General features: G+C 43.3%; 6 protein-coding genes and 1 pseudogene across 6 annotated transcripts in view; 5 read left to right on the forward strand and 2 right to left on the reverse strand.

The window, feature by feature from the left end:
* The first annotated feature begins 23,178 nt into the window (after nucleotides 1-23,178).
* ftr14l (finTRIM family, member 14-like) lies at nucleotides 23,179-27,726 on the forward strand. The gene is made up of 8 exons (XM_029698782.1): nucleotides 23,179-23,700; nucleotides 24,008-24,265; nucleotides 24,458-24,553; nucleotides 24,781-25,014; nucleotides 25,309-25,468; nucleotides 25,668-25,775; nucleotides 26,406-26,542; nucleotides 26,738-27,726. Exons 1-8 carry the CDS (start codon nucleotides 23,536-23,538, stop codon nucleotides 27,122-27,124), a joined length of 1,545 nt encoding a protein of 514 aa, XP_029554642.1. The 5' UTR covers nucleotides 23,179-23,535; the 3' UTR covers nucleotides 27,125-27,726.
* Nucleotides 27,727-43,047: 15,321 nt separating this feature from the next.
* On the forward strand, nucleotides 43,048-135,535 carry LOC115153384 (transmembrane protein 150A). The gene is made up of 8 exons (XM_029698784.1): nucleotides 43,048-43,390; nucleotides 43,706-43,971; nucleotides 74,864-74,911; nucleotides 77,226-77,312; nucleotides 92,288-92,355; nucleotides 113,930-114,057; nucleotides 133,925-134,102; nucleotides 134,787-135,535. The coding sequence occupies exons 2-8, from the start codon at nucleotides 43,811-43,813 to the stop codon at nucleotides 135,029-135,031; spliced, it is 915 nt and encodes a 304-aa protein (XP_029554644.1). The 5' UTR covers nucleotides 43,048-43,390; nucleotides 43,706-43,810; the 3' UTR covers nucleotides 135,032-135,535.
* Nucleotides 135,536-141,538: 6,003 nt separating this feature from the next.
* On the reverse strand, nucleotides 141,539-168,137 carry LOC115153383 (S-adenosylmethionine synthase-like). The gene is made up of 9 exons (XM_029698783.1): nucleotides 167,893-168,137; nucleotides 159,516-159,593; nucleotides 158,931-159,053; nucleotides 156,957-157,213; nucleotides 146,184-146,309; nucleotides 142,858-142,950; nucleotides 142,499-142,681; nucleotides 142,161-142,294; nucleotides 141,539-141,831 (listed from the first exon to the last, which is right to left on the reverse strand). The coding sequence occupies exons 1-9, from the start codon at nucleotides 167,960-167,962 to the stop codon at nucleotides 141,729-141,731; spliced, it is 1,167 nt and encodes a 388-aa protein (XP_029554643.1). The 5' UTR covers nucleotides 167,963-168,137; the 3' UTR covers nucleotides 141,539-141,728.
* A 45,559-nt stretch (nucleotides 168,138-213,696) lies between these two features.
* On the forward strand, nucleotides 213,697-220,984 carry LOC115153385 (peroxiredoxin-like 2A). The gene is made up of 6 exons (XM_029698785.1): nucleotides 213,697-213,753; nucleotides 214,687-214,857; nucleotides 215,036-215,127; nucleotides 215,304-215,444; nucleotides 215,704-215,871; nucleotides 219,861-220,984. Exons 2-6 carry the CDS (start codon nucleotides 214,713-214,715, stop codon nucleotides 219,966-219,968), a joined length of 654 nt encoding a protein of 217 aa, XP_029554645.1. The 5' UTR covers nucleotides 213,697-213,753; nucleotides 214,687-214,712; the 3' UTR covers nucleotides 219,969-220,984.
* A 180-nt stretch (nucleotides 220,985-221,164) lies between these two features.
* LOC115153386 (peroxiredoxin-like 2A) lies at nucleotides 221,165-235,140 on the forward strand (annotated as a pseudogene).
* Nucleotides 235,141-240,061: 4,921 nt separating this feature from the next.
* LOC115153387 (sideroflexin-1-like) lies at nucleotides 240,062-254,278 on the reverse strand. Its single transcript, XM_029698787.1, has 11 exons — nucleotides 254,198-254,278; nucleotides 250,576-250,749; nucleotides 249,730-249,900; nucleotides 247,102-247,200; nucleotides 245,825-245,900; nucleotides 245,633-245,718; nucleotides 242,886-243,013; nucleotides 241,381-241,430; nucleotides 240,850-240,899; nucleotides 240,625-240,672; nucleotides 240,062-240,473 (listed from the first exon to the last, which is right to left on the reverse strand). The coding sequence occupies exons 2-11, from the start codon at nucleotides 250,737-250,739 to the stop codon at nucleotides 240,377-240,379; spliced, it is 969 nt and encodes a 322-aa protein (XP_029554647.1). The 5' UTR covers nucleotides 250,740-250,749; nucleotides 254,198-254,278; the 3' UTR covers nucleotides 240,062-240,376.
* Nucleotides 254,279-259,473: 5,195 nt separating this feature from the next.
* LOC115152687 (PDZ domain-containing protein 7-like) overlaps nucleotides 259,474-288,358 on the forward strand; it is a 53,681-nt gene continuing 24,796 nt past the window's right edge. The window contains exons 1-7 of the mRNA XM_029697424.1: nucleotides 259,474-259,768; nucleotides 259,991-260,128; nucleotides 265,364-265,538; nucleotides 268,362-268,538; nucleotides 268,870-269,017; nucleotides 270,626-270,686; nucleotides 275,988-276,503. Of these exons, the coding sequence (XP_029553284.1) occupies nucleotides 259,474-259,768; nucleotides 259,991-260,128; nucleotides 265,364-265,538; nucleotides 268,362-268,538; nucleotides 268,870-269,017; nucleotides 270,626-270,686; nucleotides 275,988-276,503 (1,510 nt within the window). The remainder of the gene's footprint in view (nucleotides 259,769-259,990; nucleotides 260,129-265,363; nucleotides 265,539-268,361; nucleotides 268,539-268,869; nucleotides 269,018-270,625; nucleotides 270,687-275,987; nucleotides 276,504-288,358) is intronic.

Here is a 288,358-nt window from a genome sequence, read left to right on the forward strand (position 1 = left end):
AGAACACTATACAAAACGAGCAAACTGACAGCCAAACAGTCCTGTCAGGTGCAAACACTAACAGAAACAATTACCCACAAAACCCAAAGGAAAAGCATGCTCCTTATGTGTGACTCCCAATCAGCAACAACGAGCTTCAGCTGTGCCTGATTGGGAGCCACACGGCCCAAAACAAAGAAATACAAAAACATAGAGAAAGGAACATAGAACGCCCACCCAATGTAACACCCTGGCCTAACCAAAATAAAGAACAAAAAACCCCTCTCTATGGCCAGGGCGTTACAGAGAGAGATGCACGATCATGAGATGGTGCAAAGTATTGGCAAAATAAACTCAACAAAAAAAAGAAACGTCCCTTTTTCTGGACCCTGTCTTTCAAAGATAATTCGTAAAAATTCAAATAACTTCACAGATCTTCATTGTAAAGGGTTTAAACACTGTTTCCCATGCTTGTCCAATGAACCATAAACAATTAATGAACATGCACCTGTGGAACAGTTGTTAAGACACTAACAGCTTACAAACAGTAGGCAATTGAGGTCACAGTTCTGAAAACTTAGGACACTAAAGAAGCCTTTCTACTGACTCTGAAAAACACCAAAAGAAAGATGCCCAGGGTCCATGCTCATCTGCGTAAATGTGCCTTAGGCATGCTGCAAGGAGGCATGAGGACTGCAGATGTGACCAGGGCAATAAATTGCAATGTCCGTACTGTGAGACACCTAAGACAGCACTACAGGGAGACAGGACGGACAGGTGATCGTCCTCGCAGTGGCAGACCACGTGTAACAACACCTGCATAGGATCGGTACATCCGAACATCACACCTGCGGGACAGGTACAGGATGTCAACAACAACTGCCCGAGTTACACCAGGAACGCACAATCCCTCCATCAGTGCTCAGACTGTCCGCAATAGGTGGCAATCTCAACGCTGTGTGTTACAGGGAAGACATCCTCCTCCCTCATGTGTTACCCTTCCTGCAGGCTCATCCTGACATGACCCTCCAGCATGACAATGCCACCATCCATCCTGCTCGTTCTGTGCGTGATTTCCTGCAAGACAGGAATGTCAGTGTTCTGCCATGGCCAGCGAAGAGCCCGGATCTCAATCCCATTGAGCATGTCTGGGACCTGTTGGATCGGAGGGTGAGGGCTAGGGCCATTCCCCCCAGAAATGTCCAGGAACTTGCAGGTGCCTTGGTGGAAGAGTGGGGTAACAACTCACAGCAAGAACTGGCAAATCTGGTGCAGTCCATGAGGAGGAGATGTACTGCAGTACTTAATGCAGCTGGTGGCCACACCAGATACTGACTGTTACTTTTGATCCCCCCTTTGTTCAGGGACACATTATTCCATTTATGTTAGTCACATGTCTGTGGAACTTGTTTAGTTTTTGTCTCAGTTGTTGAATCTTATGTTCATACAAATATTTACACATGTTAAGTTTGCTGAAAATAAACACAGTTGACAGTGAGAGGACGTTTCTTTTTTTGCTGAGTTTAGTATGGGTTGCACCTCTGTCACTTGGTCACGTCATTGTCATTATTATTGTTATCAGAATTACACAGCCACATTGATGTCCAAAAGTAGAACGGGAGCTAATGACTGTTTCACCCAGTGATGTAGTATAGTCATTTAACCTTGAGTCCGAATCGATTCCTAAGTCCCCTGTGTTCGAGTCCGAGTCACCAATGGTTGAGTCACAAGTCGAGTAAATGGTTTGCTATCCATTTTCCTTTCTTTCTATGCCACCAAATGTTTAAATATAGGCTACTGGTAATGTTACCAGGTCCACGTTCAGTTGCAAAACGTTGTTGAACATTGCAGATAGAAATGACATGAATAGAGCCAACGTTACTCCTTATCCATAATAAGAGATGCATGTTTGTTCTACACAGCATATTTCTATCTGAACATTCCAAAAAGTTGGGTCCTGCTGAACGCACCCCAGGTTGTTTGCTATAAATAGCTAATGAGGTAACATGACTGAACAAGGTGAAGCCTAAGCAAGTAGTTAACTGTCCGGTCCGCAAATAGCTTAGTTTTAGAATGGCCTGCAATAATCTTTATGAATGTAAAAGGCGGCCCGTCAATGCATGATAGAAAAAAATGTAGCACCAGTATTATGGGTCATATCTCTTAAACGGTAATGGCTAGAATCAAGCCATTTTCTCTGAGGAAAAGAGGCTCATAGGTTTATGTTGGCTACAGAACCTGGCTATGAAATTCAGTGGGGAAAGTGGGAGGGTTGAGCGAGACTACAAATCCAAAAACGTTCTGTACTCAAGGGATAGTAAAACATAGCTAGACTGCTGTTTAACCATTAAACTTAATGCTGCTATTGTTTTTCATTTCTTAAAGCAGCTTGTGTTTCTTAACCAGGCAAAGGGTAGCTAACTACAAGGCTGGGGATACCCATCTTTGTTGTGGTTTTTATTCTGGCATTGTCAGCATTGGCCTACAAATTCCAGTTCTACCAGCATTGCTTCTGTGTTTTGTTGAGAGGCTACAAGGTCTCACGCCAGCAGGAATGCCCTTACGATGCTTTTGTGATCTACTCCAGCAAGGATCAAATCAAATCAAATCAAATTTATTTATATAGCCCTTCGTACATCAGCTGAAATCTCAAAGTGCTGTACAGAAACCCAGCCTAAAACCCCAAACAGCAAGCAATGCATGTGAAAGAAGCACGGTGGCTGGGAAAAACTCCCTAGGAAAAACTCCTGAGAAAGGCCAAAAACCTAGGAAGAAACCTAGAGAGGAACCAGGCTATGAGGGGTGGCCAGTCCTCTTCTGGCTGTGCCGGGTGGATATTATAACAGAACATGGTCAAGATGTTAAAATGTTCGTAAATGACCAGCATGGTCAAATAATAATAATCATAGTAATTGTCGAGGGTGCAACAAGCACGTCCGGTGAACAGGTCAGGGTTCCGTAGCCGCAGGCAGAACAGTTGAAACTGGAGCAGCAGCATGGCCAGGTGGACTGGGGACAGCAAGGAGTCATCATGCCAGGTAGTCCTAGGGCTCAGGTCCTCCGAGAGAAAGAAAGAAAGAAAGAAAGAAAGAGAGAATTAGAGAGAGCATATTTACATTCACACAGGACACTGGATAAGACAAGAGAATACTCCAGATGTAACAGACTGACCCTAGCCCCCCGACACATAAACTACTGCAGCATAAATACTGGAGGCTGAGACAGGAGGGATCAGAAGACACTGTGGCCCCATCCGATGATACCCCCGGACAGGGCCAAACAGGCAGGATATAACCCCACCCACTTTGCCAAAGCACAGCCCCCACACCACTAGAGGGATATCTACAACCACCAACTTACCGTCCGAAGACAAGGCCGAGTATAGCCCACAAAGATGTCTGCCACGGCACAACCCAAGGGGGGGGCGCCAACCCAGACAGGAAGACCACGTCAGTGGCTCAACCTACTCAAGTGACGCACCCCTCCCATGGACGGCATGGAAGAACACCAGTAAGTCAGTGACTCAGCCCCTGTAAAAGGGTTAGAGGCAGAGAATCCCAGGCCTGTGTGATGAGGCCTGTGTGATGGAGTAACTGGTGAAGAACCTTTAGAAAGGAGTCCCTCCTATTCGGTGGTGTAGTGGAAGTTATTTTTCAGTGGGCATCGCATATAATAACTTCTTAATCCCCAGAATGCATATCAAAGCAGTGTAGTTGAGGTATACGAGGTATCAATTAATAAGGCGATGTAACAGAGCAGAATGTTTTGCTTAAAATGTTAATAAACTATTATTTCTTCACATTTTCAGTGCAGCAATGTGCACACGGTGGTAGGCCTAGAACGGTGTTAATGTTCCAAAATGCAATTTTGATGAAAATCCTGTTCCAAAATGTGCACCCCACATGCAAGCAGTTTCATGGACAGAGATGGAAATACACACAATGTAACTCCAAGTCAATCACACTTCTGTGAAATCAAACTGTCCACTTAGGAAGCAACACTGATTGACAATACATTTCACATGCTGTTGTGCAAATGGAATAAACAACAAGTGGAAATTATAGGCAATTAGCAAGACACCCCCAATAAAGGAGTGGTTCTGCAGGTGGTGACCACAGGCCACTTCTCAGTTCCTATGCTTCCTGGCTGATGTTTTGGTCACTTTTGAATGCTGGCGGTGCTTTCACTCTAGTGGTAGCATGAGACGGAGTCTACAACCCACACAAGTGGCTCAGGTAGTGCAGCTCATCCAGGATGGCACATCAATGTGAGCTGTGGCAAGAAGGTTTGCTGTATCTGTCAGCGTAGTGTCCAGAGCATGGAGGCACTACCAGGAGACAGGCCAGTACATCAGGAGACGTGGAGGAGGCCGTAGGAGGGCAACAACCCAGCAGTAGGACCGCTACCTCCGCCTTTGTGCAAGGAGGAGCAGGAGGAGCACTGCCAGAGCCCTGCAAAATGACCTCCAGCAGGCCACAAATGTGCATGTGTCTGCTCAAACGGTCAGAAACAGACTCCATGAGGGTGGTATGAGGGCCCGACGTCCACAGGTGGGGGTTGTGCTTAGAGCCCAACACCGTGCAGGACGTTTGGCATTTGCCAGAGAACACCAAGATTGGCAAATTCGCCACTGGCGCCCTGTGCTCTTCACAGATGAAAGCAGGTTCACACTGAGCACATGTGACAGACGTGACAGAGTCTGGAGACGCCGTGGAGAACGTTCTGCTGCCTGCAACATCCTCCAGCATGACCGGTTTGGCGGTGGGTCAGTCATGGTGTGGGGTGGCATTTCTTTGGGGGGGCCGCACATCCCTCCATGTGCTCGCCAGAGGTAGCCTGACTGCCATTAGGTACCGAGATGAAATCCTCAGACCCCTTGTGAGACCATATGCTGGTGCGGTTGGCCCTGGGTTCCTCCTAATGCAAGACAATGCTAGACCTCATGTGGCTGGAGTGTGTCAGCAGTTCCTGCAAGAGGAAGGCATTGATGCTATGGACTGGCCCGCCCGTTCCCCAGACCTGAATCCAATTGAGCACATCTGGGACATCATGTCTCGCTCCATCCACCAACGCCACGTTGCACCACAGACTGTCCAGGAGTTGGTGGATGCTTTAGTCCAGGTCTGGGAGGAGATCCCTCAGGAGACCATCCGCCACCTCATCAGGAGCATGCCCAGGCATTGTAGGGAGGTCATACAGGCACGTGGAGGCCACACACACTACTGAGCCTCATTTTGACTTTTTTAAGGACATTACATCAAAGTTGGATCAGCCTGTAGTGTGGTTTTCCACTTTAATTTTGAGTGTGACTCCAAATCCAGACCTCCATGGGTTGATAAATTGGATTTCCATTGATTATTTTTCTGTGGTTTTGTTGTCAGCACATTCAACTATTTAAAGAAAAAAGTATTTAATAAGATTATTTCATTCATTCAGATCTAGGATGTGTTATTTTAGTGTTCCCTTTATTTTTTTGGCCAGTGTATGTTTGTCATATTTCTGTGGTTGGAAAGAGAATAGGATGTTATGCAGACAAATATGTTGGTAGGACAAGGCTATGTTTGTGCAGATGGAAGTCAGTGATTTATGTTTACTATAGGTTAATGAGGCAATGCAAATGTGATGTGACTAAAATGAAAGGGTTTTTAGTTGACTAAAATGGCCCACTATTTTCATTATTTTGGCAATAACTACTGTACAGTCGTGGCCAAAAGTTTTGAGAATTGTCACGCCCTAACCATAGAGAGCCCTCTGGGTTCTCTATGGTGTATAGGTCAGAGCGTGACTAGGGGGGTTTCTAGCGTTTGTATTTCTGTTGGTGGTTTGTATGGTTCCCAATTAGAGGCAGCTGGTAATCGTTACCTCTAATTGCGGATCATATTTAGCTAGCTCTTTTTCCCACCTGCGTTTGTGGGATATTGTTTGTGTTAGTGTTTTGTTGCACTACAGCTTTTATGGTCGGGTTATGTTTATTGTTTAATTGTAGTTTCACTGTGAAATAAAGTATGTGGAACTCAACTCACGCTGCGCCTTGGTCCGCTCCTTTCGACGATCGTGACAGAATATCCCACCAGCGCAGGACCAAGCAGCATGGTATGGAGGTAAAGGAGTTTTGGACATGGGAGGAAATCTTAGGAGGATGCGAGCCCCTTCCTTGGTGGGTATCGCCAAGGAAGATGGAAGGACAGCGACAACGCTGGGGTCCACGGCCACAGAAACCCCAAGATTTTTTTTTTTGGTGGGGGGGACAAGGGGCGGTCGGCTGAGCAGAGAAGAGAGCCAGAGACCGCCTGGCAATCGATAGAGGAGTTTAATGAGGGATACCGGAGAGAGGTGTTGGCAAGGAGTATGCTGCAGCGCAGGCGTTCTGAAGAGTGTGTCTTCAGTCCGGTGCCACCTGTGTCGGCTCCACGCACCAGGCCTCCAGTATGCCTCCCCAGTCCGGTACGTTCTGTGCTGGCTCCCCGCACTCGCCCTGAAGAGCGTGTCTTTAGTCCGCTGCCACAGAAACCCCAATATTTTTTTGGGGGGGGGCACAAGGGGCTGTCGGTCAAGCCGAGGAGAGAGCCAGAGATTGTTGGGGAGGCGATGGAGCTGTTGGAGGAGAGAGAAAGGAGAGAAATGTTAGTTAGGTGTGTTCTGCACCGCATTTGCCCTGAAGAGCGTGTCATCTGTCCGGTGCCATCTGTGCCGGCTCCACGCACCAGGTCTCCAGTGCACCTCCCCAGTCCAGTGCCACCTGTGCCGGTTCCTCGCACTCGCCCTGAAGAGCGTGTCATCAGTCCGCTGCCACCTGTGCCGGCTCCACGCACCAGGCCTCCAGTGCGCCTCCCCAGCCCGGTACGTCCTGTGCCAGCTCCCCGCACTCGTCCTGAAGAGCGTGTTATCAGTCCGGTGCCACCTGTGCCGGCTCCATGCACCAGGCCTCCAGTGCGCCTCCCCAGCCCGGTACGTCTTGTGCCGGCTCCCCGCACTCGTCCACCAGTGCGTGTGTACGGTCCGGAGCTTCAAAGCGACGGTTCACAGTCCGGAGCTTCAAGCGACGGTTCACGGTCCAGGGCTTCCAGCGACGGTTCACGGTCCGGAGCTTCCAGCGTCGGTCAACGGCCCGGAGCTTCCAGTCCCGCTCCATGGCCGGAGCTTTCCTCTGCTCCGGTGCTCAGTCCAAGCACGGCGTCCAGTCTCGCTCCATGGTCGGAGCCTTCCTCTGCGCCGGTGCCCAGTCCAGGCACGGCGTCCAGTCCTGCTCCATGGCCGGAGCCTTCCTCTGCGCCGGTGCCCAGTCCAGGCACGGCGTTCAGTCCTGCTCCATGGCCGGAGCCTTCCTCTGTTCTGGTGCTCAGTCCAGGCATGGCGTTCAGCCCGGCTTCAGGGCCAGATCCACGGTCTGAATGGGGGCTACGTCCCGCACCGGAGCCACCACCGACTCTAGTTGCCCACCCTAACCCTCCCCATCTAGGTTCAGGTTTTTGCGGTCGGAGTCCGCACCTTTGGGGGGTTACTGTCACGCCCTAACCATAGAGAGCCCTCTGGGTTCTCTATGGTGTATAGGTCAGAGCATGACTAGGGGGGTTTCTAGTGTTTGTATGGTAATCATTACCTCTAATTGGGGATCCTATTTAGGTAGCCCTTTTTCCCACCTACGTTTGTGGGATATTGTTTGTGTTAGTGTTTTGTTGCACTACGGCTTTCACGTTCGGGATATGTTTTTTTTTTTGTAGTTTCACTGTGAAATAAAGTATGTGGAACTCAACTCACGCTGCGCCTTGGTCTGTTCCTTTCAACGATCGTGACAAGAATGACACAAATATTAATTTCCACAAAGTTTGCTGCTTCAGTGTCTTTAGATATTTTTGTCAGATGTTACTATGGAATACTGAAGTATAATTACAAGCATTTCATAAGTGTCAAAGGCTTTTATTGACAATTACATGAAGTTGATGCGAAGAGTCAATATTTGCAGTGTTGACACTTCTTTTTCAAGATCTCTGCAATCCGCCCCGGCATGCTTTCAATTAACTTCTGGGCCCCATCCTGACAGATGGCAGCCCATTCTTGCATAATTCTTGCATAATCAATGCTTGGAGTTTGTCAGAATTTGTGGGTTTTTGTTTGTCCACCTGCCTCTTGAGGACTGACCACAAATTCTCAATGGGATTAAGGTCTGGGGAGTTTCCTGGCCATGGACCCAAAATATCAATGTTTTGTTCCCCGAGCCACTTAGTTATCACTTTTGCCTTATGGCAAGGTGCTCCATCATGCTGGAAAAGGCATTGTTCCTCACCAAACTGTTCCTGGATGGTTGGGAGAAGTTGCTGTCAGAGGATGTGTTGGTACCATTCTTTATTCATGGCTGTGTTCTTAGGCAAAATTGTGAGTGAGCCCACTCCCTTGGCTGAGAAGCAACCCCACACATGAATGGTCTCAGGATGCTTTACTGTTGGCATGACACAGGGCAGATGGTAGCGCTCACCTTGTCTTCTCCGGACAAGCTTTTTTCCGGATGCCCCAAACAATCGGAAAGGAGATTCATCAGAGAAAATGACTTTACCCCTTTACCCCAGCAGTCCAATCCCTGTACCTTTTGCAGAATATCAGTCTGTCCCTGATGTTTTTCCTGGAGAGAAGTGGCTTCTTTGCTGCCCTTCTTGACACCAGGCCATCCTCCAAAAGTCTTCACCTCACTGTGCGTGCAGATGCACTCACACCTGCCTGCTGCCATTCCTGAGAAAGCTCTGTACTGGTGGTGCCCCGATCCCGCAGCTAAATCAACTTTAGGAGACGGTCCTGGCGCTTGCTGGACTTTCTGAAGCCTTCTTCTCAACAATTGAACCTCTCTCCTTGAAGTTCTTGATGATCCGATAAATGGTTGATTTAGGTGCAATCTTACTGGCAGCAATATCCTTGCCTGTGAAGCTCTTTTTGTGCAAAGCAATGATGACGGCACGTGTTTCCTTGCAGGTAACCATATTTGACAGAGGAAGAACAATGATTCCAAGCACCACCCTCCTTTTGAAGCTTCCAGTCTGTTATTTGAACTCAATCAGCATGACAGAGTGATCTCCAGCCTCACACCTGTGTTAACGAGAGAATCACTGACATGATGTCAGCTGGTCCTTTTGTGGCAGGGCTGAAATGCAGTGGAAATGTTTTTGGGGGATTCAGTTAATTTGCATGGCAAAGAGGGACTTTGCAATTAATTGCAATTCATCTGATCACTCTTCATAACATTCTGGAGTATATGCAAATTGCCATCATACAAACTGAGGCAGCAGACTTTGTAAAAATTTATATTTGTGTCATTCTCAAAACTTTTGGCCACGACTACAGACTAAATCATGATTCAAACAACAAAATTGTGACTAAGATTTTATACTTTAATCAAAATGACAAAGACTAAATCTAAAAAGAGTGCGAAAATGAACACAGTTACTGTAGATTATATTCAATGTTGATAGGCCAAAATCGCATTGCTACAATTCCTATGTCCATCCATGTAAGTGCATCAATGCTAGAATTTTCCAAGAAATCCACAGCTGTCAATTTATTTCCATTGAGAGTCTTAACCTATCCAGATTAGCTAAAGAATTGCAAGGCAGTTTCTCAACAACAGAAGATTAAATGTCCAATGTTACCAGAAGAGTAAGGTTAAAAAACATAGGAGTAGTGAAATCGCCTTGGTAACGAATGCCTGACATCTTGAGCACTCTCAGATTCTCAAGTCCGTGGAAGAGAAACTAATTTGTGAAAGTCTGTAACATAGAGTCAGGAAGCAAGTGCAGTTAGTGAGTTTAATGCCGCCGCATATTGACCGCTACAAACCAAGAACCGCGTCTAAACATGGAAACATAAACAATATTGCCTGGTGGGTGATAACAACTGTCACGACTTCAGCCGAAGTCGGTTCCTCTCCTTGTTCAGGCGGCGCTCGGCGGTCAGCGTCGCCGGTCTACTAGCCATCGCCGATCCACTTTTCATTTTCCATTTGTTTTGTCTTTGTTTCTACACACCTGTTTTTCATTCCCCTAATTATTGTTCATGTATTTAACCCTCTGTTTCCCCCATGTTGTGTTGTGGGGGATTGTTTTATGTCATGTTCGGAAAAGTTGGTGACTGGTTATTTCGACGGGTGCTGTTTTTTGCCCGTGCGTAAAAGTTGATGTTTGTGTGTTTGTGTTTGGGCAAGTGTAGTGTTATACCTTGCACCATTCATTATTCTGAGTAAAGTTACGTTGCTCCCAATTCTCTGCTCTCCTGCGCCTGACTGCATACACCAGCTACACCCACCATTATGACAACAACGGAGCGCTATATGAAGGGGAAGTAATCAGGACGGCGATGAAGTCCAGGTGTGCCGAATGAGGTGCAGGTGTGCGTAATGAAGGTTGCCAGGTGTGTGTAAGGATGGGTTGCCAGGACCAATGGTTAGTAGACCGGTGACGCTCGCCAGTCTACTAACCACTGGTCCTGGCAACCCATCCTTACGCACACCAGCCTCTTAAGAATATTTTGTTATTACTTAAATCAGGAGAGGCATGTCCACGATGGCATCGAAAAAATGCAACAGAATGTACATTATCTGTGATGGTTAGTTTCTCTATTGTGTGCTGAAGTGAAAGTTGCTGACTTGGAATGCTGGCTAGTCTACTCTGTCTTAAACTCTTTGATTTGTCTGAATCGAACCCATTCCATGTCTTCCGATTTACTATTTTCAAGATAAATTGTTGCAGCATTTTTCAAACAACGAAACAAATGCTTTGGTTTATGGGGTGGGGTTGTTTGTTGTACATGTAAACATATTTCCTGAAAGTTGATGTGGCACAGTCCATCCAAAAAGTTAAAACAGTCTTTAGTAACATCAGTTGATACAAACGTATCAGAGGTTGAGTTCCCATAGGTAAAAGTTCTGAAATGGATTTCTGTTGAGTGTAATTATGATGTTGTTCATAATTTGCCTTAAGACAGCTTTGTGATCCACTCTTACAACAGATACAGTGCCTTCAGAAAGTATTCACATCCCTTGACTTTTTCCACACACAAAAACAGTGAGTTTTTTTTGTCACTGGCCTACACACAATACCCCGTAATGTCAAAGTGGAAATATGTATATATTTTTTTATGTTTACAAATTAATTTAAAATGAAAAGCTGAAATGTCTTGAGTCAATAAGTATTCAACCCCTTTGTTATGGCAAGCCTAAATACATTCATGAGTAAAAATGTGCTTAACAAGTGTCATAATAAGTTGCATGGACTCACTCTGTGTGCAATAATAGTGTTTAACATGATTTTTTGAATGACTACCTCATCTCTGTATCCCACACATACAATTATCTGTAAGGTTCCTTTAGTCGAGCAGTGAATTTCAAAAACAGATTCAACCACAAAGACCATTGAGGTTTTCCAATGTTTCGCAAAGAAGAGCATCTATTGGTAAATGGGTAAAAATAAAAAAAGCCGACATTAAATATCCATTTGCATGGTGAAGTTATTAATTACCCTTGGATGGTGTAACTAACTCAATTGCCGGAGAGGAAGGAAACCATTCAGGGATTTCACCATGAGGCCAATGGTGACTTTAAAACAGTTACACAGTTAAATGGCTGTGATAGGAGAAAACAGAGAATGGATCAACAACATTGTAATTACTCCACAATACTAACCTAATTGACAGAGTGAAAAGAAGAAAGCCTGTATAGAATAAAAAATATTCCAAAACATACATCCTGTTTGCAACAAGGCACTAAAGTAATACTGCAAAAAATGTGTCAAAGCAATTAACTTTTTGTCCCGACTACAAAGTGTTATGTTAGGGGCAAATCCAATACAACATATTACTGAATACCACACTCTATATTTTCAAGCATAGTCGTGGCAGCATCATATTATAGGTATGCTTGTAATTGTTAAGAACTGGGAAGTTTTTCAGGATCAAAAAGAAACTGAATGGTGCTAAGCACTGGCAAAATCATAGAAGAAAACCTAGTTATGTCTGCTTTCCACCAGACACCGGAAGACGAATTCGCCTTTCAGCAGGACAATAACCTCAAACACAAAACAAAATTTACACTGGAGTTGCTTACCAAGAAGTCAGTGAATGTTCCTGAGTGGCCTAGTTACAGTTGACTTAAATCTGCTTGAAAATCTATGGCAAGACTTCAAAATGGTTACACAGAAAGACTCATAGCTGTAATTGCTGCCAAAGATGATTCTAACATGTATTGACTCAGGGGTGTGAATACTTATGTAAATTATATATTTCTGTATTTCATTCTCAATAAATTTGCAAAAATGGGGTATTGCATGTAGATGGTTGAGATTATGGGGTATTGCATGTAGATGGTTGAGATTTATTATTTTTTGTAATCAATTTTGAATTCAGGCGGTAACACAACAAAATGTGGAATAAGTCAAGGGATATGAATACTTTCTGAAGGCACTGTATGTTATTAGCATGCAGATCCATCATCCTGAAGTCTGTGAAGTTGATGGCATAAGATGGGAGGTGCATTGAGAGGAAATTGTTTATCCTGACATTTAACTCCTGCGGGTTGGTTAAATGGTTTATATGCATATTCTCAATGTAGAGAAGACCAGTGTCGGCCTCCCGAGTGGCGCAGTGATCTAAGGCACTGCATCGCAGTGCTTGAGGTGTCACTACAGACCCGGGTTCGATCCCAGGCTGTGTCAAATCAAAGTTTATTTGTCACGTACGCCGAAAACAACCGGTGTAGACCTTACAGTGAAGTGCTTACGTACAGGCTGTAACCAATAGTGCAAAAAAGGTATTAGGTGAACAATAGGTAAGTAAAGAAATAAAACAACAGTAAAAAGACAGGCTATATACAGTAATGAGGCTATAGAAGTAGCGAGGCTACATACAGACACCGGTTAGTCAGGTTGATTGAGGTAGTATGTACATGTAGATATGGTTAAAGTGACTATGCATATATGATGAACAGAGAGTAGCAGTAGCATGTGGTGGGTGGTGGGACACAATGCAGATAGCCCGGTTAGCCAATGTGCGGGAGTACTGGTTGGTCGGTCCAATTGAGGTAGTATGTACATGAATGTATAGTTAAAGTGACTATGCATATGATTAACAGAGAGTAGCAGCAGCGTAAAAAAGAGGGGTTGGGGGGGCACACAATGCAAATAGTCCGGGTAGCCATTTGATTACCTGTTCAGCAGTCTTATGGCTTGGGGGTAAAAACTGTTGAGAAGCCTTTTTGTCCTAGACTTGGCACTCCGGTACCGCTTGCCATGCGGTAGTAGAGAGAACAGTCTATGACTGGGGTGGCTGGGGTCTTTGACAATTTTTAGGCCCTTCCTCTGACACCATCTGGTGTAGAGGTCCTGAATGGCAGGTAGCTTAGCCCCAGTGATGTACTGGGCCGTACGCACTACCCTCTGTAGTGCCTTGCGGTCAGAGGCCGAGCAATTGCCGTACCAGGCAGTGATGCAACCAGTCAGGATGCCCTCGATGTTGCAGCTGTAGAACCTTTTGAGGATCTCAGTACCCATGCCAAATCTTTTTAGTTTCCTGAGGGGGAATAGGCCTTGTCGTGCCCTCTTCACGACTGTCTTGGTGTGTTTGGACCATTCTAGTTTGTTGTTGATGTGGACATTAAGGAACTTCAAGCTATCAACCTGCTTGACCGAGTCCGTAGGGGATTGGCAACGATGGGACATGACCATAACTACCCATTGCGGAGAAAAATGGGTAAAAGTAAAAACAAATTAAGTGAAGACCAGTATCAGCAAGTGTAACAGTGTAGGTTCCGTCCCTCTCACCGCTAACTAACTAGCCATTTCACATCGGTTACACAAGGACACGTTTTGTAGGAGATGCAGTGAGTTTTTAAAGGTCCAGTGCAGTCAAAAAAACGGATTTCCCTGTGTTTTATATACAGTACCAGTCAAAAGTTTGGGCACACCTACTCATTCCAGGGTTTTTCCTTATTTTTCCTATTTTCTACATTGTAATAGTGAAGAAATCAATACGATGAATAACACATATGGAATCATGTAGTAACCAAAAAGTGTTAAACAAATCAAAGTAGCCACCCTTTGCATCAAGGCAAATATTTCCACATTATGAGGTTGGAATAATACTTTGAAATTGTAAAAATGATGCCAATTTCATGTAAGAGTTTGAAAAGACCACCTGAAATTTCAGCCTGTTGGAAGGCATAATCTCCCTCCCATTAGTTAATAGACCAATAAAGCTTGTTTCCATTGGCACTTTGAAGTCAACCTGGGTTAGGCTGGCCTTGGTGGGCTAGCTTGAATTGTGTTTCCACTTCCTCCATAAATTAGAAATGATGCTATGTTGCTAGGTAGCCAACATGTGACTGTGCAGCTGGCTTCACTAATGTTGCTAGCAAGCTAGCAAGATGTTGAAGAATTGTATTCACACTCACCATGCTGTAACTAACGTATCCCATACTCCTGCCAGTGTCAGCTAGACTCAGGCTAGTTAGCTAGCTTAATTCCTACCTTGCTTGCCATGGCATTGGCTATTAGCTAGTTTGCTAACAAAGGAAACCGGATGACAGGTTTGATATGATGTAGCTTTCGATATGACCTGGCCAGCTAAAATTCCTGCTAGCTCACTTTAGCTAGCTAGCTTGCTAGCTTGTTTCAACTATGATTTTAGCTTGTTTCAACTCTGAACGTTAGGTCGCTAGCATTCAAGGGCTGACTGTTCACATAAAAGTTTATTTTGTAGTGCAGAAAAATTCATGAAGGATCCAGCTATGGTGGTAATTTGTGTCATGTCTGACTACTGCCGTACTGCTTGTCCATGTGCTAGCTAACAGCAACAAGCCCAGACGATCTAGCTAAAGTAACAGCATCACCAGCCCAAATTCTAATCGAGCTGGCACAAGTTGTGAAACTGGGCTGTGCTAGCACAGGTTTCCCTCGACCCAGCTCGAATTTGAGAATACATTTTCAGTTTCCTCCTCCCCACATTGATAATCTTGATTTGATAATTTCTCTTTGCTAAGAAGCTATTTCTTGTTTTCTTCTTGACCATTTTAATTGTTACCCAAACATTATTTGATACTGATGAAAACGTCTGCATTGGCACCTTTAAGACATTATTTCCAATGTGTTCAATGGGCTTCCCAGTAAGAGTCAACGTTGTTACATCCTTGTCAGCAATAACTGTAATATGACATCCGTTGAACCAAGGCATATGACAAAATAATATGTACAACATCCACTACAAGTAGCAAATACTGACATAAGATACAAGGTAATTTGATTAAAGGTGAGATCCAGGACCTTTAAATGACGTAGCATAGGGAATATTGTCAGGTTCAAGTTGTTTAAGTAGTTGAAATCCAGACGTTCTGTGTGTATGAAGTGGGAAGTTTACATACACCTTAGCCAAATACATTTAAAGTCAGTTTTTCACAATTCCTGACATTTAATCAGAGTAAAAATTCCCTGTCTTAGGTCAGTTAGGATCACCACTTTATTTTAAGAATGTGAAATGTCAGAATAATAGTAGAGAGAATGATTTATTTCAGCTTTTATTTCTTTAATCACATTCCAGTGGGTCAGAAGTTCACATACACTCAATTAGCATTTGGTAGCATTGCCTTTAAATTGTTTAACTTGGGTCAAATGTTTTGGGTAGCCTTCCACAAGCTTCCCACAATAAATTGGGTGAATTATGGCCCATTCCTCCTGACAGAGCTGGTGTAACTGAGTCAGGTTTGTAGGTCGCCTTGCTCGCACACACTTTTTAAGTTCTGCCCACACATTTTCTATAGGATTGAGGTCAGGGCTTTGTGATGGCCACTCCAATACCTTGACTTTGTTGTCCTTAAGCCATTTTGCCACAACTTTGGAAGTATGCTTGGGATCATTGTCCATTTAGAAGACCCATTTGCGACCAAGCTTTAACTTCCTGACTGATGTCTTGAGATGTTGCTTCAATATATCCACATAATTTTCCACCCTCATGATGCCATCTATTTTGTGAAGTGCACCAGTCCCTCCTGCAGCAAAGCACCCCCACAACATGATGCTGCCACCCACGTGCTTCACGGTTGGGATGGTGTCTTCGGCTTGCAAGCATCCCTCTTTTTCCTCTAAACATAATGATGGTCATTATGGCCAAACAGTTATATTTTTGTTTCATCAGACCAGAGGACATTTCTCCAAAAAGTACGATCTTTGTCCGCATGTGCAGTTGCAAACCGTAGTCTGGCTTTTTTTATGGCGGTTTTGGAGCAGTGGCTTCTTCCTTGCTGAGCGGCCTTTCAGGTTATGTCGATATAGGATTCGTTTTACTGTGGATATAGATACATTTGTATCTGTTTCCTCCAGCATCTTCACAAGGTCCTTTGCTGTTGTTCTGGGATTGATTTGCACTTTTGGTGGTCCCATGGTGTTTATACTTGCGTACTATTGTTTGTACAGATGAATGTGGTACCTTCAGGCATTTGGAAATTGCTCCCAAGGATGAACCAGACTTGTGGAGGTCTACCATTTTTTTTCCTGAGGTCTAGGCTGATTTCTTTTGATTTTCTCATGATGTCAAGCAAAGAGGCACTGAGTTTGAAGGTAGGCCTTGAAAAACATCCACAGGTACACCTCCAATTGACTCAAATTATGTCAATTAGCCTATCAGAAGCTTCTAAAGCCATGACATCATTTTCTGGAATTGTCCAAGCTGTTTAAAGGCACAGTCAACTTAGTGTATGTAAACTTCTGACCCACTGGAATTGTGATACAGTGAATTTATAAGTGAAATAATCTGTCTGTAAACAATTGTTGGAAAAATGACTTGTGTCATGCACAAAGTAGATGTCCTAACTGACTTGCCAAAACTGTAGTTTGTTAACAAGAAATTTGTGGAGTGTTTGAAAAATGAGTTTTAATGACTCCAACCTAAGTGAATGTTAACTTCCGACTTCAACTGTATATAGCTGAGGTTTCTTCCTGTTCATGATTAGTGCATGTTTTGAATTACCTCGAAGCACGTGATACATTATTTATTCACATGAATACAACTACTTACACAATTAGATAGTATTATTCAACATTGTATTCAACTTAACTGAACTTTTTGTCAAGCAAGTGACAATATAAATCAACCACTAACTTGTTCTGTAAAAAACATAATTTGTGGCCAAATTGAAATTGGTCACCCAGTTGACCCTTTGCTAAGCCCCGCGCCCTTGGTTACTGTTGCAACCTCTGACAATATTTTCCCTGGAAGCCCAAATCTCCATCCAATTACTGGCGAAATCCAGTGATCTCAAACTGTGTTTATAATAAACAATGTAATTAAACACAGACTACCCCTTGCTAATCAGGAAACTATTGGGTATGTTGTAGTGGACTGCCATTACAATGGTTTCACAGGAACCTGCTCAAATTATGTTTGCAGTGTAGCTAGCCACTGAATGGCTCTGAACTCACGGTCAGGATGCAGTAAAAGCTATAACCACTTTGCACTAACTGGCCATCTCAAATCGTATCCTGATGTGGACAGCAGATGGGAGTTGTATTCATAACATTGCTAACTTAGCTAGCTAACATACATTATGAAAAAACAAGTTATATTAAGTGGCTAGCTAGCGTTAGCAACGTTTGGTGGTCAATGAGACTGAGAGATGACTAACCAGCTGAGCTAGAAAACAACGTAACAAAAGTATAATTTCAGAATTAAAATACTCCAACAGGCTCTGCATTTCAGGAATCACAGTAGCAAGTACTCCTAATGCTGTCACAAGTGTAGAGAGGAGTAGGCAGGAGGCAGTCGCAGGTTTAGAACTACTGAATTTATTAAAGCACCGGGACGAAACTCAAAGTTCAAAATAATAAAGTACTCAGGAAATAGTAGGAAAGATTCCTCTCAGGAAAACAAGCAACATTTACAATGACTGACAAAGACAAATTATAGAGGGAGTATATATACAGTGATAGAGTGGGGATTAGAACTAGGTGTGTGTAATGATGACGAGACAATGAGTGAAGGGTGTTTGCCAGCAGCAGGTTCGGCAGCAGCTAGAAGGCCGGCGATGCCGAACGCCTGAGCTGGACAGGAGGGGAAGCCAAAGCGAAGGCTGGTGTGAGAGTACCCCCCCAGTCGGGATGACACCTGTGGAAGTCCCGAATGAGAGAACAGTCCAGGACGTCCCGTGCCGGAACCCAGCACTGCTCTTCGGGACCGTACCCCTCCCAGTCGACCAGGTACTGGAGAGACCCCCCACGACGCCATGAGTCCAACAGGCTACGGAAGGAGGAGGCCGGGGCCCCCTCGACGTCCAAGGGAGGGAGGTGCGTTGTGGGGTCCAGCACTAGCAAATGGACCAGCTGGCCCCAGCCTGAGGAGAGATACATGAAATTAGGGTAAGATACGGTAATTGACGGGGAGCTGTAATCTGTACATCACCTCATTGACTCTCCTCAGGACTTTAAAAGACCGGGGCCAAACTGTGGTGACAATTGGCCTGTGCCTTCTGCCAGAGGACGACGCGCTGAAGATGGGTGTGCGCTGTGTTCCATACCTCCTCTGCGCGCCGGAACCAATCACTCACCGCAGGAGCCTCGATCAGACTCCGGTGCCAGGGTGTCAGGGCCGGCTGATAGCCTAGAACACACTGAAAGGGTGTGAGGTTAGTGGAGGAAGGACGGAGGGAGTTTTGTGCGTATTCTGTCCAAGGCAGAAACGCAGCCCACACCCCCGGCCAGTCCTGACAGTAACTACGAAGGTACCTACCCAGTTCCTGATTTACCCTTTCCGCCTGCCCATTTGATTGGGGACGGTACCTGAAGGTGAGACTGACCATGACCCCCAGTCGTTCCATGAAGGCCTTCCAGACACGGTAGATGAACTGAGGACCACGGTCAGACACGATGTCCTCTGTGATCCTGTAGTGACGGAAGATGTGAGAGAAGAGAGCCTCCGCGGTCTGCATGGCCGTAGGGAGACCAGGCAGAGGAATCAAACGACAGGCTTTGGAAAACCGGTTCACAACGACCAGGATGGTGGCATGCCCCTCCGAGGGGGGAAGGTCTGTGACAAAGTCCACAGAGAGATGGGACCAGGGTCGTTGTGGAACCGGCAGCGGGTGGAGTTTGCCATAGGGGAGGTGTCTCGGTGTCTTGCTCTGTGCGCAGGTGGAGCAGGAAGAGACGTAAACCCGGACGTCCTGTGCCAAGGTGGGCCACCAGTACTTGCCGGAGAGACAGCCGATAGTACGGGCTATACCTTGGTGCCCCGGCACAGGTGCTGTGTGTGCCCAGGTGAGGAGACGGTCCCGCACAGCAGAGGGCACGTAGGTACGCCCCTCGGGACAGTGGGCAGGTGAGGGCTCCTGTCGCAGGGCTCGATGGATGTCCGCGTCCACATTCTAAACGACAGGGAGACACAATGCGGTACAGGGGAATAATGGGTGTCACTTTCTCCCTCCGATCCTCTGTGTCATGCACCCGGGACAACGCATCGGCCTTTACGTTCTTAGATCCCGGCTGGTTGGAGAGGGTAAAGTCAAACCTGGCGAAGAATATGGCCCACCTGGCCTGACGCCAGTTCAGCCTCTTCGCTGCTTGAATATACTCTAGGTTTTGGTGGTTCGTCCAAACCAGGAATGGGTGTTGAGCACCCTCCAGTCAGTGCCGCCATGTTTTCAGCTCCTTCTTGATGGCCAGAAACTCACGACCCCCCACGTCGTAATTCTGCTCCGCGGTAGACAGCTTCCGTGAGTAGAAGGTGCATGGATGGAGTTTAGGCGGCGATCTAGTGTGTTGGGAGAGAACAGCCCCTACTCCAACCTCGGAGGCATCCACCTCCACGATGAAGGGCAGAGATGGGTCAGGATGAGCCAGAACAGGTGCGTTTGTAAAATGTTCCTTGAGCGTTTGGCCTCAGTTGGCCTCAGTCCAGCGCAGCTGTCGAAGACCTCCCTTCAGGAGGGAGGTGAGAGGGGCCACGACTGTGCTGAAACCCCTAATGTTGGCAAAACCTAGGAAGCGCTGCACCGCCTTTATGTTGGATGGAACAGGCCACGACCGTACTGCACTGATCCTCTGCTCTTCCATCGCCACTCCTGCGGCGGATATCCGATAGCCCAGGAAGGAGACCGCCTGCTGGAAGAAAAGGCACTTCTCCGCCTTGGCATACAGGTGATGCACTATCAGCCTCTCCAAAACAGATCTGACATTAGAGACATGTTGCTTGCGTGTAGTGGAGTACACCAAGATGTCTTCTATGTACACCACTACACAGTGACCCAACATGTCTCTAAACACCTTGTTAATGAAGGATTGAAACACTGAGGGTGCACTTGTCAGGTCGTATACGTATGTATTCGTAATGCCCGGTGCTGGTGCTGAAGGCGCCCTCTCTGATGCGCATCAGGTTGTAGGCACTACTTAAATCCAATTTGGTAAAGTACTCAGCACCGTGCATCTGTTCGATCAGTGGGTATGAAAGGCAGGGGATAACTGAATTTATCCGTTGCCTTATTCAGTGTCTGGTCATCAATGCAGGGGCGGAGACCTCTGTCCTTCTTCACGAAAAAGAAGCTGGAGGAGGCCAGAGAGGTGGACCGATGGAGGAATCCATGGGCCAGTGCCTCCTGGACGTAGACCTCCATGGCTTCGGTCTCTGCATGCAAGAGAGGGTAGATGTGCCCCCGCGGGAGGGTAGAACCAGGCAGTAGGTCAATAGTGCAGTCCCATGGGCGATGGGGCAGGAACGTGGCACTAGTCTTCGAAAAAGCCACCTGCAGGTCCAGGTATTCCTCCGGGATAGCTACTCGTTTCCTTGATGACAGCTTTGCACATTCTTGGCAGTCTCTCAACCAGCTTCACCTGGAATGCTTTTCCAACAGTCTTGAAGGAGTTCCCACATATGCTGAGCACTTGTTGGCTGTTTTTCCTTCACTTTGCAGTCCAACTCATCCCAAACATCTACATTTTTGAAGTACATTTTTGAGGTTGAGGTTGGGTGATTGTGGAGGCCAGGTCATCTGATGCAGCACTCCATCACTCTCCTTTTTGGTCAAATAGCCCTTACACAGCATGGAGGTGTGTTGGGTCATTGTGCTGTTGAAAAACAAATGATAGTCCCACTAAGCGCAAACCAGATGGGATGGCGTATCACTGTAGAATGCAGTGGTAGCCATGATGGTTAAGTGTGCCTTGAATTCTAAATAAATCACCAACAGTGTCACCAGCAATGCACCATCACACCTCTTCCTCCATGCTTCACGGTGGGAACCACACATGCAGAGATCATCCGTTCACCTACTCTGCGTCTCACAAAGACATAGCGGTTGGAACCAAAAATCTCAAATTTGGACTCATCAGACCAAAGGACAGATTTCCACCGGTCTAATGTCCATTGCTCGATTTTCTTGGCCCAAGCAAGTCTCTGCTTCTTATTGGTGTCCTTTAGTAGTGGTTTCTTTGCAGCAATTTGACCATGAAGGCCTGATTTACAGTCTCTTCTCAACAGTTGATGATGAGATGTGTCTGTTACTTGAACTCTGTGAAGCATTTATTTGGCCTGCAATTTCTGAGGCTGGTAACTCTCATGAATTCCTGTGGTGGTCCTCATGAGAGCCAGTTTCATCATAGCTCTTGATGGTTTATGCGACTGCACTTGAAGAAACTTTCAAAGTTCTTGACATTTTCCAGATTGGGTAAACCCCACAGTCAAAGAGGATGTTCTTGTATAAGTGTCTTTGGTTTACCTCGTTACACAGTCATGTGTAATTATGCAATACAGACATACAGCTATAAACACTAGAGCTGTGTTTAGACAGGCAGCCCAATTATTTTATTTTTGTTCACTAATTGGTGTTTTGACCAATTTAGATTGGCTCTGAAAAAGATCTAATGTCAAAAGATCTGATGTGATTGGTCAAAAGACCAATTAGTGTCAAAATATCAGAATTGGGCTGCCTGTGTAAACGCTGCCTAGGAGACAGCAGTGGACAAATCAAATCAAATGTTATTTGTCACGTGCCGAATACAACAGGTGTAGACCTTACAGTGAAATGCTTACTTACAAGCCCTTAACCAACAGTGCATTTCAAGAAATAGATGTAAGAAAATATTTACTATATAAACTAAAGTAAAAAATGAAATAACAATACAGGGCGTACCGGTACCAAGTCAATGTGCAGGGTACAGGTTAGTTAAGGTAATTTGTACATGTAGGTAGGGGTAAAGTGACTATGCATAGATAAACAGCGAGTAGCAGCAGCGTAACAGTGTAACATCATCTGGGGACCCATGTCAAATCTTTTCAGTCTCCTGAGGGGGAAAAGGTTTTGTCTTGCCCTCTTCACAACTGTCTTGGTGTGTTTGGACCATGATAGTTTGTTGGTGATGTGGACACCAAGGAACTTGAAACTCTCGACCCGCTCCACTACAGCCCTGTCGATGTGAATGTGAGTTTGGTCCTCCTTTTCCTGTAGATGAACACTTTCAGAATGAAAGGATGTTTTGATCTCAAAGTGTGTGTCACGTGTGCTCCCTCTCCGGCCTCTAGGTCACCAGACTGCTTGCTATGGCGCACACCTGTCACCATCGTTACGCACATCTTCAGACTCACCTGGATTCCATCACCTCCTTGATTACCTGCCCTATATATGTCCCTCCCTTTGGTTCCTTCCCCAGGCATCATTGTTTCTGTTCCAGTGTCATGTCTGTGTGTTGTTTGTGGTTCTCGTTTTGTATTTAGTTGCATTTATGTAATAAATCACTCACTCCCTGAACTTTCTTCCTGACTCTCAACACACTTGTTACAGTGTGGTTGCATGAATGAAGCATTCATCTGAATATAAGTTTTCACACGAAACTGGATCAGTTTCCTGTAATTTATACATTTTAGTTGGTCATGGTATAATTGACAGATTCTCTCAGTATATTGAACTTTGCCTTCTTCCTTTACAAACCATAAAAGGAAGTTATTTATAGGTGTTTATAAAAGTTAGCTAGCCAACTTACTGATCATTCTTTGTGAAATAACACCTTGTTTTTAGTGTCTTCCTTGTTGTTGAAACTCCCCTCTGCTTTAAATTCCTTTGTGGTCACCTGTCTTTTTGTGAAATGCAGCACCTGTGTGCAGTGAAGAGCCACACCTCTCCAGCCTTTAAACATCCAACCAGGAGGACTGGTTTAGCCCAGTGACCAGGCTTCATTACTGACAATCTCTCTCTCTCAAGCACATACATTCCAGTCAGTTTCACTGAAACCAACCCCTTGTCAACATCTATCTCTGTGGATTTCACTTTTACCTACGGATCCCATCTCCTACACATGTGAACATTCTTCACCTGCTGATCTCACCTAATTTACCAGTAGATAATTTACCAATTTAATGTGGAAACTCAACTTTAACTTTTTACTTGTGGGTCACACTTTTACCTGTGGATTTAATCTTTAGACCTCACTTTAACCTTCTGACACCCCCTTTTAAATCTGTACTGCTCATTTACCTGTGGATCTCACCTGAGGACCTCACCTTTGGGGATCTCACTTCTACCTGAGGATCTGACTACTACTTGTCCCAGGAGAGATGTCTCGTCGTGCCAGTACCTTGGACCTGGACATTACCAGCAAGTACAGCACTTTGGGAAGGCAGGCCCAACGGCGCTCCACTACTCTGAGTTCCCAGTCTCAGCCCAAAACCTCCAAGCCAGACGATGTCCTTTGTGACTTCTGCATCACTCGGAAACAGAAGGTTTGGTTTTATTTTATTTTGGTGAAAAAACGTATATAAAATCTTTTTACATTTGAGTAATTTAGCAAATGCTCTTACACAGAGCGACTTACAGGAGCAATTAGGGTCAAGTGCCTTGCTAAAGGGCATTCAAACAAGTGACCTTTTGGTTACTTGCCCAACACTCTTAAATGCTATACTGTAGACAACCTGCTACCCCCAAAACATTGTTTGACATTGTTTTGTTTATTTTTTTTGTTCTATATTGTAAAGTGTCTTTAAGTCCTGTAAAAGTGTCATAAAACCTGTGTTGTGTCATCTTCTTAAGGCTGTGAAGTCCTGCCTACTGTGCCTGGCCTCCTACTGTGAGACCCACCTCCAGTCCCACTATGAGTACCCAACCTTGATGAAACACAAGCTGGTGAAGGCCACAGGCCAGATGAGGGAGAAGATCTGTGCCCAGCACGACAAGCTGCTGGAGGTGTTCTGCCGCACCGACCAGACCTCAGTCTGTGTCCTCTGCATGATGGATGAACACAAGCGCCACGACACTGTGCCGGCTGGCACCGAGAGGATTGAGAAACAAGTACGTTAGTTTTAGTAATGCTATACTCTAGTTCCCTTTAAAAAAGCCTCAGACAGCTGGCCTTTTTTTACACACCCTATGCATTCATAAAGCCTTTATAACAGATACTATATAAGACATTATGACATCCATCATAGGCCTGGTTCATATGTTGATGCTCCTATAACATTGTGTAAACGTTGTCCCCTACAGAAACAGCTGGGGTCCACTCTAATGAAGTCTCAGCAGAGGATTGATCAGAGAGTGAAGAAGTGGACAGACCTTCGCCAGGCTGTGGAATCTGTCAAGGTGGGTTAAAACATTATGAACCTTTGCTTGCAAGCAGTGGGTGGGAGAGCTTATTATTTTAAATCACATCAATAAACCCCCCAAAACTCGTAAGAGAATCTTCCTAACAAACTGGGGATGTCCCTCTCTCTTTAACCTCCCCTTTTTCCCTCCCTCTTTCTTGCTTACATGTCCCCTCTTTCATTTACTCCCGCTCTATTATCTCTCCCTCTATTTCCCCCATACAGCACTCTGCACAGGCGGTGTTGGATGAGAACGAACGTATCTTCACAGAGCTGCTGCGCTCCATAGAGAGAAGGTACATAGAGGTGAGGGAACTGGTGCGAGCCCAGGAGAAGACCACAGTGATCCAGGCTGAGGGACTGTTGGACCGCCTGGAAGAAGAGATAACTCTGCTGAGGAAGAAACACACTGACCTGGAGAAACTCTCCCACACTGACGACCACATACACTTCCTACAGGTTAGTATAATGTACAGTTACAGTCTCACACTGCCAGACTTCGTAGTCTTGTATTCACTTGGCTACTGGAACTGGCACAGGAACGTGATGAAGCTGGAGTATCAGACTTCCCTCCAGGCACTAAATGTATACTGGGCAAAAGTGGATTGAAACCACATTGTTTCACCTGTCAAACTCAATTTCAGCTTAATTAATCAGCGTAATTATGTTGCATCATCAATGTGGCTATTTAACTGAATTGCTCAGTCATCATCATGCTCCTCTTTTCCAACCTTTTCTCCATCGTTCCTCTAGAGCTGGCAGTCTCTGTCTGGTCCCTCTGGGTATGAGGATCTAAACAATGTCACTGTCGCACCATACTACTCCTTCGATGGAGCCAAGAGAGCCATCGCTGCGTTGAAGGTGCAAGTGGAGGAAATCAACAAGACAGAAATCAGCAAAATCGCCTCAGCAGGTTAGTTATCCCAACACACAGTGATTTCTTATTTATGGGTGACTTTGCTCTGGTTATTCTTTACAATGTATGTCATGCTATGTTTGAAAATTAGTGTTTTTATTCATTCCATTTTCACAGTAGCGTATTTATTCGCTATTTAATTGTTTTTGTTTGTATCAAATATTTATTACTGCGGTCTGTCTGTCTGTCTCCACAGTCAAAGAGGTCCACATTATCCAACCACTAGAACCTATGGCACGAGAAGAACTTGAAACCAAGACAAGAGAATATTCAGAACCTAAGACAAGAGAGGATTTCAAGAAATGTGAGTCATTTTAACACGTTTTTTAAAATTAAATAACAGTGTGTCTATTTCAATTTGTGCCATCTCCTGTAACAGCAGACACTCATGTACATTTGAAGGAAGGAAGTAAATGTAACACGACTTTCCTGTGGTCACATTATCACGATGAAACTGGCATTGAAACCAGTGTGCCACAGTGACAGAGATAGTCTGTCTACCTGCAGAACAGGTTAGGTGAAAACCATCCATAACTGTGTCGCTCCCAGCAGTGGAAAAACATGGAACTTTTATGATTAAACAAACAGTTAGGCAATATTGACACCTAATCATGTGTCACAGGACAGAGTTTCTTCTCTTCTAATAAGAGAGAACTGCAACTGGAGCGTCAACTTTATAAGTTGTTACTCCTCGGCAACTATAAGGAAACAACAGCATAATTAAACAGCATATCACACTGGTAGTTCCTCTGATGTAGGCCTTGTTTGTTCATTGTTTGGTCTATCTTGTTCAAACCCCCTGCTGTAAATGTTAAGTTTGACAGTTTCAGGGTCCTGCGTTCAAGTCCTGGTTGGGGACACCCCCTTGAAATCGCCACAGTATTTATTGGTTTGGTCTATCTTTCTATTCTAAAGCTTTTATCCCTCTATCCAGACCTGGTCCAGCCGACCCTGGATGTCAACAGTGCCCACCCCAACCTGTACCTATCTGAGGGCAACACTGTAGCCAAGATGATGAGCGAACCCAAGAACTACCCAGACCATCCAGACAGGTTCGACCACTGGCAGCAGGTAAGAAACTTTTTTTGCTCAGGTGTGACATCACATGACTTAGACTAGGAAAGGATAGGGCTTTCTCATAGTTTCATATAATATTTTTCAAAGCACTCATAGTGCTTTACATTGTATGGTGGGTGGGCGGATGGTCAGATTCATAATCCAATTAACTAATCTCATTCAATTCAATTCAACTCTCTTCCATCCCAGCTGCTGTGTAAGGAGGGTCTGTCAGGGAGTCGCTGCTACTGGGAGGTGGACTGGAGAGGAACGGAGATAGACATCGCTGTCACCTTTCAGAGCATCAAACGCAAGGGCAACAGCAATGAATGCAGCCTGGGGTGGAATGACAAGTCCTGGAGCCTATACTGCTCTGAGGACAAATATTCCTTTGTGCACAAGAACCAGAGCACAGATATAGCCAAGCCCAGGTCCTCAAGGGTAGGAGTGTATGTGGACCAGATAAAGGGGACTCTGGCGTTTTACAGTGTGTCTGATAGCATGAACCTCCTTCACAAAGTACAGACCACCTTCATAGAGCCTCTCTACCCTGCCTTCAGTGTGTGGGGCTTTGGTTCCAGTGTAAAACTAGTGTAATGATTGAGTGGGAAACACTAAACGGGGGTCTTGAACCAGCGACCCTATGGTTACAGAGACATATCACTAAATCTGTGCCATAAAGGTCCAGACCTCTTAAAGTTGTTGTATGCTTACATACAGGGAGGCTATACTGTATGAGGATATTGTATGAATTGTACCGGTAAATAGATTGATGCTCATTATAAAGTGTGTATAATTCTGTCACTACAATAGATGAATTACATTTTAATACGTATGTAATTACAGAGAGATACAATGTTTTATATTTTATGACAAGAAATTACTGGAAAAGAGTAAGCAAATGTTTAGAAAGCTTTAAGATGAGTGATGGGATGGAATCTGCTCTGACAGTTCGGTGAGACCATTACTGTTGGATGTTATTGGACCTTTCTTTCCTGTATTACTTACCATGTCCCTTTCATTCCCTTTTATAATAATCAAATATTGTATAATCATAATGAATGAAAGAAAATTGGACCCTACCCTATGGTATTCCCACTGGACACACAATGCACACAATGCACTTTCAACATGGAGAATTGGGTAATATTTGATTGTGATGTTGATAAATTAATTAACAACCTATAATCACTCAAAAAGACAGTCAAAAGTTAATTTAATTTCCAATGTGTTATCACTATGTGTTCAACCATCTAAAAGCACAACCAAATTCCAATAGAAAAACAATTCGATTTTTGGTTTAGTTTGTCACCCAAATGTCTATCACTGCGCTTTCAACCGTTTAAAAGCACAGCAAAGTTCAAATGGGAATATAATGTCAGATATTTTCTTTATTTGTACAACAGATTCATGTGTTATCAATGTTCTTCATCTAATATAAGAACCAAATGATCTGGGCCCAGTTTCCTGATAGCAATGGAATTTAGGTTTACGAACGTTTGAATGATGCTTTGTGGCAAAAAAGGCCGAAGCTGTAACATTTCCCAAAAGACCATGCAGAGAGAACGTTCCCTGACTTTAAGTACATCATTGAGGCATAGGCCTACAGTTAATACTGATAGTATGGAAAGAAAGTCAAATTTTACCTTAACCTTATAATTATTCCACAACACTGACAACGGCTCAGCTCCTTGAAAGATATTATCACCTACGGTTGCAAATATTGTGGCGGCTTATTCTAATGCTTAGCCTACCCTATAATGACTAAAATGTCAATGTAAATCAAGACTTGGCATATCATTAAGCACATGTTGTTAAACATCATTAACTATATTCAGTCAAAAATGACAGACTGTAGGCAGCCCACAATTAGAAAAATAGGAAATGACATTGATTTCAATATTGTTGAATTACAAAAAAAGAGACCATGTTTGTATGCGGCTTTATTAACTCAGTTATATATATATATTTACATTGTTTGCAAACATATGTGACACATATTAATGCCAAAATAACATGCAAAACAGGCAAGCCTGTGTGTTGTTTTTGTTGCTAAAAATGTGGGGCTCAAAACAGATGGGGCTCTGATCAGAGATTGCGGCTGGTCACGTCCACCTAGTTATCCAGCAGATGAGGGCTGAGTAATTACAATGTTCTACTTGAGGTGTGTATGCCTAATATTTATTTGTTGAATGTTTATGTATTACTATGCTGTGATATGTTGAAATGTATTATATATTCGCCATTGATATGATAACTATGAGAAGTAGGCTATTGATTGTGAAGGAATTTATGAAATAGCCTACCTGTTTAGGTGCATATTGGATTGGCCCAGTGTTAGGGGTTTGGTTTTTAACCCATTCAGGTTTGTAATTTCAGGGGAATTGAGAAGTCACAGTGCTCTCTAACTCAGCTGTGTGAGGAATTATTGATGCTTTGACAAAGTTATAGGCACTCTGTCTAAGGTGCTCTGCCTTAGAAGCCAGTCTTAGTGTCTGCATATGGGCCATTTGGTTTATTTGTTTGTTATTTTGGAATTCTTAATCAATATGTCAGTGTTTGTTAACATCTTGCAAATATCCATGGACCCAGCATTTTACATTGGATTAGAAAAAAATTCAGCATCATAAACTGTTGTCTTTGAGAGTGAAATTTCAACCACAGGATTATGTCATCATGGCAACTAAATTTCAACATAGACAAATATGTTGAATTTGTACCTTTAATACAAGTCAGATTTTCAACTTTACAGCCACTATCAGAAAAAAAACTATAGGCTGGGCAGCACCTCTGACTAGAGAATGTATCTATCTAAAGCTACCCTATGGTCTCCCATCCACTGGCGACCCGTCATTCAGGGCAGAGACCCATCTGTTTTGAGCCCCACATTTTTTGCAAAACCCCCCACCTGTTTAGCATGCTATTTTGGCATTAATACGTGTCACATATCAGTTGGCAAACAATGTAAAAAAATATATATATGATTGAGTTAATAAAGCCACATACAAACATGGTCTCTTTTTGTTTTCTTGAGTAAGGCAGCTCCAAAATGCAGGTGTTTCAGCCTAGCTCAGTGCTTTCTGTGGTGGTGGAGCATTGTGCCATGATTGGCTCAGTGATCATGACAACATCATACTTTCAAAATCTTAGCTAGCAGTCATCATCATGAATCAAGTCGACAATCTACTGGCAAATACTTTTTAATCCCTGTCATATGAAGATAAATAATTAAGAGAAATTATAGACAAAACGTATCGGTGCTCATCGGCCATTGGACACAACAAGTTGGAAATTGCAAATTGCAACAATGGTTTGGAAGGAATCAATAGCTAACTGCAAGCATTGCAGAGCAATCATTAGTCTGCTATTCAGTGGAATGGCTATGTGGTCACAAGTCTAAGATTAAGGGTCTCTTTTCCTAGTTTAAAAGGATCAACATTCAACATTGGCCATGCTGTCAATGAAGCATGATTTGTGCCGCGCTCAAAACAACTTAACTTGGAACTGCAAAATCTGACTTTAGTGAGTTCAAGACAACTGGGAACTCGGGAAAAACGAGCTATGACTGGGAAAATAGGTTTTGAACTTTCATCCAACTCGGAATTGTAAATCGGGAACTCAGGCCTCTTTCTAGAGCTACGACCTGAAGATCAATGATGTCATCATGATTCAACCTCTTTTTTTCTTGAGCTCCCAGTTGTCTTGAAAGCACCATAAATCCACAGAATGTCAGACTTTAATGACAAAGTTTGATGACAAAATTTGCCCACGAAGGACCCCCACGCCACCTTCCTGTTCAAGTGAGCACAGCACAACAAGGTGAGTCCAACAATGTCTTGTATGCTGCTGCATAAATCATGTAATTTTCCTGGGAGATATGTTTACTGTAGCTAAGAAAGTAATGCTAAGACTATGTTGTGTACTAAGCTGTTAGTAGCCCATGTGCCTCACCCTAATAATTTGGTCTATTTTCACCTCTTAATTTCACCTACTGTTCTGACTTGGTGGTGCACATGTAGCCTATAACCTGTTTTTGAGAAATGTAATCATCAAACATTGTAAGAGCTTTCATTGTCTGCTTATATGCCCCCTACGGTTCTGACTTGATGTACAGGGAGTACACTGTAAGAACGGCCCATGTTCTGAATTCTGTCGCTGTACATTTCAAAAGTGGTGAACAAATAGTTATATTGGCTACGTCCGTCCTAGCTCACTCATTGACTTAATCAAATTTACGGATTGCCTCATATTGTCACGGATGTCGTCGGTGAAGGAGGACCAAAACGCAGCAGGTATGTGCAGGCTCATCTTGATTTTTAATAAATACAAAATGAACACCAAAATAACAAAGAACGATCAACAAAAACAGTCTGGTAAGGCACAAGGCGAAACACAGAACAATCACCCACAAATACCAAACACAAACACACCCTACTATATGGGACTCTCAATCAAAGGCAGATAGACAACACCTGCCTTCAACTGAGAGTCCCAACCCCAATTAACCAAACATAGACATACACTCACTAGACTCCACATAGAAATACTTAAACATAAACCAAAACGCGGAATTACTAAATCAACCACCCTTTTAACAAAACACACCACCCTGAACCACATAAAACAAATACCCTCTGCCACGCCCTGACCAAACTACAAAAACAATTAACCTTATACTGGCCAGGACGTGACAGTACCCCCCCCCCTTAAAGGTGCTACCCCGGAAGCACCTTAACAAAAAATAACCCCAAGCAACACCAAAAGAAAAATCCCCCTTTACTAAAGGGAGGGAAGGGAGGGTGGCTGCCGTCAACGACGGCACTGTGCTACACCCCCCCTCCCCAACCCACCTATTTCTGGAGGTGGCTCCGGCTCAGGCCGTTCCAGGCTGTCAGGGCAGTCTGGCAGCTCGGGACAGTCTGGGCAGTCTGGCAGCTCAGGACAGTCTGGGCAGTCTGGCAGCTCGGGACAGTCTGGGCAGTCTGGCAACTCGGGACAGTCTGGGCAATCTGGCAACTCGGGACAGTCTGGGCAATCTGGCAACTCGGGACAGTCTGGGCAGTCTGGCCACTCCGGCAGTTCAGGGCAGTCTGGCCACTCCGGCAGTTCAGGGCAGTCTGGCCACTCCGGCAGTTCAGGGCAGTCTGGCCACTCCGGCAGTTCAGGGCAGTCTGGCCACTCCGGCAGTTCAGCGCAGTCTGGCCACTCCGGCAGTTCAGCGCAGTCTGGCCACTCCGGCAGTTCAGCGCAGTCTGGCCACTCCGGCAGTTCAGCGCAGTCTGGCCACTCCGGCGACTGTTGACTGGCGGGCAGCTCCGAAGACTGTTGACTGGCGGGCAGCTCCGACGACTGTTGACTGGCGGGCAGCTCCGACGACTGTTGACTGGCGGGCAGCTCCGACGACTGTTGACTGGCGGGCAGCTCCGACGACTGTTGACTGGCGGTGCTGGGTTTACGCACTTGAAGGCTAGTGCGGGGAGCGGGAACAGGACGAGTCGGACTGGGTTGACGCACTTCCGGGTCCGCACGAGAGACAGGAGCTGGAAACCCAGGGCTATGGAGGCGCACAGCCGGTCTAGATCTTACCTCCTGCACAACCCGCCTTGGCTGGATGGAACTAGTAGCCCTGTACGAGCGGGGTGCTCGTACAGGGCAGACTGGGCTGTGCAGGGGCCTGATGGTAGCCGTGCGTAGAGCGGGAGTTGGGTAGCCTGGTCCTCGGAGGCGTACCGGCGACCAGATGCGCTGCGCAGGCATCCTCCTACCAGGCTGGATGCCCGCTCTAGCACGGCACCTGCGAGGGGCTGGAATAACTCGCACCGGACTGTGCGTGCGTATGGGTGTGATAGTGCGCTTCTCAGCGAAACGTAGCGCTCTCCACCCCATACGCTCCTCCATATACCACGGGTAGCTGGCTTCCGGCTCTTCCTTCGCCTAGCCAAACTACCCGTGTGCCCCCCCAACATTTTTTATTGGGGGTGCCTCTCGTGCTTCTCCCTCAGCGCGTCTATGGCCTCGTACCACCGCCTCTCTGCCTTGGCTGCCTCAATTTCCCACTGCGGGCGGCGATACTCCCCAGCCTGGTGCCAAGGTCCGGCCCCGTCCAGGACTTCCTCCCAAGTCCACTTCTCCCGCCAGTCCAACTCGAACTCCTTCTGCTCCTTCCTCTGCTGCTTGGTCCTTGAGTGGTGGGTGATTCTGTCACGGATGTCGTCGGTGAAGGAGGACCAAAACGCAGCAGGTATGTGCAGGCTCATCTTGATTTTTAATAAATACAAAATGAACACCAAAATAACAAAGAACGATCAACAAAAACAGTCTGGTAAGGCACAAGGCGAAACACAGAACAATCACCTACAAATACCAAACACAAACACACCCTACTATATGGGACTCTCAATCAAAGGCAGATAGACAACACCTGCCTTCAACTGAGAGTCCCAACCCCAATTAACCAAACATAGACATACACTCACTAGACTCCACATAGAAATACTTAAACATAAACCAAAACGCGGAATTACTAAATCAACCACCCTTAAAACAAAACACACCACCCTGAACCACATAAAACAAATACCCTCTGCCACGCCCTGACCAAACTACAAAAACAATTAACCTTATACTGGCCAGGACGTGACACATATCTGTTTGTCGTCCCCTTATGCCATAGTTTGTACATCTCAATTGTCAGTAGAAACCACCATTGTTTAAGCAAGTCAGCCATGTTTTTTTTAAGGCAGTAAATTAGGCTGAATTAACTGTTTCGTTGCCAGACAAGGCTCTGCTGATTTTTTTTGCCCCACCAAGATTTACATGCTAAAATCGCCACTGCTCCCATCCAAGGTTTTAACCAAGCCCTGCTTAGCTATGATACAGTATTTGTCACTTACTATTACCAATGTGCTATCGTGAGAATGATTATAAAGAGATCTCCACTTAAAAACTGAACAGATTCACTGTTTCTATCTGTCATTCCAAAGAGTAGGTTTAACAGGGCAAATGAAATGTGACCATACTTTATCAATCATACAATGCATTTGGAAAGTATTCTGATCCCTTGACTTGTTCCACATTTTGTTACGTTACAGCCTTATTCTAAAATGTATTACGCAGTTTTTTCCCCTAATCAATCTATACACAATAACCCATAATGACAAAGCAAAAACAGGTTTTTAGAAATTTTTGAAAAATATAAATATTAAATATACACCATACAGTCCATTCCGAAAGTATTCAGACCCCCTTGACTTTTTCCACATTTTGTTTCGTTACAGCCTTATTCTAAAATTGCTTGAATAGTTTTTTTCCCCTCATCAATCTACACACAATACTCTATAATGACAAAGCAAAAACAGGTTTGTAGAAATGTTTGCAAATCTATTAACAATAAAAACTGAAAAATCACATTTACATAAGTATTCAGACCCTTTACTCAGTACTTTATTGAAGCACCTTTGGCAGCGATTACAGCCTTGAGTCTTGGGTATGACGCTACAAGCTTGGCACACCTGTATTTGGGGAGTTTCTCCCATTCTTCTCTGCAGATCCTCTCAAGCTCTCAGGTTGGATGGGGAGCGTCCCTGCACTGCTATTTTCAGGTCTCTCCAAAGATGTTAGATCGGGTTCAAGTCTGGGTCCTGGCTGGGCCACTCAAGGACATTGTCCCGAAGCCACTCCTGCATTGTCTTGGCTGTGTGCTTAGGGTCGTTGTCCTGTTGGAAGGTGAACATTCACCCCAGTCTGATGTCCTGAGCGCTCTGGAGCAGGTTATCATCAAGGATCTCTCTGTACTTTGCTCCGTTCATCTTTCCCTCGATCCTGACTAGTCTCCCAGTTCCTGCCACTGAAAAACATCCCCACAGCATGATGCTGCCACCACCACGCTTCACCATTGGGATGGTGTCAGGTTTCCTCAAGACGTGACGCTTGGCATTCAGGCCAAAGAGCTCAATCTTGGTTTTATTAGACCAGAGAATCTTGTTTGTCATGGTCTATAAGTCCTTTAGGTGCCTTTTGGCAAACTCCAAGCGAGCTGTCATGTGCCTTTTGCTGAGATGTAGCTTCCATCTGGTCACTACCATAAAGGCCTGATTGGTGGTCCTGCAGAGATGTTTGTCCTTCTGGAAGGTTCTCCCATCTCCACATAGGAACTCTGGAGCTCTGTCAGAGTGACCATCGGGTTCTTGGTCACCTCCCTGACCTAGGCCCTTCTCCCCTGATTGCTCAGTTTGGCCGAGCAGCCAGCTCTAGGAAGAGTCTTGGTGGTTCTAAACTTCTTCCATTTAAGAATGATGGAGGCCACTGTGTTCTTGGGGACCTTCAATGCTGCAGACATTTTTTGGTACCCTTCCCCAGATCTGTGCCTCGACACCATCCTGTCTCGGAGCTCTATGGACAATTCCTTTGACCTCATGGCTTGGTTTTTGCTCTGACATGCACTGTCAACTGTGGGACCTTATATAGACTGGTGTGTGCCTTTCCAAATGATGTCCAATCAATTGAATTTACCACAGGTGGACTCCAATCAAGTTGTAGAAACATCTCAAGGGTGATCAACGGAAACAGGATGCACCTGAACTCAATTTCAAGTCTCATAGCAAAGGGTCTGAATACTTATGTAATTAAGGTATCAGTTTTTTATTTCTAATAAATTTTTAAAAACCTGTTTTTGCTTCGTCATTATGTGGTATTGTGTATAGATTTATGAGTTTTATTTTTTTAATCCATTTAAGAATAAGGCTATAACATAACAAAATGTAGGAAAAGTTAAGGGGTCTGAATTATTTCCAAATGCACTGTATATCATCAATTATGCTATTTTGGCCTATAGCATTTGCAAAGTCATCAGCATTCAACTAAAAATAGGGTTTCAAGCTCTGGCTGATTTCAAATGTATTGATACTTAGTGATATTGAATTGTGTATGGTTGTCAATTTAATCAAATACAACATTTGAAGGAGATGTATCTTCTGCTTGGATAGTTCCATCCATGCCACTAATTAGTCTGGCTTTAATTCCAGTTTGCCTACCAATTAGTTATTGATTTGTGATTCATGTCTCCATCTAAACCAAAAATCTAAGTTAAAGAATAGGAATAAATCGAATCAAACTTTATTTAAAGTGCATTTAAAGTTTTATTTTATTTAGTCATATTTCTTTAACTTTTATTTTGGTTGAGATGGAGATGTGAATTCAACATATCAATTATTTGTTTGTAGACCAACTGGAATTAAAGCCAGACTAATTACTGGCCCGGATGGAACTATCCAAGCAGAAGATACATCTCCTTCAAATGTTGATATTTGAAGGAGATTCTAGCGTCCTCCCTCAAGCAGCCTCTGTGCTCCGCCACCCAGGTAGTACTTGAAGTGTTTGATGGAAGCCACAACAACCAGGAGCTCCCGTCGAGGGACACAGTAGCGGCACTCATGTTTGTCAAATGTTTTGCTGAAGTACGCCACCACTTTCTCCCCCTCTGGCCCCACCTGGGCCAGCACCCAACCCATGCCCACATTACTCACGTCTGTGTCCAGGATAAAGGGCAAGGTGAGGTAAGCGGGGGCGAGCACGGGGGCCCCGATCAGTGCACGTTTGAGGGTGTTGAAGGCCTCCTCACACTCCACTGTCCAAGTGAAGGCCTTGTCCTTCGGCAGCAGGTGGTTCAGGGGAGCAGCGACGCTTGAGAAGCCCCGTACAAACCTCCTGTAGTACGAGGCCAGGCACAGGAAGCTCTTCAGCTGATGTTGGTCGGTGGGTGTGGGCCAGTCTCGGACAGCCCCCACCTTGTTCTCCATGGTGCTGATACCCTCCTTCCCCACTTCGGGGGCCCAAGAAGGACACCTCTCTCCTCATGAAGTGGTACTTCTCGGGGTGGAGCTTCAGACCTGCGGCAGCCAGCCGCTCCAGCACACGCCGTAGCGCCCCCAGGGCTGACTGGAAGGAGCTGCCATGGGCCGGTATGTCATCAAGGTATACCAGACACTGCTGTCGGGGAATGCCATCCAGCACCCTGTCCATCAAACGCTCAAAAGTAGCTGGAGCGTTGTACAGGCCGAAGCACAGGACCTTGAACTGCCAGTGTCCTCTGTTAGTAGAGAACCACTGCGGAGGTCTAGTGAGGAGAACCAGGAGGACCCCCTAACCAGGTCCAGCGACTCATCGATATGTAGTATGGGGTATGAGTCCTTCCTGGTTACCTCATTCAGCCACCTGTAGTCTGCACAGAACCTCAGCTTGTCCCCCTTCTTAGGAACCATGACGACTGGCACCTCCCAGGGGCTGTCTGAGGGCTCGATGAAGTCTGCCCTCTGCATCTCCAACACAGCCTTGTCTGCCTCCTCCTGGCGTGCCAGCGGGATACGTCGGGGACGCATCTTGATGGGTCGAGCATCACCTGTGTCGATCTCATGCTGCACCAGATGAGTCTGACCCACCTCTTCCTTACTCAGCACAAAGCTGTCTCTGAATTCAAACAGCAACTGCAACAACTGTTCCTGCTTGTTCGGGGTCAAGACCAACACAGTTCCTCCCCCATATCTCCCTCACTGCAGACAGTGTCCTCTCCTCTCCCATCTGGGGCAGCTGGGCTGGGGGGGCGCGGCCCAAGCTCACGGAAGGATATGTCGTGGAGGTAGCTGGGGGAATGTAACACACAGCCGTAGGCGACAGGGGGGCTGGGGAAAAGTCACACACAGATGTGGGGAGGGGGGGCAGCCATGAGTCTCTGCTGCTTTAACTGTTGGAGTAAAGGGTTTATTGGGTTGAGTGAATTCGACATTAGTGGTGGCCATGGTGACTGCCGGCCCTCCCTGGAAGCTCAGTGTGCCCCTATTTAGGTCTAACTGGCAGCCTGTGCTCCTAAGAAAGTCCAACCCCAGGATACAAGGGTCCTGCACAGCCGCCACCCACACGGGATGACGCACAGTCCTGCCCCCTACTATCAGAGTCATTATTCCCTTCCCTTTCATGGGTGCCAGCTCACCTGTGACTGTGCAGAGCTGCACAGTTGTGGAGTCCAACCTGGCACAATATCCGGCCTTACCAGGGTTACTGTGGACCCAGTGTCCAACAGGGCAGAGCAGGGCACCCCCTCCACAGTGACAGGGACATGAAAAAAGTCCATAACACATGTCCGGCCCACCATAACAACAGGCTCCATCAGCTTGCCCTCGTCTGCTTCTGGGGGAAGTGGAGCCTTGCTTCCCAGTCTGTGCCGGTGGGCTCCTCCTGAAGAGGATGGTGGTTGGGAAAGAGAGCCAGGGGTCCACACTCCCCGGTCTATGTGGACCCTGAGCCGTTTCCCTGAGCTCTGGAGGACATGGGGCAATCCCGGCACAGATGGCCTGGCTGGCCACACCCCCAGCAGACCCTGGGACCATGGCGTGTGTTTCATGCCGCCTGTAGCGACACAGCACGAATGTGAGCATATGCCCGCCGAGAGAGGCTCTCAATGTCATTAGCTAGCACCCGTAGTGGCTCTCCTGGATGCCTGCGTCTATTACTCAGTTCGGAGCGCAGCAGCCCGGGCTGTACACACTGTCCAAAGCGCCTCCTCAGTGCTCCCACTACAGCCCCATAATCACATCTGTCCTCGGGGCTAATCAATATCAAACAGGCCAGAGCATCATCCGTGAGGCACAAAGCCAACTGCAGTGCCCTATCTTCATTCGACCACCCCCCAAAATGAGCTAACAGTTCAAACTGAGCATGAAAAGCTTCCCAATCTGCCTTACCGGAATACTTCGGGTCTTGTTTGTTTACATCCTGAGCCCCAGATTCCTCGTCCCGCCCATCAGAATCTGCACGAAGCACAGTCGACGAAGCACTCATGCCCGCTTCAGCCGCCATCATTCTAGCATCCTCCCTCAAGCGGCCTCTGTGCTCCTCAAGCGGCCTCTGTGCTCCTCAAGCGGCCTCTGCTCCTCAAGCGGCCTCTGTGCTCCTCAAGCGGCCTCTGTGCTCCTCAAGCGGCCTCTGTGCTCCTCAAGCGGCCCCTGTGCTCCTCAAGCGGCCTCTGTGCTCCAGACTAATTAGTGGGACAGATGGAAATATCCAAGTTGAAGATGCATCTAATTCAAATGTTAATATTTGGTTGTGTTGATAACATAACACAATTCAATATCACTTTTAAAACACAATAAATAGCCTATTAACTTGTCCACAAGTTAACAAATGATACTGCATGTCTCCAACTCAACCAAAAAATTCAATTATAAATCTCTTTTAAATGTTCTGAAGTTACTGTGACTATATATATGTCTAATTGTGCACTAATATGGAGCATGCATGTTCAAGATACTGTGTATACTGTAGCTAAGAAAGTAATACTAAGTGTATGTTGTGTAGTAAACTGTTAGTAGCCCATGTGTCTCACCCTAATAATTTGCTCCCTTTTCACCTCATAATTTAGCCTACTGTTCATACGTGGTGGTGCATATGTAGCCTATAGGCTGTTTTAGAGAAATGTCATCATCGAATATTGTAAGAGCTTTTGTTGTCTGCTTATATGCCCCCTGTATTTATCATACGGTTCTGTCTTGGTGGGATGGACCAGGGGGATGGAGCTTTGGAAGTTAAGACCAGGTTTAGCCATTGTTCTCTCTCTTACGTCTGGCCTTCACAAGAGAAGGTCACGGTTGTTTTATTCGGTATCCTTCATTTATTTGGGGTGTGCTACGGCCAAACAGTAGCCTGTGTGAAGTCGGGTTAATAAACCGTAAATTCGTAAACTCGATCTTCTGTCTGGACAATTGTTCCTTTATGATCTAGCCAGGTCCTTATAGTATGATATGTTACACACATGACACTTGCTATAAGGTTTAGTATCAAGCCAAACACCAGTTTTTCCTTCATAATTTTGGAAACAATGAGGTTTCAAAGCACTAGGTGGCAGTATGAAGACGTTTTCAACCTTTTCCTTTGACTCCCAAATGCATTATGACATTGCATTTGGAATCATTGTCTCTTGATTTTGATTATTTTGATTAGCTGAGGGGTATTAATCCAAACTTGTATATAACATGTTTTTTTATCCTTGATTGTGATACGGTTTTTGAAACTTTTACTAATACAAAATACACACTTAAGGCGTATTTTGGGGAAGTGTACTTATTGCTATTCCCTCTAAATAGGTACAGTAATATTGCCGTTTTCTTCTCGTTTTTCAGGCGAACGTCTTTTTTAAGGGAGTATGCAAGCACACTCGTTCGATTGGCTTGGCCCAGTTCTGCTATGTTTCAGTCAAACCTATGTATGCAGACGGCTTTACTGTTAGTTGTTTTACCACTGATTTCCTTTTTTTGTTGTTGGTGTAACACAGCTTCGAGTCAACGTTTTTTTATGTTCACTCCTGAGTTTCTATTACCTCAAAAAGTGCTAGTTCAGGTAAACTTGCAAAGCAAAATACTGTTCCTCTTTAGGAATCTGTGTTCGAATTGTGTACAGTAAGTGTATCTTTTGTAATTGTAAAATTATTTCAGGGTGATAATAAAGTTGAGTTTCTTAGGTTTCCAAACCCGTTTAACACGCAAGGTTTATTAATAGTTAATAATGTTCCCTCGAATTGTTTGGGGCACTGAGCAAGTATGCCGACATACTTGATTATAGCTGCTTACACAAGTCCGAATTTCTTATTTTCTAGACATCAATGTAGAGCAAAAATTTTTGATGACACTGCAGAACACCCGCCATATGCATACCAGTGGCGGTCAGTGTCGTTTAAGATGAGGGAAGATGTTTTTTTCTTCATGAGCATGGCCTTATTTCTATTACAGCTTATTTCACTCATTAAAATGCAAATCATTTTATAACATTTTTGACATGCGTTTTTGTGGATTTTTTTGTTGTTATTCTGTCTCTCACTGTTCAAATAAACCTACCATTAAAATTATAGACTGATCATTTCTTTGTCAGTGGGGAAACGTACAAAATCAGCAGAGGATCAAATACTTTTTTTCCCTCACTGTATAACAAAATCATAGACGCAATCTTGCAAAGCTAGATTTGTTTTGTTTTGTTGAATTGAAAAGGGACTGATATAATGTTGATTCGATCACAGAAAAAGTTGATTATATAGTGCAAACGAATGTGGCGAACTCAGTGACATTCAATCACTTGTGTTTCTGTATACCATGCATTTATTCTGCGCAGCAGACCTGGATGAGGTGTGTGGCGCACGTGTGCAGAGTAGAAGAAACATTGGTCAGGACTGTTGTACACATTGGCCTTGCTTGGGGAGTGGGGATCAGACAGGTGAATTCCTAAATTTGATTCTTGAAATGGTCCTCTCAGGTCCTCTACAAGCCAGAATGTTGAATAAAATGACATTTGAACTTACTCTACCGGTTGTCTGCATGGTTGGTCCTTATATGGACAGGAATTTGAGACAATATATCCACAGGAAAGTATTATTAATTAAACCAACTATCACATGAAGCAAAAATGTGTTAAAAATGTGTATAATATATTTTTTTATTTAAATCTTTAAGGGGGTGCTGCAGCACCCTCAGCACCCCTACTTCCCGCAGCTATGTTTCCTGTGGATATATTGTCTCAAATGCCTGCTTACATAGAGAGCAATAGTAGGCACTAACTCCGCTCTTTTTGTAGGCACTAACAAACTAGGGTTTTTGGATGAACGCCGAAAATAAGGTCTATGGTAAACACAGGTTTAGGAGATCTTATGTGTTTCGTTCTATGATATAATCTTCACCAGCTAATGTTACTTTTTGTTAATTTTGAAGCATTTATGTAACAAAAAAAGCACATATAGCACATACAGTAAAGGCTTCATAATTCATAAAGGTCATGTTAACCGATTGATATTATCTCAGAACAAAACATATAAGATCTCCTAAGCCTGTGTTAACCTATTCTTTCCCTATTCATTTTCCCAATAGGAATGGCTGAACGAACCAGAGATAACTCATTTCCGGGTTTTTGGACTACAAGCTGGCAAGCTCTAATAGGACAATCCATGCAGACAACCAGTTATGAATACAGAATTTTCACCTCCGCCCCGTCCCGCCCCTCTGGAAACTTATTTCTCAAATCTAAGTATACCCCCCAGAACAACCTCAATTCATTGGACTCTACAAGGTGTCGAAAGCATTCCACAGGGATGCTGGCCAATGTTGACTCCAATGCTTCCCAAAGCTGTGTCAAGTTGGCTGGATATCCTTTGGGTGGTGGTGGACCATTCTTAATACAGATAGGAAACTGTTGAGCATGAAAAACCCAGCAGCGTTGAGCATGAAAAACTTAAATATTTTGTCTTGCCCATTGACCCTCTGAATGGCACACATACACAATCCATGTCTCAATTGTCTCAAGGCTTAAAAATCCTTCTTTATCATGTCTCCTCTCCTTCATTGACACTGATTGAAGTGTATTTAACAAGTGAAATCAAAAAGGGATCATAGCTTTCACCTGGATTCACCTGGTCAGTCTATGTCATGGAAAGAGCAGGTGTTCATAATGTTTTGTACACTCAGTGTTTATGAAGGCTACAACCTTCTAAGTCTGTTGTAATGGATATTGCCGTAGCACAAGCAAGACGCAGTCTACAAATTGCACTGCAGCAAAAACAATGAGCGTTTTTTCTATGTGTGTCTTGCTTGTTTGATATACAGTAGCTTGCCTAAATAACTGCATGTAACTCCCCTCCTGAAAAAATAACATGAAATTGCTAGACAACCTGTTTGTGTCATGGTTATGTTTGCAATAGCCTACTGTTTCAACAGACAAATAACTATGTTTGTTCAAATTGTTTTGCGTACAAGTGGAGCAGCTGAAAGGAGGTAGGCTAGTGGATCTCACATGCACAGAAATCTCCATATGTTTAGCAACAGCGAGTTGGGTTCCAGAAAATCTTCACCCATATGGTCCCCAAGCAAACATTGGCCGTGCTGTGGTCAATGGTTTGAATGGGTATGGCCCCTTGGATTCCTGAGAGCTAGTTTTCAACCTAGTCATATTGATGATGGATGAATGTGCTAAAATGGATTCCCTACGGATTTAGATGTAATGTACATGATACAGTTGTGCAACTTCTAGTATGCTATGCTTATTTCCTGCTACCTATTTGGTTTGACCTGAAGGTCTTCTTTCCTTCAAAATATTGGACTGAAAGGAGATGATGACAGGAGGTCAGACTATTGAGACACACCATGGTATCAAGAATATTTATCCCAAGGCATGCATGCCCAACAGGGTAATTGGGATTTAGGCATAGTTAATACACTGAGTAACAACAATGTCATTCCAAGAGTAATGAGAATAATATGATTGAGTAAAATATTAGGAACAACAAACAAACAAAAAATTAGGAACAAACAAACAAACAAAGCAAATAGGCCTAATTACTTTTCCCAAGAGATCAAATGCAGGCTGGAACATCAACGCATTGGAGGCGCGAGAAAAAACATAGTTGCACATGATTTAGTTCACGCGACCAGAGTTCGTCCTTTATGGCCGTTGGATTGCCAGTCATTTCTGCACATCTACTCCAACCGGCGCACATTGGTGAGTGAAATTGAATCCACTCAATCTCGCGTCTGTGGGAGGAGTCCAGATCAACAGCTGGCTGGCTCGCTTTGATGCTTTTTGACACCGCGATACACTGTGCCCTTAGAAAAAACCCACAAATTGTCCCATTCAAAGAAGAAAAACGGACAAGGAGGACTTAAAACTACCCAAAGATTTGATGGACTATTGCAACTGCATCGTTGAATTTACTGATCTTAGTTTTTCGTGAGCAACACCGGAGATTTGCCTCGTTAAAAGGTGACCATCATTGGATTGTCTTTTGACAGAGGTGTTGCAGCTAGCTGAAGGCGCTCAGACGAGCAAGAAGAAACAAAGGTGAGAGCGGAAAACTTGATTCTAATCCAAAAGGGAAAAAGTGATATACTGACAATGTGTCTTATCTTTATTTCCTATAACAATTTGCTGGAGTTGATATCTAGGGAATTCAGCATCAAACCTCTAACTGAAGTTATGCAAATGTTGGACATAAAATTCTGCCATTTTGCTGCGAAAGTGTCAAAAAGCTGATCATCTGGTGTGTTTACATTATAAACCAGGCGGCTAAAATAGCTAACTGATCTGACCTGATCATGATAGCCAATAGTGACAACACGATGATGTTGAGTATTTATAAATGTTTCCTCTTTCTAGATTGGACACGTCGCCGCTTTACTCTCTCCCTTTCCTCGCACCCAACTTGGGGCCCAAGTCACGAACAAATCGGCTGAGATGCAGCTGCCAGTCACCTTGAGTTAAATGGTAGTTCATGAGAGGGGAGTGCAAGTTTGGCCAAGGACGAGGAGAAAGAAGAAGACGGATTCCCGAAGCGGAGGGACAGGACGGGGAGTGGACATGTCATTTTGGGCGATACTACCTGTCAGTCTGCCTGCTTTGACCATCACTGGAATTTGGGTTGTGTGAGTGTCTCTTTGTTTTTGTTTTAATCTGGGTTTGAACCCAAAGGCAGGCAGGTGGTGATATTGAGCAGTTTCATTGTACTGCCCAAAGGGAACGTATGCAGCCAGCTATACACTCCTATCCCCCGTGGACAGGTACTACATAAAACATTCTCGTTTTAGGCTGCAAAGGCGTCGATTTCCTCCTTACCTTGATTTAATGTCGAGATGGTGGATAAAAAAAATATATGCATACTTTCTTTATGAAACACCATTTTACATCACCATTTAAGAGTGGCTAAATGCTAGTCCCGGATGTTGCGTATTGCGTTCAGACAATCAGGTAGCAGCAGTGTGTTGTTTATCCTTGGTCTGAACGCTGTACACAATGTCAGGAATTAGCATTAGCCACCCTAGCATGGTGGTGTAAAATGGTGTTTCATAAAGAAAGTACGCATATTTTCAAATCTTTTCCCTTTTTTCCAGAAAATCAACGCTTTTGCCACCTGAATGAAGAATGTTTTATGTACGAACCGGTCCACGGGATACGAGTGTATCACAGGAGGCTGCTGAGAGGACGATGGCTCATAATAATAGATGAATGGAGTCAATGGAATGGTATCAAACACATGAAACACGTGTGTTTGATGAGTTAAATTAACATTCCATTTATTCTGTTCCAGCCATTACTGTGAGCCTGTCCTCCCCAAATAAGGAGAGACTGAGAGAAGGAAAGATGGACAGGGAGGAAGGGGTGTTGGCTGCTGTGTTGCTGCCAGTTTCCTCTCACCTATTTCTAGGCTTGGGCGGTATACTGTATGCTGGGATATTTGGACATAGCCACTGGATGGTTTTTCAATACTGTCAATACCGTTGAAACTATTTTTGAAACAAATGTTTTTCAATTCATTTTAGTATTTGTAGCTACTTTTTAAGTAAATAACTGCAGTCAACTTGTGCAATACCATATGTCATACCATACCATATAATATAATAATACCATAGGTCGCAGTTGTAAATGAGAACATGTTCTCAACTTGCCTACCTGGTTAAATAAAGGTGAAATAAAATAAAAAATAAAGCATGTTCTTCATTTCACCTGTCACATATCCGCTTTGTGCTAGGGGGCACTATTTTCACGTCCGGATGAAAAGTGTGCCCAAAGTAAACTGCCTGCTACTCAGGCCCGGAAGCTAGGATATGCATAAAATTGGTAGGTTTGGATAGAAAACACTCTAAAGTTTCTAAAACTGTTAGAATTATGTCTGTGAGTATAACATAACTTATTTGGCAGGTGAAACCCAGAGGACAAACCATCCAGGAATTATTTTGTTGTTGAGGTCACTGTCTTTGATTTCTATGGGGAACTAGATTTATGAGGGACCTGGTTGCAGTTCCTAGGGCTTCCACTAGATGTCAACAGTCTTTAGAAATTGGTTGATGTTTTTCCTTTGAGAAATTAAGAAGTAGCCCTTTCCTTTCTGAGTGTAGAGCCAAGTATACTGTTTTGTTTGGGGCGCGTGACCTGGAGCTCGCTCCACTTTCATTTTATCCGCTATTTAACACAGTTTATTCCGTCATACATTTTATCGATTATTTACGTTTTAAAATACCTAAAGTTGGATTAGGAAAGTTGTTTGAAATGTTTGGATCAAGTTTACAGGTAACTTGACTACTTTGTAGTCATGTTGGGCGAGTTGGAACCGGTGTATTTTCTGAATCAAACGCACCAAATAAAATGACATTTTGGGGATATAATGACAGAATTTATCGAACAAAAGGACCATTTCTGATGTTTAATGGACATATTGGAGTGCCAACAGAAGAAGATCTTCAAAGGTAAGGCATGAATTATATCGTTATTTCTGACTTTTGTGTAGCACCTGCCTGGTTGAAATCTGATTTTCATGTGTTGGTATGCTGGGCACTGTCCTCAGATAATCGCATGGTTTGCTTTCGCCGTAAAGCCTTTTTGAAATCTGACACTGCGGCTGGATTAACAAGAAGTTAATCTTTAAACCGATGTATAACACTTGTATGATTTATGAATTATTATTATGAGTATTTCTGCTTTTGAATTAGGCGCGCTGCAATTTCACTGGGTGTTGTCAACGGGATTGGCGCGCGAAGGGATCCTAAGAAGTTAATTTAACATTATGAAGCTTACCTGCTGACCACACCGCTCGTGTCTCCTGAGCGAGTGTTGCAAAATACATTTTAACATGCATGTTATTCAATCATTTCACCCACACTGCTCGCGAGCGTCTGCGTAGCTAGGCTAGAACTTGGTTCTATTTGTGACGCTCGACGCCCTGCAAGTCCTGCCTCTCCCATCTCCTCATTGGTTTTTAGAAGCATATACCCACGTGGGTGATTGAAAGATGAACTGAGTGTAACAGTCTAGCTGCCGTCCCTCTCCTCGCCCCAACCTGGGCTCAAACCAGGGACCCTCTGCACACATCAACAACTGACACCCACAATGCATCGTTACCCATCGCTCCACAAAAGCCGCGGCTCTTGCAGAGCAAGAGGAACAACTACTTCAAGGTCTCAGAGCGAGTGACGTCACCGACTGAAACGCTATTAGCGCGCACCACCGCTAACTAGCTAGCCATTTCACATCGGTTACACTAGGTCCACACTCCAGTCCAGTCGGTTGTGGTAATGCACCTTAAAGTTGGTTGCCAACCGCCATATAAAGTCCAAAGAAGAAGAAGCCTGAAGGAGGAGAGATTCCTAGAAATGAACTCGGTTGACCGTTTAATCTGTGGATGAATTGTTGGAGTAGAGGACCTTGTGCATTTCAGGTAAAATAATAACCCAATGTTTATATCCCAGGACAAATTAGCTAGCAACAGCAAGTTAGCGAGATAAATTGCCATAAATGTTTAATGCTTTTTGACATGTCCCCAAATTAATATAATTTGTTCAGAGTTTGTTTTGATATTTCAACCTGTGTCCTGATCGCGTCTGGTGTGGGGGGACAAAATCAACTTGCGCGAACGCACGCTAGCCTGCAGTCGGGTCAGCATGTTACCATAGTTCACCAGAACAATTGAGCCAGTCACCTATTTGTTTGTAAATAGCACAACGGGAGAAAGGGGGAGCAGGTGAGTCCAGCTGTGTATTGAGAGGGGTCATGTTTTATATTGAAAGTCAAGTGTTTTTTTTATTTCAGTAGAGTGATCAGGGACGTGCAACTATAGTTTTCCTTCACAGAAAATAAATAGGTGCAACACATTCGGCAGAAAATAGCTTAATTTTCATCAGATGACAACAGAAGTGCAACGCTATTTGGCTGGCAGAGTAAATGAGCTTACAATGAAGAAGCAAGGTATTTTTTGCACGACCATCATATTTATAATGTTTATCATAGAAATGTAGCTGGCAATATTTTTTCTAATGTTTTGCTTAAAGTTAATCTTGCATTTTAGCAAGAAAAGTAGGCTGGCTACAAAGAGAAAAGAAAAGTACCGGAGAAAAGTATCTTCACATCAGTCAGAGCGCTGTCTGCTGATAGAATGCCAGTTTGTGAATTCTCATCATAGTGGAGAAGCCCAACTGAACCACAAAATTAGTCTGATGCTGAGCAGAAATACAATAAGAAGCATTTTAGATCTGCGTTTACGAAACGCAGCAAGATATTTCTTTCTGTTTTATCTTTTTTATGTGTGAAAAACGCAGAATTCTGCATGAAAACGACCTGTAAATTTAACTTGCTAGTTATTTAAGTAAGTGGCTGAATTAATACGTTGACGGGCATCATATTGTGTTAGCTTTCTGCCATGTTTGAGAAGGCAAGCCCTTTGGATTAGTTATATGTACAGCTGCCACTGCTATCTTGATTTCCTTGCATTTCTTTCTTTTCCTCTGTTCTCGGTTCATTTTCTCCTTCCCCCTCTTCTCCAAGCTGGCCTGTTGCCCTAGCGACTCCTGACTCCACACAGCTACAGCGTGTACACATGCTGCTCCAGAGCCAGTACTGTTGTTCCTATAGACAAACATGCATCCAAAACTTTGTTCATTTGCACAATGGCTCTCCTTCACATTTGCTTGTAAATGTCCAAACTCACCAGAAATGACATTCGGTAGTTCCTACCTACAGTGCCTTCGGGAAGTATTCAGACCCCTTGACTTTTTCCACATTTTGTTACGTTACAGGCTTATTCTAAAATGGATGAAGTTCTTTTTTTCCTTCATCAATCTACACACAATACCACATAATAACAAAACAAAAACGTTGTTTATTTCTTTTATTGCAAATGTGTAAAAATGTAACAAAATAAATACTTTATTAAATTATTTTTTCCCCTCATCTATCTACACACAATACCCCATAATGACAAAGCAAAAACAGGTTTTTAGAAATGTTAGCAAATTTATTAAAAAGAAATAAACAGAAATACCTTGACTCGAAATTGAGCTCAAATGCATCCTGTTTCCATTGCTCATCCTTGAGATGTTTCTACAACTTGTCTGGAGTCCACCTGTGGTAAATTCAATTGATTGAACAAGATTTGGAAAGGCACACACCTGTCTATACAGTATAAGGTCCCACAGTTGACAGTGCATGGCCGCCCCCTTGTATACTAAGCTGGTACCGTAAATTCCGGACTATAAGCCGCAACTTTTTTCCAACGCTTTGAACCTCGCGGCTTAATCAATGACGCGACTAATATATGGATTTTTCCCGCTTTCAATAAAATTAAAAAAAAAAAACACATTCTGTGACGTGCTCAGTTTTTTGGCGGCATGAAGCTTTCATTAGACCAATGGGTTAAGGTCAAACAACTTTTTTGTTTACTGTTTAGATTAAATCGAGCGCGGTAGTCCATTTTATCACCCTCATCATGGCAAAGACATGGAGAAATGCATATGATGCAGCTTTCAAGTTGAAGGCGATTGATCTGGCTGTTGGAAAAGGAAATAGAGCTGCTGCATGGGAGCTTGGTCTTAATGAGTCGATGAGACGTTGGAAACAGCAGCGTGAGGAATTGACTCAGTGCAAAAAGACAACTAAAGCTTACTGCTCATTATTTTTTTTGTTACAAGCCGTGTTTCGTTAAAACCTGTGTAAAGTTCATTTGTTTCAATGTACCGGTAGGCACCTGCGGCTTATAGACATGTGCGGCTTATTTATGTTCAAAATAATATATTTTTTTAAATTCAGTGGGTGCGGCTTATATTCAGGTGCGATTAATAGTCCGGAAATTACGGTAATACCGTAAATCCCGGGATGAGAGAAGGACCATATGAACATCTGGATACTGCCCAACCCTACCTATTCCCTTCTTGTCCAGTGGGCCTCACAAGGCTGCCCTGTCTTCCAGAGCAGTCAATGGTCCCTTTCCCTGGGCAGCGGAATTGAAAAGGCACGCTTTGTTACGTAAAAGCCCTCCTCCCACTGCCATGGCTGGGTGGAAGTAGGGTAAATACTGGGCTGCCGGGGTAGTCAGAGTTCTTATTCAGGGCTTTCACACGGGAACACACACACACACACACACACGGTAAGCCCTTCTCAGCCCTGCACCATGAAAGAGCTACTCAGAGCTAGACGATGACTTGACTTTATGGTCCACCCATAGCTAGCCAGCTTCTTACGCTGATTCTTCCATTGACCTTTCAGTTCACTAATGTTTAAATAAAAATTATGTTTTATTGAAGAGCTGTGTCTCAATTCAGTACAGTGGCCTTTTTCCCATGCTCTTCAAAATGCCGAAAACAAGTGTCCGAAAATGCTAATATTATATTGACCATTTTAGATGTAGCCTGAGGTAAGTTAATGTGTACTGATAATCAGACATTCAACTCTTCTCTGTTTTGTTTCAGTGAATGAAATCTTAGATGTTGATTTGATTACAGAACAACAAATGATAGCAGCACTCTCTCTGACATTTCATCTCCATTTGATTTATCATGAGACATTTCTGCAGTAAGACCTTTTTAGATTCAACAGTCTCTCTACATTTCTGTTCAGTTTATAGTTGTCCATACATGGATATTATTGACCAAAAACTGTTACCAAAATCCACACGTGACTTGGACTACAGTACTAGCTTATGCATGTGCCCAAAACCTAAGCTGCAGTCTCGGCTGACATTGTGTTCTTTTGTAGTGTTCCAGAATGTACAGATTCTAGAAGTTTCCATAGAAAAACATGGCTTTCCCTTCTGCTGCCTCCCAGTCATGCAATTATAGCCAAACCACACACACACACCACCACAACTCAGTCCATGGATGTAAGCATGTCTATTATTATCGTGCCACCATATACAGCCCATATAGCTAGTATCAAGGCAAAGAAAGAGCACTTTATTTAGAGATTGTCTTTAACCAAACCACACTTGGTGTTATTTTAACTTCAAGAACTCCATGAGTTCACAAATACGGGTTTGAGGAAAAGGGAAAAACTGGTTAAAAACAGTTAGCCAGCCCAGCGAGGCGTGACTGTTCAGGTTGAGTGAATGTGGTGATTGTGTTCCTGCAGGAGAAGTCTTTTTTTTCGAACTCTGTCCTCTCCATGTTTTAGAAACCCTGAGAGGCCCATGCAGGGTGAGGACACTTTCAGTAATCTATTACTACCTGTGTCGGTCATTCACACCTACCTGTCCTATTTTCACTTTGTGTGGGTGTGGGTGTGGCAGCGTACACAATTTGTATTTTGGGAGAAGTTACTTGGTGTTTTGAGGCTCATAGACTAGCAAGTGTCTATCTCTTTTTCTCTCTCCCTCTCTTTTTATCCCCCTCTCTCTTTCACTTTTATCCCCCTGTTTAAAGTTAGTGAGGAAAATGTAAGTCTCCAGCTTCAGCGATTTTTGCAATTCGTTCCAGTCACTGGCAGCAGAGAACTGGAAGGAAAGGCGGCCAAAGGAGGTGTTGGCTTTGGGGATGACCAGTGAGATATACCTGCTGGAGCGCGTGCTATGGGTGGGTGTTGTTATCGTGACCAGTGAGCTGAGATAAGGTAGAGCTTTACCTAGCATAGACTTATAGATGACCTGGAGCCAGTGGGTCTGGCGACGAATATGTAGCGACGGCCAGCCGACTAGAGCATACAGGTCGCAGTGGTGGGTGGTATAAGGCGCTTTGGTAACAAAACAGATGGCACTGTGATAGACTACATCCAGTTTGCTGAGTAGAGTATTGGAAGCTATTTTGTAGATGACATCGCCGAAGTCGAGGATCGGTAGGATAGTCAGTTTTACTAGGGTAAGTTTGGCGGCGTGAGTGAAGGAGGCTTTGTTGCGAAGTAGGAAGCCGATTCTAGATTTGATTTTGGATTGGAGATGTTTGGAAGGAGAGTTTACAGTCTAGCCAGACACCTTGGTATTTGTAGTTGTCCACGTATTCTAGGTCAGAACCGTCCAGAGTAGTGATGCTAGTCGGGCGGGCGGGTGCGGGCAGTGAACGGTTGAAAAGCATGCATTTGGTTTTGCTAGCGTTTTAAGAGCAGTTGGAGGCCACGGAAGGAGTGTTGTCTGGCATCGAAGCTCGTTTGGAGGTTAGTTAACACAGTGTCCAAAGAAGGGCCAGATGTATACAGAATGGTGTCGTCTGCATAGAGGTGGATCAGGGAATCACCCGCAGCAAGAGCAACATCGTTGATATATACAGAGAAAAGAGTCGGTCCAAGAATTGAACCCTGTGGTACCCCCATAGAGACTGCCAGAAACCCGGACAACAGGCCCTCTGATTTTACACACTGAACTCTGTCTGCGAAATGGTTGGTGAACCAGGTGAGGCAGTCATTTGAGAAAACAAGGCTATTGAGTCTGCCGATAAGAATACGGTGATTGACAGAGTCGAAAGCCTTGGCCAGGTCGATGAAGACGTCTGCACAGTACTGTCTTTTATCGATGGCGGTTATGATATTGTTTAGTACCTTGAGCGTGGCTGAGGTGCACCCGTGACCAGCTCAGAAACCGGATTGCACAGCGGAGAAGGTACGGTGGGATTCGAAATGGTCAGTGAACTGTTTATTAACTTGGCTTTCAAAGACTTTAGAAATATAGGTCTGTAACAGTTTGGGTCTAGAGTGTCACCCCCTTTGAAGAGGGGGATGACCGCGGCAGCTTTCCAATCTTTAGGGATCTCGGACAAAACGGAAGAGAGGTTGAACAGACTGGTAATAGGGGTTGTAACAATGGTGGCGGATCATTTTAGAAAGAGAGGTTCCAGGTTGTCTAGCCCAGTTTATTTGTACGGGTCCAGGTTTTGCAGCTCTTTCAGAACATCTACGATCTGGATTTGGGTGAAAGAGAAGCTGGGGAGGCTCGGGCAAGTAGCTGCGAGGGGTGCAGAGCTGTTGGCTGGGGTTGGGGTAGCCAGGAGGAAAGCATGGCCAGCCGTAGAGAAATGCTTATTGAAATGTTCGATTATCATGGATTTATCGGTGGTGACAGTGTTACCTAGCCTCAGTGCAGTGAGCAGCTGGGAGGAGGTGCTCTTGTTCTCCATGGACTTTACGGTGTCCCAAAACTTTTTGGAGTTAGAGCTACAGGATGCAAATTTCTGTTTGAAAAAGCTAGCCTTTGCTTTCCTGACTGACTGTGTGTATTGGTTCCTAACTTCCCTGAACAGTTGCATATCGCGGGGACTATTCAATGCTATTGCAGTCCGCCACAGGATGTTTTTGTGCTGGTCAAGGGCAGTCAGGTCTTGAGTGAACCAAGGGCTATACTGTTCTTAGTTCTACATTTTTTGAAAGGGGCATGCTTATTTAAGATGGTGAGGAAATTACTTTTAAAGAACGACCAGGCATCCTCGACTGACGGAATGAGGTCAATATCCTTCCAGGATACCTGGGCCAGGTCGATTAGAAAGGCCTGCTCGCAGAAGTGTTATAGGGAGCGTTTGACAGTGATGAGGGGTGGTTGTTTGACCGCGGACCCATAGCGGATGCAGGCAATGAGGCAGTGATCACCGAGATCCTGATTGAAAACAGCAGAGGTGTATTTGGAGGGCAAGTTGGTCAGGATAATATCTATGAGGGTGCCCATGTTTATGGATTTAGGGTTGTACCTGGTGGTTTCCTTGATAATTTGTGTGAGATTGAGGGCATCTAGCTTAGATTGTAGGACTGCTGGGGTGTTAAGCAAATCCCAGTTTAGGACACCTAACAGAACAAGCTCTGAAGATAGATGGGGGGCAATCATTTCACATATGGTGTCCAGGGCACAGCTGGGAGCTGAGGGGGGTCTATAACAGGCGGCAACAGCGAGAGGCTTATTTCTGGAGAGATTAATTTTTTAAATTAGAAGCTCGAACTGTTTGGGCATAGACCTGGAAAGTATGACAGAACTTTGCAAGCTATCTCTGCAGTAGATTGCAACTCTTCCCCCTTTGGCAGTTCTATCTTGACGGAAAATCTCAGAATGTTTGGTGGCCTTCCTAAGCCAGGATTCAGACACGGCGAGGACATCAGGGTTGGTGGAGTGAGCTAAAATAGTGAGTAAAACTAACTTAGGGAAGAGGCTTCTGATGTTAACATGCATGAAACCAAGGCTTTTTCGATTACAGAAGTCAACAAATGAGAGTGCCTGGGGACACGCAGGGCCTGGGTTAGTCTCCACATCATCCGAGGAACAGAGTAGGATTAGGGTACGGCTAAAGGGTAGCAAAACTGGTCATCTAGTGCGTTGGGGACAGAGAATAAAAGGAGCAGATTTCTGGGCGTGGTAGAATTGATTCAGGGCATAATGTGCAGACAGGGGTATGGCGGGGTGCGGGTACAGTGGAGGTAAGCCCAGGCACTGAGTGATGATAAGAGAGGTTGTATCTCTGGACATGTTGGTTATACTGGGTGAGGTCACCGCATGTGTGGGAGGTGGGACAAAGGAGGTATCTAAGGCATGTACATTGGGACTAGGGGCTCCGCAGTAAACTAAAACAATGATAATTATCCTAAACAACAGTATATAAGGCATATTGACATTTGAGTGAGACATAAGGCGAGGCATAAGGTGTTGATTGGGAGAGCTAGCTAAGTCAAAAACGGGTAAGACAACAACAACAGGTAAAATGGCGATGAATGGGCAGAGAGGGTCGGTTAACTACACACAGGGCCTGAGTTCTGGGCTAGGGCCGACAGATAAACAAAGGTAAACAAAGTGGAGTACCGTGATAAATGAATAGTCCAGCAGGCATCAGCTATGTAGCCAAGTGATCATAGGTTTCAGTGTACAGCAATAGATGGATCAGGGAAGCCACGGGGTAGTCATTGCTACACTAGCACGCGGGAGACACAGCGTTTAAAGTTAGCAGTCCGGGGTAAGTAGAAACATCTGCTCCGTCGTCCGGAAAATGCCGGTTGAAGGCACAACTGATGGAATTACGTCTGCGGACCAGTCATGGTGGTACGGCGGGGCGCTGTGTCGACGAAGGGACCGGGCCAGATGGCGAAGGAGGTATTGTAGTCATGGTAATTTCGTTTTTTAGCCAGCAGATGCGCCTGGCTCAGGACTAGCTTTGTGGCTGGGTCACTCAGTGGCAGCTAGCTAGCTGTGATGATCAATGGTCCAGGGTTTACGACAGGAATCTGGCGTTGTAGTGAAGAAAAACAGTCCAAGGCTGGCATATTATCCAGGCTAAAAAAAACGTCTGGTGCCTGAGCAGAGGGTATAGGCCGCTAGCAGTGGCTAACAATGACTGACTAAATAGCTAGTAACTTAGCTAATTAGCTGGCTAACTTCTGATGAAAGTTTTGGCTATAGGGTCTAAAAAAATAGCGGATCCGTGTCACATTGAGTGAGGCGGGTTACCGGAAGGTATATTTAATTTAAAAATGGAAAAAGAGATTGTAAAATAAATTGGAATATATACAAAAAAGACAAAATACAAAAAGTAAACGAGAGGACAACAAACCACTTCTGCACTGCTACGCCATCTTGGTTACAAATAAAGTTCTTAATATGTTTTCTGAGTAGTGCATGGATGGCAACAAATGAATGATGTGTTGTTAATGGGCTTTCTCTATTCTGATTTGTTTGATACTAAACCAAACTACAGTAGGACAAAAGCTGAGGGTGAATAGGGCTCCAGACTGCGACCATTTCGTCACATTTTGCGACCCTTTGACTTGGCTGTGCAGTTACATTTTGAATTGGTCACATCGGTGCGAGCTGCACATTCTGCATCAGGGATGGGCAACACCAAAAATCTGAAATCATGAGGGGCCACAGTGGCGGAGAGAAAAACGTTCTACAGCAAATTTCCTGCAATTCTACACATTTTGCCAAATCAATGGGGGACCCCGGTAGGGTTGGGCAGTATCCAGATTTTCATACCGTCCTTCTCTCATACTGGGATATACGGTATTACCGGCTTAGTACACAAGGCGGCGCCCAAAAAAACGCAAAAAAGCCCATTGGGCGTCTATTACCAGAAGGCTAACACAATAAGCTAACACGTCACCTTATTAATTCAGCCACTTACTTCGATAACTAGCAAGTCAAAATTAGGGGTCTCTTTAATGCAGAATGCTACGTTTTTCACACCGGAAAAAAATATGAACGCATAAGAAATATCTTGCTGTGTTTTGTGAACTCAGATGTAAAATGCTTCTTATTGTAATTTCTGCTCGGCATCAGACTCATTTTGTGCTTCAGTTGCACTTCTCCACTCGGATGACAATTCAGAAATGGGCATTCTCTCAGCAGACAGTGCTCTAATATGTAGCTACTTTTCTCTTGTGAAATGCCAGATGAACTTTAAGCAAAACATTAGGAAATGTAGCTGGCTACATTTTTTCTATGATTAACATTAGAAATATGATGGCCATGCATCGTTTTAGCAAAAAATATCTTGCTTTTTCATTGTAAGCTCATTTACTTGTGTGGCTGTCAGCCAAATAACATTGGAATTCTGTTTTCTGCTGTATATGTTGCACCAATGTATTTTCTGTGAAGGAAAACTATAGTTGCACTTCCCTGATCACTTTATTTAAGCAAAAAAAAAACTTTTGACTTTCAATATAAAACGCAACCCCTGTCAATACACAGCTGGACTCACCTGCTCCTGTTTTATCCCGTTGTGCTATTTACAAACAAACATGTGACTGGCTCATCTGTACTGGGGACAGGTGAAATGAAGAAAGCGATCTGCTTTATCTCTTAATGTATTGCACAAGTTGACTGCAGGTATTTACTGAAAAAGTAACTACAAATATTAAAATGTATAAAAAAATTCAAATAAATAGTTTAAACAGTATTAACGGTATTGAAAAATCATCCTGTGCCTATTTCTGCCCAAGTAATTCGACCATGATTACTACAATTCAGTGGAGACTCCTCAGAGGAGGAAGGGGAGGACTACCATACTCTGTGAATTTCATTTTAAAAAATGACAGTGAAACATTAAAAAAGTTATCCTTTTTAGAAAACTATACTAAATATATTCACATGGCACCAAATAACTGATTAAAGCACACGGTTTTGCAATGATGGTGCACAGTAGCCTCAACAGCAGTGTTGGATCGCTAAGTCAAGGTACCACTGGATATCATAAGGTGAATGCACCAATTTGTAAGTCGCTCTGGATAAGAGCGTCTGCTAAATGACGTAAATGTAATGTAAATGTACGCTTTTTTTCCCCACCAGGGCCCGCTGGTGTAACTGTTAAACTGCTTGCTGAACTGTATGATTCGACACATTGGATTGTGGGTTTACTAACGTGTTTGTAGTTCTAGTTTGTTGACTATAATGTTAATATGGTGACAATGATGTTGGCTTTGTAGCAGTTATGGTTAGGGCTGTGATGGTAATTGAATATAGTGGCTTGTGAAAGAATTCACCCCCTTGGCATTTTTCCTGTTTTGTTGCCTTACAACCAGGAATTACAATTTTTGGGGGGTTTGTGTAATGTTATTTACACATGCCTACCACTTTGAAGATGCAAAATATATTTTTTTTGTGAAACAAACAAGAAATAAGAGAAAAACTGAAAACGTTAGCGTGCATAACTATTAACCCCCGCAAAGTCAATACTTTGTAGAGCAACCTTTTGCAGAAATTACAGCTGCAAGTCTCTAGCCACTGGGATTTTTGCCTTTCTTCAAGGCAAAACTGCTCCAGTTCCTTCAAGTTGGATGGGTTCCACTGGTGTAGAGCAATCTCAATTGGATTGAGGTCTGGGCTTTGACTAGGCCATTCCAATACATTTAAATGTTTCCCCTTAAACCACTCGAGTTTTGTTTTAGCAGTATGCTTAGAGTTATTGCCCTGCTGGAAGGTGAACCTCCGTCCCAGTCTCAAATCTCTGGAAGACTGAAACTTCCCTGAAATATCCCTGTATTTAGCGCCATCCATCATTCCTTCAATTCTGACCAGTTTCCCAGTCCCTGCCGATGAAAAACATCCCCACAGCATGATGCTGCCACCACCATGCTTCACTGTGGGATAGGGTTCTCGGGGTGATGAGAGGTGTTGTGTTTGCGCCAGACATAGCATTTTCCTTGATGTCCAAAAAGCTCAATTTTAGTTTCATCTGACCAGAGTACCTTCTTCCATATATGTGGGGAGTCTCCCACATGCCTTTTGGCAAACACCAAACATATTTGCTTATTTTTTTCTTTAAGCAATGGATTTTTTCTGCCACTTTTCCATAAAGCCCAGCTCTGTGGAGTGTACAGCTTAAAGTGGTCCTATGGACAGATACTCCAATCTCCGCTGTGGAGCTTAGCAGCTCCTTCAGGGTTATCTTTGGTCTCTTTGTTGCCTCTCTGATTAATGCCCTCCTTGCCTGGTCCATGAGTTTTGGTGGGCGGCCCTCTCTTGGCAGGTTTGTTGTGGTGCCATATTCTTTCCATTTTTTGATAATGGATTTAATGGTGCTCTGTGGGATGTTCAAAGTTTCAGATATTTTTTTATAACCCAACCCTGATCTGTACTTCTCCACAACTTTGTCCCTGACCTGTTTGGAGAGCTCCTTGGTCTTCATGGTGCCTGCTTGCTTGGTGGTGTCCCTTGCTTAGTGGTGCTGCAGACTCTGGGGCCTTTCAGAACAGGTGTGTGTGTGTGTGTGTGTGTGTATATATATATATATATATATATTTGCTTCTCGCAAATGTGAAATGTAGGAAAGTGCCCATTTGGGGATGTCTGATTTCTGATTGTCTTAACTCACCACCACTAATAAGCTGGGCTTCTCAATAATGTTTTCTTCACCTCACACAGAAAGTCAACAAAGTCCGTTTTTTTTTTTTACATCCACTCAAATGTTAATCGTTCCGCACAATATTTAAAAAAATCTTTCCAATACTCCCCCTCGCTAATCAGCATCACTGATAAATAGGCTATGAACATGTTATGTGGCCCAATTGTGCGCCGCCCTATGGGACTCCCAATCACAGCCAGTTGTGATACAGCCTGGAATCGAACCAGAGTCTGTAGTGACGCCTCTAGCACTGAGATGCAGTGCTTCAGACCGCTGCGCCACTCGAGAGCCCCAATGCCACTGCCATCGAATGACCACAGCAGCAGGGTTTGTGATGTTATGCGGATGTCTTTGGAAAAGTGGGAGAAAACCCAACAGACTTAGTTTGAATGGTTTTGTGTGTCGAAATAGGATCTTTATTAAAAAAAATGATAAAAGCGCAACAGATCATAGAAGGCCAGCATCCCGGAGTCGCCTCTTCACTGTTGACGTAGAGACTGGTGTTTTGTGGGCACTATTTAATGAAGCTGCCAGTTGAGGACTTGTGAGGCGCCTGTTTCTCAAACTAGACACTAATGTACTTGTCTTTTTGCTCAGTTGTGCACTGGGGCCTCCTACTCCTCTTTCTCTTCTGGCTATAGCCAGTTTCCGCTGTTCTGTGAAGGGAGTAGTACACAGCAGTGTACCAGATTTTCAGTTTCTTGGCAATTTCTCGCATAGAATAGCCTTCATTTCTCAGAACAAGAATAGACTGATGAGTTTCAGAAGAAAGTACTTTGTTCTGGCCATTTTGAGCCTGTAATCGAACCTACAAGTGCTGATACTCCAGATACTCAACTAGTCTAAAGGTCAGTTTTATTGCTTCTTTAATTAGCACAACAGTTTTCACCTATGCTAACAAAATTGCAAAAGGGTTTTCTAATGATCAATTAGACTTTTAAAATGATAAACTTGGATTAGCTAACACAACGTGCCATTGGAACACAGGAGTGATTGTTGCTGATAATGGGCCTCTGTACGCCTATGTAGATATTCCATAAAAAATCTGCCGTTTCCAGCTACTGTAGTCATTTAGATCATTAACAATGTCTACACTATTTCTGATCAATTTGATGTTATTTTAATTGACAAAAAATTTGCTTTTCTTTTAAAAACAAGGACATTTCTAAGTGACCCCAAACTTTTGAACGGTAGTGTATATACTGTATTTTATACCATCTATTGCCACTATGCTTATGCCGCTCGGTCATCGCTCATCCATATATTTATATGTATATATTCTTATTCCATCCCTTTACTTAGATTTGTGTGTATTAGGTAGCGTCACGTTGGTATGAAGAGATTCGGGAGACAGGTGCAGGAATGCGTAATATATATTTTTTTATTAAGCCCCAAATTACGGCGTGCCGCGTAAAGGCACGGGGACGAATACCAAACAGACACGTAACAAAAACACAGGGTTGAAACCCAGACAAGAGCGAAGAGTACCTCGAATAAATAACACACGCGCACAATGATTGTCACACGGGACGAGACCCGTAATCATCTGCGCAATCCACAAGGGCACGAAAGCCCAAAACACACAGCACAGGTACTCACATGCACCAACGGACATTAGTCGACAACCCAATGGAAACCAAAGGGCACACTTATACAAGTACTAATCAGTGGGAATAGGGGACAGGTGTGCGTAATGAAAGTTCCGGAGGGATCTGTGACAGGTAGGTGTTGTGGAATTGTTTGATTACAGTTAGATATTACTGCACTGTCAGAACTAGAAGCACAAGCATTTCGCTACACTCGCAATAACATCCGCTAACCATGTGTATGTGATCAATAAAATTTGATTTTATTTATGAAGAGAAATTATAGATAAAATGTATCGGTGCTCATCGGCCATTGGACATAATCATTACATAACAAATCGCAAATTCAAAAATGAGGGCTTTGGAAGGAATGAGTGGCTAACTGCAAGCATTGCAAAGCAACCAATCATTTTCCTTCCCCTGCCTGCTATTCGGTGGAGGGGGTGTGTGGTCCAAGTCTGGGTTTAAGAATTAAAAACATCTGTCTGAGAGGGTATCTTTTCCAAACTTAAAAGATGAACATTCACACGCAACACCAAGGGACAGAAGAGGTTGAATACATTGGCCATGCTGTCAATCCAGCATGACTTCTTCTGCATTCAAGACAACTGGGAACTCGGGGAAAAAAACAAGCTCGGACTGTGAAAATATGTTTTGAACGGTCATCCAACTCGGAATTCCAAGTCGGGAACTCGGGCCAATTTCTAGAGCTATGACATTCCGACCTGAAGGTCAATGATGTCATGATTCGACCTTGTTTTTTTTCAAGTTGTAGGATATGTTTACTGTAGCTAAGAAAGTATTACTAAGTGTACCGTATGTTGTGTAGTAAGCTGTTAGTAGCCCATGGGCCTCACTCTAAGAATTTGGTCCCTCATCCCCCTCAGAACTAAGCCTACTGTTCTGACTCGGTGGTGCACATGTAGCCTATAGCCTGTTTTGGGGAAATGTCATTATCGAATATTGTAAGAGCTTTCATTTTCTGCTTATATGCCCCTTTTAAACTACATGACCAAAAGTATATGGGCACCTGCTCGTCGAACATCTCATTCCAAAATCATGGGAATTAATTTTAAGTTGGTCCCCCCTTTGCTGCTATAACAGCCTCCACTCTTTTGGGAAGGCATTCCACTAGATCAGTAGTTCCCAAACGTTTTATAGTCCCGTACGCCTTCAAACATTCAACCTCCAACTGCGTACCCCCTCTAGCACCAGGGTCAGCACACTCTCAAATGTTGTTTTTTTGCCATCATTGTAAGCCTGCCACACACACACACTATACAATACATTTATTAAACATAAGAATGAGTGTGAGTTTTTGTCACAACCCGGCTTGTGGGAAGTGACAAAGAGTTCTTATAGGACCAGGGCACAAATAATAATATAATAATAATAATCAATAATTTTGCTCTTTAATTAACCATCTTACATATAAAACCTTATTTGTTCATCGAAAATTGTGAATAACTCACCACAGGTTAATGAGAAGGGTGTGCTTGAAAGGATGCACGTAACTCTGCAATATTGGAGAGAGTCTGTCTTTTTCCACACACAGTCTGTGCCTGTATTTAGTTTCAAGCTAGTGAAACTATCTTTTGTAAAACTATCTTTTGTAAAAAAAAAAAAAAATTGCTTTTGTAAAAATCCTCACCGGTATGTGGATCCTTAAACTCTGTTTATTCAGTTTTACACACATAATAAGACAACACAATATAAACAATATAAATATGATATGCCCAACTATAAAAAAAATGTATAAAGAGTAACTATAAAGATACCGTACTTTAGACAAGTTAAACACACTGGGCAGAAGGGTACTGAGGTTAAAGGGCAATCTGTAGTCAATACAGGAACAGAGCAGTCACCTCACCATTGTTCCCGTTAACAGCCGAGGGTTAGGAGTGGAGAAATGCAACCACTCACACATTCACAGACAGTCATGGCCGCAGACTGATCATCCACCACATCAATTACAGTGTTTGGTGATGTGCCCATCATTTGTAATCTCAATGACCTCCGTAATAAACACTACAGATAGATGCTCCTCCAACCAGTAAATCACAGCGGTGTCAAATACAGATGAATGTTGTTTTAATAGCAATGCCATCAGAGGATGGCCTGTTCAAAGTAAGACCAGAATGGAGCCCAAGCCTTATAAAACAGTTTGGGGTTCCCACGTGTATAGAATAAATGTTTTTCTCATTTCAGAGACCACAATACATCTCCCACCCAATATTTATAATATGGGGGAACTGCCATCTTCCAATTCTGGAATATTAGCCGTCTAGCTAAAAGAGTTGTATAAGCAACAATGTCTGATTGAATTCTTGACAGGGTGTTGCTTATGGGCAGCACTCTGAAAATGGCTGTAAGGGGAGATAGACCTATAACAGTGTCATATACAGTGCATTCGGAAAGTATTCAGACCCCTTTTTCTACATTTTGTTACGTTTCAGCCATATTCTAAAATTGATTTAAAAATGTGTCCTCCTCAATCTACACAATACCCCGTAATGACAAAGAAAAACTGTTTTTTTAATGTTTGCAAATTTATTAAAAAAAATAATGGACAGAAATACCTTATTTACAAAAGTATTCAGACCCTTTGCTATGAGACTTACAATTGAGCTCAGGTGCATCCTGTTTCCATTGATCAACCCTGAGATGTTTCTACAACTTGGTTGGAGTCCCACTGTGGTAAATTCAATTGATTGGACATGATTTGGAAAGGAACACACCTTTCCCACAGTTGACAGTGCATGTCAGACCAAAAACCAAGCCATAAGGTCATAGGAATTGTCCGTAGAGCTCCAAGACAGGATTGTGTCGAGGCACAGATCTGGGGAAGGGTACCAAAAAAATGTCTGCAGCATTGAATGTCCCCAAGAACACAGTGGCCTCCATCACCACCAAGACTCTTCCTAGTGCTGGCCGCCCGGCCAAACTGAGCAATCGTGATAGAAGGGCCTTGGTCGAGGAGGTGACCAAGAACCCGATGGTCACTCTGACAGAGCTCCAGAGTTCCTCTGTGGAGATGGGAGATTCTTCCAGAAGGACAACCGTCTCTGCATCTCTCCACCAATCAGGCCTTTATGGTAGAGTGGCCAGACGGAAGCCACTCTTCAGTTAATGGCACATGACAGCCCGCTTGGAGTTTGCCAAAAGGCACCTAAAGAACTCTCAGATCATGAGAAACAAGAATCTCTGGTCCGATGAAACCAAGATTGAAATCTTTGGCCTGAATGCCAAGCATCACGTCTGGAGGAAATCTGGCACCATCCCTACTGTGAAGCATGGTGGTGGCAGCATCATGCTGTAGGGATGTTTTTCAGTGGAAGGGACTGGGAGACTAGTCAGGATCGAGGGAAAGATGAATGGAGCAAAAACATTCTTTCTGAGTGTCTTCTCAATTCACCATCACATACTTTTATTGAGGGGCTATGACAGTCAATTACAAATGAGTCTGACATAATGCATCTTATGTATCTTATGTCACCACCACTAATGAGATGGGTGTGATTAATGCATGTCTTGTCGGAACTTCTCAAAGTCGTCAGTGCTCACCTCATCCCTGCCGTCACATCCAACCTGGATCGATATTTGTTTTAATCCCAGTCGGAGCTCGTTTTTTTCTGATTTCCCAGTTGTCTTGAACGCACTAAGCCAAATGTCAGAGATTTCCCAGTTCTGCGTTTGTAGTTGTTTTGAACGCGGCATTAATGCTCAGAGGGAGACAGCAGGATATTCCCTTTAAGTCAGGAATCAAAACTCCACCATAGTGAACTGTGAATACATTCGGTCACATGACAGCTCGAACAGCTGTTCAGTTTCACTTACCAGCATGTCAACTGATCCAGGATCACAGTCAAATGGATTGGGAAGTAGGTCCCAAAGTGCTCTTCCAAGTGTTTGAGGTAAGCAGTCATCACTCGTGTGGGACTCTTACTGATGCTGTTTTCTGTTTGTAACATTCACAACCGAGGGAAGGAGGCATGGTTTGCTTTTGAAAGACTCTCCAATAAGAATGACTTCCTCTGAATCCACTGTTTTGGTCACTCATCTGTAGAATGTTTTTGTATTTCCCCTGCATGCTTGCGTTCAGTTTTTTCAGTTTCCCAAATATGTCTGTTATATAGGCAAGGAGACGCATTTACTTTTCATTACAAAAAAAGTAAACCAAGTCTTTTAAAAAAATGTTTTTACATCCGTTGTAAATGACAAGCTTTCCAACACTCCCAACTCGAAACCACCAAGCCTCGGTATGAAATAGAACATTGTCTTGCGCTGATCCCGTGTCTCCACATAGTTTTGCGAACAGGCTTGCGCGCAGTGGATGTGTTTCGATGTAGTTTACGCTTCGAACACACCTACAGCGTCATTGCATTTTGGTATACCAGAATTACATTCATTTCCAATGAAACACTGTGTTTGCCTTGCAGCATTGCATTTCAGAGGCAGTTGCAGTGCGTTCGGTGTGGTGCATACGTTGGATTTATCGAACGGATGCATCAAACTGTATGCGTAGATGGCTTGACAGAAATAGTGAATGTGGAACTTTTGTTGCATACTATTTTGCGCGATGACACTGTCAGTGTGTTCGAAGTGTTACAATGGAAGTTACCTGCTGCAGTATATCTCAGAGTTCTGCGCTCAGCTCTTTTGCTGCTCGTTGCTTTCATTGTATGATACAATGCATCTGTATGGCAGAGGGAGACACATTCATAACTAGAGTGCAGAGGCCTGCCTGCCGTCCTGCTATAGATGGAATCTGTTTTTCGTCAATATAGCCACACAGCACACTGAACATCCCCTGTGCCATTTCATGCTTGGGAATCGTGAGACAGAACAATACGTCATCGTGAATAGCATCCTCCGACATATATAGCGAACAAAAGTCAATGCATGGGCATCTCGGCCCTCACAGCTAACGTCAATTTTGCGAGCATAATCTGCGAGCATAATTTTTTTGTTGTTTAGTCAATTTCCTTTTGATTGCTATCAATAGTATGAATTATTTGTTTAACAATGTTATCTGACAAAGGTATTGATGTGAGTTTCTGTACCTCTGCCTCCCCACACATAGTTTTCACCATATCAATTGAGGCCGGTAAGTCTCTGCAATAGTGTGTTGTTTCATAGCATAGCGGGCATAGCCATTCACCTTGGGAATGATTGAAGTGTAATGGGTGCTACCTGTTTGCTGAATGGGTGCAAGACGGAAGTTCCTCATGGTGCTGAAACCCCCTATTCTCAACCACTGAGAATGGGCGCATATCCGTCTATAAACCAAAGACTAGAGGTCGACCGATTATGATTTTTCAACGCCGATACCGATTATTGGAGGACCAAAAAAAGCCGATACCAATTAATCGGCCGATTTAAAAAAAAAATAAAATAATAATTATATATATATATATATATATAAAAGAAAACCCAAATATTATTTATTTGTAATAATGACAATTACAAAAATACTGAATGAACATTTCTACATTTAAGTTCCTTGCTCAGAACATGAGAACATATGAAAGCTGGTGGTTCCTTTTAACATGAGTCTTCAATATTCCCAGGTAAGGAGTTTTAGGTTGTAGTTATTATAGGAATTATAGGACTATTTCTCTCTATACGATTTGTATTTCGTATACCTTTGACTATTGGATGTTCTTATAGGCACTTTAGTATTGCCAGTGTAACAGGATTTTACATTTACATTTACGTCATTTAGCAGACTTACAAATTGGTGCATTCACCTTATGATATCTAGTGGAACAACCACTTTACAATAGTACATCTATATCTTTTTGGGGGGGGAGGGTGGGGGGGGGGGGGGGGGTTAGAAGGATTACTATATCCTATCCCAGGTATTCCTTAAAGAGGTGGGGTTTCAGGTGTCTACGGAAGGTGGTGATTGCCTCCGCTGTCCTGGCGTCGTGAGGGAGCTTGTTCCACCATTGGGGTGCCAGAGCAGCGAACAGTTTTGACTGGGCTGAGCGGGAACTGTGCTTCCGCAGCGGTAGGGGGGCCAGCAGGCCAGAGGTGGATGAATGCAGTGCCCTTGTTTGGGTGTAGGGCCTGATCAGAGCCTGAAGGTATGGAAGTGCCGTTCCCCTCACAGCTTCGTAGGCAAGCACCATGGTCTTGTAGCAGATGCGAGCTTCAACTGGAAGCCAGTGGAGTGTGCAGAGGAGCGGGGTGACGTGAGAGAACTTGGGAAGGTTGAACACCAGACGGGCTGCGGCGTTCTGGATGAGTTGTGGGGGTTTAATGGCACAGGCAGGGAGCCCCGCCAACAGGGAGTTGCAGTAATCCAGACGGGAGATGACAAGTGCCTGGATTAGGACCTGCGCCGCTTCCTGTGTAAGGCAGGGTCGTACTCTGCGAATGTTGTATAGCATGAACCTACAGGATCGGGTCACCGCCTTGATGTCAGCGGAGAACGACAGGGTGTTGTCCAGGGTCACGCCGAGGCTCTTAGCACTCTGGGAGGAGGACACAATGGAGTTGTCCACCGTGATGGCGAGATCATGCAAAGGGCAGCAGCTCCGTCTTGCCGAGGTTCAGCTTGAGGTGGTGATCCGTCATCCACACTGATATGTCTGCCAGACATGCAGAGATGCGATTCGCCGCCTGGTTATCAGAAGGGGGAATAGCTTCCGTCCCTCTCCTCGCTCCTACCTGGGCTTGAACCAGGAACACATCGACAACAGCCACCCTCGAAGCAGCGTTACCCATGTAGAGGAAGGGGAAGCAACTACTCCAAGTCTCAGAGCGAGTGACGTTTGAAACGCTATTAGCGCGCACCCGGCTAACTAGCTAGCCATTTCACATCGGTTACACCAGCCTAATCTCGGGAGTTGATAGGCTTGAAGTCATAAACAGCGCAATGCATTGCGAAGAGCTGCTGGCAAAACGCACGAAAGTGCTATTTTGAATGAACGCTTACGAGCCTGCTGCTGCCTACCATCGCTCAGTCAGACTGCTCTATCAAATCAGACTTAATTATAATATAAGAACACACATAAATACGAGCCTTAGGTCATTAATATGGTCGAATCCGGACACTATCATCTCGAAAACAAAACGTTATTCCTGTTACATTGCACAACCTTCAATGTTATGTCATAATTACGTAAAATTCTGGCAAATTAGTTAGCAACGAGCCAGGCAGCCCATGTCACGTCCTGGCCAGTATATAAGGTTAATTGTTTTGTAGTTTGGTCAGGGCGTGACAGAGGGTATTTGTTTTATGTGGTTCGGGGTGGTGTGTTTGTGTAAAGGGTGTTTGATTTAGTATGTCCGGGTTTTGGTTTATGTCTAGGTAGTTCTATGTGGAGTCTAGTATGTCTGTTTCTATGTCTGGTGAATTGGTGTTGGGACTCTCAGTTGAAGGCAGGTGTTTTCTATCTGCCTTTGATTGAGAGTCTCATAAATGAGGGTGTGTTTGTGTTTGTGTTTTGTGGGTGATTGTTCTGTGTTCAGCCCTAGGCTTTGCCAGACTGTTTTGTTGTTCGTTGGTTAGTTCTAGTAGCTTTGTTATTTTGTATTCAGTTGTTTTTTGTAAGTTAATAAATCTAAATATGAGCATACACGTACCTGCTGCATTTTGGTCCTCATTCCCCGACGACAACCGTGACAGAATCACCCACCACCAAAGGACCAAGCAGCAGAGGAAGGAGCGGAGGATTTTCGAAGAGGACAAACGAGAGAGATGGACTTGGGAGGAGATCTTGGAGGGAGAAGGCTCCTACACTTGGGAGGAGATCCAAGCAGGGAAAGATCGCCTTCCTTGGAAACAGGTGGTACGCGAGAGAGAGGAAAGGAGTAAGGCGGGTATGGACCGGGAACGTTTCCGAGGGACAAGACTGGCGTTGAAGCACGAGAGGCACCCCCAAGAAAATTTTGGGGGGGGGCACACGGGTAGTTTGGCTAGGCCTAGGAAGAGCCGGAGGCCAGCTACCCGTGGTTATATGGAGGAGCGTATGAGGTGGGGAGCGCCATGTTTTACTGAGAAGCGCAATATCTCACCCATACGCACGCACAGTCCGGTGCGAGTTATTCCAGCCCCTCGCAGGTGCCGTGCTAGAGCGGGCATCCAGCCTGGTAGGAGGATGCCTGCGCAGCGCATCTGGTCGCCGGTACGCCTCCGAGGACCAGGCTACCCAACTCCCGCTCTACGCACGGCTACCATCAAGCCCCTGCACAGCCCAGTCTGCCCTGTACGAGCACTCCGCTCGTGCAGGGCTACTAGTTCCATCGAGCCAAGGCGGGTTGTGCAGGAGGTAAGATCTAGACCGGCTGTGCGCCTCCATAGCCCTGGGTTTCCAGCTCCTGTCTCTCGTGCGGACCCGGAAGTGCGTCCACCCAGTCCGACTCGTCCTGTTCCCGCTCCCCGCACTAAACGGCAAGTGCGTAAACCCAGCCTCGCCAGTCAACAGTCGTCGGAGCTGCCCGCCAGTCAACAGTCGTCGGAGCTGCCCGCCAGTCAACAGTCGTCGGAGCTGCCCGCCAGTCAACAGTCGTCGGAGCTGCCCGCCAGTCAACAGTCGTCGGAGCTGCCCGCCAGTCAACAGTCGTCGGAGCTGCCCGTCAGTCAACAGTCGTCGGAGCTGCCCGTCAGTCAACAGTCGTCGGAGCTGCCCGTCAGTCAACAGTCGTCGGAGCTGCCCGTCAGTCAACAGTCGTCGGAGCTGCCCGTCAGTCAACAGTCGTCGGAGCTGCCCGTCAGTCAACAGTCGTCGGAGCTGCCCGTCAGTCAACAGTCGTCGGAGCTGCCCGTCAGTCAACAGTCGTCGGAGCTGCCCGTCAGTCAACAGTCGCCGGAGTGGTCAGACTGCGCTGAACTGCCGGAGTGGCCAGACTGCGCTGAACTGCCGGAGTGGCCAGACTGCGCTGAACTGCCGGAGTGGCCAGACTGCGCTGAACTGCCGGAGTGGCCAGACTGCCCTGAACTGCCGGAGTGGCCAGACTGCCCTGAACTGCCGGAGTGGCCAGACTGCCCTGAACTGCCGGAGTGGCCAGACTGCCCTGAACTGCCGGAGTGGCCAGACTGCCCTGAACTGCCGGAGTGGCCAGACTGCCCTGAACTGCCGGAGTGGCCAGACTGCCCTGAACTGCCGGAGTGGCCAGACTGCCCTGAACTGCCGGAGTGGCCAGACTGCCCTGAACTGCCGGAGTGGCCAGACTGCCCAGACTGCCCCGAGTTGCCAGACTGCCCAGACTGCCCCGAGTTGCCAGACTGCCCTGACCTGCCCGAGTTGCCAGACTGCCCTGACCTGCCCGAGTTGCCAGACTGCCCTGACCTGCCCGAGTTGCCAGACTGCCCTGACCGTCCCGAGTTGCCAGACTGCCCTGACCGTCCCGAGTTGCCAGACTGCCCTGACCGTCCCGAGTTGCCAGACTGCCCTGACCGTCCCGAGTTGCCAGACTGCCCTGACCGTCCCGAGCTGCCAGACTGCCCAGACAGCCTGGAACGGCCTGAGCCGGAGCCGCCTCCAATATAGGTGGGTTGGGGAGGGGGGGTGTAGCACAGTGCCGTCGTTGACGGCAGCCACCCTCCCTTCCCTCCCTTTAGTAAGGGGGAATTTTCTTTTGGGTATTGTTTGGGGGTAATTTTTTTTGTGTTAAGGTGCTTCTGGGGTAGCACCTTTAAGGGGGGGGTACTGTCACGTCCTGGCCAGTATATAAGGTTAATTGTTTTGTAGTTTGGTCAGGGCGTGACAGAGGGTATTTGTTTTATGTGGTTCGGGGTGGTGTGTTTGTGTAAAGGGTGTTTGATTTAGTATGTCCGGGTTTTGGTTTATGTCTAGGTAGTTCTATGTGGAGTCTAGTATGTCTGTTTCTATGTCTGGTGAATTGGTGTTGGGACTCTCAGTTGAAGGCAGGTGTTTTCTATCTGCCTTTGATTGAGAGTCTCATAAATGAGGGTGTGTTTGTGTTTGTGTTTTGTGGGTGATTGTTCTGTGTTCAGCCCTAGGCTTTGCCAGACTGTTTTGTTGTTCGTTGGTTAGTTCTAGTAGCTTTGTTATTTTGTATTCAGTTGTTTTTTGTAAGTTAATAAATCTAAATATGAGCATACACGTACCTGCTGCATTTTGGTCCTCATTCCCCGACGACAACCGTGACAGCCCAAGCTGTTGCATATACCCTGACTGCATGCAATGAACGCAAAATGACACAATTTCACCTGGTTTATGTTGCCTGCTAACCAGGATTTCTTTTAGCTAAATATGCAGGTTTAAAAATATATACTTCTGTGTATTGATTTTAAGAAAGGCATTGATGTTTATGGTTAGGTACAGTCGTGCAACGATTGTGCTTTTTTCGCAAATGCGCTTTTGTTAAATCATCCCCCGTTTGGCGAAGTCGGCTGTCTTTGTTAGGAAGAAATAGTCTTCACAGTTCGCAACGAGCCAGGCGGCCCAAACTGCTGCATATACCCTGACTCTGTTTGCAAGAGAAGTGACACATTTTCACTAGTTAAAAGAAATTCATGTTAGCAGGCAATATTAACTAAATATGCAGGTTTAAAAATATATACTTGTGTATTGATTTTAAGAAAGGCATTGATGTTTATGGTTGGAGCAACGTGTACCTAAGCGATTCTATGCAACGCAGGACAGGCTAGATAAACTAGTAATATCATCAACCATGTGTAGTTAACTAATGATTATGATTGATTGTTTTTTATAAGATAAGTTTAATGCTAGCTAGCAACTTACCTTGGCTTCTTACTGCATTCGCGTAACAGGCAGGCTCCTCGTGGAGTGCAATGTAAAGCAGGTGGTTAGTGCGTTGGACTAGTTAACCGTAAGGTTGCAAGATTGAAACCCTGAGCTGACAAGGTAAAAATCTGTCGTTCTGCCCCTGAACAAGGCAGTTAACCCACCGTTCCTCGGCCGTCATTGAAAATAAGAATGTGTTCTTAACTGACTTGCCTAGTTAAATAAAGGTAAAAAATAAATAAATAATGTATCGGCCAAATCGGCATCCAAAAATACCGATTTTCCGATTGTTATGAAAACTTGAAATCGGCCCCCAATTAATCGGCCATTCCGATTAATCGGTCGACCTCTACCAAAGACTGCAAAAAAAATATGAACACAGCCTACCTATCGCTCTTGTAGAATCAGCTGCCAAGCTGATTGAATGCAGAAGGGCGATGATGTTGTTTCTTTGCGTTTCGTTCTTGCTCCGGTATACTGAGGTGATGTCCGCATAAATGGTTAGTGTTTATTGGCTTATTTCACTGTAGAGCCTCTAGCCCTGCTCATTATACCTTATCCAACCTCTCAGTTCCTCCACCCACACATGCTATGACATCTTCTGGTTTCAATGATGTTTCTAGAGACAATATCTCTCTCATAATCACTAAATGCCTAGGTTTACCTCCTCTGTACTCACATCCCACCATACCTTTGTCTGTACATTATACCTTGAAGCTATTTAATCGCCCCCAGAAACCTGCTCCTTTTTCTCTCTATTCTGGACGTCACAGACGACCAATTCTTATAGCTTTTAGCCGTACCCTCATACTTATTCTTCTCTGCTCCTCTGGGGATGTAGAGGTGAATCCAGGCCCTGCAGTGCCTGGCTCCACTCCTACTCCCCAGGCGCTCTCTTTTAATGACTTCTGTAACCGTAATAGCCTTGGTTTCATGCATGTTAACATTAGAAGCCTCCTCCCTAAGTTTGTTTTATTCACTGCTTTAGCACACTCTGCCAACCCGGATGTCCTAGCTGTGTCTGAATCTTGGCTTAGGAAGTCCACCAAAAACTGTGAAATCATCATCCCTAACTACAACGTTTTCAGACAAGATAGAACGACCAAAGGGGGCGGTGTTGCAATCTACTGCAGAGATAGCCTGCAGAGTTCTGTCCTGCTATCCAGGTCTGTACCCAAACAATTTGAACTTCTACTTCTAAAAATCCATCTCTCCAAAAACAAGTCTCTCACCGTTGCCGCCTGCTATAGACCCCCCTCGGCCCCTAGCTGTGCTCTGGACACCATATGTGAACTGATTGCCCCCCATCTATCTTCAGAGCTCGTGCTACTAGGCGACCTAAACTGGGACATGCTTAACACCCCAGCCATTCTACAATCCAAGCTTGATGCCCTCAATCTCACACAAATTATTAATGAACCCACCCAAAGCCGCAAACTCTGGCACCCTCATAGATATCATCCTAACCAATGTGCCCTCTAATTACACCTCTGCTGTTTTCAACCAAGATCTCAGCGATCACTGCCTCATTGCCTGCACCCGTAATGGGTCAGCGGTCAAACGACCTCCACTCATCACTGTCAAACGCTCCCTGAAACATTTCAACGAGCAAGCCTTTCTAATCGACCTGGCCCTGGTATCCTGGAAGGAAATTGACCTCATCCCGTCAGTAGAGGATGCCTGGTTATATTTTAAAAATGCCTTCCTCTCCATCTTAAATAAGCATGCCCCTTTCAAGAAATTTAGAACCAGGAACAGATATAGCCCTTGGTTCTCCCCAGACCTGACTGCCCTTAACCAACACAAAAATATCCTGTGGCGTTCTGCATTAGCATCGAACTGCCCCCGCGATATGCAACTTTTTAGGGAAGTTAGAAACCAATACACACAGGCAGTTAGAAACGCCAAGGCTAGCTTTTTCAAACAGAAATTTGCTTTGTGCAACTCCAACTCTAAAAAGTTCTGGGACATTGTAAAGTCCATGGAGAATAAGAACACCTCCTCCCAAATGCCCACTGCACTGAGGATAGGAAACTCTGTCACCACCGATAAGCATTTTTCTACGGCTGGCCATGCTTTCCACCTAACTACCCCTACTGCATTCAACAGCACTGCACCCCCCACAGCTACTCGCCCAAACCTCCCCCATTTCTCCTTCTCCCAAATCCATTCAGCTGATGTTCTGAAAGAGCTGCAAAATCTGGACCCCTACAAATCAGCTGGGCTTGACAATCTGGACCCTTTCTTTCAAAAATTATCTGCCGAAATTATTGCAACCCCTATTACTAGCCTGTTCAACCTCTCTTTCGTGTCGTCTGAGATTCCCATAGATTGGAAAGCAGCTGCTGTCATCCCCCTCTTCAAAGGAGGTGACACTCTTGACCCAAATTGCTACAGACCTATATCCATCCTACCCTGCCTTTCTAAGGTCTTCGAAAGCCAAGTCAACAAACAGATTACCGACTATTTCGAATCCCACCGCACCCTCTCCGCTATGCAATCTGGTTTCAGAGCTGGTCATGGGTGCACCTCAGCCACGCTCAAGGTCCTAAACGACATCGTAACCGCCATCGATAAGAAACAATACTGTGCTGCCGTATTCATTGACCTGGCCAAAGCTTTTGACTCTGTTAATCACCACATCCTCATCGGCAGACTTAGTAGCCTTGGTTTCTCAAACGATTGCGTCGCCTGGTTCACCAACTACTTCTCTGACAGAGTTCAGTGTGTCAAATCGGAGGGCCTACTGTCTGGACCTCTGGCAGTCTCTATGGGGGTAACACAGGGTTCAATTATTGGGCCAACTCTTTTCTCTGTATACATAAATGATGTCGCTCTTGCTGCTGGTGAATCTCTGATCCACCTCTACGCAGACGACACCATTCTGTATACTTCTGGCCCTTCTTTGGACACTGTGTTAACAACCCTCCAGACGAGCTTCAATGCCATTCAACTCTCCTTCCGTGGCCTCCAACTGCTCCTAAACACAAGTAAAACTAAATGTATGCTCTTCAACCGATCGCTGCCTGCACCTGCCCGCCCATCCAGCATAACTTCTCTGGACGGTTCTAACTTAGAATTTGTGGACAACTACAAATACCTAGGTGTCTGGTTAGACTGTAAACTCTCCTTCCAGACTCACATCAATCATCTCCAATCCAAAGTGAAATCTAGAATTGGCTTCCTATTTCGCAACAAAGCATCCTTCACTCATGCTGCCAAACATACCCTCGTAAAACTGACCATCCTACCAATCTTCGACTTCGGCGATGTCATTTACAAAATAGCCTCCAATACCCTACTCAACAAGCTGGATGCAGTCTATCACAGTGCCATCCGTTTTGTCACCAAAGCCCCATATACAACCCACCACTGCGATCTGTATGCTCTCGTTGGCTGGCCTTCACTTCATAATCGTCGCCAAACACATTGGCTCCAGGTCATCTACAAGACCCTGCTAGGTAAAGTCCCCCCTTATCTCCGCTCACTGGTCACCATAGCAGCACCCACCTGTAGCACGCGCTCCAGCAGGTATATCTCTCTGGTCACCCCTAAAGCCAACTCCTCCTTTGGTCATCTCTCCTTCCAGTTCTCTGCTGCCAACGACTGGAACGAACTACAAAAATCTCTGAAATTGGAAACACTTATCTCCCTCACTAGCTTTAAGCACCAGCTGTCAGAGCAGCTCACAGATCACTGCACCTGTACATAGCCCATCTATAATTTAGCCCAAACTACTACCTCTTCCCCTACTGTATTTATTTATTTTATTTATTTTGCTCCTTTGCACCATATTATTTATATTTGTACTGTTAACGTTTTATCCACTACTCTCTGTCCTTCGTTGTTGTAATCTACTGGGAAGCCAAAACATTCCCAAACTGGAGATTTAAACAATGATGGAAGATCCTCCAATTCTGGTTGATCGACCCCACCACTCGCAGAACTAGTTCCCGGCTGCGCCTCACAAATGGACAGTTTGAAATGCGCCAATTAAGATTTTAATTTTGATTGCAACGTCCACATTTGGCTCTAGTTGTTTTGACGGAATAGCCTGAAAAGTTGGTTTCAGCTCAGATTTACTCAAGAGGTATAGGCCTACAAGGCAGCATAGGCATAGTCTAAAGGCCTAGTGTTTTTATTTTGTATTTTTTATGTATTCATTCAGGTTCACAGTGTGGACCGAACCGAAGTACCCGTACCTACATGTTGGGTTACTCCCCTACAAAATTACATTGCATATTTGAATACGAATGACTGGATATTAATAAGCGTAGTGCTTCAAGTAATCAAATGTTCAAGTTCCAGTTGTGTGGTCCAGATTTAAGACCATGGTTAGTTGATGAGATGAGTCAGGTGTGTTGCACTGCCTGATGTGTTTAACCCTAACCATTGCCCTTTACCTGATCCTTGTTGTCTATCTGATGTATAGGCTAACTCTTTTCTTCGTCACAGGTACGCTATGGCCTTGTACAACCAGCATGTCTGCCCTGTGGATAACTGGTACGTAGCTAAATCATACCTCATTCATGTTAAAGTGGAACTGACAGCCTTTGAACTACTTTGCAGATATGAAACAAACAGACAGTCATAATATCAGTCAAAAATATAATTATGTCATAAAACCAACTTTATAAGAGGTTTTAAAAATGGGTTATATTTGACTCAACATTCCATGACATACAGTAAGGCATTGTTGGCAGAATTGATGGATGCAGTTCAATGCATGATTAATATAATTCACCAATACATTTCTTGGTAGTCCAAAAAAGATTGCTATCAGGTTGTAAATCAGTTTCAATGACTCAATATTTTGGACAAAAACTGACGAATGTAACTAAGGCTGGGAATGTCAATACAATCAAACTACCAGGGGCAATGATCACAAGTCAGTCATAACGTGGCTAATAGGCTAGCGTATCTATTTATGTAGCAAGCTAAAAACACAAAGCCTAACGTTAGCTATATAGCTAGCTAGGAGGATGTCATGTTATCGGAGGAGTGGGTGAGTGACTGACTTTTTCCCTCATCGTTTTACGGGGCTGCACAGCCAAAGATGCACGTGTCATTTGGTTAGTTAGCAAGAAATGTGAATTGCTTTGCTAGCTAACTAGCTAGTAATGCTGAACTTGAACGACTGTTATCCAGTTATGTCTTGCTTTTGCAAATTCACTCTGGCTATCGTCTGATTGTGCCAGAGCTCAGAAAAACTGGTGAATTTACGAACGCGTAACACCCGCTGAATATGACTGGTGTCAGTAAAGGTAGGCAAAAAAAGTAATAGTAAAAGTTCCCAAATGTAAGAGGACTCCCGTGGTATTTACATATTTGCAGAAATCAATTTCTAATGATCTAAGTTTGTGCTGTTGCAACTGCCTGTAAACACACAGTAAAGTTCAAAGTGACTGATGGCAGGCCCTTGTGGCAAATGGCTTGTTTGCATAAAGGCCTACTGTAACTCTGATTGGCTATGTTAAGGGGGAAACCTAGTCAGTTGTACAACTGAATGCATTCAACTGAAATGTGTGTTCTGCATTTAACCCAACCCTCTGAATCAGAGAGGTGCGGAGGGCTGCCTTAATCGGCATCCACGTCTCCGGCACCCAGGGAACAGTGGGTTAACTGTTGCTAAAATGCTGTCAGTTCCAGTTTAATAACTGGTTATAACTGGTTATAACTTTAACTGGTTATAATTGAAATCCTTGAATGGGCCGCCTAAGTGTTTTGTTTTCGGGCTGCCTTAAGTCCAAACACTGTAAAAAACAGATATAGATCTTTTTATGTAATTTTAGAAACACATTTTCTGGATGTAAAAACACTTTCAGTGTAAACTTAAATGATTAAAACCAGATATAAAGTATGCAGAAAAGATAATGGAGCTACAGTATATGTTTTTTATAATACGCCCCCTGCCACGCCACCACCTAAGCCCCTTTTTGATCCAGGGCAAACCCTGTTTAGGCTAGTTAATTTTTAGGCTACAAATAGAAACTCTATAGCACTCACGGCCCTATAATGTCCCTATAATGTGACACCACACCTGTTTCTGGGGCTAGTAGGTGCAGACACTGACCTACAGCATACAGTATGTCTAAAGGGAATGCTAGAAAAACATGAATGACAACTTTATTGAGAGCAGGTGGAATAACACTCAAAGTACCATTGTACTCTGTGGTGGGAGAACCAATAATATACAACATTGATGCTAATATTTACCTCAGGTCAAACACACCAGTATAATGTTGCTGGTCTTGTGAGAATTCAAGCTCTACCACACAGAAGGAGGTGCATTCCTGTGTGTGTGTGTGTGTTTATATGGTGTGGGAGTAGCAGTGGTTCACAAGAGTATTTCTGGGTGACTTAAAAACCACACGTGTGTAACGTGTGATTTGTGTGTGACAATGTGTGTGCACTACGACATACTGTCCTTAGTGATGATGTTTAACTGTCTTTGACTCACTCCTAAAGTCTTACACCATACTGGCTGTGTGTGGGGCTGTCAAAACAATCTTCCATGTAACGTCACTTCCAGACTAGTGTTTCCATAACAGGACTATTGCAATAGAGAAACAGTCTGCTGTTACGCACTAGACTGTTCCACAATGTTGTTTCAAATTACAAGGCCTGACATGATTTTTAAAACCATGTACTCATCAAAACATTCCCCCTCCTGTGTGTGTGTGTGTGTGTGTGTGTGTGTGTGTGTGTGTGTGTGTGTGTGTGTGTGTGTGTGTGTGTGTGTGTGTGTGTGTGTGTGTGTGTGTGTGTGTGTGTGTGTGTGTGTGTGTGTGTGTGTGTGTGCATTTTATTTGTCTAGGCTGTATAACCAGTCATGTGAGGAGGAGCTTTATCTACAGAGTGGACCAACTTTGTGCTGTACTCTGGACAATGTTCCTCTCATCAGGTTAGTCTAATCACTCACTCACTCACCATGTTGTGCTGCTGCCATGTTGTGTTGATACGATTTTGTTGTCATGTTGTGTTGCTGCCATGCTATGTTGTTGTCTTGGTCTCTCTTTATGTAGTGTTGTGGTGTCTCTCTTGTCATGATGTGGGTTTTGTCCTATATTTTAATTTTTTTTTAAAAACGTTTGTCCCTGCCTCCGTCCCTGCAGGAGGCTTTTTTGCCTTTTGGTAGGCCGTCATTGTAAATAAGAATTTGTTCTTAACTGACTTGCCTAGTTAAATAAAGGTAAAAAAAACAAAACAAGATAAATCGCTCAGTGAATTTAGAAAAAAATAAAACAAGTGCTCATACCAAATGGCACCATATTTGATATATATATATATATAAGAGAGAGAGAGAGAGAGAGAGAGAGAGAGAGAGAGAGAGAGAGAGAGAGAGAGAGAGAGAGAGAGAGAGAGAGAGAGAGAGAGAGAGAGAGAGAGAGAGAGAGAGAGAGAGAGAGAGAGAGAGAGAGAGAAAACTTGCCTAGTTAAATAAAGATTAAATATATATAAGTCCCTCCTCTAACCCGGACAATTGTGCACCGCCCTATGGGACTCCCAATCACGGCCGGTTGTGAAACAGCCCCTGATCGAACCAGGGTCTGTAGTGACGCCTCTAGAACTGAGATGCATTGCCTTAGACCGCTGCGCCACTCGGGGGGCCCCCAAATAATGCACCATCTTGCTGTTGCGCCTTCTTCACCACGCTGTCTGTGTGGATGGACTATTTCAGTTTGTCCGTGATGTGTACGCCGAGGAACTTAAAACTTTCTACCTTCTCCACTACTGTCCCGTCGATGTGGATAGGGGGTGCTCCCTTTGCTGTTTCCTGAAGTCCACGATGATCTCCTTTGTTTTGTTGACGCTGAGTGTGAGGTTATTTTCCTGACACCACACTCCGAGGGCCCTCACTTCCTCCCTGTAGGCCGTCGTCGTTGTTGGTATTCAAGCCTACCACTGTAGTGTCGTCTGCAAACTTGATGATTGAGTTGGAGGAGTGCATGGCCACGTAGTCATGGGTGAACAGGGAGTACAGGAGAGGGCTGAGAACGCACCCTTGTGGGGCCCCAGTGTTGAGGATCAGCGGGGTGGAGATGTCGCTTCATACTCGTCGCCAAACCCACTGGCTACAGGTCATCTACAAGTCATTGCTAGGTAAAGCCCCGCCTTATCTCAGCTCACTGATCACCATAGCAGCACCCACCCGTAGCACGCGCTCCAGCAAGTATATCTCACTGGTCACCCCCAAAGCCAATTCCTCCTTTGGTCATCTTTCCTTCCAGTTCTCTGCTGCCAATGACTGGAACGAACTGCAAATATCTCTGAAGCTGGAGACTCATATCTCCCTCACTAGCTTTAAGCACCAGCTGTCAGAGCAGCTCACAGATCACTGCACCTGTACATAGCCCATCTGTAAACAGCCCATCTATCTACCTACCCCATCCCCTTACTGTATTTATTTATTTATCTTGCTCCTTTGCACCCCAGTATCTCTACTTGCACATTCATCTTCTGCACATCTACCATTCCAGTGTTTAATTGCTATATTGTAATTACTTCGCCACCATGGCCTATTTATTGCCTTAACTTACCTCATTTGCACTCACTGTATATAGAAATTTTATTTTCTTTTGTTCTACTGTATTATTGACTGTATGTTTTGTTTATTCCATGTGTAACTCTGTGTTGTTGTATGTGTCGAATTGCTATGCTTTATCTTGGCCAGGTCGCAGTTGCAAATGAGAACTTGTTCTCAACTAGCCTACCTGGTTAAATAAAGGTGAAATAAAAATAAATAAATAAAATAGCTTTCTTGGGAACTGGAACAATGGTGGTCCTCTTGAAGCATGTGGGAACAGCAGACTGGGATAAGGATTGATTGAATATGTCCGTAAACACACCAGCCAGCTGGTCTGCGCATGCTCTGAGGACGCTGCTAGGGATGCCGTCTGGGCCGGCAGCCTTGTGAGGGTTAACACGTTTAAATGCTTTACTCACGTTGGCTACGGTGAAGGAGAGCCCGCAGGTTTTGGTAGCGGGCCGTGTCGTTGGCACTGTATTGACCTCAAAGCGAGCAAATAAGTTGTTTAGTTTGTCTGGGAGCAGGACATCGTGGTCCACAACGGGGCTGGTTTTCTTTTTGTAGTCCGTGATTGACTGTAGACCCTGCCACATACCTCTCGTGTCTGAGCCGTTGAATTGCGACTCTACTTTGTCTCTATACTGACTTGTTTGATTGCCTTGCAGAGGGAATAGCTACACTGTTTGTATTCGGTCATGTTACCGGTCGCCTTGCCCTGATTAAAAGCAGTGGTTCGCGCTTTCAGTTTTGCACGAATGCTGCCATCAATCCACGGTTTCTGGTTGGGGAAGGTTTTAATACTTGCTGTGGGTACAACATCACCGATGCACTTGCTATTAAACTCGCTCACCAAATCAGCGTATTCATCAATGTTGTTGTCCGACGCTATGCGGAACATATCGCAGTCCACGTGATCGAAGAAATCTTGAAGCGTGGAATCAGATTGGTCGGACCAGCGTTGAACAGACCTGAGCATTTTTAGTTTCTGTCTATAGGCAGGGAGCAACAAAATGGAGTCGTGGTCTGATTTTCCGAAAGGAGGGCGGGGCAGGGCTTTGTATGCGTCGCGGAAGTTAGAGTAACAATGGTCCAGGATTTTTTCCGCCCGGGTAGCGCATTCGATAGGCTGATAAAATTTAGGGAGTCTTGTTTTCAGATTAGCCTTGTTAAAATCCCCAGCTACAATGAATGCAGCCTCAGGATATGTGGTTTCCAGTTTACATAGAGTCCAATGAAGTTCATTCAGGGCCATCGATGTGTCTGCTTGGGGGGGATATATACGGCTGTGATTATAATCGAAGAGAATTCTCTTGGTAGATAATGCGGTCGACATTTGATTGTAAGGAATTCTAGGTCAGGTGAACAAAAGGACTTGAGTTCCTGTATGTTGTTATGATCACACCACGTCTTGTTAACCTGTCTGGGGTATGTGGGACGATTTCGTCCCACCTACGTAACAGCTACTGAAATTCCAGTGGCGCGATTTTTGAATCGTTAGAAATACTATTACTTCAATTTCTCAAACATATGACTATTTTACAGCTATTTAAAGACAAGAATCTCGTTAATCTAACCCCACTGTCCGATTTCAAAAAGGCTTTACAACGAAAGCAAAACATTAGATTATGTCAGCAGAGTGCCCAGCCAGAAAAAAATCAGACAGCCATTTTTCAAGCTAGCATATCATGTCACATAAACCCAAACCACAGCTAAATGCAGCACTAACCTTTGATGATCTTCATCAGATGACACACCTAGGACATTGTGTTATACAATACATGCATGTCTGTTCAATCAAGTTCATATTTATATCAAAAAACAGCTTTTTGCATTAGCATGTGACGTTCAGAAAACGCATAACCCCCGGCAAACTTCCGTTGAATTTACTAACAGTTTGCTAAATTACTCACGATAAACGTTCACAAAAAGCATAACAATTATTTTAAGAATTATAGATACATTACTCCTCTATGCACTCGATATGTCCGATTTTAAAATAGCTTTTCGGATGAAGCACATTTTGCAATAATCTAAGTACATAGCCCGGCATTACAGGGCTAGCTATTTAGATACCCACCCAGGTCAGCCTCCACCAAAATCACATTTCCTATAAGAAAAATGTTCTTACCTTGCTTGTTCTTCATCAGAATACACTGCCAGGACTTCTACTTCAATAACAAATGTAGGTTTGGTCCCAAATAATCCATCGTTATATCCAAACAGCGACGTTTTGTTCGTGAGTTCTAGAATGCTTCTTCCCGGTCTCGCGCATGGCGCATTGGCGTGTCAAAAATGTCTAAATATTCCATTACCGTACTTCGAAGCATGTCAACCGCTGTTTAAAACCAATTTTTATGCCATTTATGTCGTAGAGAAGTGATAATATTCCGACCGGGAGTATGCATTGAGCCTAAACAGCCGAATAAAATTTCTCCTCAGAAGCGACTCATGCACGCGCATCATTCAAAGGTCCTCGGAGCATCCACTTACAAAAGGCGATAATCTGTTTCAACCTGAGGCTCCCTCGTAAACCTTCAGTTATTTCGCGGGCTCTGAGAGCCTATTGGAGCCCTGGGAATTGTCACGTTACAGCTAAGATCCTTACTTTTCAATAAAAAGATGCAAGACGCACGACTCCTTGTCAGACAGGGTACTTCCTGCTTGAAACCTTGTCAGGTTTTTGCCTGCCATAGGAGTTCTGTTATACTCACAGACACCATTCAAACAGTTTTAGAAAATTCAGAGTGTTTTCTATCCAAACCTGAACAATAATATGCATATTCTAGCTTCTGAGTTGGTGTAGGAGGCAGTTAAAAATGGGAACATATTTTTTCCAAAATTCTCAATACTGCCCCCTACCCCAAACAGGTTAATCATAAGGCATACCCCCTCGCCCTTCTTCTTACCAGAGATAAGTTTGTTTCTGTCGGCGTGATGCGTGAAGAAACCAGGTGGCTGTACCGACTCAGATAGCGTGTCTCGAGTGAGCCACGTTTCCGTGAAACAAAAAATCTTACAATCTCTGATGGCTCTTTGAGCAGCACGTATTGCACTTAGATGTACACAGAGGGCGAATGTCAGTATGCATGTCAATCTCTCCTGGCCCAAAGTTGAGGAGAGATTGACTGCGTCACTATTGGTCTTTGTGCGAGGTGTTGCAGAGTTGCCAACTCTCACGCATTGGCCTTGAGACACAGGCATTTGACCCTCTTCTCACGGCACACCTCTTATATCTCACTCATTGAAAAGTAATACTTTTATTTTTAATTAGTCCATTGCATAGTCAGCGTATTAACTTTTCAACTCCAAATCGTTTTGAAATTGGATCATCTGCGCCGGCAATTTAACATCAGGAGCTGAACCTCGATCATTGTCCTGTCTTGCCACAGCACTGTGAACAGTGGCACATTGAAGCATGTGATTGGTCTAGTTATGTAAGGGATCAAGGGGATTGGATGAATGTTTTAAAGAAACGCCCCTCAAGATTAGAGTGGAGCTGAATGGAGAGAGAGAACGTTCTCTGCTGAGTTTATACAACACTGAAAAGAGTAGCATGGTAGCGCTGTTTTATGTACAATGTTGTCAACAAAATTAGGTTGCGGTTACTTCAGTCCTTATTGCAGAATGCAGCCTTTTGACAGCATGTGCTAAAGTCGATTTAATCGACACTTAGTGTTTAGGCTGTGACAACGAAAAGGCAGCAGACAGACCTACAGTATTTGGTAGGGTGACCTGATTTATAACTGAAAATAATTTTTTCAAACCGATTGTGATCCCAAAAATATACGTTTTATTCTAGAGGGGCAACAATAAATATAACAATTATTTGGTTAGTGTTTCGGGGCACATTTATGTAATCTTTTATTTATTTACTTAATTTAGTCGGATCAGTGGAACAATTCTCCTTCTTAACAATGGCCTAAAATATAGGCTGATTACTGATTATTCCCCACACTTATTTTATTATTACACTTCTTCCCAATTTTGCCACTGTAATCACATATTTAAAATCTGATATGGCTACCTGTGTCTTTGAAAAGGAGTTATATGAGGCTATGTATTTTTGCAGCCATTTATTGACAGTTTTGAATAAGTCATACAAATGAGCATTGGATATTAAATGCTCCATGAATCAAATGTAATTTTTTACATTTTAGTATTGTGCACATGCTAGGCAGAGATGGTAGGAGTACTCACAACTCATAAACGCATCATATTTTGTCTATGTAGAGTAAGGTGATGGCAAGGATCTTCAACTAGTAGGGACAAGCCACCTGAATATTCCTATTCATTAGATTTTTCATGAAGTTTGGGTGATTTTGAGAAATTGTTTTAACAAGAACATTTTCAAACACCCAGAACTTCAGGAAGGCCAACCCTCCTGGAGAGCAAGCAGGATTTTCTTCTTTCCTTATTTTGAAGAGAGAGTTCACCCAAATTACAAAATGTTTGTGTCCTTAACTTCAAAGTTGTCTATGGACAAGGAGACTGCAATCTATCATTTGGTTACCCACTGCCATCAACCATTAATATACATTTTTTACTTTGAATTTCATCCCCGAAAAATCGCAGAGTAACAAAGTTCTCACCTTTTTTTATGTTCATTTAAGGTTCAAAGCATCCTGAACAGACCTGACCTCTGGTTTTTATTTTTTTATTTTCCATGGATAAGCCATCTCAAAATATTTAGAATTGCAGGAAATTCACTTTAAAACAGTACAATTTTCCATCTAGGGGTGATGTCAGGGGGCAATGAGCTTTCTTCAGAAGTTGGCAGCCCTGATGTTGTTCGGGTAAAGGTACCAAACTGTCTGTTCAAGTAGTTGGCACACAGTTCGGACACTCAGCAGTACCACACAAGACATGCAGCCAGAGGTCTCTTCACAGTCCCCAGGTCCAGAACAGAGGCTGGGAAATGCACAGTATTAAATAGAGCCATGACTACATAGAACTCTGCCATCCCAGGTAACTCAAGCTAGCAATAGAAACCAGATTAAAAAAACGGATAAAAGAATACCTTACGGCACGATGTGCACTGTTAAGAGACATTTTTATGTATTTTGCAATGTATTTTGCATTGTATTTTGTATTGTATTATGTATTGTATTATGTATATTATGTATTATATTTGTTGTGTTTTGTTTCCTGTTTGGACCCCAGGAAGAGTAGCTGTTGCCTTTCTGTTTTTATTTTTTCTCCCTCTCTCTCGCACTTCACCACCCCTTTTCTCTTTCCTTCATTCTCATTCTTTCTCCCTTTGTTTCCTCCTTTTCTCTCTCTCTCTCCAATAGGAACAAGGTGCTGTTGTTTCTCATGACCTGAGTCGCCAGCCAGTTGGCACTCACTGACTGAAGCTCAAAGGGACTGTGCACACTTGTGATTGTGTGTGCGTGCTTGTGTGTGTGTGTGTAGTCACACACAACTGTTTGCGTGTGCACAATTACGTGTCTAAAGTACATGCGTGCACATGTCTGCATACTAGTGATGGGGAAAAATGTATACAGTTACATATTGGGATTTTATTTTTGACGATATATCGTATTGTTATGACAATATAATTTTTGCGCTAGTTGGCTGTACCTGCACCAAAACTCCAGTATTTTCCCTTCATAGCTTGTTCTCCATCTTCTTTTTAAATAGGGAGCCAATTTATTTGCAACAGTTTTATTTCCATGACTGATCAGAACTTGATTTCTCATGTCTCTCTCTTGTCCCTCTGCAGCAGACATATGGTGAGCACTAGGTTTGGAACATTGAATCGTAATAAAATCACAGTATCAAATCGCAATACATATAGAATCGTGAGAATCGCAATACATATCGTATCGACACCAGTCTTGGGATAATATCGTATTGTGATGTCCCTGGCAATTCCTAGCTCTACTGCATATGTGTGTGTGTGCCTATCTGTGTGTGATTCCTGTTTCTGAAAATAACTGATGGCTGAGATTTCCTGCCTTCCTCCATGAAGCAGGAAAGGGTGGAAAGGAACGGGTCTGCACATGCCTGATATGCGCACACACACACACACACACACACACATTTATACTGACTCTACACACACGTACACACACTTACATACAATCATCATATATGTTGCTGCTACTCTGTTTATCATACATCCTGATGCCTAGTCACCTTACCCATATACAAATCTACCTCTATCACTCCAGTATCCCTGCATATTTTAAATATGGTATTGGAACTGACACTGTATATAGCGTCTTACTACGTTGTTTTTCTTATTTTTATTTATTGTGTGTTTTTGTTCTAACGTATGTTTTTTGTTTTTGTGCTACATTGATATTGATTACTGCATTGTTGGGTTTGGAGCATGCAAGAAAGGCTTGGGTATGTTTGGGTATGTTTGGCACTGTATTTGTGCACGTGGCATTAAAACTTGAAACACACACAGTCAAATCCCCAGAAAAGAGGAGTTTGTTTTCAGATGGGGGGAGTGAGAGAATAAAGAGACTTGTGCTTTCTTTAGCCTCTCCCATTCCCAGAGCTTTGAACATCAAAGGACCATTAGGGAATGTAAATATATGGTTTCTATGAAAGACTTGGGGAATGTAAATTTATGGTATTGAAAAAGCTTTCAGGATATCCTGCCTCTAGAAGTTGCAATTACTCTTGAATGGTTCTCCAATCTGGCTATGAATGAGAGAAAGTGTTGAGTGTGTGCTTGCTTTTTAGTGTCTGTCTGTGTATGTGTTTGTTTGTGTGTGTGTGCTTTTTAGTGTCTGTCTTCGAGTGTTTGTGTGCGTGCTTTTTTGTGTGTGTGTGTGTGTGTGTGTGTGTGTGTGTGTGTGTGTGTGTGTGTGTGTGTGTGTGTGTGTGTGTGTGTGTGTGTGACAGAGTGGCGAGGTCTAGTCAGCTGAGAGGGATTGGTGTTAACAGGAGACAGGACCAGGCAGACAGGCCACACTCACGCACGTACACAGGAACACACACACACACACGCACACAAAAACACTCGAAAGCAGGCAGGCAGGAGGGCGGTATTATGACTGATTGCCTCCCCCCTATAATGGGTGGTTCCTTCACTTAATTTTCCTAGAACACAGGCTAGAAGAGTAGGTGAAAGGTCAAATGCTATTGCATAGCAGAGGAGATCACTCAGGCCTTTTCTCAATTGGATTTCCTCGATACTTGTGTCCTTTTCTTCGTCCTCACCTCCTTTTGAAAAAGTTTAAACGTAATCAAGGAGAGGAGGAGAGGAAACGTGGAAACAAATGCACTTGTATAAAATAATCTCCTTCTCTACTAGCGTGTCATCAGGCAAATTATGTTTTCATAGATGGAATTCCAAAATACATGTTTATTTTTTTTATTTATTTGTTTCGTCTTTATTTATCCAGGCTGGCTAGTTCTCATTTGCAACTGCAACCTGGCCAAGATAAAGCAAAGCAGTTTGACACATACAACAACACAGAGTTACACATGTAATAAACAAACATACAATCAAAAATACAGTAGGAAAATCTATATACAGCATGTGCAAATGAGGTAGGATAAGAGAGGTAAGGCAATAAATAGGCCATGGTGGCAAAGTAATTACAATATAGCAATTAAACACTGGAATGGTAGGATGTGCAGAGGATGAATGTGCAAGTTGAGATACTGGGGTGCAAAGGAGCAAGATAAATAAATAAATACAGTATGGGGATGAGGTAGATTGGATGGGCTTTTTACAGATGGGCTATGTACAGGTGCAGTGATCTGTGAGCTGCTCTGACAGGGAGGTAAGAATCTCCAGCTTCAGTGATTTTTGCAGTTTGTTCCAGTCATTGGCAGCAGAGAACTAGAAGGAGAGGGGGCCAAAGGAAGAATTGGCTTTGGGGTGACCAGTGAGATATACCTGCTGGAGCACGTGCTACGGGTGGGTGCTGCTATGGTGACCAGTGAGCTGAGATAAGGCGGGGCTTTACCTTGTAGAGACTTGTAGATGACCTGGAGCCAGTGGGTTTGGCGACGAGTATGAAGCGAGGGCCAGCCAACGAGAGCATACAGGTCACAGTGGTGGGTAGTATTTGGGGCTTTGGTGACAAAACGGATGGCACTGTGATAGACTGCATCCAATTTGTTGAGTAGAGTGTTGGAGGCTATTTTGTAAATGACATCGCCGAAGTCGAGGATCAGTAGGATGGTCAGTTTTACGAGGGTATGTTTGGCAGCATGAGTGAAGGATACTTTGTTGCGAAATAGGAAGCCTATTCTAAATTTAATTTTGGATTGGAGATGTTTAATGTGAGTGGAAGGAGAGTTTAGTCTAACCAGACACCTAGGTATTTGTAGTTGTCCACATATTCTAAGTCAGAACCATCCAGAGTAGTGCTACTGGACGGCGGGCAGGTGCGAGCAGCGATCGGTTGAAGAGCATGCATTTAGGAAGGATATTGACCTCATCCCGTCAGTAGAGGATACCTGGTTATGTTTTTTAAATGCCTTCCTCATCATCTTAAATAAGCATGCCCCATTCAAGAAATTTAGAACCAGGAACAGATATAGCCCTTGGTTCTCTCCAGACCTGACTGCCCTTAACCAACACAAAAACATCCTGTGGCGTTCTGCATTAGCATCGAACAACCCCCGTGATATGCAACTTTTCAGGGAAGTTAGAAACCAATATATACAGGCAGTTAGAAAAGACAAGGCTAGCTTTTTCAAGCAGAAATTTGCTTCCTGCAACACAAACTCAAAAAAGTTCTGGGACACTGTAAAGTCCATGGAGAATAAGAACACCTCCTCCCAGCTACCCACTGCACTGAGGATAGGAAACTCTGTCACCTCCGATAAATCCACTATAATTGAGAATTTCAATAAGCATTTTTCTACGGCTGGCCATGCTTTCCACCTGGCTACCCCTACCGTGGTCAACAGCACTGCACCCCCCACAGCTACTCGTCCAAGCCTTCCCCATTCCTCCTTCTCCCAAATCCAGTCAGCTGATGTTCTGAAAGAGCTGCAAAATCTGGACCCCTACAAATCAGCTGGGCTAGACAATCTGGACCCTTTCTTTCTAAAATTATCTGCCGAAATTGTTGCAACCCCTATTACTAGCCTGTTCAACCTCTCTTTCGTGTCGTCAGAGATTCCAAAAGATTGGAAAGCAGCTGCTGTCATCCCTCTTCAAAGGAGGGGACACTCTTGACCCAAACTGCTGCCGACCTATATCTATCCTACCCTGCCTTTCTAAGGTCTTCGAAAGCCAAGTCAACAAACAGATTACCGACCATTTCGAATCCCACCGCACCTTCTCCGCTATGCAATCTGGTTTCAGAGCTGGTCATGGGTGCACCTCAGCCACGCTCAAGGTCCTAAACGATATCGTAACCGCCATCGATAAGAAACAATACTGTGCTGTCGTATTCATTGACCTGGCCAAGGCTTTCGACTCTGTCAATCACCACATCCTCATCGGCAGACTCAATAGCCTTGGCTTCTCAAATGATTGCCTCGCCTGGTTCACCAACTACTTCTCTGACAGAGTTCAATGTGTCAAATCAGATGGCCTGTTGTCCGGGCCTCTGGTAGTCTCTATGGGGGTGCCACAGGGTTCAATTCTTGGGCCACCTCTTTTCTCTGTATAGATCAATGATGTCGCTCTTGCTGCTGGTGAGTCTCTGATCCACCTCTACGCAGACGACACCATTCTGTATACTTCTGGCCCTTCTTTGGACACTGTATTAACAACCCTCCAGACAAGCTTCAATGCCTTACAACTCTCCTTCCGTGGCCTCCAACTGCTCTTAAATACTAGTAAAACTAAATGCATGCTCTTCAACCGATCGCTGCCTGCACCTGCCCGCCCATCCAGCATCACTACTCTGGACGGTTCTTACTTAGAATATGTGGACAACTACAAATACCTAGGTGTCTGGTTAGACTGTAAGCTCTCCTTCCAGACTCACATCAAACATCTCCAATCCAAAGTTAAATCTAGAATTGGCTTCCTATTTCGCAACAAAGCATCCTTCACTCATGCTGCCAGACATACCCTCGTAAAACTGACCATTCTACTGATCCTCGACTTCGGCGATGTCATTTACAAAATAGCCTCCAATACCCTTCTCAATAAACTGGATGCAGTCTATCACAGTGCCATCCGTTTTGTTACCAAAGCCCCATATACTACCCACCACTGCGACCTGTACGCTCTCGTTGGCTGGCCCTCGCTTCATACTCGTCGCCAAACCCACTGGCTCCAGGTCATCTACAAGACCCTGCTAGGTAAAGTCCCCCCATATCTCAGCTCACTGGTCACCATAGCAGCCCCCACCTGTAGCACGCGCTCCAGTAGGTATATCTGTCTGGTCACCCCCAAAGCCAATTCCTCCTTTGGCCGTCTCTCCTTCCAGTTCTCTGCTGCCAATGACTGGAACGAACTACAAAAATCTCTGAAACTGGAAACACTTATCTCCCTCACTAGCTTTAAGTACCAGCTGTCAGAGCAGCTCACAGATCACTGCACCTGTACATAGCCCATCTATAATTTAGCCCATACAACTACCCTCTTCCCCTACTGTATTTATTTATTTTGCTCCTTTGCACCCCATTATTTCTACTTTGCACTTTCTTCCACTACAAATCTACCATTCCAGTGTTTTACTTGCTATATTGTATTTACTTTGCCACCATGGCCTTTTTTGCCTTTACCTCCCTTATCTCACCTCATTTGCTCACATTGTATATAGACTTATTTTTCTACTGTATTATTGACTGTATGTTTGTTTTACTCCATGTGTAACTCTGTGTTGTTGTATGTGTCAAACTGCTTTGCTTTGTCTTGGCCAGGTCGCAATTGTAAATGAGAACTTGTTCTCAACTTGTCTACCTGGTTAAATAAAGGTTGAATGAATGAATAAATAAATAAATAAAATAAAAAGTCGATTAGAAAGGCCTGTTTGCTGAAGTGTTTTAGGGAGTGTTTGACAGTGATGAGGGGTGGTCGTTTGACCGCAGACCCATAGTGGATGCAGGCAATGAGGCAGTGATCGCTGAGATCTTGGTTGAAAACAGCAGAGGTCTATTTGGAGGGTGAGTTAGTTAGGATGATATCTATGAGGGTGCCCGTGTTTTTCAGATTTGGGGTTGTACCTGGTAGGTTCATAGATAATTTGTGTGAGATTGAGGGCATCAAGCTTAGATTGTAGGATGGCCGGGGTGTTAAGCATGTCCCAGTTTACGTCACCTAGCAGCATGAGCTCAGAAGATAGATGGGGGGGCAATCAATTCACATATGGTGTCCAGGGCACAACCAGGGGCAGAAGGTGGTCTATAGCAAGCGGCAACGGTGAGAGACTTGTTTCTGGAAAGGTGAATTTTTAGAAGTAGAAGCTCAAATTGTTTTGGTACAGACCTGGATAGTGAGATAGAACTCTGCAGTAGCTTGCAACACCACCCCCTTTGGCAGTTCTATCTTGTCTGAAAATGTTATAGTTAGGGATGGAAATTTCAGGGTTTTTGGTGGTTTTCCTAAGCCAGGATTCAGACACGGCTAAGACATCTGGGTTGGCAGAATGTGCTAAAGCAGTGAATAAAGCAAACCTAGGGAGTAGGCTTCTAATGTTAACATGCATGAAACCAAGGCTTTTACGGTTAAAGAAGTCAACAAATGAGAGCACCTGGGGAGTAGGAGTGGAGCTAGGCGAAGTAGGATAAGGGTACGGCTAAAGGCTATAAGAACTGTCCGTCTAGCACGTTCGGAACAGAGAGTAAAAGAAGCAGGTTTCTGGGCACGATAGCATAGATTCAAGGCATAGTGTACAGACAAAGGTATGGTAGGAAGAGAGTACATTGGAGGTAAACCTAGGCATTGAGTAATGATGAGAGAGATATAGTCTCTAGAGACGTTTAAACCAGGTGATGTCATCGCATATGTGGGAGGTGGAACAACATGGTTTGTTAAGGCATATTGAGCAGGGCTAGAGGCTCTACAGTGAGATAAGACAGTAATCACTAACCAGGACAGTAATGTACAAGGCATATTTATATTAGGGAGTGGCATGCATTGGCTAGTGATCGTATGGGTCCAGTGAGGGGTTGGACTGGCTGGGGACACGGCGATTCAGACAGTTAGCAGGCCGGGGCTAGCAAGCTAGCAGTTAGCAGGCCGGGGCTAGCAAGCTAGCATAAGGGCCTTAGAGGGACATCGCGATGGGGGAAAGTCTGTTTTTGCCTTCTCGTGCGGTGACGTTGATAGACCAGTTGTGGAATTAGTAGGGTTACAAGTAGCAGAGGGGTCCAAGTCCAATTGGCAAAATGGGTATAGTGGTCCAAGAAACTGGCCGATGGGTCAGCTAACAGTCCAATATGCTCTAGATAGCTAGCAGGCCGCGGTTAGCAGAATGGGCCTTCAGGGGACATCGCGCCTGAGGGGCCTGTTGGGATCCTCGGGCAGATTATGTCGGTATTCCAGTCGTGAAGGTATTCCAGTGGCCCAGGATGGGTCTAACATGGGCTAGCTCCAGGCTAGTTGGTGCTAGCTCCGGGAAATGTTAGCCAGGAGTAGTCAACCCGGGTTGCGGTTAGCTAGCTGTGATGATCCAGATGAAAAGGTTCAGAGTTTGCGGTAGGAATCCGGGGATATGGAGAGAAAAATAGGTCCGGTATGCTCTGGCTTGAAACGCGTTGTACGAACTTGCGAGAGCTTTCCAAGCTAAAGGTTAGCTGATGACCGCTAGCAGTGGTTAGCTGACTGATAGCTGGTAGCTAGTTAGCTAGCTAGCTTCAGTTGAGGTATTCCAGTTCGGAGGTAAGTAGAAATACTTTAGAAAAAAAACAGATCCACACCACATTGGGTGAAGCGGGTTGCAGGAGAGTATTTTGAAGTTGAGGTTTAGGAAAAATATTAAAAGAATGCGAAGAAAAATATATAAAAGTTATATATATGGGACGAGACTAGACAAAGACGTCTGACTGCTACGCCATCTTGTGTAAAGTGGTCAAAAGAAATGTAACAAGTTATGCTAGACATTTTATAGACAAATTGATAAGTGTCGTATAATTTTTCAATGTCTGTGCATGCTTTTCTCCTCCGAGGAAACCACAGTTGTTTCAAAGGATTTCAAAACTCTTCTGTGGTAGGATACACCTTAGAATCCCGAGGAGGCAATCAAGGAGAGGAGCAAACTCCTTCGTTCACCTATTAACAAATTTACACCCTTCTACATGTGGCGACCACTTATCGGAGGAAAGGAGAATGGAGGAGTCGAGGAGAGGACAGACTTTTATCCAACTGAGAAAGGGCAGCTTAGACACACACACAGAGAGAGAGACACTCTTTGTCTGTTGATGGTTGGCCGTGATCTGATTTTGTCTTTTGGTTGTTCTACTGTCTTCTACAGTAAATGTGGGACTCTTCCTCCAGAAAGCTGCTTCTTCAGCCTCATCTGCAGCACTGGATCCTTCATGGGTGAGTCTATACTCTTCACTCACATACACTCATACATCATATGCACGTGTCGTGCCCTGTGTGTGTTGGAGTTTGAGTAACAGCTCCAGTCAATGATTCCCAGCTGTGGCTGAGCCCACCCCATAGATACACAGCGCTGGGCATGCCTGTGTGTGTGCGGGTGTGTATGTTATCCACTGTGTCTGGGTGGGCCGGGCGGGCAGCAGGACACATGCCAAGCATAAGAGAGCCATCCCAGCTCTGCATGGGGTGTGTGGGTGTGTGTGTGTGTGTGTGCCTGCGAATGTCTATGGCTGTGTGTGTTTGTGTGTGTGTGTTCATAGTTATACAACGGGTGGGTCTAATCCTGAATGCTGATTGGTTAAAAGCGCATTCCAGCCGGTGTCTTTTCCACAAGTTACCACCGGCTAAATCTATGATATTAAAATGCCTATTTACTCTGTTCCATCTGACTGTGCAATCCACTGTCTCATCAGCCCAGGCAGGGAAGTTATGAACTTGATCTCCACTATAAAAAGCATTTAGACATTATCTCATATTTCTTTTAGACTAACATTTTGTTTTCAACAGCGGAGATTTGTATAAACCTCGCTGTCTGTCTCTCTGACATTTGCAACATTGTTTCAATATTCAAATTCGATCTCCAACTATTCCATATTAATGAACGTGTTGGTCGAAATCATGAATCAGCTGGCATCATTTTATTGGTATATACAAAGAAATGTAAATTGGAAAAAAAGTCAATTCAGTTTGAAGTGATTGTGTTAGCTGTGTTGTTGGCTAGCTCCTCTGAACAACAGTGTCCTAATGAGAGAGCACCTTTTCTTTGCCAGGCGAAATTGTGCTTCATTAGCTCATTGTTATTAAGTATCCAAATAAATGTCACTACAAAACAACTTAAACAAATACAGCTACTGTTGTTATTCTGTCTGCACTGTTTGACGTGACTGTAAGTTAGCCGTAGTTGGCTAGCTGGCAAGCAAGGGATAAGAACACTGACAGCCAGTATGGCAATGGAACATTTAGAACGAACAACTGGGTCGCGTCCATAGATACAGAACAAATAGACTGAATGACTGGGTTGCGTCTCTGGCAACCGAACCAATAGAATGAACGACCAGATGGCTTGGGTAGCAACCCTGGATTTGTTTCGGGACTATATCTTGTGGAAGGATGAAATAGTATGAATAAATTCATATAATTCATATACGAAAATCGGTCAACCATTATTTAAATATGTTGGTAACCCGTTGTATAAAAGTGATAATGTCTTCGAAGCCGGTGTTTGGAGGATATATTGCCACGGTTTGGTGGGCATCGACTTCGTCTCGGGCCTAACAACACCTGTGCCAATCTCCTCCAAACACCGGCTTCATGGGCATTATCATTTAATTGTGTGTGTGTGTGTGTGTGTGTGTTTCCGTGTCCCTACCCTAATATCACGGGAGAGGAGAACTGATGAGCACTGCTATTTAAGGTCTGCTGGCTGCCTGTAGCAGCTTTAACATTACATCTTTTCGTACAAGTCTATGACCCAAATGACAACCTATTCCCTACATAGTGCACTACATTTGACCAGGGCCCATAGGGCTCTGGTCAAAAGTAGTACACTAATACTATATAGGGAATAGCCATTTGGGATGTAGCCCAGGACATTTCTCATTCCCGCAGTCTCGATAAGAGCTCTCCTTGACTTAACTTCGCTCTGACTTGACCTCACAGAGAACACAGATAGCCAATCACACCATATTGGATAGAAAACAGGGAGAGGGAGCTTTAGATGGTCGGTATAAATTTAAGAAACATTGCTTTTGTTCAGATAAAAGCATCTGGGAAATTCTTCTTTAGAGTATATAGAAGCAGATGCCTTAGCTCATTAGTTTATGGTCCTGGTGAAATTTGAGAAACACTTTTAGCATGTCATCTTCAGGGTTACTACAATCTGACCAGCACTGTAATGGTCATCATGTTACGGTCATGTTGTGGTTATGACCACTCTGAGTCTCTGTATGGCCTTGAGTTCTGCTAGGGAGACACACATTTGCAGACAGACTGTGTGGGTGTATATGTGGTGGTGGGGTGGGGGTGGGGGTGGGGGGGTTGGGGGGGACAGCTGCCAGCTCTCTGTCAGTAGCAGTCCAGTGTGAACCACCTGACACCCAGCAGTGAAAGTCTCTGTGTTGGTCTGGAGCTCTTACTCAACCATGACCCCTGAGCTAGGGTCATGCGCTGTCTGAGCTCTACACTGTCTCTGTGTGTGTCTGTGTGCACATGTGTACATGGGCATTTGCCTGGACATTTTGAAACAACGTTGAGTATAGATGACTTAAGTATAGATGACTTAGCTTAGCGTAGCCTTTTAAGCCTTATAACAGGTAACAGTTAACATATTCTTCTTAACATTCCTAAAGTCATCAGTTACATAATCCAGCCATCAAACGGTCCTACACACACACACACACAAACACACACAAATACACTCCACTGGGTCCCTGAGGTCTGGCTGAAACAATAGGATGTTATTATAGTTGGCTAGTGGTGAGCTGAAGACGTGTAGGACTGTGCCTAGAACAAGGGCTCAGGGATGGATCACACCCTCTGGTTCAGTCAGTAAACTGACTCCGCAGCAGTCACTATCAGAGTCATACCATACTCTGGTCCGTAGGAGTCTGTCTCAACCCTCCGGGCCTTGAGTTAGGCTACACACAGTCCTGCCCTTTTTCTGTTCTCCCTGGACCTTAGATCTTATTTATACACCAATGTTACTGATTGGAGATTTTTTGGACGAAATCAGTCGCTGGTTAAAAGTTCAGGATGAAAACCAGAATGCACTATGGCCCTTGAGGATTGGAGTTGTCTGGCGTAGGACCTAGGGATAAAGGGCAAGAGGTTGACATTGAGAAATGGAGCTTAAATGTGTAATATGTTAACTTTTGTGGCTACCCAACCAAATTCGCATAGAAATTTGTAATTCTCATTGAATGCAAGTGTCACGACTTCCGCCAAAGTCGGTCCATCTCCTTGTTCGGGCGGCGTTCGCGGTCGACGTCGCCGGCCTTCTAGCCATCGCCGATCCACTTTTCATTTTCCATTTGTTTTGTCTTTGTTTTACACACCTGGTTTCAATTCCCCAATTACATGTTCATTATTTAACCCTCTGTTTTCCCCATAGTTTTTGTGAGTGTTTGTTTTATGTATTTCGGTCCTTTTGTGTGGGCTTGGTATTTCTACATGTACTTGGTCATTTTGAGTAAAGTTTCTTTTATTACTGATCGCTGCTGTCCTGCGCCTGACTCCTCTGCACCAGCTACACCCAGACCCTTACAGCAAGTCTAAGAAGCGGTAGATCTGTCCTATGTGCGCTATGCTTCCCGTTCTTAAGTTTCGTTTTTTGCGTCTTTTACTTTCGGTTTTGTACACCAGCTTCAAACAGCTGAAAATATAAGAATTTTGGTTATTGAAAAGATATTTGTGACCCACCACCTATGCAGCATAATAGAAAATTGTATATCGTACACTGAATGTTTTGGTGCACCTACTGGAGAGCTCTTCATTGTCTATGCCCATTCAGCATCGTTCACACCCTCTTAAGCCTTACACGGAACCCAAAATGGATGTGCGCGTGCGCCATCGTGCGCTATTGTGCATAAATGTATTTTGTCCCCCTACACCAAAGCGATCACGACACGCAGGTTAAAATATCAAAACAAACTCTGAACCAATGACATTAATTTGGGGACAGGTCGAAAAGCATTAAACATGTATGGCAATTTTGCTAGTTAGCTTGCACTTGCTAGCTAATTTGTCCCATTTAGCTAGCTTGCTGTTGCTAGCTAATTTGTCCTGGGATATAAACGTTGAGTTGTTATTTTACCTGAAATGCAGAAGGTCCTCTACTCAGACAATTAATCCACACATAAAACGGCCAACCGAATCGTTTCTAGTCATCTCTCCTCCTTCCAGGCCTTTTCATCTTTGAACTTATATGGTGATTGGCATCTACACTTTCATAGTATTTCCACGACAACCGGCAAAACAGTTCGTCTTTCAATCACCCACGTGGATATAACCAATGAGGAGATGGCATGTGAGCACCTGCTTCTATAAACCAATGAGGAGATGGGAGAGGCAGGACTTGCAGCGCGATCTGCGTCAGAAATAGGAATGCCTTCTATTTTAGCCCTTGGCAACGCAGACGCTTGTTTGCACGTGCGAGCAATGTGGGTGCAATAATTAAATAACATGGATTTCTAACGTGTCCGGTCTGGTTAGCATGTTAGCCCCACTCATCTCTTTAAGGATTCACATGTGAGGGTATGTGCTAAACAGAGTGAATACATTAATGTAGTAAACAACCAACGATTTCAAGACTTAAAGTGGGGAAAGTAATAGCAAAATGTAGTAGTAAAAATACACTGTGTCTAGTCCTTGGCCTATATCCTTAATCTGACTTTGGTGCAGGTCATGTTGTTCTTCACATTACCGTCTTTGGTAAACATACACCATATCAAATTGAATCTAAGTTTATTTGTCACATGCACAACATGCAAAAGGTGTAAACGGTACAGTGAAATGGTTACTTGCATAGTGGAATCTTTTGTTTAGACATGTTTAGCTTCATTGTTTAGCTAGTAAGCTAGGTTAGCTTTAGCTACCTGCAGATTCATGCATAGTGCATGATATCATACATTGGGATTAAGATTCATTGTTTACATTTACATTACATTTACATTACATTTAAGTCATTTAGCAGACGCTCTTATCCAGAGCGACTTACAAATTGGTGCATTCACCTTATGATATCCAGTGAAGTGGATGTACCTGTATACATGGATGAATGCTTCTCCCTCTGTCTTGGATGCCATGGTTATCTTTAGTTTGAAGATGTAATCCAGAGATAGGTGTTTTCTCCATCTCCTTGGCTATCATACCTAAATTCCACTGATTTCAAAACTCGGTCCTCCAAAAAGTGGAGAGTAACACTTATGCAGATCAACAACGCGATATTTTTTTTAAAAGCCTCGTTAGACAGGATTAATGACCAGCTCAAGTAGACAGAAGCGTGCTATGGCATACCAATCCGAATGAATCTCTCGGCATGTCCAGCCCACTCATTATCTCAGCCAATTATGGCTAGCGGGAATGGCTAGCGTCTTTTTCTGTGGCTAAACCAACTAGACTTGTAATTTAACAATGTTATTCATATTAACAGATGGCATACAAGTTTGTTATTAAGGCACATGAAAGTTCACATGTTCCAGAAGGCATTTCTGCCAAAAAACGTATTTTCTTTTTTTTTTAAAGGTTCAGTTCATGGCTCTCCTGCGAAGTAGTGACCCGCGACATACAGTACACCTGTTTTTCCTGAAACTAGTCACATGTTGATAAAAAAAGGAAAAAAACATTCAAATGCCACTCCTGTGAAGTAGTGATGTGCGACATACACCTAGTTTCTTGAAACGTGTCACATTTCACAGTGGTTTAGATGGTACACTCTGAGTGCTTGTTTTGTCACAACCTGAAATTAGGCGAACTATTCGAATTTTAATAACCAGGAATTGGCGGAGTGATTCTTGCATACTGCACCATTAATCTTTAATGCATCTAAGCCAGGGGGTGGGGGTCATACCAAGGATCATTTAGCTATATGAGTTCGAATTTTAGGACCCCTTTAGGTATAAAAAAGTGTTTATATAAAACAATTATTTGATGAAACATTGAATTTGGCTATTTGCCCATAGAAACGCATTGAATAACAGATAGTCAAAAAAATGTATCAAAAGGAAGTTTGTTTTAAAGTGTGTCTGTCCTATATCTGAGAGATATATAAGAAAGATCAGGATTAATATACACTAACGTTCAAAAGTTTGGGGTCACTTAGAAATGTCCTTGTTTTTGAAAGAGAAGCAATTTTTTTGTCTATTTAAATAACATCAAATTGATCAGAAATACAGTGTAGACATTGTTAATGTTGTAAATGACTATTGTAGCTGGAAACGGCTGATATTTTTTATGGAATATCTACATAGGCGTACAGATGCCCATTATCAGCAACCATCACTCCTGTGTTCCAATGGCACGTTGTGTTAGCTAATCCAAGTTTATCATTTTAAAAGGCTAATTGATCGTTAGAAAACCATTTTGTAATTATGTTAGCACAGCTGAAAACTGTTGTCCTGATTAAAGAATTAATACAACTGGTCTTCTTTAGACTAGTTGAGTATCTGGAGCATCAGCATTTGTGGGTTCGATTACAGGCTCAAAATGGCCAGAAACTTAGAACTTTCTTCTGAAACTTTATTCTTGTTCTGAGAAATGAAGGCTATTCCATGCGAGAAATTTCCAAGAAACTGAAGATCTCGTACAACGTTGTGAACTACTCCCTTCACAGAACAATGCAAACTGTCTCTAACAAGAATAGAAAGAGGAGTGGGATGCCTCGGTGCACAACTGAGCAAGAGGACAAGTACATTAGAGCGTCTAGTTTGAGAAACAGACACCTCACAAGTCCTCAACTGGTAGCTTCATTTAATAGTACCCGCATAACATCAGTCTCAACGTCAACAGTGAAGAGGCGACTCTGGGATGCTGGCCTTCAGGCAGAGTTCCTCTGTCCAGTGTCTGTTATTTTGCCCATCTTAATCTTTTATTTTGATTGGCCAGTCTGAGATATGGCTTTTTCTTTGCAACTCTGCCTAGAAGGCCAGCATCCTGGAGTCGCCTCTTCACTGTTGACGTTGAGACTCCCTCTGCAACTGGATCCTAGACTTCCTGACAGGCCATCCCCAGGTGGTAAGGGTAAGTAACAACACATCCGCCAAGCTGATCCTCAACACGTGGGCCCCTCAGGGGTGCGTGCTCAGTCCCATTCTGTACTCCCTGTTCACTCATGACTGCACGGCCTGGCCCGGCACAACTCCAACACCATCATTAAGTTTGCTGATGACACAACTGTGATAGACCTGATCACCGACGATGAGACAGCCTATAGGGAGGAGGTCAGAGACCTGACCGTGTGGTACAAGGACAACAACCTCTCCCTAAACGTGATCAAGACAAAGGAGATGATTGTGGACTACAGGAAAAGGAGGACGGAGCACGCCCCCATTCTCATCGACGGGGCTGTAGTGGAGCAGGTTGAGAGCTTCGAGTTCCTTGGCATCCACATCACCAACAAACTAACATGGTCCAAAGCACACCAAGACAGCTGTGAAGAGGGCACGACAAAACCTATTCCCACTCAGGAGACTGAAAAGATTTGGCAACCTCAAAAGGTTTTACAGCTGCACCATCGAGAGCATCCTGACGGTTGCATCACTACCTGGTATGGCAACTGCTCGGCCTCTGACCGCAAGGCACGACAGAGGGTAGTGCGTACGGCCCAGTACATCACCGGGGCCAAGCTTCCTGCCATCCAGGACCTCTATAACAGGCGGTGTCGGAGGAAGGCCCCAAAAATTGTCAAAGACTCCAGCCACCCTAGTCATAGACGGTTCTATCTGCTACAGCACGGCAAGCGGTACTGGAGCGCCAAGTCTAGGTCCAAGAGGCTTCTAAACAGCTTCTACCCCTAAGCCATAAGACACCTGAACATCTAATCAAATGGCTATCCAGACTATTTGCACCCCCCCCCTTAACGCTGCTGCTACTCTCTTATCATCTATGCATAGCCACTTCAATAACCCTACCTGCATGTACATAATTACCTCAACTACCTCGACACCGGTGCCCCCGCTCATTGACACATTGACTCTGAACCGGTACCCTTGTATATTGCACCGCTCTTGTTATTTACTGCTGCTCTTTATTTTTTTATTTCTTTTATCTCTTACTTTTAAAAAAAGTATTTTCTTAACTGCATTGTTGGTTAAGGGCTTGTAAGTAAGCATTTTACTGTTGTATTCGGCGCATGTGACAAATACGATTTGATTTGTGAATAGGTTGAGGGACAAAAATCATTTAATCATTTTTTACTGATACCGGGCTACCTTCAAACGAGTCTTGTGAGGCTAGTGGGCATCCTAGAGCAAAACAATCGGCATTTACATGTTCGTGGGAGACTCACCTTTTCATAGAGGGTCAAATTAGTGTTTTGCCCAAACTAACTAAAACTAGGTCTGGTCGATATGGCCTAAAAATCATATCTCAATGTTTTTCAAATTTTTGGGCTATTCACGATATATATCTAGATTTCTCTAAATAAGCTTTGTTGCACAATTTAAGGTCAATCCACTGCATGTGAAATTATACCTAGGCTAAATATAAGCCTTTCACAACCATAAGACCCACTAATATTTTAATTATTTTGTCAAAATAGTTTAACCTGCTATTTTGCAAAAATCACTGATCTGGCTTTCAAGTCTGCCTATGTATATTCTATTTTTTTTACAAATTGTACCAGAACCATGCACAATGCACATTCACTAATAATTTACAACTTCTTAAAGCAGGCGTTGTTGAAAATTAACACTAGTCTCATAAACAATCTCTCAAGCACAAGCCCATGTGCTAGTGAGTAGCCAGCTAATCATTATATTTAAAGTCTAGCCAACTTGGATCTATTTTCTTGTGATCAAGGCAGAAAAGTTGAACATTTAGGAATACACCCTCATGTCCGGCTCCAACTGTTTGAACAACATAGCCTGTTCACTTTAAGAAATTGAAATCAAGTTGCCTACCTGGTTAAGAACATACATATTTCTCAGAATGAGAACAAGTTGCCCATTCCTGATATAAATGCAAATTTTTATACTCTTTGCACGTTTATAAAACACAGACTAGACAAATAGTAATCCATTTGGGATATTACAACTAGAGGTCGACCGATTATGATTTTTCAACGCCGATACCGATTATTGGAGGCCCAAAAAAGCCGATACCGATTTAATCGGCCGATTTTAAAACAAAAAAATGTATTTGTAATAATGACAATTACAACAATACTGAATGAACACTTATTTTAACTTAATATAATACATCAATAAAATCAATTTAGCCTCAAATAAATAATGAAACATGTTCAATTTGGTTTAAATAATGCAAAAACAAAGTGTTGGAGAAGAAAGTAAAAGTGCAATATGTGCCATGTAAAAAAGCTAACATTTAAGTTCCTTGCTCAGAACATGAGAACATATGAAAGCTGGTGGTTCCTTTTAATCCACCGTTCCTAGGCCATCATTGAAAATAAGAATGTGTTCTTAACTGACTTGCCTAGTTAAATAAAAGTGTATAAAAAAATTAAAATTAAAAAAATTAAAATTAAAATAATAATAATAAATTGTCAAATCGGTGTCCAAAAATACCGATTACCGATTGTTATGAAAACGTGAAATCCGCCCTAATTAATCGGCCATTCCGATTAATCGGTCGACCTCTAATTACAAACAACAAAGAAAAGAGTGTCTTTTGTGTCCCTTTGATATTTTAAGTTGAAATTGTTCACCAATATTGCATTTCAAAAGCCTGTTATATTAAATGCAGTGCCCTTTAATATAGACCACATGGAGAATGCAATAAATCAGATTTTTTAATATGAATAAAGACTTGCTATAGTGCCAAAATTCTGCATTTTGACATGTCCCTCTGCGCAACCTCTGGCATCTATGAAGATTTTAACCTACTTAACCCCAACATTTCTCCTAGTTTCACCATCATTGTAAAGTCCTAGTTATGTTGTTGCTTTGACAGTTATTTCTGAAGATTATTATTTATTTCATGAGATTAGCAGTTCACTTACGTCTGTCCCTCATGTTAAAGTCAAGCCTGTTACGTGAACTGAACTCTTGTTTTAATGTGGTGAAACTATTCCTTTTAAAAAAATTACAAAAAAAACATTGAACATCTAATAGTCAAAACAGTGTAAAAGCAGGTGAGCTGGTTCTACTCTTTTGGCCATTTTCTGGTGTTTTGTGGTGGAAAACTGAAAGGGCCGAGCATAACACGTCAACACTGTTACCCATAGATAGACAGGCTAGAAATGTTTTAACAATGACAATTTTTTTGTGCCGCTTGCTTTCAACTGCCATTCACTGTTGCAAACAACAAGCTTTCATGTATGGCGGTTTTAAGATGAAGTCGTCAACCCTGTTACCTTATTTGGCAGTAATATAGGCTAGTCGTTTTTTATGATGAGAACTTGTTTTTTATGAAGTTGAAAATGTGCTCTTTATGACAGAATGTTCAAATGTTATGAAACTGTAACGTAGACGCAGGGAGTCAGGAAGCAGGTGCAGTTAGTGAGTTTATAATAATGAACATGGAACGGTACAAACCAAGAGAAATGTCTGACATGGAAACACAAACAATACTACCTGATGACTGATAACAAAAGAGTTCTATATAAAGGGTACGTAATCAAGGGAGTAATGAAGTCCAGGTGTGACTGATGATGAGACGCAGGTGTGCATAATGATGGTTGTGCAGGTGTGCATAATGATGGGTTGCCAGGACCGGTGGTTAGTAGACCGCTGGAGCGGGAAGTAGGAGTAGACGTGACATGAACGTTTTTTTGGGGCCAAGTTACACCTCTCGAAAGGCACCGAATTGGTGGAATGACCCTACAGCAAACAACAAACACGGGTTCTTTCCCTCTTTGAAATCATTGTACATGCGATAGAACAGCAGGATATGAGCTGTTTTGATTTTTTTTTTTTACCACACTGCCCAATGCACCTCAGCTCAGTTTCGACCACAAAACAAAGGTGCTGGGGCAGACAGTGGCGCTGATTCCATCTTGAAGTCAGTCTCAAGTTAGGATATGGTACTGCAGGGCAGGTTTCTTCTTGCCTTCTTAATACTTTTGAGCTACAACTACTTAGATACCCCTGGTATGACATTCTCTACCCTATCCCAAAATGTCAACCTCCTGTCTGCAGGCTACTACACTCCAGTAATATCACCAGTTTTAACAGAGCAGTAAACACACTGGCTGTGTTTGGGTGTAAATGCATTGTTTCTTGCCAGTTACTACTCATAAATACACAGCATGCGGTCAAGCCAAATAACACGTGTTTGTATGTGCATTTGACAACCCAGAGAATTTCCTGACCTATTTAACTTAGGTGTGTTGTGACTGATTTAGATATATTTGTGTGTGTGTGTGTGTGTGTGTGTGTGTGTGTTAGGGCTGCACGATTAATAGAAAATATCTAATAGCATTTCTTTTGTCAATTCTACAATGAGATCATAGGAATTAATTCATACTGTGCTAACTGAATACAAAACCAAATGAAACAAATATTTTCCAACAATGTTTTATTGAACTTTTTAACATAAAAATAATGTCTACCAGCTTCTGGCTATTCAACCATGTTTTATTTTTTTATTGATTGCCCCTAAAGACATTGTGTCAAATAATATAACTGAAATGATGTCACTAAGTAATAACCAAACTTACATTTGCTTAATTTAGGGTTAACTCTTCTTGAACTGCACTGTTGGTTAAGGGCTTGTAAGTAAGCATTTCACGGTAAAGTCTACACTTGTTGTATTCAATGCATGTGACAAATAAAGTTTGCTTTGATATGTTTAAACTGGAGCTGGAAAATACAGCTGTAACAAAGTTGTGAAAAGTTGTGCAAATTCTGTAAAATAAATAACATTTAAATGATAAATCACAGCCGCTGACATCGTAGTGCTGCGGAAGAGAGTGGTTTCATCATGGGAGCACATTCAAAGATCGATTTCTAGCCATTAATCTAATATAATTCATAGATTTTAAACAAAATACTTTCTGTTTGTCATAGACGGACTAAATTAATATAAGATGAAAGACAAGTTCCTAACGAGTTCAGGAAGCCCTGTGCACATTTTCTCTAACACTAAAAATACAAATATGTATTTTACAGTTATAAGGAGGGTGAAATCTTATAGTTAGTCGTTTTATAAGTTGATTATCCTCTATGGGACCGGCGGGACGAATTCGTCCCACCTACGTAACAGCCAGTTGAATCCTGTGGCGCGATTTTTAAAACGTTTGAAATACTATTACTTCAATTTCTCAAACATATGACTATTTTACAGCTATTTAAAGACAAGACTCTCGTTAATCTAACCACACTGTCCGATTTCAAAAAGGCTTTACAACGAAAGCAAAACATTAGATTATGTCAGGAGAGTGCCCAGCCAGAAATAATCAGACACCCATTTTTCAAGCTAGCATATAATGTCACAAAAACCCAAACCACAGCTAAATGCAGCACTAACCTTTTATGATCTTCATCAGATGACACACCTAGGACATTATGTTATACAATACATGCATGTCTGTTCAATCAAGTTCATATTTATATCAAAAACCAGCTTTTTACATTAGCATGTGACGTTCAGAAAAAGCATACCCCCGCAAACTTCCGGGGAATTTACTAACAATTTACTAAATTACTCACGATAAACGTTCACAAAAAGCATAACAATTATTTTAAGAATTATAGATACATTACTCCTCTATGCACTCGATATGTCCGATTTTAAAATAGCTTTTCGGATGAAGCACATTTTGCAATATTCTAAGTACATAGCCCAGCCATCACGGGCTAGCTATTTAGACACCCGGCAAGTTTAGCCTTCACCAAAATCATATTTCCCTATAAGAAAAATGGTCTTACTTTTCCTGTTCTTCGTCAGAATGCACTCCCAGGACTTCTACTTCAATAACAAATGTAGGTTTGGTCCCAAATAATCCATCGTTATATCCAAACAGCGGTGTTTTGTCGTGCATTCTAGACACTATCAGAATGGTAAATCACGGTCGCGCGCATGGCGCGGAACGTGACAAAAAATTTCTAAATATTCCATTACCGTACTTCGAAGCATGTCAACCGCTGTTTAAAATCAATTTTTATGCCATTATTCTCGTAAAAAAGCGATAATATTCCGACCGGGAATCTGCAATTAGCTAAACAGCCGAAGGAAAATACTGCACGGGGTCGAATCGCGCACGCGCCTAATTCCATTGTCCTCTAATGGGACACTTGGAAAAGGGGATTCTGTGTTTCAGCCTGAGGCTGCCTCGTCATCGTTCAGGTTTTTCCCGGGTTCTGAGAGCCTATTGGAGCCCTAGGAATTGTCACGTTACAGCTAAGATCCTGACTCTTCAATAAACAGAAGCAAGAACAACAACACCTTGTCAGACAGGGTACTTCCTGCATGAAACCTTCTCAGGTTTTTGCCTGCCATAGGAGTTCTGTTATACTCACAGACACCATTCAAACAGTTTTAGAAACTTTAGGGTGTTTTCTATCCAAACCTGTAATATGCATATTCTAGCTTCTGAGTTGGTGTAGGAGGCAGTTAAAAATGGGCACATATTTTTTCCAAAATTCTCAATACTGCCCCCTAGCCCGTAGAGGATATTATGCTATATTTAGAAAGTATATAAGTCATTTCAAGCCTTATTCATATAGTTTTGTTGAATAGGTAATACAGCATATACATTTTTTTAATACTTGTATCATATTTGTACTGTGTACTTCGAAAGTGACTATACCTTTGCAATTTACCAGAAAGGTGAGATTTTAACCTTTTCTTTGAGTATGCAGCATTACTAAACTCAGCAAAAAAATTAACGTCCCTTTTTCAGGACCCTGTCTTTCAAAGATAATTCATAAAAATCCAAATAACTTCGCAGATTTTCATTGTAAAGGGTTTAAACACTGTTTCCCATTTTTGTTCAATGAACCATAAACAATTGATGAACATGCACCTGTGGAACAGTCGTTAAGACACTAACAGCTTACAGACGGTAGGCAATTAAGGTCACAGTTATGAAACTTATGACACTAAAGAGGCCTTTCTACTGACTCTGAAAAACACCAAAAGAAAGATGTCCAGAGTCCCTGCTCATCTGCGTGAACTTAAGCATGCTGCAAGGAGGCATGAGGACTGCAGATGTGGCCAGGGCAATAAATTGCAATGTCCGTACTGTGAGACACCTAAGACAGCGCTACAGGGAGACAGAACGGACAGCTGATTGTCCTCACAGTCGCAGACCACGTGTAACAATACCTGCACAGGATCGGTACATCTGAACATCACACCTGCGGGACAAGTACAGGATGGCAACAACAACTGTCCGAGTTACACCAGGAATGCACAATCCCTCCGTCAGTGCTCAGACTGTCCGCAATAGGCGGAGAGAGGCTGGACTGAGGGCTTGTAGGCCTGTTGTAAGGCAGGTCCTCACCAGACATCACCGGCAACAACGTCGACTATGGGCACAAACCCACCGTCGCTGGACCAGACAGGACTGGCAAAAAGTGCTCTTCACTGACGAGTTGCGGTTTTGTCTCACCGGGGGTGATGGTCGGATTCGCGTTTATCGTTGAAGGAATGAGCGTTACACCGAGTACTGTACTCTGGAGCGGGATCGATTTGGAGGTGGAGGGTCCGTCATGGTCTGGGGGGGTGTGTCACAGCATCATCGGACTTAGCTTGTTATCATTGCAGGCAATCTCAACACTGTACGTTACAGGGAAGACATCCTCCTCCCTCATGTGTTACTCTTCCTGCAGGCTCATCCTGACATGACCCTGCAGCACGACAATGCCACCATCCATATTGCTCGTTCTGTGCAGCTGGTGGCCACACCAGATACTGACTGTTACTTTTGATTTTGACCCCCCCTTTGTTCAGGGACACATTATTCCATTTCTGTTAGTCACATGTCTGGAACTTGTTCAGTTTATGTCTCAGTTGTTGAATCTTGTTATGTTCATACAAATATTTACACATGTCAAGTTTGCTGAAAATTAACGCAGTTGACAGTGAGAGGACATTTATTTTATTGCTGAGTTTAGTTATGGTTTATGGCCCTGTCATGATAAGAAATTACTTTTAGGGATTATGTAGAAGATATGTTCGATTACATTTAGATGGTTAAAGCTTTACTTTAAAGCAATTATAGGTTCTTTGCAGGAAATCCAGCATTTCAACCATACAGCTGTAAAAAAGAAAAGCAAAGGACTTAAAATAAATAACATCCAAGTTATATTCAAGCTTTATCTTAAAGCATTTTCAGTTTTTTTGCGGGGTAAACCTGCATGTCGACCATTGCTGGCTACGTTGCCCTGTGTGCTGAATACCCTCTCTAACAGTGAGCTGGTAGCAGGAATGCATAGATACAGTACTCTCGTGCCAGCTTTGAGAGTGAACTTTCCACCAAGCCAGTTGATCTTCCTCGCTTTCAGTGGATGGGGACAGCATGTAGCTTTTCACTTTGGCCTCTATGGCTTGCTGTAGGTGTAGAGATGGGTTAGTTAGACGGTGTGGTGTTGTCCTTGGTCTTGGAAGAAGCTGCCCAATGACTTCTTTGCCTTTGCTGGGGGTGAACCTGTATCTGCTCCCTCGCTTGGACCTTCATCTGCTGGCTCTGTCCTCAGTCACAGAAGGCCTTATTTCATAAAATAGAGTACAGATTATAAAACATATGTGGGATCTTAATTTGAGCCAGTTTGCTACAGCAGGAAAATAATCCTGCAATGACAGGAAATGTGAATTATTATGTGGAGGATAATTAATGGACATTTTTGTAGGGGTGTCAAAGTAGAAATTACTAACTTCAGAAGCCTTTCTAAACCTCAAAAACACTACAAGTTAAACATGTCCAGCATTGCAGGAAAGTTCTCATGCAACAGGGTGATCAAATTAGAATCCTAGATCTGTAAATGTCTCAAGGCAATTGGCTACACAATGCATAATTCTAAAATCACAGTGATCATTCATATATAATTGCATGAACATTTTAACACTTTACCTATTTAATCTAGGTCATAAAAATAAATAAGTTAACATAGTACAGTGTGTGAAATATCTTATATCCCACCCGCTCTGGTCATCATATTCACCTTGCGTGCTGTTTTCTACATCTCTGAAGTCACTGTTTCCTTTATGCTTGGGACGTTGACCACACTACCATATTCCATTATAAACCGTGGATCGAGGAAAGATTCCCTGTCCATAAGCTCTTGTGTGCCAGGGTCTTCATACTTGTTGTTCAAGTAGTCCAAGATCTTAGTCTTTATGGACTTTGAGTTATTTTTCCTGTTCGTCTTCCTCTGGTGCCAGCAGGGTTGTGTTGAACAATTGGAGAACTGGCTTCAGGTAAGACACACTGACATACTCTTCACCTGACAGAGTGTCAGGGAACTCCAGAAGTGGGCTTAAGTACTTTCTGACTGATTCCAGAGCCCCAATGTCTTGGCATTATGGGATCAGGTGCCTTTACTTTTTGTCTCCAGAGCCCTGAGCCAAGCCCAAGTTCTGCTCCATCACCCTCTCCATCATCATCTGTCTGGATCCCCATCTTGATTGGCTTTATGTGATGAGTAGATGCTCTGGCAGGTTGAGCTCCTGTGCTTCATCCAGTGTCCTCTTTTTCCCCCAGCTGTAAGAGAAGGCTCCCACCAACTTCTTGCATTGATTTAGTTAATCACTCTCACTCAGATATCATATTAAAAACTGCAAACATTTCTCTCCACCCTATGGCAAAATGTCACTGTGGCCACTCGTGATGAGTTCAGAACTTTTGTGGCCCCTAAACTGTTGCCACACAGTTGGAAGCACAGAATCGTTTAGAATGTCATTGTATGTTGTAGAGTTAAAATGTCCCTTCCCTGGAACTAAGAGGCCTAGCCCAAACCATGAAAAACCGCCCCAGACCATTATTCCTCCTCCACCAAACTTTACAGTTGGCACTATGCATTAGGGCAAGTAGCGTTCTCCTGGCATCCGTCAAACCATGATTTGTCCGTCGGACTGCTAGATGGAGAAGCGTAATTCATCACTCCAGAGAATGCGTTTCCACTGCTCCAGAGTCCAATGGCAGCGAGCTTTACACCACTCCAGCCGACGCTTGGTATTGCGCATGTTGATCTTATGCTTGTGTGCGGCTGCTCGGCCATGGAAACCCATTTCATTAAGCTCCCGACGAACAGTTATTGTGCTGATGTTGCTTACAGAGGCAGCTTGGAACTCGTAGTGAGTTTTGCAACCGAGGACAGATGATTTTTACGAGGACAGAGCTTGTGTGGCCTTCCACTTCACGGCTGAGCCGTTGTTGCTCCTAGGGCAGAAATTTGACTAACTGACTTGTTGGAAACGTGGCATCCTATGACGGTGCCACGTTGAAAGTCACTGAGCTCTTCAGTATGGGCCATTCTACTGCCAATGTTTCTCTATGGAGATTGCAATTGCTGTGTGCTCAATTGTATACACCTGTCAGCAATGGGTTTGGCTGAAATGGTCAAATACACAAATTTGAAGGGGTGTCCACATACTTTTGGACATGAAATGTACTACTGTGAGGTGAAGCCCTTTCTTTCCTCACCATCATCTAACTGTGCGCTTTAAGTGGGGACGCTTGTGATTGGTCAGCATGTGCAATGCGTGGAGCGAGTGAGTGAGCCTGCTTGTGATTGGTCGGCATCCTCTGTGCATGTAGCGAGTGAATGAACGGAGTCTAGCACATTTCATTGGAGGAGGTAACGTGGTCTAGTTTGTGTTGTATTAACGGAGTGTCAAAGAAGGGAGAGGCTACATGTACATGCCTGGTGCCCAAATTGATGATGAATGGATTCGGTTCAGTGAGTTTAGTCAGTTGTCCTGATGAGCCCTTCCCAGCTAACTAGGTTATGCTGACAACAGCAGCATGGCACTAGTTAAAACTTGTAATATAAAGTAATGTTTATTTCAATGGGCGAGGGAGAAATTACTTGTAGTATTGGCCATCATCTGGAAGTAACCGTGACATGCCAAATAGCTAACGTTATGACAATGACTGACCATTGCAACTGTGGGTTGCCAGGCAAAGCTAGTGTAGCCAATATCAGGCAAGGGTGACAGCTAAAGCAAATTTATTGTAACTAGTGATTTTCACTGAAAATGTACAACTAGGCCTACAGCATTAACGTCTACATTTTTGTAAAAAAATACAAAAATTACTCTGACAAAAACAGAATGATTTTGAACCATCTCCCAAGTCCCAACTTCGGCAGACAAGATTCAAATTCTCGCTAAAGTTTCCAGTCACAAGCATAAACTAGCTAGCCTGAACTGAATCCGTTCGTCTCCACTCAACTCGCAGCTGCGCGACATACTTCAACAATTTGGGAACCAGGCTTGTTTGTAAGGACACAACGCGAGACCCAAATGCAGACACAGGAAGCAGATGGTTGAGTTCCGATATTTATTAATCCAAGGGGTAGGCAAAAGGTAGGTTGGGGACAGGCGAGAGTTCATAAACAGTACCAGACGAAGGGCAGTATCGAGGTCAGGGCAGGCAGGGCTTCAGTAACCAGATCCATTTCCAAACAGTACAAGTCAATAGGCAGGCTTGAAGACAGAACAGGCAGAGTGGTCAGGCAGGCGGGTTCGGAGTCAGGACAGGCAAGGGTCGAATCCAGGAGGACTAGAACCAAAAGAGACTGGGAAAAAATAGAAGCAAAAATGCTGGTTGACTTGGCAAACAAGGCGAACTGGCATTGAGAGACAGGAAACACAGGGATATTTACACTGGGGATAACAAGTGACACCTGGAGGGGGTGGAGACAATCACAAGGACAGGTGAAACAGATCAAGGTGTGACATTGTTTGTATAGCCTCTCCCGCCAAAGAAAGGAGAAAATCACATTCTCTTGCGATATGGGTATTGCACATGTCAATATTGCAATTTAGATCGGGATTTGATTAATTGTGCAGCCCTGGTGAGTGTGTGTTTATGTGTCAAATCTATATGTGTTTATTTGAAGTGTGAGGTGTGGTGTGACTTACGGTGGAAAATAAGGCTTTGTCAGAGCCAAAATATCTGGGTCTGGCTCTGAGCCATGGCTGTTTCCCCCTCCCTTTCCTGAGTTCAGAGAGAACCAGTGTGAGGAACAGTCACATGCTGTTCTGTGGTGGGGGCACATTTACTTTAATTTGGCATTAGCGGTTGGAAATGTCCACAGCCATGTCCCATTGCAAGGCCAGTGTCGTGTTCATTAGGACACACCATTGCAAATATAACACCCTTCCCGTTTCAGGCTAATTTTTCTTCCAGCTAGTGAACCTTGTTCAGAGATTCTATGTCCTTCCATGGTAACATGGAGGTCACTGCAGGTGCTTACTCATCAATTGCTTTAGTTAGTACACATCCTGAATCAGCATTGTAATCTATTATGAGATGACAGGTATTCTCAGAAGGATATTGTTGCTATTGGAAAACAACACTAAATGTACTATCAGAGAGGTTCAGCCATTTTAGAGGGAAATGTATTTTGTTATCAAACATCAATATGTTTCATCGTTAAAAGCCTACAGTAGGGTCAAGCACTAACATTTTAGCTAGCTAGCTAACTGTTTTTATTTGAAACAACAAGAGATGGCAGTGGCTTGCAGACTGTAGAAGATGGCAGATGCTCAGTAAATTCTTTCCCCAATGGTTTATTTCAAGGTGGACTATCCCTGTTGATTGCAGCTTCATGTGGCCTAAGCTTTGTGGCTATTGTCATAGAAAAGACTGCTGGCCTCACGGTAATTGACCGTTAATTAACAGAAACACGTTTAGTATCTCCAGGCCTCTACTCATACAAGCTGCATACGAGCCGCTACATTTAAAAAAAAGTATAATAAATCAATACACCATCACAATAAATCCATGATTTATTTTAGTCGGGTCTAAAGAAACATGATATGAAGAAAATCTATTTCAGAAGAACAGAATAGGAGTTGGCCTACTGTACAGTGCATTCGGAAAGTATTCAGACCCCTTGACTTTTTCCACATTTTGTTACGTTACGGCCTTATTCTAAAATGGATTAATGGATTTTCCTCATCGGTCTACACACAATAACCCATAATGGCAAAGCAAAAACAGGGTTTTAGTATATTTTTGCAAAAAAAATTAAACAATGTAACATTACGTTTACATAAGTATTCAGACCCTTTACTCAGTACTTTGTTGAAGCACCTTTGGCAGCGATTACAGCCATGAGTCTTCTTGGGTATGATGCTACAAGCTTGGCACACCTGTATTTGTGAAGTTTCTTCCCTGCAGACCCTTAAGCTCTGTCAGGATGGATGGGGAGCGTCACTGCACAGCTATTTTCAGGTCTCTCCAGAGATTTTAGATCAGGTTCAAGATGCTCTGTTCATCTTTCCCTCGATCCTGACTAGTCTCCCAGTCCCTCCCGCTGAAAAACACCCCCACAGCATGATGCTGCCACCACCATGCTTCCCCGTAGGGATGGTGCCAGGTTTCCTCCAGACATGATGCTTGGCATTAAGGCCAAAGAGTTCAATCTTGGTTTCATCAGACCAGAGAATCGTATTGTATAACGGCACAATCATAATTTTAATTACGTTTATTGCATAATTTCTAATGTATATATGGGTGTTTTGAGTTAATAATCACCTTAGAAAGCTGTCCATTCGTTGTGTTAGTCTTTGAAACAACATCCACAACGACCATGTTTTACACTTAGTTTCAACCGGCTGTTGAACTTTCTTCAAATTGATCATCACAGTGACGTGCGTTTTAAAAGCACATACTGTTTTGATGATAAATAAGAGTTTGATGTGATTTTTGAGGCATTTGCATGATGTCAGAGTGATTAAAGGGACAGTAGAGCCCTGAGTACCAGGCCATTAGGACCTTATGGTCGTTAGCAATTTGGCAACTACCAAAGCATGTCCAGAGTGCATAAGAGGAGATTACCGTGACTCAGCGGTTACATGGAATTTTACTGCGGTCATGGCGGTAATACGGTCACCGCAACAGCCATAGGAAGGTGCGCATGAGAGTGGATCGGACACGGGATCGGACACAGAATGTGACCTATTAGACTTCCACCTGCCTCTGTGGATGACCGTAGAAGATCTTTCACCCAGAGTTGTCAATAGGCTAACTGAAATGTTTCATTGTTTTAAGAGCGTCTTTGAGATTCTTGTTGTAATGAAAAGCGCTATCTATACACATTACATATATTGTTACTATTGAAGGCTTCAATACTGAAACTGTTCTTATTCAGAATCAGCCGAACCCTATTGACCAGGACAGTTGGCTAGACAGCCAGCCATTCTGACATGCAACATAAAGACAGACACTATAATCCAATGCAGTAAACGCCAATTAGCTCTCTTCCTCCTTCTCTCAAAGTAATTCCCTATGTTAAAGCAAAACCAGAACACCAAGACAGAGGGATCATTTCCTATTCCTACTAGCCCTGGAGACAAGGGAGTGAGTTTTCCATGCTTGGGTACGCTAAACACACACACACGCATATACACACACACGCATACATACACACACACACACACACACACACACACACACACACACACACACACACACAATGAAACCATTTATTTTCTTCTCACCACTGTCTGTGTCTCTTCAGCTTAATGCCCCGCTGCAGGGGAACTCTAGCTAGCTGCTTTTGTTGTTGCTTTTGCTGTTCATTCACAACGTCACTGCCCCTAGGCTCATGTTTACTGTCAGAGTTAAACTTTTTCTCCCCCTCCTTCTGTCCCATAGTGTGTGTTTATTTTATTGTCTGCACAATTAATACAATTATATTTCTCTCTCTGTCTCTCTCCATAGTGATGGTCATAGTCCTCCTGCGTTATGCCCATGTGATAGAGAAGCATCAGAACTGTGTGTTGAACACAGCGGGCCTTTCCACTGGCTGGATCTGTGCTGCAGGACTCATCATGGTCGGCAACTTCCAGGTACGTACAGTTCCTTCAGAAAGTATTCACACCCCTTGCCTTTTTCCACATTTACCACATAATGTCAAAGTGGAATTATATTTTTCGATTAAAAAAATAAATACAATTTAAATGAAAAGCTGAAATGTCTTGAGTCAATAAGTAGTCAACCCCTATGCTATGACAAGCCTAAATAAGTTCAGGAGTGAAAATGTGCTTAACAAGTCCCATAATAAGTTGCGTTGACTCACTCTGTGTGCAATAATAGTGTTTAACATGAATGACTATCTCATGCCTGTACCCCACACATACAATTACCTGTAAGGTCCCTCAGTTGAGCAGTGAATTTCAAACACAGATTCAACCACAAAGACCAGTGAGGTTTTCCAATGCCTCACAAAGAAGGGCAGCTATTGGTAAGTAGGTCAAAATAAAAAAAGCAGACATTGAATATCCTTTCAGCATGTCGAAGTTATTAATTACACTTTGGATGGTGTATCAATACACCCAGTCAATACAGGCATCCTTTCTAACGCAGTTGCCGGAGAGGAAGGAAACTGCTCAGGGATTTCAACATGAGGCCAATGGTGACTTTAAAACAGTTACAGAGTTTAATGGATGTGATAGGAGAAATGTGACGGTTTTCGTAAGGTGAAGGAGACCAAGGTGCTGCGTGGTAAGTGCTCATGTTCAGTATTTATTATAACTCAGAACACTAAATCAAAAATAACAAACAACGGATAAAGAATGTCACGTTCTGCAGGCTATACTGAGCTGTACAAAAACAAGATCCCACACTGAAGGAGGGTAAAAGGGCTGCCTAAGTATGATTCCCAATCAGAGACAACGATAGACAGCTGCCACTGATTGGAAACCATACTCAGCCAAAACAAAGAAATACAACACATAGAATGCCCACCCCACACCCTGACCTAACAAAATAGAGAAATAAAACGTCTATCTCAGCCGCCGCTGGAGGCTCTGTGCTGCAGGCCGCCGCTGGAGACCCTGTGCTGCGGGCCGCCGCTGGAGACCCTGGGCTGCGGGCCGCCGCTGGAGACCCTGGGCTGCGGGCCGCCGCAGGAGACCCTGGGCTGCGGGCCGCCGCTGGAGACCCTGGGCTGCGGGCCGCCGCTGGAGACCCTGGGCTGCGGGCCGCCGCTGGAGACCCTGGGCTGCGGGCCGCCGCTGGAGACCCTGGGCTGCGGGCCGCCGCTGGAGACCCTGGGCTGCGGGCCGCCGCTGGAGGCCCTGGGCTGCGGGCCGCCGCTGAAGGTTCCGGACTGGGGACCGTCTCGGGAGGTTCCGGACTGGGGACCGTCTCGGGAGGTTCCGGACTGTAGGCCGTCGCTGCGGGCTCCATGCCATGGATCATCACTGCGGGCTCCATGCCATGGATCATCACTGCAGGCTCCGCGCCATGGATCACCACTGGAGGCTTTGTGCCATGGATCACCACTGGAGGCTCCGGGCCAAGGATCATCCCTACAGGCTTCTTGCCATGGATTATCACTGGAGGCTTCGTGCCATGGATCATCACTACAGGCTCCGGGCCATGGATCATCACTGGAGGCTCCGGGCCATGGATCATCACTGGAGGCTCCGTGCCATGGATCATCACTGGAGGCTTCTTACGTGGAGCCGGAACAGGTCTCACCGGACTGGGGAACTTCCAGGAGGCTCCGGACTGGGGGACGTCGCCGGAAGCTCTGGACTGGGAACTGTCGCCGGAAGCTCTGGACTGGGAAGGCGCACTGGAGGCCTGATGCATGGGGCTGGCACAGGTGGCGCCAGACTGGTAACACGCACCTCAGGGCGAGTGCGAGAAGCAGGAACAGGACACACCGGACTGGGCAGGCGCACTAGAGACCTGATGCGTAGGGCTGGCACAGGTGGCGCCAGACTGGTCACACGCACCTCAGGGCAAGTGCGAGGAGCAGGCACAGGGCATACCAGACTGGAGAGACTCACTGGAGGCCGGGTGCGTGGAGCAGGCACAGGATATACTGGGCCGTGGAGGCACACTGGAGGTCTCGAGCGTAGAGCTGGCACAACCCGTCCTGGCTGGATGCTTACTTTCGCCCGGCAAATGCGGGGTGCTGGCACAGGACGCACTGGGCTGTGAATGCGCACTGGCGACACAGTGCGTGGAGCCGGCGCAGGATATCCTGGACCGAGGAGGCGAACTGGAGACCAGGAGCGCTGAGCTGGCACCACCCTTCCTGGCTGAATGCTAACTCTAGCCCTGCAAATGCGGGTTGCTGACACAGAGCACACCGAGCTGTGAATGCGCACTGGCGACACCGTGCGCATCACCGCATAACACGGTGCTTGCTCAGTCACTCGCTCCCCACGGTAAGCACGGGGAGTTGGCTCAGGTCTCCACCCTGACCTTGCCAATCTCCCCGTGTGCCCCCCCTAAAATGTTTTTGGGGCTGCCTCTCGTGCTTCCATCGTTGCCATGCTAGTTCCTCGTCTCGTCGCCGCTCTGCTCTCGCTGCCTCCACCTGTTCCCATGGGAGGCGATGCCATCCAACCTGGATCTCCTCCCACGTCCAGGATCCCTTTCCGTCCAGGATGTCTTCCTAGGTCCATTGCTCCGGACCACGCTGCTTGGTCTTTTTGTGGTGGGATCTTCTGTGACGGTTTTCGTAAGGTGAAGGAGACCAAGGTGCAGCGTGGTAAGTGCTCATGTTCAGTATTTATTATAACTCGGAACACTAAATCACAATAACAAACAACGGAAAACGAACGTCACGTTCTGCAGGCTATACTGAGCTGTACAAAAACAAGATCCCACACTGAAGGAGGGAAAAAGGGCTGCCTAAGTATGATTCCCAATCAGAGACAACAATAGACAGCTGCCTCTGATTGGAAACCATACTCAGCCAAAACAAAGAAATACAACACATAGAATGCCCATCCCACACCCTGACCTAACAAAATAGAGAAATAAAACCTCTCTCTCAGGTCAGGGCGTGACAAGAAAACTGAGGATGGATCGGCAACATTGTATTTAGTTCACAATACTAACCTAACTAGAAGGAAGCCTTGTACAGAATACAAATATTCAAAAACATGCATCCTGTTTCCAATAATGTTCTAAAGTAAAACTGCAAAAAATGTGGCAAAGAAATTACCTTTGTACTGGATACATCATGTTATCAGTATGCTTGTCATTGGCAAGGACTAGGGAGTTTTTTAGGATAAAAAGAAACGGAATAGAGCTAAGCACAGGCAAATTCCTAGAGGAAAACCTGGTTCAGTCTGCTTTCCAACAGACACTGGGAGATGAATCCACCTTTCAGCAGGACAATAACCTAAAACACAAGGCCAAATATACACTTGAGTTGCTTACCAAGATGACATGGAATGTTCCTGAGTGGCCTAGTTACAGCTTTGACTTACATCAGATTGAAAATGTATGGCAAGATTTGAAAGAGCTTGAAGAATCCAGGTGTGCAAAGCTCTTAGAGACTTACCCAGAAAGACTCACAGCTGTAATCACTGCCAAAAGTGATTCTAACTTATTGACTCAGGGGTGTGAATACTTATGTAAATCAGTTATTTCTGTATCTCATTTACAATAAATGTGCAAAAATGTCTAAAGACATGTTTTCACTTTGTCATTATGGGGTATTGTGTGTAGATGATAAAGAAATTAATTTATTCCATTTTGAATTCAGGCTGTAACACAACAAAATGTAGAGTAAGTTAAGGGGTATGAATACTTTCTGAAGGCAACAGAACACGGTTCCACAACCGTGATTCACACACGTTTTCCAACAGTTTTACATAGCACCAGGTACATACGTTCAAACTGTACATGGTTGTTTGACATAGCACAAGGTAGTTCAGCAATGCAACACTGTTCCACAACTACAGTGCCTTCAGAAAGTATTCAGACCCCTTGACCTTTTACACATTTTGTTATGTTACAGCCTTATTCTAAAATGTATTAAGTTGTTTTTACCCCTCGTCAATCTACACACAATACCCCATAATGACAAAGCAAAAACATTTTTTTTATATCAGATTTACTTAAGTATTCAGACCATTTACTCAGTACTTTTTTGAAGCAGCTTTGGCAGTGATTACAGCCTCGAGTCTTCTTGGGTATGACACTACAAGCTTGGCACACCTGTATTTGGGGAGTTTCTCCCATTCTTCTCTGCAGACCCTCTCAAGCTCTGTCAGGATGGAGGGGGAGCGTCGCTGCACAGCTATTTTCAGGTCTCTCCAGAGACGTTAGATCGGGTTCAAGTCCGGGCTCTGGCTGGGCCACTCAAGGACATTCAGAGACTTGTCCCGAAGCCACTCCTGCATTGTCTTGGCTGTGTACTTGTGATCGTTGTCCTGTTGGAAGGTGAACCTTCACTGCAATCTGAGGTCCTGAGCGCTCTGGAGCAGGTTTTTAGCAAGGATCTCTCTGTACTATGCTCCGTTCATCTTTCCCTCGAACCTGACTAGTCTCCCAGTCCCTGCCACTGAAAAACATCTCGACAGCATTATGTTGCCATCACAGTAGGGATGATGCCAGGTTTCCTCCAGACGTGACGCTTGGCATTCAGGCCAAAGAGTTCATTCTTAGTTTCATCTGACCAGAGAATGTTGTTCCTCATGGTCTGAGAGTCTTTAGGTGCCTTTTCGCAAACTCCAAGTGGGGAGTGGCTTCCGTCTGGCCACTCTACCATAAAGGCCTGACTGGAGGAGTGCTGCAAAGAAGGTTGTCCTTCTGGAAACTTCTCCCATCTCCACAGAGGAACTCTGGAGCTCTGTCAGAGTGACCATCAGGTTCTTGATCACCTCCCTGACTAAGGCCCTTCTCCCCCGATTGCTCAGTTTGGCCAGGCGGCCAGCTCTAGGAAGAGTCTTGGTGGTTCCAAACTTCTTCCATTTAAGAATGATGGAGGCCACTGTGTTCTTGGGGACCTTCAATGGTACCCTTCCCCGTATCTGTAACTTGACACAATCATGTCTCGGAGCTCTACGGACAATTCCTTTGACCTCATGCCTTGGTTTTTGCTTTGACATGTACTGTCAACTGTGCGATGTTATATAGACAGGTGTTTGCCTTTCCAAATCGTGTCCAATCAATTGAATTTACCACAGGTAGACTCCAATCAAGTTGTAGAAACATCTCAAGGACGATCAATGGAAACAGGATGCGCCTGAGCTCCATTTTGAGTCTCATAGCAAAGGGTCTAATAAGTCACGTATTTCTGTTTTTGTTTTTTGCAAACATTTCTAAAAACCTGTTTTCACTTTATCATTATGAGGTATTGTGTGTAGATTGAGGATTTTTTTTACTTAATCCATTTTAAAATGAGGCTGTAACGTAACACAGTAACACAATGTGGAAAAGTCAAGGGGTTTGAATACTTTCCGAATGCACTGTATTTCACAAACGTTTTACAACGGTTTCACATAACACAATGGTTGCATTGCACCACATCATGAGAGGATCTAGGCTAGGTCATCCATAATATAAATAGTTTGACAGTCGATTCACGCCTCCAAAGGTGGTCTCAAGTTGAGTTTAGTCCAGTTTTTCACATCTGTTGTGTAGGTCTCAATATGCATCAGGAGAAATCTGTGGTGGAAACAACCTGGCTTGGCACCAATGTTCCCTCTAAGCTGCGCACTTGCGCATCCACACACCTCCTCCAGGACTGCCTCGCTGATGCCAGGCCGCGCAGAGACGCAAGAGATTGAACTTCACTGTGTTCGCCCCATTTCTTTGCACTATATACACTACATAAGTATGTAAAAGTATGTAGATATCTGCTCGTCGACCATCTCATTCCAAAATCATGGGCATTAATATGGAGTTAGTCCCCCCTTTGCTGCTATCCCTTCTGGGAAGGCTTTCTACTAGATGTTGGAACATTGCTGCGGAGATTTGGTTCCATTCAGCCACGAGCATTAGTGAGGTTGGGCGATTAGGCCTGATGCCTGGCTCAGTCGGCTTTTCAATTCATTACAAATGTGTTTGATGGAGTTGAGGTCAGGGCTCTGTGCAAGCCTGTCAAGTTCTTCCACACCAATCTCGATAAACCATTTCTGTATGTACCTCGCTTTGTGCATGGGGGCCTTGTCATGCTGAATCAGGAAAGGGCCTTCCCCAAACTGTTGTCACAAAGTTGGAAGCACAGAATCGTCTAGAATGTCATTGTATGCTGTAGAGTTAAGATTTCCTTTCACTGGAACTAAGGGGCCTAGCCCGAACCATGAAAAACAGCCCCAGACCATTATTCCTCCTCCAACCAACTTTACAGTTGGCACTATGCATTGGGGCAGGAAACGTTGTCCTGGCATCCACGAAACCCAGATTCGTCCGTCGGACTGCCAGATGGTGAAGCGTGATTCATCACTCCAGAGAACATGTTTCCACTGCTCCAGAGTCCAATTGTGGCGAGCTTTACACCACTCCAGCCAACACTTGGCATTGCGCATGTTGATATTAGGCTTGTATGCGGCTGCTCAGCCATGGAAACCCATTTCATGAAGCTCCCGACAAACAGTTATTGTGCTGATGTTTCTTCCCGAGGCAGTTTGGAACTCGTAGTGAGTGTTGCAACCGAGGACAGACGATTTTCCATTTTACTTTGTAAAGTTGTTTCTTGCATCATACAACACAATACAATGTACTTTACAGTCACATATTTCACCCATAGTGTTACAGGTCAAGTAAAACATTTTCATGCAATGTAGGCCTGCATTGAACACCACATATAGGCTACTGTAGGCTATATCATAGAAATCAAAAACTATTTCCACGTGAAAACTGTATGGGTTTTGCTCTATTGGTTTTGTTGGTAGGGCTACATTATGCTGAAATAGCCACAATAGCCTATTGGCTACTGTCTAAAACTATATCGCACAGCCTCATTGTTTAATGTAAACGTGCGCCGGAAGTTGCACAAAATTCTCACAACGTTCAAGTTTCCACTCGCAAGACCTAAAATTTGCTCAGTGCCCCCAAAAATTAGAGGGAGCATTGCATGGCACCATCTTCAGTGCCCCCCCGTCCGTCCGTCCGTCCGTCCGCTGCTCCCAATCTTTCACTCTCTTCTCCTGTCCTCCCCTTCTCTACCTCACCTCCCTCTGACTGGTACATTCCAGATCTGCTTCATGTTGTAGTTATGGACCTCTCACATACCGGAACACACACACACACACACACACACACACACACACACACACACACACACTGTGGTATTTGGTTGTTCAGGACTGAGTTTCTGCAAGTTTAAATATTTAGAACCTTGGCTCAGTGCCTGGACTTTAATCTGTGTGTGTGTGTGTGTGTGTGTGCGTGCATATCTCTGTGTATTTTTTTAATTTCATTGAACCTTTATTTAACTAGGCAAGTCAGTAAAGAACAAATTCTTATTTACAATGCATGGTACTGGGGCATTAATTTTTGGTACTATAGGAGTGTTGCCATAGAGATTAGGGTGGGGGTCTTAAAAACATTGTTGTTCAGTACATTAGGCCTTGGCGGCTGTCATAGCAACAGTTTTGCTATGTTGAGGGATTATCGGCAAAGGCCAATATCGGCCTGATACTCTATATCTGTATTCCCAGTCATGTGAAATCGATAGGTTAAGGCCCAATAAACTGTGTAACTGTTTTAAAGTCACCATTGGCCTCATGGTGAAATCCCTGTTCAGTTTTCTTCCTCTCCTGCAACTGAGTTAGGAAGGACACCTGTATCTTTGTCGTGACCGGGTGCATCCGAAGTGTAATTAATAATTTCACCATGCTCAAAGGGATATTTAATGTCTGCAATTTTGTATTATTATATATATATATTTACCCATCTACAATAGGTGCCCTTCTTTGTGAGGCATTGGAAAACCTCCCTGGTCTTTGTGTGGTACAGAGATGAGTAGTCATAAACAAATTATGTTAAACACTATTATTGCACACAGAGTCCATGCAACTTATTATGTGACTTGTTCAGCACATTTTTACTCTTGAACTTAATTAGGCTTGCCATAACAAATGGGTTGAATACTTATACTTACTTATTTCAGATTTACATTTTTGATTCATTTGTAAACATTTCTAAAAACACAATTCCACTTTGACATTATGGGGTATTGTGTGTAGGCCGGTGACACAAAATCAAAATTTCATCAATAAAAAAAAAATAAAACAATTGTTTTCCTGATCACAGGAAATGACTAATAATACTACTTTCGTAATCATCCATGATCACAAATCATGACATTACATTGCTTCCATTTGCATTGAGTAGATTGAGTGATGCTTACTATATATGCAAATGTTGTTGATCAGTAGGCTAATTTATTTTACCTTATTTAACTAGGCAAGTCAGTTAAGAACAAATTCTTATTTTCAATGATGGCCTAGGAACGAACAGTGGGTTAACTGCCTTGTTCAGGCAGAACAACAGATTTTTACCTTGTCGGCTCGGGGATTTTGGTTACTAGTCCAACACTCTAACCACTAGGCTACCTGCCGCACCAAATGGAAGGCATCTGTCATCTGTAGCACCATAGACTCTACTGATCAGTCAAAACAAGCTCAATAATCAATGCGTGCACACACCCCTATTGATTATGCATTCACCTGTATTGTGAGTAGGCCTATGCCATCTTAATTTACCCAGTAATTTACCAAGACATTTACCATTAAAATAAAATTATTACCATTATGTTATTATGTAGTTACATTGTTAAAAACAGTTATATTTATTGTTTGATTTTCGTATGTATTATAATGCATACATGGCTGTTTCTGGGAAATTTTGTCATAAAACTGTTCTCATTTAATGATATTGAATATCTGCAAAAATATTGGTCATAAAACTGTTCTCATTTAATGATATTGAATATCTGCAAAAATATTGAGTCTCTTTGACCCCTAAAAATCAGTATTGGCATCGGCCTTAAAACATACATATTGGTCGTTCTCTAGCTCCTGGTGTTCTGAGCTCCTGGTGTTCTGAGCTCCTGGTGTTCTGAGCTCCTGGTGTTCTGGGCTGCTGGTGTTCTGGGCTCCTGGTGTTCTGGGCTCCCTGTGCTGTGGTGTTTGTAGAAGGAAGTGGTGTGTGTGTGTGTGTACAGGATGTTTCTACCCTGAATGCCAGACAGGGACTCTTTTTATAAAAAAAACTGGTGTGGAGAAGAGAGGAGCAAAGCTCCCCTAATTCTCGTTAGCCTCTTTGTGGTGTGTGTGTGTGTGTGTGTGTGTGTGTGACAAAACAAAAGTAAGAACAAAGAGTTGCATTTGTGACTCCCTCCTTTTCTTTCTCCCTCTGTCTTTCCATTTCTCCTTCCCTCTGTGGCCTCTCTGCCCATTCACTGGAAAACCGAGGGGGGAATTTTTTGCGGGAAGCGAGGGGAAGTGAGTCATCACGGCTCATACCCTGGATGTGTGTGTGTGTGTGTGTCTAACAGCCAGGAGCAGACTGTGTGCACATGTGTCACAGACCCCATCTGTACCCAATCAGAGCCCGTCTAACTTTCTGTACTCAGTTCAATTCTATAAAACTTTCTTCACCCATCAAATGTGCTGGACATAAATACAAATTTAGATGCATTGCATACATATAGACATACAATATTTAACATTCATATAGGCGACACACTAGTAGACAATTTTGAAGCAGTGAAAATATAATGGGCAGTTCTGTCAGATGGCACAGTAGCACAAACAGTACTAAGATGAAAGCCTCACAGGCAGTGGTTGAAAAAGTACCCAATTGTCAACAAAAAAAAAAGAGTTAAGATACTTTAATAGAAAATGACTCCGGTACAAATTAAAGTCACCCAGTAAAATACTACTTGAGTAAAAGTCTAAATCTACTCCATTTTAAATATACTTCCGTTTTAAAAGTACATGTAATTGCTAAAATATACTTAAATATCAAAAGTAACAGTATATAATTTCTAATTAATTTAAGCAAACCAGACGGCACAATTTTACAAACGAATGTAACGGCTATCGTAGAGAGGGGACCAAAGCGCAGCGTGTTGAGGGCTCATGATGATAATTTTATTATAACTCAAAATACCGAAGCAAAATAAGAGAAAAAACGACAGCGCGCAGTTCTGTCAGATACAGAGACTGAACAGAAAACAACTGCCCACAAACAGGTGAAAAAAACCCTACTTAAGTATGATCTCAAATTAGAGACAACGAGAACCAGCTGGCTCCAATTGGAGATCATCCCAAAAAACAACAGAAATAGAAACGTAGAACTTAAACAGAAATACAAAACATAGAAATACAAAACATAGAAAAACACAACTGTAACCCTAACCCTAACCCTGTCATGCCCTGACCTACTCTACCATAGAAAATCACATCTTACTATGGTCAGGACGTGCAGTACCCCCTCCGAATGCCACTAAAACAAACACAAACAAAAACAAAAGGGAGGGTTGGGTGGGTAACTCCTATCTATGGCGGCTCTAGTGCAGTCCACATAACCTCATCCTCCAGCAGAGGAGGCGGCTCCGGTTCGGGGCATAACCCCCGCTCAACCCGCTGATCCCTCTGCTTTGGTACTACTGGACCGTGGATCATCGCTGGAGGTTCTGGGCTGCAGGCCGTCTCAGGAGGTTCATTACTGAGGAGCATCGCTGGAGGCTCCGGACTGGGGAGCGTCACTGGAGGCTCCGGACTGGGGAGCGTCGCTGGAGGCTCCGGGCTGGGCAGCGTCGCTGGAGGCTCCGGGCTGGGCAGGCGCACTGAAGGCCTAGTGCGTGGAGCCGGGACAGGTGGCACCAGACTGGTGACACGCATTTCAGGGCGAATGCGAGGAGCAGGCACAGGATGTACCGGGCTGTTGGGACGTACTGGAGACCTGGTGTGTATAGCAGGTATCACTTGTTCCGGAACTTCCACACACTTCTCAGGACGAGTACGGGGAGCTGACTCAGGTGGCACCAAACTGACGACACGTTCCTTTGGGAAAAACTTGTGCGTCCTCCACCAACTCAATAACGCTCCCATTTCTCCCTTCTCCCTCTTCTCCCAGATTGGCTCTGGTTTGCTCCTCGGCTCCGCCAACTGCTCCGTGTGCCCCCCCCCTGCCCCCCAAAAAATGTCTTTGGGTTTCTGTAGCCTCTCGTGCCTCCCCGGCAGGCTTCTATATCTGTCCAGTACTTGGCCCCAAGTCCAGTTTACCCTCTCTAGCCTCTCCTCCATAGACCAGGTATCCATCTCCTCCCGAGCACGCTGCTTGATCCAGTTGTGGTGGGCAGTTCTGTAACAGCTATCGTAGAGAGGGGACCAAAGCGCAGCGTGTTGAGTGCTCATGATGATAATATTATTATAACTCAAAATACTGAAGCAAAATAACAAAGAGGAAAAAAACGAAAGCGCACAGTTCTGTCAGGTACAGAGACTAAACAGAAAATAACTGGTGTTTTTTTTTCTCTCACAAACACAGGTGTGAAAAACCCTACTTAAGTATGATCGCCAATTAGAGACAACGAGGACCAGCTGGCTCCAATTGGAGATCATCCCAAAAAACAACAACATAGATAGAAATAGAATAGAAACCTAGAACGTAAACATAGAAATACAAAACATTAGAAAAATACAAAAAAAACCCTGTCATGCCCTGACCTACTCTACCATAGAAAATCACATCTTACTATGGTCAGGACGTGACAACGAAGCATTTGTGTATAGTGAGTCCGCCAGATCAGAGGCAGTAGGGATGACTAGGGATGTTCTCTTGTTAAGTGTGTGAATTTGACAATTTCTGTCCTGCTAAGCTTTCAAAATGTAACGAGTACTTTTGGGTGTCAGGAAAAATGTATGGAGTAAAAAGTACATTATTTTCTTTAGGAATGTAGTGGAATAAATGTTGTCAAAAATATACATAGTTAACTAAAGTACAGAGACCCCATAAAGCAACTTAACTAGTACTTTAAAGTATTTTTACTTAAGTACTTTACACCACTGCTCACAGAGAGAGATAGCATCAGAAATAACACAATTACCACGAAAACAACACATTAACTATCAGTACTAGGCTATAATGACACCATTAGGATATTATGTTGTGTTATGTAAGACAGGACAGGACAGGGTAGGGGTCTATCACTCAGACCTTTTTAGACCGACAGGAGAGGACCTGAATAGATGGCCTCAGACACACACACACAATGTTTGTTTGACTATCCTTGTGGGGACCAAACAATGCATTCCCATTCATAATCCTAATTTCCTTTAACCCCTAACCCTCAACCTCAACCTAACCTTAACTCCATACCTCTAACCATAAACCAACCCTAACTCCTAACCCTAAAACGAACCCCTAACCCTCATTCTGACCCCATACCTAACCCCTAAGCCTAAAATAGCCTTTTTCCTTGTGGGAACTGGCGAAATGTACCCACTTGATCCGAATTTTCCTTGTTTCACTTCTGGTCCCCACAAGGATAGTAAAACCAAAACACACACAGGAGGGGAGGATGTGAATAGTACACAACTGTGAGTGTTCCCTTTGTGGACTCTGGCCACAGGAAAGCAGGAGAGGGAAAGAGAGAAGAGACCTACACATTTCTTCTCTGAGAGCAGAGGAAAGGAAAGGGAAAGAGAGGAAGATGAGGGGATGTGCACAGACAGGCAGGCAGAGGTGTGAAAGGCATGACTGGTAGTCAATTTGATTGTCTCTCTCCTTCTCTCCCCTAGAGACAACTGAAGGTTCTCTGGACCTGTCTACACACGTTCCCACAAAACAACACCAGACACACACACTCGTCGCTCACACACAGCCACACCAGACACAGACACTCGTCGCTCACACACAGCCACACCAGACACACACACTCGTCGCTCCCACACAGCCACATAGACACACAGGACTCTAGTATAGGCCTCCCGTTTTCTAACCCCATCCCTAGTTCCTCTACACCTCCCTCTCTTTACACGTATTCTACCATTCCAATTCTCCCAATTCTGAATGACTTTCCTACCTCTTTCGTAACTTATTATTCACTCTTTCACAATTAACCCTCTCTTTTCTCTACGCTCTGCATCCTCCACTTTGTCCACTGTTCCCTCTTCTATATTGCCATTCCCTCTGAACTGCCTGCCCCTCTCACCCAATCTCTCCTCCATCTATCTACAGTCTGCAGCTGTTTCATTCTGTAAGGCCACATTAGCAACATAATAAATACAGGATATCACCAGTAAACACTTCCAAGAGTTGTTGTTATGCTTGTGTATGTTTGTGTGTATCAGTGTGCTAAACAGACTCTTCACCCTGCCTCCGACAGGTAGATTGATGACATCCTGGCTTTAGCTGCCTGCCAAGGTCAACTCCAGAGTCCTCTAGTGGGAGAGAGCAAGAGAGGAGAGAAGGGAATGAGGGAGGGAGATGATTGGGAGAGGGGGGCAAGGGGATAGGAGAGGGGGTGAGAGGGGAGGAAAAGGGGGGTGAGAGGGAAGGGAGGGGAAGAGAGGAGAGGGGAAGAGAGGGGGGCGAGAGGGGGAGGAGAGGCGAGCGGGGAGGAGGGGGAGGAGAGGTGGAGGAGAGGAGAGGGAGGCGAGAGGGGAAGAGAGGGGGGCTAGAGGGGAGGAGAGGGGGTAGAGGAGAGGGGGGTAAGAGGAAAGGAGAAGGGGGGAGGAGAGGAGGGGGGCAAGGGGATAGGAGAGGGGGTGAGAGGAAAGGAGAAGGGGAGGAGAGGAGAGGGGGGCAAGGGGATAGGAGAGGGGACGAGAGGAGATGGGGCGAGAGGGGGAGGAGTGGGGGGCAAGAGGAGATGTGGGGGGCGAGAGGGGGACGAGAGGAGATGGGGGGCGAGAGGGGGAGGAGTGGGGGTGAGAGGGGGAGGAGAGGAGATGGGGGGGCGAGAGGGGGAGGAGTGGGGGTGAGAGGGGGAGGAGAGGAGATGGGGGGGCGAGAGGGGGAGGAGTGGGGGCGAGAGGGGGACGAGAGGAGAGAGGGAGGAGTGTGAGGCGAGAGGGGGATGAGAGGAGAGGGAGCGAGAGGGGGAGGAGTGGGGGGCGAGAGGGGGATGAGAGGAGAGGGAGCGAGAGGGGGAGGAGTGGGGTCGAGAGAGGGACGAGAGGAGATGTGGGGACGAGAGGGGGATGAGAGGAGAGGGGGAGGAGAGAGGGGCCTTTGTCTCCTGTCCCCCCCAGCTCTCTCTCTCTGGGGCGGGTCCTAGATAGGTGGATCCTACTCCTTAAGGCGTCGCCTAGGCGAACAAGTGTGCTAGCGTACTCCCTTTAAAGACCTTCTTTTGAAAACTAGAAAAATAGTACTGTTTGTTTATTATGAGACGCCTTAGCCAGTATACACTTCCTCAAATTAGTCATAATTAATCTAAGATAACTCTCATTGAATAACAAAGACTTTATTGAAGAAGCCCTACTGTTGACCAATCACCGACGAAGGGGCGTAGACTTCGGCTATCAACTTCGGCTTTTTTGGGGTGTGCCTGAAACAAAAACGTCTCAAAATGTCGTCATAATATATGCACAAACTCTTCCGAACTGTTTCGGCTGGGAAGCATGCAGACAACTTTAGCTTCTCCGTAAACACTCCAGACCCCTCTTCTCCCTTCTTCCCCTACTCCTTTCTTCCTCACTTTTCTCCATACCTATCCCTCTGAATATACTAGACCCCTGTCCTCCTGTCTCCATCTATTCTCTCCATTCCTCTTCCATCCCTCTGTCAACACCCGCTTCTCTCCCTTACTCTCTCCTTACTCCCTTAGCCTTCTCCTCCACATCCCCCCTCCTCGTCTTTTCCCCCCATCTCTTAACTTTCTGAGGGAACACTCAGCGACTCATTGCTGAGAGTAGATGTGCCTTCTCTTCTTTGTTGATTTAGAGCGTCTCTACAGTATATCAACAAACTTCCTTGCTCTGTTACACACACACACACACACACACACACACACACACACACACACACACACACAGGCATACACACAGGCATACACACAGGCATACACACAGGCATACACACAGGCATACACACAGGCATACACACAGGCATACATAGGATGCTCCTCAGAGGAGGAAGGGAAGGACCATCCTCCTCAGTGAATAACATTAAAAGTGATCCTTTTTAGATAAAACTGTACTAAATATATTCACGTGTCACCAAATAATTTATTAAGACACTGTTTTGCAATGAAGATCTACAGTAGCCTCAACAGCACTCTGGTGTAGCCTGAGGACAGCTAACTTCCGTCCTCCTCTGGGTACATTGACTTCAATACAAAACCTAGGAGGCTCATGGTTCTCACCCCCTTTCATAGACTTACACAGTAATTATGACAACTTCCAGAACACATACTCCAACCTATCAGAGCTCTTGCAGCATGAACTGACATGTTGTCCACCCAATCAAACAATCAGAGAATTAATCTAGTACTGAAAGCATAAGCTACAGCTAGCTAGCACTGCAGTACATAAAATGTGGTGAGTAGTTGACTCAAACAGAGAGAAAGGCAATAGTTTAACAGTTTTGAACAAATTCATTTCTTTAAAAATTAAGGAGAAGCAAGAGAAGGAGAAAGAGAGAGCTCTATTTAGTTGTATACATTTTTTCACTTTCACTTAGCTAGCGAATACAGCTAGCTAGTTTAGCCTACTCAAACAGAGAGGGATGCTATGTTAGCTAGCTGACTATGGCTATCCAACACTGGAATTCTTCGAAGTCAAGGTAAGCTTTTGATTTGAATAATTTATTGCCACCAGGCCCGCTGGTGTAACTGCTAAACTGCTTGCTGCTGACTGTACACCATACTACATGATAGTAGCGGGTTTACTAACGTGTTAGTTCTAGTAGCTATGTTGACTATAACGTTAGCTAATATGGTGACAGCGAGGTAGGCTGTGTGTAGCAGTTAGCGGTTTTGATATAAAGGTTTGGTTTGGAAAGTTTTTTTTTGCCTCGTCACAAACAGCTGATGTGTGTTGTGCACTGAAGTCCACAAATGAAGGGAAAAGGTGAGAGGTGGAGAGCGCGTAGATGCGAGAAGTAATTATACAACAAAGGGATCATGCTGTTTGTATGTGGCTGCTATGAAAGTGAAGGAAACGTAACGAAATGGTGATAAACATACCTGAATTTGTCCAATAGAAACGCATTTGCAACTGTTTGGACTAATGATTACACCCTAGATCAGCTAGATGCAGGCAAGAATGTGCAAGGTGGTATTGAATGTGTCATTGTCTTTCACCTTGATTACTCAAATGTCTCTTGACCTGTGCACCTATGTTGTAAACTACATTCATAGGCTAGGTTGTAGCAACCTCATGATGGGTACAGGGAAAATGTGAGTATCATGTAGTAGCCTAAACCTATCAATGTTACATTGAGCTGAGTGAATGGAATATGAATGACAGTCATCCAATATGCTGTAATAGAAATAAGGCCATGCTCATAAAAACAATTATTGCCCTCCCTCATCTTAAATGTCACAACTGTCACTGATAAACATACGTACACACATTTCACTAATTATAGTTCCCAGGCAGGGAACGAGAGGGAGACATGAGAGAACAGTGAGTACGGGGGGCAGCATTAGAACATATGGCTAGCTAATGGTGTTTACATTAGAAAGACTGGCAGAAAGGCTGTACTTTCCTCTCCTCAGCTCTACTGGTGTGTGTGTGCTCTCATGTACTTTCCTTTCTTCAGCTCTAGTGGAGTGTGACAGCTAAATGGGAAGGTGTCGGACCAGAAGCAATAGGATTTAACTAATGGACACTGCTGTTGGGGGAGAGGAGAGTGCACTGCATGCTGTCTTTATCTGTAACACTGATATCTATGTGTTAAAGTAACACACTAATTATTTAGTTGTCATCTCTGGCCATTTGTCTTTGAGTTATACAGGGTTCATATGATCACAGACTTTTAAAATTGGGTTTTCCAGGCCTGGAAAAGTTTTTGAAAATTATAAAATCCCCAAAGTTTTGGAAAAGTCATGGAAATGTATTTAATCATTTCAGTTAATGTAATTTATTTCGGCAAAGTTTAAAAATATTTTATGAGTCAAATAAAAATCAACATATCAGACATGATCGGAATGACGCTTTAGCGCGTCGGTGCACATCACCTGCAAGTGTGTGAGACGAGTGGACAATTGCTCAAGGATAGATGAGATACAGTCGACATTACAGCAGCAGGTAGGCCTAGCCTATAAATATGATTGAGAACAGACTAATAACTAGGTAGCCAATTCAAAACATATCTTGTACCCTCTAAACGGTTTAGCTATTGTTTTCATCATGTCCCCAAAAACTTCCTCCCGAAACTCACAAATAAGGACATACAAAGTGGATTTACTTTTTTTCAACGATTCATATGATTTATATAAACTATTATTTTTGACGAAACAAACGATTCACTTCACAATTGAATTAGTTGGGATTCGGTTCAATCGTGATTAATCGACTCATATGAATCAAAATAATTTGTGAATCGCAAACACAAATTTTAGGAAAAAAGATTAGATGTAGTCTTTCTTTTGCATTATGTGGCTTCAAAACTTGTTTTGTAGATACTTTAAGTTGAGTTGGGCATCCAATGTAATGGACATTGCAACTCAATAGATACTAGTCAGCCTGCAAAGTATACACTTATAATGTAATGATATCGTTAGAAGTATCGGAGTCAGGCGCAGGGATGAGTACAAACAAAACGTGTTTACTCAAAACCACAATAAAACTTATCCTAAGGCAATAATACATGGTTGGGAGAAACACCTCCAACAACTACAAAACAGGAAACAATCACGGACAAGACAAACAGGGAAGCTAGAGGGTTAAATAATGAACATAATCAGGGAATCATAAACAGGTGTGTACAATTAAGACAAAACCAAACGAACAGGGAAACATAGATCGGTGGTGACTAGTAAGCCGGTGACGTCGACCGCCGAACGCAGCCCGAACAAGGAGAGGGGCCGACTTCGGCGGAAGTCGTGACATCTAAGGTAGTTAAGATTTTAAAAATGATTTAACTATAACGGGTACATTTCCTGAGTAATATTTGTGGACTTGCTTCAGCAGAATAAAAATATTTGTAGACTACCATAGCCATTTGATCTTTGAAATTATTTCAAAAGGCATAAAATGTATTAGGTCGCAATGTTTTACATCAATGGGTCAACCATCTTCAAGGAGAGCTAATGGGTGTGCAGGGTTTTGTTCCAGTCCCCCTCTAACTAACCACATTTTAGAAATGAGCTGCTCAATCGGACCTTGATAAACTGGCTCTGATGTGTTTCATCAGGGCTTGATCAAAAGCCGGCATACCCCTGTACTGTAGCTCTCCGGGTTGAGGGTTGACCATGCGTGTTTTATACAGATGTCTGACATCTTTGTTCATTGTGGGGGTTAAGTGCCTTGCAGAACGACAGGAGATGGTACATGGGATCAGAGAGCAGCCTCCCAGTGTCGATACAACACTACGCTTACTTTTTTATACACACATGTAGAGACGCCGCCAATTGTTGTTCATGGAAATTTGGTGAAACGTCATGAAATTCCATCTGTGAAAATGTGTATGAACCCTGGTTATAGGAAGAGCCTAGAAAACCTACAGTCATTTCATACTAAGTTAGTGAGGGTGAAGAAAAGGTGTTGTAGCTCAATCCCTTGGTCTGATCAACTGGTTGGTCCCCTGTGTTGGTTCATAATAGCTAGGCTAACTTAGAAATAGATATTATAGTAATTTTCATATAACTTGGCAAGTCAGTTAAGAACAAATTCTTATTTACAACGACGGCCTACCCCGTCGACACTGGGCCATTGTGCGCCGCCCTATGGGACTCCCAATCACGGATGGATGTGATACAGCCTGGATTTGAACCAGGGACTGTAGTGACACCTCTTGTACTGAGATGCAGTGCATTAGACCGATGCGCCACTCAGGAGCCCAAATGGAATGTAGTAGTTCTGGGAGATACATAAATGATTTGATACATAAATACATGCCATTCAGTTTTGGTCCCCTTGGTCTGGTCAGTACCCTGCATTACTGCTTTGAGAGAATGTGCATTTCTGTAATCAGGTCCCATGAGACCGTCTGGTGCCACTGAGACCTGTGAGTGAGTATGTGTGTGTGGTCACATGCTCACATGCTACCTTGTGTATTGTGTGTTTGCGGCTGGCCGCATGTGTTCAGGAGGGAGAAGGTGTTATACTGTACTGCGGGCCTCTTTCTTCACATCTCTATCGCTTTCTCACCTCTGTCTCTCTCTACTCTCTCTACTCTTGCTCTCAATTCAATTCAAAGGAGCTTTATTGGCATGTGAAACATTATGTTTGCAAGCAAAATAAACAATAGCCACAAGTCAGAAGAAACAAAAAACAATAAAACATGAACAGTAAACATTGCATTCATGAAGGTTTCAACAGGATAAAGACATTTCAGATATGTGTAGTGTTTTTAACAAGGTGCAGATAGTTGTAGTATGAATAGTAGGGGAAGATAAGTAAACAGATAAATTATATTTGTTGTATTTACAATGTTGTTTGTGCTCCACTGGTTGCACTGGTTTTTTTCTCTCTCTCTCTCTGGTTCTCCTCTTACTTTCCTTCATTCTTTCTCTCAGCCTTTCTCTACAGTATCTCTTTCACTTTAAAGAAAGGATCGAAGGAAAAGGAGGATCCATTGACAATGCAGGGCGGCAATGAGTTACCTGACTCAGTACTATTTCAATAATTGGCTACTGCTGCCCCCTTCTGGCCAAACTGAGACACAGCAAAACTAGAGGCCAGAACAGAGAGAGGGCTTTTCAACTGATGTCTAGCATCATACGTGATTGTGTTTCTATGTGACTTGTTCAATGCTCATTGAGACAATGAAAATTCATACTATACTAATAAATGCATCTTTCTTTCTTTCTTTCTTTCTTTACCTCCCCAGGTGGATAATGCTAAGATCCTCCACTATGTGGGGGCAGGGGTAGCGTTCCCCACCAGTATGCTGTTTGTGTGTCTGCAGTCAGCTCTAACCTACAGGCTGGCCAAGACTCAGGGAGAAAACAGTCTGGCTCACCTACGACTGGGCATGACACTACTGGCCTTCATCACGTTGGTGCTTAGTATCCTGCAAAAAGATATTGAACCGTACTCAGTAAGATCTGTGTTATCTTCACAACCAAGGCCCTGCATAGACTAGCATCCTGTCCAGGGGGTGTACTTGTAGGTCAAGCTGTCTCACACTACAGGAACAGGAGATAGACTCCCACTCTTATGAGCCGCTCCGGCTCGCACAAGCAAAGGCTACTACAGATGTAGGATCTTAATTTGATCACCCTGTTGCAGGAGACCTTTCCTGCAATGCAGAAAATGTCTAACTTTTAGTGTATTTGAGGCTTAAAAATTATTCTGAAGTTTGTCATTTCCACTTGATTCAGACAGAATGTATCGACCCCTACAAAAATTTCCATTAATTATATAATAATTCACATTTCCTGTTGCGACTGGCTCAAATTAAGATCCTACATCTGTACCTATCTTCACAATCAGAGAGGAGAGAGGGAGGAGTAAGGGAAGATGGAGAAAGAGAAGTGTTGTTGAAATTGAGGGGGAATGGGGGAGAGAAGGGAAGGAACGGAGGGATGGAGAGCAGGGAAATGGGGAGGATATCTCCAGTAGTGCATAGGGGCTAGGGGTTGATTTGGGACTTGGCCATCCTCTTCTCATGGCAGTCAGTCTTTATGTCAATCAGTCAGTCTGTTAGTTGGTCAGTCTGTAGTTGTGCTCCTTGACCTTCCTGCCTTTAGGTGGCGTGTTCTTTGTCCAGGAGAGCTTCGTCCTGCAGCACGCGTCGGCCATCTTTGAGTGGGTGTTCTGCGTCACCATCATGCTCTTCTACGGAACCTTTGCCTTCGAGTTTGCTGGTGTCACAGGAGATACTGTGATGGTGCTCGCCAGAGGGGGAGCCCTGGGGCCGAATGGGAGAGACCACAAAGTAGAGTCCCTAGGAGGTCCCATTACGCACCCCCCTGAGAGCATGTCAATGCTGTAGTCCCTGGGAGAGAGGCCAGAAAGCTGGCCTGTGCCATTATCAATCTGGGGTAGGTGGAGGGACTTTTGTGTATCCATCGCTAATACACCAAAACTCCCCCATTCCAGGGTGTGAAGTGGACTATGCCAATGCCACATATAAATCAGCGTTGGTGGAATGGATTCTACCATTTCCACCAGGCCCGGCGGTGTGGACACCATGAGGGAGAGATGTGGGTTCGTACTGTTCCCATGTCCCCAGCCCTGTCCCAGCCTCCAAAGACCCTGCTTGTGTTTGCACATCACTAATGAACCATAATCTTATTTTCCTTCATTCCCTGTTTTCCGGCCAAAGGAGCCTCATCACTCATTACTGGAAGTGATCCTGGGGCCGCTGTCATCTCGACTCAGATTAAGAGAGGAGGGCAGGCCACCAGATGGCTATATCGAGAGTGAAAGAAAGAGAGATGGAGTGAGACGTCATGGGAGTCAGGCTGAGAGAAAAATAGAGGACCGCATTAGAGAAGAGAGCTGCTTGGGAGAGCTAGGCCTGTGCAATGTAGAGCCTAATCCAATAAACAAAAGCTCTTGAATTGGCCAAATACACATTTATTTTCAGAGACTGTTAGCGAGCAGACTTTGATGTTTCCCTCTGTGCTAGAGTCCAAACGAGACAATGAACCTGCCATCATTCGTCCTTTAAAACACAACAATACCGTGAGAGCCGGGCCTCATCACACAGCTCCCAATACGTCACATGGAATATTTGGAATATTCAAATGGTTAAAATGACCCCCTTCACATGTAGCGAAAGACTGAGGACTCACTACCATGAATGTGTTGATGACATGGATGCTTCACTGATGAACAGTATACTGGTCAATGAACCGTGGTTTTAAACCAGGGAATATCTGGATACCAGTCTTACCTTATTTTTCTACTGATGCTACTTAAACATTGCCTTATAAAGCTGTACATTGGAATGCAGACTGTAAAAATATACATTTTCCTTATGATTATTCGAGACAATTGAGTATATGAAAAGCCAAACCTCCAATAGTATTTTATACATAATATCCCAAACACTTTTATTTTCTACATGTTGACTGTACGGTTCAGCCAAAACGTATGGATGTTGGGTTCTTCCAGTCCTCTTCTCCACTCCCAACTGTAAACCAGCTAATACCAGCCAGAGCTCTGTCTGGGCTGATCAAGATAAATCACAGGAATCAGAAAAGTTTCAGTCTGAAAAACAGAGGACCAGAATCGAGAATCTATTTCTAATCGCAGAAACAACTTCTCTGCTCCTTATTTCACTACTTTTCTTTTTGTCAGGCTGGGGTTCAATCGGTTTCTGTTTCAGTCAACAACAGTTTTTGTTTTGCAAGGCGACAATGTAGTGTTGAATGCTGAAACTAGGTTACATAACAGTACGCTTCCCAGGTTCTCTTCTTGGTCTTTAGCCTATCATGGCATAGGGGCCTAAAGGGAACAGGATGGAACTGCTGCTTGCTGCTGGTCTTCTTCCAAAGAATGTAGACATAAACCATCCGTATCCATTCTCCCGACTAACTGCACTGTGTCAAACCATCCAGCTGCCTTTCAGATCTGTGCTAAGAGATCTTAAAATGCAATTATACGTCTCCACTGTTTCAATGCTGCCTTATTAGCTTCAGTGTCTGTGGATTGCAGAAAGACATGTAGAGCATATAGTTCCATTCACAAGTGTTTCACATTCACTTCAGTCATTACAAAAAGTGAATCTGAGCAAATTTGAGCAAATTGGACTGAATGGAGTCACTGACCAATGAAGTTAATCTAATAGAAACCCAGTAGTAGACAATGGTGTTTGTAGAGGGAAAAAGTGGTCCATTAGCCCCTCCTAGTGGAGACACAGATTACTGCACAGAGCTCTATGTTGTTCCATAGACCCCTTTCTGTGTTTGCAAACATTACCTCACGAAGGAGATGCACACAAGTTGGTGGCAGAACACAGGGGAGTTCTTATAGAACAGCAGCAAAAAAAGCCTCTATTGACATATTGCTTTTGAGTGCATTTCACACTACTTTTGGATTATAATTGGATTTAAGGCTTGTATGAATGTCCTGCTTAATATAATGTTTGTCATTATCGCAAATCAACTGGATTATACTTAAAAAACCCTTCAACATCAACCAGTAAAATGGCTCGTTGGCTTGCTTTTGCTACTGCCTATGTCAATGAGCGTTAGCATTCTAGCTAACAACTGCTGCATCCAAAATAGTTATTTTGCGAAGATCACAACCAAATATAATCTTAGCGACTGTTCAAGCTAGACTCAAGCATATGAGAAACCCAAAAAGTAATTTTGTTTAGAAGTAATAACTTACATCTAGGCTATGTTGAATTGTTTTCAACTACGAAACATGAAATGTTTCCCGTTGCATGCCTTAATGAATATGACCCTTGTCAATGTTCTGTCTCTATTGACTGATCTACCTTCAAACATTTACCTCTCAGGAATCTGTTGCATCACCAGCTGTCCACAATCAGTGACTTAACGAAACTGTTGTCTTTTCTTCACATTTTAAAATAAATTGTGTTTATGTTGGGATGTTTTTATATATTCAATTGTGTTTTAGAACTTGTTTTGACCAGTGGGTTGATTTTACATTTCAATGTTAAAGTGCCATTCGCTCTGTCCATATTTGACCTGATTGGTCACTTGCCATGGTTCCATTGGTTCTATGTTCTATGCAGAACCATATCTTTACATATGCTTTTTCCTAGGTCAACATTATACCATATAAATAGTTGCAGTATTGTAAGTGCTTCATCCAGACACTATCAATACAGTTTGGTTACCTTTATTTGTACACCCAAAGGTGTACACACACACACACACACACACACACACACACACACACACAGTAGAGAACATTCCTCTATCTAGCTGTTGTCCTCATTTGTATTTAATTGTGGTCTTACCTAGCTACAGACAGATAACTAAATGAGTGCCATACTCTACTGAAACGCAAAAAGATTACCTGGATGTGCCTTTATTTTGATGAAACCAAAGAAAGATATGTTTTAAGGTGGAAAGTGTCTGTCATAATGAGAGAAGGAAGATTGTTTGTTTGTATATTTGCCTTAAATTGTTCTACAATAAATCTGTAAAAGTGTTCTTGTCCCCCAACTCTTACAAATGTCCTTCTTGGGAATGAATGTTCAACATTAATATATTCACTTTAATAGCGATACTGTACATATATACTTTGCATACCAAGTCCCTGAGGACTCTGTGGATATGATAAAACCAAAACACCATGCATAACAACCCAAACAAATGCTCTATACACAGTTTTCTATGTTTTAAATATTTTTATTGTCAACAATTATTTACATTTTCAGGTTTCTTTGCCAACTGTTACGACTTTGTGTAGAGTTGGGTGCAGGGGGGAAGAAAGAACAGCATACAGTATCGACTAGGTATAGAGGGTAGAACAGCATTCCACCAATTAGGTGCATTTTGAGTAGTGTAATTTGGTGAGAAACATTATTCCATGAAGAGCACTTGTTCAACTTAACATGTTTTACCATCTCAAGAGGTTAAATAAAAAAGATACTATAGTAGATGCCAATCAAGTGCCAAATAAAGTAACAGGGCTGACGATTTCATCTTAAATCAGCCATAAATCCCGTTGTGACATGGGGAATGGAAGCTTGTTGTGTGCAACAGGGAGGGGCAATTAAATGCAAGCTTCACAAAAAAAAGTAAATTGTGATAAAATGTCTTGCCTGTCTAGCTATGCTATGGGTAGAGTAACATGGTTGATGTGTTATGCTCGACCCGCTCAGTTTTCCACCACAAAACACTAGAAAATGGCCAAAAAGAGTAGAACTAGCTTTTACACTGATTTGACTATTATATTCAATGTTTCTTTTGAAATAATTATTTAAAAAGGAATAGTTTCACCATATTAAAACGAGAGTTCAGTTCACGTAACTTTTTTTTTCTTACCTTAACATTAATCACTATTCACATAAAATAATAATAATCATCTTCAGAAAACATTTTATCATAGCAACCAAATAACTAGGTGAAAACCCTTTCGCCAATTATGGTGAAGACTTGGAGACATTAAGTTGGTTAATTAAAATCTTCCTCACAGAGGACGCACAGAGGGACATGTCACAATGCTCAATTCTGGCACTTTAGCAAGTTTTTATCCATATAAAAAAATCGGATTTATTGAATTTTCCATGTGGTATATATAACAGGCTTTTAAAATTATATATTTGTGCACAATTCCTACTTAAACGCAAAAGGCTCTCATTTCGTGGAATTATCCAGCTACTATGTACAGAGGGTAGAACAGCAAGTATCTACTAGGTACAGAGGGTGAGGGAACAAACCTCCTTAGGACAACAAGGTTTGGGACACAGTTAGGAAGAGATAATACCTAAATCAGTACAGTGTTTGCTGAACACATCACAAGGCTAAAGCCCTGGGTCATCAGGATCAATGACTCAGCAGGTGAAGAGAAACAGAAACACCCACACACTGCTACTAGAACCCCCAAAGTGTTTCATTTAATTTATGTTTCTAAAAATTAAACACCTCAGGATGGTTTTTAACTATGTGGAGGTATTTCTCAGGTTCTTTAATTATTGTTTGACAAAACCAGCATCCTGAAACGTTTTGGAAGACTTTGTTTTATACACTATTCCCCTAATATGTCCTTAAATAATATACAGGGCCCAGCAACTCAGAGTAAAACATATCATGTAAACAGACAAGAGTCTATGCAAAATACATTTATACTTAGAGACAGACAAACAGCTTATCACTGATTTCAAATAAGTGAATGTCCCAGAGATGGTTTGAAAGAATTGGGAAAATGGATGAAAGAAAAAATACACAAGTGGTTTGAAACTCTGAGGAAAGAGGTACATTCTGTCATCAACTTAAAATACTTCTGTCATGTTTGTCTGGTAAGCTCAACGTTATTATTTTCAGACAGCATCATCTCAGGCATGTAAAATTGTACAAATGTAGAAACATTGGTCCACAAAATAATATGCCTACTGTTGTCAACATGCAGTTTGGCAATCTATTCAGAATCTATTCATTGACAAATAATCACAACAATTAACTCACAATCAAGTCAAAAAACAAAATACATCAAACCTTATCTACTATCGGTCATCAGAGTTGAGATGAGAACAGTTCATTCATTCAAGGCGGCTAATATTGTTTACAGTGAGATAGATCCCAGCACCAGCTTTACAGATGAAGATACAAATAGCATAATCAAACAGGACTGAGCAGGGGTTAATAGATGCATCATAAAGCATTATAAGGCCTTAGAAACAGTTATAAAGCATCATTATGATGCCTTATAAATGCTTATGAAGCCTTATTTTGCAAGTCTATTTCTACTGCCACATCTGGTCAACTGTAATACACTGGTAAGAGGTACAATCTAGAAAAAAGAAAAGCACACCTATAAAGGCGAGGTGCTGGCTAGCGGGGTAGAAAACTAGAAAATAAAGGAAAGCCGCACACTCTAAGTGTGCGGCTTTCTTCATCAGGGTATCATACCCTGATGAAGACAGCTTCGCTGTCGAAACGTTGGTTATCAAATTTTTGCATCTGAGCTCTTAGAGTGCGCGGCTTTCCTTTATTTTACAGTATACCGCCCGACACATCCCTGGTATATGAAACCTGTGTCATCTGACTATACACCTGTCATTGTTGCTGCTGTTGTGTCGTTGTAGTAGTAGTAATGCACTGTGAAAAAAAAATGGCTTGCAGCATCGATGATAATTACAAAATTAAGACTTACATGTGGATTTGATCTTTACAGAGCTACATATAATATAAACCAGTTTGATACAGTGCAAAGAAAATAGTTGTAACCTTGGCCGAAACCCAAGTTAGAGGGTGATCTCCCTCCCAATATTAGATGGGATTGAAAGACCCTACTGATAAAAGATAAATATCCTTTGGTTGATTGAAAGTTGTTGATTGAACCTGCAGATACATATTCCCCTTAGATTATGGATGAATACAAATACAGGATTTGTAGCACCATCTTAAAGTGATATGGACAGAGTGGAGGGGATATATTGCTATACAGTATATTCACAGTTTAGATGTTTTTCTATATTTAACTTTATTGATTATTATATGGTTGGTTTTGTTTGTTTGAGAGAGAGAGGGAGGGAGTGAGAAGAGAGATGACAAGAAGAACAAACAAACAAATCCCACTCTATGGGCTGCAACAACATTAATGATTGATCAGCACTAGCCCAAACCTTACCTTTTACCCTAATCATAACTCCAAACTGTAAAACGAACTTGATTATGCTAGCAGATCCCCATAGACTTTCAGTCATTGCGCTAACGCTAGTTAGCATTCGCTCGTGAAACTACCTCTACCATTTTTACATAACTGTGTCCAGTATGAAGGAAGTTAGAGGTAGTTTCACAAGCGAATGCTAACTAGTGTTAGCGCAATGACTGGAAGTCTATGGGGATCTGCTAACATAATCAAGTTCATCTGACTCTGCGGAAGTAGATAAAGGGCCTCGTTGCCAAAATCCCAAAGTATCCCTTTAACCTCAACACTAGCCAATGAAAAAGCAGAACCATTTGTGGTTGTAGCCTGTAGAGGGGGCCTGTTTTCTATCTCCACATCGGCTCGTTATATATTTGACCACCAGGAGGGGATGTTTAGTAGGTGAGCTCTTTAGGGACTTCCCAGGTGAATTCACTCCGGCCAAAGTGGCCATAGCACGCAGTGTTCTGGTAGATTGGCCTCTTCAGGTTCAGCTCCCTGTGGAGCGAGCGATAAAACTCATATCAGAGGTGGGAAAGACACACCTGTAACAGCATTTGATACACAAATGTACACTACCCCTGCTTGTGTAACGTAAATGTCCACACAAATCTCTCAATGACATGATAAGCATGACGTACAACTTTAGAGGGGTTTGCAGCTCTCGAGATGGGTTCTTTAATTGAGCTAATAATATGCACAAAAATGTACCTTAAGCCTGATATAGGCCTCTATGGTTAATTTATTGTTGTGTGAGATTGTGTTACCAACAACAGTTTTCCTTTGATGACGACAATATGGTGTGACTTTAGAGGTGAGGTGTTTACCTGACGATGACACCAGGTCGTAGGTCAAAGTTCTTGTTGACGATATGCAGCAGCTCTCTCTCAGACTTCTGTGACGAGCCGTAGGTGAACACGGAGATGGACAGAGGGTGGGCCACTCCGATGGCGTAGGATACCTACAGTCACGCAGACATAATGCCCTCAATGCTCATGTCAACATTTTGAGACATCCACTGATAAAACATACAGCGGTAGTGACAATCATGACAATATAAAGTCATTAGCTGATGTCAGCTCTGTCAGGAGAACTGATGTATTTGGTTGCTATTTTATTGTGGAGGAGAACTACGAAAACCAGGAGAACCATGATAAGACCTCACCTGAACCAGCACCCTCCTGCACAGTTTGGCCATGACCAGGGACTTGGCCACCCAGCGGGCAGCATAGGCAGCCGAGCGGTCCACCTTGGAGAAGTCTTTACCAGAGAAAGCTCCACCACCGTGGGCCCCCCAGCCTCCGTACGTATCAACGATGATCTTCCTACCCGTCACTCCAGCATCACCCTGGCAGAGGAAGAAGATAGCAGGAGTTGGTATTGTGTTTGTTTTGAGGTTTGATCTTGCATAATATCCTTTGGTCTTTAACGAATGAGCTGTGTGTTTGTGTGTGTGTAGGTGAGGTGAGTGAACTTGTGTCTATTTACATGCGTGATTGCACACATTTAGGTTGTGACATTCACCTGGGGTCCTCCGATGACGAAACGTCCACTGGGCTGCAGATGGTAGATGGTCTTATCATCCAGATACTTAGCTGGAACCACTGCCTTGATCACCTGATAGGAGAGAATAATATAGCACATTTTTATGGAGCCTTTCAATACGCGTCAAAGTGGCAGAGGAAGAAGATAGCAGGAGTTGATATTGTGTTTGTTGCATCCACCACCAGAGCCACACATACATATACTTTGGCCAAGTTTAGAAAAAATACTTGAATTGGAGTTTCAATTAACTTCCTAGCCGTATCATCTAGTATGCACAGGGCTGGCCCTGAACATTTTGCCGCCCTAGGCGAGACAACAACCTGCCGCCGACCTCCCATCCCCCACTAGACCATGTACAGCAGGGGTTGGCAATTTTTCTCAGCTAAAAGTTGGAGGAACATATTAACAGCCCAATTCATAGTCCTACACTACAAATTAAACAACAATTAGGCTATATAATCAGTTCAATGTCATTACATTGATAAAATCACCAATGTCTATTACATTCATTTTCATTGGGGAAAAACATCTTGCAATCAAAATAAAATGTTGGGTTGAAAAAGTCGCAAAAGAAAGCAGGATAATGAAAATAGAAGTTTCAGGTAATAACGGAGAGAGAAATAGGCATTCTCACCATATTTCTCTAATGTCAAACCAGAGTGTCTTGTATGCAACGCTGTTTGCAAATATTTTAATCTTTCAAAAGTTACCTTTCCACCCAGACAGACGCTCTAACGCAGAAAAATGTAAGGTTCAACTTAACCTCTACTCCTCCATTGCAGCAGGTAGGTAGCTAGTGGCAGGCAGCCTAGTGGTTAGTGTTGGACTAGTAACTGAAAGGTTGCAAGATTGAATCCCCGAGCTGACAAGGTAAAAATCTGTCATTCTACCCCTGAACAAGGCAGTTAACCCACTGTTCAGGGGCTGTCATTAAAAATAAGAATTTGTTCTTAACTGACTTGTCTAGTTAAATAAAGGTTAAAAAATAACCAAAAAACAGAAGTGCTTCCCTAAAAGCTGCCTGGGTTTAAACAAACATATTCTCTTTTCAGAGAGTGAAAAGCTCAATTAATAGGGACAGAATAGCAAAGTCAATTTGTTTGTCTCCTTGAATATTATAGGCTGCAGCTTAACTTTAGAATGTCGCAGAGAGGAATCAATATATGCCCATATGCATTGGAGTCACGTCTTTTTTGGGCATTTTAAAGCTTGTTTCTACCATAAGGAATCATGGAGTTAAGCATTGTTATAGAATCTTTTATATAATCTGGATTCTTCTTATGTATTTATACCTACAGTACCAGTAGGTACCCTTTTTCCCTTTTCTTTAACAAAGGGTATGGGATACCCTCACTCAATTTGAACCCTAACACCCAAACACACCAAGCCCTTACCAGACACGGAGGTATTTTAGGAGTGCATGCGACAGTATTGGAGGATTTGGCTATACCGACTTCTATGGATAGCATAATTGTGTTTGTCAAACAGGTAAGCTTACCACGTTTTTGAATAGGACAAAATAGGCTCCAATTCTATATGTAATTCTATAATTAGGCCCATAAAAATAGTTGGTGCGCACGTGCACAAATAGGAGGTCCATTACCGGGCAGAAAGGAATTTAACTTTAACCCCTGCATCAGAGAGTTACAATGTAGTAATCAAACAGAGTAATAATATGACACCTGTTATCACACATGGTAGGACCCCACAATTGTTACAATAAAATAACACTTTTATTTAACATATTTAACCTATCATTTAATATTCCTGTAGAACTGTAAAAAGGGTGAGATCGTTTGAGCTTTGGAAGCAAGTGCTTTCATAAATGCATGGTGGGCCTCGTTTCACTGGAGCAGTGTAAAACAAGCTTCTGTCAATGACCCAGCCTTAACGAATTGTGTTTAAGATACCCAGCATTTCCACAAATTTCAGAAAGTTCCCATTATTTGGCTCGTTCAGCCTGTCAGTGGTCCCACCAAGCGCAATGTTCTGGGTGGCCATTACGCGTATCAGGGCTATGAGCCTCTGCTGCCAATGGAGAGTCTCTCCGTCAATAGCCCGTTGGGCTTGGGCATCGATAGTTTGCTTGGACACCAGCCTGATCTCCAGCTCCTTCCACCTCTGGAAACTATCTAGGCGGTCATGTGACTTCTCCTGTGAGCTGAGGAGGTGGCACAGATTCTTCCAGTCCCTGGTTCCATTCCTGACCAGCGCAGATTTGCACTCGAGAAGTTTGCAGCAAAAACAGAAGGCTTCATCGTTTTGCTTGGAATAAACAAGCCATGGTCTCTCCACTCTCTCCCAGTTTGCCATTCTCCTATTGTATTGGGCCACCAAAAATCTCTTGGGAAATTCCCCTCCTTATTCTGATGTGGCCCAGCCTGCACTAACATATCCCGTAAAGATACATTCATATATTTGGGCCACTCACCGGGATCTTTACATTTTTTTTCTGGGAGTCCGATTTAGCAGCAGCAGCAGCAGCAGCACTGTCATCGGGGACGTGGAGCGACTAATCTGAGTCCGGGTCCCAGATAGTAAGGTTTCTGCCGACATTGTTTGGAGATGTGGCAAGGCCTGGTGCGACCACCTGTTCTTGTCTACACAGAGAGCTGTCATCATCCGTGGAAGTGGTTCGTCCTCTTGGCTGCTAGAACCAGTGAACGGGGGCTCGTCCGTCTCTGCGCATTAACGTCCTTGGCGGCTTATCGTTCTCCACACCGGCTGATGGACATTGCTGCATGCTGATCAATTTCAGCAGCAAATCTCTTAGGTTTAGAGATTGTGCCTCTTTTCTTATCAGTTTTTTAAAATATATATTCACTTCCTGATGGTTTTTGTGTCTTAGACATGGTAGCAAATTTGGTTGCAAATCTCTAAAGCTTACTTTAGCTGAAATGATTTCCACTAGTAGCTAGCTAACATTAACAGGCTAGGTTAGGCTACTGCCTTAATCACCAATCATCTTCATCACACACAAACATAAAAAACAATACAATAGTTTAATTGGCAGATTCATTTTTATTAATGTTTCACAATTGGATAATCCCCTAAAAACACACACATATAACCATAGCTACCAAGGATAGGGGGAGTGAACTTCGGGAGAAGCGGGAATGGGGTGGGTGGCTATGAGATGCAGCAATGACTATGAGCTGGTGGCTGGGGCACCGGCGGCGGTGTAGTAGCCGATCAGGGGTGCCGGAGGGCGGTAGGCAATTTCCAAAATGCCGCCCCAAATTCAAGTGCCGCCATAGGCGACCGCCTAATCTTGCCTAATGGGAGGGCAGGCCCTGAGTACGTACCGTCTCCTTGAGCACCTTCTTCTGTTCCTCCAGGCCGATGAAGTCATCATGTTGAACAGAGATGACCACGGTGTGGACCCTTATAGGGATCACTGCCCCGTTCTCCTGCTCATAGTGTACCGTCACCTGATGAAGAAGAGGAGATAGCGATGAGAGGGATGGAGGGGGAGAAGAGGGGAGGAGATGAGATATGTTATCATATTTGTTCTGCTACATGTTTTTTATATTTTTTTTTATGGGGTAGATCAGCTTTAATATTTCAGAGAGACTGTCTGCATCTTTTCCAATGTATATAGTATACATAGACATATACATACATATAAATACACATACATATACAGTACCAGTCAAACATTTGGACACACCTACTCATTCCAGGGTTTCCTTTATTTTTTGTATTTTCTACATTGTAGAAAAATATTGAAGACATCACAACTATGAAATAACACATATGGAATCATGTAGTAACCAAAAAAGTGTTAGATTTGGATAGAAAACACTCTAAAGTTTCTAAAACTGTTTGAATGGTGTCTGTGAGTATAACAGAACTCATATGGCAGGCCAAAACCTGAAAAGATTCCATACAGGAAGTGCCCTGTCTGACAATTTGTTCTCCTTCTGTGGCATCTCTATCAAAAATACAGCATCTCTGCTGTAACGTGACATTTTCTAAGGCTTCCATTGGCTCTCAGAAGGCGCCAGAAAGTGGAATGACGTCTCTGCAGTCTCTGGGCGAAAAACAGCAGGAGTTTTTGTGAGTGGTCAGGCAAGGAACAATGACACTGGAGATGCGCGTCCACGAGACGACTCCATGTTTTTCTTTCAGTCTTTGAATGAATACAACGTCGCCCGGTTGGAATATTGTCGCTATTTTAATTTTTTGTCACGAAATGCGCTTGCGCATCACCCTTCAGATACTGACCTGAACGCATGAACAAAACGAAGGTATTTGAATATAACTATGGATTATTTGGAACCAAAACAACATTTGTTGTTGAAGTAGAAGTCCTGGGAGTGCATTCTGACGAAGAACAGCAAAGGTAATCCAGCAAAGGTAATCCAATTTTTCTTATAGTAAATCTGAGTTTGGTGAGGGCCAAACTTGGTGGGTGTCAAATTAGCTAGCCGTGATGGCCGGGCTATCTACTCAGAATATTGCAAAATGTGCTTTCGCCGAAAAGCTATTTTAAAATCTGATAAAGGAGTTCTGTATCTATAATTCTTAAAATAATTGTTATGTATTTTGTGAACGTTAATCGTGAGTAATTTAGTAAATTCACCGGAAGTTTGCGGTGGGTATGCTAATTCTGAACATCACATGCTAATGTAAAAAGCTGTTTTTTTTATATAAATATGAACTTGATTGAACAAAACATGCATGTATTGTATAACATAATGTCCTAGGAGTGTCATCTGATGAAGATCATCAAGGTTAGTGCTGCATTTAGCTGTGGTTTTGGTTTTTGTGACATTTATGCTTGCTTTGAAAATGGCTGGGTACTCTCCTGACATAATCTAATGTTTTGCTTTCGCTGTAAAGCCTTTTTGAAATCAGACAATGTGGTTAGATTAACGAGAGTCTTGTCTTTAAAATGGTGTAAAATAGTCATATGTTTGAGAAATTGAAGTTATAGCATTTATGACATATTTGTGTTTCGCGCCACGCGATTCCACTAGCTGTTGACAAGTGTCCCACCTTGCCCAGGGAGGTTAAAAGTTCATTAGAGTTACAGACTCAGAAATTGCAGCCCAAATGAATGCTTCACAGAGTTCAAGTAACAAGCACATCTTAACATCAACTGTTCAGAGGAGACTGCGTGAATCAGGCCTTCATGGTCGAATTGCTGCAGAGAAACCACTACTAAAGGATACCAACAAGAAAAAGAGACTTGCTTGGGCCAAGAAACATGAGCAATTGACATTAGACCGGTGGAAATCTGTCCGGTAGAAATCTGTCCTGGTCTGATGAGTCCAAATGTGAGATTTTTGGTTCCAACCTCCGTGTCCTTGTGAGACGCAGAGTAGGTGAACGGATGATCTCCGCATATGTGGTGTGATGGTGTGGGGGTGCTTTGCTGGTGACACTATCTGTGATTTATTTAGAATTCAAGGCACACTTAACCAGCATGGCTACCACAACGTTCTGCAGCGATATGCCATCCCATCTGGTTTGCGCTTAGTGGGACTATCAATTGTTTTTCAACAGGACAATGACCCAACACACTGCCAGGCAGTGTAAGTGCAATTTGACCAAGAAGGAGAGTGATGGAGGGCTGTATCAGATGACCTGGCCTCCACAATCACCCGACCTTAACCCAATTGAGATGGTTTGGGATAAGTTAGACCGAAGGCCAGCATCCCTGAGTCGCCTCTTCACTGTTGATGTTGAGACTGGTGTTTTGCGGGTACCATTTAATGAAGCTGCCAGTTGAGGACTTGTGATGCATCTGTTTCTCAAACTAGACACTCTAATGTACAGTACTTGTCCTCTTGCTCAGTTGTGCACTGGGGCCTCCCACTCCTCTTTCTATTCTGGTTAGAGACAATTTGCGCTGTTCTGTGAAGGGAGTTGTACACAGCATGGTACGAGATCTTCAGTTTCTTGGCAATTTCTCGCATGGAATAGCCTTAATTTCTCAGAACAAGAATAGACTGACGAGTTTCAGAAGAAAGTGCTTTGTTTCTGGCCATTTTGAGCCTGTAATCGAACCCACAAATGCTGATGCTCCTGAAAATCATCTAGTCTAAAGAAGGCCAGTTTTATTGCTTCTTTAAATCAGCACAACAGTTTTCAGCCGTGCTAACATAATTGCAAAAGGTTTTTCTAATGATCAATTAGCCTTTAAAAATGATCAACTTGGATTAGCTAACACAACGTGCCATTGGAACACAGGAGTGATGACTGCTGATAATGGGCCTCTGTAAGCCTATGAAGATATTCCATTAAAAAATCTGCCTTTTCCATCTACAATAGTCATTTACGACATTAACAATGTCTACACTGTATTTCTGATCAATTTGATGTTATTTTAATGGACAAAAAATATGCTTTTCTTTCAAAAACAAGGACATTTCTAAGTGACCACAAACTTTTGAACGGTAGTGTATATACATATACCTTTTAAAAATATATTTTCCTTTATTATTTTCTGACTAACCATACCACCCCTCCCCTATTGGAGTAAACTAATGAAACAACAACACTTAGGCTTCAACTTCCAGCTTATACATACTATACACTCAACCTTTCTCATCTATTTCTGATGTCAGATCCAGTTTCTATTTGCCATATATTTTTATCTGTGCTGTTTCACAAAAGTTCTGAACCTATATACATTTTATGGACAAAGTATATGTTACATGAGTTAACTTGTTGTTATTAGTCCCACCCTTCAGCTCCATTCAACCACTCCCATCTATCTCTTAACACCATCCATATTGGATTTCTATTTGCCAAATATTTTTCAACTGTGCTGTGATGTTTCACAAAAATTCTGAACTCTCATAGTTTCTACAGATTATAAATTAAAGATAATTATTTTTTGCTAAAAGTGTTATAATATTATTGATTGATTGACTATGACTTTTCAAATCACCCAGTAGTGCTATCTGCAGAGTTAGCTCCAGGTAAATGTTGCAATTCTTCAGCCATTCCTGGACATGTGACCAAACACAAGCTACATATGGACAGTACCAAAAAATGATCTGATGTCTCTTCGCAGCAAAATCTGCAGAGTTGGGAAGGTTGTATCCCCCACATACAGTATATATCATTCTATTGGAACAATACATTTGTATAATAATTTAAATAAAAAAATTATAAGTTTTGAACCCGGGATCATTTTGCGTATCAGTTCATTAACCATGTGCCATGGAATCGGTACATCAAAAATCTCTTCCCAACACTTTTGCAATCTATGTGGCACAGCTGTCTTTTTTTGGTCCTTAAATTAAACTGGTATACGTTTTTTATTTATCACATTTTTCTTTAACCAATTTTGGTCTTTAATGCAGGGCTGACAGACAAATTCCTTACTTTTACCCCCTTCCACTTGTCTCTTCCATTTTTGCAATAATGCAAACATTGCAGACATTTCCATATATTTTTGTTAGCTGCATGTGTGACATAACTCTACCAGTCCTGTTTATGATATAATTTACAAAGACTATACCTTTTTTATTTTATTTATTCATTGAAATTTACATTTACATTCACATTTTAGTCATTTAGCAGACACTCTTATCCAGAGCAACTTACAGTAGTGAATGCATACATTTCATTTCATTTCATGCATTTTTTATTAATATTTTTTTTAAATCAATTAGTATATTTAATTTAACCACAATATTTGTTGTATTATTTTTTCTGTCTTTTCTGGTGGATAAAACTGAAATTGCAACCAGCTTTCTATGGCTTGTTTTAAAAATAGAGATATTTTGGAGATTATTTCATTTTCAAATTACCAAAAGTGAGAGGTTGTAATCTGAATAAAGGAAAAAAGTTATTCAACAAGGGGTGAGACATTCTTACTAATTTGCTAGAGAACCATTTCGCATTTAAGTATAACTTTTGTATAACTGACGCATTTAATGAGAGGTCTAATGCTTTAATATTTAATAATTTTTGCACTCCGAATTCATATTCATCATATAAATAGGCCCTTTTAAATTTTTGCTGGCCTTCCATTCCAAATAAAATGAAATCTTTTTTGCTCATATAATAAAAAACCGGTTGCTAGGTGTAGGCAAGACCATAAGCAAATAGGTAAACTGGGATATGACTAAAGAGTTAATCATGGTGATTTTTCCACAAATAGACAGCTATTTTCCTTTCCATGGTAGCAAGATCTTATCTATTTTTCCTAACTTTCTATTAACATTTATTGGAGTGAGAACATTTCTTTATTTCGGGATAAGTATACCGAGTATATCCACATCACCATCAGAACATTTTATTGGTAAACTACACGGTAATGTAAAAGTTGTATTTTTTTGTGATCCAATACGGAATCATAATTTGGTTGTAATCCAGAGAGGTTAAATAAGTATCGAGATTCTCTATGAGGCGGTGAAGGGATCCAAATTGTGGATTTAAAAGAAAACATGAATCATCAGCATATAATGACACCTTTGTTTTTAAGCGCTGAATTTCTAACCCTTTGATATTATTGTTGGATCTGATTTTAACAGCTAACATTTCGAAGGCAATAATAAATAGATATACCAATAGTGGACAACCTTGTTTTACTCCTCTGGACAGTTTAAAACTTTCTGAGAAGTAGCCATTATTTACTATTTTGCACCTAGGGTTACTATACATAACTTTAACCCATTTTATAAGAGATTCTCCAAAATTGAAATACTCCAGGCATTTACATATAAACTCCAGTCGTACTTTATCAAAGACTTTTCGAAGTCAGCTATGAGTACCAGGCCTGGTTTCCCAGATTTTTCATAGTGTTCTATTGTTTCCAGTACTTGTGTTATATTATCTCCAATGTATCGTCCATGTAAAAACCTGTCTGATTAGGATGAATAATATCCGACAATACCTTTTTAATTCAATGCGCTATGCATTCTGCTAGAATTTTTCCATCACAGTGTAAGAGGCCTCCAATTTTTAAATGGACTGGATCTTTATATATATCACTTGGATCCTGTTTCAGTAATAATGAAATCAGACCTTCTTGTTGCGTGTCCGATAATCTACCGTTTATATAGGAGTGGTTAAAACATGCTAATGATGGTCCTCTTAGTATATATATGGCACTGGTATGCCATCCAGCCCTGGAGTTTTCCCAGACTTAAAGGCTTTAATTGCATCAAGAAGTTCCTCCTCTGTAATTTGGTCTTCACATGAGTCTTTCTGTACAGATGTTAATTTTACATTATTAATAGGAAAAAAATCCATACAATTAGTTTCAGTTAGTGGAGATGGAGGAGACTGAAACAAAAACATATTCATAAAGTACTTTACTTCCTCTTTCAAAATATTGTTCGGTGAATCATGAGCGACTCCATCATTTGTAACAAGTTTCAATAATGTTTTTTAGTAGCATTTCTACGTTGAAGATTTAAAAATAATTTGGTGCATTTTTCCCCATATTCCATCCAGTTCGCGTTATTTTTATAATATACTGCTCAAAAAAATAAAGGGAACACTAAAATAACACATCCTAGATCTGAATGAATGAAATAATCTTATTAAATACTTTTTTCTTTACATAGTTGAATGTGCTGACAACAAAATCACACAAAAATAATCAATGGAAATCCAATTTATCAACCCATGGAGGTCTGGATTTGGAGTCACACTCAAAATTAAAGTGGAAAACCACACTACAGGCTGATCCAACTTTGATGTAATGTCCTTAAAACAAGTCAAAATGAGGCTCAGTAGTGTGTGTGGCCTCCACGTGCCTGTATGACCTCCCTACAACGCCTGGGCATGCTCCTGATGAGGTGGCGGATGGTCTCCTGAGGGATCTCCTCCCAGACCTGGACTAAAGCATCCGCCAACTCCTGCACAGTCTGTGGTGCAATGTGGCGTTGGTGGATGGAGCGAGACATGATGTCTCAGATGTGCTCAATTGGATTCAGGTCTGGGGAACGGGCAGGCCAGTCCATAGCATCAATGCCTTCCTCTTGCAGGAACTGCTGACACACTCCAGACACATGAGGTCTAGCATTGTCTTGCATTAGGAGGAACCCAGGAACAACCGCACCAGCATATGATCTCACAAGGGGTCTGAGGATCTCATCTCGGTACCTAATGGCAGTCAGGCTACCTCTGGCGAGCACATGGAGGGCTGTGCGGCCCCCCAAAGAAATGCCACCCCACACCATGACTGACCCACCGCCAAACCGGTCATGCTGGAGGATGTTGCAGGCAGCAGAATGTTCTCCACGGCGTCTACAGACTCTGTCACGTCTGTCACATGTGCTCAGTGTGAACCTGCTTTCATCTGTGAAGAGCACAGGGCGCCAGTGGCGAATTTGCCAATCTTGGTGTTCTCTGGCAAATGCCAAACGTCCTGCACAGTGTTGGGCTGTAAGCACGACCCCACCTGTGGACGTCGGGCCCTCATACGACCCTCATGGAGTCTGTTTCTGACCGTTTGAGCAAACACATGCACATTTGTGGCCTGCTGGAGGTCATTTTGCAGGGCTCTGGCAGTGCTCCTCCTTGCACAAAGGCGGAGGTAGCGGTCCTGCTGCTGGGTTGTTGCCCTCCTATGGCCTCCTCCACGTCTCCTGATGTACTGGCCTGTCTCCTGGTAGCGCCTCCATGCTCTGGACACTACGCTGACAGACACAGCAAACCTTCTTGCCACAGCTCGCATTGATGTGCCATCCTGAATGAGCTGCACTACCTGAGCCACTTGTGTGGGTTGTAGCCTCCGTCTCATGCTACCACTAGAGTGAAAGCATCACCAGCATTCAAAAGTGACCAAAACATCAGCCAGGAAGCATAGGAACTGAGAAGTGGTCTGTGGTCACCACCTGCAGAACCACTCCTTTATTGGGGGTGTCTTGCTAATTGCCTATAATTTCCACCTGTTGTCTATTCCATTTGCACAACAGCATGTGAAATTTATTGTCAATCGGTGTTGCTTCCTAAGTGGACAGTTTGATTTCACAGAAGTGTGATTGACTTGGAGTTACATTGTGTTGTTTAAGTGTTCCCTTTATTTTTTTGAGCAGTGTATATTACACTGGATCTTTCTTGAATAAGTTCTGTCCCCTATCAACACTTTTTAAACTTTTGGTGCCAGAGAGAATGACATAAGAAAGTAATCAAGACGACTAGCTTGATTAAGCCTCCGCCATGTATATCTGACTAGGTCAAGGTATTTAAGTCTCCATATATCCACTAATTCCAATATATCCATGACATTCATGATTTCCATAAGTGCCTGAGGGTGATAGTTTGTAGTGTGATTTCCTTTCCGGTCCATAGAGGTATTTAAGACCGTATTAAAATCTCCCACCATAATAGAGTCTAGTGTTGCTTGTAGGGTTGATACATGATTATATATATTTTATAAGGAGCGTGGATCATTATTATTCGGACCGTATAGGTTAATGAGCTATATCTGTTTATGGTCCAATAACATATTTAAAATTATCCATCTACCTTGAGAATCTGTTTGGACAATTTGCACTGTTAATTAATATCAGTACATGTTCTGCTACATGTTTGTCTTTATTATGTTCAGTCCTGAAGCCAAGACACGTGCCTGTCAATGTTATCAGATATCAATAACATTTTCTGAGGGCCTTGGTTAACTAACTGAACTTCCCTTCAGAGATGTGAATGTCTGAGCTCCTCCCCCCTTATGTCTGAATGTAAGCCCTCTCACAAGATCCTATTTTGGGCCATTCCTTTTCCAGCCCCCTTCAAAAATACCCCTAAAACTGAAGACCCTTCCCTCTTCACTTCCCGCTCATAACTCAGGAATTTGAGAATTGCTTGAGAATTACCCATAAGGTTACAGCTGCTTGAGGAAAGAATCTATTGGATTTCGGTCTGTTCCATTTCAGCTCCTTGCTCCTGTTCCCAACTTGGATGCTAGACGTGTAGTTTAGGGCAACCTCAGTGGAGCTTCCACCACATTACTGACACCTCTCCAATGCTTTTAGATCTGTGAACATTGAAGAGAGTAGGTGCTAGGAGAAGAGGTAGGAGCTAAGAGAAGGGTTTAGAGGTTGAAATGGAACCAGACCGTTTGCTATGATTGACAAGACCACAGCCGGTCTCCTTTGCTCCAGACGTGTTACTACATGGGGTCAGGGTTAGGGGTCAACTCATTCCCACTCAGGGGTAAAAACAGACTAGTCACATGGTCTCATGGCAACACCTTCCTAGTGGTAACCTCTCAGTGGGGAGTCATGGTTTCAAGTGGGGACCACATGCTTCTCTCTCTCTCAATTATATTTCAATTCAATTCTCTCTCTCAATGTTCTCCCTCTCTTTTCCTTACTTTCTCTCCCTTTCTCTCTCTTCATTAATTTATCTCCCTTTCTCTTTCTCTCTATATGAAACCCTACACCACCTCTCTTCTAATACAGTTGAAGTCGGACGTTTATATACACTTAGGTTGGAGTCATTCAAATTCGTTTTTCAACCACTCCACAAATTTCTTGTTAACAAACTATAGTTTTGGCAAGTCGGTTAGGACATCTACTTTGTGCATGACACAAGTAATTTTTCCAACAATTGTTTACAGACAGACTATGTCACTTATAATTCACTGTATCACAATTCCAGTGGTTCAGAAGTTTACATACACTAAGTTGACTGTGCCTTTAAACAGCTTGGAAAATTCCAGAAAATTATGTCATGGCTTTAGAAGCTTCTGATATGCTAAATGACATCATTGGAGTCAATTGGAGGAGTACCTGTGGATGTATTTCAAGGCCTACCTTCAAACTCAGTGCCTCTTTGCTTGACATCATGGGAAAATCAAAAGAAATCAGCCAAGACCTCAGAAAAAAATTGTAGACCTCCACAAGTCTGGTTCATCCTTGGGAGCAATTTCCAAATGCCTGAAGGTACCACGTTCATCTGTACAAACAATAGTACGCAAGTATAAACACCATGGGACCACGCATCCGTCATACCACTCAGGAAGGAGACGCGTTCTGTCTCCTAGAGATTAATGTACTTTGGTGCAAAAAGTGCAAATCAATCACAGAACAACAGCAAAGGACCTTGTGAAGATGCTGGAGGAAACGGGTACAAAAGTATCTATATCCACAGTAAAACGAGTCCTATATCGACATAACCTGAAAGGCCACTCAGCAAGGAAGAAGCCATTGCTCCAAAACCGCCATAAAAAAGCCAGACTACGGTTTGCAGCTGTACATGGGGACAAAGATTGTACTTTTTGGAGAAATGTCCTCTGGTCTGATGAAAGAAAAATGTAACTGTTTCGCCATAATGACCATCGTTATGTTTGGAGGAAAAAGGGGGAGGTTTACAAGTCGAAGAACACCATCCCAACCTTGAAGCACGGGGGAGGCAGCATCATGTTGTGGGGGTGCTTTGCTGCAGGAGGGACTGGTGCACTTCACAAAATAGATGGCATCATGAGGGAGGAAAATATATATATCGAAGCAACATCTCAAGACATCAGTCAGGAAGTTAAAGCTTGGTCGCAAATGGGTCTTCCAAATGGACAATGACCCCAAGCATACTTCCAAAGTTGTGGCAAAATGTCTTAGGAACAACACATTCAAGGTATTGGAGTGGCCATCACAAAGCCCTGACTTCAACCCTAAAGCCCTGACCTCAAAATATGTGGGCAGAACAGAAAAAGCGTGTGCAAGCAAGGAGGCCTACAAACCAGACTCAGTTACACCAGCTCTGTCAGGAGGAACGGGCCAAAATTCACCCAACTTATTGTGGGAAGCTTGTGGAAGGCTACCAAAAACGTTTGACCCAAGTTAAACAATTTAAAGGCAATGCACCAAATACTAATTGAGTGTATGTACACTTCTGACCCACTGGGAATGTGATGAAAGAAATAAAGGCTGAAATAAATTATTCCCTCTACTATTATTCTGACATTTCACATTCTTAAAATAAAGTGGTGATCCTAACTGAATACAGCAGGGAATTTTTACTAGGATTAAATGTCAGGAATCGTGGAAAACTGAGTTTAAATGTATTTGGCTAAGGTGTATGTAAACTTCCAACTTCAACTGTATATCCCCCCAGAGAGAGAATGAGGGAGAGAGAGAGTTCATTGGTAATTCTCTCAGTCTCACCTGTGTTTTAGAGTCGGGGCGGAGCCAGGGGACGGTTCCGTTGCGTCTGAGTTCGGCCATCTTGGAATTCAGTTTGTGAGCTAGGATGATGGTGAGAGGCATGCACTCCTCTGTCTCGTCTGTAGCATAGCCAAACATCAGACCCTGGTCTCCAGCTCCCATATCCTCCTCTTTCCTGTCGATGTGGACACCCTGAGCGATGTCTGGACTCTGCTGCTCCAGAGCCACCAACACATTGCACGTCTTATAGTCAAAACCTGGGGAGAGAGAGAGGAGGGAGAAAGGTAGGGACAGAAAGAGAGAGACGGGGAAAGGAAGAGAAAGAGGGAGGAAAAGAGAGACAGAGGGTCATGATTAATCCTCTAGTATGTTTTTGATTTTCTACATTATGCAATCTACACTATAGTATGTACACTCACAAAAAAATATAAAAGCAACAGTTTCAAAGATTTTACTGAGTTAATATTCATATAAGGAAATAAATAAATTGAAAGAAATTCATTAGGCACTAATCTATGGATTTCATATGACTGGGAATACAGATATGCATCTGTTGGTCACAGATACCTTAAAAAAGGTAAGGTTGTGGATTAGAAAACCTGTCAGTATCTGGTGTGATCACCATTTGCCTCATGTAGCGCGACATCTCCTTCGCATAGAGTTGATCAGGCTGTTGATTGTGGTCTGTGGAATGTTGTCCCACTCCTCTTCAATGGATGTGCGAAGTTGCTGGATAATGGAGGGAACTGGAACACGCTGTCGTACACATTGATCCAGAGCATCCCAAACATGCTCAATAGGTGACATGTCTGGTGAGTATGCAGGCCATGGAAGAACTAGGACATTTTCGGCTTCCAGGAATTGTGCACAGATCATTGCGACATGGGGCTTTGCATTGTCATGCTGAAACATGAGGTGATGGCGGCGGATGAATGGCACAATAATGGGCCTCAGTATCTCGTCACGGTATGTCTGTGCATTCAAATTGCCATCTATAAAATGCAATTGTGTTCGTTGTCTATAGCTTATGCCTGCCCATACCATAACCCCACCAACACCATGGGACACTCTGTTCACAACGTTGACATCAGCAAACCGCTCGTCCACACAACGCCATACACGCCGTCTGCCATCTGCCCGGTACAGTTGAAATCCACGTAGAGCACACTTCTCCAGTGTGCCAGTGCTCATCGAAGGTGAGCATTTGCCCACTTAAGTCGGTTACGAAGCTGAACTACAGTCACGTCAAGAAACTGGTGAGGACGATGAGCACGCTCATGAGCTTCCCTGAGACAATTTCAAATTGTCTAAAACAACGTTGGTAGAGAAGAGAACACTTGCGTCATTAGGTCAATATCCCAATATGGGGTCAGTGGGTTTCTTATGTGTTGTGTGTCCCAACTGTTCTAATAAGCTTATTTCCTTGAGTTTTTTTCTTGGAAATTAAGAAGTTATGTAAGACAAAATCAAAGGGTTTGAGTTCAAACAAAATAGAAAGAAGTGCTAGCTTTAGACAGAACAGAAGGAATATATGGTGAAATGCTTTTGGGACATTTGCCTTTGTTGGTCTGTGTGTTTCACTTAAATGTGTCCCCTCACTCACCATGACCCTGTGTGTTTCCTTTAAATGTGTCCCCGTCTAACTCACCACAGGCAACCTTGGCATCTGGGTCCCGTTTCAGGTGAAGAGTAGAGAAATTAACAGTAATGATCATGCTGTTTAATGAGCTTCTTGATATGCCACACCTGTCAGGTGGATAGATTATTTTGGCAAAGAAGAAATGCTCACTAACAGGGATGTAAACAAATGTGTGTACAACATTTGAGAGAAATAAGCTTTTTATGTGTATGGAACATTTCGGGGATCTTTTATTTCAGTTCATGATACATGGGACCACCACTTTACATGCTGCATTTATATTTTTGTTCAGTAGAAACATACTGGTTTGAGTACAACAGAAGCCTGTTTCTCACCTTTGTCTGAGTTGTCGTAGCCGATGTGTTTGATAGTGTCTCTGACCACCTTCTGGTAGTCTACATTGGCCCGGGACGTGATCTCTCCACACAGCAGCACCATGCCAGTCTTACACACCGTCTCTACACAGGGTGAAGACAACCATTAACACTTTGGAACTGTGTAATAACAACCAATGACACTTATCTTTAGACCTCTATCTTGGGATAAAATCAACAACAACAACACATAGTTTTGAGTTCATAGTGGACATAGATAAGTGTAGAATGTACATTAGGTCAATATCCCAATATGGGGTCAGTGGGTTTCTTATGTGTTGTGTGTCCCAATTATTCTAATAAGCTTATTTCCTTGAGTTTTTTTCTTGGAAATTAAGAAGTTATGTAAGACAAAATCAAAGGGTTTGAGTTCAAACAAAATAGAAAGAAGTGCTAGCTTTAGACAGAACAGAAGGAATACATGGTGAAATGCTTTTGGGACATTTGCCTTTGTTGTTCTGTGTGTTTCACTTAAATGTGTCCCCTCACTCACCATGACCCTGTTATTCTGTGTATTTCCTTTAAATGTGTCCCCCTCTAACTCACCACAGGCAACCTTGGCATCTGGGTCCTGTTTCAGGTGAGCATCCAGGACAGCATCACTGATCTGGTCACATATCTTGTCTGGAAAAGGACAGAAAGAGGACAATAATACATGAAAAGAACAAAGGATATAAAGCAGACACAAAAAAATTCATGGGTCGTTGGAGTGATGCCCGCCACCCGGCACATGGCTTGAATCAAGAAACACCGAAACAAAGTGTATTTGAGCGTGATGTGAATTAATAATATCCTCATGAACAGGATTGTACCCATTGAACTCATGAAATCTTTAAAAAGTGTCACATTCCTTTTTTGGGGGATAATCCCAAAGTACAAAAGAGCAGTATTTTTCACAAATGTTTTCCACACCACACCCCACACAGTCAAATAGACCTGTAGGAATGTACAAATGTAGGATCTTAATTTGACCTGTATTGTCACAGAAAAAATAATGCTGCAGCAACAGGATTTGAACGTTAAGTTTATAACTTTTAGTCCCCTTTTGAACTTTTGACTCATCACATACGCTGCTGCTACTGCCTATTTTCTATTCTGTTGCCAAGTCACTTTACCCCTACCTATATCTATCTCAATTAATTCGTAATCCTACACATTGACTCGGTAATGGTACAAGTTATAGTTACTCATTGTGTATTTATTCCTTGTGTTATTATTTTTCTATTATTTTTCTCTCTGCATTGTTGGGAAGGGCCCGTAAGTAAGCATTTCACTGTTAGTCTACACCTGCTGTTTACGAAGCATGTGACAAAGAAAATTTGATACAATTATTAGATTAAGTTTGATTGATCTGTGGTTAGGTTAATAACTGGTGAAAATTAGGTTTCATGAAAAGTGGAATACTGTTAAAGGGTTGAATACAGCATTGAAATCAATATCAAATCATTTCTGGGTAACAATGAAGTGCCTTACTGTGATTGTTTTCAATTAAAACGGTCAAAAAGAAATAGCTTCTTAGCAAAGAGCAATTTCTCAAGCAATAATTTTTCTGGAACTAAGGGTGGCCTAGCGGTTATAGCGTTGGGCCAATAGCCGCAAGGTCGCTGGTTTGAATTCCAGAGGTGACAAGGTGAAAAACAAAAATAGCTTAATATGCCCTTGAGCAAGGCACTTAACTCTAATTGCACCTGTAAGTCGCTCTGGATCGGAGTGTCTGCTTGATGACTAAAATGTAAAAATGACTGTCTGGGAGAGGGAACTAGCTGTTATTGGCAGAAAGGTTTGGAACTCTCTTTCTTATTGGTTTATTTGGGTGGTGTATCAATACACCCAGTCACTACAAAGATAGAGTCGTCCTTCCTAACTCAGTTGCCGGAGAGGAAGGAAACCGCTCAGGGATTTCAACATGGGGCCAATGGTGACTTTAAAACAGTTACAGAATGTAATGGCTGTGATAGGAGAAAATGGAGGACGGATCAACAAAATTGTAGTTACTCCACAATACTAATCTAATTGACAGAGGGAAAAGAGGGAAGCCTGTAAAGAAGAAAAAAAATCTAAAACATGCATCCGGTTTGCAACAAGGCACTAAAGCTTTACTACAAAAAATGTGGCAAAGCAATTAACCTTTTGTCCTGAATACAAAGTGTTATGTTTTGGGCAAATCCAATGCAACACATTACTTAGTACCACTCTCCATATTTTCAAGCATACTGGCGGCTGCATCATGTTATGGGTAGGCTTGTAATCTTTAAAGACTGGGGGGTTTTCAGGGTAAAAAATACATGGAATTGAGCTATGCACAATTGAGCTCTGCTTTCCACCAGACACTGTGAGATTAATTCACCTTTCAGCAAGACAATAACCTAAAACACAAGTCCAAATCTACACTGGAGTTGCTTACCAAGAAGACAGTGAATGCTCCTGAGTGGCTGAACTATAGTTTTTACTTAAATCTGTTTGAAAATCTATGGCAAGACTTGAAAATGGTTGTCTAGCATTTATCAACAACCAATTTGACAGAGTTTGAAACATTTTGAAAATAATAATTGGCAAATATTGCACAATCCAGGTGTGCAAAGCTCTTAGAGACACCCAGAAAGACTCACAGCAGTAACCGCTGCCAAAGGTGATTCTAACATGTTTTGACTCAGGGGTGTGATTACTTATGTAAATGAGATATTTCTGTATTTCATTTTCAATACATTTGCAAACATTTCTAAAAACTTTGTCACTTTGTCATTATGGGGTATTGTGTGTAGATGGGTGAGATTTTGTTTTAAGTTCAGGCTGCAAAACAACAAAATGTAGAACAAGTCAAGGGGTAGGAATACTTTCTGAAGGCACTGTATCCTAGGCCTGGCATGCAAAACTATGCAATACAGATGCAAATGCCCAAAGTCATCATTATCTCACATTAATAATCTTAATCTGGAGCTGAAGTTTACCACTGTATATCAAGCCCTGCTGTAAAGGCTACATACAGATGTAGGATCTTAATTTGAGCCAGTTTGCTACAGCAGCAAAATAATCCTGCAGCAACAGGAAATGTGAATTATTATGTAGATTAGAACTTTAGAAGCCTTTTTAAACTCACAATTATTATTACATTTTTTACACTACAGGTTTGCATTTTTTCAGCAACAAAAGAGCAGTGGTGGGAAAAGTACTCAATTGTCATACTTGAGTAAAAGTAAAGATACCTTAATAGAAAACGCATCAAGTAAAACTGAAAGTCACCCAGTAAAATACTACTTCAGTAAAAGTATAAAAGTATGTGGTTTAAGATATACTTACAGTTGAAGTCTGAAGTTTACATACACTTACATAGGTTGGAGTAATTAAAACTTGTTTTTAAACCACTCCACAAATTTCTTCTTTAAAAACTATAGTTTTGGCAAGTTGGTTAGGACATCTATTTTGTGCATGACTGTAACACTTGTCATTAGGAATGGACCAAGGCGCAGCGGGAATGTGGATACTCATATTCTTTAATGAAAAAACACGCAGAGCATCCACAGTGAAAAAACAATAAATGATACTCACGACAAGAACAGTTTTGCAGGCTATCAAACGCAGTGCAAAAACAACTACCCACAACCCCAGAGAAAAACACACACTACTATATAGGACTCCCAATCAAAGGCAACTCAACACACCTGCCTTCAATTGGGAGTCCAATCACCAACACAACACTTAACACACACAAACCTGCCACGTCCTGACCAAAACGAATACAATTGCTCCCTCTGCTGGTCAGGACGTGACAGTACCCCCCCCTCAAGGTGCAGACCCTGGAATGCACCTTAAAAAAAGAAAACACACAAAAAAAATCCCCAACAAAACCCATAAACAATAAGGGAGGGAAGGGAGGGTGGCTGCCGTCAACGACGGCACTGTGCTACACCCTCCCTCCCCAACCCACCTATCCTGGAGGTGGCTCAGGTAGGGGACGTGGACCTCGCTCCACCTTCGGCGTCGCCCACTTCGGTGGCGCCGATAGCTGCGCCGGGCAGACGGGCCACTCTGGCTGACCCTGGCAGACGGACCACTCTGGCTGGGCCGGAGGACAGGCGGGCCACGCTGGCTGGGCCGGAGGACAGGCGGGCCACTCGGGCTGGGCCGGAGGCCAGGCGGGCCACTCGGGCTGGGCCGGAGGACAGGCGGGCCACTCGGGCTGGGCCGGAGGACAGGCGGGCCACTCGGGCTGGGCCGGAGGACAGGCGGGCCACTCGGGCTGGGCCTGAGGACAGGCGGGCCACTCGGGCTGGGCCGGAGGGCAGTCGGGCCACTCGGGCAGGGCCGGGCAGTCGGGCCACTCTGGCAGCTCCGGGCAGTCGGGCCACTCTGGCAGCTCCGGGCAGTCGGGCCACTCTGGCATCTCCGGAAAGACGGGCCACTCTGGCAGCTCTTGACTGGCGGGTGGCTCTGGCAACTCTTGACTGGCGGGCGGCTCTGGCGACTCTTGACTGGCGGGAGGCTCTGGCGACTCTTGACTGGCGGGCGGCTCTGGCGACTCTTGACTGGCGGGCGACTCTGGCGACTCTTGACTGGCGGGCGGCTCTGGCGACTCTTGACTGGCGGGCAGCTCTGGCGACTCTTGACTGGCGGGCAGCTCTGGCGACTCTTGACTGGCGGGCAGCTCTGGTGACTCCTGACTGCCGAGGCTGGGCTTACGCACTAGACGCCTGATGCGTGGGGCTGGTACTGGACTTGCCAGTCTGGAGACACGCACCTCCATGCTAGTGAGTATAGCGGGAAACACCGGACCGTAGAGGCGCACTGGCGGTCTTGAGCGCAGGGTTGGCATCACCCCTTCCGGCTCGATGCCCACCTCGCCCTGGCACATGCGGGGCGCTGGTACAGGGCGGACTGGGCTGTGCGTACGAATAGACGAGATGGTGCGTACCTCAGCTTAACATGGCGCCCTCCACCTCATACGCACCTCCCTGTAATCACGGGTAGCTGGCTTACGGCTCTTCCTTGGCCTGGCCAAACTACCCGTGTGCCCCCCCAAAAAAATTATTGGGGGTGCCTCTCCGGCTTCCTCGCCAGCCGTGTTCCAGCATAACGTTCGCTCCCTTTTCCTGCTGCCTCCGCTCTTCTCAGTGCCTCCACATGTTCCCATGGGAGGCGATCCCTTCCGGCCAGGATCTCTTCCCAGGTGTTGGATCCCTTGCCATCCAGGATGTCCTCCCATGTCCATTCATCCACCCGATGCTCCTTCCTCTTCCGCTGCTTGGTCCTTTTGTGGTGGGTAGTTCTGTAATATGTGTAGCCGTGTTGAATAGACCAAATCGCAGCGGGTATGTGGATACTCATATTCTTTAATGAAAAAACACGCAGAGCATCCACAGTGAAAAAACAATAAATGATACTCACGACAAGAACAGTTTTGCAGGCTATCAAACGCAGTGCAAAAACAACTACCCACAACCCCAAAGAAAGGACTCCCAATCATATATAGGACTCCCAATCAAAGGCAACTCAACACACCTGCCTTCAATTGGGAGTCCAATCACCAACACAACACTTAACACACACAAACCTGCCACGTCCTGACCAAAACTAATACAATTGCTCCCTCTGCTGGTCAGGACGTGACAATGACACAAGTAATTTTTCCAAAAATTGTTTACAGACAGATTATTTCACTTATAATTCACTGTATCACAATTCCAGTGGGTCAGAAGCTTACATACACTAAGTTGAGTGTGCCTGTAAACAGCTTGGAAAATTCCAGAAAATGATGTCATGGCTTTAGAAGCTTCTGATAGGCTAATTGACATCATTTGAGTCAATTGGAGGTGTACCTGTGGATGTATTTCAAGGCCTACCTTCAAACTCAGTGCCTCTTTGCTTGACGTCATGAGAAAATCAAAAGAAATCAGCCAAGACCTCAGAAAAACAATTGTAGACCTCCACAAGTCTGGTTCGTCCTTGGGAGCAATTTCCAAACGCTCAGGAAGGAGACGCGTTCTGTCACCTAGAGATTAACGTACTTTGGTGCAAAAAGTGCAAATCAATCCCAGAACAACAGCAAAGGACCTTGTGAAGATGCTGGAGGAAACAGGTACAAAAGTATTTTTATCCACAGTAAAACGAGTCCTATATCGACATAACCTGAAAGGCCGCTCAGAAAGGAAGAAGCCACTGCTCCAAAACCGCCATAAAAAAGCCAGACTACGTTTTGCAACTGCACATGGGGACAAAGATCATACATTTTGGAGAAATGTCCTCTGGTCTGATGAAACAAAAATATAACTTTTGGGCCATAATGACCATCGTTATGTTTTGAGGAAAAAGGGGGAGGCTTGTAAGCCGAAGAATACCATCCCAACTGTGAAGCACGGGGGTGGCAGCATCATGTTGTGGGGGTGCTTTGCTACAGGAGGGACTGGTGCACTTTACAAATAGATGGCATCATGAGGGAGGAAAATTATGTGGATATATTGAAGCAACATCTCAAGACATCAGTCAGGTAGTTAAAGCTTGGTCGCAAATGGGTCTTCCAAATGGACAATGACCCCAAGCATACTTCCAAAGTTGTGGCAAAATGGCTTAAGGACAACAAAGTCAAGGTATTGGAGTGGCCATCACAAAGCCCTGACCTCAATCCCATAAAAAATTTGTGGGCAGAACTGAAAAGCGTGTGCAAGCAAGGAGGCCTACAAACCTGACTCAGTTACATCAGCTCTGTCAGGAGGAATGGGCCAAAATTCACCCAACTTATTGTGGGAAGCTTGTGGGAGGCTACCCGAAATGTTTAACCCAAGTTAAACAATTTAAAGGCAATGCACCAAATACTAATTGAGTGTATGTAAACTTCTGACTTGTGAAAAACTGAGTTTAAATGTATTTGGCTAAGGTGTATGTAAACTTCCGACTTCAACTGCAATCCTAGGCCTGTGTTGTTGTTAGGTGGACTTATGGGCCAAATTGGCATTATTCCTATAAGTACACACGTGGAACTGCACAAAAATCGTTTTTGTTTTGTTTCAAATCATTTAGAAATGTTTATCACAATTTCACACATTGGAACCATTATTTATAGAAATACCAATACACTGTACTGTTACATACTGTTAACTACAGAAGAGTATTAGGGCCAAGTGAAAAAAACGGCGATTGGTGGTGATACTTGGTGAAACTATACTTTAGAATTGGCTTTAGTAAGAAGGAAATCCTATCTCTTTTAGCACATAATAACCATATTATTATAAGTAGGCCTCTTAGGACCTGGAAGAAATTGTGCGACAGATCATTTTCAGAAGGAGGAACCACACAGACTCAGATGAGGTATTTCATCCAAGTCTGTGTGGTTACTTATATTAACCCTCCCACAAACACCTTTGCGTAAAACCCCTGCTTCGTTGTTTATTCTTGAATTATTGCCACATTATTCTCAAAATATTGACACTTTTTTAAAGTACTATCATGCATAAAAAAGTATCACATCCCGTTTTTTTTTCTCTTCACTTGGCCCTAATAGTCTTGCGTAGTTAGCTTACTGCAATAGTACAATAACTTTTCATACCTTTCAAAATCAGCATCTTTGTATGACTGTTTATGTTTCTGTAGATATTCTCACACACAGGGTCAGCATTGTTTGGTTAATCTAGCCCAAAGAGGGCAGAGTAGGTTTTAGCATTTTTGATTGGACGTGGTTGGAGTTAACATGGTTGGAGGGGGCGGAGTGTACGGGACATCAGGTTGCTTTAGCAGAATGAACATGTTAAAATAAGAGCCAAATCAAACTGCAACATTGTCCCCCCCCCAAAAAAAACACACACACACCACAACTTATCAAACTTAATTGACTCACTGATTTCTGTGGAACAGTGTGTGCAATGTACTTTGTGTCACTATCGACCCACCGCTGTGCTTGTATTGGTGGGTGATGCAACATCAGACTGTTTGTGTGAATGTGATTGCGTGCCGGCAATATTGCACTGTGGGAGCATACGTCACTCTCTCTCTCCCTTTCTCTCAGCAATGCAACTCTACACCAGACCTCTCTACTCAATATCCCCCATCAGGGAGAGACAGAGAGAGAGAGGGAAAGAGAGAGACAGAGTGAGAAAAAGAGAGAGCCATGGGGTAGTCTATCAATGGAATACCATCCATATGCTCTCATAGTAAATGTGTAAATGTGTCTGCTAGGAGCACAGACAGATTAACTACCTCCAGGGTCTTATAGTGGCTGACTAGATACTATCTTTGTGTCATAGAGCACCATTATGCTGTGTTTCTACTTCAGTACGGTAATCCGTTTTTGAGCAAATATAGACATTTAGTTCAATTCTGTCTAATTTTATTTTGTTTTCCATCTTTTATATCTCATACTATATACCAGGGGTATTCAGATCTACGCTACGACAGGGGTGTCAAACTCATTCCACAGAGGGCCAAGTGTCTTAGGTTTTAGTTTTTTCCTTTAAATTAAGACCTAGACAACCAGGTGAAGGGAGTCCCTTACTAATTAGTGACTTTAATTCATTAATCAAGTACAAGGGAGGAGCGAAAACCCTCAGACACTCGGCCCTCCGTGGAATGAGTTTGACACGAGGTCCAAACTACTGCTGGTTTTTCTGTCCTTCCTGATATTTAATTGCACCCGCCTAAATCAGTCCCTGATTAAAGGGGAAGTATGAAAAAAGTACTGGAACTGGCTTTGATATCCAGATTTGAATTTGAGGGCTATATACACTTGAACTATGATTGTGCCAAACTGTAGCCATGCAACAAATATATAATGTGCATTATCAACATTGAGTAACTATTCACACTTCATCTGACAGGCACAGATGTAGGTTCTCATTGAGCATGTTGCTATAGCTGTGGGGCCACGGCTAGAAAAAACTGTGAGTACTGGTAAAGAGCATGTAAAGAGCAAGTAAAATGGAGCCAGGAGAAGACTCACCTGGATGTCCCTCTCCGACGGACTCCGAAGTGAACATGAAGGACTCATCATCCAGCAGAGTGTCACTCATTTTGACACAGGCAGGTACTCAGAACCACTCAAAAACACAGAGAAGTTCCTCTGTTTCCTTCAACAGCAGCCAAATAGATCTGGTGAGAGCTTTATATTCCTGCTCGAGAAGGTAGAGAGAGTGAGGGTTGCAGCCCTGCAGCCAATTGACTGTCTATCCAACAGAACTCCTGGACTATCTACACATGGTCCTATATATGGCTAAGAGAAAACACACACACACACACACACACACACACACACACACACACACACACACACACACACACACACACACACACACACACACACACACACACACACACACACACACACACACACACACACACACACAAATCATGTGGTGAACCCATGGGACAGACCATTCCAGTGGGGAGTTGTTGATGGAGGGGATTTAAACTTTTGGGAAGTCCCAATTAAACCCTTGTTCTTTCCACAATCCTGAATGGTGGAAGGAATCTACCACTTCTGTCATCCATGGGGTGCTGCTGGAGTCCAGATACCTTTGTTGGGCTGTAGAAAGCAAAGTATCACTCCCCTCTATTCTCCGGGTTGGTTAGCTCTCCCTTAGGATTGAGCTGGGGCTGTGTAAAGGTATGAAGCGAGAGAGAGAGAGAGAGAGAGAGGCTTTTATATATGATGCAATTTACCTTGCTAACTACCTTTCCTCAGCTACTTTGGTTTGGCAATATAACTGGGTGTACAAAAACAAATTATATTAATAGGAAAATAGATGGAGAGAATTGAACAATATAAACATTTCTATAGTTGATGTTAGGATTGAATATTTTCCCGGTATTTTACAAATGTTCCATCCTGGGAATAAATCCCTTATGACCCGGTATTTCCCACCAATGCCGGATGTGTCATTCAAAAGCATTATAAAGCATATAAATATGTCTGGATTTGATTAGCGCTTTGATTAGCATGAAAATGCAAACCTGATACTACCTGAGCCATATATTAAATAGCCTACATTTTATGAGCCCTACATTAATGACATTTAATGAGCCCAAGCCCAAGTGATTGTGCTGTTATCCAATGTACAGTACGAGTCAAAAGCTTGGACACACCTTCGCATTCAAGGGTTTTTCTTTATTTGTACTATTTTCTACATTGTAGAATAATAGGGCCGACATCAAAACTATGAAATAACACATAAGGAATCATGTAGTAACCAAAAAAGTGTTAAACAAATCAAAATATATATTACATTTTAGATTATTCAAAGTAGCCACCATTTGCCTTGATGACAGCTTTGCACACTCTTGGCATTCTCGTTCTAACCATGATAAAGCAAAAGAGAACATATGATTCTGGTGCAGTATAGGCTAGAGAATTTGATTTTAATTTTGAAATATAATAGTGCCTATTTGTATAATTAGTATAGGCTGATGCATTCATAATATTTCCCCTAATGTTATTAGCCTACCTCTTCTTTTTCTCTCTATTGTTGCTTCATTCCTTCCTCACTTTTAACAGTTACATGAAATACGTTTTGTTGTCCTTGTGTTCATCATTCTAATGACGTCCTTGAATAATACAAGACTAGAATGAGATGCAGAAGACTTTCACTTCTCTTCATGAAGATTGAATGGTAAAGGGTCTGAATAAATAACTGCTATAGCCTACTTCCATCACACGTTCACTCTTCTTTAAACTACCCATGAGTTCTATTGGCTGCTGTATTTAACATCCAGCAAAAAAGAGCTTGCGTCCCTGTTTGAATAGTCTATTAGTATAAGAAATGCCCCCAAAATAATAATGTCCAGTAAGCTATTCTAGTCTAGCTTTTCCTGCATGGGACTCCAAGAGCTAAGGAGTGCTTTTTTTATGAGAGGCCAACAGAGCACAGGTGCTTGCGTATTGCGCGAGAGACAGAGGCCTTAAGTTAGAAGCTTTTTATGCATAACCCATCATTAATTAGCTAAATATAAGGCTAATACTGTATTGAATGTACTGTAAGTGGTAAGCTAGGACATCTATATATAGGGCTATATATCAGTCTAGAACAGTATGATCTATTTTGGATGCAATTTGAATGGAGTTGATGGAGAGAGAGAGAAAGACTGCGAGAGAGCGCTCACACGTGCACTGGTTTAAAGCAATGATATTCAAGTGATAGGCTGTTTTAAAACTATAAAAAAAATACAATCTTTACAATTAACAACAAGGTGACCCCCAAAAGCCAGATGGAGATGTGTAAATTAGAGGAGCATTCGGTCTTTGTATTACTGTAGCATAGGCTATGCTGCAACAAATATAGGTCTACCTGTCACAAGAAAAAAAGTTGCCATGATGAGATGATAGGTCTACATGCATTGTGAATTGCGGTCCATACTGAGATGGGCTGTCTGTCCCTACACTGAGTGTTCATTCGTCATGCAGAGGCCGTAGAGGAACCAGATTTAGACATCACATATAACTTAACGGTTCCATTTCATGGCGATGCTGTTCATATAAATAATTCCTTATAATTGACCAGTTTCTCGCAGTTATTTATCCCGGGAAAAGGGAATGCTTTTGGGAGGTAAATCCCGGTAAATTTCGGTAATGGGTTCTCGCCATTCATGCAAGGCTTCAAGTGTTTGGGCTACATTGTGCAATACATGTGAACTGTTTCAAAGCATTTCCTAGTAGTGGCTAGGTACAAACACACACACACACACGCACACGCACATACACATGCACACACACAGGTCAACCAACCACATACAGGTTTTTTTCAATCGCTTTGGTGCCATTTTCACAAGTATGTGGTGAATTTAAAAAAAATTTAGTAGAAAACTCCAAACTGGTTACAGTTATGACTAGGAATCGTCATATTCAAAACATTTTGGTTGCGCATTTAATTAGTTTGAAGACATCTTTCACCACACAACCATTGATCCAAAATACAAGTTTAATGTGAAATATCATAAGAACATTGATCTGATCACCAAAACACAACATAATGATATCTTCTCAATTTAGTATATGGTAAAATTCCACAACTCTTAGTACAAAACTCAAAGCAGATAATCAAAAAGGCTGTTTTTTTAAAAACTTTAAGTGCATTTTCAATTAACTAAGTACAACACACAACATCACACAGTAACTTTTTCACCAAACCTAATCAGTGTTTCATCTTGGTTCCCAAACTTTTTATAGTCAACGCACTTTCAAATGTGTTTTTTTTACCATCATTGTAAGCCTGCCACTCACACACTATACGATAAATGTATTAAACATAAGTTTTTGTCACGTCCCGGCTCGTGGGAAGTGACAAAGAGTTCTTATAGGACCAGGGCACAAATAATAATATAATAATAATAATCAAGAATTTTGCTCTTTAATTAACCATCTTACATATAAAACCTTATTTGTTCATCGAAAATTGTGAATAACTCACCACAGGTTAATGAGAAGGGTGTGCTTGAAAGGATGCACATAACTCTGCAATGTTGGGTTGTCTTGGAGAGAGTTTCAGTCTTAAATCATTTTCCACACACAGTCTGTGCCTGTATTTAGTTTTCATGCTAGTGAGGGCCGAGAATCCACTCTCACATAGGTACGTGGTTGCAAAGGGCATCAGTGTCTTAACAGCGCGATTTGCCAAGGCAGGATACTCTGAGTGCAGCCCAATCCAGAAATCTGGCAGTGGCTTCTGATTAAAATCAAATTTCACAGAACCTCTTGTTGCAATTTCAATGAGGCTCTCTTGTTCAGATTTCGATAAGTGGACTGGAGGCAGGGCATGAAAGGGATAACAAATCCAGTTGTTTGTGGAAAGTACCTGTGTAATTGCGCACCCAACTCACTCAGGTGCTTCGCTATATCACATTTGACATTGTCCTTAAGCTTGAGTTCATTTGCACACAAAAAATCATGCAATGATGGAAAGACCTGTGTGTTGTTCTTGTTAATGCAGACAGAGAAGAGCTCCAACTTCTTAATCATAGCCTCAATTTTGTCCCACACATTGAATATCGTTGCGGAGAGTCCCTGTAATCCTAGATTCAGATCATTCAGGCGAGAAACAACATCACCCAGATAGGCCAGTCGTGTGAGAAACTCGTCATCATGCAAACGGTCAGACAAGTGAAACTTTAAGCTCGTCTCTCAATAAAAAAAATGTGTCAATACTTTGCCCCTTGATAACCAGCGCACTTCTGTATGTTATAAAAACATTACATGGTCGATGCCCATATCATTGCATAGTGTAGAAAATACACAACAGTTCAGGGTCCTTGCTTTAACAAAGTTAATTATTTTCACTGTAGGGTCCAAAACGTCTTTCAAGCTGTCAGGCATTCTCTTGGCAGCAAGAGCCTCTCAGTAGATGTTGCAGTGTACCTAAGTGGCGTCGGGAGCAACTGCTTGCACGCGCGTTACCACTCCACTATGTCTCCCTGTCATGACTTTTGCACCATCAGTACAGATACCAACACATCTTGACCACCAAAGTCCATTTGATGTCACAAAGCTGTCTAGTACTTTAGAAATATCCTCTCCTGTTGTCCTGGTTTCCAGTGGTTTGCAGAAGAGGATATCTTCCTTAATTGACCCCACATAAACGTAACGGACATATACCAGGAGCTGTGCCAGGCCTGCCACATCTGTTGACTCATCCAGCAGTAACATATAGAATTCACTGGCTTGTATGTGAAGCAGTAATTGTTTCAAAACATCTCCTGCTATGTCACTGATGCATCATGAAACAGTGTTGTTTGATTAAGGCATTGTCTGTATAGTTTTTTGGGCCTTCTCCCCCAGCATTGTCCCAGCCATATTCGCGGCAGCAGGAAGAATGAAGTCCTCCACAATAGTATGGGGCTTGCCTGTCCTAGACACTCAGTAGCCCACCATATAAGACACTTCTAGCCCCTTCTTATTAATGGTATCTGTTGCTTTTATACATGTCTTACTACTCAAAAGTCATCTTAATTCTCGCTCCAAAAACTCCCATGGCTTACTTTCCAAATTGGTATGTTTTGTTTCTGAATGTCTGCGCAAGAGTGAAGGTTTCATCGAGTTGCACATATAACACACTGTGGCTGAGGAAAGACACTACTCCCTATATAAGTGAACCCCAAATCATATTTGCACCTCTTCGATTGTCCAACGTCCCTGTCTGTTGTTCGGTGCTTTCCCGGGTAAGGGGGCAGTAGCTCTTCGGCTGTATCAGATTCACAACTGTCAGTGTCCATGCTAGCCGGGCCTAACAACAAATGTAGAATTACTGATGCTGTAACGGCTGTCTGTGGAAGTAGACCAAGGTGCAGCGGAGTTAGTGTTCATCTTCAGGAATTTTAATAAACATAAGAACACTATACAACAAAACAAGAAAACCGACAGCCAAACAGTACTGTCAGATGCAAACACGAACGAGACAGAAAACAATCCCCCACAAAACCCAAAGGAAAAACAGGCTCCTTATGTGTGACTCCCAATCAGCAACAACGAACTACAGCTGTGCCTGATTGGGAGCCACACACGGCCCAAAACAAAGAAATACAAAAACATAGAAAAATGAACATAGAACGCCCACCCAATGTAACACCCTGGCCTAACCAAAATAAAGAACAAAAACCCCTCTCTATGGCCAGGGCGTTACAGTACCCCCCCAAAGGTGCGGACTCCGGCCGCAAAACCTGACTCTGAAGGGGAGGGTCCGGGTGGGCCTTCTTACGGCGGCGGCTCAGGTGCGGGACATGGCCTCCGCTCCACCCTTGGCGTTGCCCACTTAGGTGGCGCCCCTGGCTGCGCCGGAGGACTGGTGGGCGACCCTGGCTGCGCCCGGCTGGCGGGCGACTCTGGCAGCGACTCTGGTGGCGGCTCCGGACAGGTGGGCGGCTCTGGCAGCTCCGGACAGGCGGGCGGCTCTGGCGGCTCCGGACAGGCGGGCGGCTCCGGCGGCTCTGGCCCAGGATTCACCAGGCTGGGGAGACATGAAAGAGGCCTGGCCCTGGGCGCAGGCACAGGACTCACCAGGCTGGGGAGACATGAAGGAGGCCTAGGCCTGGGCGCAGGCACAGGACTCACCAGGCTGGCGGGCGGCTCTGGCGACTCCGGCGGCTCCGGGCTGGCGGGCGGCTCTGGCGGCTCCGGACTGGCGGGCGGCTCTGGCGGCTCCAGACTGGCTGGCGGTTCTGGACTGGCGGCAGACTCACCCGGTTCCGGGTCGCAGGCAGACTCATCCGGTTCAGAGGCATGGGCAGACTCACCCGGTTCCGGACAGTGGGCCGTCTCCCCCGGTTCCGGACAGTGGGCCGTCTCCCCCGGTTCCGGACAGTGGGCCGTCTCCCCCGGTTCCGGACAGTGGGCCGTCTTCCCCGGTTCCGGACAGTGGGCCGTCTCCCCCGGTTCCGGACAGTGGGCCGTCTCCCCCGGTTCCGGACACTGTGGACGAGGCACTGTTGCCGGACACTCTGGACGAGGCATTGTTGCCGGACACTCTGGACGAGGCACTGTTGCCGGACACTCTGGACGAGGCACTGTTTCCGGATACTCTGGACGAGGCACTGTTGCCGGATACTCTGGACGAGGCACTGTTGCCGGATACTCTGGACGAGGCACTGTTGCCTTATACTCTGGACGAGGCACTGTTGCCGGATACTCTGGACGGCACACTGTTGCCGAACTCTCGAGGCTGGGCTGACGCACTGGAAGCCTGATGCGTGGGGCTGGTAGAGGAGGTACCAGGCTGAAGACACGCACCCTAGGGCTAGTGCGGGAAGCAGGAACCGGCCGAGAGGAACTACTATTATGCACTATAAGCCTAATGCGTGGTGCTGGAACTGCCAGTTTTAAACCACGCACCCCATGGCTAGTGCGAGGAGCGGGAACAGGCTGAGTTGGACTGGGCTGCCGCACTGGAAGCCTGATGCGTGGTGCTGGTACTGGAAGTGCCAGTTTGGATACACGAACCTCAGAGCTAGTGCGAGGAGCAGGAATAGGACGAGTAGGACTGGACTGACGTACTGGAGGCCTGGTGCGTGGGCCTGGTACTGTCTTTACCAGACGGCTAGCACGCACCTCAGGACAAGTATGAAGTACTAACTCAGGTGACATTATTTCTAGGACACGCTCTGCAGGGCGAATGCCGTGCCTAATACACCAACACAATAGCTCTCTCATATTCTTCTCCTCCAATTTACCCATCAACTCCTTAACAGTCTCTGCTTCGCTCCCCACCAATTTTACCCCGACTGGCTCTGGTTCCATCCTCGGCTCCGCCAATCTGTCCATGTGCCCCCCCCAAAAAAATTATTGGGGGTCCTCTCCGGTTGGAACGCTATCGGCGTTCCAATGTAATCTTCCCGGTCCTCCTTTGCCTTCTTCCATGGGCCCACTCCGGCTCTGATCTCCTCCCAGGTCCACGACTCCCGATAGTCCATATTATTGTTCCGTCGCTCCTTGTGCTTCTCCTTCCTCCGCTGCTTGGTCCGTTGTTGGTGGGGGATTCTGTAATGGCTGTCTGTGGAAGTAGACCAAGGTGCAGCGAAGTTAGTGTTCATCTTCAGGAATTTTATTAATAAACGTAAGAACACTATACAACAAAACAAGAAAACCGACAGCCAAACAGTACTGTCAGGTGCAAACACGAACGAGACAGAAAACAATCCCCCACAAAACCCAAAGGAAAAACAGGCTCCTTATGTGTGACTCCCAATCAGCAACAACGAACTACAGCTGTGCCTGATTGGGAGCCACACACGGCCCAAAACAAAGAAATACAAAAACATAGAAAAATGAACATAGAACGCCCATCCAATGTAACACCCTGGTCTAACCAAAATAAAGAAAAAAAACCCCTCTCTATGGCCAGGGCGTTACAGATGCTAGCATTGGATGTGTTTGTGGAAGCAGAACAACGTGCGTCGTCAACAGGTGCAGGTGTAGTACTGCTGGTAGTAGTGTGACAGGTTAAAGGAAATACTCATAGCCTGTTATACATTTAAAAGTATTAGTAAGTTCATAGTATGTGAGGATCTTAAAACATCTAAGGTTAAAAAGATCATGCATTCTGTATTAGTTGATAGAGATGGATAACATTCATATAATTGTGTTAAGTTAAAATCCATCAAGTGTACAAAGGGTAAGAATTGTAAAAGGAATGTGTAAACGTTATATTGATTACTTTATTTTGTGGTGCCTAATTGAAGGGGAAAAGTGTTAATCTGTGATCTACTAAATGCTCTTTAATCCATGAGCCTGAGATCGATTGCTCTGGTCTCCACCCAAGTTCGCGGGGAAATCGCGGTCTTTTCCTCATTACAGTAAAAGTTCTCATTGAGGAAACAATACCGTATCACTCTCGTGATTATTTCTCCCCTTTTTCAAGTACGTTATTGATGAAAACAGAGTCATTTAAATGTAATAATTTGCTAACATGTCAAGAGTGTTTAAGGTGTGTCTTAGTAACATCTTGAGGAAGTTAGAGTTAAGTTTGCAGAGTAATATGAGCCCTGCTCGGTTGCAGCTAAGGCTAGCTTTGTACTGAGAGTAGCTGCCATTTTATGTCGATCGTGAATGAACATGTGCGTTGCTAATACGATATTTTGCGGTGTTATTTGTGTAATGGTTTTTCAAAGACTTTATTGATTGTTGATAAAAAGAGTTATGGTTTACTGAGTTAAAGCTTTGTGCTTGACAGTTATATTGAAATGAGTGTATGTTTCAGTGAATTACAGTGTATACTGTTGTGACTTGAATAAGCCTTGTACCCTACAACACTAGCTCTTTCCTGTAGATCTGTTGTTCTGTAAAATGTGTTACTTTGGTAAAATGATTACAGTAAAAGTTCTCATTGAGGAAACAATACCGTATCACTCTTGTGATTATTTCTCCCCTTTTTCAGGGGCGTAACATTTTTGGAGGCTCCGCTGAGATTGCTGCTCAGATGTCCAGTTTCCACATCCTGGTCGCTGAATTCCGAGCCAGCTAAATCTCCACATGTCAACTCAGGCAGGCTGCAGTGAGGAAAGTGTTGCTGTTCGAGGAGATCTGGAAGTTGGTGGTTAAGTACGTGTCAGCTGAGGCCATTGATCGTCCATCAGAGACAGTAAGGACCATCTAATTCAGAGTCAACTCCTGCACAGTAAAAGTTCCTCCTGTTCTGTCAACATGACGACCGCCTTGGAAGAACTACAGGAAGAGGTAGTAGAAGAATTGCGCACCCTGACTAAAGACAAGTTACTAGAGATATGTGATTTCCTTGACATCTCAGGCGAACAGAGAAGAGATGTTCAAGACAAATCCCGCATATCATTGATGACTCACATTATGAGGTTCCTTGAAAGAGAGGAAGCTGCAGAGTTAGAAGATGGCGGCATGTCGGAATTGTTGCTACTTAAAGACAAAATGACAGAGATGATCAGTGGTTTAGATAACAAAACAGGGCAAACTGACCATGATATTGAAACAGTCGGAACACATCACAGAATAGAGGAACTGAGAACTGCAACCCCACAACAAGGGGTGGGAACTGAGCAGGGAACTGAGTGATTCTCTGTGTCAGCCCCAACCCCATGCTAATCTTCAGGTGAGCGTGCCGCTCTCACCCAGTGCACAGCCCAGCTCATACTGGCGCAAAGAGTTTAACATTTCTGGTCAGATAGGTGAACCGGGCCAGAAAGATAAACTGATTTTTTCCAGCCTTGCCCATCAGATCGAGAATGGACTTAACAGAGGCTATCCTGAGGTAGAAATAGTAGACGCAGTAGTCAGAGCTATTTCTCCAGGCTCACAGCTACGCAGCTACTTGGAAGGTAAACCCCAGCTAACTCTTCCCACACTTAGATGTATCCTGCATTCCCACTTCCAAGAGAAGAGTGCAACAGAGCTTTACAAACAGCTAGCTTCAGAAGCACAGCATAGCAAGAAGACCCCTCAAAGCTTCCTGATGCGCGTCTTAGATTTGAGGCAGAAAGTACTGTTTGCATCCCAGGAGTCAGAATCAGGGCTTAAGTATGACCCTGCTCTAGTCCAGCGCATGTGTTTACACACAGTCCTTACAGGTCTCCAGAGTAACAGTATCAGGATAGACATGCAGCCTCTCCTGCTAGATAGCGAAACATCAGATCAGGTTTTGCTAGAGAAGCTTAACATTGCTTGTGCTAATGAGATAGAAAGACGAAACAAAAGGCGATTTAATTCCCCACAGCCTGCTACAACGGTAAGTGTAGTCCAGTTAGAAGATACGCCATCTGCAAAGTGTCCTGTGAAGGAAGTCAAAGCTAAGATACCCACAGAACTGTTAACAGAGTTAGCTGAACTTAAGACAGGTGTAGCTTCTCTAAAAGGTCTCAGTGCAGAGATTGCTCAGATTAAGGAGACATTACAGCAGCCTATGTTTCAGTCACCGCCTTGTGTCTATGCCCCACCTCCAGTTAGGAGGCCAGATAGGGACCCCCAGCCACCTGTTTCCCATCAGCAGTATTACAGCAACTACAGTCAGCCCCAAGCACCTGACCCTGCGCAGCATCAATATGCACCTAACCTGTATACCAACCGTTCTGCTCAAGCTCCAAGGAGGTGTTTTGTCTGCCAGCAGGCCAGAACAGATGCACGCTGCACACACTGCTTCCGATGTGGGAGTGGAGAACATTTTCAAGCTGGATGTAAAATCCGGGGGAGTCAGACCATCAAGAGAGGCCCCTTTAAACGGGGAAGGGTTACCGCTGAGGGACGAGTGTTAACCGTAGCTACCAAAAAGTCCCAGAAATGTGCAAATTGTGCCAGAGAAGATTCATTTGAGAACCTGAAACAATGTTCATCATGTAAAGAGACACTGTACTGTTCCAAAGTATGTCAAAACCAACATTGGACTAAACATAAGGAAAAATGCACTCACCTGAAAATTGACTCTACCAGTGAAAGGTTTTCCTGCACAGAGGAAAATGCCCACTCTTTACCATCCCTAGCTCAAGGTTGCCACCCCCGTAAGGTCACCTCGCTAGTCGGCAGACAGTGCCTTATTGAGTGTCACCTGAATCGCCACCACCTACAAGCTCTATGGGACACAGGCTCTCAGGTATCGGTCATTGATGAACGATGGAAAGAGGAATCTCTCCCAAACGCAAGGCTGAGAGATGTTTCAGAAATCCTGGACTCACCTGATGATCTAAGGTTGACTGCAGCAAATGGGACTGAAATGCCGTACCTGGGATGGATTGAAACAACCTTTCGGCTAGCCTCTGAAACTGACCAAACAAAGGAACTGATCATCCCAGTGCTGGTAATGAAAGGCTGTCACCTATCTCATCCCATCATAGGTTTCAATGTTATCGAGCACATCCTGACAGTGACCGACAAGACTAAACAATACAGTACAGTAAAAACAGCTTTCCCAAGCCTCAAAAGAAACAAGGTGAGAGCTTTTATACAGGCTGTTAGCGCAGAACAGACAGATGAATACGCAGTGAAAACCAAGAAAGAGAAGGTTGCTGTACCAAAACACAGTAGCATTCAGATTGAGTGCCGTGTAGCTTCCCAGCCTTTCAAAGAGGACATGACAATGCTTTTCCAGCCAGACCTGAACCCGCAGTGGCCAGACGACCTTGAGTTCTTTGACACACTAGTCAGAGTCAGGAAAGGTGTTTTTCCAGTTATCATGCTTGATGTCTCTAACCCCACTGACCACGACATTGCCCTGCTAGGACGCACAATAATCGGTACAGTACAAACCATTATGACTGTGTTACCTGCCCAAGTCTTTGAAAAAACTGTCACCCCAGCCACAGTGAATCACACCAGCGTTCGAACCCCATGTACTGCTACTGAACAGTGGGATCCACCAGTAGGTTTAAATCACCTCACCGAAGAGCAGAGAGAAGTTGTTAGGCAAATGCTTAGAGAAGAGTGTCACTCCTTCTCCAGATCAGACAATGACATTGGCTGTATTGAACGATTGAAAATGACTATTTCTCTAAAGGACTCTGAACCAGTCAAGCGCACATACATGTCAGTGCCCAGGCCACTGCATCAGGAGATGAAGGGTTACCTTTATGACCTCATAGCCCAGGGCTGGGTTAGGAAGTCAAACTCTTCATATTCTTCACCTGTCGTGTGCGTTCGGAAGAAGGACGGGACCCTCCGGTTGTGTATAGATTACAGAGACCTGAACAGAAAGACACATCCCGACCGCCAGTCCATCCCTCGGGTCCAAGACATCATGGACAGTTTAGGTGGTAATTCCTGGTTCTCCCTCTTAGACCAGGGAAAAGCGTATCACCAGGGGTTCATCTCTGAAGAAAGCAGACCACTGACAGCATTTGTGACCCCATGGGGACTCTATGAGTGGATACGTATGCCATTCGGCCTCATGAACGCTCCTGCAGCTTTTCAGCGGTGTATGGAGGAGTGTTTGGAAGGGCTCCGGGATAACATCTGCATTCCTTATCTGGACGACACGCTAGTTTTCAGTAAAACATTCGACAGCCATGTGAATGATGTGCGAAAAGTTTTGCAGCGTCTCAGAGAGTATGGCATTAAACTCAAACCAAGTAAGTGTGATCTCTTTAAACCCCAGGTCCGTTATTTGGGCAGAATAGTGTCTGCAGAGGGCAGCCGAGTTGACCCAGACGATTTTGAAGCAGTAAGAGCATTGAAAGAAATCAGACCAGAGACTGTGGGCCAGCTCAGAAAAATGCTTGGTTTACTCACTTACTACAGACAGTACATCAAAGACTTTTCTAGGAGGGCCAGCTGCCTGTATGACCTCCTGAAAGCAGATTCAGAGAAATTACCTCACCACCCACGGAAAACAAAAACAAAGAAAGCAAGTCATGTGCTGCCCTCAAACAAGCCAATCCTGTGGACTGACCAGCATCAACAGGCACTTGAACAGCTGATTGAGTGTTTGCTTCACCCACCAGTCTTAGGTTTCCCTGATTTCCCTCAGCCATTTGTTGTACACACTGATGCGTCACACCAAGGCTTGGGAGCAGTTCTGTATCAAAAGCAAGATGGGAAGCATAGGGTCATTGCTTATGGCTCTCGAACCTTAACAGCAGCTGAGAAGAACTATCACTACCACTCGGGCAAGCTAGAATTTCTTGCTCTGAAATAAGCAATCACTGATAAGTTCCGTGATTATTTGTACTATGCTCCGACCTTCACTGTATACAGCAATAACAACCCGCTCAGCTACATTCTGTCTACTGCAAAACTGAACGCAACCACTTCAAGGTGGGTTGCAGAATTGGCTGATTTCCACTTTACAATAAAGTACAGGCCAGGCAGAGAGAACGGCGATGCCGATGCTTTGTCAAGGATGCCACTGGATGTAGAGTCACTGATGGAAGAATGTTCTGAGGAGCTTCCACCAGACACCATTGCCTCCACGATACAAGCAGTTGAGGTACAGAAAGAGGCTGTTGTGCCTTGGTCACTTTCAGCTGCATCTATGTCAGTATCAGTTGAAGGTGAGACAACCACTGCAACAATCAGCTCGATCCCAAAAGATGGGATAAGAGGAGCACAAGAATCTGATCCGGTCATCCGTCCTGTGCTCAATTTCAAACTGTCTGGTTCCAAACCGCCAGTTAAAGAGCAAAAGGAATGCAGTCCAAAGACAAAATGCCTATTCAGGGAATGGGACAAATTGACAATAGACAGTGATGGCATTCTGTACAGATTCACTACAGCCCGCAAGCAGTTAGTTCTACCAGAGCAGTACAAAGGTAAGGTGATGGAAGAGTTGCACAATAACATGGGACACCAAGGTACTGACCGCACTGTATCACTAGTACGTGACCGCTTCTTCTGGCCATATATGCAATCTGACATCGAGCACTATGTGACTAAAACTTGTTGCTGTGTCAAGGAGAAAAAGCCAGCCCATGAAACAAGAGCTCCTCTGACGAACATTGTGACAACACAGCCATTTGAACTGGTATGTATAGACTTCCTTCATCTCGACAGATGCAAAGGGGGATATGAGTACATCCTTGTGATTGTTGATCATTTTACACGTTTCACTCAAGCCTACGCCACCACATCAAAGTCAGGTAAAACTGCTGCAAATCTCATCTTCAATGACTTTGCCCTGAAGTTTGGGTTCCCGTCCCGCATCCACCATGACCAAGGGGGAGAATTTGAAAATCAGTTATTCCATCAGTTAAAAAAACTCAGTGGCATGGCGGGGTCCAGAACAACACCCTATCACCCGATGGGGAACGGTCAAGTGGAACGCATGAACAGAACAGTGTTGCAAATGTTAAAGACACTAACTGAGACACAAAAGTCAAACTGGAAGGAGTCTCTGAACAAACTGGTTTATGCCTATAACTGCACCCGTTGCGAAGTGACTGGCTATTCACCATTTTATCTTCTGTTTGGGAGATCACCCAGGCTTCCAGTTGATATGCTCTTTGGATTGTGCACAGAGGCAGGTTCCAGTAACCAGCGAGACTACGTGGAGAACTGGAAACGAGGGATGGAAGAAGCATACGCCATTGCAAATGAAAATGCTCAGAAAGCCGCTGAAAGAAGTAAGAAGAACTATGACACTAAAGTTAGGAGTTCAGTGCTACAGCCTGGCGAGCGAGTTCTGATTAAAAACCTGACACCAAGAGGAGGACCAGGCAAACTCCGTAACTATTGGGAAGATACAATTCACACAGTAGTGAGACAAATGGGTTCAGACCTGCCGATTTATGAATTGAGACCAGTAAAGGGTAGGGGACGCTCCAGGGTCCTGCACAGAAACCTGCTCATGTCCTGTGACCACTTACCTTTTGAGACACAACCAGAAATGACCAAAGATGACAAAAGTCAGAAAAAAAGGAGACATCAGCCTGAATCAGAGCCTCTAGATTCTGATGAAGACAGCGTGGATGAATATGACATTCATCATGAGCCGCTACAGGTTCCTACATCTACAGTACCTGAGGGGAGGAATGCTGAACCAGCGAGAGAGTGGGAACACAGGCCCCCACCAGTGAAACAGACAGTTGCCGTGCCAGTCCCTGATACGCAACCAGCACAGCCTCTGGTTGAAAAGCGGCTGGAGGAGACAACAGTTAAAGACCGGCCTGCTGAGGAGATGAACTTGCCTGCTGAAAATTTGCCTGATGATCGTCCACCAAGTGCCTTTCCTTCATTAACTGCTGCTGCTGAACCTGAGGAACCAGCCTACCAGCTGCCACAAAGAGAGAGACACCCTCCAAGACGTATCACCTATGATCAGCTTGGTATCCCTTCCTGCTACAGTATCCAGCCACAGCCACAGTTGTTCCCTGTCTACTCTGCACCAGGACTGGTTCCATGGCTGCCATCACTACAGCAATGTTACTTTCAGCCACCTTACATGTATGGGCTTCAGCAAACATGAGGCTACAGAGTTGACATGTTTGACCATGGACTACTGACTGATTTCAGACTGTCACAAGAGACAATTTGCAGACTATGCATATAGATCATTAAAATTGATGGACTGTTGATCAATAGTATGAGAAAAGACTGCTTAAGGACTGTTTATACAGCTGGTCAACAGATATGGACTGTGAAAATAACTTGTTAGTTATATTTGAACTGTGACCCTTGACCTCTGCTCAAGTACTACCTTACAGAAGAGGATTTCCTAAGTCCAGTGCATACCGACTGTTGAAGAAGACAATGTTGGTAATGTTGGGACAACATTTATTTTGTCGGGGAGAGTGTGACAGGTTAAAGGAAATACTCATAGCCTGTTATACATTAAAAAGTATTAGTAAGTTCATAGTATGTGAGGATCTTAAAACATCTAAGGTTAAAAAGATCATGCATTCTGTATTAGTTGATAGAGATGGATAACATTCATATAATTGTGTTAAGTTAAAATCCATCAAGTGTACAAAGGGTAAGAATTGTAAAAGGAATGTGTAAACGTTATATTGATTACTTTATTTTGTGGTGCCTAATTGAAGGGGAAAAGTGTTAATCTGTGATCTACTAAATGCTCTTTAATCCATGAGCCTGAGATCGATTGCTCTGGTCTCCACCCAAGTTCGCGGGGAAATCGCGGTCTTTTCCTCATTACAGTAAAAGTTCTCATTGAGGAAACAATACCGTATCACTCTCGTGATTATTTCTCCCCTTTTTCAAGTACGTTATTGATGAAAACAGAGTCATTTAAATGTAATAATTTGCTAACATGTCAAGAGTGTTTAAGGTGTGTCTTAGTAACATCTTGAGGAAGTTAGAGTTAAGTTTGCAGAGTAATATGAGCCCTGCTCGGTTGCAGCTAAGGCTAGCTTTGTACTGAGAGTAGCTGCCATTTTATGTCGATCGTGAATGAACATGTGCGTTGCTAATACGATATTTTGCGGTGTTATTTGTGTAATGGTTTTTCAAAGACTTTATTGACTGTTGATAAAAAGAGTTATGGTTTACTGAGTTAAAGCTTTGTGCTTGACAGTTATATTGAAATGAGTGTATGTTTCAGTGAATTACAGTGTATACTGTTGTGACTTGAATAAGCCTTGTACCCTACAACACTAGCTCTTTCCTGTAGATCTGTTGTTCTGTAAAATGTGTTACTTTGGTAAAATGATTACAGTAAAAGTTCTCATTGAGGAAACAATACCGTATCACTCTCGTGATTATTTCTCCCCTTTTTCAGGGGCGTAACAGTAGCAGTGCTACCAGTAGAGCTGGTATGTGTCACGTCCTGACCAGTGAAAAGGGTCATTTGCCATAGTAGAATGGTCAGGGCGTGGCAGGGGGGTTGTTTTGTGTGTTTTGTGTTTTTTTGGTTCTAGGGGAATTTGTTCTAGTTTTCTATTTCTATGTTTCGTTTTCCATGTTTGGCTGAGTATGGTTTCCAATCAGTGGCAGTTGTCTTTTGTTGTCTCTGATTGGAAGCCATACTTAGGCAGCCTGTTTTCCTTTGGGTTTTGGGGGTGGTTGCTTTCTGTTTAGTGTGTTAGTATACCTGACAGAACTGTTTGGCTGTCGTTTGTTTTTTCTTTGTGATGTGCTTTCATTAAAAGTAAAATGCGCCTTGGTCTCTTCAATACGACGCCTGTGACAGTATGTGTCTCTACACATACTGTCACAGTCTCTACACATACTGTCTCTACACGCGGGCCTTACTTTATTTATCAATTTTCGAGTAAACGGAATGAGCAGCAGCTACGTTTGGCTACATACGGACTGTTCCCGTGAGAGAGTAACAGTTAATATGATTGGATGTTAATTATTTGACTAGGCTACCTGTATTTGACAATGTATTTCGCTGAACACTAGGTGGTTTAATTTTATTTTTGGCAATGAAACGAGGCTACTCAGGCGAGAAAAAAACCTCACCCAAATATATAGCCCTGTTGGAAAATATAAATGGACTGTTTGAAAATGTGAAGGGAAAAAAAATATAGTAATAAAATATATATATATATATATATATATGTATATGTGTTTTTTAAAATATTTTTAAAAATGTGAAACACATTTTTATTTGGCGTACCTCGACTACATTGCGTACCCCAGTTTGGGAATACCTGATCAAGAAATACCTTTCATATAAAGTAATTGCCTTTCCCAATGCAATGCTCACAATACTCTTCATATGATTATCTTCTAATTTGTTTGAATACATTTGATCACCACTTAATCCAACTGCGCTTAATGGTCAATCACTTAACTGTTTGGTAAACCTATAGATTTTAAACGGTTTGTCTACTGTATATGGATTTTGAGAACTGTGTGTTTGTAAAGTATCAACATCTAAATGACATGTATGATACATGTTAACCACACATTATGACTACTCGTTATTGCTAATTTACTTCACATAGCAGTAACCACAATTGGTCACCATATAAAAGGGTTTGTGTGAACACTTGTAATTTCTTTCAACATGGAGTTGGATAGACAGCAAGGGTGAGGAAGAAATCAATGAGCTCGTGGACAAGGGGCCTGTCAGGGAGGTGGGCATTGGCCCTATCAAAGAGGTCAAAGAGGTGGGCATCGGCCCCATCAAAGAGGTCAAAGAGGTGGGCATGGGCCACATCAAAGAGGTCAAAGAGGTGGGCATGGGCCACATCAAAGAGGTCAAAGAGGTGGGCATGGGCCACATCAAAGAGGTCAAAGAGGTGGGCATGGGCCACATCAAAGAGGTGAACATCAGAGAGAGGTAGGCAGACGGCAGAGAACTGCTGTGTCTAATGAAGTCCGGGACATCATCGTTGAGCATGTGGTAAACAGAGGCCTTACCATGGCAGAGGCTAACAGATTAGTTCCCCCCAATCTGAAAAAATGAACAGTCATTTCGATCACGCGAACATTTCGCCAAGGAAACCGGTAAGTCTGCAGGATATGCACTATGCTTTATCATTACATTTACAGTAAATTATATATTGTAATGCATGTAAATTCTTACAGCATGATCTATTAACAGTATACTATCCTACCCTCAGAATTGACAGAAGATCACATGGTGGTGGTAGTTGCCATGTGCTCTGCCTGCAGGAGAGTGTAGTGGTGGAAATGGTGAAGGCCAGGAATGACATATGGCTGTCCGAAATAAAGCAGGCCATTGAGGAGAATGATGACACCTTTGCCAATGTGCCATCCATCAGCCTACCAATAATCGCCCCGCCTTTTGAAGAGACACCAGGTATCTATGAAACATATTTACCTGGTGCCTTTTGAGAGAAACAGTGACCGGGTCAAACAACTGCGGGTCAAGTATGTTTAGGTACATTACTATTATACTGTATTTGTCACGCCAGCTCCCAGCATCGCGCCAGGCGCCCCAGCATTACGCACTCCTGCCACCATCATTACGCACACCTGCCTTCCCCCGTCACGCGCATCAGCAATTATTGGACTCACCTGGACTCAATCACCTGTGTCATTACCTCCCCACTACATTTGTTTGTTCCCAAGCTCTGTTCCTGGCTTCAGGATTAATTGTCGTATGTTGTTGTTTTGCCCGTGTGCTGACGCTGTTCCTGTCTTGTTCCATGTCTGTTCCTTATTAAATGTTGACTCCCCGGACCTGCTTCTCTACTCCAGCGTCGGTCCTTACAGAATCCTGAAGCCATCAAACGAAGCATCGGGGAGTGCTGTCTTTCCGGTTGGTGGTGACGTTGGGTCCGAGGGCCACCGCCGATGGAACCGGGGGTGCCTAAGCCAGCTCGTTGGGCTTCCACGCCCTAGCTGGCTCGAGGGGTTTTCTTGTCCCGGTTGGATGGGCAGGCGGCCACCCCATGTCAGGCCTCAGCCGGATCGCCAGGGTTTTATGCCTCAGCCGGCTCGCCAGGCGTCTACGCTTCAGCTGGCTCATCAGGCTCCCATGTTCCATCGGGATCATCAGGCTGTCACGCCTCAACTGGGTCATCAGGCTCCCACTCCTCAGCCGGTTCACGAGGCTCCCACACCTCTGTCGGTTCGTCTGGCTTTTACGCCCCAACCGGCTGGTCCAGCGGTCATGCCTCGGCCGGCCCGTCAGGCTCGCCCAGGTGGGACGCTGGGTGGCGCTACCCTAGGGGTGGGGGGGGGGGGTGGGGTACTGTCATGCCTGCTCCCGCTCCCGGGCGCCAGGCACCCCAGCATTATGCACTCCTGCCACCATCATTACGCACATTTTGTCTTCCCCCGTCACGCGCATCAGCAATTATTGTGCTCACCTGGACTTAATCACCTGTGTCATTACCTCCCCTATATCTGTCTGTTCCCCAGCTCTGTTCCCAGCTTCAGGATTAATTGTCGTATGCCGTTGCGTTACCCGTGTGCTAACGCTGTTCCTGTCTTGTTCCATATCTGTTCCTTATTAAATGTTGACTCAGCCCTTACTGTTACTATTTGATGCACATGCAACTTCACAATATCATATAGGAGCTATACGGTAAACATAACAAACCAAAATATATTTTTGGAGGGTGATGGTGCTTGAGCTGCTGTGACACTATACCTGCCCCCATACACTCTGTTCCTCAACCCTATTGAGGAATGTTTTTCAGCATGGTGGAAGGTGTACAATCACCATCCCCATGAGCTTGCCATGAATGAGGCATGCGACAACATAATTGCAGACCCATGTCAAGTTTGGATTTGCCTTGCCAAAAGGTTTTTCCCGCGTTGCATGAACAATGAGGACATTCACTGTGATGTGAATGAGAATTTATGGCAAAAGCCATACTTGATGCAAATGAATGCCTGCTAAACATTGTTTAATTTTCATTAATTTAATTTGTTTCATTTAATTTCTTACATTTGATTACAGACAGTACACCTATGTTACAATTACTGTATATCTGAAAGGATTGCATGAAGGATTGTAGAGGATGTCTTCATTGATCACACCTTTGATTACACATTGGAGTGTATTGCCCAATGTGAAAACGGTATAATATACAGTACTTTAGCATATTACTTTCAGCATTTCTAAGGACGATTTGAACATTTCTGTAACTGTATGATTGTGTGTGTTGTACTTAGTCAATTGAAAATGTCCTTAAAGTTTTGAAACAACTGCCTTTTTGATGATCTGAGAGTTGTGAAAATGACACCAAAGTGATTGAAAAAAGCTGTAAATTCAATGTATACATGGCATCCATTGCAGGGGGTGGGATGTGGGAGGAAACAGAATGGCATGATGAGTACATTCACTCACTGACCCACTGATCTGACAGTGATTGAATATGAAAGTACAGCTGATTCTGTACACACACACTTCGGTGTAAGTCATACTTATGCTGTGTTTCAGATGATGCAATCAGTGTTGGTAATGTAATATCATTTTAGATTATGGTAAAAGCAGTAACATAAATTCTTTGTATTTGTCAAGTAATTTTAGTCTTGTATTCAATGTAATTTATATCTAATTGTTGTTCTCTTGTATTTTGACAGCTGCAAAGCGAAATTGCTCGTTGGGATTAATAAAGCTTGTCTACTGTAGTCTACTAGCATCTGCTAAACATAATCTGCTCCAAAATCCATTCATTCCTTATTTGTCATTATTACTCATATAAATATACAGTTGAAGTAGGAAGTTTACATACACTTAGGTTGGAGTCATTAAAACTCGTTTTCAACCACTCCACAAATTTCTTGTTAACAAACTATAGTTTTGGCAAGTCGGTTAGGACATCTACTTTGTGCATGACACAAGTAATTTTTCAAACAATTGTTTACAAACAGATTATTTCACTTATAATTCACTGTATCACAATTCCAGTGGGTCAGAAGTTTACATACACTAAGTTGACTGTGCCTGTAAACAGCTTGGAAAATTCCTGAAAATGATGTCATGGGTTTAGAAGCTTCTGATATCATTTGAGTCAATCTGATATCATTTGAGGTTAATTGACATAATTTGAGTCAATTGGAGGTGTACCTGTGGATGTATTTCAAGGCCTACCTTCAAACTCAGTGCCTCTTTGCTTGACATCATGGGAAAATCAAAAGAAATCAGCCAAGACCTCAGAAACAAAATTGTAGACCACCACAAGTCTGGTTCATCCTTGGGAGCAATTTCCAAATGCCTGAAGGTACCACGTTCATCTGTACAAACAATAGTACGCAAGTATAAACACCATGGGACCACGCAGCCGTCATACCACTCAGGAAGGAGACGCGTTCTGTGTCCTAGAGATGAACGTACTTTGGTGCAAAAGTGCAAATCAATCCCACAACAACAGCAAAGGACCTTGTGAAGATGCTGGAGGAACCATGTACAGAAGTATCTATATCCACAGTAAAACGAGTCCTATATCGACATAACCTGAAAGGCCGCTCAGCAAGGAAGAAGGCACTGCTCCAAAACCGCCATAAAAAAGCCAGACTATGCTTTGCAACTGCACATGGGGACAAAGATCATACTTTTTGGAGAAATGTCCTCTGGTCGGATGAAACATAAATAGAACTGGCCATAATGACCATCGTTATGTTTGAAGGGAAAAGGGGGAGGCTTGCAAGCCGAAGAATAACATCCCAACCGTAAAGCACAGGGGTGGCAGCATCATGTTGTGGGGGTGCTTTGCTGCAGGAGGGACTGGTGCACTTCACAAAATAGATGGCATCATGAGAGAGGAAAATATATATATCGAAGCAACTTCCTGACATCAGTCAGGAAGTTAAAGCTTGGTCGCAAATGGGTCTTCCAAATGGAAAATGACCCCAAGCATACTTCCAAAGTTGTGGCAATATGGCTTAAGGACAACAAAGTCAAGGTATTGGAGGGGCTATCACAAAGCCCTGACCTCAATCCTATAGAAAATTAGGGAGCAGAACTGAAAAAGCGCTTGTGAGCAAGGAGGCCTACAAACCTGACTCAGTTAAACCAGCTCTGTCTCTACCAAATACTAATTGAGTGTATGTGAACTTCTGCCCCACTGGGAATTTGATAAAATAAATAAAAGTTGAAATAAATCATTCTTGTCACGCTCCTCTTCGTCTGAAGATAGAGAGAAATCGCTGTCGGAAAAAGTGGACCAATACGCAGCGGGTTGCGTGCTCATCATTATATTTATTAAATGTGAACACCAAGAAAAAACAAGAAACAACGACCGACAGGAACAGTTTTGCAGGCTATAACAAATACTAGCAATGCAAAATCAACAACCCACAAACCCCAGGTGAAAAACACACTCCTAATATATGACTCCCAATCAGGAACAACGATAACCAGCTGTTCCTGATCGGGAGCCACACAGACCAACAAAGAAACAGACATACTAGAAAAACCATACAACACAAACCCTTCTGCCACGTCCTGACCAAAATACTAATACAATACTCCCTCTGCTAGTCAGGACGTGACAATTCTCTCTACTATTATTTTGACATTTCACATACTTAAAATTAAGTGGTGATCCTAACTGACCTCCTGTAAACCTCAGAGAGGATCTCATGACAAATGAAGTAGAAGTGCTGTGGTTGCAGGTTCACCTGCCTCATCTGAAGCCTCTTCTTTTAGGGTTCTGCTATAGGCCACCAAGTGCAAACCATCAGTATCTGGAGAACATAGTTCCTTTGGAAAGTGTTCAGACCCCTTGACTTTTTACACATATGTTAGGTTACAGACTTGTTCTAAAATTGATTAAATTGCTATTTTTCCCCTCATCAATCTACACACAATACCCCATACTGACAAAGCAAACACAGGATTTTAGAAATGTTTGCAATTGTATAAAAAAATTAAATATCATATTTACGTAAGTATTCAGACCCTTTTTTCTGCCATTGCCAGCAATTACAGCCTTGAGTCTTGGGTATGATGCTTCAAGCTTGGCACACCTGTATTTGGGGAGTTTCTCCCATTCTTCTCTGCAGATCCTCTCAAGCTCTGTCAGGTTGGATGGGGAGCGCTGCCGCACAGCTATTTTCAGGTCTCTCCAGAGAAACATTTTATGCAATTTGTTCCAGTCACTGGCAACAGAGAACTGTAAGGAAAGGCGGCCAAAGGTGGTGTTGGGTTTGGGGATGACCAGAGAGATATACCTGCTGGAGCGTGTGCTATTGGTGGGTGTTGTTACCGTGACCAGTGAGCTGAGATAAGGCGGAGCTTTACCTAGCATAGACTTATAGATGACCTAGAGCCAGTGGGTCTGGCGACGAATATGTAGCAAGGGCCAGCCGACTAGAGCATACAGGTCTCAGTGGTGGGTGGTATAAGGAGCTTTGGTAACAAAACGGATGGCACTTTGATAGACTGCATCCAGTTTGCTGAGTAGAGTATTGGAAGCTATTTTATTGATGACATCGCCGAAGTCGAGGATCGGTAGGATAGTCAGTTTTACTAGGGTAAGTTTGGCGGTGTGAGTAAAGGAGGCTTTGTTGCGAAATAGAAAGCCGATTCTAGATTTGATTTTGGATTGGAGATGTTTAATATGAGTCTGGAAGGAGAGTTTACAGTCTAGCCAGACACGTAGGTATTTGTAGTTGTCCACATATTCTAGGTCAGAACCGTCCAGGGTAGTGATGCTAGTCGGGCGGGCGGGTGCGGGCAGTGAACGGTTGAAAAGCATGCATTTGGTTTTACCAGCATTTAAGAGCAGTTGGAGGCTACGGAAGGAGTGTTGTCTGGCATTGAAGCTTGTTTGGAGGTTAGTTAACACAGTGTCCAAAGAAGGGCCAGATGTATACCAAATGCTGTAGTCTGCTTAGAGGTGGATCAGGGAATCACCCGCAGCAAGAGCGACATCATTGATATATATCAATCACTCAGTTATGTATAGAGCCATATCATCTTGAAATGCTCTGTCACCAGAGGTTACTCAGGCAAAAAGCAAGTTTAGCATTAAAAAACAGACAAAAAAACATTTTATCAGAGCGCCTCTCCTCTTTCTAAAGATCTAATTTAACTGTACTGTATATAAGAATATGAATACGTATATATGAAGTGTGTAAATAGTATTTTGTGGTCGCTTGGTGTCTTTCCAATATATAACTCTTATTTTAATTTTGAATTGAATGTCATATCTTATATTGTTCTTGTCTATAACTGTTCTGTACTTTGTCATGTATTTGTACATTTTATGTGGACCCTAGGAAGAGTAGCTGCTGCAACTGCAAGACAAGAATATATACAATTATACATATCATATATAATATGGTGCAGAGGCATACACACAGTCACACACACATCTGGATGTGGTTACAGTTAATGTTGACTCAGCTCCAAGAAATGAGAGGAGAATTTTAACAAGACTTCAGCAGCAAACAGCTTAATAGTCTCTTTCCTGTCAGGATACCAGAAGCAGATTGTTTAAAAGCAATATTCACATATTCCCTTTGTCACTGACAGACAGTCATAGTGGTAGAGTATCTGAAACTCACATTGAGATAATGGTTAAATGTGTAGTAGAGGCTGCGGGGGTAATGAGTGCTGTGATTATCTAACACGTCCTCCTCTTACCTTACTGTTAATACTTCACCACAGGTGTTCGACTGTAGCTGCGAACCTGTTGTGTCCAACCTGTCTCTGGATCGACTATGGCACCATTTATAGCATGTCATAGCAGCAAATAAACACATTTACCTTCATTTGATAGTAAAGGATAAATGTTGCAAGCACAATATTTGGTAGTCTTTTGTCATAATTTTGGTGACAAGAAGGGATCAACGGCTTACACGTGATTGAAGTGAGAACCCTACAGATCTAGGACCAGATTATTCCATCCTAAACGTAACCATTAAACATGTCTTACCCCGGATCAGGGTTCTAGGCAACTAGCTACTCTTGAACACACACACACACATCCTCGGCCCAAACCAAATAGCTTCAGAACCAGAACCGGTCCAGTTCAATGTCACACAGTGACACACAGTGCCTGCCCAACACCTCAACTGACCTCTGGGGGAGGACACCACAGTTTGGTTTGGCCACACATACATGTCTGTGTTTTCTTTCCTATGAAATGATTTACAGTATAGTACATTGTGCACTCTGTCCCACAGAAATCAGGGAGAGTTGCGGTTTTCATGTGTGTGTGTGTGTGTGTGTGGGTGTGTGTGTCTGCATACCATATGCGTTGTGTGCTACCTGCCAGAGCGTGTGTAAGTGTGTGCCCTCACGGACAAACCATTAAAGACAGACAGTGGTTAGTTGAGTGATGTGGTTTAGCAGCAATCCGTCTCCACAAAATCAAGGTTAATGACTGACTGACACAGCAGGGGAAGTTTTTCACCACCGACAATATCTTTCTGGTTGTGTAGAAAGATAACGTCTATCAATCACTGGGGTGACCACGTGTCATATAACATGTTAAAGAAGGTCATGGCACTGCAACTGAAAATAGATCAATTATAATCCGAACATTTTCCAAAGCAGAATTTATCTTCTGGTGAATAAGACACATAACATATGGAGTAGTGTCACAGGCCGGCTCATAGCCTGTGGCAAAAATGAGGGGACATGAACAACAGGTATAGGCCAATCAAAAGGTTCTTTATTGTAAACAAAAACAATTAACTTTAAACAAAGAAAAAGGAATGAGGTGTGGAAATGTCATAATGTAGGGTGTATGTAGGGTGCATGGATGCATGAATCTGTGTGTGGGAACATGACTGAGTGGAAACTAATTAAACCTACAAAAGGAACAAACAAAACAGGATCATACCTGGAGGAGCAGGGAGAGAGAGACAGAGGTTAGTGAAGCAGCAGGTTTACATACCCTGAGCCCAGGTGGCTCCAATCACGCCAGCTCCAATCACTAACGACCCTCCTCTGCCTGCAATAATTATTCAACCCCTTTGTTATGGCAAGCCTACATTTTATTTAATAAATTTTTTTATTTAACCTTTATTTAACCAGGTAGGCAAGTTGAGAACAAGTTCTCATTTATAATTGCGACCTGGCCAAGATAAAGCAAAGCAGTTCGACAACATACAACAACCCAGAGTTACACATGGAGTAAAACAAATATACAGTCAATAATACAGTAGAAAAATAAGTCTATGTACAATGTGAGCAAATGAGGTGAGATAAGGGAGGTAAAGGCAAAAAAAGTTCATGGTGGCAAAGTAAATACAATATCGCAAGTAAAACACTGGAATGGTAGATTTGTAGTAGAAGAAAGTGCAAAGTAGAAATAGAGATAATGGGGTGCAAAGGAGCAAAATAAAATAAATAAAATAAATAAATACAGTAGGGGAAGAGGTAGTTGTTTGGGCTAAATTATAGATGGGCTATGTACAGGTGCAGTGATCTGTGAGCTGCTCTGACAGCAGGTGCTTAAAGCTAGTGTTTCCAGTTTCAGAGATTTTTGTACTTCGTTCCAGTCATTGGCAGCAGAGAACTGGAAAGAGAGACGGCCAAAGGAGGAATTGGCTTTGGGGGTGACCAGAGAGATATACCTGCTGGAGCGCGTGCTACAGGTGGGTGCTGCTATGGTGACCAGTGAGCGGAGATAAGGGGGGACTTTACCTAGTAGGGTCTTGTAGATGACCTGGAGCCAGTGGGTTTGGCGACGATTATGAAGCGAAGGCCAGCCAACAAGAGCGTACAGGTCGCAGTGGTGGGTAGTATATGGGGCTTTGGTGACAAAACGGATGGCACTGTGATAGACTGCATCCAGTTTGTTGAGTAGGGTATTGGAGGTAAATGACATCGCCAAAGTCGAGGATCGGTAGGATGGTCAGTTTTATGAGGGTATGTTTGGCAGCATGAGTGAAGGATGCTTTGTTGCGAAATAGGAAGCCAATTCTTGATTTAACTTTGGATTGGAGATGTTTGATGTGAGTCTGGAAGGAGAGTTTACAGTCTAACCAGACACCTAGGTATTTGTAGTTGTCCACATATTCTAAGTCAGAACCGTCCAGAGTAACAAGTCACATAATAAGTTGCATGGACTCTGTGTGCAATAATATATATTTTTTAATAATGATATTTGAATGACTACCTCATGTCTATACCGCACACATACAATTATCTTTAAGGTCCCTCATTCGAGCAGTGAATTTCAAATCAAATCAAATCAAATGTATTTATATAGCCCTTCTTACATCAGCTGATATCTCAAAGTGCTGTACAGAAACCCAGCCTAAAACCCCAAACAGCAAGCAATGCAGGTGTAGAAGCACGGTGGCTAGGAAAAACTCCCTAGAAAGGCCAAAACCTAGGAAGAAACCTTGAGAAGAACCAGGCTATGAGGGGGGGCCAGTCCTCTTCTGGCTGTGCTGGGTGGAGATTATAACAGCACATGGCCAAGATGTTCAAATGTTCATAAATGACCAGCATGGTCAAATAATAATAATCATAGTAGTTGTCGAGGGTGCAACAAGTCAGTAACACAAAAGTAAGTGTCAGTGGGCTTTTTCATAGCCGATCTTTGAGAGTATCTCTACCGCTCCTGCTGTCTCTAGAGAGTTGAAAACAGCAGGTCTGGGACAGGTAGCACGTCCGGTGAACAGGTCAGGGTTCCAGCAGGTCTGGGACAGCAGGTCTGGGACAGGAAGCATGTCCGGTGAACAGGTCAGGGTTCCATAGCTGCAGGCAGAACAGTTGGAACTGGAGCAGCAGCACGGCCAGGTGAACTGGGGACAGCAAGGAGTCATCAAGCCAGGTAGTCCTGAGGCATGGTCCTAGGGCTCAGGTCCTCCAAGAGAGAGAAAGAAAGAAAGAGAGAAAGAGAGAATTAGAGAGAGCATATTTAAATTCACACAGGACACCGGAAAAGACAAGAGAAATACTCCAGATGTGACAGACTGACCCTAGCCCCCTAATTTCAAACACCGATTCAACCACAAAGACCAGAGAGGTTTTCCAATGCCTCGCAAAGAAGGGTAGGATTGGTAGGAGGGTAGTAAAAAAACTGACTTTGAATATCTCTTTGAGCATGGTGAAGTTATTAATTAGACTTTGAATAGTGTATCAACACACCTAGTCACTGCTGTACAAAGATACAGGCATCCTTCCTAACTCAGTTGCCGGAATGGAAGGAAACCGCTCAGGGATTTCACCATGAGGCCAGTTGTGACTTTAAAACAGTTACAGAGGTTAATGGCTGTGAAAGGAGACAACTGAGGATGGATCGACAACATTGTAGTTACTCCACAATACTAACCTAAATGACTGAGTGAAAAGAAGGAAGCCTGTACAGAATACAAATATTCCAAAACATGGATCCTGTTTGCAATAAGGCACTAAAGTAAACTGCAAACAATGTGGCAAAGAAATGTACTTTATGTCCTGAATACAAAGCGTTATGTTTGGGGCAAATCAACACAACCCATCACTGAGTACCACTCTTTGTATTTTCATCCATGGTGGTGGCTGCATCAGGTTATGGGTGGATATTGAGCATTTAGCAAAGAAATGTCTCTCTGAAATGAAATCATCACGTGATAGATTTTAAACAAATATATGTCTGTCCTTGAACAACCCCATGCCATAATTAGATAGTGAAAAAACACACTCTTTCGTCATTTCTTTAAAGATGCACTATGTCAAAAATGCTCCACCATTTTCTAGTTGCTAAAATTCTAATAGTTCGCTTAATTTCAGTTTATGTGACAAAACAAGCAAGTATATTGTAATGAATCTTTGTACCATCTAAACTACTGTGAAATATATAGTTTCCATAACCAAAAATATTAAATCTTCAGCTGTTTGAAGCTGATGTACAAAACCAAAAGTAAAAGACGCAAAAACGAAACTTAAGAACGGGAAGCATAGAAATAGCACACATAGAACAGATCTACCGCTTCCTAGACTTGCTTTCAATGAGAATGAGAGATCTGTCGGGTCACCCAAAAAAGTTACATATTGCAGCTTTAAACAATAAAAGCTAATTTAAAAACATTTCAGAAAATGTATAAAAAGCTTTTTGGAATAAATCTCTTCAAATAACTTCTAATCTGACTTCTCTTTTTCCAGTTTATTCAGATCCCCATTCACTGTTACGGTATCACTGTTAAGACTGTATCACTATCAGATGAAGAAACTCACTATTCTTTTACTGTCTTTTAAGCAGTGAAAGACTTGCTTTTGAGTCTACTTTTTGTATGCTTACATGTCTTGAATTATCTGTCCTTGTCTGCCAAAACAGATGCATTCGGCGATAGGAGCTAAATAAATCATGTTAGAACTGTGGGTGATTCTTTACAGAATATGATTAGTATTCTTGCAGCAAAGCACCCCCACAACATGATGCTGCCACCCTCCGACTTGCAAGCCTCCCCCTTTTCCTCCAAGCATAATGATGGCCAAACAGTTCTATTTTTGTTTCATCAGACCAGAGGACACTTCTCCAAAAAGTACAATCTTTGTCCCCATGTGCAGTTGCAAACTGTAGTCTGGCTTTTTTTTATGGCAGTTTTGGAGCAGTGGCTTCTTCCTTGCTGAGCGGCCTTTCAGGTTATGTCGATATAGGACTCCTTTTACTGTGGATATTGTCACGCCCTGACCTTAGAGATCTTATTTATTCTCTATTCTTTAGGTCAGGGTGTGACTCGGGAATATCTATGTTTCCTATTTCTTTGTTTTTGAGCCGAGTGTGGTTCCCAATCAGAGGCAGCTGTCTATCGTTGTCTCTGATTGGGAATCATACTTAGGCAGCCTGTTTTCCACCTGAGTTTTGTGGGAGGTTATTTTCTCTTTAGCGTGTGTGTGGTTTCCCCTTTTGTCATTTTGTTTGAGTGTTTCTTGGAAATAAAATATCATGAGCACTTACCACGCTGCGCTTTGGTCCACTTCAACTACAAACGACGGTCGTTACAGATATAGATACTTTTGTACCCGTTTCCTCCTGCATCGTCACAAGGTCCTTTGCTGTTGTTCTGGGATTGATTTGCACTTTTGCACCAAAGTACGTTCATCTCTAGGAGACAGAACAGGTCTCCTTCCTGAGCGGTACGATGGCTGCGTGGTCCCATGGTGTTTATATTTGCTTACTATTGTTTGTAGAGATGAACGTGGTACCTTCAGGTGTTTGGAAATTGCTCTCAAGGATGAACCAGACTTGTGGAGGTCTACAAATGTTTTTCTAAGTTCTTGGCTGATTTCTTTTGATTTTCCCATGATGTCAAGCAAAAAGGCATTGAGTTTGAAGGTAGGCCTTGAAATACATCCACAGGTACACCTCCAATTGACTCAAATGATATCAGAAGCTCCTAAAGCCATGACATAATTTTCTGGAATTTTCTAAGCTGTTTACAGGCACACTCCATTTAGTGTATGTGAACTTCTGACCCACTGGAATTGTGATACAGTGAAATAATTTGTCTGTGAACAATTGTTGGAAAAATGACTTGTCATACACAAAGTAGATGTCCTAACCGACTTGCCAAAACTATAGTTTGTCAACAAGAAATATGTGGAGTGGTCGAAAAACGAGTTTTAATGACTCCAACCTAAGTGTATGTAAACTTCTGACTTCAACTGTAGTGGTGTTTTGTCGCTGACAACCTATGCGGTGTCATAAAAGGTTATTGCTGTGGTCACTGGGTAGGCTATTATATTATTTCTGTAACAATGTTGTGCTACAATGGTTTAATTTGCTTTTAAAGAGCAATGTGCGCTATAAAGAATACTTACAGTGCCTTCAGAAAGTTTTCACACCCCTTGACTTTTTCCACATTTTGTTGTTACAGCCTGAATTTAAAATAATACATTTTGTGTCACTGGACTACACACTAGACCCCATACTGTCAATGTGGAATGATATGTTTTTAGAAATCTTTACTAATTAAATATGAAAAGCTGAAATGTCTTCAGACAATAATTATTCAACTTCTTTGTTATGGCAAGCCTAAATAAGTTTAGGAGTAAATCTGTGCTTAACAAGCAACAAAGTAAGTTGCATGGATGCACTCTGTGTGCAATAATAATGTTTAACAATTTTTGAACGACTACTATGCCTGTACCCCACTCATCTACACACAATACCCCATATTGACAGTGAAAACATGTTTTTCTAAATTTCTGCAAATGTATTGAGAATTGAAAAACAGAAGTATCTAATTTAACTTTTTTTATAGTAAATACAAGTTAGAATCGCACTCACTGCTGTTACTGTTTATTATCTATCCTGTTGCCTAATCACTTTATCCTTACCTACAGTATATGTGCATACAGTGCATTCGGAAAGTATTCAGACCCCTTTACTTTTTCTACATTTTGTTAGGTTACAGCCTTATTCTAATATATATATTTTTTTATCCTCATCAACTACACACAATACCCCATAATGACAAAGTAAAAACTGTTTAGACATTTTTGCAAAAAAACTACTGAAAAATCACATTTACATAAGTATTCAGACCATTTACTCAGTACTTTGTTGAAGCACCTTTGGCATTGACTACATCCTTGAGTCTCCTTGGGTAAGATGCTACAAGCTTGGCACACCTGTATTTAGGGAGTTTCTCCCATTCTTCTCTGCAGATCCTCTCAAACTCTGTCAGGTTGGATGGGGAGCGTCGATGCACAGCTATTTTCAGGTCTCTCCAAAGATGTTCGATGTCCTGGCTCTGACTGGGCCACTCAAGGACATTCAGAGACTTGTCCCGAAGCCACTCCTGCGTTGTGGCTGTGTGCTTAGGGTCGTTGTCCTGTTGGAAGGTGAACCTTCGCACCAGTCTGAGGTCCTGAGTACTCTGGAGCAGGTTTTCATCAATGATCTCTCTATACTTTGTTCCATTAATCTTTCCTCAATTCTGACTAGTCTCCCAGTCACTGTCGCTGAAAAACATCCCCAAAGCATGATGCTGCCACCACCATGCTTCACAGTAGGGATGGTGCCATATTTTGTCCAGATGTGACGCTTGGCATTCAGGACAAAGAGTTCAATCTTGCTTTCATCAGACCAGAGAATCTTGTTTCTCATGGTCTGACAGCCCTTTAGGTGCCTTTTAGCAAACTCCAAGCGGGCTGTCATGTGCCTTTTACTGAGGAGTGGCTTCTGTACGGCCAATCTACCATAAAGACCTGATTGGTGGAGTGCTGCAGAGATGGTTGCCCTTCTGGAAGGTTCTCCCATCTCCACAGAGGAACTCTGGAGCTCTGTCAGAGTGACCATCGGGTTCTTGGTTACCTCAATAATCTAAAACACAAAGCCAAATCTACGCTGGTGTTGCTTACCAAGAACATACTGAATGTTCCTGAATGTCCGAGTTACAGTTTTTACTTAAATCTACTTGAAAATCTATGGCAAGACCTGAAAATGGTTGTCTAGCAATGATCAACAACCAATTTGACAGATCTTGAATTTTTAATTAATTACATTTTTTAAACATTGGCTAGTCAGACCACTATTACTGTTCCAGCTGGCTGATAGTTGTTGTTGCTTAGGTAATGTAAAGCATAGCACAGCCCGCCCTAAAGTACCTCATCGTCCTACCAAATAAAATATAAAAATATTTATTGACAAAGACGCATCGATCTCAGATAAAGAATCAGAGCGAGCGTAACAGCACCCCTCTGTCTCAGTATGTGTAGTAGACCATGTATCTGATGCTGTCTGGTCAAAAAGAGCATGGCCTGTAATACTATTTCTGTCCAGACAGCATCAGATACATGGGCTACATATAGTATTTCAGAGGGGCGCTGTTTCGTTCGCTCGGATGCTTTCCCCGAGTGAGAAGCGTGAGTGCTCACTCTCGACAACATCTGTCCAGAATAAGCCCAATGTGTTTCTACGGGCTTAATATGCAGACCTAAGCATTGGTGAATCCCAAACCACCCCCTACCAACAGTTGTCACATGTTGCTGACGAAACTCAGAGGGTGACTTCCAAAGAGTGGCGACAAAACCGACATGTGCACGACTATGGGGAAAACAGACAGGGTTGGCTTAGATCAAGGGGGGGCAAAGTATCCGGCCCGCGAGACATTTTTTTAAAATGTATTAAATATTATTATTTGATTTGCGCTAAGTCTTCATAGCCACTTCATTGCTTGACAACTTTTGATGTGAAAAATGAGAAGTGGACTCAATGTCGTGTGTTTAATGAAGAATGGACAGCAAAATACTTTACTAATATTGGACGTAAAGCGGTATGTCTGATATGCCAAGAAAGTGTTGCCATTTTTAAGGAATATAATCTAAATCGTCATTTTTTTTATGCAAGCATGCTAACTACGCTAGCTATCTGTCCTCTCAGGAAAAGGCCAGGAGGCCTCAAAAGTCTGACATCAGAGACACTGCTCAACTTTTAATTTTTGTCAGAGAAATAAAGGAGAACTTTGAAATAACAGCGGAACTTCTTGCGATGGAATCAATGATGGGAACAACCAGGGGCTCTGATTTATGACAGTGTCTGCCTGCTTGGAAAAAATGTATCTATCGTGGAGCAAACTGACAAACGTCACAACAGATGGATCACCAAATCTAACCGGTAAAAACATTGGCCTGCTATAAAGATTACAAGACAAAGTAAAAGAAGAAAGTCATAACTCGGAGGAATTGATATTTCTTCACTGTATTATTTATCAGGAAGCCCTGTGTAAAAGTGTGTTAAATTTGGAAAAAGTTGTCAAAGTGGTTGTAAAACTTGTCAGCTTTACATTTATATGGGCAAGGGGGCTTAACCATTGTCAGTTCCTTCAGATTCTCAATGACAGAGGCAGAGCACCAGGACTTGTACAATTCAAACGTGCGCTGGCTAAGCCTGGGAAAGGTATTTCGCTGTGTGTGGGAACTGAGAGGTGAGATGGTTATGTTCCTTGATACGATTGGTAAAGCTGACGACTTCTCCGAATTGAAAGACAGACTGGCTGGGCGACTTTGCTTCGGTGTGGACATATTGGGGCATCTGAACGCTCTAAACGTTAAACTGCAGGGAAATTGTGTTTTTGTGCATTAACAGTATTCCAACGTTGAAGCATTCAAGGCCAAACTTATGATGTTCTCCAGACAAATGAGCAGCCGGTCTCTCGCTCATTTTCCGACATTGACTGAACACGCCCACATCGCAGTGCCGCACTAAGACATACAGTAGCACTATGATTGACCTGCATGCTGGAGTTTAGAACTGGTCTATTGTTGCTGTTTTGTACTTCTCCTTCAAAGCACTGTCACATTGGATGTCGATGAGTTCCAATTGTGTGTCTGTTGGTGCTTTCTCAGTGTCGAAAGACAGGGGGCATGATACAAGCTCCATTTCAGTGTCAATCTTGGTGAAATCTGTGAAGCCGCAAGAAAACTTACTGAATGAAACAGTTTCCAAACATTAAAAAGCACGCCAAAAGTATGCTTGTTTTATTCGGGTCCACATATGTGTGTGAACAAACGTTCTCAGTCATGAATTACAACAAATCCCATCACAGGTCAAATTTAACAAATGACCACTTGTCAGCTGTTCTGAGAATCTCTATATCAAAATCAAACTTTATTTGTCACATGCGCCGAATACAACAAGTGTAGACCTTACCGTGAAATGCTTACTTACAAGCCCTTAAGTTCAAGAAGACAAGAAGAGTTAAGAAAATATTTACCAAATAAACTAAAGTAAAAAATTATAAAAAGTAACACAATAACATAACAATAATGAGGCTATAGTCAAAGTAATAGTCCAGTGGCCATTTGATTAATTGTTCAGCAGTCTTATGACTTGGGGTAGAAGCTGATAAGAAGCCTTTTGGTCCTAGACTTCGCGCTCCGGTACCGCTTACCGTGCGGTAGCAGAGAGAACTGGAGTCTCTGACAATTTTAAAACTGGAGTCTCTGACACCGCAGTGATGTACTGGGCCATACGCACTACCCTCTGTAGCGCCTTATGGTCAGATGCCGAGAAGTTGCCATACCGGTGATGCAACCGGACAGGATGCTCTCGGGGGTGCAGCTGTATAACTTTTTGGGGACCCATGCCAAATCTTTTCAGTCTTCTGAGGGGGAAAAAGTTTTGTCGTGCCCTCTTCAAGACTGTTTTGGTGTGTTTGGACCATGATAGATTGTTGGTGATGTGGACACCATGGAACATGAAACTCTTGACCCGCTCCACTATAGCCCCATCGATGTTAATAGGGGCCTGTTCGGCCCGCATTTTCCTGTAGTCCACGATCAGCTCCTTTGTCTTGCTCACATTGAGGGAGAGGTTGTTGTCCTGGCACCACACCGCCAGTTCTCTGACCTCCTCCCTATCGGCTGTCTCATTGTTGTCGGTGATAAGGCCTACCACTGTTGTGTCGTCAGTAAACTTAATGATGTTGGAGTCGTGTTTGGCCACGCAGTCGTGGGTGAACAGGGAGTACAGGAGGGGAATAAGTACACACCCCTGAAGGGCCCCAGTGTTGAAGATCAGCGTGGCAGACGTGTTGTTGCCTACCCTTATCACCTGGGTGCGGCCCATCAGGAAGTTCAGTATCCAGTTGCAGAGGGAGGTGTTTAGTCCCAGGGTCCTTAGTGCCCACGAAGCTCATCACTTTGCTATGGTGTTGAACGCTGAGCTGTAGTCAATGAACAGCATTCTCACATAGGTGTTCCTTTTGTCCAGGTGGGAAAGGGCAGTGTGGAGTGCGATTGAGATTGCATCAACTGTGGATCTGTTGGGGTGGTATGTGAATTGGAGTGGGTCTAGGGTATCTGGTCGGATGCTGTTGATGTGAGCCATGACCAGCCTTTCAAAGCACTGCATGGCTACCAACATGAGAGCTACGGGGCGGTAAAGGAAAAAGCTTCTTCTAGTTCGTGGTGGGTAATCCCAGTTCTGATGTCCAGAAGTTATTTTTGGTCATAAGAGATGGTAGCAGCAACATTATGTACAAAATAAGTAAAAAAAGAAGTTACAAACAACGCAAAAAAACTAACAAAATAGCACAATTGGTTACGGCATGTAAAACGTCAGCCATCCTCTTCGGCGCCTTCATAACAGACACGTAGTGTCTAATATATTATAGACCCATCAAAGATGACACCAGACGTTGATGCCCTTGTCAGGAGACGTGACCAGACCCATTGTTCACGTTAAGACACAAATAACCGTAACTGTGGTAGGCAAGGATTCAGATTTTTCATGGTTATGGTTATACAGTGAGAATTATCCAGCAATTTGTCCCCATACCTGCCAAAAAATCTACTTTCTTCATGACAAGGGTATCTGGATTCTGCCCCTTGTGAATGGCACCCACAGCACTGGACTGCAGTGTCTCCATGGTAACCAAGCCACTAGAACATTATTTCACTTTTCTCGCTGCCTCTGCACAGCAGACACACTAAACAGCTCATATCCTAGCAATCTCTGCCTCCTTTACAGGAAATTCAAGAAGCTCATGTGCATGCTTCCACAAATGCGACATTCAAGCGAACCCATCTAGAAACCCATCAACTTCGGGACACACTCCTGACTTGAATGATGCAATTAATGTTCCACTTTTAAATAGTAAAACAAGCATTCAAATGAACAAATCCCTCCTGTCGTTTTACATTTACATTTTTACAAGATATAAACCTCAGTAACAGTTAAACATTTAATTTGGGAGGTATTTAATCTGTTACAAGTCTTGAAATCAGACATAAACAAATGCACATGGCAATATGATTACACCTTTCCATTCATGTGTATGAAATTGCACAAACTCCAAACATATCACAGTGCATGTGGGGATAGCACTTGCTGGCTCAGTTGAAGTGTCTGTCTGAGGGTCTAATTATCCCCTACAACCCTCAAGCTCAACTCTGGACCTTGAAGCCAGTCCCACTGCATTTTTTAATGTGTTCCCCTTTAATCAGGGACACCAGGTGGGTGCAATCAAGTATCAGGTGGAACAGAAAACCAGCAGGCTCCGGACCTCATAGGGTAAGAGTTGAATACTCCTGCCTTACACCCTTGGTAATTGTGCAAATGGCGGGGGTGCACGTGAACATGCAAATGGTGGGGCAAGGGGTGATTTGGGATTCAGCCCTTGTCACTTGCCTTCGTTTATCCTGTTCAAAATAAATAAATACATATACAATGTATTCAGGAAGTATTCAGACCTTCCATTTTTCTAAATTTTGTTCCGTTACAGCCTTATTCTAAAATTGATTAAATTAATCGTTTTCCTCATTCATCTACACACATTCAATACCCCAAAATGACAAAGCAAAAAAAGTTTTCTTTGTGTGCAAATTTACTAAAAATAAAAAATACCTTATTTACATACTGTAAGTATTCAGACCCTTTGATATGAGACTCAAAATTGAGCTTAGATGCATCCTGTTTCCATTGATCATCCTTGAGATGTTTCTACAACTTGATTGGAGTCCACCTGTGGTAAATTAAATTGATTTGACATGATTTGGAAAGGCACACAACTGTCTATATAAGGTCTGAGTTGTTTGTAGCATTGAAGGTCCCCAAGAACACAGTGGCCTCCATAATTCTTAAATGGAAGAAGCTTGGAACCAACACGACTCTTCCTAGAGCTGGCCACCTGGCCAAACTCAGCAATCGGGGGAGAAGGGCCTTGGTCAGGGAGGTGACCAAGAACAAGATGGTCACTCTCTTATGGTAGAGTGGCCAGACTGAAGCCACTCCTCAGTAAAAGGCACATGACAGCCTGATTCTCTTGTCTGATGAAACCAAGATTGAACTCTTAGGCCTGAATGCCAAGCGTCACGTCTGGAGGAAACCTGGCACCATCCTTACAGTGAAGCATGGTGGTGGCAGCATCATGCTGTGGGGATGTTTTTCAGCGGCAGGGACTGGGAGATGAACGGAGCAAAGTACAGAGAGATCCTTGACGAAAACCTGCTCCAAAGCGCACAGGACCTCAGACTGGGGCGAAGGTTCCCCTTCCAACAGGACAATAACCCTAAGCCCCCCCACCACCCTTTGGACCAGCCCCCCAGCCATCCTCAAGTAATTTGTGACCCCTCTGATTTTGGGGGTGCATGTTGCCCCTGCCTGCCTTCCTGCCTTTGGAACAACGACTCCCATTGTTGGGGCAGAGACATGATCATCTTGTCATTATATACAGATCTCTTGTTACAGCCATTCGCAAATTGGAAAGGAAAGTTGGCAGGTGAACAGTGCACTGTTCAGATGCTGGCTTCCCCTAAAGTAAATTGATGTTTTGACAAAATTATATAATTACTCCTGTCCACTGGCATACCGGACACCCTCACAGCCCCATGCGCCCATCATCAATGTTTATTTTTTTGTATATATAAATCATTTCGACAGTAATCTTCTAAAAAATCATTCATAAACCTTTTTTAATTTCCATATGTACTAGGAAGCTAAATGTTTGTTTATTGGGCTTCAAGAATGTGACTGATCAAAGTACCTCAGGCCTCAAAAAAATAAATAATTGAACTAATTGAACTGCTTAAGCTATTTGATGTGTATTTATTTATACATTTTTTATAAATAGCAGATAAATCAGCCAACGTGAGTAAAACATTTAAACGTGTTAACCCTCGCAAGGCTGCAGGCCCAGACGGCATCCCCGGCCGCATCCTCAGAGCATGCGCAGACCAGCTGGCTGGTGTGTTTACAGACATATTCAATCAATCCTTATCCCAGTCTGCTGTCCCCACATGCTTCAAGAGGGCCACCATTGTTCCTGTTCCCAAGAAAGCTAAGGTAACTGAGCTAAATGACTACTGCCCTGTAGCACTCACTTCCGTCATCATGAAGTGCTTTGAGAGACTAGTCAAGGACCATATCACCTCCATCCTACCTGACACCCTAGACCCACTCCAATTTGCTTACTGACCCAATAGGTCCACAGACGATGCAAACGCCATCAGACTGCACACTGCCCTAAACCATCTGGACAAGAGGAATACCTATGTAAGAATACTGTTCATCGATTACAGCCCAGCATTTAACACCATAGTACACTCCAAACTCGTCATTAAGCTTGAGACCCTGGGTCTCGACCCCGCCCTGTGCAACTGGGTCCTGGACTTCCTGACGGGCCGCCCCCAGGTGGTGAGGGTAGGTAACAACATCTCCACCCCGCTGATCCTCAACACTGGGTCCCCACAAGGGTGCGTTCTCAGCCCTCTCCTGTACCCCTTGTTCACCCACGACTGCGTGGCCATGCACGCCTCCAACTCAATCATCAAGTTTGCAGACGACACTACAGTGGTAGGCTTGATTACCAACAACAACGAGCTGGCCTACAGGGAGGAGGTGAGGGCCCTCGTAGTGTGGTGTCTGGAAAATAACCTCGCACTCAATATCAACAAAACAAAAGAGATGATCGTGGACTTTAGGAAACAGCAGAGGGAGCAGCCCCCTATCTACATTGACGGGACAGTAGTGGAGAGGGTGGAGAGTTTTTTTAAAAGTTCCTCGGCGTACACATCACGGACAAACTGAAATGGTCCACCCACACAGACAGCGTGGTGAAGAAGGCGCAGCAGCGCCTCTTCAACCTCAGGAGGCTGAAGAAATTCGGCTTGTCACCAAAAACACTCACAAACTTTTACAGATGCACAATCGAGAGCATCCTGTCGGGCTGTATCACCGCCTGGTACGGCAGCTGCTCCACCCATAACCCGGAAGGCTCTCCAGAGGGTAGTGAGGTCTGCACAACGCATCACCGGGTGCAAACTACCTGCCCTCCAGGACACCTACACCACCCGATGTCACAGGAAGGCCAAAAGGATCATCAAGGACAGCAACCACCCGAGCCACTGCCTGTTCACCCCGCTATCATCCAGAAGGCGAGGTCAGTACAGGTGCATCCAAGCTGGAACCGAGAGACTGAAATACAGCTTCTATCTCAAGGCTATCAGACTGTTAAACAGCCATCACTAACATTGAGTGGCTGCTGCCAACATACTGACTCAACTCAAGCCACTTTAATAATGGGAAAATTGATGTAATCAATTTATCACTTGCCACTTTATATTATTTATATTAGATAATGTTTACATAACCTACATTATTCATCTCATATGTATATACTGTACGCTATACCATCTACTGCATCTTGCCATCTTGACGTATTAGATGTATCACTAGCCACTTTAAACAATGCCACTTTATATTATGTTTTCATACCCTACAATACTCATCTCATATGTATATACTGTACTCCATACCATCTATTACATCTTGCCTACACCGTTCGGCCATCACTCATTTATATATTTTTATGTACATATTTGTATTCATTCCTTTACACTTGTGTGTACAAGGTAGTTGTTGTGGAATTGGTAGATTACTTGTTAGATATTACTGCATGGTCAGAACTAGAAGCACAAGCATTTCCAGTTCCTCCAGTTCCTCCAGCGCCTCCACCAGCACAACTGGGGTTACCACTACTCGTCCCTCCTGTATCCGGTCCCAGGGAGTATGATGGGACGGCGGCACGGTGCCAGGGTTTCCTGTTACAGCTGGACTTATACCTGAGCACCGTTTACCCGGCTCCCTCGGGAAGGGAGAGGGTGTCCGTCCTCGTTTCGTGCCTATCGGGGAGAGCTCTGGAGTGGGCTAACGCCGTATGGGGAGAAGGAGATACGGCGTTGGATGACTTCAAGGAGTTCACCCGCCGCTTCCGGGCAGTCTTCGACCATCCGCCCAAGGGTAGAGTGGCACGTGAATGTCTCTTCCACCTGTGGCAGGGGACGAGGAGCGCACAGGAGTTCGCTTTGGACTTTCGGACCCTGGCCGCCGGAGCCCTGATCGACCATTATCGCTACAGTTTGCGCGAGGACGTCCGTCGAGAGTTGGCATGCAGGGACACCACCCTTACTTTCGACCAGCTGGTGGACCTGTCCATTCGGCTTGATAACCTGCTGGCTACCCGCGGACGTCCAGATCGGGGTCTGTCGGTTCCATCCCCCAGCACCACCGCTCCGATGCCCATGGAGCTGGGAGGTGCTGCGCTCAGGGAAACCGGAGGAGGTTCCGTCTCGTGCACCATCTGTGGCCGCAGAAGTCACACTGCCGGTCGGTGCCGGGTTGATTCCTCTGGGAGTCGAGGCAGCAGGCAGGGCACTCTGGCGTCACCCCAGGTGAGAAGGCACCATTCTCACCCAGAGCCATTTGTTGCACAAATGTTTTTTTTAGTTACGTTTCCCAGCAGAAGGCGCTCGTCGATTCAGGCGTGGCTGGGAATTTTATAGACAGATCATTAGCCTATAGTTTAGGGATACCCATCGTTCCTGTGGCAATGCCCTTCCCAGTTCACGCCTTAGATAGTCGACCATTAGGGTCAGGGTTGATTAGGGAGGCCACCACTCCTCTCGGCCTTGTGACGCAGGGGGGTCACATGGAGAAAATCAGTCTCTTTCTCATTGACTCTCCTGCGTTTCCTGTGGTGCTAGGTCTACCCTGGTTAGCTTGTCATAACCCCACTATTTCATGACAACGGAGGGCTCTCACAAGGTGGTCGCGAGAGTGCTCGGGGAGGTGCTTAGGGGTTTCCATAGGTGCTACTACGGTGGAAAGTCCAGACCAGGTCTCCACTGTGCGCATTCCCCCTGAGTATGAAGGCGACTCAATTACCACCCCATCGACGGGAGGATTGTGCGATAGATCTCCTGGTAGACGCCGCACTTTCCAGGAGTCACGTGTATCCCCTGTCAGAGGTGGAGACGGTGGCTATAGAAAGATATGTCGGCTGAGGCAGACAGGGCTTTTGGTCACCTCAGGGCTCTGTTTACCTAGGTTCCCGTGCTGGCCCATCCGGATCCCTCTTTGGCATTCATAGTGGAGGTGGCCGCGTCCGAGGCTGGGATAGGTGCCGTGCTCTCTCAGCGCTCGGGCATGCCACCGAAGCTCCACCCCTGTGCCTTCTTCTCGAGGAAGCTCAGCCCGGCGGAGCGAAACTATGACGTGGGGGACCGGGAGCTGTTGGCTGTCGTCATGGCTCTGAAGGCGTGGATACATTGGCTTGAGGGGGCTAAACACCCTTTTCTCATCTGGACTGACCACCACAATCTGGAGTACATCCGGGCGGCGAGAAGACTCAACCCTCGCCAGGCAAGGTGGGCCATGTTTTTCACCCGTTTTGTGTTCACCCTTTCTTACAGACCAGGTTCCCAGAACGTGAAGGCAGATGCACTGTCCCGGCTGTATGACACAGAGGAGTGGCCCATGGATCCCACCCTCATACTCCCGGCCTCCTGCCTGGTGGCGCCGGTAGTGTGGGAGCTGGACGTGGACATTGAGCAGGCGTTGCGTACAGAGCCCGCTCCACTCGTGTCCCGCTTGGCATCTGTATGTTCTGTCTGCTGTCCGTGACCGGTTGATCTATTGGGCCCACACGTCACCCTCCTCTGGTCATCCAGGCATAGGTTGGACGGTGCGCTGTCTGACTTGGAAGTACTGGTGACCCACTTTGGCTAAGGACGTGAGGGTTTGTTTCCTCCTGCTCGGTGTGCGCCCAGTGTAAGGCTCCTAGGCACCTGCCCGTAGGTAAGCTACACCCCTTACCCGTTCCACAACGGCCATGGTCACACCTGTCGATCGATTTCCTGACTGATCTTCCCCCATCACAGGGAAACACTACGATCCTGGTTGTTATGGATCATTTCTCTAAGTCCTGCTATCTCCTTCCTCTGCCCAGTCTCCCTACGGCTCTACAAACAGCAGAGGCCTTGTTGTTAACGCACGTCTTCCAGCACTACGGGGTGCCTGAGGATATAGTGTCTGATTGGGGTCCCCAGTTCACTTCACGGGTCTGGAAGGCGTTCATAGAACGTCTGTGGGTCTCGATCAGCCTTACCTCAGGTTTTCACCCCGAGAGTAATGGGCAGATCGAAAGCGTGAACCAGGATGTGGGCAGGTTTCTGCAGTCCTATTGCTAGGACGGGCCGGGGGAGTGGGCGGCGTTCGTGCCCTGGGCAGAGATGGCGCAGAACTCGCTCCGACATTCCTCCACTAACCTCTCCCCCTTTCAGTGTGTATTAGGGTACCAGCCGGTTCTGGCACCATGGCATCAGAGTCAGACCGAGGCTCCTGCGGTGGACGATTGGTTCAGGCGCGCGGAGGAGACATGGGAAGACGCCCATGGTCACCTCCAGCAGGCCGCGCTGCACCAATGGACCAGCACGGACCGTCACCGCAGTGAGGCTCTGGTGTTCGCACCAGGGGACCGGGTCTGGCTCTCGACCCGAAGCCTGCCCTGCCGGAAGCTGGGTCCGCGGTTTTTGGGGCCATTTAAAGTCCTGAGGAGAGTGAACGAGGTATGTTACAGGTTACAGCTGCTCCCCGATTACCATATTAACCCCTCGTTCCATGTGTCTCTCCTCAGGCCGGTGGTGGTTGGTCCGCTTCAGGAGTCTGAGGTGCGGGAGGTTCCTCCGCCCCTTCTGGACATCGAGGGGGCCCCGGCGTACTCCGTCCGGTCCATCCTGGATTCGAGGCGTCAGGCGGGGGGCCTTCAGTACCTCGTGGAGGGGTACGGTCCGGAGGAGTGGTGCTGGGTTCTGGGTTCTGGGTTCTGGTGGCAGATGTGTTGGACCCTGAACTGCTGCGGGAGTTCCGTCGCCACCAGATCGCCCTGCGCCTCGCCCTCCGAGTCGTCCACAGCGGCCTCGGCTTCACTTCCCCCCCGATCTGAGATACCTACTGCAGCCCTCATCCTCCACATACAACACCCGTTCTGACAGTCACATTCTGTTAAAGGTCCTCAAAGCACACACATCCCTGGGTCACTCCTCTTTTCAGTTCGCTGCAGCTAGTGACTGGAACGAGCTGCAACAATCACTCAAACTGAACAGTTTTATCTCCATCTCTTCATTCAAAGACTCAATCATGGACACTCTTACTGACAGTTGTGGATGCTTCGTGTGATGTATTGTTGTATCTACCTTCTTGCCCGTTGTCTGTGCCCAATAGTGTTTGTACCATGCTTTGTGCTGATACCATGTTGGGCTGCTGCCATGTTGGGTTGCTACCATGCTGTGTTGTCATGTGTAGCTGCCATGCTATGTTGTTGTCTTAGGTCTCTCTTTATGTAGTGTTGTAGTGTCTCTCTTGTCGTGATGTGTTTTGTCCTGTATCTTTTTTTTTTCTCCCAGCCCCTGTCCCCGCAGGAGGCCTTTTGGTAGGCCATCATTGTAAATAAGAATTTGTTCTTAACTGACTTGCCTAGTTAAATAAAATAAAAATTACGGTTATGACCTAAAGTTTTTTAGGGGGGTGCCTATGTCATACACAACACAGAGCGCATATAAGGGTGAACCAAATATTTATGGTAATGCCCAGCAACCTCTGGGAACTCCTGTGACTTGACCCCTGACCTCAGACCTTTTTAAAAAGCCTGTAGAGCAGGGGTGTTAAACTCATTCCATGGAGGGCCTAGTGCCTGCAGGTTTTTGGTTTGTCCTTTCAATTAAGCCATAGACAACCAAGTGAGGGGAGTTCTTTGATAAATGAAGGTCACTAATTAGTAATCAAGTACAAGGGAGGAGCGAAAACCCGCAGACACTCGGCCCTCTGTGGAATGAGTTTGAGACGTGCTGTAGAGCCAGTCGCGGAGGTTAAGACCCTTCTTAAGCTCCTCCTGTTCCAGCGGTCAGAGGGGGTCAGTACAGCCACAGTACAGTAGAGTAGCAGTATTATCTAATATATATTACTGTAATAGTGGGGTCAATACAGTAGTATTGTCTTATATCATATTAGTACAATAGTAGTTATAGTGGGCCACCTGTGCTGTGCGTAGGATACATACAGTATACAGTACATTTGATGCCTCAATATCGTCATACCCTTTTCAGGAAGAAGATTATTTAATATTCCGAATAAAGGCAGTCCTATTTCTTAAATATTGACCTTCTTGACAACCAGCCATACAGCAATTCAACACCACTATCATGCCAGTCTCTATCCAAAAGCATAACAGAGTATAGCCTAATTCCATAGAATAGAATATAGTTAACAGTGTAATTTCAGATCCCTAAATAAAAGCAGTGAAGAATTAACCTGGTCCTAGAGCTGTTTGTGCTGTCTTGTCATTTGGCGTGACAATAACCATAGGAATTGGCAAAACAGCACAAAGAGATTTGGGACCAGGTTAGTGAGGAATGGGATGAGTGAACAAAATGATAGCATCCTGATGGGCATTTAGGCTAATGTTGGCAGTGAAGCAGAAAGCTCCATTCATTTATGGAAATGTTCCAGTAAATATCCATTACTTTAGACTCTGGGTCCTATTCACTAGGCACGCAACTTATGTAAACGTGCCGAAACGTGGAGGTACCATCTGGAAACACTGGGAACAGTCAAACACTCATTTTTGTTTTACGTTGCTCAACATTTTAAAACGTTTTGCTTTGCATGCCCTTATGAATACGACCCTGTAGTACCCCGTAACAGGGGCTCACCATGAGTTGTGTTCCACCACAGTGTGTGTGTGTGTGTGTTAGGTCATACTGAACAGGGCTGGTACAGCGATGTGATTGGACTGGGGCTGGTTAAAGGGCTTAGGGGTTGAAAACACACCATACCAGGGGATTGAATCCTCCTCTCGTTAGTAGCAGGGAGACAGATATTGGTGAGTATTGTTTTTTCACAATTTACTCTATGCTATAGCTTCAACTAAATGTGATAATGTATTTAATGGATATTTGATGAATGGAATATAAATATTTATTGGGTTTTCATTGATGAAGGAGGAAGGCTAGCTTTTGCTGGATACATTTTAGTTGATGTTGAATTTCCTTTATCTAGGCTACAAGTCACATACATATTGGTTAATTAAAGGGGATTTTTTTTTTTACAATAGGTTGATTGCTGAACTTGACTGATTCTCAGCATCTACTGACCTGCATTGTCTTATGTCAGATAGGGCGTCAATTCCACTTGCACTGATCGGTTGAGGGACGAGCGTCGCGTAGGAGTGATGCGATCTGACTTAAGACAATGACTGATCTGTAGATTGCTCAAGAAGTGTGATTTAAGGAATTTCTTTGTTTAGTAGCATATTCTGTTTTTTATTAAACAAGATAACACTCTTGTATGTTGTTTTCCATTCCCGTCTTTGATAATCTCGTTTCAGTGTCACACTGAATGACTGTGCTTCATAGTAACAGGATTTAGCGTTACAATTATTGTCGATCAAAGTCAGCGATAAAATAATATACCCCTGCTTTCAGAGCGCTACTGCAGTAAGCTTTGATTATCAGCTCTGAAGGTCTGGGCTGTAGCTGGCATTGCTCACTGCTCAGAAACAACTAACTAATTAGGGCCAAGAATGTTAATGATTGGGTCCAGCAATTACATAACAAAACACCATAACAAAGCAGGGTCCATAGGATGTTTGTAGCAGATACACACACGCATGCATGCAAACCTGCACACACACACTGTATTTATTGTGCATGAGTGGACAATATATTTCAGGGATGAATAGGCTACTTTATTCTATTTTACTCCACGTATTCCTATCCCATTCACATCCTGTCTTGAGCCATATTTTTGCCCCCAGAGTGGTGTGAAGTGTCTGAATGGGCCATGGTGACTGCTAACCAGGCTCTGAAGGCAGTAGGCCTGTTCATAGCTTATCTACTGAAGTCCATCACAGACCTGTTCCTCACCAAGCCTTTGTGGGCCAGCCTGAAGGTTCTGGAGGACACTGACCTAAGGGCCACCGGAGGAAGTAAGAATAGAGTCCAGAACACTGAACGTTTTATATCCAAATGAATAGGTAAAATAATTAGTAAGCCAGATATGTTTGTTTTAGATTACAGATCTCCTGGCAGCGTTTGACCTTGTATGGGGTCTCGTCATAGATTTGGCGAAGTAGGCTATATTTAACCCTTCTCTGTCTCTTTCAGTTCATGAGACATATAAGGCCAAAGCTCTGTGGGAGAAGACTGGGGCAGTGATCATGGTGGTACGACGCCCTGGATGCTTGTTGTGCAGAGAGGTGAGCGCTGTGGTTGTGGTGTCTCCTCTAGACTAGCTTGTCTATTTTATACTTTCACACTCCTGACAGCAGCCAGACTCGAGTGCTGATGTTTGTCCATGCCTCTCTCTCTCTCTCTCTTTCTCTGTCTGTCTCTCTGTCGCTTTGTCTCTTTGTCTCTTTCTTTTTCTCTCTAGGAGGCCATTGAGCTGTCCTCTCTGAAGCCCCATCTAGAGGAGTTGGGGATCCCTCTCTTAGCTGTGGTCAAAGAGAACATTGGCCATGAGCTGGACGCCTTCAAGACATGTTTTACTGGGGAAGTCTATGTAGACCAGAAGGTCAGTGAATAACTCATGAATTTACTAAGTTAAAAGTAGTTAACATTCACATGAGACGATAAAGTACACAGTTCCTTGTAAAATACATGTTTCCAGCGTTTGTTCAGTCACACTGCACACCTTTGTGCAATAAATGATATAACATTTATTTCATCACATCTTTTCAAATATACATCCAACTGTAGATGTCAGCAAAGTACAGTATCCTACCAATGTCACTGTATTCCTCCATCTAATAACCAAACCTGTTTTTCCTCAGAGAGCGTTATACGGTCCTGTGGAGCGTTATATGTTCCTGTCTGCGTTGCTGCGTATCGGGGTGTGGAGAAGCCTGTGGAGGGCCTATAGGAAGGGCTGCACAGGAAATATAATCAAAGGAGAAGGTCTTGTACTGGGGGGAGTGTTCGTCATTGGGCCCGAAGATCAGGTAGGGCTATACTGCTTGAACTGGGCACTCTATCCAAGCTATAACAAACAAAAGTGGAGATATAGTTAGAACTGATTAGAAATAGCAAGAATCGATCTGCAAATATGTGACCTATTTCATATGCATTGGATGTTAAAAAGTGCGGTACTAAAATAATTTGCAGCAGGTCTGTATAGTCACGTGAGCATATACAGGTAACTGCTAAAATAAAGGAAACATCAACATTTTGCGCTGACGGAGATGGCAGCATCGCGACTAGCTCTTAGGAAACTTTGCAGTATTTCATTTTTTCTATGTACTATTTTTTACATTATTAGCTTAGGAAATGTTTTGTGTCATTACATACAGCTGGGAAGAACTATTGAATATTAGAGTGGCGGTAACTCCCCAGAACTACCAGCATTACGACCAGGAATAATACTTCCCTGGAGCAGATCCTTTGTTCACTCTCCCCAGAGCAATTAAACTTACTCCAGAGGCCGACCCAAAACATTGCCGGCGGAGGAGAGGCACTCGAGGCGGCCTGCTGGTTCGACTTCGGAGGCGCGCACACCACCCACCACTTCCGAGTATATTACTCACAAATGTTCAGTCTTTGGATAACAAAGTTGATGAGCTTAGAGCAAGGATTTCTTTCCAGAGAGACATCGGTGCCTGTAACATACTTTGTTTCACGGAAACATGTCTCTCTCGGGAGACTCTGTCGGTATCTGTAAAGCCATCAGGATTCTCAATACATCGCGCAGACAGGAATAAATATCTCTCGGGAAGCAGAAGGATGGGGGGGTGTGTTTCATGATTAACGACTCATGGTGTAATTCTAGAAACATACCCAAACTTAAGTCCTTTTGTTCACCCGACCTAGAATACCTCACAATTAAATGCAGACCATATTATCTTCCAAGAGAATTCTCCTCCGTCATCGCCACAGCCATTTACATCCTACTTCAAGCCATTACCTTGACGGCCCTCAAAGAACTTCACTGGACTTTATGCAAACTGGAAACCACATATCCTGCATTTATTGTATCTGGGATTTGAACAAAGCAAATCTGAGGATTAGGCTGCCAAAGTTCTATCAACATATCGACTGTACTACTTGCGCTGCTAAGACTCTCGACCATTGCTATTCAAACTTCTGCAATGCTTACAAGGCCCTCCCCCGCCCTCCTTTCGGCAAATCTGACCACGACTCCATCTTGCTCCTCCCGTCCTATAGGCAGAAACTCAAACAGCAAGGACCCGTTCTTCGAACTATTCAACGCTGGTCTGACCAGTCGGAATCCATGCATCAGGATTGTTTTGATCACGTGGACTGGGAAATGTTCCGGGTAGCTTGTGAAAATAATCTAGATGTCAGCTAAGAACAAATTCTTATTTACAATGACAGCCTAGGAACAGTTGGTTAACTGCCTTGTTCAGGGGCAGAATGACACATTTTTACCTTGTCAGCTCAGGAATTTGATCCACCAACCTGTCAGTTACTGGCCCAAAGCTCTAACCACTAGGCTACCTGCCACCCCAGGTATGTGGCAGGGACTACAGACAATCACGGACTACAAAAGGAAAACCAGCCACATCGCCGAGGCCGACTTCTTGCTTCCTGACAGGCTAAGCATATTCTTCACACACTTTGAGGATAGCACAGTGCCACTGACGCGGCCCGCTACCATGGAGGCTCTCGTTCTCTGTGGCTGACCTGAGTAAAACATTTAAACGTGTTAACCCTCGCAAGGCTGCTGGCCCAGACAACATCCATAGCTGTGTCCTCAGAGCATGCGCAGACCAGCTGGCTGGTGTGTTTACGGGCATATTCAATCTCTCCCTGTCCCAGTCTGCTGTCCCCACATGCTTCAAGATGTGGGGACATGTTCCTGTACCCATGAAGGCAAAGGTAACTGAACTTAATTGACAATCACCCCGTAGCACTCACCTCTGTCATCATGAAGTGCTTTGAGAGACTAGTCAAGGATCATATCACCTCTAGCTTACCTGCCACCCTAGATCCACTTTGATTTTCTTACCGGCCCAATAGATCCACAGACGATGCAATCGCCATCACTCTGCATACTGAATACCTATGTAAGAATGCTGTTTATTGACTATAGCTCAGCATTCAATAACATAGTACCCTCCAGGCTCATCATTAAGCTCGAGGCCCTGGGTCTGAACCCTGCCTTATGCAACTGGGTCTTGGACTTTCTGACGGGCTTGATTACCATCACCTCCACTCCACTGATCCTCAACACTGGGCCCCACAAGGGTGCAGGCTCAGCCCCCGCCTGTCCTCCATGTTCACCCATGACTGCGTGGCCAAGCACACTTTCAACTCAATCAAAAGTTTGCAGACAACACAACAGTAGTAGGCTTGATTACCAACGATGAAGGGACAGCCTACAGAGAGGTGAGGGCTCTGGCACTGTGGTGCCTGGAAAACAACCTCTCACTCAACGTCAACAAAACAAAGGAGATGATCGTGGACTTCAGGAAACAGCAGAGGGCGCACCCCCCTATCTACATCGACGGGACCGCAGTGGACAAGGTGGAAAGCTTCAAGGTCCTTGGCATACACATAACTGACAAACTGAAATGGACCACCCACACAGACAGTGTGGTGAAGAAGGCCTCAGGAGGAAGAAGAAATTTGGCTTGTCACCAAAAACCCTCACTTTTACAGATGCACAATTGAAAGCATCCTTTCGGGCTGTATCACCGCCTGGTACGGCAACTGCACCGCCCGCAACGGCAAGGCTCTCTAGAGCCATTCCGCTCTGACATCGTTTGTCCATATGTATTTAGTCTTAATTCATTCCTACTTAGATTTGTGTGTATTGGGTATATGTTGTGTAATTTGTAAGATATTACTTGTTAGATATTATTGCACTGTCGGTGTCACGCCTGCCCTCGCTCCCCCTCCCTGGCACTCTAGGGTGCCAGGCAACCCGTCTTTACATGCACCTGGCAGCATCACTCATTGGACTCACCTGGACTCCTTCATGTGGTTGATTGCCCCTGTATATCTGTCTGTTCCTCGGTGGTGCTCCCTGTGTCCGCATTAATTGTTGTTATGTGTTCCTGTCCAGACGCTGTTCCTGTTCTGTTAATGTCCGTCAGTTATTAAACCTTCACTCCCTGTACCTGCTTCTCATCCCCTGCGTCAATCCTTTCAGTCGGAACTAGAAGCACAAGCATTTCGCTACACCCGCAATAACATCTGCTAAGTACGTGTATGTGACTGATCAAATTTGATTTGATTTGAAGTGTCTTAATAGGGCTTTGGGCCACCATGAGCCGCCAGAACATCTTCAATGCACCTTGGCATAGATTCTACAAGTGGTCTGTAGCTCTATTGGAGGGATGCGACACCATTCTTCACACCATTCTTCACACGAGAAATGCAATAATTTGGTGTTTTGTTGGTGGTGGAAAACGCTGTCGCAGGCACCGCTCCAGAAATTCCCATAAGTGTTTAATTGAGTTGAGATCTGGTGACTGACACACACACACACACACACACACACACACACACACACACACACACACACACACACACACACACACACACACACACACACACACACACACACACACACACACACACACACACTTTAAACCTCCTATGCTCTTTTGAGACCCCTCTTTCAAAGTCACTGAGATTCTTCTTCTAGCCATGGTAGACAAAATAACGGGCAACTGGGCATTTTTATACATGACCCTAAGCATGATGGGATGATGAATGCTTAATTAACTCAGGAATCACACCTGTGTGGAAGCACCTGCTTTCAATATACTTTGTATCCTTCATTTATCTCAAATTAGGATTCAGGTCTAGTGCAAGTATGTATCAGTGGGTGTGCTTTTATTCTGCTATCATTTACGCATGGTGTGCTTTTCATAACTTATTCCTGCTTAAGCAATGACCACTTGCTGTACTTCCACAGATACCAGTTTTGAGACCCATGTCTGTTCTCCTTCTCTTACCCATGCAGGGAATTCTGCTTGAGCACCGTGAGAAGGAGTTTGGGGATAAAGTCAACCTGCTGGCTGTACTCAGATCAGCCAGGAAAATTCAAGATTGCTTGGCTACTGCGAAATAGTTTACACAAACAGCTTAAAGTCCCCATACAGTCTTTTTAATTGTATTTTTAAATCATCACTGTATGTATAATACATCACTGTGTGTTTATTTCATGAAAATAACTCATTTATTGTCCTTTTGCCATTGAAATACTCAGTCTGATCATGTGGGCATGTCGATACAAATTTAAATATATTTACATACACTGCCCTAATTTGCCAGATAGGATCGTCTGGACTATAGAGCCTACCTAACTTTTAACGTGGGGCGATTCCTATTTTCCACTTAATTTGTATTTAGTGACACATTTCCCCCCCTATTTAGTGACATGTTCACCCCCTGGTTTAAAAGCACATGCATGAATGGTTCTTTATCCATTTAACATGGTAGTTTTGGTTCTTTTATGCAGGAATGACTTTCCACTCACATGTGTTAGCCTCTCATTGTCTATGAGTATGCACTTTTGTGTAAAATGTATAATCTATAGTGAATGTATTTGTGCTACTTCACAGTATGTCTGTCAGTCTCTGTGCATAGAATTTTTACTTTAAATTGTACTTTTTTCTGGCATCCATAATCCTGTAGGTGATTTATACATCATTGAAATTGACCCAGCCGACCCACCCCCAAAACCAGCAGAACCTTTTCCGTTTTCATTGTGCTGAACCTGTCCTGATCTCATCACTGGAAATGTCCTGTCAACAGTGCTGTGTTGTCCTGGTCTCACTACTGTCCGGTTGTCGTCATGGGACTGTGTGGGTGTTAATGAAGGTCTGTGTCTAAACTCTGAATGATGAGAGCTCAGGGCTGATGCTTACACACACAGTCACACTGCTCAATGGACAAAGATAAGGCTCGCTACCAGGAAAATGCATGAACTGTTACAAAGCATTTGAGAATAATAAAGTATATATTTATTAAACCTTTTACTGTTGTTTGTGGGTTTTATGCATACCGGCACTGCAAGTTGTTTACTAAATGGTTGTGTCATGGTTTTAAGACATACAAATAAATTAAATGTTCCACCTAATAAAATGGTTGTCTTTATTTTATATTTTTTTACCTACACACATCTTTATATATTATATATCTTAATTTTTTATTCGGTTTTACCTAGGTCAATCTGTTTTTATTGTTAAAAAATAAGGTTGATTAGTTGATTTATACCAATAGTCCATGTTATCTTGTGCGATTAGTTTTCCCTGCAATGACTAATCCATTTATCTGTTTCGACTGATGCGCCTACCGCAAATTGTGATAATTTGAACTGAGACGTTTCTACTGCACACTTCTCCGTCAACGCAATATTTGTGAGTATCATACCTTTTTACATACATTATTAAAAATATTGTTAAACATGTTGTTGCGAGCATTCAGCCCCATAGTATTTAAATTTGCAAGCTAACTTGCAAACATCATCATGCAGCCAAAATCTAGCTTGCTAGTTTAGCTAACTCAGATAGCCAGCTAGTAGTAAGATGGCCACATGTGAAGTCAACAAACAAGTGTCATTGCTATTACTGACTTCTAACGTTACTTGGCCTATTTAATGCATAAATCAAAGAATAGCATACTGTAATTTAGTTAGCTAGTAAAGCTCACTTTATAATACTACTTGCCACTCAACATGATTGTCTGTAGTGCATCCTCAAGGTTGCTTTATCATCTCAAGGTTGCTTTATCATTATAAGTAGGCTAGCTAACGTTAGCTAACTATGCCAAATTGCATGGCATGAGTTGAGCTCTGCAAAATTGTCTTGAAAGGGTTTGCATGAAAAGCCTAATAAAAAAATGCCACTCCGTTTGAAATAAGCTGTAAGACAAGAAGGTACAGAATTCAGTCAATATTTAGATCTGTAACTAGCAAACTTGACATTTCATCTTTGTCATGCTAGCAATAGGCCCTATGTCCTCATTTTCATTGTCAATAACATTCCGTTTCTCCACTCAGTCACTGTAAGCTTAACTACTGATTTATACAATGTAAACATTCCTTTTCACTGTCTATCTACGTGGTATACAAGGAATCCAGTCAAGTCCAGTTCATGACAGCTGTCAGGTAGTCTTTATTGGCTGCTGTTATCATTAGGGTTTAGTCCTTTGTCCTCTCTGAGAAGTGAAAGTCACATTGCAGTAGTTAAGACTGTCAAGTCGCAATGAAGTGCAGAACAGAGTACCTATCTGGGATTGAATGAGCTTAAGTTGAGGGGCATTTCTCGAGTGAGTGCAAACCTTAAGTGGGTGATTGATATATGAATCGATGTTTGAAAATGAAATGAGTTTAAAAATAATGACCGTACTTGAAGGTTTTGTTTAGTCTGGTTTCATATACTAATAACTATGCTCAATTGACTATACTTATGATTTATTGTTGTGTAGCCTACTGCTTTTAGCATTGTATGTTATGGCCCATCTTGCTTATACAAGGGGAAAGGGGATTAGCCATGTTAGCTGTTGTCTGAGGCATTAGGGTGTGTGTGTGTGTGTTGAAGTGTGTGAGTCACGCATAACTGTATAACCACATACTGTGACTAGTACAGTTTGATAGTCTACTTAAGATAAAAAGTAACAAACTGAGCAGCTCGCATGGTTTGTTTACTTATCCTGCATAAGTCATGTATCAGTTTAATTTTGAGGAAATGGAAAGTAGACGAGCAGGTTTGCTGTCATTCATTTGACAATGCCTAATGAAATTTGAGCTGCCATAACACTGTGGTTTGATGTGGCCTATAGCCACAGTTCTAGGATCAGTTTACCCTCCATTAATCATTGCAACACTGAGCTTAGATCAGCATCTAGGAGCAACTGAATTATACTGTTAGGACTAGAGGTCGACCGATTATGATTTTTCAACACCAATACCGATTATTGGAGGACCAATCGGACGATTAACAAAAACAAAACAAAAAATAATAATTTTATTTTATTTTTTAATATACACTGCTCAAAAAAAATAAAGGGAACACTTAAACAACACAATGTAACTCCAAGTCAATCACACTTCTGTGAAATCAAACTGTCCACTTAGGAAGCAACACTGATTGACAATAAAGTTCACATGCTGTTGTGCAAATGGAATAGACAACAGGTGGAAATTATAGGCAATTAGCAAAACACCCCCAATAAAGGAGTGGTTCTGCAGGTGGTGACCACAGACCACTTCTCAGTTCCTATGCTTCCTGGCTGATGTTTTGGTCACTTTTGAATGCTGGCGGTGCTTTCACTCTAGTGGTAGCATGAGACGGAGTCTACAACCCACACAAGTGGCTCAGGTAGTGCAGCTCATCCAGGATGGCACATCAATGCGAGCTGTGGCAAGAAGGTTTGCTGTGTCTGTCAGCGTAGTGTCCAGAGCATGGAGGCGCTACCAGGAGACAGGCCAGTACATCAGGAGACGTGGAGGAGGCCGTAGGAGGGCAACAACCCAGCAGCAGGACCGTTACCTCCGCCTTTGTGCAAGGAGGAGCAGGAGGAGCACTGCCAGAGCCCTGCAAAATGACCTCCAGCAGGCCACAAATGTGCATGTCTCTGCTCAAACGGTCAGAAACAGACTCCATGAGGGTGGTATGAGGGCCCGACGTCCACAGGTGGGGGTTGTGCTTACAGCCCAACACCGTGCAGGACATTTGGCATTTGCCAGAGAACACCAAGATTGGCAAATTCGCCACTGGCGCCCTGTGCTCTTCACAGATGAAAGCAGGTTCACACTGAGCACATGTGACAGTCTGGAGACGCCGTGGAGAATGTTCTGCTGCCTGAAACATCCTCCAGCATGACCGGTTTGGCGGTGGGTCAGCCATGGTGTGGGGTGGCATTTCTTTGGGGGGCCGCACAGCCCTCCATGTGCTCGCCAGAGGTAGCCTGACTGCCATTAGGTACCGAGATGAGATCCTCAGACCCCTTGTGAGACCATATGCTGGTGCAGTTGGCCCTGGGTTCCTCCTAATGCAAGACAATGCTAGACCTCATGTGGCTGGAGTGTGTCAGCAGTTCCTGCAAGAGGAAGGCATTGATGCTATGGACTGGCCCGCCCGTTCCCCAGACCTGAATCCAATTGAGCACATCTGGGACATCATGTCTCGCTCCATCCACCAACGCCACGTTGCACCACAGACTGTCCAGGAGTTGGCGGATGCTTTAGTCCAGGTCTGGGAGGAGATCCCTCAGGAGACCATCCGCCACCTCATCAGGAGCATGCCATGGCGTTGTAGGGAGGTCATACAGGCACGTGGAGGCCACACACACTACTGAGCCTCATTTTGACTTGTTTTAAGGACATTACATCAAAGTTGGATCAGCCTGTAGTGTGGTTTTCCACTTTAATTTTGAGTGTGACTCCAAATCCAGACCTCCATGGGTTGATAAATTGGATTTCCATTGATTTATTTTTGAGATTTTGTTGTCAGCACATTCAACTATGTAAAGAAAAAAGTATTTAATAAGATTATTTCATTCATTCAGATCTTGGATGTGTTATTTTCGTGTTCCCTTTATTTTTTTGAGCAGTATATATTTGTAATAATGACAATTACAACAATACTGAATGAACAATGAACACTTTTATTTTAACTTAATATAATACATAAATAAAATCAATTTTGTCTCAAATAAATAATGAAATATGTTCAATTTTGTTTTTATAATGCAAAAACAGTGTTGGAGAAGAAAGTAAAAGTGCAATATGTGCCATGTAAAAAAGCTAACGTTTAAGTTCCTTGCTCAGAACATGAGAACATATGAAAGCTGGTGGTTCCTTTTAACATGAGTCTTCAATATTCACAGTTAAGAAGTTTTAGGTTGTAGTTATAGGAATTATGACGCGTTGACTATTTCTCTCTATACCATTTGTATTTCATATACCTTTGCCTATTGGATGTTTTTATAGGCGCTTTAGTATTGCCAGGCTAATCTCAGGAGTTGATAGGCTTGAAGTCATAAACAGCGCTGCGCTTCAAGCATTGCTATGAGTCGCTGGCAAACGCAGTAAAGTGCTGTTTGAATGAATGCTTACAAGCCTGCTGCTGCCTACCATCGCTCAGTTAGACTGCTCTATCAAATATCAAATCATAGACTTAATTATAATAAACACACAGAAACACAAGCTTTTGGTCTTTTAATATGGTAAAATCAAGAAACTATCATTTTGAAAACACGTTTATTCTTTCAGTGAAATACGGAACCGTTCCGTATTTAATCTAACGGGTGGCATCCCTAAGTCTAAATATTCCTGTTACATTGTACAACCTTCAATGTTATGTCATAATTATGTAAGATTCTGGCAAATTAATTATGGTCTTTGTTAGGAAGAAATGGTCTTCACACAGTTCACGAGTCAGGAGGCCCAAACTGCTGCATATACTCTGACTCTGCTTGCACTGAACGCAAGAGAAGTGACACAATTTCCCTAGTTAATATTGCCTGCTAACATGCATTTATTTTAACTAAATATGCAGGTTAAAAAAATACACTTCTGTGTATTGGTTTTAAGAAAGGCATTGATGTTCAATGTTAGGTACATTTGTGCAACGATTGTGCTTTTTTTCTCGAATGCGCTTTTGTTAAATAATCTTATGTTTGGTGAAGCTGAAGAAGACTGTGATTTGATGGCAAATTTTAACAGGCACCGCTTTGATTATATGCAACGCAGGACAAGCTAGTTAACCTAGTAATATCATCAACCATGTGTAGTTAACTAGTGATTATGTGAAGATTAAATATTTTTTATAATATAAGTTTAATGCTAGCTAGCAACTTACCTTGGCTCCTTGCAGCCACAAGGTCCTTTTGATGCTGCACTCACGTAACAGGTGGTCAGCCTGTCACGCAGTCTCCACATGTATTGCAATTTAATCGGCGTTCAAAAAGGCCGATTACAGATTGTTATGAAAACTTGAGATCGGCCATAATTAATCGGCCGACCTCTAGTTAGGACACACCTTCAACTTCACAGTAATTGATATTGCCTCACCCAGACAACACTGACGAGAGTGAGAGTTTTACACACACAATGAAACAAGTTTTTCCTTTTTTTTTTGTCAACAATACACATTTAAACTACATGTCCCCAGACTGTCTCTGAAAAGAGAATAAAAACATCTTTAGCCTACTGTTGGAACCTCAGTCACTACTTCCTAACAGTCATTGGTATGTGCACCCCATGCCATCTTTCAAACACAAATAATTTGACGCTCACGGTAAAGGCTTCTGTTTGTTAGTTGTCTTTACGGAGAATGGCTGAGGGTGAGTTGTATCAGTCAGAGAGAGCGTGTGAGCTCTGGTAGGCTGTGTTTACATAGTCACAATGGCCAAATGTTTAGGCCCTAAGCTACAGCCCCAAGTGCCACGGGCTATCTCAGACTCTGCAGCCCTCTATCACCCCTACAGCCAGACTCCTCTCTCTGAGAATCCACACTGCTGCCTTTTACCTCAGCACAGACTCATCCAGCCCTGACACTAACAAGCCCAAATCAGGCAAGGAGCATTACATTATATCTCTCTAGATACACATACTGTAAACATCCCTTGACTTGTCTCCCAGTTATTATTACGGCCTAGATCAGTGACCCTTTGTTCTACATTGTAGAATAATAGTGAAAACATCAAAACTATGAACAGTCTTGAAGGCAAGGGTGGCCATTTTTATTTGTTTAACACCTTTTTTGGTTACAACATGATTCCATATGTGTTATTTCATAGTTTCGATGTCGTCACTATTATTCTACAATGTAGAAAATACTAAAAAGAACGAAAAATCCTTGAATAGGGTTTTGACTGGTACTGTAAATTAGGAGGATCTTCACAGGGTAGTGAAAGGTGATTAGCTTGATGCTTCTTTCCAACAAATATTGAGTCTTATTCTGGTGACATGATGATCAATGTTTTTGTTTGTCAAAATGGAAGCCGAGCAATCTCTCCCTTTTGTCCCTAATAATTTCATCATTTAAGTAGCCTAGTTGTTGGCTAGTTGTTGGCTAGAGCGCATGTGGAAAGACCAGAGGAAAGACCACACTATACAACACAATTTTTTTTACTTGTATTTTTTATTCAGTATATGGGAATTTAACAGCAAAAGTTATTTTTATCCGCACTACGTCATCACGCACAGCTTTTTATCCGCACTACGTCATCACGCACAGCTTTTTATCCGCACTACGTCATCACGCACAGCTTTTTATCCGCACTACGTCATCACGCACAGCTTTTTATCCGCACTACGTCATCACGCACAGCTTTTTATCCGCACTACGTCATCACGCACAGCTTTTCATCCGCCCTACGTCATCACGCACAGCTTTTTATCCGCACTACGTCATCACGCACAGCTTTTTATCCGCACTACGTCATCACGCACAGCTTTTTATCCGCACCACGTCATCACGCACAGCTTTTTATCCGCACTACGTCATCACGCACAGCTTTTTATCCGCACTACGTCATCACGCACAGCTTTTTATCCGCACTACGTCATCACGCACAGCTTTTTATCCGCACTACGTCATCACGCACAGCTTTTTATCCGCCCTACGTCATCACGCACAGCTTTTTATCCGCACTACGTCATCACGCACAGCTTTTTATTCGCACTACGTCATCACGCACAGCTTTTTATCCGCACTACGTCATCACGCACAGCTTTTTATCCGCACTACGTCATCACGCACAGCTTTTTATCCGCACTACGTCATCACGCACAGCTTTTTATCCGCACTACGTCATCACGCACAGCTTTTTATTCGCACTACGTCATCACGCACAGCTTTTTATTCGCACTACGTCATCACGCACAGCTTTTTATCCTCAAGTCAATTTGATGGAAACAGATTTCTCGTGAGAAAATGCACATTTAGTTTTTATGCAGATTTTCGAGTATTTGCATGAAAATCTGTCGCTTACTGGATGGAAACCTAGTTACTAACGGTAAAGTCCCATGAACTGACTAAACGAGAAATTCTAAGTGTGGCCAACCAGAGTGTGGCCCCCTCACTTCTCTAGGTCTGATTCCTCTCAGTTTCTTCTTTCCTAAGAACAATATATTTTGTAAATCGACTCTGATAATCATGTTTGTCTATGTCTTCTCCTGTCTTTGTCTGCAGTGTTGTCCTCTGTCTTCGAGGTGGAACTGTTTGAGATGGGGATTTGGTCTCTGGGTCTGGGGGCCTTAGGAGCAGCCATCACAGGGATCTTCCTGGCTAATACTGACCTGTGTCTGACCAAGGCTACCCAGGCCTCGTTGGAATACCTGGAGGACGCAGACCTCCACTCCACTGGAGACGGTACAAGGGCCCAGGTTCTCCTATTCTACCACCACATAGAAGCATTGCACAGGCCATGAATTTAGACCAACGACATGACAAACAATTTAACCAGTTTTCCAAACCTTAACCCTTGATGGTCAGTCAAAGTTGCTTTGTCTCAGGAAAGGTGACGTCACGGTGCAAGGCTAAAACCAGCTTCCTTCCTCGACATCGGCAGAGCTAGTCATTTACATTGATGAATTCATACAAATATATATATTTCAGTCCATATGTTCACAAACAATTTAAACTTGCATCCCAAGTGAAAGCCTCAATCTTTGTATTATCCTATATAGGTTATTGTAATGTGGGTAAGACGTGCTTTACTGTCCACAAGCTAAATCCTCGCCCATACATGGTAGGCTATAAAACTCCCGCTAAACGCAAAACTCTTTGAGAACCCCCAGTGAAAAGCAGTCTTTAAATGCAGACCATTATGATCTAGCCTATCCTATGCAATTTTCCCTCCGCAAGTAATAAGGGCTTAATGTAAAGAGGGAACATGATGTAAAACTGTTACGCTCTCCTTACTAAGTACATTTATCCATAGTTTAACCCAGTCTTTATACAGTACCTTAAGAAAGCATTCACACCCCATAACTTTTTCCACATTTTGTTGTTACAGCCTGAGTTTAAGATATTTCCTTGTCACTGGCCTACACACAATATCCCATAATATGAAAGTGGAATAATGTTTTTTTAAATGTTTACAAATGATTGAAAAATGAAAAGCTGAGATTTCTTGAGTCAATAAGTATTCAACTTTGTAGTTATTCCATAATATTAACAGAATTACAGAATTAAAATAGTCCAAAACATGCGTCGTTTTGCAGCAAGGCACTAAAGTAAACTACAAAACAAAGCAATACACTTCTTGTCCTGAATGAAAAGTGTTATATTTGGGGCAAATCCAAATCAACACATTACTGAGTACCACTCTCCATATTTTCAAGCATAGTGGTGGCTGCATCATGCTATGGATATGCTTGTAATCAGCTTTGGAAAGTTTTTCAGGACCTAAAATAAATGGAATGGAGCTAAGCACAGGAAAAATCCTAGAGGAAAACCTGATTCAGTCTGCTTTCCACTAGACACTGGGAGATGAATTCACTTTTCAGCAGGACAATAACCTAAAACACAAGGCCAAATCTACACTGGTGTTGCTTACCAAGAAGAGAGTGAATGTTCCTGAATGGCTGAGTTACAGTTTTGACAAATCTAGTTGAAAATCTATGGCAAGACCTGAAAATGTTTGTCTAGCAATGATCAACAACCAACTTGACAGAACTTGAGGAATTTAGAAAATAATAATGGGCAAATGTTGCACAATTCAGGGGTGGAAAAATGTACCCAGAAATACTCTGTAATCGCTGCCAAAGGTGACTCTAACATGTATTGACGCAGGGGGTTGAACTCTTATCTAATCCAGATATTAGTGTGGTATTTTTCAAATGTTTTTTTTTATGTTATAATTTTTCTTCCACTTTGACATTACAGAATATTTTGTGTAGATCGTTAACAAAAAATGACAAATCAATTTTAATCAATATTTTAACACAACAAATGTTGAAAAAGTCAGGGGGTGTGAATCATTTCTGATGGCACTGTACATGTAACACTGCAGGCTTGGAGTTCTTCTTGGTTATGTAGTCAGGGAAAACTCTGGGCCATACGTTAGGGCCCAGAGGTATTTAATGTACAGTTGAAATCGGAAGTTTACATACACTTTAGCCAAATATATTTAAACTCAGTTTTTCACAATTCCTGACATTTAATCCAAGTAACAATTCCCTGTTTTAGGTCAGTTAGGATCACCACTTTATTTTAAGAATGTGAAATGTCAGAATAATAGTGTAGAGTGATTTTATTTCAGCTTTTATTTCTTTCATCACATTCCCAGTGGGTCAGAAGTTTACATACACTCAATTATTATTTGGTAGCATTGCCTTTAAATTGTTTAACTTGGGTCAAACGTTTCGGGTAGCCTTCCACAAGCTTCCCACAATAAGTTGGGTGAATTTTGGCCCATTCCTCCTGACAGAGCTGGTGTAACTGAGTCAGGTTTGTAGGCCTCCTTGCTCGCACATGCTTTTTCAGTTCCGCCCACAAATGTTCATTGGGATTGAGGTCAGGGCTTTGTGATAGCCACTCCAATACCTTGACTTTGTTGTCCTTAAGCCATTTTGTCACAACTTTGGAAGTATGCTTGGAGTAATTGTCTATTTGGAAGACCCATTTGCGACCAAGCTTTAACTTCCTGACTGATGTCTTGAGATGTTGCTTCAAAATATCCACAGAATGTTCCTCCTCATGGTGCCATCTATTTTCTGAAGTGCACCAGTCCCTCCTGCAGCAAAGCACCCGCACAACATGATGCTGCCACCCCCGTGCTTCAAATTTGGGATGGTGTTCTTCAGCTTGCAAGCCTTCCCCTTTTTCCTCCAAACATAACGATGGTCATTATGGCCAAACAGTTCTATTTTTGTTTCATCAGACAAGAGGACATTTCTCCAAAAAGTACAATCTTTGTCCCCATGTGCAGTTGCAAACCGTAGTCTGGCTTTTACAAGGCGGTTTTGGAGCAGTGGCTTGTTCCTTGCTGAGCGGCCTTTCATGTTATGTCGATATAGGACTCGTTTTACTGTGGATATAGATACTTTTGTATCTGTTTCCTCCAGCATCTTCACAAGGTCCTTTGGTGTTGTTCTGGGATTGATTTGCACTTTTCGCACCAAAGTACGTTCATCTCTAGGAGACAGAACGAGTCTCCTTCCTGAGAGGTATGACGGCTACGTGGTCCCATGGTGTTTATACTTGCGTACTATTGTTTGTACAGATGACCGTGGTACCTTCAGACGTTTGGAAATTGTGGAGGTCAAACATTTTTTTTCTGAGGTCTTGGCTGATTTCTTTTGCTTTTCCCATGATGTCAAGCAAGGAAGCACCGAGTTTGAAGGTAGGCCTTGAAATACATCCACAGGTACACCTCCAATTGACTCAAATTATGTCATTTAGCTTATCAGAAGCTTCTAAAGCCATGACATCATTTTCTGGAATTTTCCAAGCTGTTTAAAGGCACAGTCAACTTAGTGTATGTAAACTTCTAACCCACTGGAATTGTGATACAGTGAAATAATTTGTCTGTTAACAATTGTTGGAAAAATGACTTGTGTCATGCACAAAGTAGATGTCCTAACCGACTTGCCAAAACTATAGTTTGTTAACAAGAAAATTGTGGAGTGGTTGGAAAACAAGTTTTAATGACTCCAACCTAAGTGTATGTAAACTTCCGACTGTATTTACTCTGTCTAATGTATGTACTGTGTGTGTGCTGTAGATGAGAAGACCATGAAGGCCAACACTCTGTGGGAGAAGACAGGAGCAGTAGTCATGGCTGTACGACGGCCCGGATGATTTTTGTGCAGAGAGGTGAAGTAGTGATGATACTGATACTTTACAGTGTAGACAGCTTTTTTAATTATTTCAGAAATGGTCTTAATTCAAATCTATATTCCACACCATATGTTATGTAGATTCCACTGTATGCATTAGGATAAATCTGCAGGCCTAAATTCCAAGTAAACAAGGCCCCATCCTATTATTTCGAATTGTTCTAATTGTGTGTGTAGGAGGCCTCTGAGCTGTCCTCTCTGAAAACCCAGCTTGAGGAGCTTGGTGTCCCTCTGGTTGCCGTGGTGAAGGAGAACATCGGCACAGAGATCCAGGACTTCCGACCGTACTTTGCTGGGGACATCTATGTAGACGTGAAGGTGAGACTGACCTGACGCTCTATGGGTGTATCTCAATAGTTTAACAAACGCTTCCTTTCCTTCATCTGCACTGGCCTGAAAGAACTGTGAACATGTTTGAATAGATCACTACATAGGCCTGCCATGAAGGAGAGGTACTGAACCATTTGTAGATCAGAGTATGTGAGCGGAGCAAGGAAGCGAGGTTCCTAAAGGCTGGAGCTTCAAGCCTTCTTGCCCGCTCCAATTTCGTTCCAGTAGCGCTCACTTCACGAGCTCAGGGCACGCCCGGCCCAGAATGCATTTGTAGTCTACTTGTGTGCTGCTATAGCCCCTTGGTTTAGCTACTGTCATGGCGTTTGCTAAATATTTTCATAAAGAAACTGATTTACAAAAATGAGGATCAAGTGCAGTGATTTAGTGTCCACAACTAAAGAATCATTGTGGAATATGAAAAGACACGTGTCCCGAAAGCATGATGGTGTACTTATTACTATGTGCACATGCTAAAAGAAAGGAACGAGTTGGGTAGATAACGAAGTGTGTCATTGTAGCATAGTATTTATAAACTAAAAATCAGATCTCAAACATTTTATTCAATGTTTGTTCTATAAAATTGGCTATAATTGATTTTGGCATATTCTCCCATTTCAAGGAGCTTTCTGTTTTGAATGGGTTATTTTGCCTAAAAACCTTTTTAGGCCTACCTATAGAAAAATGTAAAAACAAGTCTGCATCTCTGTCCAGCCTGGCAAGGGTGGCTAAAAGAGTGTCTAGCATCCCCAGTGGCTCGTCAAGTGTAGAGAGGATATTCTCTGCTGCCGGTCTGCTCTCCAGGCACCATCGCATGAGGCTGAAGCCACAGACGGGCCAAACTCATGTTTCTAAAAACGAATTCAAAGGCGCGAAGTCATTTTTTCAGTTAAATTTGTATTTAATTCCAAGTAAGTCACAGCCTATATGTGCAATTTAGACTATAATGATTGAATACAATAGTATATGTTTATATGCTGAGCGCTTTATGGCCCTACCAGACTTTTGTGTCAGAAGGTTATAGCCTTGAAATAATAATTGAAATAATATAGCTTAAATAATTTCTTTTCGTTCCATCTTAGGCTGCCTGTCTGGCTCCTCACCTATTTAGAGTGTTTATATGATGTTTAATATGACATGTAGCCTATTTGAAATGATGTTCGCTTCTTACATTCACCTTTTCATGTTTATTCAAATACTTTTCTTTCAGATCCATATGGTTTGGTTTCAATACTTCAAAACCAAATATTAGGTCCAGGTAGTCACAAAAATATATGGGTGTTGGTTAAATTGTGATTTTTAATGATTGGAGCGGCTTTAAAAAAATACATATTTGAGTGCGGAGCGGCAGTTGGAAAGGACAAGGAGCGGAATTTCCAACCGCTCAACTTCGCTCACATGCTCTGGTGTAGATATAATATGCCCATTGTCTGTGCCTGACTTCGTTTTGAGTTTTATTTTCTCCAAGGACTGATTGATTTGCTCGTGTCCGTTGCAGCATCACTTCTACGGCCCACTACAGAGGAAGATGGGGGGGCTGGCCTTCATCCGTCAGGGGGTGTGGCAGAACTTGATGCGGGCCTGGAAGGCCGGTTACCAGGGCAACATGCTGGGGGAGGGCTTTGTCCTGGGAGGCGTGTTTGTCATCGGAGCGGGGAATCAGGTACCACACCACACACAGGGCTGTGCATCTGGGCTCAGCCACAGCTGGGAATCATTGATTGGAGCTGTTAGACTCAAACTGCCAACACATACCGGGCACAACCACTTTATCTGTTATCAACTCCTTAGTAATCAGGACAATATGGATACAAACATGATTTAATGAAAACGAATGGACAGAGAGCAGCATTGTTGTGAGCTTGTTTGGTATTATGTATGTCCCTTTTTAAATTGTTGTCTTTTTTCCTCAGGGTATTCTTTTGGAGCACAGGGAGAAGGAGTTTGGCAACAAAGTGGAGAATGAAGATGTTTTAGAGGCTGTGAAGAGAATTGTGCCAGTGCAATAGATTGAGTTTTTGTTAGTAGCATTAGATCAACACTGATAGAGGCCTCAGACACAACTACTTTTTTATTTCCTGCATTTGACTTCTCAATTCCCTTCAAAACTGAACCTTATGCAAACAACAATACAAGTGTTCTTGAGTTTTGTATGATTACAAAACATTTGATCTAGAAAAGGGCATTTTCTGTATCTGTCATCCTCATGCACTAACCTTTGAGTTCTCAGATTGCTAGCTCCACCTATCATAGGACATATGAAAAGTGTCACTTCCTCAATAAAAATGTGAATGTTCTAGTATGCTCAGGTGAATAATCTTCACTGCTCATTAGCTCCTACGCCCTTAACTTCCTGCACTCATTAGCCCATTGGAAAATGAATGTGTAGCTTCTTTTTTCTCTAGATGTGAAAACTCCCAAATTGTAGAAACTAGATGTGTTCTATAGCCTAAAGGCCTTGGTCAGGTCATTATTGTAAAAGAGAATGTGTTTTCATGTCTTACCTGGTTAAATAAAGACATTCTCAGTCAGGGACCTTACAGCATGCACTAAACTGTGAGAAGACTTGTACATTACTTATCCTTTGGGAAAGAGAAGTAGATCTACAACGATGATGCTTTTTATTGATGTCTCCAATGGAGTCGAACTCAACTTGAGGAATGCATGGTTCTCTATGCCAGTGTTTTCCAACCCTGGTCCTCGAGAACCCCCAACAGTAATAATTTTTATTGTAACCCTGGACAAGCACACCTGATTCAACTTGTCAACTAATCATCAAGCCCTCAATGAGCTGAACGAGGTGTCTTTGTCCAGGGCTACAATGAGAATGTGTACACAAGGACCAGAGTTGGGAAGCACTGCTCTATGCATCTGGATTCTGTGTTTCATGTTTACCTGTGAATGAATGTGTTATCTGTTCAGGTACTCAAGCGTGACTTTTGTGTGGTCTGTGTTATTAATGAAGACCTGACTGTAAACTCGGCAACGAGGGGAGCAGGTTCGATATCCAAACACACACTGCCTCAATATACTCGCCAGGCTGGCCAATGTGCCTGTAACAGATCTGTATGTGTGAAAATGCAAAGCACAATAAACCCTAGACCTCGTCACACCATCCTCTTGTCTCTTTTCATCGGACCGACAGGATGACTTGGCTTATTGTATTGGGTAATGATGCCAGTGTTGCTGCCACCAGTATTTTCACAGGTTACTGGGTGAAAAAGTTATACATTCAGAACATCCATTTCATAAGGTGTTTCCATGTCACACCGTTCATCTACTTATGTAGCTCTCATTTTCTTTTTCAATCCCTCCTGTTTTTACTGGCTTTTGGACAAAGGCATTCTACGAAACGGTCAGTGTTTGTGTACTATAGGAGGTGCTGTAGATGACCTTGTAGGACCACTCCTTTGTTGGAAGACTGCGGTCTGTAAACATTGAGCAATGCGGAGCGTGTCTCACCCTAACGTCAGTGCCGTTAACACATTAAGCAGGGTGCAATGTTGTAGAACATTCAGAATTATTGATTTTTTCATTTCAATCACTTTATTCTAGAGCTCTGAGTAAATACATCTTACATAGTTCAGGTGTGACATAACACCACCAATAAAATAAAACATGGAGAGGGGGGAAAAACAATGAGGTAGTGACTTCCAATACTGACAACTACATTGGTATTGAACGACAGTGAGTTACCGTACATGGACACACATTGACATGAAACATCCATAACATTCATGGAGTGTAGCAACGTCATAGATTGTCTTCAGTGTTGTGCCTTCAATGTGCGGCTGAGACCATATTCTATGACATGCCGAAGCTAACCTAGAGATATATTTAACATGAAAGTTATTGCATGAGGATAACCTGGTAGATGCTAGTCAAATAAAGCTTAAGCAATGACAAACTTAAGAAGCTCTGCTTTTCCAACCCCGTCTTTTCCATGGCTAGGTTTGTAACTGTGTGTGATACACAGCACATCTTTGCCTTGACTAAATTAATAGTACAATCAATCGCAAGCCTTGCATGTTTCTATCAGCACGATCTAGCTCTAGGTTAATTTTTGTTCTAATCACATTTCCTTGCCCTCTCCACCAAAAGGACCAGAAAACAACTAAATGGCAGTGATTAAATAAATAAAGCTAGCAGCTGCTGGATAACTAACTTACTATAAACTCATAATAGTAAGCTGTGACTTTGTTTATATCATAGGCATTGTCAAGCACATTATACAAACTATACACATATTTTCAATACATTTAAAAGAAAGAGGTACCCTACACCCCCACCCTTACATTGGTTACTACATAGCACCCAATTGCAGGCCAATTTCACCCAAGATACAACAGAACCCCCCAAAGCCCCAAGATACGATGGGGTGTCTTTATATAGTAATAGGCAAGTGAATGAGTGAGTTTTACAATGGTGTCAACTTGCTCATGAAATACATTTTATATTCAATTATGGACATAAAAATTGAATTAATGTGACTTGTGGAATATCCGTTTACTCTGCATGTGTGCTTATGTACAGTACAGATGAACCAGTATCTACCAGGATTTCAATTCAATCAATTGAAATGGAACTGACTCCAACCCTGGTATTTACAGTTGAAAGCCATGGCATAAATGTAGCAATGTTTACTGTATGGCCATAATAACACTGTGCTGCGGTGCATCTGATTGTCTATGGATAATGATAAACATTTGCACTAAAAAGTATGAGGAATCTAGCCTGGTTCCGGATCTGTTTGTGTTATCTTGCCAAATTCTATGTTCACTGTCACACTAAACAAGACAGCACAAACAGAACTGGGACCAGGCTATGTGGAGTCATTCCTAAAAATAGAGCAATAGAATAAAAAGTCTGTGAGAGGAGGAGATTCATTCATTCATGACCACTGACGTCCATTACAGTGAAATGTCTTGTTACAGACCCTTAAGAATCACAAATGTCTTCATTGCACGTCTCTCAATTAAATATCTGATTTAATTGAGAGACGTGATCTTACAACTACCAAGCACAGTGGGATGGTAGGCATGCCATAGAGTACCCCAGTATGAGTCATAATACCCATAAAACCTAGCGGTTAAACGGAACTGGTTCCAATCGTTAAAATAAGGGTTGTGATTCGTGTAGGCTTACGCTGGCATGATGTTTTGATAACTATGTAAATCTCTCTCAGACAATAGTCGCCTGTATTTACCCCCGAAAACTGAAATGCTAATGTGGCTATCATAAAGAACTACAAATGCCATGATGATCTGGATGAGCCAGCCAAATCGAGGCAAAGGTAAGAATCTCTGGATTAACTATCTAATGTTAGCGTCAGCTAGAAATGACGTGAAGGAGCTTGCAGGTATTTGTCGTTTTGCATGTCTACTTTGACGCTAATTAGCATTTTTGAATCAGAGTAAATAGAGACAAATAGATTGATCAAAGTCACCTTGTCCGAGAGATGTACATGGTTATCAAAACGTCACGCTAGGGTAAGCCTGCACAAAACACAGCCCTTATATTAAATGTTTCTAAAATCCCGTATGAGAAAAATGAATATCCCCATTTGACCGCTAGGTTATGACACCTCAACTGTGGAGCTCTATACTGACTTTGACAGAGGAAAAGGTGATCTATAGCCTGACAAGACAGCAAACAAATCTGGTACCAGGCTTGGTGACCGAGCCTTACTAAAATCAACCGGGCCCATCCTGATGGGTGGTTTTGACTTAATACATTCAAAGTCAACTCTCAGACACACAAAAACCACAATGGAAATGTGTAATAGTTAGACCAACTAACTGCTACCTAGTGAAGAAATGGAGCACCGCACCCTGAAGTTTAAAATCTAATACATCTCTGCTATTTATTCGTTAAATCTATCCTCTATATTCCACAAAAATGTACCCGTACAGGTTTGATCAGGGATGCTCCAACTAAGCCCAGTTTTTCCACACGGGAACTAAAGGTCCCAGCATTACTTCCAGCTGTCCTATAATTGATTGATGATTCATTTTAGCTCAGGGGTTTAAGACAGGTGTCTCAAATGTTATGACCGCGGGCTGCATTTCCTAATACAACCACGGGCCACATTAAATCAGCTTAGGAGGCACATTTTGTCAGCCGGCCAGTAGTTTCAGACCCCTGGTTCTCACAACTTTGCTTTTGTTTCATGACATTTAAACAATATTATTTGGTATACACATCACCACAACTAATCTAAACCTGACATCAGATTGGGATTCATGTACCCTTGCCTCTTATTGCATACATTGGAACCACCATGCGTCTAGGTCTGTACGGCAGCACTGCAAGCCAACTCTTCTTACCCTTCTCTATTGTAACAGAAGAATGAGCAGTCTAAAGAGGGACCAGGAGAGTCACAAACTGAGAGCGGGGGACAAAACATTAATAATATCCTTATTACTTTAACATTTAGACACAATACAGTACATTCCCCTTCAAAGGCAATAGTAATGCAAGGCACAAATTTCACCAACAATCAAAGTCTTGAGGTCCATTAAAAATGTAGTCACTATCCAAATTAGTTCATAGTATTTTCAAATGTATATATATTTGAGTTATTTAGTAAACTCATCCAGAGTGACTTACAGGAGCAATTAGGGTTAAGAAACTTGCTCAAGGACACATCGGCAGATTTTTCACCTAGTCAGTCCGGGGATTCGAACCAGCGACCTTTCGGTTACTGGCCCAATGCTCTTAGCCACTAGGCTACCTGCCGAAAGACCATGATATGGGGCGGAAACATTATGCCTAGATCCTATCCTAGCTAAACCTTTCTGCTGGCATATCATTGTCATCAGTGCAACTAGGAATGTGCTTATTGCAATCTCAGTAAGGAGTGCCTACGCAGTGTCATAGCATCTCTAAAGGTTTTCTTCGTAACAAAACAGACAGGGTTACTAGGGTGAGAGGGGTTGACAAGGTTATCTGGTGGGACAGTGTGTGTGTGTGTAAGTACACTTCCAAGGGCAGTGGTGAGAGAGGGAAGCTTTGCTAGTCAACTGGTTAATAATGTTCATTAGGGCACACTGAAGCAATACATTTTGCAATGATAAACAAAACCCTGGTAGACCCAAAAAGGAATTTAATAGCAGGTCAGTCTATATTGTGCTCATAAACCAACTGTTGTATTTTACTACAGACTACAGTTGAGCCAACTTGAGGAAGTGGATATCTAGCAGATTCAATTTAACTATTTTCTAATTCCAAGTCATGAATGGTTTCAGTGCACACAGCTTAAAGGGTACGATCTCAAACACAATGGAAAAAACAAATACACCTTGGGGAGAAAAAATATCTCTGGGATTGAAAACGAGGGGCGATCTAGTTTGGGGTGAATTGATAGAATTTGTCATTCAGTAAGAATTTGTCATTCAGTAACATTCAGTAATTAAACACCCACAACCCCAGGGAGGATAAACGCACAATTTTTTTTCTAAAAAATCAAACCATAGTCTGTTTGTCAATGTAGCAGTATAAGATAACCGTCTGTCACACTACGCTCGCCTGTGTTTCATTACTTCGAAGAGGCTTTCTCCCCTTTTCTCCTTTCCTGCATCTATTCTGAACAAAAATATAAAACACAACATGTAAAGTGTTGGTCCCATGTTTCATGAGCTGAAATAAAAGATCTGCAGGAATGTCCACCAGAGCTGTTGACAGAGAATTGAAAAGGTAATTTCTCTACCATAAGACACCTCCAACATAGTTATAGCGAATTTGGCAGTACGTCCAACCAGCCTCACAACCACAGACCACGTGTAACCACGCCAGCCCAGGACCTCAACATCCAGCTTCTTCAACTGTGGGATCCTCTGAGACCAGCCACCCGGACATCTGAGGAGTATTTCTATTTGTAATAAAGCCCTTTTGTGGGGAAAAACGAATTCTAATTGGCTGGGCCTGGCTCGCCAGTGGGTGGGCCTTGCTCCCAGTCATGTGAAATCCATAGATTAGGGCCTAATTTATTTATTTCAATTGACTGATTTCCTTATATGAACTTTAACTCAGTAAAATTGTTGAAATTGTTGCTTTTATATTTTAGTTCAGTGTACAATCAGAAAAATTTGACTTGTAGGCTTTCACCACTTATTCCATCATTTCAGACAAGGAAGCAACTTTGTAGGACTGAGACGCACCCCTAACTGTCACCTCTCCCAAATAAAAAATCAAAAAGCCTAGAACATCATAAACAAACAGGTAAATAAAAAAATATGCATAAATATAATATTTTGACCTTAGTCTTTGACCTTAGTTGTTCCCACTGAGCTGTAGTAGCGGGGTCCAACCAGCAGATGGGGATTATCTGTGGTGGGTGTTATTGTGTGGTCCTAAAGGCCTTTGTTGAAGAAGACAGTAGTAGTGTGGGGACTGCTATGTAGTATCCTCTCCTGAAGATCTGTCTCCAGGCTGCTCACAGCCATAGAACTACAGAGAGAGAGAGGGGGAGGGAGAGAAAAGGGTCCAGAAACAGAGAGAGAAAAATACATTGATTATTAGAGCGTACAATCTCTTTATGTTAAAGAAAAGCAGATCCACTGTCTATAGCTAAGGTATGTAACATATGGCCATACTTTACCTCTTCTGTGGGAAGAGGGCACAGCACAGAGGAGTTGCAAACACCAGGCTGAAAGAGAGAAAAGGAAATTTTGTAAACAGCGCAATACAAGCAGTATGCGGAATACAATCGTGACGTGCAGTATTCATGTTATGGTTAGTTTGCTTACAGCGCATGTCATTGACAGAGGAAAATTACTCCCTTAAACCAACGCAGACTACAGTATCATTAACTATAGATACTTACCACAGACCCACCAGTCCCACCTGTACCGGGGCGTTTAGGACTGGGAACCGCTGAGGAGAGAACAGAGATTGTGAAAGCAACTCCAAGCTGAAGCAATTTTTTATGAAACCAACAGACAGTATATAGACATTACACTGACAGTATTGAAGAGCTTAACAAGCCTGGTCCAAGATCTGTTTGTGCTTACTCATATGGTCATTGACAAAACAGCACAAACAGATCTGGGACCAGGCTAGAGATTGTGGATCAACACAGGATATCAGACACGACAAAACACAGAAGCCTGGATTTCCACTGGCTTCTCATGACACCAAGCAAACAAGTACCATATTTTACATGGCTGAACCCCACACATAGAATGACACTATTTAATTCTGTGGTTTTAACTCCAAATAGAGGGTAGGCTTAGTACAACAGTGGCTACATGCCACAGATTATCCTCCACACACTGACTGTATGTAGTACCGGCTCCAGTAAACCCACTGACTGTTGAGAGCATGACAGGCATCCATTCGTCTCTTGTAACATTACCTTCATAAAGGCTTTCTTCTCCAGGGCGTTCATTATCACAGGTGGGATAGCTGTGGACAAACCGAGAGAGAAAACAATGAGGACTTTCAAGAGGCAACACATTTTATTTTATAAAATGCGTTTTTTTGGCAGAAATGCATTCTGGAACGTGAACTTTCATGTGCCTTAAACTTGTATGCCATCTGTAAATACGAATACAATTGTTAAATCGCAAGCCTAGTTGGTTTAGCCACAGAAAGACAGGAAACTTCCCGCTAGTCATGATTGGCTGAGATAATGGATGGGCTGGACATGGCGAGAGAGAGGAGTTCGGATAGGTCTGCCAAGTAACACGCTTCAGTCAAACATGAGCTGCTCAGTATGTGTAGATAATCCTTGCTACCGCAGCTTTTTTGAAAGATATTACCTTAGCCATGGCTAACTGCAAAAGTGTTGCTACTGCCCACAACAACACTGTTGCCATGAATTTAGCCGGCGCTATCTACAAAGATCAGTGGGGAAAAAGTTGTGATGGACTACTTTCTGCACACGGTCAGTGTGAACCTGTGTGACTTGACACAACGCGACCAAACAAGCTGTACAAACGAAATGGAAACACAGGACGTCTTAGTTAGCTAAAGGGTTTCCAGTATGCCATGAAGCGATCATCCACGTATATGGGTAAGAGTCTAGCTAAATTTTCAGATATTATACGTTTCTAATTTAATCAGAAAGTCATTTTCATTGCAAGTTAAAGCATACTGTTGGCTAGCTTGCGAATGTTAGCGTGCTGGCTCGCTAGCTAACGCTACGTGTATGATCTGTGGAGTAATATTATTGTATCTAAGGAAGCCATTTGAATTGCTAGCTATAGCCTAATGTTAGTTAGCTAACAATGAACTTAGTTTGTTAGCTTTAGCTACTTGCAGATTCATACTACAGCATTTCATGCATAGTGGCTAGCTATGACAATCTGTTTGTATTGCTATTAATATGGGTTGGGATTTGACAAATACATTTAATTTGATATAGTGTGCGTTTACCAGAGACGGTAATGTCAAGAACATGACCTGCACCAAAGTCATATTAGGATATAGGCCAAGGACTAGATAAGTGTATTATTAACTGGAGTTTTTCCTTATTGTAGGCTACTGCTTTCACCACTTTGAGTCTTGAAATCTTTGGTAGTTTACTACACTACCTTACTAACTCTGTTTAGGACATGACCTCACACATTAATTCTTAAAGAGATGGGTGGGGCTAAGGCTAAAGAGGGTGTGAACGATGCTAAATAGGTGTAGACAAAGAGCTCTCCAGTAGGTGTACTAAAACATTGAAGGGCCATTTTTTCAAAAGCAGGGTTACAAATTCATCAACTTTCAAAGCAGAATTACTTTCCCATTGTTCCTCTAGTGCAGTGTTTGATACACACTTTTGTAGCTCTGAGTCTCTACTTTCATCCTATGTAAAAAAACACCAATCCAAATCCAGGCGGTCAGTCACATTGTGTCCGAAACAGTGCTTACCCATAGCTGGCACAGCCATGCCAATCCTGGACACCACCACCTGGATGATGCCTGACTTGGCAGCGGTGACTGACTCTCCTAACCGGTTCCCTTCTTCATCTGTCACTGGAATGCCGTACTTCAGCTCCCTAAGAAAAGGGACATAACGAGAGAATGAAATTCAGCCAAATCATGTTGCTATGTCCAAAGTTAACCAGGATATTGTTGCATACGAGTCATTCATGATTTGAAATGCAATCAAGCATTTTAGTTTGAAAATAAAATAAAGCAATCCTTGAATAATTTGTGTAAACAATAAATCTTTCCATTTCGGCAAATGTATTCATGAACGCATGAGACTGTTTTTAGTGTTGTTTTAATGTAATTTACACAGTTTACATTGTTCCAAACGATCAGAAAAACAGCACCTGTTTGGCACACACAATAAGCACACAGCGCTTGCTCCTTACCTTCTTTTTCTTGATCTCCAGTATTTTCCACAACTAGTCAAATTTATTCCACGTCTGACTTCCCCTTTACCTCCTGAGCAACCAGTAAACATTCCCGTTTCGAGTTTATTTGTCAGATCCTCTGCATCCATTTTGCTGTCACGTGTTACAGTGTTCAGAGTTTGCTAAAACCAATTTATTGATTGCTATAAATCAGGCCCTATTGGTCACGTGCATGCGATGCAGACATGTGTCACCTAAAGAGAGCAAGGGTTGAGGGAATGTTTTTCCTACACAAAAGAGGGATTTCGGTAACAAAACTTGTCAGAAATGGCTGTAATTTTGTTTCAGCAACATGGACAGGGCGATTAACACTGTTGATGTTCTGTGGTAGTCGCCGCAGCAGGGAGGAGAGAGACACAACGCAACTAGTCAGTCACTCAATGTAATATATATTATTAGAATTTTTTTAACCGGGCTTAGACACAAGCCCGGCCCGATCAAATAAATTACCGTCGCACTCCCTCTAGTCATGTGCGTCTTCATTATTTCATCAAACAGAGAGCTTATAGCATCAGACTAGCTCAGTGCATATAGCTGATTTGATTAAAACACATAGGAAGTGTCTATATGGAAAAATACACGATTTAACCTGTTGGGGATAGGGGGCAGTATTTGCACGGCCGGATAAAAAACGTACCCGATTTAATCTGATTACTACTCCTGCCCAGTAACTAGAATATGCATATAATTATTGGCTTTGGATAGAAAACACCCTAAAGTTTCTAAAACTGTTTGAATGGTGTCTGTGAGTATAACAGAACTCATATGGCAGGCAACAACCTGAGAAGATTCCTTACAGGAAGTGGCCTGTCTGACCATTTCTTGCCCTCCTTGATCATCTCTATCCAAAACAGGGGATCTCTGCTGTTACGTGACACTTCCTACGGCTCCCATAGGCTCTCAGAACCCGGGAAAAAGCTGAATGATGTAATTCCAGGCGCTGGCTGAAACACATTAGCGCTTTTGGCAAGTGCTCTATCAGAGGGCCATCAGACTGAGGCTCGTGCATGAGGGGATCTCATGCTTTTACTTTCGCTCTCTTTGTATTAAAAAACGATTTCCCGGTCGGAATATTATCGCTTTTTTACGAGAAAAATGGCATAAAAATTGATTTTAAACAGCGGTTGACATGCTTCGAAGTACGGTAATGGAATATTTAGAATTTTTTTGTCACGAAATGCGTCGTGCTCGTCACCCTTATTTACCCTTTCGGATAGTGTCTTGAACGCACGAACAAAACGCCGCTATTTGGATATAACAATGGATTATTTGGGACCAAACCAACATTTGTTATTGAAGTAGAAGTCCTGGAAGTGCATTCTGACGAAGAACAGCAAAGGTAATAACATTTTTCTTATAGTAAATATGACTTTGGTGAGGGCTAAACTTGCTGGGTGTCTAAATAGCTAGCCCTGTGATGCCGGGCTATCTACTTAGAATATTGCAAAATGTGCTTTCACCGAAAAGCTATTTTAAAATCGGACATAGCGAGTGCATATAGGAGTTCTGTATCTATAATTCTTAAAATAATTGTTATGTTTTTTGTGAACGTTTATCGTGAGTAATTTAGTAAATTCACCGGAAGTGTTCGGTGGGAATGCTAGTCACATGCTAGTCACCTGCTAATGTAAAAAGCTGGTTTTTGATATAAATATGAACTTGATTGAACAGACATGCATGTATTGTATAACATAATGTCCTAAGATTGTCATCTGATGAAGATCATCAAAGGTTAGTGCTGCATTTAGCTGTGGATTGGGTTTATGTGACATTATATGCTAGCTTAAAAAATGGGTGTCTGATTATTTATGGCTGGGTACTCTGCTGACATAATCTAATGTTTTGCTTTCGTTGTAAAGCCTTTTTGAAATCGGACAGTGTGGTTAGATTAACGAGAGTCTTGTCTTTAAAATGGTGTAAAATAGTCATATGTTTGAGAAATTGAAGTAATAGCATTTCTAAGGTATTTGAATAACGCGCCACAGGATTCAACTGGCTGTTGAGTAGGTGGGACGCTTGATTTGACCAATCGATTGTTCGAAACAGATGACTCTCGGTCAACCAAGATTGGGACATCCCTAGGTACGTTGCATTGAAAGTGGATAATGTGTTGATTCCCTCACAATTCCCACAGTAAAGTTAACTAAGGGGGAAAATTCTGAACTTCACTCAACTTTCTAATCTCGTGCTTCTCTGCGTGGGCTCACATTTCTTCTGCGCGGCAGTCCTGGTTGTGGTGTCTAAACTCTAGCTCACCTCTGCCTCATGAAGGGGATGTTGATACAGTTGGCAGCTGCTACAGCAAAGAAAGGGACGAACCGGCTCATGACGGCTGGAAGGCGCTGGGGAGAGACGGAGTTTGTTTCAATGTTGATTTTTCATGGAGCTAAAATGCAAAGCGAAGTGTAAATCATCTTGAACTAAGATGATCCAGAGACAGTCCAGTACCTTGGCTAGAGACTTGAGTCCCAGGGCTGTGACTACAGCTCCTGTGGTGGCACTGATGTACGCCGCAGCCAGCTGACTGAGAGAACATAGGGGCACACATTTACATCTTAGCATCTTACTAAAACAATTTACTGAGCCTCAATAATGTTCCTGTTCCAAGCATTTACCAGAATCTAGTCTTATCTAATACACAGATAGAGGTCTCAAGTCACATGGTCACAATGCATACGGAATACATGCATTCAAATCATAAGCAATATTTATTGCAAAACTTGACAAGTCAGGCAGACATGACAATGTACAGTTCAGGAATCTCTCCACAGTAATAATGATTTAAAATGGTCCACAGTCTCTACATGCTCTTTCCATATAAACTGAGAAGCACCAGCATCGCTCATCTCATTCTGCATGTGTCCTGGTTAAAGTAGGTGCATCTCAATAGTCTAAAGTGCCACCCTTTCCATGTCTCCTTCCCTTTATCTGCGCTGATCTAAAATAACTAGACAGGTGAAATCTTCTGATAGTGGAAACCCATGTTGCTTTCACCGATCATGTGTTTTCAGATCGGAGCACATGAAAGAGAGAAAGACACTTTAGACTATTGAGATGCAGCCCGGATTTGTAGACTCTATACCAGGGGCTGTATGTACAGTATTAAACATATCAGAGCTTTCAGTTCTGCCTTTTAGATCACAATGCATGAGATTACATGGACAGGGGAGACATGATCCTAGATCAGCACTCTTACCCTGAAGCGCTTGATGCATATGGCCCCAGACCAGACACATGTATGCTAATGCCTTGCTTCCTCTATCTGCTGCAGACAGTGAAGCAGGGTTACAGCTACAGCCTTTCAGGTGGAATGGAGGAGCATGCTGAACTAAAGAATGGGTTATTATACCACTGTAAGGGGAGTGTAGTGACTGGGGTTCCACTGGCTAGCCTCTGCTTTGCCCTGCAGGACAATAGGCCTCCATACAGAGCTAGGCTAGGGGTGCACCTCAATAGTCTACTATGGTCTTCTCTCCCTGTCTCTTTTCCTTCATCTGCACCGATGGAAAAAGAGAAGACAGGTGAAAGCAACAGCAGGGAAATGTTATGGGATTTGCTCCCTATCTATCCATGTCCATTCAGATCAGTACTGATGAAGGAAAGCAGATGAGGAGAGGAAGATACAGTAGCTAAGGCTATGAGATGCACCATAGTACTAGCCAGTTACAGGTACTGTAGGGCTGGTTTAGTAATGTGGTTGTGGTGTAAGTGGTCCCAGTCCCTACTTGGTGGTGAGGGCAGCGTCTCCACTGCGGTTGCTGTAGTTGACCACAGCGTTGAAGGACTGGTTCACCCACTGCCAGAACACAACAGCTGGAGTCGTCCTGGAGGAGTAGAGGTTCAAGAGAGGTGAGGAGAGTGGAGGGGAGGAAAAAGGGTCAAAAGGGGTGAGAGAGGGGAGGAGAGAAGGTGAGCGATGTTAAAGGGATTACAATTACAGAAAGGGGAGATAAAAAGGAGGGGATAAGGAAAGGCGACTTTATGTAAACATGGGAGAGAAGGGTAGGGAAAAGGCAAAGACGAGATTAGAAGAGGGACAAGGAAAGTGAGAATAAGCATGAATAATTTCTGATATTTCATTCAGGCAGATTGTTTGAATTTCTCCTAGAAAACAACGCTAAATCACGACTTGTAAAACAGCTAAAAATGTAACTTTCCACGTCCGTGCAATGTTTACATAATGGTGTTACAGTGTGACTTAAAAAAAAATGTAACCTTTATTTTAGCAGGGAAATCCCATTGAGACCAAGGCCTCTTTTTCAAGGGAGCCCTGCATGTACACAAATTAGAGGTCGACCGATTATGATTTTTCAACGCCGATACTGATTATTGGAGGCCCAAAAAAAGCCGATACCGATTAAAATCGGCCAATTTAAAAAAATGTATTTGTAAATGACAATTACAACAATACTGAATGAACTTATTTTAAATTAATATAATACATCAATAAAATCAATTTAGTCTCAAATAAGTAATGAAACATGTTCAATTTGGTTTAAATAATGCAAAAACAAAGTGTTGGAGAAGAAAGTAAAAGTGCAATATGTGCCGTGTAAGAAAGCTAACGTTTAAGTTCCTTGCTCAGAACATGAGAACATATGAAAGCTGGTGGTTCCTTTTAACATGAGTCTTCAATATTCCCTGGTAAGAAGTTTTAGGGTGTAGTTATTATAGGAATTATAGGTCTATTTCTCTCTATACGATTTGGATTTCATATACCTTTGACTATTGGATGTTCTTATAGGCACTTTAGTATTGCCAGTGTAACAGTATAGCTTCCGTCCCTCTCCTCGCTCCTACCTGGGCTCGAACAAGGTACACATCGACAACAGCCACCCTCGAAGCAGCGTTACCCATGCATGACATATGACATAATTACGTAAAATTCTGGCAAATTAGTTTGCAACGAGCCAGGCGGCCCAAACTGTTGCATATACCCTGACTCTACGTGCAATGAACGCAAGAGAAATGACACAATTTCACCTGGTTAATATTGCCTGCTAACCTGGATTTATTTTAGCTAAATATGCAGGTTTAAAAATATATACTTCTGTGTATTGATTTTAAGAAAGGCATTGATGTTTATGGTTAGGTACAGTCGTGCAACGATTGTGCTTTTTTCGCAAATGCGCTTTTGTTAAATCATCCCCCGTTTGGCGAAGTCGGCTGTCTTTGTTAGGAAGAAATAGTCTTCACAGTTCGCAACGAGCCAGGTGGCCCAAACTGCTGCATATACCCTGACTCTGTTGCAAGAGAAGTGACACATTTTCCCTAGTTAAAAGAAATTAATGTTAGCAGGCAATATTAACTAAATATGCAGGTTTAAAAATATATACTTGTGTATTGATTTTAAGAAAGGCATTGATGTTTATGGTTGGAGCAACGTGTACCTAAGCGATTATATGCAACGCAGGACAGGCTAGATAAACTAGTAATATCATCAACCATGTGTAGTTAACAAGTGATTATGATTGATTGTTTTTTATTGTTTTTTATAAGATAAGTTTAATGCTAGCTAGCAACTTACCTTGGCTTCTTACTGCATTCGCGTAACAGGCAGGCTCCTCGTGGAGTGCAATGTAAAGCAGGTGGCTAGAGCGTTGGACTAGTTAACCGTAAGGTTGCAAGATTGAATCCCCCGAGCTGACAAGGTAAAAATCTGTCGTTCTGCCCCTGAACAAGGCAGTTAACCCACCGTTCCTAGGCCGTCATTGAAAATAAGAATGTGTTCTTGACTGACTTGCCTAGTTAAAAAAAAAATATCATTTTTTTTTACTTAAATCGGCGTCCAGAAATACCGATTGTTATGAAAACTTGAAATCGGCCCTAATTAATCGGCCATTCTGATTGATCGGTCGACCTCTAACACAAATAATACAAATACAATGCATAAAAACATTAAAGTAATTCAAGAAAAGCAGTCACATTCCTAAACACGGAGGTCCTCCATCAACAACCTGAACTGCCCTAGAGATAACAGCCTCAAGGTGCAGCGCGCTCTACAGATAATTTCATACGGACTGCAAAAACACATAATGCAGATTGACCTAATTCCGTGGTAAAAACAGGACTTAGCTGCAGCATGCTACTCTGGTCTTGCCCTCTGAGCAGGAATGTAGAGGGTGAGTTATTCAGAACTATCCATGTCATCCACAATAGCTGTGTCCTGACTGAGTGAGTAAAATGACAATTCTAACAGGCTGAATTTATTTCATATGATCTATGCATTTCTCTCAGACAATTTCACAATCAGATTTTTTGGGATTGTTTTTTTACCTGTTCTGTATCTTATGCTACACACAAATTGTATTTAACATGTATTAAATTGAAAACGGAATACACCCTAGTAGTACCTGTAGAATGTGAGCATGCAGCCGGTGATGGTCATGTTCATGGGGACCTGGGCAGACATGCGTCCCACCACCACCATCTTTTCGCCGGTGTCAGGGTGGAAGGCAGAGTCATAGATGTACTTGGCTCTCCACAGCTCATCTTCTGTCAGACCTGGCTTCACCACTCCTAACCTGGACACAAGTACATCAAACTCTTTAAACAATGAATGAATGAATGAATGAATGATTGACACAAATTCAGCATAAAGCCTAATATAAGTACATCTGTTGTTTTAAAGGAATGTGCCCATTTCTGCATTTGTTTATAACAAAGACACAGCTTAGTCTTACATATTTATTTTTGTGTTTTCAGTTCATCTCTGGTGTAAGGGAGAAACCAGTAGTCCAGATGTTCCAGCATACAGGCCAAGCTTAATTAGTTGTCTGTCTGTCAAATGTTGTTTGTTTCTTTCTTTTATGCCGTGGGGGGGGATCAGGTTATGACGACAGCTAGCTAACTTCTTGAACTCTTCAGTTCAGAGACACCGCTATAGATTGTTTCCATGCTCGTACATGTCGAGCCACAGAATCAATAGATTTTTGGTTTGATGCTTCCAATAATGTAAAGGAATTCCTTCCCAGGCACCACACACCCCATTGTACAGAGAGAAGAGGAGTGATGCAGTGGCTTTCCAAGGTATCATCATTTTCCTTCCCAAGACCTCACCCCTCCTTATCCTCTCCTCCATCTATACCTGTAATTCTCCACAGTGACCCATGTGTTCTCAGCATCTCACTTGACAGCAGTTCCACCCACCCGTTCCGCCACTTTATCCTCACCCATCCTTCCCTCTCCTCCCACCGTACCTGTATTTCTCCACAGTAACCCGTGCATCCTCCAGGGTCTCAGAGGACTTTAGAATGTTCCTGGGGTCAGTGACGAAGAAGAAGTGCTGGGCGCGGCCCATGAACGTGCTCTGGTCCCATCGTGGCTCCTTGATGTTAATGTCCAGGGACAGATCTCCAGACATCCTTGTTTTACTTTGGGACCGGTTAACAGAAACATATGTTAGTTAGGCATGAGTTTAATTCTCTGCACATTTGACAGACATTCTTCAGTGACATTTGGGGGGGGGACAAAAAGAAAGACAAAATAGACCTTGTGGAGAAATTCAACATAATTCAAAAGATAAGTCCTCCTCCCCAGCTAGGCCTAAGCCTTGATAGCACGGTAAGCTCCCTACCTCTCTGATTCATTTATAGCTCTCACTTCCTCTGTGGCCAAAACAATCCTAGTCTCCTCCTCAAAATCATAATACAGGAGGCCTAAGTCTTTTACATGCACATCTAGGCTATGCATCATCTGACCAAGGCTACATCAGAGCCTTGCAGTACACCAATACACAAACTGAGGAATGAAAAGCCTAGCTTTCAGCCACTAGAGTTACCATGATGTTTGGTTTCCTAGCTAATCAGATGATAAACAGAGGTCTTTCTAGCTGAAGGGTCTACCTGCAGACCACGTTTACTACATGCCACGCCCACTACATGCTTCGCCCACTATGTGTCACTTAATACATGCCGTGCCCACTGCCATTGAGGCAACTAGCTAGCTAGGACACTGGCACAGTGTCCTTCACCCCCACCTGCCGAGTACTGCATTCCCGCAGTTATTTTAACGTTGTGGCGAAGGTAATCACTACCCGGTATAGCCCTTGACCATGACACTCAGTTCCATTGCATTACACATTGGATGAAGGTACACATTGGATGAAGGTGTCCTCTGTACGGGGTAGTCTTGTTAAGAGCCCAGACGCTCAATCTGGACATTAACATACGTGGCTTGCGGTATGGTTTTGGAAGCATTAGGACCTTATTTTTCATATCAGTGAGAAATGATTTTAAAAACTAAAAAAGTTAAATTGATACACACCTTGATAGGGTTAGGGTTGATGTTCCCACAAGGCCATATCTATACAGTGCATTCGGAAAGTATTCAGACCCCTTCCCTTTATCCACATTGTTACGTTACAGCCTTATTCTAAAATGTATTAAATTATCCCCCCCACCCCCCCAATCTACACACAATACCCAAAATGACAAAGCATAGTGTTTTTTTAGAAATGTATTACAATTAAACAGAAATACCTTATTTACATAAGTATTCAGACCCTTTGCTATGAGATATGTGCATCCTGTTTCCATTGATCATCCTTGAGATGTTTCTACAACTCAGTTGGAGTCCACCTGTGGTAAATTCAATTGATTGGACATGATTTGGAAAGGCACACACCTGTCTTTATAAGGTCCCACTGTTGACAGTGCATGTCAGAGCAAAAACCAAGCCATGACGCTCCGAGACAGGATTGTGTCGAGGCACAGATCTGGGGAAGGGTACCAAAACTGTTTGCAGCATTGAAGGTCCCCAAGAACACAGTGGCCTCCATCATTCTTAAATGGAAGAAGTTTGGAACCACCAACACTCGAGCTGGCCACCCGGCCAAACTGAGCAGTCGGGAGAGATGGGCCTTGGTCAGGGAGGTGACCAAGAACCGGATGGTGACTCTGACAGAGCTCTAGAGTTCCTCTTTGGAGATGGAAGAACCCTCCAGAAGGACAACCATCTCTGCAGCACTCCACCAATCAGGCCTTCATGGTAGAGTGGGCAGATGGAAGCCACTCCTGAGTAAAAGGCAGATGACAGCCTACTTGGAGTATGCCAAAAGGCACCTAAAGGACTCTCAAGACAATGAGAAACAAGATGCTCTGGACTGATGAGCCCGGAATTGTCTTGAACCCAATCGAACATCTCTGGAGAGACCTGAAAATAGCTGTGCGGCGACACTTCCCATCCAACAAGACAGAACTTGAGGATCTGCAGAGAAGAATGGGAGAAACTCCACAAATACAGGTGTGCCAAGCTTGTAGCGTCATACCCAAAAAGACTCAAAGTGTAACAGTTCTGCAACGACAGATGCTGGGAGACGAGAAGCAAGTACAGGGTGTAGATTTAACAATAAGTAGACAAAACAAGAACAGCGCCTGGACAGGAGAAACATAACATCAACGCTGACTCAATGCTGGGGGGGGGGGGGGGGCGGGACGACGACGACTATTTAATCCATGTTAGAATAAGGCTGTAATGTAACAAAATGGAAAAAGTCAAGGGGTCTGAATTCTTTCCGAATGCACTGTATAGGCACAAGGTGTAGCTCTTGAAAAACAAATCAGTTAAAATAATTTTGGGGGTGGGTGGGATGTGGAGGGTTTAGTTATGTTATTCTAATAAAAGTTATTTAACCACAGCGTTTTTTTGTTCGTATGGCTCTTCATTTTGCAATAGAATAAAAAGTAAATTGTCCAAGTGAAAATGCTAAACTGTAAAATGCACCTAGAATATTTGTTTGACTGAAAAAAGCAAGACAGGTTAGAATTATTATTTTCCTAATTACTATAATTTTGATTGTTGATAGTATTGTAATTAGTTAATAATAAAATATGGTTTAAATATAATCAAGGCTTTTAGGAAACAAATACCAAGACATTTGCTTGTTATTATGCTTTTGTCTTCCTGAGAATAGCGCACAAATAAATATCCACAATCTGTAAATGAGAATTGAGTCCCATGAAGTGGCGGGCGTCGATACTTTCATTGTTGATCAATAGAATTAGACGAAGTAAAAATCAGAGACGGTTCGCCATTGCGTTGATAACGTGACCGATAATTTATTTTTACGAGACGACGCCCTCGTTAGGACTAACAAAAGAAATTGGGTAAAGTACATGGACATGTGAATTGTTTTAATGGAAACGCATATCAATATGCGTTTACAATTAATTTTGTTTTAATGGATACATTATTTTACATGGGCGTATCGATGCCCCCTATTGGACGCTATTTCCGTTTTTTTCCATAAAACACATTCTAATAGCGTCCGATGTGGCGCATCGATATGCGACTGTAAAAATAACTGTACCCTAAAATTACAAAGTGAACCCAAGGCAAGCTTTAATGCAATAACGCATGTGATTGGTGCCTGACACTCACGACAAGTAAAGGATAAAGGAAGACAAAGCTAGAAGTGTAACGTTACCTACAATTTTCAGTATATAGTAGATGGATACAAATCAACCTGCATCTCGCAGCGATGTGAGTGCAGTTGACGTTATCAAAATAGGAAGCTAACGATAGCATGCTTACGTTTAGGTAGCTAACGTTTGACCATTTCAGTTTGCTTGTCCAATATTGTAGCATGTGAGGCTGACATACACTGTCTTGATATAAATTACTATTTTGTGAACGAACATGGTGACTTCTTACTATGTGCAATTAAAAAACACAACCACTAACGCTAACTATATGGCTAACTTCTAGCTAGCGCACGTATAAAAAAGAGAAAACGACCGAACGTTAGCATCTTCCGTTAGCTCGAGCTAGCTACACATTTACAACATGTAAAATACTGCCAATAAAATCACCAAAACATACCTAGTTTCAATGTCAAGTTGTGCTCACTCTACACACCTTGCAGAGACCTGAAAAACAATGACTTATTCTTTGGGATTTCGTTGGCGGATCCCATCCAACTTTTAGGTGCATACACCGCCACCTACTGTACGGGTGTGTGAGGCCATTCACGGCCAACAGTGAGGGGAAAAAAGTATTTGATCCCCTGCTGATTTCCCTCATTGAAATGCAAATCAATTTATAAAATCTTTGACATGCATTTTTCTGGATTTTTTTGTTGGTATTCTGTCTCTCACTGTTCAAATAAACCTACCATTAAAATGATAGACTGATCATTTCACGTCACCCCGCTCCTCCGCTCTCTCCACTGGCTTCCAGTTGAAGCTCGCATCCGCTACAAGTCCATGGTGCTTGCCTACGGAGCTGTGAGGGAAACGGCACCTCCGTACCTTCAGGCTCTGATCAGGCCCTACACCCAAACAAGGGCACTGCGTTCATCCACCTCTGGCCTGCTCGCCTCCCTACCTCTGAGGAAGCACAGCTCCCGCTCAGCCCAGTCAAAACTGTTCGCTGCTCTGGCACCCCAATGGTGGAACAAGCTCCCTCACGACGCCAGGACAGCGGAGTCAATCACCACCTTCCGGAGACACCTGAAACCCCACCTCTTTAAGGAATACCTGGGATAGGATAAAGTAATCCTTCTACCCCCCCCCCCCCCAAAAAAAAAGATATAGATGTACAATTGTAAAGTGGTTGTTCCACTGGATATCATAAGGTGAATGCACCAATTTGTAAGTCGCTGCTAAATGACTTAAATGTAAATGTAAATGTAAAATGTATAAAGTATAGAACATACATCAAAACCCCAAACACACAAAACAAACACCCCCCTGCCACGCCCTGACCAAACTACTATAACAAATAACCCCTTTTACTGGTCAGGACGTGACATTAGAAGCTTCTGATAGACCTATTGACATAATTTGAGTCAATTGGAGGTGTACCTGTGGATGTATTTCAAGACCTAACTTCAAACTCAGTGCCTCTTTGCTTGACATCATTGGAAAATCTAAAGAAATCAGCTAAGACCTCAGAAATAAAATTGTAGACCTCCACAAGTCTGGTTCATCCTTGGGAGCAATTTCCAAACGCCTGAAAGTGCCACGTTCATCTGTACAAGCAATAGTACACAAGTATAAACACCATGGGACCACACATCCGTTATACCACTCAGGAAGGAGACGCGTTCTGTCTCCTAGATACGAACGTACTTTGGTGCGAAAAGTGCAAATCAATCCCAGAACAACAGCAAAGGACCTTGTGAAGATGCTGGAGGAAACAGGTACAAACGTATCTATATCCACAGTAAAACAAACCCTATATCGACATAACCTGAAAGGCCGCTCAGCAAGGAAGAAGCCACTGCTCCAAAACCGCCATAAAAAAGCCAGACGACGGTTTGCAACTGCACATGGGGACAAAGATTGTACTTTCTGGAAAAATGTCCACTGGTCTGATGAAACAGAAATAGAACTGTTTGCCCATAATGCCCATCGTTATGTTTGGAGGAAAAAGGTGGAGGCTTGCAAGCCGAAGAACACCATCCCAAATGTGAAGCACAGGGGTGGCAGCATCATGTTGTGGGGGTGCTTTGCTGCAGAGGGACTGGTGCACTTCACAAAATAGATGACATCATAAGGAGGAAAATGACGTGGATATATTGAAGCAACATCTCAAGGCATCAGTCAGGAAGTTAAAGCTTAGTCGCAAATGGGTCTTCCAAATGGACAATGACCCCAAGCATACTTCCAAAGTTGTGGCAAAATGGCTTAAGGACAACAAAGTCAAGGTATTGGAGTGGCAATCACAAAGCCCTGATCTCAGTCCCATAGAAAATTAGTGGGCAGAACTGAAAAAGCGTTTGTGAGCAAGGAGGCCTACAAACCTGACTCAGTTGCACCAGCTCTGTCAGGAGGAAGGGGCCAAAATTCACCCAACTTATTGTGGAAACTTGTGGGAGGCTACCCGAAAAGTTTGACCCAAGTTAAACAATTTAAAGGCAATGTTACCAAATACTAATTGAGTGTATGTACACTTCTGACCCACTGGGAATGTGATGAAAGAAATAAAAGCTGAAATAAATCATTCTCTCTACTATTATTCTGACATTTCACATTCTTAAAATAAAGTGGTGATCCTAATTTACCTAAGACAGGGATTTTTTACTTGGATTAAATGTCAGGAATTGTGAAAAACTGAGTTTAAATATATTTGGATAAGGTGTATGTAAACTTCCGACTTCAACTGTATGTAAGATGGCTAAATAAAGAGCAAAATTATTGATTATTATTATTATTATTATTGTATTATTATTTGTGCCCTGGTCAAATGATTGATTGACAATGTATTTAACAAGTTAACAGAAGATGCTTTCAGTCATAACTGAGTTTATAAATACATTATAAACTGGGTGGTTCAAGCCCTGAATGCTGATTAGCTGACAGCTGTGGTATATCAGACCGTATACCACGGGTATGACAACATTTATTTTTACTGCTCTAATTACCAGTTTATAATAGCAATAAGGCACCTTGGGGGTTTGTGGTATATGGCTAATATACCACGGCTAAGGGCTGTATGCAGGCACTCCGCGTTGCGTCGCGCTTAAGAACATCCCTTAGCCGTGGTATATTGCCTTACTGCTTAATTATAAACTGGGTGGTTCGAGCCCTGAATGCTGATTGGCACCCCCTCGTGACTTATTGCTTAAGTAGACTACTAGCCTACATTTCCTTCATTATCAGGGATCATATACTACTGTCATGAGATGGAATTACTCAGACAGACGATGGCAGTATAACACCAATACAAGATAATAATATATTCTACCTCTGTCACCCAGGAGCAGTAGCCATGTAGTCTAGTCAATTACAATAAGTATGTTATCTCATTAAGTATCTCCTTAAAGTGTCAATCAGCAGTTAAAACAATAATAAAGCGTACTCCACATGGGGCTGGAGAAATGTAACCACTCTCAAATTCATAGACAGAGTTATGGATGCAAAGACTGGCCACCCTTGATATTAACATTTTAGTTTCAACCATGTTTTGAAGCTATATCGTGTTTTTTTACATTAACTTTGTTTCCAAACATTGGAGTGAAATAACTTATATTTTGGGTTCTGATGGAGTATGACAATTTAACTGAGCTCATGAGTCATTTATAAGTTATATTCTTCAAGAATCATTCATTCATAAGTCCAAAAACATATGAAGCAACTGCAGATTGCTCCTTTAACGAAGCAGATGAACAGCAATTATGTGACTTTAGTAGTTTCAGTTTGTTAAAGTCTCTCTAAGATCTAAAAGCACAGGGAGTTTTTTCTTAGTAGCCTAACTAAGTTATTCTAGATAGTTAGTTAGTTACTGTGTGAGTCAAACAGCTTGTGTGTTTAGTGCCTATAAGCACCTCAAGAATATTTTTTATTATTTGCTACTTTGCGAGCCTTATAATATAAGCAGTGGCAACACCTGGCTAGGTGTTACAGTGTAGGATTAATTAATACCCAAGACAATTGTCACTGTCCAGAGCAAATGAGATGGCACTAATGTGTCTTAAGCCATCCGCAGGTGTCCAATGGTATGGGAGAGGGGCGGGCTCATGCATGTCTATCTGTGTTAGTCACAGGTAAGGTCACAGAGCACAACATGGTGACAGGTAATGTTATTGTTAAACTTAGCTGCATAGTTTGCATGCATGTGTTGATGGGGAGTGTGTGTGCGTGTGTTTAACTTTAGCAAACTGTTTAGGTAGACTATTATTATTTATTTATTTAACAAAGAACTAGTTTGATACCGAGCCAAAATTGTTGGTATCTTTTGTGTGCCTTTGTTGCATCTCTCTGACCTGTTAAGGATCCTCTTTAGGTCCATGTATCCGTGAGCCTAATTATAAAGTGGTCTTGATATGAACCCCTTCATAGGCTTCATGTCGTTCGTCATTGCGCTAATGGTTTATATGCTGAAGTCACCTTTTAAGTCATTCCTATACTAAAATAACTTTTGACTAAATTGGACTGAATTGTCTACGAACTTCTGAAATAGCAAAGCCAATATAAGGTATGTCATCAGTACTATTAGAGAGGGGGCTCCTTTTGTGGGGCAGGTATTTAGCCAAGAGTAAAGCTTTAATTATTATTTTTTTAGCTTTGTTTGTTTACGTAACCCGTTGCTCGAGCACTGTCCAAGGTGCTGAAGTGGAGCTGCTGAAGTGGTGCGCTGCCCGTGAACTCCATTGGGCGAATGCTACAAAGGAATTGTCTACACAAATTGTGTCTACACAAATTGTATCTACTTAGGTGCAGGACTTATTCTACCTCCACTCATAATGACAATCAAAAGTAGTTGTGTATACTTGAATAAATCAAATAATCTATACTTGGTGACAGGTTAAGTGTGTCTCAAGTGAGTAGCTTTTTAGAAGGTGAGCAGTGTTTGAGATACCTCGCATTATGAAACCGTACTCCACACTATGTCCCCTTTATCTTTTTAATAAAACATGAATGTTTTCGGGGCTGTTGATATCCGACTACGCCCCGTGGGAAATCATGGAAGGTTTTTTTTTTACAGAGCGGTGCCCGACGACGTCTCGCTTCATAGATGGGTGAGCGGTGCGCTGGGACAGCATGGCCGAGGAGAATGGACTCAAAGGCCACTGTAGCAGACATCTTGGCCCCGGCCGCTGGACCGGAGGAAGTGGACGACCCAGTTGGAATGGCAAAAGAAGGACATCTTTCTGGATTAAAAGTGACTGGTTTTGAACGGTGACTGCCATGGATGTGCCCGAAGTTCATTAACAGACAGCTCATTTTGACGTCTACAAACAAACCCAAGGATGCACTCACTTAAGGATACAAATATTGTACTTTTTCAGTCCCATAACTGTGCCTGGATGAAATACTTTGGGAGTGAGGGAACTTAACTCTTGATTGATTGATTGCAACCTGACTAGTTTCCATAACTTATTTATCTCCTTTAACTAATGGACTCAATTTTATAATTTTGTTTTTTATGTCTCTACTAGCCTAATGTGGCTTTTGGACATTTTTGTATTGGACTTCACTATTGACAAGCAGTAATGGATGGATTTTTTTACTTGTTCCCTCTGTTTAACTCTTGATTGATTGATCCAGCCAAACCACCCCCTCACTCCCCTCTACCTCTCCTCCCGTCCCCTCTGCATCTCCAGGCAAGTCCCTGGTGTGGATGAGTGGGGGAGGGGGAGTAGGCCTCTCGCCATGGCTCACTCCTCTGACTACCACAACCATAGGGAAATGACCAATGGGCGAGGACATCCTCTCCCCCACCCTCACAATGGAGAAGGCTACCCTCACCCCCACAATCATAATGGGGGAGACCACCTTCACTCTCACAACGGGAGAGGCCACCCTCACTCCCACAATGGGGGCCATGGGGGCCAGGCTGGGGGGTCCCACTCGACAAACCGCTACATGCAGAAGAAGCATCACCGCCACAGGGGAGGCAGGTCCTCACCCATGGGCAGAGTCATCCTCATCAACTCTCCTGTCGATGGTAATCATTTTACTGTGTCTACTCCCCCTCCCACAGTAACACAGTGTTGTATGAACTCTTAAGTCCACAAAACTAAAGCCTGCTGAGCTGAAGATCCTTCATTAGTTCGGGACAATAATACATTTACTTACAACTCCCATATTTCTGCTGTAGCCAACTTATTGTCAATACAGTGTTTCTACTGCATTGGATCTCAGAGTGCCTGTTCCCTCTTGTTTACAGGTGGGGATGACTGTGAAGACCTCCACACAGTGACAGTAGATAAGAGTGCAGACGGCCGTCTGGGATTCAGTGTTAGAGGTGGTTCAGAACACGGACTCAGCATCTTCGTCAGCAAGATAGAGGATGACAGCGCTGCAGGTAGGCCCTATAACAGAGGGAGGGAGGTGTGTGTGTGTGTTGACCCCATAATGACCCCTGTTTGTCTGGCAGACCATGCAGGCCTTTACGAGTGTGTTTGTGTGAGTATGCGTTTGTGGGCTTGCGTGTGTGCATGTGCATTTGTTTGTGTGTGTGTGTTCCTACAGTTGAAGTAGGAAGTTTACATACACCTTAGCCAAATACATTTAAACTCAGTTTTTCACAATTCCTGACATTTATTCCTAGTAAAAATTCCCTGTTCTAGGTAAGTTAGGATCACCACTTTATTTTAGGAATGTGAAATGTCAGAATAATAGTAGAGAGAAGGATTTATTTCAGCTTTTATTTCTTTCATCACATTCCCAGTGGGTCAGACGTTTACATACACTCAAATAGTATTTGGTAACATTGCCTTTAAATTGTTTAAGTTGGGTCAAACGTTTCGGGTAGCCTTCCACAAGCTTCCCACAATAAGTTGGGGGAATTTGACAGATCTGGTGCAACTGAGTCAGGTTTGTAGGCCTCCTTTCTCGCACATGCTTTTTCTGTTCTGCCCACTACATTTCTATGGGATTGAGGTCAGGGCTTTGTGATGGCCACTCCAATACCTTGACTTTGTTGTAGTTAAGCCATTTTGCCACAATTTTGGAAGTATGCTTGGGGTCATTGTCCATTTGGAAGACCCATTTGCGACTAAGCTTTAACTTCCTGATTATGTCTGGAGATGTTTCTTCAATATATCAACATAATTTTCCTCCTCATGATGCCATTTATTTTGTGAAGTGCACCAGTCCCTCCTTCAGCAAAGCACCCCCACAACATGATGCTGCCCCTCCGTGCTTGCAAACCTCCCCCTTTTTCCTCCAAACATAATGATGGTCATCATGGCCAAACAGTTCTATTTTTGTTTCATCAGATCAGAGGACATTTCTCCAAAAAGTATGATCTTTGTCCCCATGTGCAGTTGCAAACCATAGTCTGGCTTTATTATGGCGGTTTTGGAGCAGTGGCTTCTTCCTTGCTGAGCGGCCTTTCAGGTTATGTCGATATAGCACTCGTTTTTACTGTGGATATAGATACGTTTGTACCTGTTTCCTCCAGCATCTTCACAAGGTCCTTTGCTGTTGTTCTGGGATTGATTTGCACTTTTCACACCAAAGTACGTTCATCTCTAGGAGACAGAACACGTCTCCTTCCTGAGCGGTATGACGGCTGCGTGGTCCCATGGTGTTTATACTAGGCCTTGAAGGTAGGCCACAGGTACCCCTCCAATTGACTTAGGCTAATTGACATAATTTATCAGAAGCTTCTAAAGCCAGCTTCTAAAGCCATGACATCACTGGAATTGTGATACAGTGAATTATAAGTGAAATAATCTGTCTGTAAACAATTGTTGTAAAAATGACTTGTGTCATGCACAAAGTAGATGTCCTAACCGACTTGCCAAAGCTATAGTTTGTTGACAAGAAATTTGTGGAGTGGTTGTGTTACGAGAATTTTCAATCCCAATGATAATAACTAACAATCAATTAAGCTTTTGACCAATCCCCAAGGTTTGTAAGACCCTGGCTTTAATAATAATTAGGCAAAGACTCAGCTTATGCAAAAGGTTCGTACAGTTTATTCACGAGAACGTTCTAAAGTCCACAATACAAAGACATGCCATTTTATAACTCACTCCCTACTTACGCACATACCTCCACACAAACAGTAGATAGCCTACGCACATACATACATTTACATTTACGTCATTTAGCAGACACTCTTATCCAGAGCGACTTACAAATTGGTGCAATCGCCTTAAGATATCCAGTGGAACAACCACTTTACAATAGTACATCTATATCTTTTTTTGGGCGGGGTTAGAATGATTACTATATCCTATCCCAGGTATTCCTTAAAGAGGTGGGGTTTCAGGTGTCTACGGAAGGTGGTGATTGACTCCGCTGTCCTGGCATTGTGAGGGAGCTTGTTCCACCATTGGGGTGCCAGAGCAGTGAACAGTTTTGACTGGGCTGAACTGTGCTTCCGCAGAGGTAGGGGGGCCAGCAGGCCAGAGGTGGATGAACGCAGTGCCCTTGTTTGGGTGTAGGGCCTGATCAGAGCCTGAAGGTACGGAGGTGCCGTTCCCCTCACAGCTCCGTAGGCAAGCACCATGGTCTTGTAGCAGATGCGAGCTTCAACTGGAAGCCAGTGGAGTGTGCGGAGGAGCGGGGTGACGTAAGAGAACTTGGGAAGGTTGAACACCAGACGGGCTGCGGCGTTCTGGATGAGTTGTAGGGGTTTAATGGCACAGGCAGGGAGCCCCGCCAACAGGGAGTTGCAGTAATCCAGACAGGAGATGACAAGTGCCTGGATTAGGACCTGCGCCGCTTCCTGTGTAAGGCAGGGTCGTACTCTGCGAATGTTGTATAGCATGAACCTACAGGATCGGGTCACCGCCTTGATGTTAGTGGAGAACGACAGGGTGTTGTCCAGGGTCACGCCGAGGCTCTTAGCACTCTGGGAGGAGGACACAATGGAGTTGTCCACCGTGATGGCGAGATCATGGAAAGGGCAGTCCTTCCCCGGGAGGAAGAGCAGCTCCGTCTTGCCGAGGTTCAGCTTGAGGTGGTGATCCGTCAACCACACTGTTATGTCTGCCAGACATGCAGAGATGCGATTCGCCACCTGGTTATCAGAAGGGGGAAACGAGAAGATTAATTGTGTGTTGTCTGCGTAGCAATGATAGGAGAGACCATGTGAGGATATGACAGAGCCAAGTGACTTGGAGAGGGCCTAGTGACTAGGAGAGGGCCTAGAACTGAGCCCTGGGGGACACCAGTGGTGAGAGCAAGTGGTGCGGAGACGGATTCTCGCCACGCCACCTGGTAGGAGCGACCTGTCAGGTAGGACGCAATCCAAGAGTGAGCCGCGCCGGAGATACCCAACTCGGAGAGGGTGGAGAGGAGGATCTGATGGTTCACAGTATCAAAGGCAGCAGATAGGTCTAGAAGGATGAGAGCAGAGGAGAGAGAGTTAGCTTTAGCAGTGCGGAGAGCCTCCGTGACACAGAGAAGAGCAGTCTCAGTTGAATGACCAGCCTTGAAACCTGACTGATTTGGATCGAGAAGGTAATTCTGAGAGAGATAGCAGGAGAGCTGGCCAAGGACGGCACGTTCAAGAGTTTTGGAGAGAAAAGAAAGAAGGGATACTGGTCTGTAGTTGTTGACATCCGAGGGATCGAGTGTAGGTTTTTTGAGAAGGGGTGCAACTCTCGCTCTCTTGAAGATGGAAGGGACGTAGCCAGCGGTCAAGGATGAGTTGATGAGCGAGGTGAGGTAAGGGAGAAGGCCTCCGGAAATGGTCTGGAGAAGAGAGGAGGGGATAGGGTCAAGCGGGCAGGTTGTTGGGTGGCCAGCCATCACAAGACGCAAGATTTCATCTGGAGAGAGAGGGGAGAAAGAGGTCAAAGCATAGGGTAGGGCAATGTGAGCAGGACCAGCGGTGTCGTTTGACTTAACAAACGAGGATCGGATGTCGTCGACCTTCTTTTCAAAATGGTTGACGAAGTCATCCGCAGAGAGGGAGGAGGGGGGGAGGGGATGGAGGATTCAGGAGGGAGGAGAAGGTGGCAAAGAGCTTCCTAGGGTTAGAGGCAGATGCTTGGAAGTTAGAGTGGTAGAAAGTGGCTTTAGCAGCAGAAACAGAGGAGGAAAATGTAGAGAGGAGGGAGTGAAAAGATGCCAGGTCTGCAGGGAGGCTAGTTTTCCTCCATTTCTGCTCGGCTGCCCGGAGCCCTGTTCTGTGAGCTCGCAATGAGTCGTCAAGCCACGGAGCAAGAGGGGAGGACCGAGCCGGTCGGGAGGATAGGGGACATAGAGAGTCAAAGGATGCAGAAAGGGAGGAGAGGAGGGTTGAGGAGGCAGAATCAGGAGATTTGTTGGAGAAGGATTGAGCAGAGGGAAGAGATGATAGGATGGAAGAGGAGAGAGTAGCAGGAGAGAGAGAGCGAAGGTTGCGACGGAGCAATACCATCTGAGTAGGGGCAGAGTGAGTAGTGTTGGAGGAGAGCGAGAGGGAAAAGGATACAAGGTAGTGATCGGAGACTTGGAGGGGAGTTGCAGTGAGATTAGTAGAAGAACAGCATCTAGTGAAGATGAGGTCAAGCATATTGCCTGCCTTGTGAGTAGGTGGGGACGGTGAGAGGGTGAGGTCAAAAGAGGAGAGGAGTGGAAAGAAGGAGGCAGAGAGAAATGAGTCAAAGGTAGACGTAGGGAGGTTAAAGTCACCCAGAACTGTGAGGGGTGAGCCATCCTCAGGAAAGGAACTTATCAAGGCGTCAAGCTCATTGATGAACTCTCCAAGGGAACCTGGAGGGCGATAAATGGTAAGGATGTTAAGCTTGAATGGGCTAGTGATTGTGACAGCGTGGAATTCAAAGGAGGAGATAGACAGATGGGTCAGGGGAGAAAGAGAGAATGTCCACTTGGGAGAGATGAGGATTCCAGTGCCACCACCCCGCTGACCAGATGCTTTCGGGGTGTGCGAGAACAAGTGGTCAGACGAGGAGAGATCAGTAGGAGTAGCAGTGTTTTCTGTGGTAATCCATGTTTCTGTCAGCGCCAAGAAGTCGAGGGACTGGAGGGTAGCATAGGCTGAGATGAACTCTGCCTTGTTGGCCGCAGACCGGCAGTTCCACACGAACAGTAGGTAGGCTGTATCCTTCTCCATAGTTTTCACCACGGTTTATCACTACCAAGTTCGCAGTTCCATCCCCCCGAGATTAGAGGAACCTTGAAAGGACTCCCTGTCCTATCGTGCATTTCTCAGAGTTCTAGCCAGGTCATGTCATACACAGTTTAATTGTTCTCGGTATCTGCTTAGTCACACACACACACACACACATTTCTCTCCCTCACATGTCTCTACCAAACCTTATTGGACTTACATTTAGTACTTTAATTCATTATACATGTTACAGAATAGAATGATTATCGAATGATTACATTTGTCTAATTAATTATTCATTATATATGTTACTTAATGTCATAATTACGTTTCATGGTGAAATTGTTTGGTCATTACCTTTAAGCATATAAATTCCCTTATCAGGTTGAAAAACAAGTTTTAATGACTCCAACCTAAGTGTATGTAAACTTCCGACTTCAACTGTATGTGTGCGTGTGTATACATGTGTATGTACTGTATGCGTCAGTCAGTCTGTCCTTAAATCCCTTCGTCTCTCCCCTCCAGAGCAGGCAGGTCTCTGTGTAGGGGACAAGTTGGTGGAGGTGAATGGTATCAGCCTGGAAAGCATCACTATGAGCAGTGCTGTGAAGGTCCTGACAGGGAACAACAGGCTGAGGATGGTGGTGAGACGTGTGGGGAAAGTCCCTGGTATACGCTACTCCAAGGAGAAGACTACATGGTGAGAGGGCCTAGTGTAGTGTAGTGTACTGTACTGTTCACTCTTAGAAAGAAATACGATATCTAGAACCTACAAATGTTCTTCAACTGTCCCCATAGCAGAACCCTTTGAAGAACCATTTTTGATTCCAGGTAGAACCTCTTTGGTTCCAGGTAGAACCCTTTTGGGTTCCAGGTAGAACCCTTTCCACAGAGGGTTCTACATGGAATCAAAAATAGTTGTCTTATTGGGACAGCCGAAGACCCCTTCTGGAACCATTTTTTCTAAGAGTGTACTAAACTGTTATATTATGTCACGTCTGTACTGCGCTGTACTGTTATGTGATGTAGTTGGGCAGTTCCTAATGTAATGGTTAGTTGAGACAGGGACATGTGTGTAAATGAGTGCAGTTGTTAATCAGCATTCAAGTTCAAGTGCAACCTGACTAGTTCAAGCCACCTGAAGCACTGGAGTGGAGTGAGCGAAGTATAGGTAATGAGACAGGCTGATATCATAGACTAGACGTAACATTGTAAATGAAAATCCAAATGAGTATGATATGTTACGTTTGGTATGGTTACATAAGACAGAAAGTTACTTAAGGAAAAAACTAAAAGAGGGTGGTTGGTCGTGGTAAACACAAATGTCTAGCATCCCAAAGGTTGAATGTTCAATCTCATTATGGACAACTTTAGCATTTTAGCAAATCTGCAACTTTGCAACTACTTACTACCTTTTAGCTACGTTGCAACTACTTAGCATGTTAGCTAACCCTTCCCCAAACCCTAACCTTAACCTTAGCCCTAACCTTAACCCCTAACCAAGCTAACGTTAGCCACAAAATTGGAATTCGTAACATATCACACGAAATGGATGATGGACATCCATACATCAACAAATAAATGCATACATGTACCATACCAAACGTTACATGTCATACTAATTTGAGTGTCCCAGACTTTCATTTACTATGTTACATCTACCCCTGAGTCCAGGTTTCAGGCAGGAGACTACCTGATGCATATGATCAGTACAACAACAACACTATACAGAGCACAGGAGGTTGGAGGTACCTAACTTGGGGAGAACGGGCTCGTTGTAATGGCTGGAGCGGAATTTGTGAAATTGTATCAGATACATCAAACACATAGTTTCCATTTGTTTGATTCAATTCTATTCGCTCTGTTCTAGCCTTTATTATGAGTCGTCCTCCCCTCGGCAGCCTCCACTGTTACATAGTTAGTGTCACATGGTTCCATATAATATGTATCCGGTTTTGTGATACCGAGTGTATCGTATGCATCAACAGTGTGTTAAATGCATCATGATCCTTTTGAAATTGATCCCATTAGGCTTATGGTTTGTGAATTCTTTATAAATATTACGTTTTTCATAGTGTCACATCAATAGAACTCAATGTAGAACAGCTAGTATTATATCTCTGGTCACATCAGTATGATGCGTCACCACTAGGTTATCTTGCTGCTGAGGGATCTTGGTTTCATGGTGCACGGCTAGATGGATTTCCTCTATGACTATGGCTATTTGACTAATTGATAGGAAGGACAGAACTCACTGGGGAATGGGGCTGCTGCTGTGTGTGTGCGCATGTGTGTGAGTGTTAGTAGGTGAGGAGGGAGGTGTAGTATGTCAAATTAAATCTAATTTGAGGGGGGGGGGCAATGCAAATAGTCTGGGTAGCCATTTGATTAGATGTTCAGGAGTCTTACGGCTTGGGGGTAGAAGCTGTTCAGAAGCCTCTTGGACCTACACTTGGTGCTCAGGTACCGCTTGCCGTGCGGTAGCAGAGAGAACAGTCTATGACTAGGGTGGCTGGTGTCTGACAATTTTTAGGGCCTTCATCTGACACCGTCTGGTATAGAGGTCCTGGATGGCAGGAAGCTTTGACCCAGTGATGTACTGGGCCGTACGTACTACCCTCTGTAACGCCTTGCGGTCGGAGGCCGAGCAGTTGCCATATCTGGCAGTGATGCAACCAGTCAGGATGCTCTTGATGGTGCAGCTGTAGAACCTTTTGAGGATCTGAGGACCCATGCCAAATCTTTTCAGTCTCCTGAGGGGGAATAGGTTTTGTCGTGCCCTCTTCACGACTGTATTGGTGTGCTTGGACCATGTTAGTTTGTTGGTGATGTGGACACCAAGGAACTTGAAGCTCTCAACCTGCTCCACTGCAGCCCCGTCGACGAGAATGGGGGCATGCTCGGTCTTGTTTTTCCTGCAGTCCACAATCATCTCCTTTGTCTTGATCACATTGAGGGAGAGGTTGTTGTCCTGGCACCACACGGCCAGGTCTCTGACCTCCTCCCTATAGGCTGTCTCGTCGTTATCGGTGATCAGGCCTACCACTGTTGTGTCATCGGCAAACTTAAGGATGGTGTTGCAGTTGTGCCTGGCTGTGCAGTCATGGGTGAACAGGGAGTACAAGAGGGGACTGTGCACGCAACCCTGAGGGGCTCCTGTGTTGACTATCAGCGTGGCGGATGTGTTGTTACCTATCCTCACCACCTGGGGGCGGCCCATCAGGAAGTCCAAGATCCAGTTGCAGAGGGAGGTGTTTAGTCCCAGGGTCCTTAGCTTATTGATGAGCTTTGAGGGCACTACGGTGTTGAACGCTGACCTGTAGTCAATGAATAGCATTCTCACATAGGTGTTCCTTTTGTCCAGTTGGGAAAGGGCAATGTGGAGTGCAATAGAGATTGCATCATCTGTGGATCTGTTAGTGCGGTATGCAAATTGGAGTGGGTCTAGTGTATGTACATATCTGTGTGTGTTTGTATGTACAGTATGTTTATCTACATATCTAGCATGTGTTTGTTTCTGCAGGGTGGATCTGATCCAGAGGCGTATGGTAGTAGAGGAGAGTGGTCGTACTCCTTCAGATGCCAGTTCAGACAGTGTTCTCCGTAGGATGGTTCACCTGTACACAACCTCAGACGACTACTGCCTGGGATTCAACATCAGAGGGGGCAAAGAGTTCGGACTGGGCATCTATGTCTCTAAGTACGTGGTCCTGGGGAAGTTACAGGTTGGGAAGGTTTATGTTCCCACCCATCACTAGATTAAACTGCTCAAGCATACAACACTGTTGCTCTCAACAACAACAAAATACAGTGGAGATACCTTTGTTTGTAACATGTAAATATATTCAGAATTGACTTGTGGGAGACATGAGCAGCCCTTAATTGAATCTGAACTCTAACTACTGGATGGCAACTATCAGAGAACAATGTTAGAACAACGTTAGAAGCTCAGAGCAATACAAAACACAACTCAAAACAACCGGCCAACTCCATGACACATCTTCCTTGACTTCTCCGTGTATTGTGATCAGGTTGGACCCTGGGGGTCTGGCGGAGCAGCACGGCATCAAGATGGGCGACCAGATCCTAGCGGCCAATGGGGTGAGCTTTGATGGCATCACCCATAGCAATGCCGTGGAAGTTCTGAAGAGCCACACCCACATCATGCTAACCATCAGGGTGAGAGAGAAGACTCATCTTTGACTGCGTTCCTAGTGGCACCCTGTTCCCTTTATAGTGCACTACCCCTGTTGGGACGCAAACTTTTTCTTTAGCTATCTATAGTGCTTTCACCTATCCAGTCCTATCAGATCTGTGAAGTGGAGTGAACTAGCTAGGGCAGATGGAAGGGAACATCTTTCTGAAGTGAAACACAGCCATTATAAGTGCATCTAAATAGTCTAAAGTTGCCTCCACTCCTTGTCTCCTCTCCATCATATACACTGATCAATACTGTTCTCCTAAATGCATGTACATCAAGGTTGAAAGTGGTACACACTAACCTTTCATATGAAACATGTACTCGATGTTCAATAGGTTAGATCCATTTCATACCTAACAGTTGATCACGTGGTGCTCTAAGTACTCTGGCACATTAATGGATGTTTCAGTGCGTTAAACAATACCGGCTCTTCTTGCGCAGGGGAGTGAGACAGCATAGTAAAGCAGACAGCTGGCACCTGGCCCATGCATTCCTCTGTTTTTGTGTGTGTGTGTGTGTGTGTGTGTGTGTGTGTGTGTGTGTGTGTGTGTGTGTGTGTGTGTGTGTGTGTGTGTGTATGTGAGTTTGTGTGCACGCCCAGCCCCTCGCATTCCAGTGAGCTCACTTTACTCCTCTCATCTCGGGTTCCGTGCGAGAAAAAACGCCAGGGACGACGTTCATTATTTACAAGGCAGCAAGATCAAGTTATAATCAGCAGAAAGCCTTGTTTTATGTCTCTCCTCTGCCCTGCGCTAAACCCTATTATGGCTAAAAATTACACACATAGGAGCCGGGTTAGTTTGCTAAACGCCCCCCAACACCTGCCCAGAACAAGGCCCATTGTGGAGGCTCTCAGAGGGGGTCCACTGTGACTTCCGCCTGACCTGAAATGTTGGCTTTTCTTTGTGGTCTTAAGTGTAGGGATCTTAGAAGTGGTCAAGTGAGACTTGTGCTTGACCTAAAATGGTGCCCTGTTCTCCATGTGGACCTGTGCTGAGTAACAGTATGGTGAGAAGGCATAAGCTGCCCTGGAGAGGTGGTGAATCTGGTGAGTGAGTGTCTGCCATCTTGGGTCAGGGCTCCAGTTTTTCCCTAGTGCTGTGTTTCTGTATTAATACAGGACGTGTGTGTGTGTGTATTTGTTTACACATCTGCATGCGTGCGTGCGTGCGTGCGTGCGTGTGTGTGTGTGTCCTCATGTGGAATTGCAGTGAGGTCCGTCAAGTTCCTAAGGGTCACTTGTCCTTGTAGCACCCACACACTTTCACTGAGTGGAAGGTCACATGTGCCCCAGAGCTAGAAGAAACTTCTGTGAGACTCTGTAAAGGTCATGAAATAGAGGCTAGTCTACTTATATCCCGTCCTCAGAACACCTATCCTAGGGTAAACACATCCAGATATCCACATAAGGAGTGAGAACTGAACTTCTGATAAAATATTTATAGAAATGTCGTGTGTGATGATGATGAGTATGATGGAGAGAATAAGGTGGAGGATGATGATGATAATGATAATGATAGAGAACGAATATGATTATGATGACGATGATTGTGATGATGATGTGATGTTTAACTTCATCCTAACAGGAGGCAGGAAGATACCCTGCATACAAAGAGATGGTGGCTGAATACAGCTGGCTCAGCAAAAGTAAGTATCTCTCTTCTTAGTATGCTACTCACACACAGACAATCCTGAATGTATAGTATACTAATGGAAGTACAATGAGCTAATAAGTAACATGAAAGGATTCAAACGTAGAAAATAAAAAATAAGTACATTAAACGCTTGACCTCAATGTTTTATTTGAATATTCCATTCATTTCATGAAAGCTTCACCAATTCTAGAATCCCAATCTCCAATTAAGACTCTGCCAGATTCTACATTACATGACATTACGTGTCAATCTAAAGTAGAGCACCGGCTACATCACATGTACTTTAACTAAATCCCTCTGCGGTGTTCATCTCAGTCCCCAGATCTGATCCTCTGCTTTTTGCTTAATATGAGTGGGTCTGAAAATAGCCCCAGATTAGTGCTGTGTGTGCTCAGAGACAGAGCAGTACTCTGGGTTGGGCACGGCGTGTTACGACAGGTTGGTGGCTGGGTGGCTGGATGTGTTTGTGTCCCAAATGGCATCCTATTCCCTATTTAGTGCACTTTTGACTAGTGTCTATAGGGCTCTGGTCAAAAGTAGTGCACTACTGTATATAAGAAATAGGGTGCCATTTGCAACATACTCTCGGTGTATTTAGGTTGCTGGGATCTAAGGCTACTGAGTCGTTTCTGGGTTTTAAATGATTTTTCCTGATGATTCATGTAGTTGAATTGATTCTCTGGATTTACTGTAGTTAAAGCCAATGGGATTAGCTAACACAGCGATTTGTTGTTTTAAAGTTTTGAAAGTCTCTGAAAAAGTGTTCCATTGAAAAAGTTTGGTTACTTTTGGATCCCGTGACGGGGTTAGCCTCAGTTGCTGGTACTGCTATATCTGTCCAGGGATACTGCCAACCAAAAGTTTGAAGAGATGCTTGGCGTAGCAGCTAGCCTATCTGCTAACTAGCTCTCAAGCTAGCAAGGTTTCCTTGACAGATTGAACACACGCAGTTAGCCCTTGTGGCTGGGACAGCAGATTGTCCCAGGCTTGTGGCTGTCTGAATCCCTGCTGTTTGCTGCTGTTTAAATCTTCCCTGCGACCTGCCCTGTCTTCTGGAACTGCATGGAGTACCAGAATTGGCATGCAATCCTACCATGGCATCCAAAGCCAAAGGTGGGAGTCATGGAGGGGACAGTATTTCTCTATCACAGGTGAAGGATCTTTTAAACAAACAAAAAGAGTTCTACAAGCAGTTGTTACAACAATAGGAAAATAGCTTCAAGAGCTTTGTCCAAATACTGATGGACTCAACTAACAAAAGAATAGACGATCTGACCAGAGAGGTCCAGGACCTTCAAGAATTGTTTGCAAGGAGAGGATGTCCTGAAAGAAACTTGCAGCAAGATGACAAAAAACTGTAAATCCTCTCGCTGACATCAGCACTCTCTCTGTGAATCATTATTAACAATGCCTGGAAAAAACGACTATCTAAAGGGACAATCCAGGAGGAATAACATTGTTGTGAATGACATACCAGAGTCTTCACATGAGAGCTTGACCGAGTCTGAGGAGAAAATACGAAAGAATGATCACTGAAAAGCTGCCGATGGATCATACGAAGATTGAGGTGGAACGCACCCACAGGTCTGGAAAACATGTAACCAGCCTAGGTGACAGACTGAGGCCGATAGTGGTCAAGTTCCTGAGGTTTAAGGACAAGATGGCTGTTCTGGAGAGAGCCAAGAACTTGAGAGGAACCAACATCATCCTCAACGAGGACCTCTCTGAAGCTGTGTGCCAGAGGCGGAAAGAACTTATCCCAACTATGAAAGCTGTCAGAGAGCATGGGAACATTGCTAACATCTGCTACGACCAGCTCATTGTCCATCCTCCCTCCAAAAAGCCTGGGAGGAATGAGAGAGACAAGCCTCAGGGTCAGTAGCTTCAGCCCAACATCACACACACACACACACACACACACACACACACACACACACACACACACACACACACACACACACACACACACACACACACACACACACACACACACACACACACACACACACACACACACACACACACACACACACACACACACACACACACACATTTATTTTGTCTCGTCTCCCTTTTATGTTTATCTCCAATAAGCTACCAATGCAAGGGCTAAGAATAGCCATATTAATACATGTAGCCTTAGAAATAAGGTTCATGAAAAAAAATGACTTGCTAACATCAGATAACATTCATATACTGGCCATCTCTGAAACGAATTCCTTTGATACAGCAGTAGCAATACAGGGATATAACATCTACAGAAAATACAGGAATGCCCATGGTGGTGGTGTTGCTGTATATGTTCAGAGCCATATTCCTGTAAAGCTTAGAGAGGATCTAATGTCAAATGTTGTTAAAGTGTTGTGGTTGCTAGTTCACCTGCCTCATCTAGAACTTCTTATTTTGGGGGGCTGCTATAGGCCATCAAGTGCTTACAGTCAGTATTTGAATAATATGTGTGCAATGCTTGATAATGTGTGTGACGTTAATAGAGAGGTCTATTTTCTGGGTGACCTGAACATTGACTGCTTAGCAACTAGCTATCCTCTCAAGATGAAGCTTCTAACTGTGACTAGTGCCTGTAATATGACTCAGGTTATCACTCAACCAACTAGAGTACATACCAATAGTGTTGGATCAGATCGTCACTAATGCTACAGAGCTTTTCTCCAAAGCAATATCAGTTTGCATTGTCTGTAGTGACTATAACAAATTGGCAATAATAAGGAAAGCCAAAGTGCCACAGGTTGGGCCTAAAGTAATTTATAAGAGATCATAGAAAATGTTATTTTGTTGAAGATGTAAAAAATGTATGTTGGTCTGATGTGTATGAGGAATTGAATCCAGATGCAGCACTGGAAGTATTAAAACAAGTATTAATGCTAATTGTTGACAAGCATGCACCTGTTAGTTTCTTATCTGCGAGAACTATTAGAGCCCCCTGGATTGATGATTAATTAAAAAAAGATATGCTTCAAAGCAATTATGCCAAAGAGGTGGCAAAGAAGTCAGGATGCTCAGCTGATTGGTTGACATGATATAAATGGAGAAATATTGTGACTAAACTTATATTACCAAACAAAGATAACTGACATAAAACACAATGGAAAAATACTTTGGAGTACCTTAAATGATGTCATGGGCAGAAAACCCGATTAATCTCCATCGTTCATTGAAGTTGATGGGTCATTTATAACAAAACCTTTTGATATTGCCAATCATTTCAATGACTATTTCACTAGTAAAGTGGAAACTCAGAAGTGAAATGACAACATTGAACAGTGAACCATCATATTTTTGTATAAAATATCTAAAAATGAAAGTGAAGGATTGCTGTTTGGAATTTGGTGAAGTTCGTGTGGGAGAGGTGGAAAAACTATTGTTATCCATCAATAATGATAAGTCACCAGGTATAGACAACAGTGATGGGCAACTATGGAAAATGGAGGCAGACTGTATTGCCACTACTATTTGCTATAACTTTAACCAAAGCCTAAATGAGTTTGTGCCACAGGCGTGGAAGGAAGCTAAAGTAATTCCACTGCCTAAAAATAGTAAAGCACCATTTGCTGGCTCTAACAGCCGCCCAATCAGTTTGCTGCCTGCGCTTAGTAAACTGATGGATAAGATTGTGTTTGACCAAATACAATGTTATTTTTCATAGAACAAGTTAACTACTGACTTTCAGCATGCAAATAGAGAAGGGCCCTCAACTTCTACTGCTCTGACTCTGATGACTGATGTTTGATTAAAAGAAATGGATAATAAGATTATAGTTGGAGATATATTGTTAGATTTCAGTGCAGCCTTTGATGTTATTGATCATGCATTTTTATTGAAAAAACTTTATATCACCTGCCATCACATGGTTGGAGAGTTATTTATCCAACAGAACCCAGAGAGCGTTCTTCAATGGAAGCTTCTCTATCATAAGATATGTACAGTGCAGTGTCCCAGGGGGGCAGTTGCCTTGGGCCATTATTCTTCTCGATTTTTACAAATGATTTGCCACTGGTATTACATGAAGCTAGAATGACTATGTATGCAGATTCCACATGTCAGCACCCAAAGCCTGTGAGCTCACTTAAATTCTAAATAATGAGTTAAAGTCAGCATCCGAGTGGGTGATTAATAATAAATTGGTCTTAAATACATGGTATTTAAGACTGGTATGACCATTGAGCAAGTTGAGGAAGCTAAACTCCTAGGTATATGACATTAGATGGTCAATTATCATGCCATATTGACACATTTCTTGTGAAGATGGGGAGATGTATGTCTGGTATAAAAAGATGTTCTGCTTTTTGACACAACAATCAACTGTACTAGTTGTTTAGGCTCTGGTCTTGTCCCATCTTGATTACTGTCCAGTAATATGGTAAAGTGCAGCGAAGAAAGACTTAGCCATGCTGCAGCTTGCTTAAAACAGAGCCCTTAACTGCACATACAGAACAAACATCAATGACATGCTTGCCAGTCTTTTCTGGTTGAGGGTTGATGAGAGATTAACTGCTTCTCTTCTAGTTTTATGAGAAATATTACTGTGACGAACATTCCAGATTGTCTGCATAATCAAAACATTCAGTTCAGACACCCATACATACCTCACAATACATACCACCAGGGGTCTCTTCTCAGTCCCCAAGTCCAAAACAAATTCCTGGCAATGCACAGTTTTATACAGAGCCATGATTGCAAACAGCAAATTTACCTTTAATAAACAGATTAAAAACACACACATTTTGTTGTTGTATTGTTTGTATTATTTTTTAGTTGCTTTGTTTGTATTTTGTTGTATCTAAAATGTGTGTTACTGTCCTTGTCTATCAGTGTTTTGTTACTTGTCATGTTTGTGTTTTTTGTGGACCCCAGGAAGAGTAGCTTCTGCAAAAGCTTATTGGGATCCAAATAAACAAATAAACAAACAAACAGTGAGCTCAGCCAGATGTCAGTCTGTACCAACTACAAAGACTTTATGATCTTGTTAAAATGTGTGTTATGTATACAGCTCGTGGACTGTGGGATGGGAACTAGAGTTGGATGATTTGAGGACACAATATAAAACTGAGGAAAGCATGACTTCATTCTGATTACACAATAAACCCTGATTTCAACTCCACTTATGAGGTTCGCTGGTGGTCACTTTCATCAAACTACCAATAGGTGTCTTTAACATACATTTTGCATCATTAGAGAATATTATATTGCGTCCTTTGGTATTGAAACACTATACATTTACTTTTCAAATCTCCAGCTACTGTTTCTAAATGAGTTCCTCTTCTTCCCCATGCAGTGGCCAATGGAGGGCCTCCGTCCTCCTCCCAGGGCTCTGACTCTTACTCCTCGGCCTCCTCCCTGTCTTCCACCCCCCTCAGCTCCCTTAGTGGTCTCTCCCAGGTCCTCTTCCCCCCCGCCTTTGGCTCCGACATGGTGGACGTCTGCATCTCCACTGAGGACCGCTCTCGCCGCACCAGCAGCTCCGAACGCACCGCAGAGACTGCCATGCAGACTGACCTACACCCCCCCTTGGACTCTAACGCACCCCCCTCGCCTCATGGAAGGCTGGTTGCCATGGAAACAAGTCGGACGCTAGGCGCCACTGTGTTATTGAAAGACACACCGATTCGTGGGAAAGGAGAAGGTCCTGTGGAAAGGGGAGGGGCTGGAGATGGGGGAAGGGGCAAAGGGGGGATGTTGTCACCAGGGGAACAGGATGTGGCGCAGGACTCCCCGAAAACGGCGGTGCTTATGGCCCTGAGCAGACCGAGAAAGCCGATCAGACGATCCCAGAGCCATATCACAGTTACAGGTGAGGAGCAAAACTTTGATCAGTTCATGTAAATAGTTTCCAGTCCACAGCGTATGGTCCGCAAGAAATCCAAAGGCCTAAGAGATCAGAGGCCAAAGAATCAGAAATGGGAAATACACTGTTTTCAAAGAACAGTTTTTGGAGTGTATCCCTCCCTCCTGTTTTTGATACATGAATAGGCATACCTGTATATCTAATCCTAACCCAGAGCAACTATCTCCTTCGCCACACTAGAGTTACCCAGAGTTCAGTTCAGTGCCTGTGGCTGTGAGTGCCTCTGGGTAACGAGATACGCCCTCTGAGCTTTAGGGAGATCCCCTCTGAGCTGGAGTCTGATGACCTGCACACGACCCCACTGGCCCTCCTTCTCACCAGGAAGTCAACGAAAACAACACTGAAGCCTTTTTCACACTATAAGGCCAACCCGAACCAAACTGTGCTGGCCAGGATATTTTAATTTCACATTGTCCTTTCCAGCATGGTTTCAGAACTATGGTGTATGCTTAACCAGGCCAGCATTGCACAGCTCGACTTGGCTCAATAGTGTGAATCAGGCGTTACTGTCTGAGGGTGCATCTCAATAGTCAATGCTCTCCTCTCCTTCAACTGCACTGATCTGAAAATAAAGAAAAGGTGAAAGCAAAATGGTGATGATACCTACAGTAACAGGTATTTGATTTCACCCGATGGTTACTTTATGCAGATGAGGGAAAGGACACAAAGAAAGTCACTTCAGACTATTCAGATGCACCCTGAGTCATACTTTTGTTAATATTATCCAGATGACAGCGGCAGAGGTTTCAAAATAACAGTGAATGTAACCATCTGTGTACAATACATCAATATTACCGGGTTGTTGTCTACTAGGAATGATTTACTGGAGAGGGCAGAGAATGTGACTGGATGAGAGATGAACAGTCTTTAACCTCTTACTGAAGAGTGTATCATCCACTTTTATTGGCCAGTGTGAGCATAGAACCATGCAAAGTGTAATGAATTATACTTTGAAATAACACACACATACAATTATTTTTGTAATTTTTCTCTGTGAACCTCAATCTGGCAAAGGTACATCCACAAGCAAAGCATTTAACAAAGAGATTACTTGTAACAAATGGGCTTTTCACGTGGTAGTATTTGATTTAATTTAGTCAATTTACTTTAAAGGTGAATATGCAGAAATCGTGCCGCCACTTCCTGGTTGCTAAAATGTATATTTAATTTTTTTTAACTTTATTTATAGATTTTCAGATATAACAACAAAAACAGTACAACCGCAACCCCTCCCTCCCTCACAACCCATCAAGGCATCTATAAAAGTAAGTTAAATAGGAAATAAAAACAGAAAAACTAATAGAAACAGTAATAGAAACAAAAATAATGGGAAAAAAAAGTTTAATAAAAATGATCAGCACAAATGGCCACTAGAAAAGACAAGACTGCTTACCCAACTATGCAAGTTACACTAAGTAAAAGACAGGTTCTCCACGTATTGTATTAATGGGGACCAGATTAAGTCTAACTTTTGTCGGGACCCATGCACAGTGTACCTAACCTTCTCCAGAGGCAGCGATGACATCACCTCCTTAACCCACTGCATAAAGGAGGGCGGCTTTGCAGACTTCCAGTGAAAGAGGACAAGGCGGCAAGCTAGCAGAGTGGCCAATGCTATTGCATTTGCCTAATGCGTGGTAGCATTCCCCAAAAATGTCAGTGACCGGGTTGGGGCTAACAGTTGTATTACACATATGTGAGAATGTCTCAAAAATGGGGTACCAGAGGCCACTCAAAGATTGGCATGACCAAAACATGTGTCCCACAGTCACTGGACTCTAGTGGCATCTCAAACACTTGGGGTCAACATTTGGGTATATTTTTCCAATCTGTCATTTGAGTAATGGAGACGGTGTAAAACCTTAAACTGAATAAGCCCATGCCTTATTCAAAATGATGATGTGTAGATACACTCAATACTTTGTTGCCATATGTCATCGGGTAGCTCGCCTCCTATGTCTTGCTCCCATGCAGATTTTGCATTTGCAAAGAAAGGTGGATTAATGTTCTGTATTATGTTGTATAATCTCTAGATTGTGCCCTTCAGTTAAGGGTTAAGATCTAAGCACCTTTCGACTGGACACTTAGTAGGCTAGAGTGGAAATGAATCTAAATGTTTTTTGGCAAAGCTGTGAGTTTGCAGGTATCTAAAAAAGTGTTGGGTATTGGGAATATTATGGTCAACCCTCAGAGTATCGAATGAGATGAATGTGTTATCAACAAATAGGTCACAAAAATAACACCAGACCGCTCCTGTGCCAGAACTGGAATGCCGTGTCAATCTGTGACGCTGGGAAGAGATGATTAAATGTTAATGGATAGCAGCCGCTTGCTTGTTTAACAATAAAGTGACTTCGGAATTGGGACCAGATTTTAAGGGAGGGTTGCTAAAATTCTAAAAGTTAACCTAATTTAAGTTTATGTGACTAAACAAGCAATGTATAGTGTAGAGAATCAATGTACATTCTAAACCGCTGTGAAGTATATTGTCAATAACCAAAAATGTTGTATTTTCAGCATTTTCAAAGATGCAAAAACTAAACTTAAGAACTGGAAGCATAGAAATAGCACAAATATAACTGATCTACAGTGCATTCGGAAAGTATTCAGACCCCTTGACTTTATCCACATTTTCTTACGTTACAGCCTTATTCTAAAATGGATAAAAATTAGTTTTTTTTCTCATCAATCTACACACAATAAACCATAATGACAAAGCAAAAACAGGTTTGTAGAATTTTTTGCAAATGTATTACAATATATATTTTTTCTTCACATTTACATAAGTATTCAGACCCTTTACTCAGTACTTTGTTGAAGCACCTTTGGCAGCGATTACAGTCTTGTTGGGTATGACTCTACAAGCTTGGCACACCTGTATTTGGGGAGTTTCTCCCATTCTTCTCTGCAGATCCTCTCAAGCTCTGTCAGGTTGGATGGGGAGCATTGCTGCACAGCTATTTTCAGGTCACTCCAGAGATGTTCGATCGGGTTCTGGGCTCTGGCTGGGCCACTCATGGACATTCAGAGACTTGTCCCAAAGCCACTCCTGCGTTGTCTTGGCAGTGTGCTTAGGGTCGTTGTCCTGTTGGAAGGTGAACCTTCGCCCCAGTCTGAGGTCCTGAGCGCTCTGAAGCAGGTTTCCATTAAGGACCTCTCTGTACTTTGCTCCGTTCAACTTTCCCTCGATCCCGACTAGTCTCCCAGTCCCTGCCACTGAAAAATATCCTTCACTGTAGGGATGGTGCCAAGGCTGGTGCCGGCAAACTCCAAGTGGACTGTCATGTGCCTTTTATTGAGGAATGGCTTCCATCTGGCCACTCTACCATAAAGGCGTGATTGGTGGAGTCCTGAAGAGATGTTTGTCCTTCTGGAAGTTTCTCCCATCTCCACAGAGGAACTCTGGATCTCTGTCAGAGTGACCATCGGGTGGGTTCTTGGTCACTTCCCTGACCAAGGCCCTTCTCCCCCGATTGCTCAGTTTGGCTGGGCGGCTAGCTCTAGGAAGAGTCTTGGTGGTTCCAAACTTCTTCCATTTAAGAATGATGGAGTCCATTGTTTTCTTGGGGACCTTCAATGCTGCAGAAATGTGTTGGTAACCTTCCCCAGATGCTCTTCGACCTCATGGCTTGGTTTTTTCTCTGACATGCACTGTCAAATGTGGGACCTTATATAGACAGGTGTGTGCCTTTCCAAATCATGTCCAATCAATTTAATGTACCACAGGTGGACTTCAATCAAGTTGTAGAAACATCTCAAGGATGATCCATGGAAACAGGATTCACCTGAGTTCAATTTCGAGGCTCATAGCAAAGGGTCTGAATACTTGTGTCATTTTTTAAAATAAATTAGCAAAAATACCTGTTTTCACTATGTCATTATGGGGTATTGTGTGTAGATTGAAGATTTTAAAAAAATAATCGATTTTAGGGTAAGACTAACATAAAAAAAATGTGGAAAAGGGAAGGGGTCGGAATACTTTCCAAATGCACTGTACTTCTTCTTAGACTGGCTTTCAACGAGAATGACAGATATATAACTCACATTTCTATGTCAATTTGGTTGGGTTTCCCAAAAATGTACAGTGAAATTGTTCTGCTCCTTAACCACTCATTTGATACCAGAGCCTTCATGTCATAACTCTTCCTAACTGTTAGGAGTCACCTGATAACTGCCATCTATCCTACAGTATACTGAACAAAAATATAAACACAACATGTAAAGTGTTTGTCCCATTAGCTGAAATGAAAGATTCCAGAAATGTTCCAAATGCACAAAAACGCACAAAAATTCCAAATGCACAAAAATGTCTTTCAAAGTTTGTGCACACATTTGTTTACATCCCTGTTAGTGAGTATTTCTCCTTTGCCAAGATAATTCATCCACCTGACAGGTGTGGCATATCAAGAAGCTGATTAAATAGCATGATCATTACATAGGTGCACCTTGTGCTGGGGACAATAGGAGGCCACTTTAAAATGTGCAGTTTTGTCACACAACACAATGCCACAGATGTCTCAGGTTTTTAGGGAGTGTGCATTTTGAATGCTGACTGCAGGAATGTCCACCAGAACTGTTACTAGAGAATTGAATGTTCATTTCTCTACCATAAGACACCTCCAATGTTGTTTTAGAGAATTTGTCAGTACTTTCAACCGGCCTCAGAACCGCAGACTAGTGTAACCACTCCAGCCCAGGACCTCCACATCCGGCTTCTTTACCTGTGGGATCATTTGAGACCAACCATCCGGACAGCTAATGAAATGGAGGAGTATTTTTGTCTGTAAAAAATCTATTTCGTGGGGAAAACCGAACTCTGATTGGCTGGGCCTGGCTCCCCAGTGGGTGGACCTGGGACAAAAGGTGGGTCTATGCGCCCACCCATGGCTGCGCCCCTGCCCAGTCATGTGAAATCCATAGATTAGGGCCTAAGGAAAAGTGTACTGGAAACACTCAACCATTGCTACTCCAACTTCCGGGATGCCTACAAGGCCCTCCCCCGCCCTCCTTTCGTCAAATATGGTCACGACTCCATTTTGCTCCTCCATTCCTATAGGCAGAAACTCAAACAAGTAGTACCCGGGATGAGGACTATTCAATCTCGGTCTGACCAATCGGAATCCACGCTTCAAGATTGTTTTGATCACGCAGACTGGGATATGTTCCAGGTAGTCTCCAAGAATAGCATTGATGAATATACTGATATGGTGACTGAGTTTATCAGGAAATGTACAGGAGATGTTGTACCCTATTAAAACCTACCCTAACCAGAAACCGTGGATAGATGGCAAAATTCACGCAAAACTGAACGCGCAAACCAAACTTAACCATGGCAAGGGGATTGGGAATATGGCAGAATGAATACAGTGTAGCTATTCCCTCCGCAAGGCAATCAAACAGGCAAAACGTCAGTATAGAGTGGAGATGCAATTCAACGGCTCAGACATGAGTTGTATGTGGCAGGGTCTACAGACAATCACGGACTACAAAAGGAAAACCAGCCATGTCACGGACACCGCCGTCTTGCTTCCGGACAAGCTAAACACCTTCTTCGCCCGCTTTGAGGATAACACAGTGCCACCGACGCGGCCTGCAACCAAGGACTGTGGGCTCTCCATCTCTGTGGCCGACGTGAGTAAGACATTTAAGAGTGTTAACCCTCGCAAGACTGCCGGCCCAGACGGCATGCCTGGCCGCATCCTCAGAGCATGCGCAGACCAGCTAGCTGGTGTGTTTACAGACATATTCAATCTCTCCCTATCCCAGTCTGCTGTCCCCACACACATCAAGATGTCCACCATTGTTCCTGTACCCAAGAAAGCTAAGGTAACTGAACTAAATGACTATCCCCCCAAACACTCACTTCTGTCATCATGAAGTGCTTTGAGAGACTAGTCAAGGATCATATCATCTCTAGCTTACCTGCCACCCTAGACCCACTTCAATTTGCTAACCGCCCCAATAGATCACAGACGATGCAATGCACACTGCCCTATCCCATCTGGACAAGAGGAATACCTATGTAAGAATGATGTTCATTGACTATAGCTCAGCATTCAACACCATAGTACCCTCCAAGCTCATCATTAAACTCAAGTCCCTGGGTCTGAACCCCACCCTGTGCAACTGAGTCCTGGACATCCTGACGGACAACCCCTAGGTGGTGAAGGTAGGAAACACGTCCACTTCGCTAATTCACAACACTGGTGGCTTGTTTACCAACAATGACTAGACAGCCTAGAAAACAACCTCTCACTCAACGTCAACAAAACAAAAGTGATGATCGTGGACCCCCCCATCCACATCGACGGGACTGCAGTGGAGAAGGTAGAAAGCTTCAAGTTCCTCGGCATACACATCACTGACAAACTGAAATGTTCCACCCACATAAATAGTGTGGTGAAGAAAGCGCAACAGCGCCTCTTCAACCTCAGGAGGCTTACGAAATTAGGCTTGTCACCTAAAACCCTCACAAACGTTTACAGATGCACAATTGAGGGCATCCTGTTGGGCTGTATCACCACCTGGTACGACAACTGCACCGCCCACTACTGCAGGGCTCTCCAGTGGCTGGTGGGGTCTGTCCAACACATCACCGGGGGCAAACTACCTGCACTCCAGGACACCTACAGCACCCAATGTCACAGGAAGGCCCAAAAGATCATCAAGGACAACAACCACCCGAGCCACTGCCTGTTCGCCCCGCTATTATCCAGAAGGCGAGGTCAGTACAGGTGCATCAAAGCTGGGACCAAAAGACTGAAAAACAGCTTATATCTCAAGGCCATCAGACTGTTAAATAGCCATCAATAAAACATTAGATGCTGCTGCCTATATACATAGACTTGAAATCACTGGCCACTTTAATAAATGGAACACTAGTTACGTTAATAATGTTTACATATTTTGCATTACTCATCTCACCTGTATATACTGTTTTCTGTTCTACTGTATCTTAGTCTGTGCCGATCTGACATTGCTCGTCCATATACTTATGCTACCGTTCAAAGTTTAGGGTCACTTAGAAATGTCCTTGTTTTTGAAACAAAAGCTAAAAATGGTCCATTTAAAATAACATCAAATTGATCAGAAATACAGTGTAGACATTGTTAATGTTGTAAATGACTATTGTAGCTGGAAACGGCAGATTTTTTTAATGGAATATCTACATACAGTAGGCGTACAGAGGCACATTATCAGCAACCATCACTCCTGTGTTCCAAATTGCACATTGTGTTAGCTTCTCCAAGTTTATCATTTTAAAAGGCTAATTTGACCATTAGAAAACCATTTTGTAATTATGTTAACACAGCTGAAACGTGTTGTTCTGATTAAAGAAGCAATACAACTGGCCTTCTTTAGACTAGTTGAGTATCTGGAGCATCAGCATTTGTGGGTTCGATTAAAGGCTCAAAATGGCCAGAAACATAGAACTTTCTTCTGAAACTCATCAGTCTATTCTGAGAAATAAAGGCTAACATAGTCTTCAAACATAGTCTGGGACAGTTGTGGGATGCAATAGATCCCAAATTAATACAACCACTAGCATAAAAAAACGCTTTATGCAATGTGGCTGACATAACAGATCAGAACATTTAGCTTGAAATGTTTCCAAACTATTAGGCTAATTCTTCACGTTATAAGCACAGCAATGCGCACATCGTAGTAGGCTATAAGTGGAATGTTCCATTAGCTGAAAACACCATTATCAAAAGTGACCGCAAAAGCAATTATGCATGTAATGCTTTTATTATAAAGTGTAAAGTGTATAGGAAAGTTTACTCACGCTCTGCTTATGTATGCCAGTTTGCTCTACACCACTTGTAAAGCGGATTAATGAGCTTTATTTTAAGAAGTTATTTGGCCACTTCAGTTGTGATACAAACCTTGTCAAAACCATATAGGCCCATCAGCTAGGCTACATGAGGTGTGCAACTATGATTTGAAAAAGTCGCTAAAAAAGCATTGTTTCTTATGCTTGGCATCATTCACAAGTGATAAAATATAATTCACAAGTGATAGGCTAATATTGTCACCCATCAGACTATTCCTGATTTAATCTTGTCTTTACATATACTAAATAATATGTGTGAAATTTGTTTTGATTCAGAATGGACCATTATCATGCACCTGCATCAAAACGGGCAGCGTGAAAAAATACATGTCATCTATGCACTTGAATATATCGAATGGAGGACGGTAGGCTATACGCCTGTTGTAAATATAAGCAATGTGCTTAATATTAGGAAAGGTGAGAAATAAATATACTAGACCTAGCCTATAGAAAGCTGATGGGATCCTCCTCTTTTTAGTAGATTCTGTCACTCTGTTGTCTCGCGCAAATGCATAGCCTTTAGAAATGTTGTGCAACGTGAGCTCTTGGGCTCTCATGAAGTGTTTGATTCGATTTTCGATTACATTTGCATTGACGTCAGAGTGATTAGAGGGACAATAGAGTGCTGAGGACCAGGCAGTTAGCAAGTTTGGTAGGCTATTAATCTTGGGGCTAGGTGTCCCGCTAGCGGGATTGAAGCCGACAACATCCGGTGAAATTGGAGGGTGTAATTCAAATAAATATTTGTAATATTAAACATTCATGAACATACAAGTGTCTTATATAATTTAAAAGCTTATCTTCTTGTTAATCTAACTGCATTGTCATATTTCAAAAAGGCTTCACGGCGAAAGAATACCATGCAATTATCTGAGGACAGCGCCCCACATCAACATATTTTTCAACCAGCACAGGCTTCACAAAATCACAATTAGCGATTAAATAAATCACTTACCTTTGAAGATCTTCCTCTGTTTGCAATCCCAAGGGTTGCAGCTAAAACATGAATGGTCGTTTTGTTCAATAAAATCCTTCTTTAAATCCCAGAAAGTCAGTTTAGTTGGCGCCATTGATTTCAGTAATCCACTCGTTCAACATGCAGACAAAGGAGTCCAAAAACCTACAGGTAAACTTCGTCCAAACAAGTCAAACGTTTCTATTTAATCCTCAGGTAGTATAAAATGTAAAAAATGTAATATTTAACACAGAAAGTACTATTTTCAATAGGAAAGGAAAATTCGCAAGCGCGCACCTTCTCCCTCACACGCCGAAAGACTGATTTGGTCCAGGTGCTCTCCCAACATAATCTCCAAATACTTGTTCGTTTTTCAAAAAGCAGCCTGTAACCTTGAATAATTACTGTTTACATCTAGTGGAAGCCATAGGAATTGCAATTTGGGTGACAGACATAGGGGTTTCCAATAGGTTTCCATAATAAGAGCCTGGGAGCTGAACAAAATAATTATAGTCTGATTTTTGCCTGCCCTATCAATTCTGTTATAGTCTCAGACATTATTTTAACAGTTTTAGAAACGTCAGTGTGTTTTCTATCCAATGCTACCAATTATATGCATATCCTGGCCTCTGGGCCTGAGTAACAGGCAGTTTACTTTGGGCACATCAGTCAGGCGGAAATTCAGGATACTGCCCCCTAGCCCTAAGAAGTGACCAGCAGCAGCATCAGAGCTTGGAGAAGCCTAATTACCGTGACTAAATGGTCACATGGAATTTGACTGCCTTCATGACTCGTGACCACCAGTGTGGCGGTAGTACGGTTACCGCAACAGCCCTATTCATCAATATTTGCTTCTTTCATGTGACTGACCAATACTGGGTCATTCTTCTCTTTAAACTGAGACCTTGAAACTGCTTCGTTCTCAAAACAAGGGTCTGGGCATACTGCCAAATTCCAGATACTGATAGTGAGGATTTGTCACTTGCATGAACACAGAAATTAGTTATTAGAAAAGCACAAACAAAACATCTTCCGTCATATTCCCTGCTCTTATCACTCAATCTGTGATAATTATCATTACAATTTATAGGTAAACCTTAGGTTATAGCTTCTATCATAAGGTTCTATACTTTTATTGAAGTAAGGGAAATCAACACATAAAACCAGACACTTCCTCATTTCAAACCCTTCATTCTGGGTTGCACAATTCTTCTTGTTAAACCATGGCTTAAGACATTCGCTTCATACAGGTACACATATGCTTCATTACACAATTTCATTGATGGATTCTGTCAATGACATTTCCGCTGGAGCTTTTGTCGCGAGTGTCATGTTAATGATGGATCGGTATCTCAATGCATTTTTAGTCTAAAGTACCATAGATTTCGCAGTGTGCAGACCTCCACAATCATCCCGATACCTCAAAATCAATTAAGGGCACAGTTGTCCACCCCCCTCCCTCCCGGCACTCATTCTTCTGCCGTTTCAGTTCGGCCCAATGGCACATGTTAAAAGTGGATGGCCCCTGATAATGTCCCGATTTTTTTTCTCACCTGAGCTGCCACTGTCCTTTACAGTCCATTATGTCTTGTTCATTTTCCTACTTGTACACCAGCAGCATGAGAGATGTTTGGATGGGATCTCTCTCCATGCTCACTCCACGTGGACTCATGTGGCATGAGAGAAAAGGCAGTTGATAGCTTTGAGTGGATGCAGTGTACTGGCTGCTGGCACAGACTCAGGTCTCACGGTAGAAGTGGTGAAGGACTATAGTGAACGCCATTGTCGCCATTACTTCAGCCGGTTAGAGGGGGTGAGGTTCACACTGTTCTCGGACGATTTATCCCTTCCATGCATCTAAATACCATCTGTGGTCACCTTCACCATAACCTCGAGAGAGGACAGACCAGAACAACAGTTTAGTTTAGGGCATTTCTGATTCAGGAAATCCAGACAAATGATTTACTTTATGACACATTTTTCACTGTATGACAAATGATTACTACTACTAATATTCTTAATACAAATGTCTAAGACAAATGTCAAAGAGAAAAACAACACACAGTTGAAACATTTTTTTTCTCTGCGCATACAGAATTATATTTCAGACACATTAGATGATACAGTGTCCCGTCAAGCTGAATAGGCATCTTTTAAAGTAAACAGTCCCAGAGCTCCTCTCTTGTATTCATTGTCATTTTGACCTGTTGCATTCACATACAGTTCTGTACAAACTGTCCCTGGGACATAAACTAGTCAAAATATGAAACCTGCTAGGACCTTCAAAAGGTTGGTGCAGGCTTATCAGCTCAATATTCGTTACTAAAAACAGTTACTTGGATCTACTTATTCTGGACACAGTTCTATGTAATGGAAACTGATTATTGTTTTTGATGAAATTGCCTTCTTACTTAAATCACTGATGCTACCCAAACTATAGAACTGAGTAATAATAATTGCAAATTGTCAAAATACGTGTCTTATTCAATTAATTATACATACCTCTGTCACAAACGTCTCCACTGTGTCCCTTACAGCCTGTTTGAGTTCAGTTTGTACTGGTACTCTATTGTTCCACAGGAAGCTTATCTCTAACCCAAACACCAGACAGCGGCCTCTAATTTAATATCAGTCCCAATGCTCAATCCTTCTGTTCGTCATGTGACCTTGTATTAAAAAATGTACTTCTTCAAATTACTAAGACATTGCGTTATTAGAGTGCTATTGTAAGGGCTGTCGTGAGAGAGAGTAGACCAAGGTGCAGCGGAGTTAGTGTTCATCATTGAATATTTAATAAAGAAAGAACACTATACAAACAAGAAAACTGACAGCCAAACACTAACAGAAATAATTACCCACAGAACCCAAAGGAAAAACATGCTCCTTATGTGTGACTCCCAATCAGCAACAACGAGCTTCAGCTGTGCCTGATTGGGAGCCACACACACACGGCCCAAAACAAAGAAATACAAAAACATAGAAAAAGGAACATAGAACGCCCACCCAATGTAA

Source organism: Salmo trutta, chromosome 18 (assembly GCF_901001165.1).
Source record: "Salmo trutta chromosome 18, fSalTru1.1, whole genome shotgun sequence".
NCBI classification, from domain to species: domain Eukaryota; kingdom Metazoa; phylum Chordata; class Actinopteri; order Salmoniformes; family Salmonidae; genus Salmo; species Salmo trutta.

Bases quoted from the DNA above. Each gene is read 5' to 3' on its own strand.
- ftr14l (XM_029698782.1), top strand. From the start codon at position 23,536: ATGTCTCGTCGTGCCAGTACCTTGGACCTGGACATTACCAGCAAGTAC. The intron at 23,701-24,007 runs GTTTGGTTTTAT...CATCTTCTTAAG, and splicing joins GCATCACTCGGAAACAGAAG to GCTGTGAAGTCCTGCCTACT. The intron at 25,015-25,308 runs GTTAGTATAATG...TCGTTCCTCTAG, and splicing joins ACCACATACACTTCCTACAG to AGCTGGCAGTCTCTGTCTGG.
- LOC115153384 (XM_029698784.1), top strand. From the start codon at position 43,811: ATGGTAGTTCATGAGAGGGGAGTGCAAGTTTGGCCAAGGACGAGGAGA. The intron at 77,313-92,287 runs GTTAGTCTAATC...TGTCTTCTACAG, and splicing joins GACAATGTTCCTCTCATCAG to TAAATGTGGGACTCTTCCTC. The intron at 92,356-113,929 runs GTGAGTCTATAC...CTCTCTCCATAG, and splicing joins CAGCACTGGATCCTTCATGG to TGATGGTCATAGTCCTCCTG.
- LOC115153383 (XM_029698783.1), bottom strand. From the start codon at position 167,962: ATGAGTGACACTCTGCTGGATGATGAGTCCTTCATGTTCACTTCGGAG. The intron at 159,054-159,515 runs GTGAGTTAGAGG...CACCCTGTGTAG, and splicing joins AGATGCCAAGGTTGCCTGTG to AGACGGTGTGTAAGACTGGC. The intron at 141,832-142,160 runs GTAAACACCTCA...CTCGCTCCACAG, and splicing joins CGACCTGGTGTCATCGTCAG to GGAGCTGAACCTGAAGAGGC.
- LOC115153385 (XM_029698785.1), top strand. From the start codon at position 214,713: ATGGTGACTGCTAACCAGGCTCTGAAGGCAGTAGGCCTGTTCATAGCT. The intron at 214,858-215,035 runs GTAAGAATAGAG...TGTCTCTTTCAG, and splicing joins CCTAAGGGCCACCGGAGGAA to TTCATGAGACATATAAGGCC. The intron at 215,872-219,860 runs GTAGGGCTATAC...TTACCCATGCAG, and splicing joins TCATTGGGCCCGAAGATCAG to GGAATTCTGCTTGAGCACCG.
- LOC115153387 (XM_029698787.1), bottom strand. From the start codon at position 250,739: ATGTCTGGAGATCTGTCCCTGGACATTAACATCAAGGAGCCACGATGG. The intron at 247,201-249,729 runs GTACTACTAGGG...CTACTCCTCCAG, and splicing joins TGCATGCTCACATTCTACAG to GACGACTCCAGCTGTTGTGT. The intron at 240,474-240,624 runs GTAAAGTATGGC...CTCTCTCTGTAG, and splicing joins GCCCTCTTCCCACAGAAGAG to TTCTATGGCTGTGAGCAGCC.